Source organism: Stenella coeruleoalba (genome assembly GCF_951394435.1).
Source record: "Stenella coeruleoalba genome assembly, chromosome: 3".
Lineage (NCBI taxonomy): Eukaryota > Metazoa > Chordata > Mammalia > Artiodactyla > Delphinidae > Stenella > Stenella coeruleoalba.
Genome location: NC_137148.1, coordinates 25,537,943 through 25,781,735, shown reverse-complemented (window position 1 = coordinate 25,781,735; position 243,793 = coordinate 25,537,943). Strand labels below are relative to the sequence as shown.

The following is a 243,793-nucleotide window of genomic DNA, read 5'->3' as shown; positions in this document are numbered from 1 at the left end:
TTCTTTCGCTCATCTCATGCCGATTTTTCACTGCTTAGCAAAATCATGCATTCCTCTCAGAAGCTCTGATTTGTATCTACATTCCCCCCCATACTTCTATCATAGCACATTATTATGACTGCTGATTTAATTTTTTGGTGTTTTTTCTGCTAGACTATAAACCCCGAGTGTCTGTCATATTCAAAGCTGTAGTCTCAAACATCTATCACCTTAAATATTTATTCATATTCACTGACTGATGGATTTAGAAGGTGAAAGGAGGATAAATGAGTAGCAACGCACTCAGCAGAATGGAGAAACTGAAGCCTAATTTCTAGCGTGGGGTGGGAATGTAATAAGAAGCAAGCTAATTTATAATGCAACACTCAGGCAAGGTCAAGGCGTAGTGGTGCCAGGTACCTCTGATTGCCAGGGGGTGGGGTGTGGCTGGAAGCGGATTGACTGTAAATCTGTATCAGAAGCAGTTAGTCTCCAGATCCTCTTTCCTACCCTGCACATCCAGCTGATTTTTTTCACTGCTCTCTCCCCATCTCAGCAGAAGGTAGGAGGTTTACTCTAGAAACACTGAATCAGTGAAATCCTGTGCTCAGGAACAACAGGTATGGCTGAGGGCAGGGGGGAAGAGCTGTACCTTAAAGGTGAATGACATGAAAAATCTCTATTCTGAACACTGGGATTCCTCCAGTTCCTTCCCTGTGTAAAGGTTTCTAAATACTGGCAACCAGGATTGGATCCCTGGGGAGGAGACTGGAAGAATCCTCTCACTGGAAATTGACCCAAGACAAGACATTCATAAATGCCGACATTTGAGTGCCCCAGTGAAACCATTGGTTCTTACTTCAGTCACACCATGGGGAGGCCCGCCAGCCGACAGCTAGACCTTCTAATTAGCTTTTTAGTACCTCGCTATTAATTAGGAACAGACAGCTAAGGGTTGCTAGACATTTGAGGAAGACTTCTAACGTGGAAGACAAAGACCAAAGCAAACAGAAAAGAAATTTAGAAAAAATAGAGATAAGCAAACAGGAGTAGAAGAAAATGTTTTAAAAAATTCATTCCTGATATCAGAGAGATGGAGAGTTTCTAGACGGATATGCAAGCAGAAGAGAATTGACAGATTACCTTATGTGATTGAGAGAAATTTAAGAATCACGTCAGGATGTTTGTGGCTGGATTATGACAGGTATATAAAAAAACAAGCAAAGTTTCAAATGAGGCAATTACTAATTTCAGGGAAAAATAAAGTTGAGCAAGAAAAGACGTGAAATCACAGTATAGTGTAAGGCTCAACTGTGAGTCATCATATTTACACAGGCTAATAATGTAAATAAACTCTTAATCACCAGTTGTGCTATAACTATATGGGAAGGATGGGGGGAGAAGTGAACGCGTGTGCGTGCATGTGTGTGCGTGTGTTTGGGGGGTTGTTGTAGGAAATCTAAACCCTTTCTCTCCATAGTGGGAAGTCAGTAGACAATGTTCAGAACTGTAAACCCCAGCGATAGTAGTATTAAGCTGAACCATCTGAAACCGTTGATGTTAACCACTTTTCACCTACAAAAATTGCAATTTCTTATGATTCAAACTAACATAAGCATTATTTAGAAATATGGAAGTAAACTCTCTGGAAGAGTTGAAGGGGTGACTTCTGGGTAAAGGGAGCAAGGGTAGAGTGGGAAGTTCTGGCTTATAAGCTTTATAGAGCAATTTGGCATTTTAGACGATATACATATATTAATTTAATAAAAATTAAAATTAATAAAAGGATGAATAAGTGGATTACTTCCAAAGTACCTAAGTGAAAAGACCCATTTTCCTAGGAGGAATGATTAACGGTGGTAATTGATCAGATTGTGCTCACCTTTCCTCCTTTAAGAAGTTTTACCTTTTAAAAAGTGACTATTAGAAGAGCTTTCTCTGAAAAGACAAAAATAGTCTGTTCTAATAGCTCATTTAGAACTTTAATTGGAAATTTGGTTGTGTCTTCTTCCAATTAAGCTAACTGAAGTGGAACTCTGATTGGGCCCTGGGAGAGGAGGAGTTCCCCAGCTGAGGCTCATAGAATAACAGCTGACTTTAAAAAGAGAAACAAAAGCAAATGCTTAGGAAGACTGGAGAATTGACTCTATAGGGATTTCAATTATTTACTTATTGACTGACATATGCAGGGAACATAGCCAGAAAAGTTCTGAAAAAAAGATGGGAGAGTGAAGAGCTTCACCTGAGGATTTAAAGGAACGTGTATGAACTACTCCTGGTATTTTCATTGGAAACTTGCAAACTTTTCTAGGGAGGGCACCTGTTTTAATTCCTTTATCATTTGCTAGACAAGTACGTGCATTGTGTTCAATAAGTAAAGGAAAGTTGGAAGCCATGTGCAACTATTACAACTTCTATCCCTCCTCCTCCCTTCAAGAACCTTCTTTTCTAGTTAAATCCGTCTACCCAGAGTTCCTTGAGCATGCCTTGCCTTTGTTACCGCAACAGAATTGTTTCTAAAGCTCTGATGTGCATAAAAATCACTGGGGAACTTGCTATACATGCAGATTTCCAATCCTCTCTTCCCTTTCTCCATGACATCTTTTAATATATTAGGCACAGTACACACAGTACTTATTTATGCTCTCAGATGAGCTGCAGCCCAAAAAAAGCCTAATTTTTTTAAAAAAAGCCTTTAAAATACAGAAGGAAAATTGCAAATATAAAATCAATACAAGTCTAGTGGTATATATATATATATATATGAATATATAACAACATTGTGTAAACTAGTGAACTGCAGCTTGATTCACATCTTCAAGGTAAAGTGTTCACATCTTGATTCACATCTTCAAGGTAAAGTGTGGGTATAATATGTTGAATATAGTGAAGGTGGAGCCTCTAAACTTTGGAATGCCTACAGCCTCTGGAGTACATAAAATAGCCCTGGCTATTTGCGGAATGGGACCAGGGAGCTTGCATTTTAGAGACGCATTCCAGTGACACTGCCGTAGGTTCTAGCACTCCTCCTGAGACCCAGTTCAGGTCTTAATGCCAAAATCAATCTGCCCCTCAACCTTTTCTCGCTTGAGAGCTATCATTTGAATCTTGGTGTCATTTTGCCAAATTCTTTTAAGATAGATGTAGTTCTTTGGATCCAAAGGGAACCAAACAGTCTGGATTGCATATTTATTATTTTCAGTACAAATTATTTGTTAAATATATATTCACTTGTGATTTAATTTTTGTAACTCTGCAAGATTCTTTTGTATAAATGTTTTCACAAATCAGAAAATACTTTGTCATGATCTTCTTGATTATGATAAGGGAAAAATATGTTTTATACAAAAAGTAGGTAGTAAAGTTTTCATCACATAAGAGATGTTCAGAAATCTTTGAAGATTGGCTCAATTTTAATATATTTTTATTATATTTTAATACTATCATGAATACTTTTTATAATGCTTGAGATAGTAAAGAATAAGAAAACAGTTATAAATTAGCATTCAGTTTGAAGCAGTGACATTCTAAGGCAACTTTGAGCTCTTTCTGAATCTCTGCCAAAACCATAAGTCAGGAAAGAAACAGGTGTCTTTCTTAAGCTTTTGATCCTGACCTTCTGAGAATGAGAAATGACAATAACATAAAAAGCATTTCTGATCAATAAACTTCAGCTTCCCCATTTTGCAATAGGTGGGAGGACAGACAGGGAGGGTTAAGAGAATTATCATATTTTTTCTGGAATCCATCTACTCTTCCTAGCAGGTTGGCTTTAAGCTTTGACTATGCCTCGTCTTTCTCCTGACCCCCACTCTTGACGTTACTTTGGCCCCTTAGAATTTAGCTATAATATCAGTGAAAGGGTGTGGAAAGAAACCCTAAATGACTAAAGTTGAGCTTCTGTTGCTCACAGGAATGAAGGTTCAAAACAAATGAAGTTCAATTGTAGAAAAATATGGAAAGTACATTACTTTTAGTTTGTAAACAAAGATCTGTAGCTACTGCTCTGGCACATGGATACCACCTCACTGGGCAGTTGGGTTTTCCAAGGATATAACAGACACTGGGCTGTTGGTGTGGGTGCTTGGATTCAATGGATGCTCCTGGCTAGAGCAAGTCTCCTTTGTTCCTCCAAACTCATGAAATCTGAATTGCGACAGGAAGTCCTAATTCTTTTCCTTCTCTCCCATCTCTTGAAGGGCATGGTTACCCTATAGAGGGCTTACCACGATTTGATGGTGTGAAATATCAATACTGTCAAGATGATTATTATATAAACAACGAGAGTTTTTGCAGTCTGGGGTGGAATTTTATGTTTCTCGGGAATATTTTTCCTTGAGAAAGCTGTTTCAGTGGTATTTTATAATAGGAATCAGTTGGATGATTGGTGTTAATAGGCAGAATTTTGCTTTTCAGTCTCTTTTTTCCTTCACAGAGCATTTGGACTGATGTTATGGAGAGGAATCTTTTTTTTTTTTTTTTGCGGTAGGCGGGCCTCTCACTGTTGTGGCCTCTCCCGTTGCGGAGCACAGGCTCCGGACGCGCAGGCTCAGCGGCCATGGCTCACGGGCCCAGCCGCTCCGCGGCCTGTGGGATCTTCCCTGACCGGGGCACGAACCCGTGTCCCCTGCATCAGCAGGCGGACTCTCAACCACTGCACCACCAGGGAAGCCCGAGAGGAATGTCTTTAAGGTTGCAGCCATCAGTGGAGTCCAACCTCATCTGAATTTATGTAAAGGAAAAAAGAATCTTTCTTTCTGCCAATAAATATTTATCTCAGATGGATGGGATTGGACTATGTGTACAAAGGGGAAAATGGGGGATTCAGTGGCAGGATTGCAGAGCCTGAGTTAAAAGAATTGAGTTTAATCCTAATTCCTGTGATGGGACATAGGGACAAATAGCCCCACTTTGTTTGTGAAATGGGAGTGATACAGCCTAGTGTACAGGGCATTTGTGAGAGTTATATTAAGTCATGTATAAGATAGTTATTTCTAAAGTGCTGCATAAAAGTAAGGCATTATTATCAGGCAGCTAAGCAAAGTTAAAAGCTTTAATAAAACATATCCTTTACTGACTATAAGGACACATTTTCTTATCAATGTGCAAACAAGACATATTCACCATTAAAAGTTAAGTTTTTGAGACTAAATGGCTCAGGAAGCAATAAAGATGATCTAATATGTCAAGGGAGACATTTAAAAAAAGGAATAAGTATATTATAGACAAGTAGGAGACAATCTACTCCTTCTAAAGAACCATATCTATTCATAGCATATTTAGAAAAGTATTGAATTCAGGAATATAAGACCCAGAAAAGTGATCTAAAGAGTCAGGGTGTCATTCTGTACAAAATGTTTAGTCAGGTAAACTAAGATTAATAATAGGAGATTAAATCAGTGCAGTCCTGAGGGAAGGGAATGCACAGAGCAGGGTGTGTGTCTGTCTTTTTACCCCTGTATCCCTATCACCTTGATCAGTGCCCAGCCTATAGTAAATTCTCAAATGGTTTTTGCAGAATGAATATAAAGGTTCATGAGTATCACTATGGAGAGATGCAACAACAAGGCTGAAATTCACATCTGAATTGTTGAAAGAGATACAGGCTTGTTGGTTCAGATCTATGAAATAAAGATGTGAGCTAATTATAATGGCAGGCTGAGCCTTTTAGCTTCCTTAACTGTTCCAAATTTTTGAAAACCTCAAGACCAGAATGCTCTTCCCAAATGTCAGTGGCGAGTAGTCAACAAAATTTAGAATGAAAAAAAAAAGCATGTCTTTTACAAGAGGACTTAATCTCTAAGGTTTGGGATGGCAAATAGGTCAACATTGTTCTGTTGTTGACAGCTGCTGGAGCATTCCTGCTAGAGATGCTAAGGCTAGAAATCCGTGAGGCAGTTCATCAACAATGCCCACCATGGGTGTTAGAGTCCAGGGATGGTAGACAAACATCTCTTACAAGGGTTTTCAACTTGGAGGTTGAATTTATAAATGACTTTTTTTTGGCTGCCCCTCATGGCTTGCAGGATATTAGTTCCCCGACCAGGGATTGAACCCAGGCCACAGCAGTGAAAGCGCTGAGTCCTAACCACTAGACCGCCAAGGAATTCCCTATAAATGACTTTGTACCTGCTCTTCTGATAACACACTCAAGATTATTATGAGATATGGCTTATTATGGTGACTGAAATTGAAGCGGGGATTGGGAAAGATATTGCAAGATTGACAGAGACTGAACTTATATGTGGCAGATACATATATGTGTGCTAAACAGATTCACATGTTGCTCGTCTTTCTACATCTCCCAGCCTCTGTCCAGTGCCTTTGGGGCCATATGATTGAGTTCTGGCCAATGAGATATGAGCAGAAGTTGCATAAGCCATGTGTAGGCCCTGACTTTAGGAAGAGCTCATATGATCGTCCAGCTCACTCTGCTCCCCTGGCATGTTAGCCCTTGGAGGCAGCGAGCTGCGGATGGCATAGCTACAAGAGGGAGAAAGGCCCACGACAACCCTGACGTTCACAAGGGTGAGACATAAATTTTATAGAGATTTTGGATTTTGTCTACTGCAGCAGCTAGCGTGAATTACTAATAAATATCATTATGGAAGGTGGTTTGTTAAGGTGATGGGAAAGGGCTTAGCCCATCTGAATGTTTGCAGGAATCTGCTTCCTGAACTGGGTCCTTGAGAAAGCACATTGCACTTCCTGCTTATGTTACTATTAGGTCAGGGAAGTTTCCTAGATCCTGCAGACTATGCTTGCCTTGGGGTGGCCCAGAGCTGGGGATGGGGTAGCGGGGTAGGAAGGGCTTGGCTCTAGTGCACCGTGCATACTACTGTACAATGTACATATCCTTCAAAAAGAATATTTCTGGTAGCATCATTTATTTCCATCGTTTTCTGTTTCCCACCAAGTTAACTTTAAGCCAAATGGCAAAAAATGAAAACACAAAGCAACAAGAAAAAGCAGCTGCTATGGCATTGGTGCTCCTCTGTGTTCTGATGACATGTGACTTTTCCAAACCTAGTCCCCTTCACGGAACCTCAGCTGAGATCAATGGCATTACTTAAACATCCCTCTCTTTTCTCTCCTTTTCCTGCTATTCTTTTCAATTCTTACCTCCCTTTGTCTCAATCTCACTAATTCCTAAACCTCCCACACCCTCTTGTATCTGGGCAGAAAGAGTTTCTCCATCCTATGAAATCCTATGAACATTTTCATATATACCTCTCTGAAAACATCCCATGCCACCTTCTGGTAGGTACTCTAGTTATGAGTTTATGACAGCCCTTCCTCATGGACAGGCATCTGGAGAGAAGGGAAAAATATATCTGGCTTATTGTTGAATATTCCACAGCACACAGTGGAGTGCCTGCTGTATACTGAACAAATGAATGAATAAATAAAAATCGCCGTAGCAAAGCAATGAATTCAATTCTCCCAATTAAAAAATTGGGAAACTTCCTCTAGAATAGGAGGCAGCTTAAAAAAGAGCAAGCGGGTAAAATATTATAGCTCTGAATATGCTGAAAACATTTTATTTACTCATAGTATAAGAATGCTGGAAGGATTTTATTCTTATTCCCCTTTGGACTAACCCTTTTTCTTTTTTAATTTTTATTTATTTATTTATTTGCGGTACACGGGCCTCTCACTGTTGTGGCCTCTCCCGCGTCCGGAGCGCAGGCTCAGCGGCCATGGCTCACGGGCCCAGCCGCTCCGCGGCATGTGGGATCTTCCCGGACCGGGGCATGAACCCGTGTCCCCCTGCATCGGCAGGCAGACTCTCAACCACTGCGTCACCAGGGAAGCCCCCCTTTTTCTTTTTTAAATCAGAGATCCATAGATAATTGCTTGTATGGGAGGGAAATGAAGGATGGAGATTTGGGATGGGCAAAAATATAGAACTGTCCTTTTTTATCTAAAGCAATTATCATGAGGATAATCAGCTTTCTTAATACAGCGATTCCATAAATAACAGTAGAATTCTTGATGTCCCAGTGGTAAGAAGTCTGCAGGGCCCTGCCAATGATATATATTGCTGGCTGGGAGAAACTGTTGTTTACAAGCTAATTATTGTATAACAAGTTGGCTTTAGCTAGCTCTCTGAGAGGTTAAAACAGCAGATTTGGAAAGATAAAGTGTGTATCAGTATGTACATTTTAAAGATCTCTGATTACAAACAACAGTTTGAGAGAACTGAAAAAAAAAAACAAGTTAGAAAAAACCAGTTTATTAAGTAATATCATATAAATAACTTGTTACAAAAATTGATTTGCAAAAGGCATATTTACTCTTTGTGAGAAATCACTTTTTAAATTGCATTCTTTTCAAATTTTTACGTCTAAGAAAACAAAGGAAAATAAAAGAAGCCATTACAAGGAGCGTGTATTTGCCATTTGACTACAACAAAAGGCCCGACCACACTGAACTATAAGGTAATTGTCTCAACCCCATTCTTCTAATACAGAAAACTTTCTCGTGTAAACTGTGAAGTTATGAAAATCTCCCTAGCTAGAAATGTGGATGAAAGCTGAGCAGTGATTGTTTCCATCAGGTGTTGTTGCCAAAGACACGAGCGATACCGAGAAAAACCACATGAACTGAGCACTCCAGTCAGTAAATCTTCCAGGGTGGTATCAGCTTCAATTTATACTTGGGAGTATTTTTAATTAAAAACAATCAATACCAAAAAGCTTTTATTTTGGGGGTTTAAAATCACAAATCACTGTAGGAGAATGCCATGTTGCCTTAGCTTGGTACTACTGAAGATGCCCATAGCAATTATTTTAAGTCCTATTCTTATGCAGTTTACTTTCAAAGCAATGAAAATAATCACAAACAAAATAGTACAGTGGTTTTGAATCGCTCCTATGTTTCTCCCGAGCAGATCAGTTTTCGTTTGCTACACAGCATTCCTCCTGAATGCCTAGTAATTCTATACATATGATTCCTTAATAAACACTAAACTAATAGATCATAGAAAACTAAAAGCTTATAGCAGGTGCCTCTAGACGTATTTACATAAATAGCACAGTCTTGCAAGAAAGACCAAGATCTCATTATAGTGGAATGCTTTTTCCACAACGCTGGGTCCATGCCTCATTTGTCGGATTAACCCCATTTGAGGAGAAATTTGAGTTTGTGGTCCATGCGTTTTTAAAAAAAGGGAATTAAGCAACTTGTAAAAGCTCTTTTGAAATTAATCTAATAACCCAATGGCTCTTCGGCTAAGTGCCTGGTCCTGTCTGAAATGCAGTGGGTAATAGGCTTTGTTTCCATTTCACCTCCTTTCAGCACTTTCATCTGCTGGCTCTGTCGGGCAAACGTTCCCCCCAAATTAAAAAATGAAACTGCATCATAAATAAGGTATTACCAAATGGGGAGTAGATTAAAGATTGTCTCAGCAATGCTTAAATTAAATTGACAATGCAGAGACCATAAACTTCTGGTTTTAAAAATGAACTATTTCTTTATTAACTTTTAACAAGTGTGTGAGTCAGTGTATTGCTCTGCACAGAAAATATGGTCGGGGTCCGATATTTTTTAGTAGAGAATTATCCCTTTAGAAAATTATTCCATAAAGATGCCAAAGGGAGATTAAAAATGCTGCAACCGTAAGAATCACTGAACTTTTAAGGAGATGATACTGTAATTTTGTATTCTCTAGAAAAGAAAGCCGCTGTCAGACCTCAGGAAATAGTTCATTTTCCTGAAGATGCACACACGAAGTCTTAATCTTTCCACTCTTATTATCTGTTAAAGGAGGCTGGGTTGTAGTGGTAATAGTAGACTGCTTGGATTTTTAATCTCCTGTCACAATTCAAAAAAGATTTCCTCTAGACCAAAAAAAAAAAAAAAAAAGAATAAAATTACACTAAAATGATCCTTTTCAGAGGATACCTTTCAAAATAGTGGAGATCATGACTTTTTAGTGTTCTTCCAAAGTAATTACACCACTTCAACACTAGTGACTATGAAAAAATAATTTATTTGGTGGTTCGTTCAGTCTCTGGGGAAAATGAATTTAGCTGTACCTGCTTTAAATATTTAGTTTGTGCCCAGGAATCAAGTTTCTTCTTTCCTTTCAACTGCATACTTTTTTAATGGTCCTCAAGTATATAGAATTGAGGAATGCCCAATTCGTAGTTTATACATGATTATCTCCAGTGAAATACCCATTTCAAGACAAAGCATTTGGTATAAGGTATTGCTCAGCAAATCAGAACACCTCAAATGTACGTATCACTTAAATGTTTAAATTTAAAAATTACCTAAAAGTGAAATGAATGAAAACATTCTGAAGTTAGTTTGGATCCATAAAATTTGGATGCTTCTAAGATAGAGATTCAACTTATAAGAACTTTTTGTATAACTTTTTGGGAGCTGAAAATGAACACTAAACCAAAATTTTTATACTGAGTTAGAATATAACACCAGGTGTTATTCCATCTGAAAATGGAGTTGATTTGTATCCAGACCTCCCTATAGGCACCTAACCTGTAAAGCTAGGAAAGCTCTTACAAAAACATATATTTTCTGGGCCCAGGTCCCCTCTCTTATGGCTCTCTGAAACCAGTTTTGATTCTCCCTCATTTGATTTAGTCTTTTATTTGGGAATGAATGTTTTCCAGGCCTTTCAGAAGAAAGTGCCATGAAGTGAAGGGGCTTTAAACTTATGCACAATAGCTTAATGTTTTCAAAATTTCAGCTTATTCTAGGGAACATCTCAGTGATGAAGAAACTTTCTCCTTTGAATAGAGGGCAAAAAAAAAAAAAAAAAAGTGAGAAGGGCCTCAAAGTTCTTGAAACAACCCACGAAGGCAATCTCCCTATACTTAATGCATTTTAGTTTCACAGTGATTAAAGCAAATATTAAAACAACTTTACCTCTTCTCAATTTCCTTCTTTCTCATCACAAACATCTAATATCAGGACAGAGACAGTGTGAAAACTGAGCTGAAAGCTAATGTTTTCTCCAGTCATTCATGTCAACCCAGGTTCTTGACCGGATGTCTTGGTGGAAGGAAGTGAGACCAGCACAGAATGATGGAACTATGGCTCTTATTGTTTCCACGACATCAGGCAGCTTTAATTTTAGGAAAATGTTACTCAGTCTTGACATTTATAGGACCCTTGTGCAAAATATTCAGCTCCAATCTATCCAGCTTCTTAGAGATTCACTTCATCATCAGCTTTTGTGGTAAGAGATTTAACAGTTATGTACTTAGTCATATTAACCTGCTCTTGGTATAACTGTCCCATCTTCAGGGTGGAATAAGATAACTTCCAATTACACCTCAGAAGTTCCACTACAGAACTTCTTACTTTCACTTGAGGAGGAAAGCGTAAACCTTACCCTTAAACATGGAAGTTGCTGGCATCAACCCACACACATTCCAATTAATGCCAAAATTTTAGAAGGAAGACTTCTGATGATACTTTTCTTTTACAGGACTATCTTTCTTGATATACTTTATTACATGACATGAAATATAAGGATAGAGAGCTCTTAAATTTTACAGTAATTTGTGTGATTAAGGTGCTGTTCTATTGCTATAAATAACTAGTTCTTATAATTAACTTTCCTAAGCTATCTTTTTTTCAACACTTACCTGTGACTATGATATATATCGACTCATTACAGTGAAGCCCTCCTGTAGTATTTTGTCTGCGTTCCTGTGTGTGTATATGTCTGTGCGTGTGTGAAGAACTAGAAAAGAAAACCTTGTAAGCAGGAAACAGCCCAACCATGAAATACTTGTTAGTATACAGGGAAGTCCATCCATTCAGGAAACACAAGGAATAATATGGTTGTAAAAAATTTTCACTCTCATTGGGTAACCCCAAAGACTATATTTCTCTTATTTTAAAGGTGCTGTCTTTACTTCCTGGGTAATAAACCTATTTAGAACTTAACTACGAAACAACAGTGTGTTTCCAAATAGAAAGTATGTGCTGATAGGACATTATCCCCAAATGGAAATGGCACTAAGATTATCTGTAGAAAATTACCATTAATTGAAAATAAATCCCTAAGACTAATAATTGAAGTCAGCGTATTCTTAAGTACATATTATATACATACAGAGCCTGTTTTTTTCCAAGTTTTCAAAACAAGGATGTTTCGTTACAGTACTTTGGAAATTTCTGATGACTGCACAATGTAAGAGTCTAATGACAAAAATCATTAGAACAGCATATGAAATAAATGATCTGAACCTGCCAAAAGGATTAGTTCAGTTCAGTTGGGTCCTCTGGACGATAACTATGATGCTAATTGCATAATTAGAGAAATAATGGGTTTGATGGATTGTACATTACTTTTCTGTTGCAGTTTGAGACCATTACTTTATCATTCGTTCAAAGATGAGGGCAGGGATTGCCGTGGGAACAAAGTTAAAAACAATGAAAAAATGTTAATGCTTTTGAAAGTCAGCTATCATTTTAATTACAATCTTAAACACCCTTGTTGAAGGGAATCCAAGTATTCCCTTTTTAAGTGTTTTCCAAACATGTAATATGTAGGTTTTCACCGTGATTTCAGTGTTCTTCTATATGTATCATGTTATATAAATATACGGATATTTCCAAATGTGAAGGGCAGGGTGTCAAGTTCAAGTGTGACTGGCTCTTACCTCCCCATTAGACTCTGGAAGAGGGATCTGAGTTTTATTTAATCTACCTTCACTAATGCAACTTAATTGTATAAAACGTATCTGAAGAATATGAATTATTGTATTCACACTACTTTCAAGTATATTAGAATAATACTGACAATTACAGACAAGGAGTTAAACTTTGTCTCAGAAAAGTTCCTTCAAGAACTTTCTAAACAATTTAGACGTATTTGTAATTAGCCTACTGATGGCTGAAATAATTTCAAGTGATCCATGATACATTTGGTGGCCCAAACTTTAAAATATGCTAAATATTTCCTTTGTTAACATTGATTATCTATTTTTCTTTTTCTTTTCCCTTTATATGGTGCAAGGGCAAACTTTTGTATGTCTAATATATAACAAATTATGAGTCAGTGGCAAGGAATGAGGTCTTATTAAGGTTTTTTTTTTTTGGTTATCTTTGAATGTTACCATTTAATTGGCATCATTTCCTAAAGAAGAAGGCGAATCTCAAAACGTTGGTGGATCTGATGTTTTGAATAGTCACTGGTGCCAGAAAAAGATCATGAAGGATAAACAGGACTGGCAAATATCATTTGAAATTCTTTGTAACAGAAATACACACCCATATATAGTTCATCATCTCCTTGTGAGCTGATATACCAGGAGCAGTGGTTCCTCCTTCATTTCTTTAACTAAAACTATATTCTTATAAAGTATAATCCCTTATCCCATTAGCATGTGAAATGTACAGAGCAGTCAGCTGACCTTGAGTCAATGCAATGTACTATGAGACCAGGCCAGTGAAATCGAGCATGTTCCAAACCTGCACTAAGAGAACAGGGGAAAGGATTACTCCCCATCCTCTCCTCCAGCACGGTGCCTGTTGGGCTGACATGGTTAACTGGATGCGCTAAAAAATAAACATTTGCCTCTCAGAAGCTCATAAAAGTGTACTAGAAAAAAAGTCTCTAACATTGGATCCGCACGGACTGCAGCCATTAACTTTTGGAACGGGTAGAACAGAGAACCCTTCACGGAGCGGTGGATAAATAGAAAGAAAGAGCCACTTCACATGTTTCAGTGTTGTACTGGAAAATGAAAAAGGCAACATATTAGGAGTCCTTGTCACTGTCCACCCCTCCGTACATATCTGCGAGCTTTTTGAACCGAGGCCCCCAGTCACTAAGGTATTCGTAGTCCTGGTCTCCATCCGTGGTCACCGACTCCAGCGAGCTCAGGGAATCGGCCACCGAACCGGTACCCTCGTAGGCGAAGGTGGCCAAGGAGTCGTAGGGCGGGGCAGTGGGGTCCGTGTCATTTTCCTTTAACCTTTGGTTAATGAAATCTCGGACGTCGGTGTTATCACAAGCTGCTGGAGTCCGTCGGGGTAGAAAAAGGGCTTCGGGCACAATGTCCCTGCGTAATTTGCTGTCCTCTATGGCTTCGGGATTCCTCAGGGTGCCGATATCAAAGGCCTGGGTGTCCTCCTCTCCCCCACCTTCGTCGTTGTAACTGACAATGTTGTCTCTGATGTCCTCTTTGGAAATGATCAAAGGTTCTTTTTTCCGCTGTCGCCTGAGAGCCGCAAACAACACCACTGTCACTGGAAGCAGAAACAAAACAGCGAGGGAAGGGAAAGTTAATTTGCCGACCAATTAACATCAGGAAGAAACACTGCTCCAAAGTGAAGTTTTCAAAGTTTTCGAGGAAACTACTCGAGACTCAACTTTTGCTTCCTTAAGGTTGCACGTGCCTCCACGCATGATCAAACCATGACCCTCTCCCACCCCCAAATCGAGTAACTATTTGAAAGAAAGTTAGGATTTAAGTAGAGGATAGAACACCTTCATGTTTTGTCAGTAGTTCCTTCTTGCTTTGAAATGGCAGACTAGTTTCAAGGTAAGGGAAAAAAAATAATAATAAAAAAGAGCTCAAACACAGTGAGAGCACTGCAGTAAGAGTGAAAATTATGCTGAATACCTGAAATGCTCTGAAACTGTTTATAAGTACAAGGCTGGCACCTTCGGGGATGTGTTGAAGGGTTTGCATAACTCCACTTCTAAAATAACTTTTGCACTGATGCCGCCTTTGTTTTTCCCGAGAAAAGTATAAAGTTAGTTTAAAACCCAAAGTAGAGACGTGGATGTTTGGATACCTTTCTTACATATAAGGACAGGTAATACCTGCAGAGACCCAGATACAATTCAGAAAGCCGTTTTGGACTTCAAGATCAGCCAGTTTGAAGGGGGCAGGTAATAGTGCACATGCCAGATTATCTGTGTTTAGGCTAAACGAAACAAACACATTTGAGTGGGAACTTCAAAAATCTCTCAGAGTTTCATGTTCTGTAAGTCTGTTGACCGGAATGTTTGTTCTTTTGATTTTTCCTAATTCGGATTAGAGGCAAAGCAAGAGCTGTGTTTAAATAGCTCCTGACGTGGGCTTCCCTGGTGGCGCAGTGGTTTAGAGTCCGCCTGCCGATGCAGGGGACACGGGTTCGTGCCCCGGTGCGGGAAGATCCCACATGCCGCGGAGCGGCTGGGCCCGTGAGCCATGGCCGCTGAGCCTGCGCGTCTGGAGCCTGTGCTCCGCAACGGGAGAGGCCACAACAGTGAGAGGCCCGTGTACCGCAAAAAAAACAAAAACAAAAACAAATAGCTCCTGACGTTTCTTCATAGCTGGTTGGGTAGAAAACAGCTGGCTACCTGTAAAGAGACACATCCATGAATGAACACATAGGTGGGAAAGTGACAACATACTGACAGCTTGGAGAGAAAACAGCCATCCAGGGCAGAAAATGCATTGTTAACCTGGGGTTGTCCATGGGAGATTAGTACCAGTAACACCTCTTTACTCTCTCATCCATAACATGGTCCAGTTTTTATGAGCCGTGCAAATTGAATTATCACAATAAAAATTGCAGAATAATGGCTTTTGGTGGATGTGTATATCTATCTCTATATTAATGGATATAGGCACACCCAGGTGTCTATATATTTAACATTTCAGATGTTAATAGTATTAATAATTGGTGATCTATCGAGATAGTTCTATGTGCCAAGCACTGTGCTAAGTGCTTTACATACCGAATCGAATTTAATTATCATAATAGTCTTACAAAGTAGGTACCATCATTATAACTCTATTTTACATAAGAGGAAATTGAGGTTTAGAGATGTCACGTGTACAAACAATTGAAATCTAGGTCAGTCAGACTAAAAAGCCTGTACTCTTAATTACCCTGCTTTGAAGCATGTTTGGATTGTAGACTATTTCTAAAGGATATGCAATTTTGCTGTTTTCAAGCATGCGGTTGTGTAACGGTACACATTCTCTTTTGCTGCCAGAGAGTATCCTGATGCCTCATTTATCCCTTTCATTCAGGGTATTTATTTACTTGTTCATTCAATAAATATTTATTTAGTGCCAACTCTGTGCCAGGTATAGTTCTAAGCATTATCAATAAAAAAAAAAAAAAGATCAAGAGCCTGTCTGAAAAAGGGAGGCAGGAGTGGTGGTGGTGGGGTGGCGGATAGAGACAGAAAAAAACAATGTATGTAATAAATAAGGAAATTATTATAAGGTGATAACTGCAATGGAAACAAGAAAAAGTAGGGCAGAGTAAGGAGGATGGGAAGGACTTCCGTGGACGTTTGAGGGGCTGTATATATTTTCTGGGGGGGAGACTGCATCATTGAGGAAGTAACATCTGAGCAAAGAGATGAGGAGTTATGTAAGGAACTATCTGGAGAAAAGGACAGAGCTAGGAGGAAGGCCACGGGGTGGGGGTGTGCCTGCAGCGTGTGAGGTGCCGGGGAGACGAGCGGAGTAGGAAGGGCCATGTCAAGTGGGGCTGTGTGTTCTTTGTACGCCTTCACTTTACCCGGGGGTCCAGGTGGGTGGAAAATTGCACAGCTTTGGGTGGAGGGATGCTCTTAATCTACCTTTTATGCTGGTTTCCAGTGTGATGCGGATTTGCAAAACAGAGGGTTGTAAATAAGGACAGCCTTTGGGATAGAGAATAGAATCAAGCTAACTGTCGCTCAAAGAAATAAATTCTAATGGACACAGGTTCATTCCAACGTTTAAGGCAAGATAGCAGGCATTTATCACTTCCTGATTTTTCCGCAGCTTAAGGTGCCTATATCTTGTCTTTTACTCCTGTGCACACCTGAAAGTGCAATTGTCTAGAAGACAGAGGGCACATTCAGTAATTTAAAGGCATTTGTGCACTGCCTAATTCTCCTACTGTTACAACTGCCTATATCTTTTCTTATTGGCCCAATGCACATCTGAACAGAATTTCTTGAGGGTGTAACTGTCTAAAAGGAAGATCTTTTTCAAAGCTAATTTTTATAAACCGAAAATGTGAGTTCTAAGCACATGGAACAAAAACACTCTGAGAAAGTAAAATGCTGCCTTCTCTGTAACTGAGCCCTTCCCTTTTCTCTACCCCCTTGAGTCCAGAGGACAGCAGTGAGATATTTGGGGCCAGCGTGCTTGGACAAATTTGTGTTCAAATCCCATCATAAAACTGGAAGGTAGCAAGGCATCTGAGATCAGCAGATCTAGGTTCACTTAAACGATCCGACCTTTCTAAGTCAGTTTCCTTCTCTGTAAAAGAGAAGCGATAACACAGTGCCCAGTGTGAAAGTTATTATGCCAACTCTAAAGCACCAAAGAAGCACGCGATGTAGTAGTTGTTTTTACTGTTGCTTTATTGACAAAAACAACAGATGCCACATGATCCACTTTCTTGACGGCAGATTTCCTCCTATATCAATGTGGCTTTCCTTCTCTTACCAACTCTCAGGTTTGCGGCCACTTTCTTCAATGGTCTCATTTTTAGTTCGAGCTCTCTTTCAGCCTGAAAGTTACACTGCATTCTATAAGTTCATGGAGAAAATAGAGTACAGTGTGGAAGCACCAGGGGTCGGCAGGGTAAAGACCTGCGTTTGGAACTTAGCTCTACCACCTGTTAGCTGTGTAACTTGGCTTCACACCCTGGGGCCTCTGTTTTCATATGTAAGATGCAGATAAATATAGACTAGATGGTTCTGAGGATTAAGTGAGAAAGACATTTGTAAAGCATCTTGCCCAGTGTCTAGCCCATGCTGTGAGCCTAGTAAAGATTAGCTCCCATTTTTCTCCTTTTTAATTAGGTACAGAATTCCAAAGAGACTAGACAAGATGTGGGAAACACTGAGGCAAATTAGAAGTAATGAGGAGACAGTGAAGTCACTGGAGGGAAAAGATGAAAAGAGAGGACATAGGGAGCTGGTTAGAAGGAAACTAAGGGGGAGGACAAAGTGGGTAGATGATGAGGGAAGGGAAGCATGACCTCTATGAGATGAAGGCTGGCTCTTCCTCCATAGACCATGAGTCCATGGAATTCTACCTGAGTATGGCATGCCAGTCTAGCCCTTCTAAAAATAACCTCTTTTTTTTTTTTTTTTTTTTTTTTTTTTTTGCGGTACGCGGGCCTGTCACTGTTGTGGCCTCTCCCGCCGGGGAGCACAGGCTCCGGACGCACAGGCTCAGCGGCCGTGGCTCACGGGCCTAGCCACTCCGCGGCATGTGGGATCTTCCCGGACCGGGGCACGAACCCGTGTCCCCTGCATCGGCAGGCGGACTCTCAACCACTGCGCCACCAGGGAAGCCCATATAACCTCTTTTTTTAATCAAAAAGAATATTCATATCTTTCTCTTGGAAAACAGTTTTTACAGACTCACACCATTAGAACACTGATTTGTCTTTGCATACTGTCAGTTTTTATTTACCCTCATATCTTAAAATACTTCCCCCAAATCTTAGCTGACAAAGAGAATCACAGTTCTTTAGCCGAGTTTCAAGACTCTGTTATAATTAGCAGAGTTGATCTGGAACGTGAAACTCTTGAACAGGGATCCCTAGGCTTTCTCTTCTTGGAGAAATGGAGGTTTTCCTTTCCGCTTTTCGAAGTCACTATATTGTCATTTTTTAAAAAGGAGTTTTTCTCCTTCTGTGAAATCCAGGTTAACTCTGGCTTATTTTTTCCCCCCATGGTGTAGGCAAGCTTCTCAAATCTTAACTTTTTTTTTGAAGGGCTGCATTAACTAGCATTTGATTTCTTAGTTCACAACAGTCAAGGGACTTCGGAGCATTTTGAGCTCAACTTGTGCACTTAATTAGTTGGTTGGGGGTAAAAATTTCCTTTGATTCACCATTAGATCTTGATTTTCACTATTCATTCATTTCTTTTAGGTCAAAGATTTATTTCCTGAGTCACAAACGTTATTTATTATTGAGAGTCTGAGAAATAATAGACATTGTGTATGTGGCAATCAGAGAGCAATGCTAAGAAGGTAGTTATTTAAGTGGGTGGATCCAAATAAGTTTTCTGAGATAAAGAAAATTTCACCACGATTTATTCTCCTGTATGGGAAAAAAAAAAGTCATCACATTTCTCTTTCCACTTTCCCATTGATCTTTAAACTTTACCTTTGTAGAAATGGCCTTCATTACATACCCCATGTCCAATGACTTTTGTTCTTTGAAAATTTAACGTTTGCCAGGTTAAATATTAAACAACAAATGAAATGGAAAGGGCATATTTATATTGCCCTCAAATCCCCCTGTGGTTCATTCCCAGTCTGATAGAAAAGAGATTCTTTTGGTGGAATGACTCCCTGGGTAGGGAAAGACATGGGCAAGTTTCACAGCTGTTCATTCTCCAAAGCCATTTTCAAGCAAAAACTAGTTCACGGGTGAACCACATAAGATTCTCAGCACATAACTCTCCTCACCTAGATCGGGCTGTATGCCTTAATGGGGGAGGCGGATAAATCTAGAGAGCCACAGTAACAGTGTGTGCCCCTCAGCACGGGGAGATAGGATGCAGGGAGAAGCAGTTTACCTAGTAGGGTCACGATGCACAGCAGGATGGCAACCAGAGCCCCCGTGCTCAGTCCCGTGGGGTGGACGAGGGCCTCCGCGTGGCAGGACTGCATGTTCCCTTGGTGGTCACACGCACAGACCCGGACAGTCACTGTCCCAGTGCTGCTTTGGACTGGGTAGTCATTGTCTGATATGACCACAGGCAGGAGATAGGTGCTCATCTCGTGTCTATTGTAGCCATTTTTCCGAGTTAAGATTCCCGCTGTGTTGTCTGGAACCGGAAAGCAAAGTGGTGAATGGAAGTGGAAACCATGTTATATATTGGATCAATTGTGATGGGAGTAGACAGATAATAGATGCAGATATAGATATATAGACAGACAAGGCAACTTGGGCTCATTTACCTTTGTTGTCTTGAATGGTAAAGTTTGAGCCACTGGCTGCTTCTGGGGCCAAAGAGAACGAGAATTGGTGCCCGCTGTAAGGGTCATCCTTGTCAACGGCTCGTAGGGTCTGAATCAACTAAAATTGAAACCATAAAGCTGCCATCAAGTCTTGCTGACTCAACAGTGTTTCTTACAGTTTTGCAGTAAATGGCTTGATCAAATGATTTCTAATTTTACTTTTAAAATGATAGCCTCTAGAAAATTTACAATGAATCCACTGTATGCAAAGAACTAATAGGCTGGAAGTAGAGCCAGGGACAGTACTTTGTTGTGGAGCTGTCCTGCGCACTGTAGCATTTTTAGCAGCAAGCCTGGTCTCCTCCCTTCAATCCAGCAGTACCCTCTTCCTTGTCACAATCGGAAATGTCCCCAGACATTGCCAAATGTCCCCTGGGGGGCAGTATCACCTGGGTTGAGAAACATGGCCCTAGAGTGATACCAAGCTATAAAATATCACAATGATCTATGACAATATTGCAGCTTAAGTAAATGGAGGCACTCTTTGGACAGCCTGCTTAGAAATTCAATCTTGGCATATACATAAGCCGTCAAGCTGCAAAAAAAAGCTAATTTGAATATAAAACACACAACTTCAGCTTCTCATTTTAACATACATTTTAACAGTGCACTTCTATTTTGACAAACTGTAACATAGTTTTTATATCACTGTCAGAAAAGACCGATTTCAGGTGGGGACAAATGTGTAAAACAGTAAAACATTCATGAATTTGTACTGCTTGTACAGATGGGCAATGTAAGTAAGTGAAACTATGAATTATAGGCAATTGTAAAATATGTTCTAGCTTTTACTTTCCAGTATATATGGTAATTAAAAGTATCTGCTCACCAGTAAAGATTTTTCCAATAAAGCTGTGACTAATCTATTTTATGTCAAAACTTAAGACTGATTTGGGATCAGCGTCAGTCTTTGAGACTGATGAACTTCCTGTTCTTAAAAACTGTTTGTTCTCTTATGCAAGTTAAACATTCATCGTGGTTCTTATTTATAGTAATAATTTTGTTGGCATTTATCTCATAGATAATTCAAAACTTGCCCTCAGCTCTGTGTATCATCTGAATTATTAGAAGATCTAAATTAATCTGAGCTAATTAATTTACTTTCTTTTGAAACTCACCTGATCTGCTTTTGCTTTTTCACAGACAAAGGTTTCATAGAATTCAGCAAATTCTGGAGGGTTGTCATTGACATCTAGAACTTTAATATACAGCGGTACTCGGCTGCTTTGCTTTGGATTATCTGCAAAATGCCAAAAAGAAAGGAATAGGCATTTATATGTTGATGGCCAGCCCCTTTAGATGATGGTTACTCACTCCTTTCTCATTCATACATAGATTCCCCAAGGCTCCTGTGAGTACCACAGTGAATTATGTATCATCATAGTCACAAAAAAGTAGAATTAGATTGTTTGGTACTTCTGGAGTTGGATACACCTGACGGAAATATCTAGGAGACAAAGCTACTTCTATTGGTACAATGCAACTGTATAACAAACCCCAGAGTAACACAAAATAAAGAAAAGCTCTCCAGGAAAGGAATTTTAGAAGCATATTTTAAAGGAGGCCAAGGAAGTAGGCAGATGGGAAAAATGTGGGCAGAAGGAAAAAGGATGGGATAATAATGATTGTTAATGGTCTTAGTTTTTTAGTTTGAGAGCTAGACATTGTGCTGAGCACTTTGTTATATTTTATTTAATCCTTATAAACTTCTGAGATAAATATAATTATTGCCCCCATACTATAGATGAGGAAACACATCATATTATAGATGAGACACAAAGAAGTTAGGTAACTTGTCCATATTCACAGAGATAGTAAGGACTGGAGCCTAGACTCAAACTTGGGTCTGTCTGACTCCAAAGCCTAAGCTGCTCATCTAGGATAATGATAGAGCAGAATCAGTGTTTGAAGACCTGAGATAAATGAAGTATTTTGGCTGTCATCTCTGATAATCTCCTGGTTAGTATGGAAGGCAGATTCCTGTTCTAAGAATCAGGAGCTGGAGTCTCTTACCTCAGGTCTCTTCACTCACTTCACTCATGTCTATTTGTTTGTTCACTTCATAAATATTTAATGAGCATCTAATATCTAAGTAGTGCCAGCCACTGTTTGGGGTACATAACAAAGATCCTGCTTCCTGGAGCATTGTTCTTATGGGGGTAGGCGAACTGTAAACACATAAATATATAATGTGCCAGATGGCAAATGCTATGGAGAAATTAAACAGGCAAAAGGGACTGGAGAGAGATGGAGGTGCTGCTTTGTATGGGATGACCAGGATTGACTTCTCTGATGAGATGCCATTTGCATAGAGTTATGAATGAAGAGAAGGATTAAGCCATGTGAATATTTCCGGCTCTCGAGGTAGAGGAAATGGCAGGTGCAATGGCCCTGGAGTGGGAGAGTGTTGGTTTAATACAAGCTCTTGGCTCTTGGCATCAAAGGTAGTTAAGAAGTTTAGACAATAAGATTCTTAGGTTCCTTTGCATCTAAAATTTTGCTCACATTATTCTTCCCAGGTTAGAACTGCAGAAGATGAAGTTTTAAAAGATCTTTATCACTAGTACTTTCAGAGATATCATAGAAACATTAAATCTTAAAAACAGAAATTTTTAGGTACAAAGTTTAAAATACACACGAGATGACTACTTCAGTAAAAAATAAGATTTCATGATGTTATAAAAAATGATCTTTTCAGTGGGAAATAATTTTGTAATTTTAAAGCTTGAAGTATTCTCAGTCATTGGTATCCACATTAGTCCACATAAATTCTGAAAATCAGATTCCTACCTAACAAATTTATAATGAGGAGTTCTTATCACTATCAGAAAGCAATGCTTCATTTTGTCCACGTTGGTTGTTATTCTAGTCAATATCTTTCAGTCACTTCAAATCTCATGAGTTATGTTGACAAAGAATATTACTGTATTATACCATTTGATATGGAGTATTTCACACTAGATACCCCACTGAGCTAAAAATGTTTGAACTTTAAAAATCAAAAACAAAAACTAAAAAATGAGCTATAATTTAGAAGCCTATTTTCAAACATTTCAATGTTATTTTAAAGATCCTTTTTCTTTCATCTACTTAGGTCTATACATTGTGTTTACATTATACAGTTTTCACTGTATATAACCGTTTTATTTGAAGTATTCCTTTGGCCCTATTTTTCTCTGCCTTAAATTTCACGGGGACTGCCATAAAATTCATTCTAAACATTGTGTTGATTAGTATTGGTGATTAGTAGTAGTCACTTTGGTGTACCATGAAAAAGTTACAATTTATATCTCTTAATTCTGTAACAGTTTTGAAATAGACATTCTACAGAAAGCTAAAGGATGACTATCCAGAAGATTTCTAAACAGTGACTACATTTTAGAATATACTTGATCTCCACCCCCTCCTCCCGGCCACACACACACAACGTCTGTGAGCCCATTTCTTTTAGCTGCTTCTGTAATGTTCTGATTTATAAGCTTTTTGGAATCAAATCCAACATGTACCAATTCAACCTAGGTTGACAGATGCATTCCTGTTTTATTGTTCCCAAACTGCAGAACTTCCACAGTTGCTTCTGCCTTTAGGAACGAACCAACATGTGTCTAGAAGAAACATTAGTGCAAATCATTGCAGAGCTCTTTCCCTCAATAAGTATCGAGTGGGATCATCAATACATGGTGACGAGTTTCAGCCGCATTTCACTAGCCCTTGTGGAGATGCTCTCTCTGTCAATCAGGGACAGCAGTGGTAAAAGGGTGGACTTACTGATCTCTGTTGCTATCACTGTAATGTTGTGCCACAGCAATGTTTCTCGGTCAAGAAGTTTCGATGTAAAAATTGAACCATTTCCAGAATCGATGTTGAATATTCTGTCCATATCTGTGTGTCGATCAACAGAATACCTGATAATGCAGAGCAGAATTTAGAAAGGTTTTCTTTGATTTGCTATTCTCGCATCCTAAAACTATTCCCAGAAAATCTGTTACGTGAATTTTTTTCTACCTGTAGCACATATTTGAATATCGGTAACTTAATATTAAGCAAAATATTCTGATAAATTATTTCTTTACAATTGAGGTCTTAATAGTACACCCACTAGACAAGTTGCATGATTCTGAGTATCATTACTAAAGTTTCATTTAAAAAAATGTAATTTAGATCAAGTTTATATAGTAATTGTTACATTTTAACTTAAGTTTTTAGACATTTGGTTAGGACTTTAATGTGTGTGTGTGTGTGTGTGTGCATAAGTAGGGTTATTGGCTACTTTTCTATTATCCATTTTATTTAAAAAATCGTTATGTTGAAAAAGCAAAAGATGGTTAATGTGGCTGAGGTTAGTGAATCTGGAGAGGGAAATAGCAGATGAGCTTGCGGAGAGATCCACAGTCGGGACTGCAGAAGGATGGGCTGGCTGTGGGGAGGAGCTGGAGTTTATTTGAACTGGATGTGGATCTTCCAATGGATTTTAAGTAGAGGGGTGTCACCATCTAACTCATGCTTAACAAAGATCACTGGCTGAATTGTGGAGAACGGTTGGACGGTGCTGTCACAAATGATAGGAGTGAAGAACAGGATTTGGGGAAGATCATAAGTTCCAGTTTTGATATGTTGAGGCTGAGGTGCCTGAGGAACGTTCAGGAAGCTCAAGATAAACATCCAGACTGACAACCTAGATTTCCTATTCAACACTCTAGGAAGAGAACGGGAAAAATGCAAAGAATGGACTTGCTTAAAGGATGAACGGGAGAATGGGGACCCACAGGGACTAGAACAGTGCCCAGAGTAGAGTAGGAATTTGATAAATCTTTAAAAAGGAGAGTTTGGAGAATTCAAAGAAAACCAAGAGGTGCTTTAGAAACCAAAACAGGACAAAGTCTTCAACGCTGGAATTGATGAAAGACTAGTAGATTTTGAGAAACGTTATCTTCTTCATAAATTTATTACTAGTGTCTGGATAGTCATATGTAAGGGGAAAATATGTATACGCCGTTTTATGGGGGGAGCATTAAAGAGAAAACTCAGAAGAAAGTTGATATGCGAAGGCCATTATGAACAAAAAATTGCCTATTTCAGCTGAATTCTCAAAATGTACATCATGATAGGAGATTTTAAAATGTCAACTCAGTAGAAATATATTTTAAGTAAATGTCCTACCTAGTCATACACATGTGGAAGTATTATGAATGCTTTTTAAAAAAACTCTTGTTACTAACTTGCAAATAGTGTATCATGTTCCAAGATTCTATTTCAATTAATTATTTTGTTTTAAAGTACTACTAGTGAATTATAATAAACAATGTTATCTTAATAAAATCTATTTTTGTCATCTAGCAGGTGTCTAAAAAATATATATTCCATTATTGTAGGCTATTTAAACTTGATTTTTTTTTTTTTTTTTTTTTTTAACATCTTTATTGGGGTATAATTACTTTACAATGGTGTGTTAGTTTCTGCTTTATAACAAAGTGAATCAGTTATACATATACATATGTTCCCATATCTCTTCCCTCTTGCGTCTCCCTCCCTCCCACCCTCCCTATCCCACCCCTCCAGGCTGTCACAGAGCACCGAGCCAATATCCCCGTGCCATGCGGCTGCTTCCCTCTAGCTATCTACCTTACTACGTTTGTTAGTGTGTATATGTCCATGACTCTCTCTCGCCCCGTCACAGCTCACCCTTCCCCCTCCCCATAACCTCAAGTCCGCTCTCTAGGAGGTCTGCGTCTTTATTCCTGCCTTACCCCTAGGTTCTTCATGACATTTTTTTTTTTTTTTCTTAAATTCCATATATATGTGTTAGCATACTGTATTTGTCTTTTTCGTTCTGACTTACTTCACTGTGTATGACAGACTCTAGGTCTATCCACCTCATTACAAATAGCTCCATTTCGTTTCTTTTTATGGCTGAGTAATATTCCATTGTATATATGTGCCACATCTTCTTTATCCATTCATCCTTTAAACTTGATTTTAAAGAGAATTAATGAAGTTCACAATGGATACATATATGTCAAGATGGAATTTTAGTTTCAGTTTACATAAATCTAGTGTTTTATTATCAAAAGGTTTCAAACAGATGAAATAGCTACTGTTTTGCCATTTATGTCATGAATCAACATTTATTAAGAATTTAGGGGCTTCCCTGGTGGTGCAGTGGTTGAGAGTCCGCCTGCCGATGCAGGGGACACGGGTTCGTACCCCGGTCTGGGAAGATCCCACATGCCGCGGAGCGGCTGGGCCCGTGAGCCATGGCCGCTGAGCCTGCGCGTCCGGAGCCTGTGCTCCGCAGCGGGAGAGGCCACGACAGTGAGAGGCTCGCGTACCGCAAAAAAAAAAAAAAAAAAAAAAAAAAAAAAAGCCAATTGCATTGAACTTGCTTGATCACCTTTCTTCATTTTTGAGAATGATAAATATTTATAGGACATAATTACCAAAAAGGAAATCTCAGTATTCATAGCCTTTGTAAGGAATTTAATAATTTTCTACAAATATATTTTTTTCTTTCATGAAAAATGTCAAGTTTAAGACATGATGCTTATTGCCTTTATAAGCTGTTAACAATTATACACAGCAGTAATCTTTTCTTGCTCTTTGCCTCTTTTCTTCCTGCTATAGTTTTAAGTTTTACGAGTAATCGTATTTTCCAATCAAGCCTTGAAATAAAGGGTAAGGGGTGAGGAATTTTTACTTGAAGGTGGCTTTTGATTTTAAAGAGAGAGGACTGTTTAGGAAATACCATAATTGTGTATTATTTTCTTTCCTTAATTGGGGCTTTAAAAATTAATAGAAAACCTAAAATGTCTACATTGTTTAGGAAAGATATCGCATTTGAGGCACACAAGGCCTCATTTGTTTGTTGTTTTTCTTTCCAAAGTAATTTCTATTTATATCCAGAAATTTACTGTCCAGTCACATTAATAACTGATAAGGAAAAAGGTAACCAATCTCATCATGATTATAGCAGATCATTCTGCTAGGTACCTCGTTTTATTCCCTAGAACTTTACTGTATTGTGTGATTCAATAATTTGTCTTCTCATGTATCCTGAAGGGAGATTTGTGGGTCAGGAAAAGAAAATGTGTTTGCATGTAAATTTTTCATAAGAAGTATTCAGAGTGACATTTTATAAGACTTCCATGGAAATCAAAGGACATTTGTGATATGAAGTTGTTGGAAGAAAAGTATTTTATGTAATTAAAGAATTAAAGATTTGTGCTTACATAATGATAAATCATTGTTTGGGGGAAGAATTCTCCAGTATTAATTGTGCACCTAACATTGTGTCTAGCACTTACTTGTGCAATATTTATGTCTTGCATAACCAAAAACTATGTGTGGTTGTAATTTCCGAATATAAGAATCAGTTTATCCTATAAAAAACCCCACTGGAATATGCATCTATATACCAATATATCTATGTGTATTTTTATCCTTAAAGCTATATCTATATATGAAATCCATATGTACCAAGGGAAGGCTGGCAGAAAAAACTTTAAAATTAGCTGACAGCCAGCCTAATCTGACAAGCTAACTACTTCCTGTAATAAAACATAATATAATTGCAATGGGTAAAAGTGGTATTTGGTATAAAAAGTAAAACAGACATAAAAATGAAGCCTACATTCCCAGAAGACATTATCTCTTTCAGTTAAAAGCATGTTGACTGATCAAAGAGGTAACCGAAGCTCATATTTATAAACTTCCAGCATTAGCACTTTTAAATTGGTCTTGATGTGGACCTGCTAAGATTTTTGTCTTATGCAGTAGAACGAACTCAGCACGTTGGGAAAGTACTTAAGGTTATTTGTGTTGTAGGAGCAGAGGCCGTCCTTCATTTTCCTTATTAATAATGTTAAATGTATACGGAGGAACACTTGACCCATGGGGCTCTCATGTGGCTGCTTTGGGTTGCCCATCATCCAATTTAAGGAGCCTACAGGTATTCCAGTAGAATGATAAGACAACAGAGTCTGTTTTCCCAAAGATTTAAAATTATTCCCTGAAAATAAGCCAGGCATTTTTGAGTCTTAGATGTGGGACTTGCCATGAGGTTTCATTTGAACTCAATGGCTAAAAAGTTGAACTCAAGGGCTCAATGGCTAAAAAGTTGGAAAACGACTGCCTTAGAGCCTCAAACTCTTTCATGTGCAATAGTATTCTTCATGCAGCAGCCAATGTGGTCCTCTTAGAGAGTAGTTTTGGATTAGTTAACTTTTCTACCCAAAGCTCTCCAGTGGCTTCTTACCTCAATCACAAAAAAATCCAGTGGTTACCAGCGCCTACAAACCCCAGTAGGCCCTGCTTCACTCACCACCTACCAAACCTCCCTGTCGCCTCATACCGTGCCACTCCCAGCCTGCATCCCTCTCTCAGCTGCGGAGGCCTCTCCTCCTACCTGCCAAGCAAGCTCTGATATCAGACCTTACCCTTGCTTTCCCCTCTTGTTGGCATGTTCCTCCCCCAAAGAGCAGTGTGGTTCATCCCTTCATTTCATTCAAATCTTTACTCAGATGATTTCCAACAAGGCCAAGCCTGACCACACTATCTAAAATAGTACCCCAGATACCCTTTGTTTTCTATACTCTGTCTTATTTTACTGCTTACACTTTAGTTTCACCTGACATAGCATATATTTATCATTTGCTTATTTCTTTCTTCCCCAATTAGAAGGTAAGCTCCATGAGATCAGGACTTGGTACTGTTCTCTGTCATATCTCTAGTGCCTAGAACATGCCTGGCACACGGCAAGTGCCCTGATCAGAATAGATCTGTAGACTCACGGGTACAGCTTCTCAGTCTGCTTACTTTCTTCGGGAGGAATAATTTACACAATACTATTCTGGTTTAGCACTTTTCTCATCTAGTCAACTAAGCTACTGGTAAAGGCTCAAAGTTGTTGACTCCAGTGCTTTCATGATGAGATTCTAGAATGCTTAAGCAGTGGTGGTCTCAAAGGGCAATGAGGCTTTCTTACAACATGATTTACAACGAAGGTGTAAGGAAAGCACAGGGAAAATAGAGCTTGCTTACGTAGTATATATTTGGATTCAGCTCTATTAATTTAATTTCCCCAGGATTTCACAGACGTATATCATGAAACAGTGCTTGTTTTTATCCGTGTCTGCAACAGAAAAAAATTACGCATCCAAATGGAGCATAATTCTGCCTGTAAGTGTTACATGGTGGGTTCTTCCACGCTTGAAAAACTGACTTTCAAGCACAGCGCCTTGTTTGTTAAAAATGCTTTCTCCATTCCATACCAATCTCTGACAAATCTAAGACCTAAAAAAAAAAAAAAAAAAAATCCAGACCATTCAGCTGCATTACCTTGTACCACTTCCATGTAAGCAGTAACCTCCTTATAGGTCATTTTATGTTTTTTCACCCCCAATTTTGAGTTTTTTAGGTTTACATCGTTGCTAAAATAATATTTTATGATGAGCAAGGAGAGCAGAGTTAGTAAAGGTACTTTAAAGTAGTTTTTCAGAAAGAGAAAACTAATTGGAAAAACAGGATTCCTCTTTTCCAACTTACAAGTGAATATTTGAATATAAGTCAACAAACTTATGGAAGAGACATGTCACAGAAGTGTGCTTACTTGACAGGATTTCGGGCAGCATCTGGATCTTGGGCTGTGACTGAGCCTATTGTCGTATTTATCTGAGCATCTTCTCTTATTTGTAGGATGTAGGCCAGTTTGCTGAAGACAGGGGGCTCGTCTACATCTTCCACCATAATTTTAACTGTGGCTGAATCTTTGAATGGACCCAGGTAGAGAAAGCGGGGTTCAATGTGAGGGTTGGAGGCTTCCACTTTGAGGCTGTACACTTTCTTCTTTTCAAAGTCCAAGAGCTTGCGGGGGGTGCGGGGAGGAAGAAGTGACATATTTAAAGCAGCCAAGACACAGAAAGCCAAGGCATGAGCCATTTTTAGTGCAAATCACTGATAAATGAAAGTGATCATATTGCTTTGAGACATCACTACACAGCGTGATACTGGATAAAGACATTGGAATTCAGATACCACACAATCCTGATGGAAGTGTGGGCTGAAATCACGCACCACGGGTGCAAGTTATGATGGGCAAGAGAGGGAACCTAGAAGCAGGAGGGAACCTAGAACAGGCCCCCTTTAAAAAAAATCCTTATATTTGACTACAGGGAGCCTCGCCAGGGGCAGGTTGGCAAATATGTAGTAGATCCTTCTGTGTCAGATGTTGTCACATTTGGCTGTAATTGAACAGCTAATGAGTGCTTAAAATTTGCCAAGGGACTTCCCCGGCAGTCCAGTGGTTAAGACTCTGTGCTTCCACTGCAGTGGGTGTGGGTTCGATCCCTGGTCAGGGAACTAAGATCCCACATGCTGCGTGGTACGGCCAAAAAAATTTTTTTTTAATTTAAAAAAATTGCCAATATCTGAGCCCCACCCTGGACCATTAAACCAGAATATCTGGGGTGGGGATGGCAATCTATACTTTTAAACACCTCCCCTAGTGGTTCTACTGTGCAGCCAGGATGGAGAACCACTGGTCTGCAGCATGATTCCCTGTTCTTCATTCAGATAAAATAGATTATAAATGGGTTTTTTTTTAGCGTGAGTTGATAAAATATTCCAAGTGATATCCTGATAAGGGCGTCCGGCTAATTACTTGCCAAAGAAAGTAATGATCATTGTTGTCAGAGGTCTTTAGGAGAAGTATCTCTGCTTCTGGAGACATAGTGAACCCAAATGCTTGTTGCTGACTTTTAGTTTTAGATGATAATATGACAAGGCTCACGAGAAACACAATTAATCAAGACGTTAGTGAATGTGATTTAGTCGGCTAGGCAAAATTTCAGTTTGAATCTGATAAGGCACTAAGAATATTAAAAAGGTTAATGCACACTAATGGGCCTCCTAATTATATTATAGTATAAAACATTGATCTGAATGCCACTTAAACATGTTTTATTGTGTTTCCAGATATTAAGGCATGTAATCCAAAGCTTAAGATGAAAATTTTTCTTCTTATTTACATCTACTTACGCTGATATTTACCAGCAAATACAACAATATGCGACAGGAGAGAGAAGATATTACACCATACATGATAAAAGTGAAATCTTTAAAAAAAAGTAACCAAAACTAATATTATTTTCAGCTTTGAAGCACACGGTTTATTGGTTTTTAATTTTTGCCATATTTTAGTATACTGCTCCGTGGTACCAAACAATTCTGCGGGTTAAATAGTGAATAAGTACATAGGGGAAAATAGGAATTAAGAATATAAAATCTTTATTATTGTGTTCCAAAAAGTAGCTAAAGAGCTTGCAGGAAATATTGCTACTTTATTTTTGTGGTCTTTATGTATCCTCTCTAATTCAAACCATCTTTATCACTGCTTGTATTATTCTCTTCCTTCAAAGCACGTAATGGAGTTTGTAGTTATACATGTTTCTTTGTTTATTTGCTTCCTTGTCCATGGGAGCAGTTCCCTGAGAGGAGAGACCATCCTGTTGAATGTACTATTGCACCTCCAGCATCTAGAACAGTGTCTGGAACTGTTTTTAAATTTATTCTTCACTTACATTATTTATTTCATGTATTTTTTGTATATCATTTGTTTATATTGTTTATTTACTTAGGAAGTTTTTAATAAAAATTTATTGAAAGTACGGAATTAATGAATGTATAAGATTATTGAGGACCCCTGAAAGCCAACCAAAGAACTCTCAATGTAATTAGACTAGGTCTTAAAAAGAAAATTAATAAAACAAGACTTGAGAGGAACGTTCATGTGAGATGTAATTGCCCCCAGTTACTTAGGGACCAGAGAAAAGTAAATGCCTTCATTTGTGTGGTATTTTAAAAAATGCATTACCTTTTTGACAGTTATAATCCCTTCCTGGGTTTCCTGATCAGTGATGACATCGAACATGTCCAGCCCCTCTCCCTCTGTAATGCTGTACTCAATTTCAGCATTTTCTCCCAGGTCGGCATCACTGGCTTTGATCCTGCCAATTGGTGTACCCGGCGGAGATGATTCAGGGGTTTTAAACTGGTATGTACCTATTAATCACCAGACAGAAATAAGTCAAACATAGACTAATTACACTCCATCATACTAAAAACAAAACCCATTTTCTAGCAGTTCGTTCACACATTACCATGGATGCAGGCAGATTCGTGCTTTCCTTAAAATAATTAATGGTGCCCTAGTCTCCTTAACGTTTTTACTTTCATGATTATTAAGAATATTTCTTCTATTTCATGACCTGTCTCGTGGCAAAGGGAAAACACTTTTCTTGTCCTGTAAGTAGGCTTCCAAGTTTTTGGTGTGATTGTGAGAAAGTTTGAACTGTGAAAGGAGGGTGCAGAAGGTTGCAAAGACCCCTGTTAATGTAATCTAGCAGAAAGAATAAAAAAGAATTTAACCTGAACTCTGACTTTAAGCCAATTACTAGGTGTTCTTTAAAAGAGCTCTTTCTGTCATTGCTAATAATAACTGAAGGTGAAAACAAATTACAGCACTTCCAGAATGTATCCAAGTAGAGATTCCTTCACTCCTACATGAAGCTGGTCTAGTTGCAGTTAGGGATATAGATAAATACATTGAGAAAAAATCTCTTAATTTTTTCTAATTTTGACTAATTTCTTCCTTTAAATTTTACTAGTGTTTTTTCTATGCATAGATTTCTCCCACTCTTGTATTTATATTACTAATTTAAAAGCTAGACATATACTTTTCTCATGTTGGAAAAGACGTTGAAGGAGAGTACATGTGAGTTTCAATTAGATCTGTCAGGCCAGCATGTGCTTAGGAACAGACAAATAGTAAAAACAAAACTTATTCTATTCTCACCCATTACATTTTGCCAACTATTTACACAAATTGCTTTGGAAAAAAAATTTATAGACTATGACACTACTAAAATATAGTCCTTCAACAATATTTAATCCACTAAGTATTGATTGAGCTCATCCTTGGTAAAATGATAAAACATGCCAAGTTTTTCTCTAGTGTATTCCACTTCCCTTTCGGGTGCCTCCAGCCCCTTTCTATATTCTCTGGTCCCTTGCCTCGGGACATTACGCAGTAATGATCACAGTCTATTTATTCAAGGAGAGAGCACAGAGGGGGAAGGTCCTGTGGTATGGGTAATCCTTCTGTTATCCTTCCCCAGGACGTCCCCATATGGAAAAGGAGGTTTCTGGGAAATGTGCTGGTGATTCTGATATTTTCATTTCAGGCCTCTGTGGGGGATGTTTTAGCGTTCATAAAAACCTTTCTTCTCCCCGTTAAATCAGAAATTAGTTAGCTATTCTGTTTTTGCATTTAACTGTGATTAAAATACTTGAAAAAAGTAAACAAGATAAAACTATTTCCTGTTGATCTGTGTGTATCTCCATTATAAAAGAAGCCCTTATTAGCTGACCAGCTTTACAAAAGGGCCACGCTTGAGTAAGTGGGTTTTCTACTTAATGATGGCAGCTGTTTTCTCCTGGAAGACAGGATTCAGGTAGTTTTCTTAGGAAATCATAGTCAGAAAGGAATTTTGATCCTGGAAGAAAAATGTCATTAAAACCAGTACCTATGTGAGGTCTCTAAGTGAAAGGGTCAAGTGTACTGCTTGAGACAGAGTGGGCATTTATGAATGCTGGTTTCTCCTTTATCGTCCTTCTTACCTAATCATGAGCGTTAAAGATTTTAGAGATGACTTTTGGTATCTCAATTAACCATAATGTAGAAAACTATTTATGATTACAAATGGATTAAGTAAATAGTTATTTCCACAGTTGTATTTTTAGAAACAGTAAAATGATAAATCCTCCCCTTGCAAAGCCTCGTGAGGACTTAAGGGAGATTACATGCCTGATTAAATTCACAAAATATAAAGTCAAATTTTTCCTAACAGCAGCAGGCTTGTATACATATGTTCTGCACAAGCATATTTATGCCTGTGGTGGTCTTATTAATAAGGAAAAATAAAATAATGATGTTGCTTTTATAATAACCATATCAGACTATCGCTCAGCTAATTACCAATAAATGTTCACATCTACTGAGCATCAGTGTTGTCCACTCATTTTAATAAATGTGCCAGTTCTTACTAAATTCACTGACTTTGGCAATTAATAATAATAACGGGAAATAAATATCATTCTTAAAGTTACAGTTTTACAAAAGTGCACTGAAGACACTCATTCAATCAAATGTTCCTACTCTGGGGAAACCGGGGAGGGTTGTCATTGACATCCGTCAGCGTGATGTTCACTGTGGTGGTCCCAGACAATCCCCCCATCTGTCCACCCATATCCTTGGCTTGAATCACCACTTGGTACTGCTCCCTGTTTTCACGATCCATGTTGAGCAAGGCTGTCTTGATGATACCTATGGATATGAAGTTCAGAAATGGAAAGGGATATATTAAAAATACTTTACAAAATCATTTATTTATGCAAACAAACATAGATTGTCACCCACAATATGCATCACACTGTGCAGATGTCATGGTTGACCATTAAGATGATTGATTATAGTAATCAATCAATAGTAATCAATTTCCTTCATACTGAAGGAAATTAAACCCACATAGGGGAGGTAGATACATAGATACATTAAAAAAAATACACCTATAATGCAAGGAGAATGAAAACAAGTACAAGTCACATCCTGCAATAGTGCAGACTGTAAGTGCTATAAATATTAAGTGTTATAAGATGACACAGCAAAATATAACTTGGCGTGTGGCACAGTGCTAGACTACTGTAGCTGCTTGATAAAGGACACTAGGTGCATTATGAGGAAATTAATAAAGTCATATATACTTGAACTGACTCCTGAGTTTCACATTACCGAATTAACTAATTCCTCAGCAAATATACCCACCATCATGAATGCTCTGAGGATCTTCTAAACCACAAAACTGTGGTCTTATAAAAACACAGCATCAGTTGTCTCATAATGATCATCTTGTATGATCCTAGAGAATTTTTTCCCTAAAGCTGACTTGAACTTTAGTTCAACAGGTCCCAGCAGTGACCAACATTCTTCAGTTAGGTAAAATTTATCTCTGTTGTTAGATGGTTATAAAATAATTAGTTTAAAGAACTCTAAAAGTTTGTCTAATTTCTATGTAAGGCTTATGCTTCAATTAGCAGCATTCTTTCAAAAATCACTGGAGAAGGCTTTATAACCTTCTCAGGTGGCACATTCCAGTGCTTAATGACTAGTGAAGCTGAAAATATCTTTTTTTATTTTTAACAAGAATACCTCAGACAACAGTTAGGAATGAACACCTCAATTTCATTCCTGCAGTGCTGGCTTCAGTGAAAGTGAAGCTGCTTTCTGTTCTCCAGATAATAGTACTTCTCTATTTAAACACGGGAGGTCACCTTAGCCTTCTGTCCTTTAAGTTGAATAATTCTAATTTTTCGTCCTCATTGTTTTTAAACTCAACATTTCCTTTTTCCTTGGGATTCTTTCTAAGTTCATGGCACGTCTTACATCGATTTCCAACTGGATGTAGTGACCTAGAAAGGTTTTGATTTCTACTAACAATAATGGATGCTTAAAAATCGTATAAAAGGAACTCTACTCCTATTATGACAGCAAAAATATGTGTAGAATTTACTATACAATACAAGTGATATTTATTAAAAAACAGTTCATCATAAGATAGTATGCTACTCTGTGGAGATAGTGCAGAAAAATGAGATGTTGAAGAAGGATTCCATTAAGGCAATCCGTTTTGTTTTTTAGGGCAGTAGCAGTTAGGATAAGCTAGACAACGTGACAACAAAAGTAAAATTTTAGTGGTTTAACTGAACTGTAGTGCCCTGTGCAGGCCAGTAAGAAGCTCTGCTCATGAAAACCCTTAGACATTCAGGCTGGAGACCCACTCGATACTGGTTTCCATCCATGATCACTGTGGCAAGAGGAAGGGAACATGGTGGGTTGTGCACCAGGTCTAAAAGTTTCGCTTGGAAATGACTCGTATCACTGCTACATTTTATTGGCCCCAATAAATCACATGGCTACATCTAGCTTCCCAGCAGGGTAGAGAGATGCGATCCTACTAAATAACTAGAAAAAGAAAAATCAGATTATGTATAAACAGCCCTACTGGCTATCAGAAGGAGTTGGCCTTTTAGCTTCATCTCAAACTGGAAAAGAGAATAAAACAATGTGTAATTTTTCTGAATCTCATCTGAATAAACATGGTGGATGAAAGATCCATTGTCAGATTTCTTGCTTAAAATGACCTGGATGTCATATTTACAAGTGTATCGCTGGTGATGGGGAGATGAATCTAAGAAAATTCAATCACACTGATTGTTTTTATTAAAAAATATGCTAGCTCAGTTGAGCATGTCGATTAAAATTACAGATGGTAAAAAGAAGATACAAAAGGAATTCTAACCTGTTTCTGATTCAACTGAAAAATAGGGCTGCCCCTGTAGGATGCTATAGACAATTTTAGCACTGTTTCCGTACGTTGGATCATCAGCGTCAGTTGCAGTGACTTGCACAACAAATGTGCCTGTAATGACAGAAACATGAATTGAAAATAAATTAAGGGTTAATGACGGGTCCTTGATACCCACACATAAGGAAAAAGCACAATCTTACTTCTACAGAAAACTATCATGGCAAGGGAGTGAAGAACTACAGTGGGATGCTGGGCTAAAAAGCCTTGGATTTCTCACTCTGAAGGAATGTGATCAACATTAATAAATATTGTAAGGATTAAATTAAAGGGAAGCATGGGAATGATCATGACTTTGGGTGTAACTGATTCCAACCCATCTCCAAGGGTGAGATTTGATTGGATTCTTGCTACGGCAATTCTTTCAAGTTATCTAGGCCTAAATCTATTGGCATCTTGCACTATTTTTTCTACGAGGATTAGTGTAGGTATTGTTTAATCAGGAGGCCATTCGTGATTTTGCTGGAAATTTGCTGTGTCATAGGTGCTTTTACTCCTGGACTAGAACGTGCCGGTGTGGAGCCTGCAAATGCAGTAGCTATTTTGTGATCTTAGCAATGCCAGCCTGAGGACAAAGCTGAATAGGACAGAAAATTACACAGAAATATCTAGAACACAAATCAAACTATGTTCAAAGTCCACTTTACTTTTGGACTTAAGTAATGTGACCAATAAATGCTTGCATTGTTTAAAGTAATTTGAATTGTGTTTTCTGTTACTTACAAATAAAAGCATCCTAAGTGATAAATCTGATAATTCTAAGAGGTTGAAAGACCTTGAACCTTATGAGAAGTAGTTTTGGATTAAGTAAAGAATTAATTGGAATAGCAGAGGATACACATCCAGAATTTATAATCCCAAAAGATGATTATAATTAAATCCACAAAGAAGGCTATGTTGTTTTAGATTGGCATTCTTATCTTAGAGACCACAGTTAATAATAACCTTCAAAGTATCCCTAACCCCCAAGAAATTCCATGCAAATTTTTACATGTATATTACAATGAGAAGAAGTTCCATGGACTTTATCTGATTCTCAAAGGGGTCTGTGACTTCCAAAAAGGGTAAGACCCTCTGATTAAGATCATTTTATGGCTGACTTTTGGTATTCATATTAGACAAAGAGTAAGCATACTGCTAGAATTCTCCTGTCCACGAACAGGGCAGGGAAGTCACATTTAGGGAATATTAGAATTTTTACATTGCTTTTGTAATGTAAATAATTACATTATTTACAAATTACAAATTACATTATAATTACAAATTACATTTTGTAATGTAAATAGTAATTTTTACATTGCTTTTGTAATGTAATAAATTGTTCCATTTATTGAACAAATATACTGTACTGTGTTAGGGTTGGATGCTCTGGAGGTAGCATGTTGATGCATGAGATAGAGCACCCGTCCTTGTAATTTGACAAGGTCTGTAGGGAAAATGAGAGCATATGATTTTAAAGCGAGGAGTAGTAGAAGTCAACAGACACCTACGTTCTTATTTGACATCAGTACAAAATTTGATTGCTTTTAGAATATGGTTATCTGGACACTTTGAGTGCCTATTAGTTGCCAGATGTGGTACTGGGGGCTCTGCACTTGTTTTCTCCTTTCATTCTTACGATAAGGATTAGGAGTTGATGTTTATTATTTCTTTTTTATACATATGGAACTGGAGGATCAGAGACATCAAGTCATTTATTTACCTAAGGCCACATTGCTGCTTATTAGTAGGGATAGTTTCAAACTTAGGTCTGTTTGTCGTCAAAGTCCTTTTTTTTTTTTTTTTTTTGCGGTACGCGGGCCTCTCACTGCCGTGGCCTCTCCCGCTGCGGAGCACAGGCTCCGGACGCACAGGCTCAGCGGCCATGGCTCACGGGTCCAGCCGCTCCGCGGCATGTGGGATCTTCCCGGACCGGGGCACGAACCCGTGTCCCCTGCATCGGCAGGCGGACTCTCAACCACTGTGCCACCAGGGAAGCCCCGAAGTCCATTTTTACTACCTTGTTATTGTCCCACTACCTTCATGTAATTCTTTTGGGATGCCTTTACTATCACAATAATGACATGTTAATTTATGATAATAATGAATGTCAACATAACTGTGCCTGTGTGCAGATTGGAAAAAGGCTTCTCTTCCTCAAGACGTGTTACGGCCAGCTACCCTCAAATATTCATAAAACATTTAATTCTATAATGACTTCAAGAGTACGCTGCCCCTTATATTGTGCAGTTACACTTTGCACATCTTGTTAGAGTTGCCCAGTGTGGTGCTGATGACCAGGCTGTCCTTCATTAATTCTTCCTGCCCTTTACCACGTAGAGGAAAAATATTTTTCCTAACAAATCTTCCTCTTAAAAGAATTCTAATCCTCCTCTTAACTTTGGTGATCATTTGTGATTTTTCTAACAAAAAGTGACTTCAAGTAATGAGATGAGTAACTTCTTCATGGGAAAAATTGAGATGTTTTATAATCATTTCTGTAGATTATGTATTTTCCAAGTCTTAGAATTGTGAACTGAAATGTCTCTGATATCCGACTCGCAAAATTATGGAAATGTTTTTTATTATGTAATTTAGCCCTTTTGAACTTGACACTGAATATAACTTAAAATAACCCTTTACACAATAGTTGAACATTTGTCATTGTCTCCCCTGAAGTGTTTTAATGTGGCTGACAGTGATGTCAGTAGGATTTTTTTCTTAATTTAAATTCTATTTACCTTTTCCCAATCTAAGCAAATTAAATGCACACATATTAACTTTAAAACTGGTAGTAGAATTGTGCACAAAATATTAATTTACCATATTAATGTCATGAAAGTCTCTTAATTTCTACCACTTAGTAAAGAACATATCCTCTAGACATCGTCTGCATATTGTTTATGGATTTTTTAAAAAGTTTTCTTTGAGTCTCTTTCTCAAATATAATTACTCTTTAGTCTGGACTGTAAATTCAGGGCTTTTGTTTTCCATTGGGGAGATCCTTACCTGAAGCCTAATACCACTATGGGCTAAGAGAAATAGAGAGGGCTGCTGCCTTTCAGTCCAAGAAATAAAGTGGGCATTTTGAGTGGGGGAGGAATTAAATGAAATGGTCTCTCCTCCCTCCCCCTCTCACCCTGCCACTTTTCATACCCTAATCACTAGAGGAAATGCTGTTTTCTTAAAAATAATAAGACTAGAGTCATATTAGGAGACACCGGTGCACTTACAAAAAGGACATAAATGGACTGTTTGAAACACAATGCTTCTAGAATTTAGCAGCTAAGTTCATTCAATTCAGCAAATTTCACTCATAGGACTTGTTATTCAGTTGATGTACTAGAGGAAATGGTTGAATCACATCTCACTCACCGACATCAGACATTTCAGGAACAGTGGCTGTGTAAACCTCCTTGGTGAATATTGGTTCATTGTCATTGATGTCATGGATCTTGATGATGAATTCAGACTCGGGCTCCACAGGTCTCCCTGTTTTTCTGTTTATGGCCTGAGCTCGAAGGATGTAAACAGGTTTTTCTTCCCTGTCCAGCCTCTTGGTGGCCTGTATATCCCCTGTGTTTTCATTGATAATGAAGAGATCTCCTGCTCCATCTCCTGAAAGGATATATTTAAGTGATCCATCTCCTCTATCCTGGTCTGAATGTAACTAGTGTAGAAAAAAAAATTAAAGAAAGTAAAAGTCAAGCATGTGATCCTGAACTGTTTGTCTTTATGATGTAATGCTATGTTAACTTTCATTCAAGTCTTTCTAAGGGTTGCAGATTGTTCTCTTTTACTATTTACTTAAATCCTCAGTAGTAAATGCCATTCGTTAATGAACATGTTTCCTTATAATCACAGAGATTTCCAGAAGTGGAACAGAGCTGGGATAAAATTTAGTAATCCTGATTTTGAAGAATGGAAAACTAAAGGCCAGAGCAATAGTAAGATGCCCAAGGACATAGAGGCCTGGCGGGAACAAAACTATTTTCACTACAGCTTTCAGATCTATTAATACACTCTCCCCCTCACTTTTATGTACACAGGTACACTAGACAAGCAATATACAGATACACTAGACAAGCAATATACTACTGAGAAAAGGATTTTGGTTTTTGAATCAGAGTGTACATTTTGCCACTACACATTGCTATCTTGGTGAATTTAGGAAAGCTAGTCAATCTTCTTGATTCTAATATGATGGAGATTATAGTCAATTTTCTAGGAAGATGTGAAATTTATTTATGAAATTCAACTCAAAGTGTTTGAGAAACATCTTAAGTGCTGTCAGGGACAATGCCTTGAGACCACCCTGACTAGGTAATTTACAAGATAAATTGGAATAAGAATTTACAAGATAAATTGGAATAAGATAAATTTACAAGATAAATTGGAAAAGAATATTTAACACATATTTTAGTTTAATATGGGAAAGGACCTTCTAAAAGATTAGATTGAATAGTCTGCCTTATGAAGCAGTGGGTTCTCTGTTCCTGAAGGTCATCAAGCAGAGGCTCTGATAAGATTAACAGCCAGTGAAATGGGTCCAGGTAAAGGGTTGCGGTAATGAACATGAAGATACCACTGAAGTGAAGAGGTCGATCCTAACTTGGAAAAGTAGCCCATGGGTTACTTACCCTGAACTTTATATCCACTCTATTGACTTCCCTGTTGTTTCTTTAGTTCCCTTTTCCCCACCTCAGCAAAAGTTTAGGCAGTATCTCATAGGTCTTCCAATAACCTAACCCTATTCACAAGTTTTTTCAAAAAGTGCTTTTTACCAAGGAGAACTGTTTTCAGATCTTAGTTGTAAGTGTCAGCTACATACAGACAAGTCAGCTTTAATGGCTAGTAGGACCCTGTGGGGCCCTCCTGGGTACAAAAGCCCCTCTGTGCTTCCTGTTTCTTGTTTGTAGAGAAAGGCTTTAGTCTCCTAGGTCTTTCCTGAGTTCCAAAGAGCAGACTCAAGCAGTTACTAATTAGGTAAGTGAGGGAATGCAGAAACAAAGGAAAAGCAAATAGTTCAGTGATAAAACAGAGTCCTAGTTCCTCCTGAAGAGATATACGTAACAATCTGACATATATTTTTGAGTTCTGCAGAAACTAAGCTCCCCCGCACAAGGTAGAGGATGGTGATTACATGTTACCACAAGCATGCAGATGCCAGATTCAGAAGGTTGATGATTATGATTCCTTGAAACATCACCCTGTTACCTCACCACCAACCAGTCAGAAGAAGGTCCATGAGCTGCAATCCTCATGCCAAATGTTGCCTTTAAAAACCCTTTCCTGAAAGCCATTGGGGAGTTTGGGCCTTTTGAGCATGAGCTGCCCATTCTCCTTGCTTGGTGCTTCCAATAAACACTGTACTTTCCTTCATTACAACCTGGTGTCAGTAGATTGGCTTTGCTGTGCAGCAGGTGAGCAGACCCAAGTTCTGTTTGGCAACAATCTCTACCTTATTTCAACTCTGTCTAAGTGGAATATAGGCTATGTTACAACAGTAATGGCAACAACAGCAGCAGGTAAACCATCTCTGTGTTCTCTTGATTGATACTGCATGGAATGTTCAGAGTAATGTCTACAAACACATTTGAAAATAGAGTCTCCGGGGAAAAAGGGACTTAAAAAATATGTAACCCAGACTTTCTAAAAGTATGTCCCATGGAATATCATTTACACAAAATGCTGAGGAAAAAGCGTTCTGTGGCCCAATAATTTTGGGAAATACTTCATATTCTGCCTCTTTCTTAGAGTCACCCAGTGCCCATTAACTTAGGAAAGGCTGTGAGTACCTATAGTCCACAACTAAACATCATTTAATCTAGCTTTCCTGAACTTTCTTATGTAATGAATCCTTTTTGGGTGTGATCCGTATTGATATTCCCCAAAACAGTTTTCCAAGAAACTCATTTTGGGAAACATGAGATAATTGAATCCATCACTGCGAGAGTCAAGAAAACTGAGGCTCCTATATGTAGTGTTTCCCAAATCACGCAGCTCATGTGAGAGTCAGATTAGAACTTGAGTGCAAGAAGAGGCTTATCGATTATTCCGTGCAACCTTCTCATTTTGAGAGATAAACTGTGTCTAATGCCACACAGCTACCACTAGTTAATAGCAGAGTTTGAGGAAGAGAATATTATTTATACAATTAGTGGCCTTGAAAGCAATTTGACAGAAATCATGCAAGATAAGTGCGAACGGGGAGGAAATTGCTTAGAAGTGAGACAAACGCAATAAGAAATGTAAAACAAGAGCACTCCATGATTTGTGTAATGTGATGTGCTAAGAAAACGCTGAAACCCCGACTACACAGAAAGAGTCACTGGGGAAAGTTTTAACTCTCCATCGTCAAATTCTTATGACTGAAGAGAGCTCTTAAAAAGCTATTTCATTAACTCATGAGTAATGAAACCAATGTCACTGCCCTTTGGATCTGGCTCTAGGACAGCCATGGTCAGCAGCCTGGCACAGTGCAGGGGGCACCACACCAGGAGTCCCAAGTGTGGGCCTTGCTCATTCTCTCTCTCTCAATAGGACAGTCAATTAACTTCCAAGCCCTGGGATCCTTATCAGAAAATGAAGATAATTGAGCTACAGGACAAGGCTGTAGTGAAGCACTAAGAGACTATATACAAATACTATGTTAGTTCCTACATAAACATGCGATAAAAGCATGTGTTTTATAAATTATAAAGTGTCTTCCAAATGTAAGATATTGTTACTATTATTAGCTCTTAGTTCACAATAAACAGGTTTTTGCTTTTGACTTTGAGAACTTTGTTCTGAGGCCTTTGAAAACCCAATTTTACAAACACATGGTATCTCTAAGGTAAAATTTGTTATCAAAAGCCAGTATTCTTCTATCAGGTGGCCATTGCTATCTTTCCACATGATTTATTATATCCTGCATTCCGCTAGATTATAGACTCCCCTCAGCCGGTTCTTTCATCACTTTCAATATGTAGTTGTTGCACAATTAGTAGGTGAATACCACATTGGATGACAAGATTTATTCAGGTAAAAGTAATCAGAAACTTATTTTTAGCTGTGAGGAGAGACCATTTCGATGACTTATAGAACAAACACCAAGACAATGTAAAAGGGCAGTGGAGATGCCAACTAAGAGCGTGAACAGGGATTGCTCTGCAGATCCCAATTCTGATTTATCAATATTTGAAAACTAGTGGGAAAGTGCATCTCTTCACTCAGGCATTGTATAATAATAAAACAATTTAACCTCATCCCCCTCCCAGTGCAGTGTTTGCATCTGATGGAGCGCACAGAATAGAAACCTCCAGAAGCCTTTGTGTGCTCTTTCCCCCTCTACTTCCCTTCCACTGAACCCCCCTGAGGCCAGTTCTTTTTTCTCTTCTTGGGGAAAAGAGGAAACGTAAGAAGACATCAGTGCAAGTGAAAGCGGTGGTGACAAGCAGACATTAGGGGTTTATTGAGCTCTTAGAGTTTAATTGGATTTTTTTCTTTTGTGATGTCATTCATCATGGCCACTGTAAAAGGCAGAAGTTAAACAACAACAAATAAAAGGTTGTATGCTGCCCGAGGCATGTTTTTACTAATTTCAGTTTAATGTGGCTGTTCCATTAAGTTTAATCATCTGGCTCACTTCTAACGATTCACCATCAAGTAAAAATTATCCACTTCCCTCGGAAAGTCACATTTCACCTGGGGCTCGCAGGACTTTTTACTACTGTACCTGGAGCATTTTGTTGCAGAAGAAGCTCTTGGTCTTTGCTTGTTTTTCTGTTGACTTATCATTATTTTTTTAAGTGTAGCATCTTGACAAATAAATACAAGGATCTGGGGTTGTAGATACGGCCCCATCGCAGGCATCGCTAAAGCGGTGCCAGTATCTTTTTATCTGCTACGTATGCCACCTCCCGACTTGATTTTGTCTCTAATTCAAAGGTATAACACTAACTGTACAGATTTTTAGTGGTTTATGGAGCTAGTTAATGCTGCCCCATTCCCCCCATTCCCTATGTGTCACTGAGTCACTTGTCTTAAGTCAGTAACCAAACTGAATCTTCTAAGCATATGCATCGTTGAGACAAGAAAGCAGCGTTTAAACAGAAGTTTACCTACATGGCACATCTGGAGGTACCTACAACAGCCTGAAAGGGGCTTAGGGAAGGAATTATGTGATTTTTTTTGCTGAAATTAAAAAAATGGGTTATGACTAATACGCTCATAGAGTGTAATGTGGCCCTTTAAGAAATGTAATGATTGCTAATCTGAAATGTTATAAGAATCAGAGAACAGCTGTGGTGAAAAGATGTTGTCTGATTGGGATTGAAGTGTAGAAACTGGAGTTACAGCAGAGAGAACACCTTTGTGCTAAATAGATTGAATATTATTTTAAATTGGGAAAATAGATTTACAGTCAACTTAGGACAAATTGAAGCTTAACAGAATTCAATATGTATATGTATATATGAGTGTGTCTATACATACATCTCTCTACATAATGCATGTATACATAATGCTAATAAATATGCTTAACGTAAAAATTGTGACGAGCTTGTTAGGTAGAGTTTATGTCAGGAAGAAATTTCTTGAAGTACATGGCAGGGATTAGGAGTAGATTCTGTTTCAGAGATCACAGGGGTAGGTAAATAAAAATATCTTTTTTTTTTTTTCTTTTGCGATACGTGGGCCTCTCACTGTTGTGGCCTCTCCCGTTGCAGAGCACAGGGTCCGGACGCACAGGCTCAGCGGCCATGGCCCACGGGCCCAGCCGCTCCGCGGCATGCAGAATCTTCCCAGACCCGGGCACGAATCCGCGTCCTCTGCATCGGCAGGTGGACTCTCAACCACTGCGCCACCAGGGAAGCCCTAAAAATATCTTTTAATAAAATTTTATATTACATATTTTAATATGCTGTATTTGGATGTTAATGATTATTATGAATTAACTAATTTATATCTAATTTATATTTAATTTATGTTTTTTACAAGTTAAAATGCTGAGGGCAGCATATTTTTGTGGCAGGTTGTTGGAACTAGACATGCAAATTCTCAGGCCCCATCTACCTCCAGAATCAGAAACTCAAAGGGTGTGGCCCAACAATCTGTGTTTTAAGAAGCCCTCCGGGTGACTGTGATGAGAGCTCAAGTTTGAGAATCACTGCCTTAACTAGTACAATCATAATGCATGCATGGTCTTGGGCAAGGGAAAGAAATGGGTATGTAGTAGTCGGGTAACCTTGGGGAACTTAGTTAATTTCTCCAAGTCTTATCTCCCTCATCTACATAAGAATAATACCATACTTAGTTTACAGGTAGGTTGGTCTGAAAATTAATAAAACAATGTATGTAAAATGCTTAACAGAAGGCCTAGCTCAGAGATATGCATCAATAAATGATTCTTACATCACAGACAGGAAGTATTCAGAAGGTGGACTTTGAAGGTGGAAACATTTGGGTCTGAATTCTGACTTTCCTATTAATCAACTAAATTAATTAAGTTATCATAGTTTTCATAGGTCATCTTTAAGACAAAACTCAAAATAACTAATTTTGCCAGATATTCCTCTTCTACTTGTCCATTAAATGTAGATATTCCTTAGGCCTATGTCTTAGGTCCTTGTCTTTCCTCATTTCACATACTCTCTCCAAATGAGATTATCTATTTTCATGGATTAAACTATTATCTCTGTGCCATTAATGTCCAAATCTCTATAAAACCTCAGGACAGACATTTTCGTGAGATACAGAGTCAAGGATACAGTGATTCCCAGGCAAGTCTCTTGGACAACTCACACTCAGTACTTCCCAGTTGATGTCATTACCTTCTCTCCCAAACCATTCTTCCTCTTGTATGTCCCATCTCTGTAAGGACCACCAGAGAGTCACCCTAGAACCTTCCTTCTGCCTCCATCTCCAAATTCATTAGGCCCCTAACTCCTGCCAATTCTACCTCTTAGCTATATCTTGACTCACCTCCTACTTGTCTCCATTCCCACTGGTGCCACCCTGGTCCAATTCACCACCATTTCTCTTTGACCTATTGCAATGAGGCTCTCTGAACACACACTCAGTCTTGCTTCCTTTCCATCTATTTTCCTTTCTGTGACTAGATGAACTTAAACAACACCATCAACAACTTTCAAGATACCACTCTTTTCTAGCTGAATCCTTCAGTGTTTTCTCTTTACTCTTGGGATAAGGCCCCTAGCCCCACTCAGCATGGCCTCCAAAGTCTCCACAGTCTCTGCCCCTCTCCTTAGCTTCCTCAGCCATCATTCTCTCCTTGACACTCTTTGTTCTAGTGTACTGTACGTATTGCAGTTGGTTGAAGATACATCAGACTCTTTCATATCTAGGCCTCCTTGCATGTGGTCCCCTTGGTGTAAAGTCCTTTTAAACACCTTCACCTGGTTAATCCAATTCATACATCAGGTCTTTGTAATCTTGATTTCCTCAGGGAAGTTCTCCCTGAGCTGCTAGTCTAAGTTATAGCCTCCTGTTCTACACTCCCAATTTCTTCCCCAGTTAGCCATCAGTACATTCTCAATTTTTTTTTTTTTTTGAGAATTTCACAGCTGTTTTCATGTTTCAGTCAGCAAACAGCTAGATGGCAAATTTCATGATTAAAAAAAGCATCAAGCCTGTCTGGTTCACTTCCGTATTCTCAGCACCCAACATATCAGCACATTATAGATCTTCAATAATTAATGATTGCAAAGAAAGAATGAATGAATGTTATAAAGATAAAATTGGATAAAATATCAATAATCAATGAAGGTTTCTGGAACCTAGAAGGTAATCAATAAATCTTAGTGTCCTCCACCCCCTTTCTCACTTGATTTTAGGATAATTCTATGTATCAAGAATATATGTTCCTGAAGCTGCCAGATAATTTAGCAATTACTACCAGAAACTAAGCACATTGTCTAGTCTGAGCAGTCAGAGAGCAATTCAAGTTATCACCTCAGATATAAAAAATTTTCTTTAATAACCAATTAAACCTCAATAATAAAGCCAACCTGTATTGGATTTGTTCAAAAGAGCAGATGTTATAAGTACCTTGACCCATTATAAGTGCTGGGACAGAAGTCATCTGTTAAGGGTGAAGAAGTTTCAAGAATGAAGCTGATGGAAAATGAATGGAAAATTCTCCATTTCACAGAAACATTGTTCTATTAAAATATAGTTTAACTGTCAACCAAGGCCATTTAAAAACACTTATTGGCCTGAAGAGCTGCATAAGGCAATGAATAAAAAACTATAATAAAAAATAAAAAATAATAAAATAAATAAAAATCTATATAAATATTAGATAAAAAATAAATATTAGATAAAAATCTATTAAATATTAGAATAAATTCTATATAAATTAGAATAAAAAAATCTAATACCTGCCTTCTATACCTTTGCAAATTAGCCTTGGAAATACTTACCCGTACATAAAAGAAAGCAAATAAAAGCAGAAATTAGACACTTCGGTATTCTTATTAAGTATTAGTTAGGAATAACAAGGTAAAGGAAACGCTAGAGAACAATACAGAGGGAACCTGTGAGTTGGACAAGGTGGAGTCAGGGGACATGTTAGCTCTTTGATGGTTTAGGAAGACTTCTTGGAGAAGGTTGGATCACCGAGGGGAGAAAAATGGCTTGGCAACCAGTATGAGCACGTGGCATGGTTTCAAGGCTCTGTGTGGGAGAAAATCAGAGAAGGCCTTGAGTATGTACCTGGAATAATAAAAGCAATAAAGTCAGCTAAAATAGAAGCGTCCTTCCCTTGAGGTGCAGGGTCACATATTTTCTCACACTGCATTCAGATGTGCACGGGAAGATGCAGCTTCCTTATTATTTCTTTCTTTTTTTTATCCCTCAAGCTCTAATCCCATTGAGTATTAGGAACTCGATATTAGGTTGAATATTCAGTCAATATTCAGTAATTTAGTGCAGTCCAATAAAATCTGCCTGATTCAATAATACAGTCTCTTTAGATAACTATTTTAAATAAATCCCAGTCTTTCTGGGTTTTGCTTTCTCTCTTTGCCCCTGATTCATTCCAAGATGACATCTGGGTGTATGAAGAGGAGAGACCCACATGGCACAAATCAGAGGAAAATTCGGGGCTTTTGGAGCTAAGGGCAGTCCTGTACTGCCTCTGGTCCACTGGTCTCTAGACAATAGCTCTCATCCATTACTTTCCTCAGGGGCATCTATGGTTTTGGCAAGTGGAATCACGATCTCAGCTCTCCAGGGTCCAAGGTGACTAGTCCCACCCTGCCTGCCTCCTTGGTATCACATACCCCCTGATGTCTGAGTATCACTCCTCCATTGCCCTTGGCAAATGTGGACTTAGCCACAGGGTTGCTTTGTCCTTGGTAGGTACCAGCAAAGAGATCATCCACCCTTTTCTTGCCCTGGAGAAGCCCAGGAGCTTAAAGGAGCTTCTCCTCCACCACATGATTGCCTCAAAGGGAAACGGGCAAAAACCCACTTTGTTTTCACCTTTATCCACAAACTTGCCACAGCTTCCCACTGCCCCCTTTTCCAGACTTCAGATACAATGTCTCAGAGAAGTAGAAATGACTTTAGATACACACAGGGCTGTGTGTTTTTGTGTTTAATAGCCAGGAATGTGAAATGCCTCCCTCAGTTTCAGGAATACCCCACCACTTAAGTTTTGGTGGGAGGAAGAGACAATTCCCACCATAAAAACTGAGAAGATAACTGGGGGGTAAGAATGACCAATAGCCCAGAGCCCGGCACCAATAACTTTTGGTAACTACATTTATAAATGGGATTCGTAAGTTTTATTCGAATTGGCTAGGCTCATCTCTTGATATGTTAAATGGGCTCTAGAAGAATCAGGACAATCTCTTTTCCTCTGAAAAAACCTAGGTTCAGGCTGCCTCCATCTCCCATTTTCTTTTTTGATTATACTGTGTTGCCGCTTATCATGACTAGAAAACATTATATCCTTCTATATAATATAAATAATTTGATTGATTTTTAGAACAGTGTAAATATTTTCTCTTTAAAGCTTTCTCTTACATGATCAATCATTTGGCAATGGGTCTGTCTGGAATTTGGGAAAATAATAATAGCAGACATTTATGAAGCCCATCCTATGGGCCAGGAAATGTGCTGCTGTTACACAGATTATATAATTTGTTACTCATTATGACCCTCTTCCTATCACCTCAACTGATGAGGAAACTGAGGCAAGGTAAGAGTTTAGTAACTTCTCAGCATCATACAACCAATGGGAGAAGGATTGGAGTCCAGGCAGTCTGACACCACAGTCTAGTCTGTTAACTGCAACATAAATATTTTCTCTGGATATTCACATTCAGTTCTATGACATTCATTAAAGGTTTATCCTGTACCAAACAATATTTTAAGTGCTGAGTTACACAGATCTATCTAATTCAGGATTTTTTGACCTCTGCTCTATGAACATTTTGGGCTGGGTAACTCTATTCTGTGTATTATAAGATGTTTAGCAGCATCCCTGGCCCCTACCCACTAGATACCTGTAGCACCTTTCAAGTTGTGACCACCAAAAATGTCTCCAGACGTTGCCAAATGTCCCCTGGGGGGCAAAATAGCCTCCTTTGAGAACCACTGATTGAATCCTATATCTATCTATCTATCTATTAATATCATCTATCTATCTATCATCTATCTATCAATATCATCTGTCATCTATCTATTATCTATCTAATCTATCCTTCAATCTTTTTTCCTCAGTGCGTACCTTGTAACTTTAAAAATACGTTCATATAATACCGTAAAGTGCTCTGCATCTGCAGAGATTCCACATGACCCCACTCAATTCAATCTTTTACCTTTGTTAGATTTAATAAGCACTGAAACAGACCTTGTGTTATATGAAGGAGAATTTTTGACAAAACTGCTAAAAGCAAAAGAATTTTAAATCTAAACTCAGAGAAATGTATTAATTCCCTTGACATTTATCCTTTACACTCAATACCTTGAATTTAATGTCAAAAGTACCAGAGTAACTATTAAATGAACAAAACTTTAGTGCTATAATAGTTGTGGTAAGCAGAATAATGGCTCTCCCAAAGATGTTCATGTCCTAATTCCCAGAACCAATGACTATGTTACCTTACATGGCAAAAAAGACTTTACAAGTATGATTAAGATAAAGATTTTGAAGTAGTGAGACTGGATTAACCACATGAGCCCAATGTAATCACCAGGGTCCTTATAAGGGAAAGAAGTAGGGGAGAGCTGGAGTCAAAGAAGGAAATGTGATGATGGAGCAGAGGTCAGAGAGAGAGACTGAGATAGAGAGAGATTTGAAGATGCTATGCTGTTGTCTTTTGTGGAAGGGACCATGAACCAGGGAATGTAGTCAGCCTCTAGAAGCTCAAAAAGACAAGGAAACGGCTCCTCCCCTACAGCCTCCAGAAAGACATCTTGCGGCACCTTGATTTTAACCTAGCGAAACCCATTTCAGACTTTTGACCTCCAAAGCTATAAGATAATAAACTTGTACTATTTTAAGCCACTAAGTTTGTGGTAATTCATTACAGCAGCAATAGGAAACTAAGGTAGTTTTTTTGTTGTTCCTTTTGAGGGGGGAGGATCTTAGTTCCCTGACCAGGGATCAAACCCGGGGCCATGGCAGTGATAGTGCCTAGTCCTAACCACTGGACCGCCAGGGAAGTCCCACTAAGGTAGTTCTTTACCTTTGGAATTCAAGGTGAGCTGGAACTGCATGTGGTCCTTCAAGAATTTCAGTGAAGAAAGAAGAAAACTAACACTTGGTGAACATTTACTCTGTGTTAGGTACTGCAGGAATGCTTTGTTTGTTAATCAATAATACTCAGAATGGCTCCAGGAAGTAAGCTTTATTTTCTCCACTTTTTTCAGAGAAACTGAGGTTAGGGAGGTTAAGTAACTTATCCAAAGTTAAGAGCAGAGCCAGGGAGGTTACCAAGATCTGCCTGACTCCATCAGAGTCACTCTCTGACTCACATCAGAGAATACTACCAAAAAGCACTCCCTACCATGATTATAAACGTTTCTGGATTCATTATATTATTATATTAGCCCCCAGGCTAAAGTATTTGTAAATTCTATTGGCACAAATGGTACAAATTATAATAGATGTTATTGTTCATTTGGGATTTATCAATTAAACAAATGCATTTTGGTTTATTCACTGCATGAAGTTATTTCCCCAAAAAGGAGTTGTTTACTGCCTTTTGCTTGGCTCTGGAAGACCAAGGTCTTTGGCAGACTGAGACATTAGTCTGACCTCCTGCTTAGTCTAACATTTTCATTTAAAAAAAGCCAGTGGTAAATCAAGCTGAGAGCCAGATATCCAGTCAAAAATTGATTTAGTAAGGCATTGTACCTCACCAATTACAATCCTACTTTTTGCCTTATAATGTAATCTCTTCAGCACTTACCAAATCTAAGGACACACACACACACACACACACACACACACACACACACACACACACACACTCCCCTTGCCTCCTCTCTCTTTCTCTCTGTAAAAATACACTTTGGAAGAAAATATTAATAGATAAATGCAGACATCTGAGACATGATGATTCAAGCAGCAGAAATTTTAAAAAAATTATGCTCCTCACTAGTTAATGGACTTTTCCCCAAACGTGTTTTTCTTCAAAGGTAAAAAACATATTGGAAAAAAAAAAAGAAAAATATTGGATATAATATTCTTATGTAGATTCTTACTTAGAATCTAAAAAGTTAAAGCCATATCTTTATAAAACAAGTAGTTTGCTTTAGGGAGAAACTATTTCTCATTCAAATTCATAACTCTCAAGCATCCTGTACATGTCCAATAAATGATGATTAAACTGAATTCTGTAACCCACTCATATACTCAAGGAAATAATGGTGAGCAATTCTAGGAGAAATGATTATGAGTTCATTAACTAGTTTTTAGTTTTATTGCATGGCAGTAGCTTATAAATTTTTAAATAATTTGAACAGCTTTGTTTTTTGTTTTTTCTTTAAGAGAATAACTGGGAAACAATCAGTGAAGAGAAATGTGTGCTGTCTGGATGGCCATGCTAGGGAAAGTGTGCTCATGATGATGTTAGTGCCCTAAATTCAAGTGCTCCAACTCCTAAGCCCTGTGCTACTCTTCCATTGCCCACCATGCCTGAAATACTCTCTACTACTTGAACATGGTAATAATGTGGTATAAGGGAAGAGTAGTAGACTAAACCATGTCAAAAAGCGTGGACTCCAGCTTCACCTTTGGCACTCTGCTGGCAATGGCACTGTGGTACTTCGGAGGGTAGCTAGAACCCCTCGGGGACTGTTTCCTTACACCCAGAAGGATTAAATTCTGCTCAACTGAAAGAGTGCTTAGGCAGATCATGAGGAATGCTTGTACACATGAAAACACTTTATAAACTGTAGTACTTGATAAAATGTAGAAAAATATTATCACTGCTCCTATCTCATTACAAATTTTCTGCAATAAAACTCTGCTAAAAAACAATCTAAGAAGCTTCTTCACCTACCAGGGGATGATTTCCCTTGTGTTGTGTTTTCTGTTCTGTCCCTCCCACCCAGCACCCTCCCCTTCTTTGAAGTTATTTGATGGTTTGAATTACAGTAAAGATTCTGACTGTCTCATTATCATTTTAAAACTCAAGTAAGTGATGTCTAGACTGTTGAAAAGGAGATAAAACTGAATAAAGTACTGCCACTGAAGTCTGCCCAAGTCACTTCATTTTCTTGGTTTGATTTTAAAACAATATTTCCCTTTAAGAGGCAGGTAGATTGGTAATCACCAAGATCATAGCTTTCATACAAGGTAAATGATTCCCCCCTTTTGTTCTTTTTACAGAATACACACAGTTCGGAGGGTAGCTAGAACACTCAAGATACAAATGGATAATAAAGTAATTTCTTATACTCCACTCTACCTTATTGATTTCTTTTCAAAAATTTTTAAACACTTTTATTTGGCAGTAATCTCAAACTTAGAGAAGATGCAAATATAAAAAATGCTTTACTTGATTTCTAAAGGGAAAGTTTGCTTCCTGGAGGGTATTTATCTTCATTGGAAAAACAAAAAAGAAAACCTAGGATGTAGATTAAGTAAATGAGCCAGATTCTTATGCCTCACGATTTATGAAAAGAAAACAATAAAGCATGCTAAAGTTTTGCATCACTGTTTTAAAGCAGAACTTTCTTTGCATCTCCTCTTTCATGTTCGCTTCTGAACTGTACTCATAATATAAACAGTAGAAAGAGTTAAGATGTGATTATTTTCCAGAAATGATTATATTTCTTGTGAGAACTCAAAATATGATTAGAAGAATATATAGTTGGTACAAAAAGAATTAGTCGTTATATAGAATTTTTCTCTCTCTGTGTTATCCCATTTTTCTGTATAGTTGATTTTTTTGTGAATCATTGCAATCAACATTCTCAGGTCTTAAATGATTTCTCTTTTACTGAGCACTTGAATTATCTGCACAGTGTAGCTTAGGAATTTTAAGAAAAAAATTTGTTTTCTATTAATGAACTCCGGCTTTTTCTCATTTTGTTTCAAACTTTCTTCTACTGAGATCCTAAATAATGTCTGATTTTTCATTTGTAAAAATCTTAAAGGAACCAACTTTTATATTATTTGCTATATATTTTCACTTTTATCTTTCCTGTTTATGCACATACAACTAACTGTGTTATCTTTAATTTCTCTGGTTTGCACTAAGGAAGCTTGAGTTTTCTGCTATTATATCATAAAATACCTATGTCATTTTGATGTGAAATTTCCAGAGGTAGTTTCTGTGGAAAGACTTTCATGATGATTTGGTTTATATGTTTACTATCTAATATATCCTTGAACTTTAAAGACTAGATTTTCAGTTGTCCACAACACAAAACGCTATCGACGATATCCATATCAAATCATCCACGTCAATAAATTGGGAGGCAGCTTTTAGATAACACAGCAGTTTTTTATCTTTTGTGGTCCCTGCAGCTTAACTGAAGTAATATTTGACTGTTTCCAATGTGCAAAATCTGTGCTAGATATCTTTAAGGATAAAAATATGAGTGAGGTATAGTCTAGGGTCCTGCGGAGTTTATAAAGATACAAGTATTCAAAGGTTTAAATTCAATATCTAAAGTACTAATTTGAAAGACCAGACCTAGGACCCAATATAAAAGAGTACTCAGTATATTAAAGGTCAAAGTTTAACCTTAAACAACGAATTAATTATTTAGCTCTTAAAAAATGTAATTAAACAATTAAATCAAAAGTAATTTTCCCACAATAATAAACTTTGGTGCAATAATATAAGGATCTCATGATATTAAATCCCACTTAACAACTTAACTATGATAATTCCAGTTTAAAACATTATACCCTAAGTGCGATAGTCATTTTTGATTGTTAGATGCATTGAAGTTTTATTGAAAAAATAACAAGACCTAACCAGACTCTTAACATTTCACAGTAGTTTAAATATTCAAAAACATAAACTCCAAATTGTGGTGTTAAGTAATGATGTTTTAAAATGAAATGATATATAGCCTTAATAGGAGGATCTACAAAAGTTACCAGGATCATCAAATTACATAAAGTGTAGTGCTCATTTTAGTTTTAGTTTGGTTGGGATAATAAAGAAAACTTTGTGTTGTTATATATACTTGGCCCTCTGAATTGCTGGTGATGAGTTGTGTTTGCAGCTGCCTTAGCTGCTCTGGCACCATCTTCTGGCCCATAATACTTGACTTCAGAGAATGAGACTGAACATTAGTGGAATCATCAACTGGGCACTTTTGGTTCATCCTTCTCTTCACCTTTCCTGTTTTCTGAAGATGCACTTGATAGTAGGATGCCTTCCCTCCTTATTCTGGTGTTCCCTTAGTACCTTCCTAGTGAGTACCATATGCTGACCCCATTCTAAGCTCTTTCTCGTATTAACTTAATTAATCCTCACCTCAACAACTTTATTACTCCCCTCATTTAACAGCTGAAGAAATGGAGAGCAGAGAGAGGTTAAATAACTTGCCCAATATTACCCAGGTAGTCACAGTGTAGCTGAGGCTCAAACATAGGCAGGCTGCCCACGCTATTAACTTTATAGTCTCTGGTGAATAATTGTTGAATGAATGAAAGCCATTTTCTCTCCAAATCTATTTGAAAATGCAAGAGCTGAGATAAATTCTTCAGCTGCCTTCTTAACTCCAATCTCTGTTCCCTCTAGTCAGCATTAAATCCCACATCCAGACGGATACGTCAGGCTTTTTGTTATGCTTTCATTACTGCCCTCAGGTCTTCTGAAGCACACCAATTCACCTAAAGTATTTATCCATATATCTTACACGTGTATACATTTTAATCTTTTAAAGTGCCTCCCTTTTCTTGTGCATATGTGTTCTCTGTGAATAGAAAACTGGAAGAAACTATAAATATTTTTCCTGTGAAACATTTTGGCATGCTGCTTTTCTTCTTATTCCAGGCTGCATAATTTCAAATTTGATTCCTCACACTGACCTTTGAGAATAGCTGTTGTTATTTTTACTTATTTATCAATAATGGCAATAAGAAAAAAACCTCTAATTCTCTTATGGAGAATTCTGTACTTTCTTTCAATATCTTCTTCAATTCTAGATGGAAAGATAGGTATTCAAAGAATATTGATATATTTAGCACACTCATGAGGATATGATATATGTCATGTATGTATCAATATATGATGACAATGTATATTACATTATCATCTTAATAACTGGCAATGTAAAAACTTGTAGGAAGGTGGAGCTTGCTAACAGCAGCCTACATCTATACAAAAAGAGTTGAATCCTTGAGTTTCCAATGATACATTAACATCTAAATATAATCTCTAAATTTGATGAAGGTTGTTAAAGGCAGGACCCCTTCCAAAACCCATTTATTTTTGGTAGAAAAAGGTAGAATATTAGAAAGACAGCTTTTAATTTTGACTAGAGGTAGGGCACTCTAAAAGTTAAATTTATAATTCTTGTTACAATATATTCTTAGTTTCTCATATTTAAAATAATGTACGAATTCACATCAATGGAAATGAAGAAAATCAGTGGTTTAAGAATATTTTGACCTTTGACTGCCAATATGTCAGGGATTTTTAACTGATTTTTGAAATGAGTCAATCAAAATGATAATTAGGGATTTTGATTTTAAAAGACATGTAAACTGGGATGTTGGCATTCTGTATATTTATATTCCCATTCTGCTAGGGTGGACCCATACATGACAAAAAATGAAGAACTCTGGTGCAAATCAAATATTTACATGGTTTCATAAACAGATTAAGGTGATGAGTAAAGAAATACTTAACAACGTCCATAGGCTAGATTCTGGCGGGTTTGTTATAACGAGCATGCAGAGCCTCTATAACCTTCTGACAGCCTCTAGCTCTGTTTGGCTTGTGGAGCACGGAGGCAAAATAACTCAGTGGGAACGGAAAGGATTTGAACCTTTAACTCTCTTCTGTTCAACTTGATCCCTCCATTTTTTTCAGCAAATTGAGTTATAAGCAGAGGATATAGGAGTCCACAGGCATAATAACATGGAAGTTGGAGGATTTGGGATTGGGTCCTTGTTTGGCTTTCTATACTTTACTCTGCTTGTGTGACCCAGGTAGCCAAACAGTGCATTTGGGTTTATGACCAAGGTCAGACATTCTAACTCTTCTGCTCTCCATGTGAGTGACTGCAGAGAGGGAGGTTTAAGACTCAGAGAACGGCTGTTACACAGGACATTTTCTTACGCATAAAATAGCAAATTGAAGCTTTTGTCGTAAAGAAAGTGGAATCAGTTGGCCGATAGTGGAAACAAAATCAGCATTACTGCCAGTTATTGACAGTTGGGAAGTTACTTCTGGAAACATTTTTAAAAAGTACGTTCAAGGAGCAAGTGAAGGCACGTTCTCTTAAATACACTAACCGGTTGAAATATGAAAATGTTAAATGTCTGAGCATTAAATTTAAATGATGAAGAAGAGAGATGTGCCCAAGGCATTTGCCCTGACACAGGGAGAAAAGATTACTGCAGGTGACTGAATCAGAATAGAAGTTTAGAGAAGGTTATCAAGGGAAATAAAAAGAAAAGTGACTTTTTCATCATGATGACCAGAAACAACACTAATTGCATATCTAATTTTAAAATGCCGACCTATAACTATTTTGAATAACACTGATGTGTTCTTGAAATTAAAACAAGAAAAATTAAAAAGAATGCGTGGAATAATAATGCAACACATCTGTGTAGCTCTTTAAACGTAGTCTCTAAAATTTTTTTCTGTTTCTCTCTACGCTTGGGTTTCACACAGCAGGTCCTCAGTAGGTATTTGTGGTATTGAGTTGAATGCAATCATTGAATGCCAAAGCATATTCTAGGACTGTTTCTTCATTTGTGCCTCAAAATGTCTCTGTGAAGTAGTGGATGCACAGGGTAGGGGATATAACTGAGTACTTGTGAGGTCAGACAGAGGTCGACTGCCAGGTTATAGCAGTCAGAGATCTTGGGCTAAAGTACTGGCCCAATCTGAGCCTTAGTTTACTCCTCTGTAAAACACGGATTACAGTGGAAACTCACTGGTGAGGATACATTGCAATAGTACATCTGAAGCACTTAGCAGAGTGTTTGGAACAAAACAATACTCAGTAAGTGTTAGCTATGAAGATGTTTTAATCTGATGTTCCTGTTTAAGCAGCAGTGGTTAATTAGTCTCTGAATCACCTTAGGAGGTCTCTACTCCTAAGTCTATGTTCTTTAAAAAAAAAAAAAAAGAAATATAAGAAAGCAATCTTTTAATGACAGCATCTTTTAAATGGTTTTTCAGATGAATAAAATATGGCTTCATGTTGACTGAATTTGGATTACGTAATTAGGAACAAATAATTGTTCATTCCTAATTTTAAAGGTGTATATGGCTGACAACTTTTATTTTTATGGGCTGTTAAAACATTACTGTCTAATTATCCTATGACTAGTGGCTCATTGAATCGGGTAGACATTAATGACTCAAGAGAAAGGCATATTAGGAGGACCTGTACATTAGAGCATCAAAGGGAACCCAAATTTTCATGATATTTAAAAAAGCACAACATATCAATTTTTGGAAAAACTCCCCCAAGAAAACCATCACCAAGATGGCAGAGTAGAAGGACGTGCTCTCATTCCCTCTTGTGAGAACACCGGAATCACAACTAACTGCTGAACAGTCATCGACAGGAAGACACTGGAACTCACCAGAAAAGATACCCCACATCCAAAGACAAAGGAGAAGCCACAATCAGATGGTAGGAGGGGCGCAATCACAAAAAAAATCAAATCCCATAACTGCTGGGTGGGTGGCTTACAAACTGGAGAACACTTATACCACAGAAGTCCACTCACTGGAGTGAAGGTTCTGAGCCCCACATCAGGCTTCCCAACCTGGCGGTCTGGCAACGGGAGGAGGAATTCCTAGAGAATCAGACTTTGAAGGCTAGTGGGATTTGATTGCAGGACTTCAACAGGACTGGGGGAAACAGAAACTCCACTCTTGGAGGGCACACACAAAGTAATGTGCACATCAGGAACCAGGGGGAAGGAGCAGTGACCCCATAAGAGACTGAACCAGACCTACCTGCTAGTTTTGGTGGATGTCCTGCAGAGGTGGGGGGTGGCCGTGGCTCACTGTGGGGACAAGGACACTGGCAGCAGAGGTTCTAGGAAGTACTCCTTGGCATGAGCCCTCCCAGAGTCCACCCTTAGCCCCACCAAATATCCTGTAGCCTCCAGTGCTGGGTTGCCTCAGGCCAAACAACCAACAGGAAGGGAACCCAGCCCCAACCATCAGCAGACAAGCGGATTAAAGTTTTATTGAGCTCTGCCCACCAGAGCAACAGCCAGCTCTACACACCACCAGTCCCTCCCATCAGGAAACTTGCACAAGCCTCTTAGATAGCCTCATCCACCAGAGGGAAGAGAGTAGCAGTAAGAAGAACAGAAGCAAGAAGAACTACAAAAGCAAGAAGACAGGAGAAGCAAGAAGAACTATAATCCTGCAACCTGTGGAACAAAAACCACATTCACAGAAAGATAGATCAGATGAAAAGGCAGAGGGCTATGTACCAGATGAAGGAACAAGATAAAACCCCAGAAAAACAACTAAATGAAGTGGAGACAGGCAACCTTCCAGAAAAAGAATTCAGAATAATGATAGTGAAGATGATCCAGGACCTCGGGAAAAGAATGGAGGCAAAGCTCGAGAAGATGCAAGAAATGTTTAACAAAGACCTAGAAGAATTAAAGAACAAACAAACAGATGAACAATACAATAACTGAAATGAAAACTACACTAGAAGGAATCAATAGCAGAATAACTGAGGCAGAAGAACGGATGAGTGACCTTGAAGACAGAATGGTGGAATTCACTGCTGTGGAACAGAATAAAGAGAAAAGAATGAAAAGAAATTAACACAGCCTAAGAGACCTCTGGGACAACATTAAACACAACATTCGCATTATAGGGGGTCCCAGAAGGAGAAGGGAGAGAGAAAGGACCAGAGAAAATATTTGAAGAGATTACAGTCAAAAACTTCCCTAACATGGGAAAGGAAATAGCCACCCAAGTCCAGGAAGTGCAGAGAGTCCCATACAGGATAAACCCAAGGAGAAACACGCCAAGACACATAGTAATCAAATTGGCAAAAATTAAAGACAAAGAAAAATTATTGAAAGCAGCAAGGAAAAAATGACAAATAACATACAAGGAAACTCCCATAAAGATAACAGCTGATTTCTCAGCAGAAACTCTAAAAGCCAGAAGGGAGTGGCATGATATATTTAAAGTGATGAAAAGGAAGAAACTAAAACCAAGATTACTCTACCCAACAAGGATCTTGTTCAGATTCGATGGAGAAATCAAAAGCTTTACAGACAAGCAAAAGCTAAGAGAATTCAGCACCACCAAACCAGCTCTACAACAAATGGTAAAGGAACTTCTCTAAGTGGGAAACACAAGAGAAGAAAAGGACCTACAAAAACAAACCCAAAACAATTAAGAAAACGGTCATAGGAACATACATATTGATAATTACCTTAAACGTGAATGGATTAAATGCTCCAACCAAAGGACACAGCTTGCTGAATGGATACAAAAACAAGACCCATATTTATGCTGTCTACAAGAGACCCACTTCAGACCTAGAGACACATATGGACTGAAAGTGAGGGGATGGAAAAAGATATTCCATGCAAATGGAAATCCAAAGAAAGCTGGAGTAGCAATACTCATATCGGTTAAAACAGACTTTAAAATAAAGAATGTTACAAGAGACGAGGAAGGACACTACATAATGATCAAGGGATCAATCCAAGAAGAAGATATAACAATTATAAATATATATGCACCCAACATAGGAGCACCTCAGTACATAAGACAACTGCTAACAGCTATAAAAGAGGAAATCGACAGTAACACAATAATAGTAGGGGACTTTAACACCTCACTTACACCAATGGACAGATCATCCAAACAGAAAATTAATAAGGAAACACAAGCTTTAAATGACACAATAGACCTGATAGATTTAATTGATATTTATAGGACATTCCATCCAAAAACAGCAGATTACACTTTCTTCTCAAGTGTGCACAGAACATTCTCTAGGATAGATCACATCGTGGGTCAAAAATCAAGCCTCAGTAAGTTTAAGAAAATTGAAATCATATCAAGCATCTTTTCTGACCACAACGCTATGAGATTAGAAATCAATTATAAGGAAAAAAACTTAAAAAACAAAAACACATGGTGGCTAAACGTTACTAAATAACCAAGAGATCACTGAAGAAATCAAAGAGGAAATCAAAAAATACCTAGAGACAAATGACAATGAAAACACGACAATCCAAAACCTATGGGATGCAGCAAAAGCCGTTCTAAGAGGGAAGTATATACCTATACAAGCCTACCTCAAGAAACAAGAAAAACTCAAATAATCTAACATTACATCTAAAGGAACTAGAGAAAGAAGAACAAACAAAATTCAAAGTTAGCAGAAGGAAAGAAATCATAAAGATCAGAGCAGAAATAAATGAAACAGAAACAAAGAAAATGATAGCAAAGATCAATAAAACTAAAAGCTGGTTCTTTGAGAAGATAAACAAAATTGATAAACAATTAGGCAGACTCATCAAGAAAAAGAGGGAGAGGACTCAAATCAATAAAATTAGAAATGAAAAAGAAGTTACAACAGACACCGCAGAAATACAAAGCATACTAGGAGACTACTACAAGCCACTCTATGCCAATAAAATGGACAACCTGCAAGAAACGGAAAAATTCTTATAAAGGTATAACCTTCCAAGACTGAATCAGGAAGAAATAGAAAATATGAACAGAACAATGAAATTGAAACTGTGATTAAAAATCTTCCAACAAACAAAAACCCAGGACCAGATGGCTTCACAGGTGAATTCTATCAAACGTTTAGAGAAGAGCTAACACCCATCCTTCTCAAACTCTTCCAAAAAATTGCAGAGGAGGGAACACTCCCAAACTCATTCTATGAGGCCACCATCACCCTGTTCCAAAACCAGACAAAGATACTACAAAAAAAGAAAATTACAGCCCAATATCACTGATGAATATAGATGCAAAAATCCTCAATAAAATACTAGCAAACAAAAACCAACAACACATTAAAATGATCATACACTATGATCAAGTGGGATATATCCCAGGAATGCAAGGATTCTTCAACATACGCAAATCAATCAATGTGATACACCATATTAACAAATTGGAGAATAAAAACCATATGATCATCTCAATAGATGCAGAAAAAGTTTTTGACAAAATTCAACACCCGTTTATGATAAAAATTCTCCAGAAAGTGGGCATAGAGGGAACCTACCTCAACATAATAAAGGCCATATATGACAAACCCACAGCAAACATCATTCTCAATGGTGAAAAACTGAAACCATTTCCTCTAAGATCAGGAACAAGACAATGATGTCCACTCTCACCACTATTGTTCAACATAGTTTTGGAAGTCCTAGCCACGGCAGTCAGAGAAGAAAAAGAAATAAAAGGAATCCAAATTGGAAAAGAAGAAGTAAAACTGTCAATATTTGCAGATGACATGTTACTATACATAGAGAATCCTAAAGATGCCACCAGAAAACTACTAGAGCTAATCAATGAATTGGGTAAAGTTGCAGGATACAAAATCAATGCATAGAAATCTCTTGCATTCCTATACACTAATGATGAAAAATCTGGAAGAGAAATTAAGGAAACTCTCCTATTTACCATTGCAACGAAAAGAATAAAATACCTAGGAATAAACCTATCTAGGGAGACAAAATACCTGTATGCAGAAAACTACAAGACACTGATGAAAGAAATTAAAGATGATACCAACAGATGGAGAGATATACTATGTTCTTGGAGTGGAAGAATCAATATTGTGAAAATGACTATACTACTCAAAGCAATCTACAAATGCAATGCAATCCCTATCAAACTACCAATGGCATTTTTTACAGAACTAGAACAAAAAAATCTTAAAATTTGTATGGAGACACAAAAGACCCCGAATAGCCAAAGCAGTTTTGAGGGAAAAAAATGGAGCTGGAGGAATCAGACTCCTTGACTTCAGACTATACTACAAAGCTACGGTAATCAAAACAATATGGTACTGGCACAAAAACAGAAATATATATCAATGGAACAAGACAGAAAGCCCAGAGATAAACCCACGCACATATGGTCAACTAATCTGTGACAAAGGAGGCAAGGATATACAATGGAGAAAAGACAGTCTCTTCAATAAGTGGTGCTGGGAAAACCAGACAGCTACATGTAAAAGAATGAAATTAGAACACTCCCTAACACCATACACAAAAATAAACTCAAAATGGATTACAGACCTAAATGTAAAACCGGACACTATAAAACTCTTAGAGGAAAACATGGGAAGAACACTGTTTGACATAAATGACAGCAAGATCTTTTTTGATCCACTTCCTAGAGTAATGGGAATAAAAACAAAAATAAACAAATGGGACCTAATGAAACTTAAAAGCTTTTGCAAAGCAAAGGAAACTATAAACAAGATGAAAAGACAACCCTCAGAATGGGAGAACATATTTGCAAACGAATCAACAAAGGATTAATCTCCAAAATATATAAACAGCTCATGCAGCTCAATATTAAAAAAACAAACAACCCAATCCAAAAATGCGCAGAAGACCTAAATAGACATTTCTCCAAAGAAGACATACAGATGGCCAAGAAGCACATGAAAAGCTGCTCAACATCACTAATTATTAGAGAAATGCAAATCAAAACTACAATGCCGTGTCACCTCACACCAGTTAGAATGGGCATCATCAGAAAATCTACAAACAACAAATGCTGGAGAGGGTGCAGAGAAAAGGGAACCCTCTTGTACTGTTGGTGGGAACGTAAGTTGATACAGCCACTATGGAGAACAGTATGGAGTTTCCTTAAAAAAGTAAAAATAGAACTACCATATGACCCAACAATCCCCCTACTGGGCATATACCCAGAGAAAACCATAATTCAAAAAGACTCATGTACTCCAATGTTCATTGCAGCACTATTTACAATAGCCAGGTCATGGAAGCAACCTAAATGTCCAGCGACAGATGAATGGATAAAGAAAATGTGGAACGTATATACAGTGGAATATTACTCAGCTATAAAAAGGAATGAAATTGGGTCATTTGTAGAGATGTGGATGGATCTACTTACGGAGTGAAGTAAGTCAGAAAGAGAAAAACAAATATTGTATATTAACAGATATATGTGGAACCTAGAAAAATGGTAGAGATGAACCGGTTTGCAGGGCAGAAGTTGAGGCACAGATGTAGAGAACAAACGTATGGACACCAAGGGGGTTAAACAGCGGGGGGTGGGGGTGGGGGTGGGATGAATTGGAGATTGGGATTGACATGTATACACTAACATGTATAAAATGGATGACTAATAAGAACCTCCTGTATAAAAAAAGAAAATAAAATTCAAAATTTCAAAAAAAAAAGAAAAGACAAAATAGGAAGATTTTGAGCAAGACTAATAAATAAACCAAGAGGGCAGGCATAGATAAATCATATTAGGAATAAAAAAAAATTGCAGATTGAAAAAAAATAAGAAACCATCACCAACTTCCAAAAAGCTAACATCAGAAAATATCTATGAAATATATGGTTTATCAAATTCCACAAAAACAGATCTCTTGATATGCTGCTAAAAATAGAAGCATTTCAATGGCCTCTAATGGAGACTAGTTTTACCTATACATTGTGTGGAAGGAGAGGATTAAGAACATTGTGAGGGATAAAATGGAGGAGACAAGGAAATTAAGTGTTGCTGTGGGCTGTTTAATGATAATATGTGAATCTTTTGCCTAAAATTGTGCATAGTTTTGAGATTTTAAATATATTCATTCTTATATTAATGAACAACCATGTCTTCAAAATCTAATCTATATCTACCTATGTTTTTTTCTTATTGAATTTAATCTTAGACTATATACCAGCTATTGTCAAGGAATTGCTATATTATGTAAAGCTGGAAGAAGGGGCATGGGGTTTTCTGAAAATGTGGAATTACAATGCTTCCCTCTTATTTTTCTATTCAGCTTACATAAAGCCAAAGATAATCTAAGTGATTCTGCATAAAATCAAATACTCTTTCCTTTAGCCCTTGACAAGAAAACATGTACCTCTTTCTGTTTTCTGTGCCAGCATCAGTGACACTCTCACTATCCTGATTGTTCTATCTTGAAATCTCCGACTTTTTGAACCTCCTGCATTCTCTCCTTTGGCTTCTGCAACCAGTTAATTGGGAAGTACTGGTAATTCTCCCTCTGCCAGATGGGCTAACACCTGTTCTTCCCTTAAGATGTGGTCCCAACACCATCATTGTCTCTAGGAAGCTCTGTTGAACCCCTGAGCCCAGGTGGCCCCTCTCCTTTATATTTCAACAATACTTTGGGGATGCCCATTTTATCACTGAGCTTGCCACATCTAATTATAATTATTGCCAATAATATTCGCCTAGGGCAATGGTTCTCAAGTTTCGCCACATATTCGGATCATAAATACTTAATTAAAAACCAACTAAATCAGAATCTCTGGGGAAGTGAGACCCAGGCCAACGTACATATTGTTAAAAGCAGCACTTCTCAAATTTTAATATGCATAAAATTCACCTAAAATTCTGCTTTTGTTGAAAAGCAGATTCTGATTCAATAGATCTCAGGTGAGGCCTAAGAGTCTAAAGTTCTAACAAGCTCCGAGACACAGATGCCGCTTATGCTAAATCAGCATAAAAGATCCCCCAAATGGTTATGTATTTTAGAATATGGGTCCCCAGCCTTTTTGGCACCAGGGACCGGTCTCTCGGAAGACAATTTTTCCACGGCGGTGGGCCGGGGGAGGGGGCGGTAGATGGTTCAGGCGGAAAGGCGAGCTATGGGGAGCGGCAAGTGAAGCTTCGCTCCCCGCGCGCCCGCCCCCCCTCACCGCCCCGCCCGCCTCTCACCTCCTGCTGTGTGGCCCGGTTCCTAATAGGCCGTGCGGCCCAGGGGTTGGGACCCCTGTTTCAGAAAATAGCATCTTCCTTATCTGTATCCGTATCCACGTCTATATCTTACGCTCACAAACTTTTACCCAATATAAGACCACTTCTTTCTATTCTGATACCTCTGCCTGCCACCACCTTTTCAGGTATGTAGAGGTGTTGAGAATTGTCTCATAAATCAGAGTTTGGGTGTCAATATTTCACCTGTAACTGGCCTTCCTCACTTGTATTTACAAGTGCATCCCTCCCCAGCTGTGCCATGTCCATGTTTCTGTGTTAATCTTACTGGACACAGAACAATGCTGAGGAGCATTAAGACAGTATGAGAAGGAAGGTCTTGCTACCTTTGCTTGTGCTTCAATTTTTAAATTATTATTAATTAATTATTTTTGGCTATTAACCTATTTTTGGGTCTTCGTTGCTGCGCGCAGGCTTTCTCTAGTTGCAGCGAGCGGGGGCTACTCTTCGTTGCAGTGCTTGGGCTTCTCATTGCGGTGGCTTCTTTTGTTGCGGAGCACGGGCTCTAGGCACACGGGCTTCAGTAGTTGTGGCACTTGGGCTCAGTAGTTGTGGCTTGCGGGCTCTACAGCGCAGGCTCAGTAGTTGTGGCGCACGGGCTTAGCTTCTCCACGGCATGTGGGATCTTCCTGGACCAGGGCTCGAGCCCATGTCCCCTGCATAGGCAGGCGGATTCTTAACCACTGTGCCACCAGGGAAGTCCCTGTGCTTTAATTTTAAAGCATGATCTTGTATATTCACTTCATTGTCACTCCAGCCTCCAGACTCCATCTTCTGCTGCTTCTCGGATGCTTATGTGACTTTCTTTTTCTCCTTCTACACCAGGTAGCCTCTTGCTCCCACACCCATTCTCACATTTTCCCCCATTGTGAAGTCACTGTCATCCCTACTGACTTACCTCCAAATAACTGGAACCAAGGAACACACATATAAACAGCTGCTTATAATGTAAAAACTTCTTTCTTCTACTTTAAGTGTATTTGCTCAACCATATTACTTTTCCTTAGTTAATGCTTCTATCTGTTACATGTACAGATCAACCTTTTCAGTTTTAGGTCTCAAGAATAGGCTCTAAGTAGCTATTATTTAGTAGGGCTAATGACAAAATTTAAGGTTCTATTAGCCATTGTACACCTTTATATACCAATCTAACCACATTCCTATGGTTCCCAGAGTGTGCACCAAGGCACCCTGGTGTGCAGCAGGGAACTCGCTGCAGCACCAGGAAATATTTTAAAAATTTGAGGGAAATACAGCAACATGAGCTATCAGACATCTTGCGAATTACTAGCTCAGAGTAGATCACAGTTTCAACAGCAGGTGGTGCTACATTCCTTTCGATGATGTCATATACTTATTAAGATGGGTTTCCCACAGTGCCCGTGTTAAAAAGCAAGTACCGTGTGAAAATCAATGTGGAAAAGGAAACCAGGGGTCGGTGTCCAATCTGAGAAGTTGTGCAGTGTCCAATACCTGCCCACATTCCACTAGGAAGTAACGTTATTTAAGAGTGAAATAAAAATATTATTTTTTCTATTAATTGCTATTTTAGTTACTTATTTGTTACAACATAAATACGTATTAAGTTGTTTGGGCCTAATTATTTCTTTTGGCCTAAGGGCATTGTGAAAAAATTATCGAGATGTTACAGGCATTGCAAACCAAGAAAGTTTTGGAACCTCTGCTATAGTCTAATTTTTTTTTTTTCCCCCAAATTTCTTGACCTTGTGGATTCGGATAATCTCATCAGGTACCTGTTTACTCCAAATCTTTTAAAAGTGGACCAACCTGTTGCCACATGAGAAACGAACCTTTTTTTTTCTTTTTAAATATTTATTTTTTGTCTACGTTTAACTGTGGTAAAAAACAAATTGTAGTCTAATCCCTTTGTCTGTTGATAAAACATATAGTCCAAAGACAGATTCAGGAAAATGCCTTATCAATAGTTCAGGGACACCTCTTACATACATCTGATGTAGCAATGCTGGCACCTACGATAACTTCAATTATTGCCCTTGACTTTTTTTTTTCTAGTGTATATTTTTTATGGGTTATAACTTCAAGGAGGTGGGGCAGGGGCAGATAATGATGAGGAAGGGAAACTTATCTTGCTGCCGATAAAATATCCAAATCCAACGAATCAAACTGAAGCTGTGATTGTGAAGGGGTTTTCCCACAGTCCTCTACATTTGCCAGCCACTGAGAGATCCGTTAATTATATCATTTTACTTTTTCAATGATATAAAAGTCAGTAACCCACTTCCATGCATTACAGACAGATTTAATAGAGTGTATACAATGGAGTTTTCATCAATAACTTCTTTCTGCACCTACTACGTGCCAGCCACTAGTTCTTGTCTCACTTTACACTGCAGCTCCATGCCGTAGGTAGGCATTGCTCCATGCATTTTCTAGATGAAGAAAGTAAAGTCTGGAAAGGTTAATAGCCTGCTGTGGGCCAGACGACTGGCAATTGGCAGCACAGCGATGCAGCCTCAGATCTGCTTGACTCCACAGCTTGCAATTTTTCCCCGTGGCAATATTACCTCTCACAATTATAATCATAAAACTGATTCTTCTGAGGTTTTATCCATTGTTGCTTCTAGTATTTTGAAATATCTGGCCTTTTTTTTTTTTTTTTTTTGCGGTACGCGGGCTTCTCCTGTTGTGGAGCACAGGCTCCGGACGCACGGGCTCAGTGGCCATGGCTCACAGGCCCAGCCGCTCCGCGGCACGTGGGATCTTCCCAGACTGGGGCACGAACCCGTGTCCCCTGCATCGTCAGGTGGACTCTCAACCACTGCGCCACCAGGGAAGCCCTACCTGGCCTTTCTTTAAAAATACATGTATTTTTATGTAAAATGGCATCACAATTTGAGAAGAAAAAGAAAAGAAAGGGGGGATCAATTATTTAAATACAGCACTTTAAAAAACTTAATCTTCTATAACAATAATGTTATTTGTATTGTAGAAAGTGCTTTAAAGATTATAAGATTATTGTTATTTTTTACAATAATTTTTTAGCCTTGCCAGTGTAGTGCTATTCAAATTTCACAGAGGAAATGGAGTGAAGTACAAGTAAGCGGACTGTCTTCAGCAGTCACACAGTATGTGAATTTCATAGCAAATACAAGGTTAGACCCTTGGGGATCCGTGTTGATGTTCACCCCTTCACTGAATACTTCCTCTCCTCCTTTATTCCACATTAATAATTCACTTCACTGGAACGATGCCTGGTTACCTCAGCCCAAGCCATGGATGGCTTTCCTTCATTTATTGTGGTAAATGCTTAAAGAGAATATTGGCACGGGGTTATTCAGGGATATTTGATAACAGATTGAAGTGTGAACATGCAGCCCCTGGAATCTGTAAAATTTATGCTTTTTGAGTGATATCCAAATATAGATGTTCTAAAATTGTAGCTGTAATCATAAAGACATTTTATCATCTCTATTATGTTTGTTCCCAGTGTGTTTACGTAAAGGATGTATGACAATTATTTTTCTTATCAATACCATGTTCTGAAACAGAGAACCTACGAAGTACAAACCTGTGTCCCTGTCTTTTTTCACTTATTTGCGGGATGCAGATATTCTGCAACGGGAATGTAGCTGATGATAAAATTTCAGTGAAAACTCATGATGACAGTATAACTAAGCTGTTTTCCTGACTCAGCTCCAGTAATCTGGAAGGGCTGTAATAAGCGATACATCCTCATTTTACTTTCTGGAGTCAATAAAATGGTCAGATGATATTTGGAAATAGCACCTTTACATAATCATTTTTTCTCTTTTGTGAAACTTGCCACGATTAAATCATAAGTTTTGAAATGCCTGGCTCTTGCCAATTATGGGAGATAAGACAAAACAGCAACAGCAGTAACAGCTAAATCTAAGGCAGTGGTGGGTTTTGAGGACAAAGGGCTCCATTTGGTCAGAGAATGGATGGCACTGTAGGTAGCAGAGTTAAAAAATAGTTAATTTGAACGTGGCCAAAGGACTAAAGCTCAGAATGTTTCCTTTCACAATGAGAAAAAGGAAACTTCTTTTCCTTACAGCTTAATCACTCTATTCCTATTTTTAATACATACTACTTTATAGAATAGCTGGACCGCATTTTTCAAGCTAAAGTAAAAATTCAAGGATTTATGATAATCCTATGCGGCTGGTTGTAGGTGTTTCGTTTTCAACGGAAGCATTTCTCTTTCTTTGTTGCAGTGCTAACATTTCTCAGCTTCTCGCTACAGTCTTCCTGAAACTACTCAAGTGAAAAAAAAAAGTCTTACCAGATAAGCAACAATTCTTACTGTACTGGGGGAATATTTCACATCTTCCCCATCTATTTATGAGAAGTAACTTCTTCAAGCTTTTAAAACCAGAATGTCAAAAAGCCCAGTGGAATCCTACCTTGCCCACATACTGATAATCGGATCCTGTGTATTCCTCCAGCAGAAAGAACTGATTCCACATCCAGCTCCTTTTCGAACGGTTCAGCTCATTTTTGCTGTTTCCAGAGAGCTCCAGGGTCCTTTTCTTTGCGGGGAAACCACTAGTCCTCTTAGATAATGGAGTTGAGAAAGTTGGGTAGGGCTGGCCAACCCAAAAGAGAAGCAAGAAGTATCGGTAAGTTCTCATTTTGATGACACAGTCCAGTCTCTGAGTAGTGGGTACCCTTCTCCTTGAAGTGTCTTTTTTCACTGCACTGTATCCAGCCTCATTCCTCCTCTCTTCCTTAATGTTCTTGGCTTGGCTCTCAGAGGATATCTGGAAAGAATAATAACATATTAAGCATTTTTAGAGGTGCTTAAAATTCAGCGTTAGAGCAAATAAGCTCTGGGAAAAAAAGAGGACATAAATTTGAATAGCAAAACAACAAAAAATAAATTGTCTATCAGTTTTGAAATGAGGAAAACAGTCTTTCAGATATGCTAAATGGAAGGTGTGTTCCGAGTAGGAAGCTGCTGTTTTTCTCTCTCCTTTTCTATCACTTAAAAACCCTATTTTAAGTAATAGCATTGCTGTAGGTCAACATGCCAGAGTGGATTATTTCACTACTCTTTTACCTCTGAGTATGTGGGTTGAGATCTGGTTAGAAGAAATGAGTTTGTGTTTCTGATTCTATTTGCATATTTATCCTCATGAAAGAATATCACAGACAGTTTTGATTCAATTGAAAGTGGATAATGTTGAAATTTCGCTACAGTGTATCGAGCACCTGTGATGTGGATGCAGAAGCCTGTTCTGCAGACTCTTGGCTTCCGAGATGTGTTGTGATGGAACAGCCTGGGTCAGATAAGCTTGGAAAAGACCTGATGCCTTCCCTTCAGGATGCTCATTAGCATATTGAGGTTTCTTTTTCTGTTGTTTTTTTTGAAGATTTTTGTCTTAAAAAATTTTTTTTATACATATTGATGTTTCTGAAGTGAAATTTTGTAGCAATGATGATAAGCCTGCATTTAGTCCAGTATTTCCCAAACTTGACCAGGAAACTTTTTTCCTCATACAACCCAATTAACACTACAGGATGGGTTAATGAACAACCTATGGAATTTGTATTTAACAGAATAAAGAATAAAATGGACAATTCTATTCAAATTTCTTTAGGAAATCCTGGTGGGCTTTTCTCTCTAAATTTTACTTGTATCAGAGGCAACTAAGTATATATATTAAAATTGGTCCAACAGTTTCTATGTAATTTTCACAGGTACATCAGATATACCTCAATACCACAGTGAGGGCAATCGACAGCAAGATCTTCAGAAAAGTCAGCTATTATAATCACGGTAATAATTTTCCATGACAAATACTAATTTTCAAAAACACAACCTAGCATTTGAAACAAATCCTTGGGCCAGAGTGCTTGGCAAAGATGTCACAATTTGGTTTAATATCTTATGTAAATTAAGTAATACATGCCTATATCTCCTTCCTAAACTTTCCCATGTTTCTTGAAAAAAAATCCAATAGATTACTCCTTCATCTTACTATTTGATATAGAAAACCTATTTTCTTAAATAATATTAATAAAAAAAGTGAAGGGCTTTGTAATGTAGAACAGAGTAGTAATTAAGCTGGTACAGTTAATAAATAAGTGCAGATAAAGAAACAGGTTGTAGGTAATCTGATCAGTATTTTTTTTTCCCTCTATGTCAGAAAAGATTTGTTCCCTTTTGTCCTATTTTTCTACTGGGTAAATGTATATATGACCAGTTTTTTTTTTTTTTTAACCTCAGCAATTAATAATTATAGCCACCTGACACATGTTTAAGTGGAAGTTTTCTGTTGGAATATAAGTGTAATATTTCACAGTGTTCAGCATTTTTAAACCTTTATTCCATTATTATGCATCTTCTTGACAGCAGGCTGGGGAAGTTGAAACTTCCACAGGTGAGTGAATTAGTACTGTGACAATTAGTCATGCTGGAAAAATGCCAGGTAGCTATATTTGTCATTATGTGGCCTTGGTACAGGTGTGGAATGACTGATGATCAATTAGGTAACGACGGTTCTTCTCTCTTCTTGTGGATGGTACATAAAGGGGACTGAGAGACCATATGGAGAAAAGCCCTCTAAAGACATCTATTCATTTCTAGAAATGAATATCTAGTAGATATTACACTGAAGTTGATTCAGTGGAAATTACATTTTTCTTAATTTCCCACACTCTCCATTATTTGTGTAGACAAATCCTGCAGTGAAGAATTACACATCTGCTGCTGCACTCAGTGTGTGGCCCACAGTGCTGGCAGGAAAGAGGGATGCAGAGAATGGAGGTGTCAGCTGTTTAAAAGGCAGACTCCTAAAGGCCATTTTAAAGAAAAATCGATCCCTGTGGATGTTGTATGCAAACTCTACAAGCTGTTGCCACTTGACTATTAAATACTAGTTCTTTTTAATATCGCAGATACCAAAATGTCAAGTATTTCATATTTTTTTCTGCTTGGCTGGTAATAAGCTTTTAAAGTGGTACAAATTTAAGCAGAGTTTCCAAGTATGGTAGAACATGTAGATTTGCTGTAACCCAGCTCTTTTTTTACCAACTTGGTAGGGTGTATCCTTGTTAAAACTCAATATGCAAAATTACTAAAATTACCATGATCCACTCATATTTGGTGTTAAAGGGATAGATTTCTCTGTGAAATTCTATAGTTAAAAAAAACTCCAACAAACTCTACACTGTTGAATATATAACTTAGCAATTCTCATATAGTACTTCTTAATAGTCAGGATTGCATAGTGCTTAAGATTATCAGTGTTGGAGACAGATTGCCTGAGTTTAAATTGCTGTGAATTGGGGAAAATGCTTGATTTCACTGTACCTTAGTTTCTTCTTCTGTAAATGGGGGTAATTACAGTAACTACCTCACAGGGTGTTATATATGGATTAAATGAGTCATTGCATGCACGTAAAACAGTGCCTAGCACTCAGTAAGGTATTAATAAGTATTAGCTGTTATTATTATTATTACTACTATTGTTACTATTATTTGCATTGCAAGTGTAGAATCCATCTACAGCAGCTTGCAAAAGTCTGTAAAAGATAGCTCGGTTACCTCTTAGGCTTTAAATACTTTTTTATGTTTCAAGAGGCATCTCCAAGCAAGTCAAATTCTCTTAAAATTAAAGAATAGAAGCACTTTAAAAATCAGAATTAGTCCGTTTGCCAATTGTTTGCCTTTGTGTAGACTTCGATTCTGTATTTCACAGTAACAGTATAGAAACAGAGAAGGCAGACGCTTTATGCCCACTGCCTGCCTCAAGAAGAATACGGGCAAAAAGGAAAGTTCACTGGAGGACAGACTCATTCATACAATCTATGTGTTTTTTTCCCCTTTCCATTTTGTTAAAGTTTTGAAAATCATCTTTACTTTATTCAGGTGAAAAAAAAATCAGACCTAGCTTCAATGTAGCACTAGTGCCCTTGCAAAAATGGGACTGGACATACATGTCTTCTTGTAATTTAACATGCTGGTATTATATCGGATAAGAATTTGATATAGCTGAAATTAATGATATACAGATTTTAGATTTTAATCTAAAAATATGAAATGAAAAAAAAAACCCATATTCCAAACATGACCTTAGATGCAAAAAACTGGATTCTTAAGGTGATAAATGGCTGTAAGTTCAAGGAAAGGAAGGAAAGGGCCTGGTATAGCACAACTTTGAGAAATGTGGGGAAGTCGCTGACTTCTGAGCAGTCAAAATACAAGAAAACCGCTTCCCTGGTGGCACAGTGGTTGAGAGTCCGCCTGCTGATACAGAGGACACGGGTTCGTGCCCCGGTCCGGGAAGATCCCACATGCCGCGGAGCGGCTGGGCCCATGAGCCATGGCCGCTGAGCCTGCGCATCCGGAGCCTCTGCTCTGCAACGGGAGAGGCCACAACAGTGAGAGGCCCGCATACCGAAAAAAACCAAAAAAATACAAGAAAACCACATGGCAAGTAGTAATCGGATGTGCTGGCTCGTTCTGTAGGTCTCGGAAAGTAAACTAAAATGACAAGAAAGTGATGGCCTACATAGACAATGAATTTTAAAATAGCAGGTATGGTTATTCAAGAAGGAAAGAACCAGAAGATTAGACAGTGGGAATGGAAAGAATACAAAACAGTGTGGATATTGTATCTTTTTGCCCCCATCCCCTCATGGCATTAACAGCAAATGAGTTAGAGATATCAAAAACTCTATAAAAATAAAACTTGACCTGCCTAATTACAGCCCAATGACAGTTTAGCAATGAAGTTAAAAGATTACTTAATAGACCAAGTCTCTACTTTTTATTTTCTTTTTGCTAGAATCTGTTTTTTTTTGGGGGGGGGTGGATTTCTATTTCTTATAGGCAATAGTTTGAATCTTTGCAGAAGCCTTTTCTTAGTCATGTGTAGAAGGTAATTAAGATGTTTCCGGTTAGTGGGGCAAAGCCCACATAACATTGATAATTACATACTTTGAAAATTTATTTGTCTGGCAGCCAATATGCATATTTACTTCAATCTTCACAAGAGTACATAATCAAGTCCAGCTTTTATTTTAATGCATGCCAGTTAGAAGAAGCCTGGGCCTCATTAATTCAGGGTCTACCAATTTAGAATATGTGATAATTAATGGCAGAAGCTGGGCTGAAGTTTTCCTTTGATTAGCAAAATCTTTTCCACTAGATCACTGGAAATTAATAATGTAAAAATACTTCATAGGAGATATAGAATGAGAAGACAAACTACAATGTCTTCAAGTTCCTTGGAGTACTTTGGAATCACCTTTTATTTGCAAATAATTAATATGCTAATTAGAAAACTTCTCTATTGATTGAATTGCTTCTTCAGTGACTTATGTTTGATAACAGTCTGAATGACTCAACTATATTATCTGGTTTTGAGATACTGATTTTATTATACTATTTACAGACAAGCAAGTAAATATTAGACAGATTTAAAAGCAATATAATTACTTTAAAGTTTTAGAATTCAGACTTAGCATACATTTGTTCTGGTGTTCTTGATTAATTCTAATCAGTGCAATATTACTATAATGCCATCTAGGCTTACAAATTAAACCAAGTACATTCACTCTTTGGCATGCAGAGCCTTAACTTTGGCATTGAAAGCAAGTAAGCATTCAATAAAGCAACATTATTAATATACTTGAACCATTTACCCTAGTAAGAGAATGTTTTAAAATCTGTTATGAAATTATTTCTTCAAATAAATGGTGTTGCACAGAAATACTGGAGCATAGCACTTTGCATAATGCTGCTCACAGAATCTCATCTACCCATAAGTCATCCTAACCCATTGGCATAACCCATTAGTAATGCTTTTAGCATATGTAACATAAGTCCATTCCGAATTTTTGGTACATCTTCTCACATTCTATGGTCAGTGAAGTAGAAGAGAGCTGGTTATTTACAACTATTTAACATTTCTCCTGACCCTATTGTATTCCAACTCTTGAGAGCCTGAAACCTCTCCATTCTCACACTATCTTTGGGTGCAGTGGGGACAAGGATGGTATTTACTCCATTAAAACCGGCAAATCAAAGAAGCAGGACTGTGATATCAGGATGAATTAAACAGAGTGAAGCCAAACGGACAGGTCTTCCTACAAGTAAATCTTTAAAAATATATATACGTTCTTTATTCTAAGAGAAGAGTTTTACAGCCAATTAAGTTTGTTCACGATTGATTTTCTGATCACCCAAGGAACTTTGTTTTGAATAGGTTGCCGCCTGCTGTGAATAAAAGTAAGTCTATAGTACATGGCTGATCTTCTAGAAGTGGTGACATAAGGATAGAACCAATTTAAAATTTCTGGTAGAGATTTCACATGAAGTCTTCATTTCGAAGCCTCCATTTCATTTTTCTGTAAATGTCAAAGTCACTGTTGAGTAAAATTGGTTCCGTTTCGTGTGTGTAATGAACTCCACTGAAATGTGTCAAACAGCCTTGGCATCTTTCATCACGTAGCATTCCTCTTGTGCCAATGAATCATTATGGCAACAGTCATCGAATGATGCCCGAATTTTTTCTAAATGTTTATATTTGTGGATAATATGCCAGTCTGTTTGCAAACTGATGTGTTTCCAGATGAACCTATTTCAACAGTATTACCCTTGTTCTAAAATCATATTCCAGACATTGCATTAATGAAGATAAAATCAAATGTGTTACAGCACATAAAAGGGCGTTTTATACATAGTTGAGGCTCAAGGAATATTTGTTGGCTTGAAATACTCACTTGGGAACAAAAAACCCCAAAACTTGAATCAAAAAGACACAGTTCTTTTTCCACATTTTTTTTGGGGGGAGTTCAAACTATTTTATTGTGAGAAGAAGTATCAGAGTATGGTTAAGAACAGACTCTGGCACGTCACATGTCTAGGGTAGAAGCTCAGCCCCACCCAACACTGGCTGGGCAAATAGGGGACCAATGTGTGTCTCAATTTTTTTTATCTATAAAGTGGAATGATATTAATAGTGCCTACCTTGTAGGATGGTTGTGAGGATAAAATGAATGAGAATCTATGTGAGGTCTTAGCTAGTAAGATGGTCACAACTACCTAAGTTGTCAAAGAATATCTTAGCAGAGGATACACTTTGCCTCCTGCACATTTCTTATTTTGCCTTTCACAATTGAGAAACTTCAGTCAGTCAGTCATCTTTAAAGATCAATGCATGCCTATTTCTGGATTAACTTGAAGCCACAGAAGCTCTGGTGACATCTTCATTTCTGGAGTGGAGGGAGCTGCCTCCTGAATCGGTGCTAGCGCTCCCCCATGATCCTTATGGATGCCTGCCCACTGTGTGTTCAATTGCCATTCAGTTGTCTTTTGCCATCTCACATTCTCTGCAGTTCTCTTAAACCTGCTTGCTTCATTCCTTTATCAGTTATGAAACCTGCTTGCTTCATTCCCTTACTGCCTGGCTCCACAGGGCCATTGGGCTTGTGGATGCTCTCTTTGACTTGTGTGAACAAAGGAGAAGAGAAAGCATTTTATGCCTTTAACTAGCTATTCATGGCATGAGTTTTAAACATCTCTGTAGCAAACTATATGTTTAGGTTGCAGAAATCTATGAAAGACTTGGTTTCATATTACTCCCTGCTTGTACATTAGGCTCTCTGGCAGCTTTACTTCTTTCGGATGCATAGCCATTTAAGACAACGACGCCTGAATAAGACTGCAAGATGTCAAAACCCACTTGCACATTAGTGTGAATGATTTCAGTGAGTTTGGTCTTCTTCCAATAGCTCAATGAAAAGGCAGCCCGAGTGTATTGGCTGGGAGCTACAAGGGTACCGTAGCGGGGGTGAGGAGTTCGAAACAGATTTAACTTTATTAAACTGCAAAAGGAGTCACATGGTTGGGTTTACCATTAAGTCACTGTGAAATGACTGGCACGTCACAGATGCTTTTTAAAGGCTCATACTCATGAAAGTGCTATGAGGAGTGGAGATGTTGTATTTGTTCTTGCTGATATAATATCTAAGCCTTTGTCCATTATATGAAGTCTAGCTCATAATAATAGTTAAATTTGCTGTGCTCTATTCCTGAACTTACTATGCGCTAGGCACTGTGCTGAGCACATCACAAATACGTCTTCATTTAATTCTGATGACAATCTGTGTGGTGGATAATATTCTTACAATTTCTGCAGATGAGAAACTGAAACTTACAGAGATCGAGTAACTTGTCTATGGTCAGGTAATGGGTACATGATGAAGCCAGACTCCAGCCCTGGCATCAGACTCTGGAGTCCTTGCTCTGAACTCACTCTGAGGAGTCACAGGCCAGGCTGCTGTCCATGATAAGAGCTCATTATAGCTGCAACCTTACAACTGAATCTTCACAACTCCCCTAAACGTATAACCACAACACAGGTCTCTGAGAGGTAAAAATAGTTGTCACAAAATGTATAAGCTAAATAAGAACAGCAAACAAAGTTTGCTTTGTGCCATACAATGGGATAAATGCTCTGTAAACATGTAGTCTTAAACAACAATTCTTTGAAATGGAGACCACCACCCTTATCCTTTACTCCAGACACAAGAAACACAGGCTTGGAGGGACCGGACGCTTTGCGCAAGGGTGCACAGCTAGTGGTTGGCGGAACTTGGACCAAACCCAGCTAATCTAGAGCCTCCTTCTTAACCATAACATTCACTATCTCATTTGTATTTCGCTCATGGAAACAGCATCTAGGTTTTATTTACTCTCATTTCAGACAAAATTTGAACAAATTTATCATCAGGTTTCTAAATCCCCAGCAAATTAAAGAGACAGTGTAAGGAGTGCTGGAGGCTGGAGTCCCATTAGTAGGAGAGGGTGGCTGAAAAGCCCAGAGAAAGGCTTCAAAAGACAGACAGAAAACTAAAGACAGAGGGGACAGGTAAGGAGCTGGCCCTGGTGGATAGGCGACACTCTGTGCTCCTATGCTGAGAACAGTCTGCACATAGTGACACCAGATAAACATTTCTAAAATAAGTGGATACGTGGATGAATGCATGAGCGACTGAATGTAAGAATGACTCAACGCCTGAATTGATGATAGGACTAATGACTGTAAGCGTGGACATACAAAAACCTCACAGCACTTGAGGAAATCCAGCACATGAATAGTCATGATAATGATTCTGAATCATTAAGAAGAGTTCCAAGTCATCTTGAATGTTTGGTTTGAGAAGGCATGGATATGTAGGATAAACACAAGCAATACGACTGTCAAAAGTTACCACAGTGATATCTGTTTGGCCGTGCTGTGCAGCATGCAGGATCTTAGTTCCCCGACCAGGGATTGAACCCAGGCCCTTGGCAGTGAGAATGCAGAGTTCTAACCACTGGACCGCCAGGGAATTCCCACAACAGTGGTATTTAGAAGCGCTGCTGGGTGTTAGTCCTCACTGTCCTTCTCTCTCTTACTCCCCGTGTTACTTATCTCAGGCAAGCTCTTCCACCTCTCTGAGCTTTTGTTTCTCATGTGTGACATTGGGGCTGGTGTGCTGATATCCACGGATAGAGCAGCCCTGTGGTTAGAAGCACACTCTGAGCCAGTTCACCCACATGTATCCCAGCATCAATACTTATTAGTCTTGAGAAGTGGGCAAGTGGCTTGATATTCTGTGCTTCAATTTCCTCATCTTCAAATTGGGAATAGTACAGTTTTAGGGTCTTAAGGGGCAGCACCTGATAAATAGCATTTCTCTTTCTCTTTCAAACTTCAAAGAAATTAAGAAAACAACAACAATAACGAAGGAGTGTTAGACACCAAAATCTCACTTTTATCACCAAAAAAAAAAAAAAAAAAAAAAAAAAGCCAGGCTGAAAAGGTAGCTTAGTTTGAAAGCTTAGTGGGCTTGCTAAGTAAACCCAGCATTCCTCGCTGGAGTCAGGGTTACATTCTATTTTGCTTTTCTTTTACAAAAGCAGAAGTGGTTGTTACCTCTGGAGAGCAAGCTCCAATTCTACAGTTCAGAGCCAGAGGGAATAACTTTCTGCTCTCACCCCTAGCTGGCTCAGGTACAGTACCCGGAGGTCTGAAGGAAGTGATCGGGCAGAATCTGTTTTAACCCCCATGAATTAAAAACAGATCATTAGAGACATGAGTGATCCTGAGAGCCAGTAAATCACTTATTAATTACCAACAATTCTTGCACTTAAAGCTTTGCTTTCTGGAGTTGTTTACAGCATCACTAAAAGGAAAAAAGAGTATGAATAATTTAAAGACTGGGAGTTTAAAGCTTCTCTTAAAATATCTCTCACTTCAGGTCAATTATTGCGTTACAGGCAAAATGAATTCTTTTCCATTTCTCTTCACCTTCCTCACCAACCCCACTCCCCGGACACACACAGAGAAATATGGCAAAAAAGGGAGGATGTGCTTTGGACATTTACCTGTTAACATTGAAAAGCTACAGTGGCTATTCTCACCCAGAAGGACAGTACTGTTTACAGAGGTGTAACCTTTTACACCAAGTTGTTAATGGGAAAAAATAATTGAAGCCCTACTTGCTATTTGGATGGCTTCATTCATTCAGTGTGTTTTATGCAACTCTTTATTTTCAGAGTATCCATAACCTAAATTAGATCCTTCTCATAATATCCTGGTGTAGTATCTTTGAAGAAATTTAATTGAATAAATATTGTATAACAACTTCAAGAGGTACTGCAACATTTAAAGGTTTATTCCCTGAGATTAACTAAAGTAGAAGGGGGCCTGTGAAGTTGGGGACATCTTAACTCATTCAGGCTAATGTTAACTGACCATCACACTAGACTTGAACTAGACAGGAAGACAATGTGCTTGAATGGGTTGCTGGATGTTTTATCAATTCTGATGGCCTTCACTTACAAACTTTAATTAGAACCTCTGTTTACTGGAGTCAAATTGTGCATAAAATATCATGCAAAACATTTTAAAAGGGAATTTTAATTATACCACTAAAGAAATGCCCTTGCTCAGTGTTTACTAAACACTTGCCAGAACAAGTTAATTAATACATGTTTAAATAAGTGAAAGAAGAAGGGAAACAAACAAAAAAAAATCACATTCATCTTTTGTCAAGTTTCACTGCAGTTGTCAAAGAAGTTCAATTTCTAATTTAACGACTGCACTATCACAGTGTACATGTGTAATTATAAACAATGGGGCACCAGAACACAATGAAGGCCAGCAGAAAGCTAATTCTCACTGGAAGTTGTTCAAATTAACTGTGCATTGTTATTTGATGTTCGGCAGTCATCAAATCAAGCACTTTTCAATTTCATTCACCTATTAATTATTCCATGGTAGAAAATCAGAATGTTCACGTTACTTTTTTAATAGGTCAGTAATATGGCCTTTTACTTATTTAAAGCTACAGAAAAATACTTTTTAATAGAAAGAGCGTAATATGTAGAAAAAGAAAACTTTGATGATGGAGTTTTTAGTTCTAATTTTAATATGCCACCAACTTTTCAGCTTTATCTTTTCAAAATCCCCATTTTCCTCATCTATTAATGTAAACCATACTGCTTGTGCTAGTAAAGATAGATATTGGAAAACAGCTGATAATCTACTAGAAAAACAAAATGAAATCAGTCTTTCTGGGATATGCCCTGTTATCTCAGTAGCATTATGAAAAAGTATTCAAAAGTAGCTTCAGAAGAAAAAGTATTCAAAATAATTTTGAAATCTTTTGGAGAAAGAAAATGTACATATCCCATTAACGGTAACTACCATTATTAAGGAAATTATTCTCTTAATCAGCATGTCCCACATCAGTCCTATTACAGTTTGTTCCTGTATTGCTGAAGCTGATAATTTGGTAATTTCTCAGATCCTCTAAAAAGCCACAACCTGTGCAAACCTGGGAAATGACATTGACTTAGGAGCAGGCCCCCCTTAAATGTCCTTTTTGAACTTCCACTGATGGGCCTGGCCAGGCCAGTTCAGACAGCTGAGTTAAGCCTCACTGATTTGTTATAAAAATTAAATATGATACAGTATGTAAAACACTTACTGCATTGCCACCTAAGCAGAGAATAAATAGTAGCCAGTATTGCTTTTGATACCATTGCTTACCAAGAGCTGATCTTATGCAGTGCAACAACAGTACATAAAACATTCTGCAATCGTTGAGCCACTTAATATTAGTAAAAAACATGAAGTTGAAATATCATAAAATGCAACCTGCTTCAAAAACAAAACAAAAAACCTTTCCTTCTATATATTATTTTTCTTTATCCCTAGAAAAAGGTGTGTTTGGTACCTAAGCATGCTGACTTGCTCTGTAATTTCAGTTGGCAGGGGAAAGAGAAGTTCCTCCTATATTTTTCCTAACAAAATGAAGAACCTGAAATTCCAGCATATTTACACACCTACCAATTATGAAATGAGTTTCCTTGGATATTAAAACTAAGCCAAAATATAACTTAGTCCTATAAAATACTGTCAAACTCAGCTATAGGTCCACTTGGAGAATCAGGAATTATTTAATTAGCAATTGATGAGTGGACTTTAATGTAACTTTATTTTTTTCCAAGACACAGTAGGAAGTTTCCACAGTAGAAAGTTTTTGTAAAATGAGCATTTTTCTCCAGAGGAAGAAAAAAAGTACATATTATATATATGTTTTTAAAAACATTTTAAAAGCATCTGAGAGTCAAGTGTTTCTGACATCCTGAACTTTAGATGTTGCAGCTCAGTCACCAATGTAAAATTTCTTTCAGATGACTGTAAATAAAAATCAGGTATCCATGATTATAAATACTCCATTTCACACTTTCTTCAGCAACAGCAAAAAATTTCAATTAATTGAATCTTAGCCAACTACAAATAATGCCAGAAGTGCAATACTTGGTGCTCCAGGTCATGGGCAACCATTAATTAAGATGCAAAGGATCAGCATTAGAGGCCCCAAATACAGATTTTTGTCCCAGAATTTCTTTTTCTTTTTGATAGGTATGGGCTGAAATATCTATAAAATGCAGCTCCAGTTATGTGGGAAAAGAGGGTATTGGGTACAATCTTTATTTTGCTTGCTCTGGGATTTTTGATAAAGTTCTGAAGTGTCATTTTTGAAAATGAAAATAAGATTATTTTCACTTCAGGGTTTTTATTTATAGAATAAAAAAACCCTTTGAATTCCACGTTACCTCTATTTTAAGGGAAACGCCAATTCAATGGTTTCCCATTGGAGAGATGGAGGGGGAATACTAATATCTTTTAAAATGGTTAAAGCTACCGAAAGTAAAATTTGTAAACTATGACATACCTTTTTTAGAAGTTTTCCCCAAATCACTTGCCAAGAGGCTAATAGAAATGAATTATTGTCAAGGTACTATCCATAATCTTTCATAATATCTAGATTTTCTGGCAGTAAACTTTTGTGTGTGTGTTTGTGTGTGTACGTTTTGCTTTCTGAAATGTAGATATTTCTTCATATTGCTTTATGGTGGTTGAGTTCAAACAAGAAGAATTCTGAGAAAAAGATCGTGCAACTTGTTAGCTTCCCAATTTATCATCCACCTATACAAGATTTAATGGTTGTGTTAATGCAGGTCTCAAGAATAATTATAGTCTAAAACAAGTCCTTAAAGTAAAGAGATGAAAAGAACTATATAAAGGGAGGGCTGTCATGAAACAGAAATTGCACAAGCAAGGGAACTTTCATCGTGTTGACTAAGTACTTTACTACGGGATTCTTTTTTAAATTAAGGTGCCTAGAAAGTTGGATGAAAATAAAATATGTATGATTAGCAGGGAATACCTTGGCTCAGAGTAGATGGATATGAGTGGAGAAAGGACAGAGAGGTGTTTTTTCCCCCCCAAGTCATTACCAGCTTCAGTTCACAGAAAAGTTATTTCAAATACTCTCTTTGAAAGGCTGCTTTGAGGTCTGCTTTTAATTTGAACAGTTAAATATCATATTCATGCCAATGAATCTTTTTTCTTGTGTTAATGTCATTAGGAAGAAAGCCTCCCAGGACAGAGTGAATATTGTAATTGCTTAAAAGAAGAAATATATGGCATGCATATTTAATAAAAACCTTTAAAACAATTTCCTTATGTTGGCTAGGCATTTTTGTTTATATAAGATAGACTTTTAGTTTTCAAAAAACTAAACTACATTGAACCATATGGAAAAATCTCTAGAATAAGATTTTAGCAAATAACCTCTCACAGATCTTTCTCTGATTGTATCTGTTTAGGTTGCAGGTCTGATTTACAGGGTCCTTAATCTTGTTCATACAATTAGAGTAAGCCACACTCTATCAATCCGGAAAACTCCTAAGAACAAGATAGGAATCATCATGAAACTTTGGTCATAAATTCCATAAGGTAATTGCTTTGGTATTTTCCACATCTTGAAATGCTCCAAACAACTGAAAAATATTTGTTTTCATGAAAAGTTAAAAGAAATTGAATGCATCACTACTTTTCAGAGCTCAACAGATTGCTGTCTACATGCACGGCATTTCTCACTGCTTATAACTAAAGAGAAATGACTTTGGCACTTTATCTATTTGAAGAGAAATTGTTACTGCAATTGCCTATGAGACATCAAGCCACCTGCCACAGCATCCCTGGCTGTTTTGTTTTGGTTTTTTTTCCTTTTGTCCAAGGCAATCCTTTCCAGTCAGAGTGGGGATAGGAAACCAGTATGCCACCAGACAGAAGTAGCTGGAGCATTCTGGCTAAGAGAATGGGCTTTGGAATCAGTCAGATTATAGGGTGAAAGATTTATTTACTTGTGTGACTTTGGACATGTTATATAACCTTTCAAAGTTTTAGCCTTTTCACCTTAAACTGAGGATGATTATATTCAGGTCCCAGGTTATTAATGTGGAGATTGAATGACAGGGTGTACAGAAAGAGCAGATACTTAGTAGCTGTTATTAGGTCATTTTGGGGGTGAAGGTCTGATGAATTGATGACTTTTGAGATGTTCTTCTTTGTCATAATGGCTTTTCAGATATGGTAGCTAGCCGACCCTGAATCTTTACTGCAGAGATCTCCTGAGTAAAGATCCCTGGGAGGTCTAAAGGCAGGACCCAATGTGTGAAATTTATTGAACTCTTCAGTTTTATCCTAAACACTTATGCATATTTTGTGTTCTACTCAATAATAGATCTAAATTGTTTTATTAGCAAAATCATTTTTGCCTCTTACATCTTCTTATAAATCTGATGCTCTGGTGTTACCTTCATACTGTGGCATTGCCTGACCTCTGGCACCGTGCTGGGAACAAGAACGGCCAGTCTGGTGCACATTGGAGAAAGACTGGGAAACAGACTTCCCTAAACTTTGCTTTTTAGTGACTTCGTACAGGTGATGAGGGGTTGGGGGGCTCCCTCTCTCTGACCACCCCTCTCATTCCAAAATGAAACATAGGCAGTGTAGGTTCTCCTGTATGGATCATCCCCTCACCATTTTTAATTTAAATTTTTAGCTGATTTGGCTGAGAAACAGGGTGCAATGGGGTGGAGATAGAGGGTGAAGAGAACAAATTTTATCCTTTAGTGAAAAAAATTAAGTAAGATAATAAATGGTAAAACAAATGCCATTCTACGTTGCCCCTCACACGTCCCTATTTTGGAGTCCATTAAGAAAATGCTAAGAGAGACTTATAGTCGGTTGTTTTAGAAATAATGGCATATGCTCAGTAGAGATTGAATCTCATCCTATGAATCATGGGAAACTTGTAGGTAACTTTGCAGGTTAAGTGGGAAGGAAGATTACAAACATGCTTTGGGTGGCCTGCTATGCAGACAACTGGGTTCTTTGCTTTAGGCTCAATAACATTTCTTGTAAGTAAAAATCCATGAGATAGTAAATCATTGCTAAATAAATAAATAAATAAAACATGGTATAAATAATAAAATCATTGTTTCTATCTGTCCTCAACCTTCTGTCACTCCGATAGGTTACCCAACTATTCAACTTAAAAATAAAACCTCATAATATCTCCTGTTCACCAGCAGCCCTCTAACCCCATGAGCTGGGACACACAGGTGAACATTGTAGGGGTAGGACGGCACTTGTTACCATTTCATCCTGGACAAAGGCCAATAAGGTAGATGGCAGAGAGGGAGGAAAAGAGAGGGGGAAAGACAGGAATAATAAGGGCAAAAATGTAAATTTATCTTCCACTGTCTGTTTACATTTCATTCACTGGAAGTAATATTTACTTGTTCCTGGGGCCCTTTCTTACTTCATAGATGGGCTGTTATCTCATTTTGGTGATGAGACTGTCATACACATACAATGATCAAACCAAACTTGACTGAGTGTGCATCTTCCCTACTTAGCTCGGGCTTGCTTCCTGCTGGAAAGGGATACGCTTCTTCTGCTCCCCCTCTCTCAGCCCCTAGCCCCCAGGTCATTCATTACCTTCAGTCCCTGCCCGCTGTCAATGCTGAAGCTGTCAGTAGGGAGGAAGGGACAAGTGACGGGACAGTTCTTTCTGCTTTCTGTGCCAGTCAGATTGTTCAAGCTGATGTTTCTGGATAGCTCAGTTATATGATTAAAATGAACTTTCCCCTCTGGGGGCACTTTGATGGACTCTTCAAAGCTTCCCTACTTCTGGCACCTCTTCTACAATTCCCTTGCTCCAGGCATACATGATTCTACTCAAGATGGCCTAAGAGGACACGTTCTGCAGCACCTGGACAATTTTAGACTCTCTGCTGAAGTTACCGTGCTCCTCCAGGCCCTCCCTATTGGACAGAGCCCAAGATGATCCCCTGCCAGTTCTTTCCCATTTGGCCCGCTTGTGTTCTCAAGAAACACTCATACATCCATGTTGTGACAAACTCCAGCCCATCCTAGTGAGGCAGACTGCCCCTGGTTCTATTGCCTAAAGAGTGATCAGCCCCTCTCTCACACCCCAGTTCACAGCCTGCTTTCCCTCCCTCCAGTGTGAGTCAGGAAATAGTCCCCCTCTGTGTCTCCCAACCACAGGGAAAAACATCTCTCAGCTGTTTGGGTGGCCCCATTGATGTCTCCCTTAATACCGAAATCTCCCTTGATTAGTTTTAGGATTGGAAGGTAGCAGCCCTTCTTATAAAAGAGGGTGGAGGGGGGGCTTCCCTGGTGGCACAGTGGTTGAGAGTCCGCCTGCCGATGCAGGGGACACGGGTTCGTGGCCCGGTCTGGGAAGATCCCTCATGCCGCGGAGCGGCTGGGCCCGTGAGCCATGGACGCTGAGCCTGCGCGTCCAGAGCCTGTGCTCCGCAACGGGAGAGGCCACAGCAGTGAGAGGCCCGCGTACCATAAAAAAAAAAAAAAAAGAGGGTGGGGACTGGACAATGACAGAGCCCTTCAGTAATGTCATCTGCAAATCCCTTGCACCTTCTCCATCTGGTGAGGTTGTCCTTCATACCATTTACAAATTCTGCACATGGTAGGAGGTGAATCCACATCCTTGTTGCCCACATTATTTTGGCAACGCAGTTTCCACAGAGTTAGGAAGAGTCTTCATCCTTGTTACATACAAATCTGGCTTAATTCACTTGGGAAGAACAAGCAAACTCTCATGATAACTAAAATTAAAATAATATATGAACATGGTGCCAAAATTAAGTCACTGAAACGCATTTAACTTCTCTGGCAGGTAATCCAGCACTTAGAGTCTGATTTGACTATAAGAACAAGTCTACACAAAATCAGTCTGAAATGGTCATAAAAAGAAGCAAACTTTAAAACTGTATCAAATTCACATCAAGAACTTTTCCTTTAAAAGTGATATTTATAGGCTTGGTGCCAACCTTGTAAGTAAAATCTGAAGCGAACATTGCCTTTGCACATTTTCATGCGATGCCTTTGAATATGTTGACCAGAGAGTGGATAAGATACTGGTTTGTTTTAAAGCTATGAAGCAAGTTTCCAGGTTTGGGCATGAGCTGTGTCTACCTCTAGGATTCTAGCGGGTCTCGATGTGCCTGGCAGACTCTTGGGGTCAGCCTGCCCAGAGTCTGTGAGCATGAGATACCATGATGCCTCCCAGGAGAGAAATTGTCCTCAGCGAGGGAAGTGTCAAGCAGACAAACTTAAACCTGTAATGAAGCCTCAGCCATCACATGGGAAGAACAGTTCTGAGCATAGTATGATGCTGCCATTTGGATATGTCCTTTTAGGGACTCTGGTCTGAGTCCTAGGGAGGAGAGGGCTGCAAGTAGAAACCGAAAGAGCTATTTTCACTAAAGTCTTCTGGGATGCTGAAGATTCAGATGACCTAAATATCCCCCAACCCCAACTGCTCCCTTAGCCTTCCTGGCTGAAAGAAGCAGCTCCTGCTTTGTCTGTTGAGACTGATAGGGTCTTGCTTGAAGACAGCCTAGTAATGCCAAATTGGGATAGTTACCTTGCAAGGGGATGCCAATTCTACTCATGTCTCCACATTACCCACCCCTTCACTTCCGCTAGACTTGTATCCAGCAGCATACCTCAGCAGGCTCCACGGGGCCAATTACAAAATCAGGCCCAGGAGAAGAAGGCTCTAACATGAAAAGAACTGCAAGGTTTTGAGGAATACAAATTCAAATGGATTCTAAGGGTGTTATACCAGGTAGGGAGGAATACAATTTTAGACTGAGCATGTATGTATTTATCAGATATTCTTGGTTCTGTTTATTTGGTTGGTTGACTCAAAACTTGCCTCAGCAGTGGCCCATGTTGAATGAAGTTGAGAGGCCAGAGATTCATTGGTATAGCACAGTAGAAGGAATCTAAAGGCTGAGGGAGACAGGAAGTTGAAGTGGATTTATCTTTTGTTGCTGTTCATGCACCTTAACTAGATAGTCTCCTGACCACATCCAGGTGCCTCCAGAGAACACTCCCTTCATTAACATATTGAGAAAATACACCAGCATCCTTGCAAAGTGCCAAAGAGTTGTTTTCTGTAGGCTGGTGATGAATATGGTGATGCTACCATTGAAATGGGCTCCTCAGTTGCCATAGTGACTACATGCTGCCAGGGTGGCAGAGGCAATGTGCAGCCTGGGACCTTAAGAGGCAAGATGGGCGCTGTGTTATAACAGACACCCCAGCCAGAATGGTGATCAAAGAGGGATGATCTGCAGAAATCTTTGGTGGTGGCTAATGGATCATGGAGATCTTAGGACTGAAATAGATAGTCTACTAAGGTCCTCTTTGATCTGTAGAGCTGCAGAACTCCAGATTTGGCAAGCAGAGCCGCCCCATATAGAGACCAAGCCACTAATCAAATTCTAAGACTTGAGGCAATTCCTAGACCTAGCAACTGTAAATGAAGAAGAAGTATGGAATCTTTGAGAGCAGATCTTTAGAGACCCCAGCCTTCCCCAAGGGACTTGTAGCTATTTATCAGAGTTACTATGTACAAGGAAAGAGAGACACCAAATTCTTCACAGTTTTGATGGTGGAATATCTCTGAAACTCTACCGGTATGGTCTTGCTTCTGGTTTACTTTATTAGACAGAAGCATCTTCATTAACTTCCCCTTGACTCTTTCTATTACAATGCTCACGTTTCAGGAATCAGGGAGCTAATGTAGAAATTCAGTTCCCGGGTTTATCTATTCCAACTACTTACTCAGTACCTGAGTTGGAGTGGGCACATGGACAGTGGCTCTGAGCTGAGAATAATCCTGGGGTCCAGACACCACTGTGGTACACTGGTCACAATGGGAATTTTCGGAAATGAAGGGGAAAATGGAATTTGGGGTCAAGCCCGCCTCTCGGTGGGCCCAGTGGGAACACAGTGTGGTTATTTTCTCAGTGGGGGTGGTTAAATTGAGTTGCCCTGCAAACTGCCTAGGATTAGGGGGACTTGGCTTGCCTGGGACTTCTTCAGAGCTTTACAGCTTAAGCAGGTAACTGTAGCATCATGTTCAAATATGGTATATGTTGTCTAAAAAATCCAAAGATATTCTTACTATTCTTTACGGAGGACCAGGCAGCAACTTGGTTGCAGGTCAGTTCTATCAGGTTTCTTCTCTCTTGGAATAGACACTTATCCTTGATATAGATTTGATTTCCCTGAATGCCATGATTCTGCCACTACTCCCTTCCATAGACTTACTTTGCCATATTCACTGTCGTAACAAGCCAACCAACATTGCTCTGAACAAGAAACTTTTCCAGAAAAAAAAAAAAAAAAGCAAAGCAGTGGGTGAATGCCTATGGGATTATCCGATTTTTTTTTTTTTTTTTTTTTTACCATGTACCTTATTACCCTGAAGCAGCTGACCTTAAAGAAGAGTGGAGGGCTTCCCTGGTGGCGCAGTGGTTGAGAGTCCGCCTGCCGATGCAGGGGACACGGGTTCGTGCCCCGCTCCGGGAAGATCCCACATGCCGCGGAGCGGCTGCGCCCGTGAGCCATGGCCGCTGAGCCTGCGCGTCTGGAGCCTGTGCTCCGCAACGGGAGAGGCCACAACAGTGAGAGGCCCGCACACCGCAAAAAAAAAAAAAAAAAAAAAAAAAAAAAGAGTGGATTGGCCTGTTGAAAACTCAGTTACAGCAACAGTTGGAAGACAACATTGTGAGACTGGGTTACTGTCCCCCACGACGCTCTGATCTAGTTAATAACATATGGTGCAGTTTCTCCATAAACAGAATTCCTGGGGTAGAATGGCAGCTCTCATTATTACATCTAAATTTCACTTGTAAATATTTTATTTCTCAATTCCACGGATTAGGGCTTTGCTGGTTTAAAGTTCTCATGATGCAACGGAAAACTGCCTCCACTAGGGGACGTAACGATGGGTCCATTTAGTTGAATGTTGAGATTGCCACCTGGTTACTGGGCTCCGCATGCCACTGGGCCAACAGGGAAAAAGGATGTCACTGTATTTTAGGATTTATCCTGTTTATCAAGGGGGAAATAAAGTTGGTGCTTTATAATAGGAATTAAGAGGAGCCCAGGGACCCTCTTGAATGACACCTAGTACTGCCATGTAAGGTGGTAAAAGGGAAGAGTGGAACAACTCTATGGCAGAGACTGTGATATAGTCACCAAAACACATTTCCCTTTTCCGTGTAGGCACAATGGCTAGACTGTAATTCCCAGCCTGCCTTGCAGCTAGATGTGAGCATGTGACTGTGGTCTGTCAATGGACTGTGAGGGGAGCATTCTATGCTACTTGCAGGCCTAGCATATAAGATAAAAGGAGCTAGGGTATTAGAAGGCCACCATCATCTGACCAAAGATACCCTCTTGGGGCTTTACTTGAAAGAGGAATAAACATCTCCTGGGTTAGACCACTGAAAATTTCAGGTTTATCTGTTCTAGCAACTGGCATTACCCCAACTAATTAATTACAAACCCCTTAAAAGCACAATTTTCCCTTGAGTCAATGGCACACTTCAGAAGAGAGCCTGCCCACAGGGCTTTATGTCTGTATTCTATCCAAGAGGGTTGCTTTCTGGATGAGGGGAACCAAACAGCAAGAGACCACAAGGAGATTCAAGCACACAAGTTGGAAGAGGTTGGTCTGAAGTGGTTCTCTCACCTTAGGAAACCATGCAGTTGAGGTGCCCTTGTTAGATGCCTGAAAAACTCATACTTGGTTCATACATGAGAACTTTATTTTGAATGCCTGCCATACAGTGTTGATGTCCAAGGGACACCATGACCAGTAAGACAAGAGACACTTGCTTTGTCTAGCTTTCTCTTATATGCACCCAGTGGTGAGGATCAATAACTTGAAGGCTGGTGGGAAAGAGCAGGAGGGAAACAACCTGTCTCCAAAACAAGTTTCTGCTGCTGTAGCCTCACTGAGGTTGAGGAAGTGAAACAGGATTAGGTCAGATCTGACATTGGAACTTGTAATTGGACAGGACCAGAGTGGACTCTAAAAATAACAAGGTAACCAGAAAGTTATGGAATCTGCCCAAGATAAATAGGGAGGGAAAGAGAGATTCAAGAGAGCATGAAAGAATGTGGCAATTGAAGAAAAGGAAAACCATTTCATGCCATTTGACTGTTAAACACAACTTAGAGTGACACTATAGTCATCATACACCCTCTACTTTTCACTCTGTGTTGCTAGATGAGCACGGAGAACAGTCAGAATGAATCCTACCATTATGCTTCCTAATTGTGGGAGAAACCAATTCATATTAATAAGTAAAAATTGCTATATTTCTTCTTGGCAGTTGGTGGGCTATCTGGGAAGATGGAGGTTTTCATAAGGGAGGAATGGAGGAGTTCCTGATGGGACTGCTGCCCATGGGATTAAGGTGATGAAGTGATTTATTCAGCATCATATTTTCTGCTCCAAGGATGACCTAAGTGATCTGGCTGTGTCCGACCACGCTTTGTCTCTAAGTGAAGGTCAGAATACCTCAGGTGTTGATGGTAGTGCAGATATTCCCTCACTGCTCTCTGTGAACCACTGCTTCTGGTCTGGCACACTGCAGTTGCTTCTACCTCTTTCACCCAAATTGAAGAAAGAAATACACAAAATTAGCATTTCCTAAAGTGTGTTCCACAGGAATCTAGTTCCGTGGGATATTTATAGATGCTAAAGAGGAAAAAAAATCTCTTTGATCAAATAACTTGGGTAAAGCTGGATTAAACAAAGGGGAAGAGTTTTTTTCTTTACCACAGAAGTTCTCACAGCCTTGATTACGCTAACGTTTGTGGTGGAGCTCATGGCAGAGACGCAGAGAGTAGAATTTCACAGACTTCTAAGTCCATGGACCCTCTTTTAACTCCAGATTGTTTTGGAGGACTGAGTGTTCATCAGCCCGTACTTTGAGACCTGCTGGTCCAATTCATTTCCCCTTGTGCACAAAAATTCACAAGTAATGAATGGATGTGAATAAAAAGAGAAAGTTAGTGAAATCCTATTCATTTATCTAAAAGACCATTTGAAGAATTGTCTGTGTTAAGATTACGTGCTTTTTTCCTGGACTAGAGAGAGGGCAGACTATCCCTTGATGAAGTGAAGGCCAGTGAAACAGGAATGCATGTTTAATCCCAGCGCCAGAGAGTGATGAATTCCTCTTCTAATACATAATTTTCGTGTGAGTTTTAAAATGAATACTATGCTTTTGCCTTGTCAGATTTTCCACTTTTCATCACATGCATCACTTTTAAACGGCCCATGTGGATAAGAGAAGCAGTACTTGCAAGCCACACATTTTGGTCTAATCAAGGCAGACCCTAAACTCATCTTGCTTCTAAAGTTGGGTTTATTAACCATTCATTTATAAACATTTGTTTCTATATACTTCCAGGAATTCTCCTTTTTACCATTTCACATCTTTATATCATTGATTTCTAATGAGCTAAATTTTATTTTTAAAAAATTCATTACACAAATGGAGAAATAATCTTCCACTGAAATAGTGTGGATTAGAAATATGGATTTGGTAGTCATCTAAAGTATGCGAGCAATAACTAAATCAATTCTCATTACTCATAAAATAAAAAAGTATGAACTTGGAGGCAGGAAACCTAGTTTCTGTTTCTTCTGTGTTTCTAATAAGTTCTGTGGCTGTTGGCAAGTTTCTTTACTTCTTTTAGGCCTCAGTTTCTTCAACTGTAAAATGAAAGGGCTGGAGATGATATCCTCTAGGGACCTTTGAAGCTATAAAATTCAATGATTCTCATACTGTTATTTTTCCTAAATTTCCACATTTAGCACATTTTAATATGTATCTGTCATTGTGATGCCCTGCAGAGGAACAGTTATGATTTCTAGAGCCACACGTCCATGATACACTGAAATAGATGACCTGACTGGAATATCATCCCCATTATTTTATAGAAGATGAATGAACCATCATCATTCTTCTAGCCGTCAGTCAAAATTGTGTTTGGGCATTTGGCTACTTAAGTGTGTCTTTTTTCCCTAAATGTGTATAGAGAAATAAATGTATGACCCCAAATTCAGATTAACTTTTAACTTCTGAATATCCTACAACACGATCAAGTACAAAATTCAGAAAAAGTTGATATGCTCATAGCACAGAGAAGAGGCAAACATTTCTGCAGCTGTGCTATCCAATACAGAGCCACCAGCTCTGCGTGTCTATTGAGCACTTGAGATGGTGCTAGTCTGAACTGAGATGTGGGTAAAATACATAACAGATTTTGAAGACGGTGCAAAAAAAAAGAGTAAAATATATCATTGGGTATTTTTAATATATTGATTACTTTTTGAAATGATAATATTTTGGGTATATTAGGTTACATAAAATGTATTATTAAAATTGATCTTGTTCCTTCTTACTTTTTAAAGTATGGCTATTAGAAAATCTAAAATTACATATGTGACTCATTATTTTTCTAGTGGACAGCACTGTTCTAAGGGATTCTGTCATGATAATGAACACTTTAGATGGCAACACTGAATTCTATTTTATTCCCATAGGAAGATTAATCAAGATAAGTAGCTCTAAACTTTTAAGAAGGCTCGGTTCTAAATTTTTGTGTCACTTCTCTCTCAATTTTTTTTAACATCAAAACAATATAATGAAAGGCTGGTTACTTTCCCAGGTCAGCTCTAAAGCTTATTTAACCTTTAAAGCTTAAATATTGTGTATAAGCAATGAAAATAGTAGAATACAGTACTATTGAAAGAATAGTAATTTCACAAAATAAAATAAAAGAATAAATCTTCTTGTTTGTTTGTTCTAATTATTTATACTTGAGTTAATTCTGCTCAACCAAAGAAGAAATATAAGGAGTTGGAAACCTTCAACATGGCCCTTCAGAGGACTTCAACACATTTTCAAAGATTTAAATTTTTTATGTTTAATAACACTTCAGACTTAGGGTTTTCATTCTGTTTAAGGCATATGTGATTCTTTCACTACCTTCTTCCTTATTGCCAGGATTACAGTAATTGTTTTGAGCTACAACAGTGAAAACAAAAGGGAACGAGAGGAAGAATTGAGAAAGACTTCTTCCTTCTACTTTCAAGGAGGCAAGTGAACCAAGAGAGCTTGCTTTGGGGTTAGGGGACAGCTTTTGGGTGGGAGGGTGTGGGGACAGAGAGGGAGTGAAGGCCATTTCTATGCATGGTCTTCCTTTCTTTGAAATAGTACTTCTCAGTGGGTACATTTCTGTCCGCAGCCTGAGAGCACAGCGTTCTACGGTAGAAATAAAATTTCCCCATTTGATTGTCTTTTAGGATACCTAAAATGTACAACAGAACCTGACTACCTTAAAGCCAGCTGCCACCACCTGACAGCTGTATCCCAGACTGAAAAAATCCTTAAATGTTAAGTTGAAGGTAATTTAAAACATCTCCAGTGACCAACATTTGAATCAATCATGCCTATGTTCTAAAGCCTCCATTAAAAAAATCAATCTGTTACCTATTTAAAAAAAATCAAATACAGGAATAAATTTATTTATCTGAATAAAGATTTACGTGGTCCCAATTTCAGAGTATACTTTGGTTTCAGGTTTTCATGAGGGGAAGAGCCAAAAAAAAAAAAAGAAAGAAAGAAAGGAATTAATATCTATGGAATTTTAACTCTTGCAACAACCCTGTGGGGGTGGACATGATCGTCTCCACTGACTGATGTGGAAACATATTCAGAGGTTTCCAAGAAGTTGCATCAGCTGTTCACATTTGCATGGTGAGCAATACGAGGTCAGAAATGGATTCGGTATCTTGTGACTTAAAAGCCCATTTAAACTTGCTGCTTCTCTTGCTTTGTTTCCCAGAGAAAATATGAGAGGAAGAACATCGCCTGTAAGAGAATTGCGGGTGTGAAACATATTTCACACCCAAAGAAATACCGGGGAAAAAAAAAGGTCAAATCCATTCTTTTACCTCTGTCTCAGGACTGAAAAGTCAATTTTTAATTATACGTGTAAGGTTGACCGGGGGCTAACCTATCAAAAATGCTGAGTTCAGGGTTGGAGATTAAATATGGAGAGAGGCTCAGTTTATTACTATTTGGGAGGAATAAACGTCCATACAGAAACAAGAGACTGGAATCTCTGCCTCCAGCCTGCCCTTGACCTCGAGATGAACAGTGTGAAGTCTGATCCTTTGGGACAATAAATGAAGAGCTAGTGGATAGCATGGCCCATAGTGTATGCCATAAATTCTGGGATGCTGGTCGTGTGGGGGAGATCATGTGTCTACCACCATCTGCTGACACCTCTATCCTTTTGGGGGCACAAATTTGCTCAGGTCATGTAACATTCTTAGAAGCCTACAAAGGGCTCCTTTTTGCCTTGCGATAGCAGAGACTCTAAATCCTGTGTCTGATTCATTCTTTTCCAAATGACATGTCTGCGATTGCTAACCATTTATTAAACGTTATTCCTTCTGCTTACCTACCTTGTTCAGCTGCCTTAAATCTGCTCTGTAACAGACAAGATTTAAATAAACAAACTGGGTTCATTCATTCTTAAACATGCTATTTTGTCAAACAGCTATTTTTCTGCATGTTTAAAAATATAAGATGGCTAAATGGCCATGTAGTCTTAAATATACAAATCTATGTGGATTTCCTCCCAAAATGAGATAAATTTTGCTCTTTACCATCTTATCAGCATGATTCCACAGTACTCCCCAAGCATCAGAAATCACATTGAATAAGGCACTAACTGTGATGAAAGACAGGGGAGAAAACGGTGCATCGGGACCCTCTTCTCCATTCAGAGGTTGGACACAAATATTGACATGAAATCTCAGCATGAGGGGCCAGACTGGCAAGTTCTGCTGATTGAGACAGGTTCACAGCCAGTGCACTCAAGTTCAGATAGAGGACAAAATGAAACTAGGAGACGGGGGAGAGGGGAGGGGACTCCCTTCCAAGCAAGGCCTTCCTCTTTATCCCCCAAAGTGCTCCAGTAGACTAAAAGCAACAAAGCTAGCCAGAGAAGTTGGAGGGGATTTAATGGTGTTTGTGGTGGGATAGAGCACATGGCAATGTGAACCCTGCCAGAGTCCACCACATGGCTGCGCCCAGGAAGGGTTGTGTATCCCTGAGAACCAAGTAGATCAGATGGAGATTTGCGGCTTTTTCCCCCCTGCTTCCCATCACCTTCATTCATATTGTGTTTACATAACTTCTTAATTAGGGGAGTATATTAGGATACCTCAGTGGGTCATTACAAACTATAACTGAAATAAAGTTGAGTGATTTTTTGGCGAAAGACACCTTGATTGAGGTGGTTATTAGTAAACTATAAAGTATGATGAGGATAATTGGTAAGAGTGCTATCATTATTTAGTGGTGTCTTCAAATTTTCCCACTAATTTTCCTGTGATTAAAGAAAATTACTTACATTTAGCCAGTTGAATATAGAAAAGAGGTTTGTCAAAGTATAAAATTGCTATTTATACTTAAAGCATTAATAAACTTTATACTTCATAATAAATTGTTACATATTTTTAGACATCTGCTTCTTACTAAAACACCTGAAAAATGTTTTCTATAGTTCAAAACATGAACGGCAAAAAGAATAAGTTTTTAGCAATTAAAAGCAAGAAACATGCAAATATCAATTCTGCTAGTGCAAACAACAGGCACAAAGTAACACAAATAAGGTGAATTAATGTCCACAATTCCCTTCTTCTGATCAAATAATACCAAAAACTGTAAAACAGGTATTTTATAATAAATATAAATTAAATAATTTTCTTAATTAATATCCTCAATTGTGACTAACGTATAGCTTCTTACATGTGTTACAGTATATTTAGTTCTTGGCCTTTCATTTTGGGTTAAAAAAAGAAAATACGTTTGGAAATGAGATTGTCTTTCATTTGCTCCTTGAATATAAGAAATTATTTATTTGGTTTTCATTGCTATAAATAATTACTCATTTGAGGCTTGTTTCTCTAAAATGAAGGGTTACTCCATCAGTCATGCATAAAATTTGTTATTTTCCTCCACTTTGTCCAGTAGCTGCTCGCAGAGAAATTGTATGAGTCGTTAGTTTTCACTGTCATTACTGCAAACTGGAGTCAGAAGAATAAGGGAGAATCGTAGAAATCAAATAGAGGAAAACTCTGTATGTACCAGGATGGTGGACAGCAATAAAACTGTCCACTTTGAAATGAAATCACAGGACAATATTTCCTTACAAATATATGGGCACAGAGGAGCCACTGAAATCACAGACCTATCCTTTCGCTGTTGTTGTTGGCTCTGATATAATGTATTGACTGAAAAAGTGGAAAATTTTTAACTTTGGGCTTGAAAACAATGGCACACACAAAGTAAAAAAAAATGAGGGCATAGAGTAATATAAAAATATCTTTAAACCTTATGAAAGAGATTACCAAGGAGTAACACCTTGGATTGACTAGGTGGTTGGAACATTTTCTTCCACTGTTTGGTTCCCTCAACTGGTTTTGATACGTCAGCTCACTCAGTGTCTGAAGTCTAAATAGATTGAAGCGAGCAAGCAGTCAACCAATGGGTCATTGACTTCAGTGTGGCAAGCCCCCTCACCCCCCAGTGATACTGAGTGCCTTGGTATTGCACACCTGTGGATAATGGAGTGCTTGGGTACAGGATGCTTTGGGTTACTTAGACTAATAGAACAAGAAAATGATCCTTATGTAGCTGCAAAACCATAAGGAATATATATAACTATATGTATGGTTATAAATTTACATAAAGAGTATATACTTCTATGTGTGCAAATCGATATACACATGTATGTATATACATGTATGTATATTTGTGTGTATGTATGTATATATATACAGACTTGTTTACAAATGTAATTTGGCTTAAATGTATATGTAACTTGGGTTAATCATCATTATAATAATAGAAGCCTAAGTAAAAAGGCCTGGAGCTTAGAAAAGAGGACATGTTTTATAAACTCTGACTAAACAGATGGATGGGGGCAAGGGAAGGTGTCACAAAATAAGTGAAACAAACAGTGGGAAGGAACGAATGCTGATATTCAGTGATTTACAGTGAGATCCCCGAGCTGACAGGGAACCCAGTGTGGACTGGATATGTGAGTCCCCATCCAACTTCCTTTCCCTTCTAGCTGTATCGGATTCTGAATGGCAGACATTAGGAAAATAGCATCTTAGCTATTAGTAACTTTCTCTTGGTGTCATTACTCTGTGGATACTTTCCCATTCTCATTCCGTGATAGTTTTGCTAAATTTAAAGATATAACTTAATTAGCAGACACACATACACTCAATACATGTGACAAGACTCTGAAGTCACAACACAATCCACAATCCATTATAAAATACAGAAACAGTTTTTAAAAAATTTTATACCAGTGTATGAAATTTAAAAATTTGCATATTTTCTTTACTGGTATTATTTTAGCATAAACTTTTCATGTATTTAAAAACCTAATGTTTCATCAGTTTTTGTTACAACATTGGACAAGAGTAACATATTAATAAAGAATAAAAATATACCCTAAATACCATTATTATTAGGCTGGATGTTTATAAATTTCCAGACCTTAATATATGATATTTTATCAAAATATTTATTAAGAACACACATTAAACAGAATGGCATTATGATAAAAGAAATTTTGAGATATTGACTATCATAACTTTCTATTCACTTAAAAGCCATCAGAATTGAAAATTAATAATTCAGTAATTCATTGAGAATTATTTTTGAGATTCTAATATGCCCCAGACACAAAGTCCTGCCTTGTGGAGATTGCATTCTAGTGGAAGAGATGGACTATAGGAATAAGTGCATGGATAGGTAAGTAATATATATATATTTTTTTTTCCCTTTTTTTTTTTTTTGCGGTACGCGGGCCTCTCACTGCTGTGGCCTCTCCCGTTGCGGAGCACAGGCTCCGGACGTGCAGGCTCAGTGGCCATGGCTCACGGGCCCAGCCGCTCCACGGCACATGGGATCCTCCCGGACCGGGGCACGAACCCGCGTCCCCCGCATCGGCAGGCAAACTCCCAACCACTGCGCCACCACGGAAGCCCGGGGCAGCTATTTTATATGTCAAGGAAGGAAGGAAGGTCAAGGAAGACCCCTCTGTGAAAAAACTGGCATCACGACGAGCCAGTCATGGGAAGAACTGGTAGAATTTCTAGTAAAGGAAACAGCAAGTGCCATGGCCACGGAGGAAGCAAACTTTCAACCGTCTTAATAGAGCAAAGGCCAGAGTAACTGAAGTAGGAGGTGAGACGACTGGAGACTGAAATCAGTGAGAATTAGGAAATACAATAAGCGAAGTTTGGTAATTTAAATGTTTGTAACATAGTTCTCCTCTCTTAGCTTTTATACTTTAAAATATTACTTTTTTGGTATAAAATATCCTCCTTATATCCTTCTCTCTGCATGTCTGTGTTTGTATGTGTGGATATGTATGGATGTGTAACATGCATATATGTATTTGTGTATATATGTGCATGCATGTGTATGTATGTGTCTATTCAACTGTTCATTGCATGTTAAAAGTATGACATGGTGGACTTCGGATTGCTTAGGTATGAATACTGGCTCTTCCATGTTCCAGCTCTGACCTTTGAAAGGTTATTAAACCCCTGTGTGCCTCAGTTTCCCCATCTGTACAATGGGGATTAGTACAGTACCTACTTTGGAGGGATGTTGTGAGGATTAAATGAATTAATATATATAAAGCTCTTAGAACAGTGGCTGGCATATAGTATATGTGGCAAATAGTATAAGTGCTATGTAACTGTTACTTTTATAATTTTCTCAACAAGTAGCACTCTATCCAAATGATTAGACTATGTTACAATTTTTACTTTCAATTTACACTCCTACAAGCAAAACCAATAATCAAAAAGTTGACTTGATATTTTTTCATTGGCTACTCATATTCATTTACTTGGAAAACTAGTTTGAACTCTCATTTGTTTTTGGAATATTTCAAGCTTAATGAGGACACTTCTGTTTCTAAATTGGGAAGAGTAAGTGCTTCTGTCCTGGAAAGAATGTGCCTCCAAAAATGATTTCTAGAGGTTAAGGGTGCATTAAATATGTGTCCACTTGAGGGAGCTCCAAGATTTCTCCAAAACCCTGGTCTTCTCAGCCCTGGGACTGGGTGCTACGACACTGGGCTTGGGTTACAAACATTGTGGAAGGCAAAATTTAAATGTCCAGAATTAAAGTTTAGGAAAAAAGTACTGGGTAGTAAAACTGATAATTATTTTACTGTTTTCCAGTTATGTATTTAATTGAGGGGAACAGAAACACTTTTTGGAGAACTTCAAACAGCTCAGCTGGAAGCATGGGAATTAGCATAAAGTGAAATATTTATGGGAGCTTAACACTGTTTAAGACTCATTTTCTCCTTGCCTTAAGACAAGAAGTCAAATTAACCATTTCTAATTAAAGAGTTGGAAAAAAGTAGTATGAGACCAGAAGTAGGAGCTAAATGGGAATGTCTATGTTGTGAAGTGTGAAAAAGTCATTTGACATAATGGTCAAGAATGGGAAGATACAAAAGAATTCCCATGGAACAAGAGGAACAAATCAGGGTGATTTAAAAAGAAATATAATTATGATAGGCTTACTACCATTCCTTCCTAAATGAATATTTTTCCTCTTAGGTCAGAGTTCTAAAACTGGACATGATAATGCCCCTTTGTCTCTCTCTGTTAGTCGTTCAGCTACAAAGGAAGTATACACACAACATCCAAAATGAACTGGGATCACTTTAAATACTATTCATGGGAATTCTGGCCCAGAGAACAGCCATGCATTAAGGATATCAAAAAAGAAAGAAATTTCCAAAGCCCAGTGAAGACACAATCCTGGGGCCTCCAGGCCACTCTCATTCTCCTTATTTCTAAACCACTATTCAGAGACACGATGATTTGCTTAATATATCAATTTTATGCACATATTTTAATTTTAATTGCATCATGAGCGAACTGTTAAAAAGAATTTGAACGTTTGGCCCCTAAATCACTACAGGCTGAGATGAAAATAAGGCAATAGAGATTGCCGCCCAGTAGAAAAGGAAAATATTGTATTAGAATATACTTCCAACAAATGAAAACTATAATTAAAATATAATCATGTGATTAGAAATTAAAAAGAGCACATAAGGCTTCCAGCATATTCTTCATATGCTTAGATCTTAAATTTTAAAGAGTTTATGTTAACACAGCTTTAAGCATTTTGCACAAAGATTCATGTCAATCTTTTCATTCACACTTTGTGAAATCTCTTACAATTGTTTCTTTATTAATTAACACACAGTATTTTTACCTGGGTGGTCTACTGTATTGTTAAGCTACTTTTGTATGCATCTCAAATTTCCCCTCAGCGTTATCTTGATTTTGACTAAATTGAACGGATTTGTTGTGCTACCTGAGAACAGAATCAGGATTATCCTGCAGATGGTTTTTTAAAATCATTTTTGTTGTGTTTTGTTTTGTTTTGGTCATTTCCATTTTTCATAGAGCATTTGTTTCTTTTTGCTTTGGCTGTAAGTTTCTTTTCTCATTTTTCATTACTATATTACCTCATGGTCTTAAACACCTTCTGCTGCTTTCTTAACCAAGATGATATGCCTGATGAGGAAGGCTAATGCTTCTGTATTCTCTCTTAAAAAATAAATTGGGGGCTTCTCCGGTGGCGCAGTGGTTGAGAGTCCGCCTGCCGATGCAGGGGACACGGGTTCGTGCCCCGGTCTGGGAAGATCCCACATGCCGTGGAGCGGCTGGGCCCGTGAACCATGGCCGCTGAGCCTGCGTGTCCGGAGCCTGTGCTCCGCAACGGGAGAGGTCACAACAGTGAGAGGCCCACGTACCACAAAAAAAAAAAAAATAAATAAATAAATAAAATAATAAATTGGAAGCATATTTTAATGGTGTTTAACATAAACAGTTTAATACATATTCAGAGAGGCTGTTTCTCTAGCAGGTGGAAATGAGCCAGGCTCTTTGGAGATTTTCTCTGCTTGTGACGGCTACACAGACAAGCCTGTGCACAGTCTGTTTATACAATATCCATCATCCCTTAGTGCATTCTCTGTATCTTTTAGGAGAAGTTATCAATTGGACAGAGAGGACTTTCCTCTTCTGTATATTGAGTTCATCTTTTGATTTGCCATGGTAGACCCTAAAGATTACCATGAATAAGTACTTGGAGGAACACACAGGCCCTCGGTTTCTTAACTACTGCTTCTAAACTGGGACTTTAGGACTTTCTGTGCAAAAGAGAAAGCGAATTCTCTTTAGCTGGGGTATACTGCGATGAGTGGGACCATTGTTATCTTGACTTTGTTGTGGAGACAAGCCACAGTGGCAGCAGAGATAGCATCAGACAATTAAACTGCAATACAGCATTCAAAGGGTAGGGAAGACAGATTTAATTATGAAACAGATGACACTGCTCAATCCTAATTGTCATACCAGGATCCAAGTCGAGGGGCCGTTAATCACCAGCCAGGAGAATGGATAGCAAAGCACCTCATGTCACCAAAGACAAAAAGCATCAGACCACAATTACATTGAAACGTAATAATCTCAATTAGGAACAACAAGAACAGAAACAAATAGAAACTTCCTTTTATGTTCTGTAACATTAAGTACTGGGAAATATTTATTCAGTTACTATGATTGTAGGCAATTAGATTTCCTTTCCTGCAGTTAATACTTTCACTAAGAAACCCTTAGGTGTAACTCTGGAGTTTCTTTAATTCTCACAAGCATTTTCAGAGTTACAATTCCTTTTACACAAAAAATTAACCATATTTATTGGTTTAGCCAATAATATCAGGGGAACTAGAGACCTATAAACGTTTTCAAATTGGCACCATCCGTAGTCATAAGAGCCAAGCTGCCTCAACAACTTGTTACAAATGCCTAACAGCTCCAGAGAGAAAATATTTTCCTGAGCCTACAGTTCCTCATCTGTTTTGCTGTTCTGCAAACTTCACACAGATAACGGACAATATGCCTCATTTCCTATGCACCCATCTATTTTGGCCAGACATTTAATTTCTAACCAGTATGGTGACCAGAAGTAGAGAACAAGAGGTCTGTAACATAGAATAGAAAAACAGAGGACTTGGAGTCAAAATACTTTGTTTGCAGTCCTTGCTTTGCCCCTTCTTTCTTTATCACTAAGTCCTTTAACCTTCTTCATTAGACTCAATTTTTGGAGATTGGATGGCGCTCACAGGTGGCCATGTAGATTAAGAAAGATAACATGGTTGGGAGGGTTGGTAACCTTGGAAATGCCATACAAAATTGTTATTTAGTATTACATGAGATTGGAGCTATAGCATCAAAGAATTAACCTTAATTGAACACCTACTAAGGGTCTGTCATTATGCTAGGTACTTTTGCATTTTTATGCCCTATGTGAGGCATGATTTTCTCCATGTTTCAGGTAAGGAAATACTCACGAAGAGGTTAACATGCCTAAGATCGTACAGCTTTGTTACTGGCAAAGTTGGGATGGGAATCTAGGTATGTCTAGCCCTGGAAACACACTTTTTTCCATTTCTCCAAGTTTGGAATCAAGGTGAATGCAGTTTCCTCCTTCAGCTGATTCAGCTCCTGAGTTCTGGCACAGGAGATGTGTGGCTGGCAGAATAATGGCCCCCTAAAGATGTCCATGTTCCAATCCCCAGAAGCAGGGAATATGTTACCTCACATGGCAAAGGCACTTTGCAGATGTGATTAAGTTAAAAATCTTGAGATAGGGAGATTATCCTGGATTATCTGCGTGGGTCCAATGTAATCACAGGGGGTTATAAGAGGGAGGCAGGAGGATTAAAAAAAGGGATGTGATTGTGGGGCACAAGTCAGAGAGAAAGAGGTTTGAGGATGCTACACTGCTGCCTTTGAAGATGGAGGAAGGGGCCTCAGATGGAGGAAGGCCTCCATCTGAGCTAAGGAATGCTGGTGATCAAAAGTTGAAAAAGGCAAGGAAACGGATCCTCCCCTAGGGTCCCCAAAGGACACACGCCTAACTGACAAGATGACTTTAGCCCAGAGCGACTTTTGACCTATGAAACTGTAAGATAATAAATTTGTATTGTGTTAAGCTACTAAATTGTTGTAATTTGTTATAGCAGCAATAGGCAACTAATACAGGAGCCTTGCCTTTTCCAGGGCTCTCAAGCTTTGCTTGTCTGGATGGAGGTGGTTCAGGCAGAGGAAGGAGGTGGATGGATCTTGGAAGCTGGGCAGTTGATAGGCAGGAAGTGTCTGAGAAGCACAACCACATCTTGTGGCTGGGATGGGATCTATACTTGCTTTCTAAGAGAAATATTTATTGTTGGGGTTGGAGGCCATAGAGGTGTAAATTCTGGAGGAAGCCTTGGCCTGTGAGGCTCAGAAGGAGGTGAAGGAATTAGGGTGTTCACCTCTGATACACTGCCAGGGAGGAGAGGAGGAATATACTCTAGAATTCTAGGAAAGAGTCAGAAATGTTTCTGTTCCAGAACATAAGGAACAGTGACCTCCCCAAATTCCAAAGGTTGTAACCCCCAAATATGTATATTTATTTATTAGTTATATCCATGTACTTCTGTACTAACATACAGTATATGGTATTGAGCAAAAAAAAAAAAAATTGAAAGTATATGTGACAAAAAATTAATTTAGAAGTTCAAACATTTCTTCCCAAACTCTAATAGATTATCTTCCACAGTCACCATGGAGTGGTGTAGAGCATGGAAGAGGTGTGGGAAGACATGATTTGATGGGCAGAGAGTGCCTCCCTTCATATTTCCTTTCCTTGTCTCTTACCCAATTTAGTTTAAGAAAGGGGGTAAAGTGGGAAAGGGTGAGATGAAACCTGCACTCCTCTGAATTAGCACATGACCTAGGTAGAGAGATTGTGACCTTGGATGGTTGAGAAACTGTGCTTAAGGGAAGCGTGTCTGCACATAGCATACTGTGCTGGGGGAAGGGGCACAGTTTCCAGGGAGGAGCGATTTTCAGGTTTCGAGATTATGAACAGACTTACCATTTTCTTATGAAAGTCATGAGATCATATTTATTCACATTTGATACTGAGGAGCATAAAATACTGCAAAATCATTAATTAGTTTTACAGAGTGATTTGACTGCATAATAATGAGAATTGTGGGATTTTACCATTCTCATCTTTCTTCTTCAAAGGACTAATTTCCCACAACATATTTGCGGTCCTAAACAATTTCTGAAAGTGACAAGGATAATGAGTTTGTGTCCCTAGTTTATAAAAGCATTTCACTAGTTCAGGAGGAGGATGAACCTACAGCTTTCCTACCATCAGCCCCCTGAAGAGAGAAGCAGGTCAAGGAGGTGGGTGCATTGTGGGGAGAAGCAAAAGGGGACTCGAAGAGAACGGGGCCCTGGTCACAGACACCCCCCGCTCCCTACTTGCTATGTAAACACAGTTAAGTCACACAAGCTCTCTGTGCCTTGCTTCCTTTTTTTTTTTTTTAACATCTTTATTGGGGTACAATTGCTTTACAATGGTGTGTTAGTTTCTGCTTTATAACAAAGTGAATCAGTTACACATACACATATGTCCCCATATCTCTTCCCTGCTTCCTTTTTTTAAGAAGGGAAACACCTCATTAGAAGAGATGATCATTCACATCCCATTCTTAAGTAAGGCAGAGAGAGAAAAACAAATACCGTATGCTAATGCATACATATGGAATCTAAAAAAAAATGGTACTGATGAGCCTAGTGTCGGGGCAGGAATAAAGACGCAGACATAGAGAATGGACTGGAGGACACGGGGGCTGGGGGAAGGGGAAGCTGGGGCGAAGTGAGAGTAGCATTGACATATATACACTACCAAATGTAAAATAGATAGCTAGTGGGAAGCAGCAGCAAAGCACAGGGAGATCAGCTCGGTGCTTTGCCACGACTTAGAGGGGTGGGATAGGGAGGGTGGCAGGGAGGCTCAAGAGGGAGGGGGTATGGGGATACACGTATGCATATGGCTGATTCACTTTGTTGTACAACATAAACTAGCACAGCATGGTGAAGCAATTATACTGTAATAAAGATGTATTAAAAAATAAAATAAAGCAAATAGAATAAAAAAAGAAATAATCTATTTTTATACCCTGTTTATGAGATACCAGAGTATATTTTTCTGTGAAATGAGAATATTTCTTTTCAAACTCAATTATATCTAAGCTGAAAAGTTTTAGATTTTATTTGAGGAAAAACCCTACTTGTGTACAGTAAAGGGTTAGCACAGAACTCAGGACTGTACATTTCTCTTACTAATTAATTATATCTGGGGTATACGAACACAGTCCATATTTGGGATATGAATGTTGGTCCTTCTACTTATGAGCTCCTCCACTTTAGGAAAGTTATTGAATCTCCGTACTCTTCAGATTCTTATGCACAACATGGAGAAAGTCACGCCTACTACGCATCATCATTGTGAGCATCTGAATATGTAACAGAGTCGGTGTATTGTATGTCTAGAATGGGCTCTCATGTTGTGTCTATAGCAGTAATAATATCATCAAGCCCAAAGTGTACATTACTTAGTACCCTCAGAGAGGCTAAGAGATGATGTAAGCCTTTTGCATTTGTTTTATGCGGTCTCTCCTATAAACACAAGGCCCAGAGTCATTTATTCATCAAGATAGAGCAGTTAGGACAGAAATCAAGCCATATAAAGACATGATTACCAGAAAGTCCTTCACTGGACAGCTCCTTAAAACAGGGTTTCACAGCCTCAGCACTACTGAGTTTGGGCCAGATAATCTCTGCTGTGGGGCCGTCCTGTGAACAGTAGGACATTTAGCAGCTTCCCTGGCTTCTCCCCAACTAGACCAGTACCACTCGCATCCCAGTTGTGACAGCTAAAAATGCCTCCAGACACTGCCAAGTGTTCCCTTGGGTGGGGAGAGGGAATCACTGCAGGTTGATAACCTTTACTGCCTTAAAATGATGAGCTAAACAATATAGAGAACTAGACTAAAATATACATGCTGTGAGATTACTTGTTACTTTCATAAAGACTAAACATGCTAGTGAGAATAGTTAAAAGCTTATCTCTGGAAACTTGGAATTTCACTCTACCTCTAGCTCTCCACGTGACTTTAGATAATTTATTTAACCTCTCAAAGTTCAAGTTCTTTCACTTGTGAAATGGGGATAATAATCATACATGTATAACAGGTTATTGTGAGGATTAAATGAGATAATGTCAAGATGTTAGGCCCACGAAAGCACTTAGTAAATGTTGGTAATTGTTCTTTCATTATTATTTATCACCGCTACTGCCACCACAATCATTCCCATCATCGTTGATCTTTTTCTATGCAGCACTGCAGTATTTCTCAACAATTGAGTATAGCTTTAAAAAAAGAATTATTTGAGAAAATACATTTTAATTTCTTTATAGGATTTCAAACTTCAGTCTTCTAAGTGAAAGCCTCATCAAAATATCCAACCTTTTTTTCCTTTGGACTCATTCATTCATTAGTAATCATTATATTGGACACAGTTAAATATGCATTTCATCCAGAGATGCCCACAGGGAACCCAATGTAACATACACCACCAAAGCCAAAATGTAATGTTAATGGAAATTAACGAAAGACAAATCATTCCATAGCACACTAATTTTAAGAATTAAATCACCGAGAGCTGCATATTCTACAAATAATTACAAAAAAGAATAAAATAAGAATCTCATTAAATTATTTAAACAAAGTACTGGATTTATAAAACTCCTAAGTTCCACATTAGAGAGCACAAGTATGTTTCCCAGAAGGAATGATAATGTTACAAAGCTTCTGTTTTTCCGAAATCCTAATTTTATTAGCAGCAAAGTAATTAATTTTTGTGACAACAAATTCTTCAAGGAGAAATAAATACTAAGCCAGATTCATGTGAGCAAAGCAGTTAAAGAAAAGGAGATGAAAATACATCAAGGAAGCCTTAAGAGCCATTTTTATCCCCCACTATGAACTATGTCCTTAAAATCTGGTTCATTTTCAAAAGGGCTTCTAAACAAATCTCTACTACTCAAAAGATAAAGATGGTCTCAATGAGCTTGCAGAAAGTCAACTGGAAAGGAAATGGGAGGGATTTTTTTTTCAGGTGCTGAAAGATACTGTACGGTTAATGGAATGAAGAGATTCTAGAAAGAAAGCTGTGTGTGTGTGTGTGTGTGTGTGTGTGTGTGTGCGCGCACGCATGAAAGAGAGAGAGAGGGAGAGGAAGGTGTTGCAGAACAAAGGACTTCACCATCTCAAAAAATCAGGACTTTGCAAGAGAATATAGTCTCTTGAATATCTAATGATCATGGCATTAATCAGGATAATGCACAAAATAAGAAAAACAGAAAATGACCTAAAATTTATATTAGATTGACTTAATTTTAATTTTTGCTACGTGCAGTGAATGAATAGAGGCCATGTGGAATTAGACAGACTTTGAGTTAGGTTATAAAACCATCATCAACTAATTGTCCTACCTTAAGTAAGTTTCTTAACTTCTTTGTATATCAATTTTATATAATTGTATAAATGAATCTAAATATTTATATATTTATATCTTATAAATATTGAGAGGATTAAGTGAGATAAAGTGTACCAAAGTCTTAGCATTGAACCTGGCACCCAGGAGGTGATTCTTATTATACCATTATCTGAGTCATCAAAAGAAAACACTTTCATGTTAAGCCCAATTTAAAGTACTCTTTTGGAATTTTTTTTAATTAGAAACTTTCTGTAGCATTATCCCAGGCAAAGTAAGACTGCATAAGGTTTGACGTGAATAACAATGGAAAAATAAGGGACTTATATCTAATTTGCACTCTCTGATTTATGTGCAGGGCTAACTTTTATGTTTATATCAATCACTTTTACAAGATGGCAGGATTACATTCTTAGAGTAAGGAAAAATTGGTTTTAAAGAATGTTCGCTTGATGTCAGAGTTTGGTCACTGTATATATTAAAAGCTATATATTTCAAATATTAAAACATCCCTAGAAGTAGTGAATATTCCTATCCAAAAAAAAAGTTATTTGGGTCATTTTAAGATTTATTTCTCTTGTAAGGAGTTTTATTTTAAAAATCTGGTTTGGAAAGTCTTTTCTATTCCTAAAAATACAACAGGAAAAGGTATTTCGTAGTTTTTTTGAAAATGCTAATCTGTAAAAGAAAGGCAATTACATATACTGAAAGCTTACTATCTGAGAGAAAGCATCCTTGATGGTTTTGTATACGGTTTTACATGTAATCTGCACAAAAAAATCTAGCAGTTGTGATCTCTATTTTTATGGATGAAAAAACTAAGTTTAAAGAACTTGAGGAACCACCTGTCTCAAAGACTCAACTAGTACTGGCCAAGTTGGAAGCTTAACAGTTGTATAATACTCTACAACTCAAGCTTTTCCTACCACATCATGCTGCCTTTCCTTAACAGCCCTTCACCCAACACCTCGGACAACAAATATTCATATTGATTGACTAACGTTCCTGAATCTGTTAACTCATGCTGTTCATCAGAGAGATGGCATTTATTCTATTTTACAGATGAACAAATGATGAATAAAACCAAGTGCAAGACGCCACATAGTCATCAAATCCTATCGTGACCCATTCTAGCCTTCTGATTCCTCCCAATTCCTTCCACAAGTCATCAGTCTTTGATGACTGCCTTCTCTCAAGTGTGTTTAATAAAATCATTAATAAAGGTCAATAAAAGTATATTCAAAAAGGTAAAGTCTTCATCAATAAGTTGAATTTTCTAAAGATCTAGAGGACTATTCCCACTTAATTACAAGATTCTATGCCCTGGAGATATTCTGGATTCATTCTTTTGGAATAGAATTGTTAGGGGAACCTCTGCCTGAGACCTCCCGCACTGTCCAGGCACCATAGTAACCACTTGCATGAGTTATCTTCCAACAGAAGGTCTTCGTAAGGAGCGCAGAACTAACAAGCTACCACCAACTGGAAGAATTTGGGAAAGGTCAAAGGGAAAGAGGAGATTCCACTCCACATGTCCTACCAACCTCCTAGAATCCTTCTCGCTGGAATCCATCTTGGCTGAGTGATGCGTACACCACCAGGAAGGACCCTGAGTTAAACTGATTGGCCAGAAACAACCCAGAAACTAACCCCATTACCATAAAATCCGAGACTGCGAGCCATGTGGCAGAGCAGTTCTCCTGGGTTCCCTTACCCTGCTGCTCTCCACCCGGCACCCCTTCCCAATAAAGTCTCTTGCTTTGTCAGCACGTGTGTCTCCTCGGACAATTCATTTCTGAGTGTTACACAAGAGCCCACTCTTGGGCCCTGGAAGGGGTCCCCCTTCCTGCAACAGAATTAAAGTTGATTTCAGATGACCTAAATGTATGTGGGCTGAGTGCAAGACCAACAATGGGTTTCTGACTTTGGCCTACATATTCAATACTGTTGGTATGTAAGGAAAAGACTATTGATTCAATTCATCCGATCAGAAGTGTTTACTTTCTAAAGGGTTCTGGCAGTGAGCTGGAGAGCTTGACTAGTGAGGGAGGAGTGACTGGGGACAAACTGAGTTGCAAAGGACAAAGGACTTCATCAAAGTGCAGCCAAGCTGTGCTTGCATAATGAACAACCAGGACAACTATTAAATCAAATTCTGCTCAAGAGATGCAATTTGCATGACAAACTACATGGCTTCAATTTAAATGTTTTCCCTCTGCCCACTGCCTATCCAGGATAGGGTGAAAATTCAGGCAAGGCAGTATATCTTAGCCAGAGGCTAAAGCAAAGAAAAAAATCCAGATGTTAAGGATGATGTTTCCTGGAAAAAGATCCCTTCAGTTCTTAAACTGGATCAAGCACGTTCCTCCCTTCAGTCCTTACACATACTGCCATCTTCCTGGTACCCTCTGTCCATCTCCATCTCCCCACCCTGTTTTCTCTGGGCTTCCTCCTTTTCATCCTTCAGGTTGGGGAATAAAATATCACTAGTTCAAGAGGTCTTTCATGACTTCCCTATCAGAGTGTATGTTCCCTTGGTTATTCTCTGGCATTCCACTCAGGTCTGTTTCCTTCATACCACACATTATAGTTTTTAAATAACATGTCTATATATTGAATTATATATTTGCTTACCCATTTTTGCTTCCTCTACACTGTAAGGTTCTCAAGGACAGGGACTATGTCTTTTATTCACCAGGGTATACTTACCTAGCTCAGTACCTGGTGCTTAGCAATGCTTCACAATGAAATGAACGAACAGATGAGAAGATAAATAAAGAGAGAATTTGGCCACCCTCACTTTAATCAACTACATTAACTCTTTGTGATAATATGAGACCCAAGGATTGTGCTGGAATGTGTTTATGAGGTTAAAATATTCTAAACACTTTTAAATGGATTTAGCATACCTGTTGGAGTTGGTCCTGCGTCCTGAGTTCTCACATTAAAAAAATCAGTATTTAATTTTGGCAATATGGACAATTTTGTCTCATTAATTCAAAAAAGAATAAAGAAACTAGTTAGTAGGTAGAACCTTTGATACTAGGTCTACACCCTGACAAGACCCTCTGGTGCTTTCCAATAGGGATGCTTGTCATAGGAAATATAAAGAACTCCTTTTAATCATGGAAGTTTACAAAGGAATAATAATGTTCTCACTCTGATTTAATTAGATTTATTAGACTACACTATAAAAAAAAGAAAGATAGATCTAGGCAATTTTAGCATATATCTGAGGTTTCCTATTTAAGGCTTAAATACCATGATTATGTGTGGAAACTAACAGGGGAACTGCTACTTTTTCATGAGATATTTAACCAGCTTTCTATTTCATTCATGGATTCTAGGTGGAGAATGACCTCCTAGACTAAACAGATTGAGGCTTGACAGACGGTGCTTAGGAAGTAATTTGAACTTCAACAAAAATGCTTTCTTTATTAATTTGTTCATTCATTTACTCAGTAAATACTTACTGAATGCTTACTGTGTCCCAGGCATTGTTCTAACTGCTAGAGACTCAACAGGGAACAAGATAGGTATTTTCCCTCTTAGAAACAGGTATTTTCACTCATAGAATCAGTCAGAGGGAAACAGAAAATAGACTAGCAAACAAATGAGTAAAGATCATTTTAGGATGAGAAGTTCCATAAAGGGAATGAAATGAGGTGATGTGATGGAGTATCTGAGTGAGCTATTCCAAGCTGAGACATGAATGACATGAAGGAGGCAGTTATACGGTGAGCCTGGGGAAGGAGTTGCAGAGACAGAGAACAGAAAGAGCAAAGGTGTTCTAGTGCTATAGGTGTCGAAAGTGTTATAGTGAGAAAAGGTTTGGTATGTTTGGTGTATTAGTCAGGGTTCTCAAAAGGAACAGACCAGACAGGATACTTGCCTACCTCTCTATCTGGATTTATTTTAAGGAATTGGCTCATGCAATTGTGAAGGCTTGGTAAGCCTAAAGTCTGATGAGCAGGCTAGCAGGCTGGAGACTCAGGGAAGAATAGCAGTTCAAGTCCAAAGGCCATGTGCTGGCAGAATTCCTTTTTGCTGGGGCGTTGAGCGGGGGAAGGTAGGAGGTATTAATCTTTGTTCTCTTAAGGCCTTCAATTATTAGATTAGGCCCACCCACATTACAAAGAGTAATCAGCTTTACTCAAAGTCCACCAATTTAAAAGTTAGTCTCATCCTGGGGCTTCCCTGGTGGCACAGTAGTTAAGAATCTACCTCTCAATGCAGGGGAAATGGGTTCGATCCCAGGTCCAGGAAGATCCCACATGCCGCAGAGCAACTAAGCCCGTGCGCCACAACTACAGAGCCTGCACTCTAGAGCCCACAAGCCACAACTACTGAGCCCGCGTGCCACAACTACTGAGCCTGCACACCTAGAGCCTGTGCTCTGCAACAAGAGAAGCCACCACAATGAGAAGCCCACACACCGCAACGAAGAGTAGCCCCCGCTCGCTGCAACTAGAGAAAGCCCGCACGCAGCAATGAAGACCCAATGCAGCCAAAAATAAATAAAGTAAATAAATTTTAAAAAAAGTTAGTCTCATCCAAAAATCACCTTCACAGAAACATCCAGAGTAATGTTTGACTAACACTCTGGGCATGGTGGCCCAGCCAAGTTGACACATAAAATTAACCATTACAGCTGGGAAAGAAAAAGAAGTTAAATGTAACTGAAGCACAGTGTACAAGGAAAGGGGTGCTGGACATGAGGGCAGCCAAGTGCAGTGGGAAGCACTGAAGCTTATTTTGTTTTTAATTTTGTTTTATTTTTTTAACAGCAGGTTCTTATTAGTTATCTATTTTATACATATTAGTGTGTATATGTCAATGAGCACTGAAGCTTTTGAAGCCGCGTGAGTAACACGTTCTGGTTGAAATTTTACAGATGACTTTTTCTTTGTGTAGAGCCTGGATTTCACAGGAGCAAGAGAGAGAAATTAGGGAGACAAGTTTGGTGGCTTCTGTGGTAGTTTAGGCAAAAGGAAATGGTGGTTTGGACTTAGGCGCTGCAAGTGGAGAGAGAGGAAAGGAGAAGGATTCTGGGCACATCTGGGAAGCAGAGGTGACTGGATACTGATGGACTGAATGTGTGGCTAACTCAAAGGGGGCCCAGTAAGATGGGAAAGAGGGGGAGGCACACATTTCGGAATTTTCTCTCAAAATAAATGGGAGTGGGTATAATATCTTGAAAACCCAGAACACCGTGTGTTTTCTCCTATCTGTAATTTATACCAGTAAAATAGGTTCTTTGTTAAATGGATGAAATTGCAGTACATTTGGAATTACCTACCCATGTTTTACTTTAATTAACTATAAATCTTTGAGACATGTGAGATAAACCTCTTTCAGGTACAGTGTTCTTTTAGCTATAATTTTAAATACAACAATTGGGTATTGTGTACATTTTTTTGTTTTTGTGAATTTCTCTGCTTATAAAATGTCTAATTGCATCACTGGATAATATAATTAAGCTTAAAATAGTAATGGTTACAAAAAGATATTGCAAGTATATTTTAAGTTAGCATTTCCACAATTATAAATGCTCTGCAATTTCAAATGTATTATAATAATGATATTCAGTAATTTGGTTATAAAAATGAATTCAAATGAGCTTAAAGGACTTTAATGACAATGGAAAAAACAAATGCCTTCTCTACTTAAGCAAAGAAACTTCTAAATGCCTAATTCCATATCATCTATACTTATACTCAATTTGTGTCTGTATTTAAGCTAAATATATCTTAGAGTTTTTTCTACTTAAAAAAACTGATTTAAATTTTTGGGGAGTGATTAGATCTATCTAAATAGCAGAACAGGAAGCCAGGTCCTAAGTCCAAAGTTAATTAAAATATTAACTTAATAGAGGCAAAGCTGTGCCTCCACTGGGAATTCTTTAATTGCTGCTGGGAACTTGGTACTGTAACCTGTGTGTACCCCTGGCTGAGCTGAGCTTTGTTCGGCTTCCACATCTTTCACTCTTGCTACCTTCCCACCTAAACATCCAGTCCTTTGAGGTGAGGGAGAATGACTTACTGATCCCAACATCTCCGTGTCTGGCATGGTGTCTGGACCAAGGATTTATCAAGGTGTTCAATTAATAGTCCTGAAAGAACTCAATTCGTTTGTGAGTATTCAACTTTTTATTCTGAATATCATGGACTCAGGTTTTCATACCGTGGATGGTGACCCATTATTTGGTCATGAAACCAATTTAGTAAGTCTGATGAGAATTTACAAATAATTAAGGGAATAGAATATAATAGAAAAGAGAGCTTTGCATGTAAAAAGTTTCTCTTTTTTTGATGAAACTTTAAGGTTATAAATATATGTGAATGTGTGCATTTGGTTGTGATGTAAAATATATTTCTCACTGTATATGGTTTTGCAGTAGAAAAAGTTGAAAAGTTGGTCTAGGTTTTGAAGTCAAAAAGGCTATTTTTTTTCAAAAGGATCCAAATTTATGAAAATTATGCCTAATAATAAGAGACAGAGAAAATGGGGGAAGTTGAGGCCATGTCGACTATTCAGCACACATAACGTAGAAATAAATAGATCCCATTTCATTTAACAAGTATATATTGTCCACTTACAAATGCTCTTGTTTAAGTACTATGAGGAATACAAAAATACAAAAATAATATAAAGTTCCTCTGCTCAAAGAGCATGGGAGCACCCAGCAAGAACTCTATGTATCCAGCTATAGCCTTGCAATCAGGAAAAGGTTATGGAAATTTTTTCCTCCTCTTTCCTGCAATTTATGGCCACCTATTTCCAAACTTCATAACTCAGGCTCTTAGTACAACAGTTAAAACAAATTATACGTTAATCAGCATTTGTGGGTTAGCCTAGGAATCAAACTGTCATTTATTATTTGGTTCTCATGGACAACTGACTTCCAAATGAATTTTTAGTATAAAACCTGTTCCTAGGTTGGAGGATGCTTATGCAAAAAAAATTTTTTTTTGGTAGCAGGGCTTGCTATATTAGAGCAGCAGTTGGCAGACTTTTTCTCTAAGGAGCCAGACAGTAAAGATTTTAGGCTTTGTGGCCTATATACAGTCTCTGTTGCAGCTACTCAACTCTGTTATTGTAGTGTGAAAGCAGCCATAGATAATATGCAAATGATTTGTTGCAGTGAAATTTTATTTATGGGTACTGAAATTTGAATTTTATATAATTATCATGAAATACTATTCTTTTGATTTTTTAAAACCATTTAAAGATGTGAAAACCATTTTTAGCTTGCAGGCTGTACAAAACTAGGCAGTGGGTTTTGCCTGAGAGCCTTAGACTGCTGACTCCTATATTAAAAGCAACAAAATATTTTTTCCCCAAGAGATTTACTGTAATGGTTTTGTGCAGCCAAATCAACAAAATAAACATTAGATTGCAAACAAAGTTCTTAAGCCCAGAAACTGTCTCATTTTTTTTTAAACCTCAAGTTTTCAAAAAATAAAGTCAGATATAAGTTTTAAAATGTACTGAGAGTTTGCATAAATGAATTATTTAAATAATATGGTAGGCTATCTGGTAGAATTTGCAAACATGTAAAACCTCTTTATACTTCTGGTGTAGGAGGGAACAGATTTTGAAAAAAATCAAAAAGCCTATCTCTCACTTTACAATAGTAACTGTGTTTTACATTACAGTCATTATCAGGAAAAACAGGTTTTAGGTCATTTGTCTCCTGGTTCCCATGTGGAGCTTCTTCCTTGACTGTCAAATTTGAAGATACAGGTTTGATTTTACGAAGAGAGCTGGCTGGTTTCTCTCTGTGTGTGTGTGTGTGTGTGTGTGTGTGTGTGTGTGTGTGTGTGTGTGTGTGTGACTGGGAGGATTCAGGGGTCATGTTTTTACTTGTATAAAATAATAGTCAAATATCATCATCATTATCATTATCAAATAATATTACAAATCAAAATGGTCAAGATTTACTGAGTAACTACTGTGAGCCAAGAACTGTGTGACTGCCTTATAATACATCTCATTTAATCCTCACAATAATTTAAAGTAGGACATTGAGGGAAAAGGATAGTGGTTGAATGATTTACTCAAGGTCACATGGATAGTGGGAATCCACATGACTGACTCCTAACCTTAATCATTCCCTGAATCTGCTTATATGTGGCAACACTCTTTATTTTAGACCTGGAAACATTAAAATCCTTGTTTTGGAATGAGTAATCAGTCTTCTGCACACCATACGTGGAATTCTCAATTTACCTAACTTTATTAGCATTATATTTGATTAGGCTACATCTTCAAAACATTGATTTGCTCTAATCAGCGTTATTTTACATGGAGGAACTGAATTGGCCCCAAGCTATTTGGTTTTACATTTTCTATTGCCTAACTATTGATGGTTCCCCCAAACCTATCGCTTTCACTGCATTCTTAACGGCATGTTTTTACTAATAAAGTTAAATGTTTCAAATTATTTTAGGGATCCATTGTAGAAACTATATTGAAGAATGGGTTGAACAATATTCATACCTGCAGCAGTTTATTATGGCTCAATAAATGTAATATCTAATTCTATGTGATACTGTATTTAAAGGATTTAAAAATTCATTAAATATTTTCAATAAAAAAGTAAAGTATCATGTAAACCATCACTAACTAGTTGATTGCTGCTTAACAAAGAACTATTCTAGTAATTATAGTTAAAATATAGTAAAGACAGACATTATTCTAGAGAATATTCAGAAAGAATTATAGTAGAAAGGAGTTTATAGCTCTAAGTTTTGCTAATTTATCCCAAATTGGGTAAAATATCTCCTCAGCAGCAGGACTATAATTTCAATTGTCACAACAGATAAAAACAATTAAATCTAATCATTCCCACGTGTGACTTGATCCATTTCCACTGGATTTCACAAATGAGCTAATATGAACTGTAACGCTTTTTACATCAAAGTTTTAAGCTTTTTTTTATTTTTGCGGTACGTGGGCCTCTCACTGTTGTGGCCTCTCCCGTTGCGGAGCACAGGCTCCAGACGCGCAGGCTCAGCGGCCATGGCTCACGGGGCCTAGCCACTCCGCGGCATGTGGGATCTTCCTGGACCAGGGCACGAACCCGTGGTCCCCTGCATCGGCAGGCGGACTCTCAACCACTGCACCACCAGGGAAGCCCCAGTTTTAAGCTTTTTGATGCTATACATTTTGAAAGTAGCAAGAGGAAAATCATAGTACAAAATCATTCAAAGTTGTCAGTGCATATGAGTTTCAAAAACTTTACTAGGACATGCTCACAGTTTTCATTAATTTCAGGTCAAGATTTATCTGCAATCAGTAAATAAACGTTTACAGAAATGTAGTTCCATTGCCAAATGCCTTAGCTTCAAATGTGATTTTCTCCCAAAGTGATTTCTTTTAGATAGAACACAATTTCTTTCTGATCCTGAGCATATGGGCCTATGCTAATATGAAATGGTGTCTTAACAAAGGTTATTTTATTTTATTTTTTTGCAGGGAGCAGTCACGCTTTGACCTCTTTTCAATATGTGACACAGAGCTGATTGTGCAACAACCATTAGCCTCACCCGAAATCCCTAGTTGGAGGTCAGGGCTCAGGTCAGGGACCATTACTCTTGGGTGTCAGAGCTAAACTTAATTAATAACTTTAAAAAATACATGGATGATATTTTATTCCCTTAAAATGTATGAAAATGGCCTGCAGGATTTAATCCTGAAAAACGTTCAAAACAAGAATGGTTTAGTTGTTTGATATGCCCCGTGACCTCTTCCTGAAATCACCAGCACTGCCCAGTGTGTTTGGCTTTTTCCCAGCCTGCTGTGCTGTCCAGTTATTGTTGTTGTTCTGCTTTTTTTGTTGAGGCACAGATTCCTTCTGTGCACCTTTCTGGCCCTCATGGCACCCTCTGGTAAACCATCGTCTTTTGAAGACAGGCCCTCCCCTGTCATGCTGTTGCAGAACGGAGGAAGGCCACATGGGTAGAGAGTTACAAAGAGAAGGGCTGGGACTCACAATTATGAAGAATAATGGTGGTTTCTATGGTGCCAGTGGGCAGAGGGGGGAACTCTTCTTGTGAGCTGGTGCTGAAATGTTTAGCAATCATTTTCCGATGAGAATTGGCAGTTGCCTGCCAGGACGGGATGTTCTGTCAGCACAGGTGTCAAGGGAACGAGAGAGGATTCTGAAGAAAGTAATTGGCAAATCAGATAGGGCTGGGGAAAAAGAAAGGCACTGGGGCGGGTGAGAGGAAGAGGGCAAGGTGCTATCCAGCTTTAAAAGTAATTTTTAACCAACATTATTTAAGAGGCTTTTAGAAAGCAGATCCCCCTTTCCTAGAGGCATCTGCCAACTGACAGTACAACAGGAAAAGAGACTACTTCCGAAAAGCCTTTAAAAAAATACTTTTAGAGGCTGTTAAAAAGACATACAATCACATCCTCCATAAACCTGTTTCAGCAGCAGTTTACTGCTCAGGCTGGGCTTCTTCCACTTAACAGTCTGCTGTTTTCCAATACGACCACCGCACCACCCACTCTCCAGAGCCCTTCACCCAACAGAGGTGCTCAGCAGCACCTCTGTTTTCTGGCTGAGCTCCATACAGGATGGAGACGCCAACATCTAGTGTGTGGTCTGGAGATGTAGTTTTCATTTTAGCCCTTTCATCCTTGCTGTAAACTATACACTGCTTCACCTCTGAACATCTGAGACTTGTATTGCTTGAGAGGCTTTCCAGCGGGTATATTGTAGCCTTCCTTCTGTGCTTTCATTGTTTGGGTTCTAATGTTCTTTCCCATCATCATCCAGCCAGTGAAGTAGCTTGCATCTGTGCTTTCAGATTTGAGAAAAATGCATTCCGAGAGTCCCCTACCAGTCCTTTTTGAGAGTTTGCCTGGAGATGTAGAGTCCTCAGTGAAGGAAACAGGGGTTATATTTATCATTGTATCTGCTGTCATTAGCATACAGTAGGCAAGCCTTCAATACTTGCTGAAAATAAGAATGAATAAATGAATGAGTGAATATGAATGAATGATGGCTATCAGAAGAACAGGAGATGGGAATAGCAAAGGGAGGTGTTCAGGGGCACGTAGTTGGGCTAGAAAGATAAGCTGGTAGCCTTGATTTTTAGAACTGTAACTCATTTGCCCCATTTTTTATATGCAAATTTTTTCTTGGGGGGGCGCTGTTTTTCCTGAGAACAGAATTTTGGGGCAGGAAAGAGAGAAAGGAGAACTGATTACAAGAAAGTGTTATCAAGTCGGCCACCACTTCATGGGATCATCCTAGATATCCTATGAAATGCGTCTCAGGACCATCTCTCCTGGGGAAGAAAGGGAGAAACACTTATCCATAGGCTCCAAGCCTTGATTTGTCAAAGATTCACCTCCTGAAACAAATCACCTGCACTTCTGGGTTGTACAGGGGTTAGCATGGAACAGGTTCCTGTAGTGTCTCACTCTGTGGTATCAACAGAGAAGCCCCAGGGCAGAAAGCAAGGTGTGCACTTGCAAAAAGTGGGTCAGAATATGCGTACAACTGGTTGTCATGGCAGTGGCTGGAATGAGACACAGGCGAAGTTAGGAGATCTGAAATGGTGCATGTGCGGTATCTGATGCAGACCCCAAGTACTAATATAACACACGCAGCCACTCACTGTTTTTAGAAAAAAAAGGTAAAACGCCTTAAATCTAAATTAATAATTTGAAAACTATTAGAATAAGTATTATGTTTAATAATGTATCAAGTGTATCGTTAGTAAAACCATATTATAGAGTTAGAGAAATAGAGAATTAGACGCAGCTGGGTCTGCGTCTGTATGTCTTATTTTTGATGAATATATTGTTTTTAGGAGACTTTAAAACTGGAAACCTGCCAGGAGAGACCTGCTGGTCTGACGTTTTCTCCGCTCATGTTAGGGGAAGGACTGTGCAAAGGAATCAGCCTGGGCTTGGTGCAGAGCTACCTGGACTAGATTTCTGGGAAATCTAATGCCAGCTACAAAAGTGCCCCAACTGAGGAATTTAGGGATGAACCAGAGCCTCAGAGCAAAAGCATGTCAGTTAAAGTTCTACCAATATGAGTGGTATATGTACACATTAGTTTTCCACAGCCTACCACAGGGGACCTCAAACTTTTTGCTTTCATTTTAATCAAAATAATACTGAAAAAAATCTACGTATTTCTTCCACTTTGTTAACAGTTAAAAATATTTCACTGTAAGTTTAAGTTGTTGAAAATAATGTAATTTCTGGCCAATTGTAAATATTAACAGTAAAACAAACTATCAAATCACTCTAAAAATTTTCCAGTGGAATCTTAATAGCAGTTCAACAGCTACAATGCCTCATCTAAAAATATGTGCATGAGATCATTTTAACAGTCTGAAATTTTATACCATTCCTTCTGTTATGAGCTCCTTTCCATTCAAATTCCCCCACATATTTTAATCTAATGTAATTTTTATGCTTGAATGTCTTATATTGATCACATACACTTTGCAAAAATTATATACATGAATTGAAATTTGAAATAACATTTTTTTCTGCAAGTCTCTAAGTAATACTAATTTTATTCTGACTAGACTTCACTATTATGACACAAAGCAACTTACACTGCAAATTTTTATAGTTATATAATTATATTTATAAACATAAAAGTAAACTTTATATGATAAAGGCTAATTCTCATAGATCTAGCCCTATGGGACTGCAAGCATAAACCCTGCTGGCCTCAGTGCCAGGCCATCCAGAGGTGTCCCCTGGGTGGCAGCCAGAAATCCAGGCTCCAGGTGAGGGTATAAGGCCCTGTCTGGGAGATACTGCCAACTGTAAAGAGGCGAAGATCAAGTGCAGAGATGATGGCAGGCACTGGCCTTTGTTCCCTGAGAGCAGGGCCCTGGGCCCCCAGTTCTGGGCCAAATCCGAAGCCTGCCCCTCAGCCCAAGTTCCAAGACAAACGAACGGGTAGGGGGTTTCCCTGTGCTGTCCCCACAGTGCCCAGGGTGGCAGCCTCCCAAGAACTGTCCCCGAGATCCAGGAACGTAAGCCCCTGTCACCAGAGGCGGGCAATTAAGAGGTGTCCTTGGGCGGTAGCTTTGAAAGCCCGGGCACCAGGCGTGCGTGAAACCTCCCACCTGGAGACAGGCGTGAGGAGGGGGGGAGGGGAGAGCGAGGAAAGGGGAGGGGGCACGAGGAACCGGGGAGGAGGTGCGAGGAACGGGGGGGAGGGGGGCGCGAGCGCGAAGGTGCGAAGATGGCGCCACGGCTGGGGCGCGGGCTGAGAGAGCTTAGAGGTGGAGCCTGCCAGCCTCCCTCTCAGGAGCTCCACAGCTGCCCTCAACGTATGTGTCAAGTCAGAGGCCTGCCCTTCAGGCAGAAGCTAAGCCGCAAGTCAAGCAAGTGAAGGGCTCCCACACGGATGCCGGCGCCCCTCGTCTCCAGCCGCGCTGGGCCTGCGGCAGGTGAGTCCTGCCCCTGCGAGCCCCGTAAGAGCCGATTCTCTGATCCGTCAGGTGCGGGCGGTGGGGTTCAAACCCTTCGCTCCTCAGGGAGAAGCTGCAGTTGTGAGTTCCCTCCCGATTTGCCGCGCCAGGGGGGCTGCGGTGTAGGGCGGGATGATGCCCTGACGTCTCCTTCCTGTTTGCATGCGGGTCTTCTCTGGTAGGAGCTGCTCAGCCAGGTTTTGGATTTTTCTCAGAGGAAGTAGTTCCGTCTGTGGTGGTAGGTTCCCTGTGTTCGTGGGAGGAGTGCGGTCGGGACCGTCTGACGTCGCCATTTTGAATGAGAACCTTCTCATTGCCCTGATTGAGGTGTTTTTGGTGGTGGAGCTGGTGTTGTGTGTCTGTTGTGTACGTGCATGTGTGCCTTCTTATGCCAGCGCCATGTGTTTCTGAGGCCAGAGTTGTGGTCTCTTGCTTTTTTCCTCCACTCGTTGCCACATGGGCAACGGCAGCTGGCCGTCAGGTTAGGATAAGATCCCCAAGACAACGATGTGCTGAACAGAATTCATATCTACAATTTTTACTTCATTTTGGCTGCAGTTAGTTCACACCTTTGCAAACTCAAATGAGGAGCCCAGCTCGGGTTGCAGATTTTCTGGGGAACGGTGCTGAAGAGGCTTTGAGGAAATTCTGAATTTAAGCCACATTTGGCACATTCACTGTGTCAGCCAAAACCCGTTTCAGTGAATAGAATTATGGGCATGTTGCCCTCAGTGGCACATTACGTTGGTGACATAAAAAATGTGCATCATTTCAATTAGTGAAATTAAAAAAAAACACAAAAAAACAAAATTTGTAGCATGTTAAAAATACTCGGGACCCTCAAATTGATTATTTGGAATAAGTCACAAAAATAACAGCAGCAACAGAAACACCTAATATTTTGGGGGGTGCTTCCTACATGCTTAGCATTATCTTAGTTACTCCTCACAACACCCTTCTGAAGTTGGAACTACCATTATCCGCATTTATAGGAGAAAAATGCCCTAAGAGAAACATCCAACAGGGTCATCTGCCCAGCTGGGAAGTATTTGTACCTACACAGTCAACCTGGGACTCCCTTTGTCATGCAAAGTAGGACAGTTTAAGAGCTCAATGCCCCCTTTCCTCAAAATTTCACATGTAACTCATCTCCTGCTTAAATTTGAAGCTTTTATGGTCATGGCTCCTTAATTCTGCCCCTAAATTCCTTGGCAAAAAAAAAAGACATTTTTATCATAGTTAAACAATTGCAGAGGTGAGTGAACTCACTGTGGCAAGGTCAGTTCTAAGGGAACACAAATAAGATGAGGAAAAAAATGTAAGATTTTAGACTTTATTACAGGATGTTTCAGAACAACCTGTTGTGTGGCATACAGCACATCCACATAAACGCATTTGTAAAAAAGCAACCCCAGAACCTCACTTTTGCCTTAAATTATCCAAATAGCAGGGGCAGCACTCTGTTGAGCTTTCATTTTTACATTTTGTAATTATTTCTCGTACCGTTTTGACTTGGATTTAGATAAACATGTGCATTTCAGCTTAGTTGCCTTTCAAATAAAACCTAAAAGGAAAAAAAAAACATTCTTAAAGAAAGATTTGGGATATTTTTAGTAAGGCAGAGAAAAGAAAATTGTTTTGTGATGCTATTTTTAAACAACACTTTTTAAAGATTTCTTAAAGCTCCAGTGGTTAGGACAGTGCTAAAGGCAAAAATGTTGCTTAAGAAAACACTTCAGAAAATGCTAGAAAAGTTAAAGCCCAGACCAAGTCCCTTGAGAGTAAGGAGAGTGCTCACATGGCATGATGTCCTTTGAATCTCTTAAGGTTATTTTCTAAATGAGACTATGAGAACAAAATGAAATTATATTTCCCTTCCAGCTAGTTAATCCTCAATTCCCTAGATGAAAAAAAATGTTTTCTTTTTGGACAGTGATGTATTTCTAGTCAGTAAATTCCCCAAACAAATACACCAAAAACCCACTTCAGGCACAGAGTAAAATAAAAGATAGGAACAGAGGTCATTAAAATGGTTTAGTATCACTCTAGTTGCCATTTTGCAGGTACCCCTCGCTTGATGGAATAGGGGGGTTTTGGTCTTAATATCTGTTACCTCTAAAGCTATGGTTTATGAAACTGAATTCCATTGAATCCCGCACCTATGTAACACTTAGATTTTCACTTAGAGTAATACTGATTCTCGGGCTAAATTGTAGTAGACAGGGTTTGTTAACTACCCAACGTCCATTTCTCATCTTCTTTCTTCCTGATAGAATCCCAGTTTTGTCTAGGTATCTTTCCTCCCCCAAACACATACACACACACCCTCACACATACACACAAATAAATCAAGGGAAGCTGATCCCCAGAATAGATCTTTAGTCTAAAAAAGCCAATTAGCACATGGGATTTCCCAGCAATTAATAATATATGGAGTGGTCATATGTCCTGAACTGGCTCAGTGTGACTTAATCCTTGATTGTGAGAGAGGTTTTTCTCTCTCTTCTGCTAGACAAAAATAAGGAAGGATGTAGTCCCAGTAGCCACTGGCAATCATCTTAATGTTTGAGGGAAATCATTGATTGAATGTCATTGATGCTGAAGATGGCAGGAGGGATAAACAGAAAAATCTAGAGTTTTTGATCATTCCAGTCATCTGTGGATCACTTGGAACCTGTGTTTCTATGGGATGTCTCTTTTGTAAAATATAATTGTATTTATTTCTTTCCAGTTTGAAATGGGATTTTTTTCTCACCCATAGCCTAAAGCATCCTAATACACAAGCTGAAAATACTTGGTGAGAAAGAGTAAGAAGTAATCAGATATTCAGGATGCTGAACATGAATTACTATAGCTTACTTTTGATTGCCTTTCCTCTGTTAGTGGGCGTACTTATTGGCTTCCCCTTTACCCCCAATAGCTTAATCACTCCGGAAAATCCTTAATTCTCTACTTATCAATCTAAAGTTGGGGATGTGAAGTGTGGGAGAGGCTGCACCTACAATGTTTAGGTTACTTGTGTTAACGCAAGATGTTACTGATTGAAAGTGTTAACCAAAGGAATGGTGTAGAGGCAGAGAAGCAATGTTGGGACTCACTTTCCTAACTTTTCTGAACCCATAGTTCTACTCCCTTTCCTTGGAAGTTACAATTTCCCATAGTGGTGAGATATAAGAGACAAACTGTCAAGAATGTACCATGGTACCTATTCTGCTCTAGGAAATCCACTTCCGTAAAACAAACTAACTTCTATTGATTGCTAAGTTTAAAATTCTCCATGTACCTTTGACTTCAGGCTGATGGATATCACACTAAATAGAGGAAGTATAAAGAACATCCAAACCTCTCCCACTTCATCTCAAACCTTACAAAACATTTTGCATGTCAGAGAGCTGGGCTGAACTGCATATTTCATTGCCAAATAATATTCACGAAGATCCCATTCCATGCATTGACTGCCACTTAAGGAATGAAACAGGACTACATAATCAGTTGAATTTAATTCAATCTATTGTGTGCAGTCGTGTTCAAGGTTATAACAAGGTATGTAGAATCTGGTATTAGACTTCCTATAGAACCTCAAGAAACATGTCCAGGGTAGGAATTTAGGGGAAAAATGATTTTGCTCATAAAACATGTACATAAGATTGTTTTGTAGATTCCATTTGATGTACTATTATGGGTGGATAATAAACCAAAAGATAACCAAGGTTTATCTTGCTTGCCTTCGCACCAAAGAGAGAAAATATACACAGCTCTAGTTTTCAACCTGAACACATTAATAAAAGCTCTAAACAATTCTATGCCTTGGGGTGGAGTGACCAAAGAAATTGCAACTTTTAGATAAGAAAACATCCCAAATAAAAAACTGAAGTATTGTATTAGGAGACCCATCAGTGATGTGGTCTGTAACCCTATTTCAGACATTTGGCCACAGGCACCGAGGTCATCCTGGGGACATCACCCTTCTGTTGGGTATACCCCTTTGTTCTGGGCTGTCTAGGAGGCTGGCACTGACCTTTCTTGCTTGCTAAGTGTATTCCTGCAATATGTTAAAAGAAAATCAGGTTACAAGAAACAAAAACTAGCATTCAACATGAATAATGTAAAAGCATATAAAGGTAGTCCAGAATTTTATAATGAATACTCTCCATTTCTTCTTGCAACAAACATCATTTGTCAAAAACAGTGCTAGGCCTTAGTGATAAATGTAAGACCCAGAGGCCTTGTTCTCTAGGTGCTTACAGTGTGATAGGTGAGACCCGAACAATCTTGTAGATACTTTTGAAACAACATGTTTACAGTTGCACTGAGGCTAAGTAAAGGCTATTATAAGATCATGCAGTGAAAAATCTAAGCTGAGTCCAGGACAGGTGAGTGGAAGTCCGGGAAAGCTTCCTAGACAAACAGATTCTTGCCCTTTTCCTTGAAGATCCAGTGCCATTTGGTCAGTGAAGATGAGTGGGGACACTGGAGGTAAGCAGCCTGGACAGCTGTTCCAGTGTATACCAGCTGAATATTAATATTGGTACTGAGCTTGGGTGTCAGCACATTAAAGTCTCGATTTAGCAATGGTAGACCTTAATCTATTTCATGACTGAAAGACTCAATCCCGACAGAATATCTACCTATTCATTGAATAAGTTTCTAAAATGGCAGTTTCTAGCAGTATTATTTAATACAGGCATACTTCCTTTTATTGCACCTCGCTTTATTATACTTCCCAGTTACTGTTTTTGGCAAATTGAAGGTTTGGGGCAACCGTGCATTGGGCAAGTCTGTTGGTGCATTTTTCCAACAGCATTTGCTCACTTTGTGTCTCTTTGTCACGTTTTGGTAATTCTCGCAATATTTCAAACCCTTCACCAGCAAAAAGATTACGACTTATTGAAGGCTCGGGTGATGGTTAGCATTTTTTAGCAATAAAGTTTTTTTTTTTGTGGTACGCGGGCCTCTCCCTGTTGTGGCCTCTCCCGTTGTGGAACACAGGCTCCGGACGCGCAGGCTCAGCGGCCATGACTCACGGGCCCAGCCGCTCCGCGGCATGTGGGATCTTCCCAGACCGGGGCATGAACCCGCGTCCCCTGCATCGGCAGGCGGACTCTCAACCACTGCGCCACCAGGGAAGCCCAATAAAGTATTTTTAAATTAAGATATGTACATTTTAGAAGACATAATACTATCTCACACTTAATAGAATACAGTATAGTGAAAGCATACTTTTTACGTGAACTGGGAAACCAGAAAATTCATGTGGCTTGCTTTATTGCAGTTGTCTGGAACCAAACCTACAATATCCAAGGTATACCTGTATTAAATACATATTGTAACCAACTGGATGTCATGGTGTTATCTATGGCACCCAACGCAATGTCATACTTAAGTGTTAATTAAATGGTTATTGAATTAAATTGAAATGCTATCCCCTAAATCTTAAATTTCTTGTGTAAAATGATTTCTTGCTGAAAAGTATTTCTCTTTATATTCCACAAACTCATTGGGGGAATTGTAGGGATTAGTGAAAGAAACAACATGAAAGTATTCTGAGGCATGCTATTAAAAATAAAACTGTACTAAGCTTTTGGTAGCGAAGAGGGATGTGGTGGTTCTTTCTAAACTGGGGCAGGAGGTCAAAAACCAAATCCTAAAATGAATAGAGACCCTATAAATCATAATATACTGAAACTAAAGGCTAATTTCCATGTTCATGTAAGATGCAGGTATGGGGAGAAGACAAATATAATCAACTCTGAATATCCTATTCATTTTATACAAAGCTGGCACTATTGATTGGCCTGTTATTACTAGAGCAAGCATTCCTTCCCTTTGCTGTCTTCCTTCACTTTGTTTTCAAGTTCTGGCTTCATGCTTAGGAAGTCCATTACTATCCCAAGATTATAAATATATATTCACCTAATTGTCAGTAAAGTTACAGTTCTATTTTGCACTCTTAATCTTTAGTTCTTATGGGATTTATCTTGTATAGAATATGAGGAAAGAATCTAACTATTTCCCTCAAAGTGCTAGTGTATGTTGTCTTATCACCCAGTGTCTCTCCAGCACTGGGCACAGGAGGGTCTCAATAAATATTAGAGAATGAATAAATTAATGAATGCTGAGTCTGAACCTTCCAAAAACTCTTGCCAGGTTTCCCTTGGGATCAACAGTAAGTGATTGTAAGACTGACTCAAATTAAAGTGAAAAGCCTGGCCTAAAGCTAAAAGGCTTTTGTGAGGCTGATATCTGCTGCTTTGGGCTATAATTAATTGATCTAACTTGTTGTGGGAGTATACTGATGAATTCATTGAGGCATGAAAGAGAAAGATGTTAATTATATTTTTTGAGTCCTGAGAAAAATGTACACGTTATATATATTGCATATATATGTATGTGGATATATATATATATGTGTGGGTGTGTGTGTATATATATATATAAATCTCTACACCTTTGACATTACTTTTGGATTTGAGATACAAACATTTGAATCTATCCGTCTATCTACCATCTATTTGGGTATATATACATACATATATATTAAGCATAAGAGGCACTAGAATTTAATATTTAAGAGTATGGGCTATCAAGCCTGCCAGGATTTAATTTTAGCTCTGACAAGTACTACCTGTATGACACTGGGCAAGTTGCCTAAGTGCTCTGTCTCCCAGTTTTGTCTTTAAAATTGGAAGATTGACAGTATTTACTTCAGAACATTGTTGTTAAATTCATGTAACCATTTAGAATACAGCCTGCAGTATTGTAAGTGCCAAGTGTTACCTTTTATTATTATTCTACTCATTTTTCCCAATAATCTTTCTTATTTTTTCTCAAGTAACAGATTCAACATATTTTAAAAAGAACATTTAGGATTATTTGAATGAGAGGTTAAAAAAAAAAAGTCACTTAGCAAAAAATGCAACTGCTTTATCATAGAAAATATACAGTAGCACACGTGGATACTAAAACTGTAAAAGAAAAAAAAATTCAGAAAGAACAATGTTTAGTTTAGATTTGAATTCTGAAAAATAAAATCCATAAATTGAAAGTATAAACTCAGAGGTAACATCCTGTTACCAAACACAAATTAAGAATTAAAAAATCAAGATGGCAGACTTCTGCTAATCTCTTTAGGAAGGCATAAATTGTTAATCAGGCTCAAGGCAACATTGTTTATACCAAGTTTAATAAAAATCTGTCTGGAGGAAGAAGAGGTCTGGTGGCCAATTCTGAAAGCTGAGTAGCTCTGTTTACATGCCTAGTCCCTCTAGCTCTCAGGACACCATTGATAGGGTTTCCTTTCAACCTGACTCCTTTTAAAGGAGTCAGAACTATTAAAAACTATAGCACAGGATAGAAAATTTATATTTTTTCACTGGTGTGAATAAACTTGAAAAGGAAATAAATTGGAGAAATATTTATTTAAGAGAATCTTTTGCAGCTTGTATGAGAAGAATTTCACAGTAAGCATTTATTGAGCCTTCACTATATGCTTACATTTGCTAGTAATGCCTTCATCGTAAAACTGTGATCTTGAGATGAAGAAGTGATATTTTAAAACCATTTTCTCCTTTCTTCCCAGCCTGTATTTATTCATTCCGCAAGGCATCTTATATTTGTATCATGTGGGCTCTCGCTGTACAGGGAATCAAGAAAATTTCCTGAAGTCTTGGCATTGTTTTTAGGAGCACTTGTCAATCAGTTGAAAACTAAATTGGAAAGTATTTGACAAGTGTAGTATCTTCTGAGGAGTCAGAGCCTTGTGGCTGCTTCTTTGGATTGTTGAGCCCAAATTTCACTTGCTTTAAAGTCTTTCTTGATAACATCATGGATATTATTGCCTATTTCTTAATTACAAAGCAGGGCAGGTTTGGCTCTTGTTTTCGTGATTGGTTTCTCTAAACAGCCATGATTATCATAAGGAGAAAGAAGAAAAAACAAGCAATTTAAAAATCTATTTTAATTTAGTGACAAATTGGGAGGCAGACATATGCTCTATTAATGTTCAACACATCCAGGGTGTAAAGCAAACTTCTTGTTCTTTGGTGCACAATTAACCCAGCACAGAGTTTCAATAATTTCTCCCCTCTCTCTCCACTATATAAAAATCTTTCATTACATCACATTAAACTCAGTCGCTTGAGAGCATTTTACTCTTATGTAGCTTTCAACTTCATATTTTAAGTAAAGTAACTGTCCTATTTAGCATTCTATTTGGTGAAAAAGTGGTCATTCACACGATTACTAGATATCTAGCACTATCTTTCCCTCTATTGGGTCATCTCTTAAACTTAATTGCATTGTTTTTTTAGAACACAAAGTACACACACGTTTAAATTCAAGGGGGGAAAGTTAAAACATAAACCATGGTGCTATTTGTAAAGCTATTTTGGAATGTGGCATCTGAGAATTAAAAGCACATTGAGGAAGAAAGGGAAGTATCGTGACACAAAATTTTAAAATATGGGACCTGTATTTGGCATGCCTGCACTTATTTCAAAGGCAGTTTACCTGCAGGTAAATACATGTTCCTTGCATGCAAAAATTATTGCAGAGCTGGTACCTTCTGGATCTGGAGGTTTGGGACCACCCCTTCTTGACGACAGTTACCAGTAAATGACCCCTTCATTCCGCTGTCTTAATTAGGACCTGCCCCAAACATCTCTCTTTTGATAAAAAGGGATATGAGTCAGAAAGAGTAAAACTGTGGCACTGATCTTTATCACAAGGCCTTCCTCATAGAATTTAATTCTTTATGAAACACTGACAAAACCCCAACTAGATACTTTTGTGCAAGTAATTTACTAGCGAATAATTGCTGGAAGATATAGTAGCTCTACTTGATTCAAATTAGGATCAGCAGTAATATACCAGTCTTGGTGAATTTTATCATTTTACATTGGTGATTACTTAGTCTGACCACATGGTTTTGATCAGTGTTAAATCGGAACCTGTTGCTAAGAAGAGATTAGAATATTTTAGTTGAATGTGAAATTGAGCAGTGCCAAACATTTTATAAAATGGATGATAGTAGATTAATAAAACTCTTTTTTTAATCCTGCGAAGGCGGTTTAAGCTTTGCAGCTCAAAATATGATAAGCTCATTTTCATGACTGAAATCTGTACTATAAGCTAGAAGGCAATTGCTTTTTGATGTAACAACGCATACCTTAAAATACAAATTGACACCTTAGAAAATCTGTGTTTGTTCACAGTTATATGTAGTTCACTTTTAGGAAAAAAAGATACCCCTTTAATAATGTGTACAGTTAAATTGAGCTGGGTTTTTAAAAAAATTAGATATAAATTTAAAAGTTCTTGTTTTCTACTGAATAATCCACTATGTAATCAAGTAGGCGAATTCATTGCTGATGACACATTCTGGCCATGATCTTGGCAAAGCACAATTTTGGAGGACCTATTAATATACTCAAAGGTTGTATTAGTATTCCAAATGTTATTATTAATCTCTATAAAGCTTAATTAAGGGATCAAAAGATAACTTTTGTTTGAACGACTTTATATTTTGGGCCATCTATTTGGCTTATCATTGTAATTCCCCTTTAGTTTTTATTCATCCAAACAAGTAAAAGACTAAGTCAGTCATTTTACAACATTATGTTATTCATTATCTAACCCAGTGGTCCTCAGACTTTTGGATTTCACGGAACATTAACAGTTATTTTTTTAAGGGGGGGAGGGTTGACATTGGGTTGCTTGCAGATTTTAATTTTGTCAAGGGAAAAAAACAATATAATTTATCCATACACTTTCATGAAAAAACTGCCATTGTAACTCCAAAGAAGTGGGAAGGTCACTGAGTCCTTAAATTGAATAAATTGAGAGTTATGAAAAACATAATAAATAGGTTGTCATCATGTTTCATATCTGATGACTGACGAATAAACTTTTTCTTTTTTGGGCAAAGATGCACACTTGACTTTGGATAGCCTGAGGAATTACTGATTTAGATAAAGTTCACTCAAAATTATCATCAAGCCATTACAAATAAAACAAAAAACTACATTTTTATCATGTGCCCCAAGTATTGGTCAAAATTTTGAAGGCAAATTTTAGTTCTTCTTTGCAATAGGAGCTTTACAAAAGGGTACGAACACATAAAATTCCTAAGGATGTCTAAATCCTTCTTTTCTCCATAAGTTTCCATGCCTGCTCCTTCATAGCATATTTGTAAATAACAATATTATAGATTTAAATTTCCTCTTTCAATTTTTAATGCCAGAATTGAGTGGAGATGATAAAAAGTCATAGTACTCCAAACTAGAAGTCAAGTTACAGAAGAGATAAAGAACAAAATGAATTTAGTTTATCCACTTCATCTCTCTGGTCATCAGGTATCTCAAATGTAAATGAGGGGCATTGGGTAAAGTCATCTCTAAGCTCCTTTCTGTGTCTCACATTCTCTGATTATATTTCTAATTGTCAAACTGTCCATGAAGGCTGGATTAACTATATGACTTTTTGAATGGTGGTAATAGAAAGAACAGAGTTTAATGAAAATGGCTTATCACTGTCAACCATATATAATATTATTGTATTGTTAAGAGGATGTCTTTCTTCCTTTCTCCTTCCTGCTCCCCCCCGCCCCTTCCCTTTTCTTGTAAAATTTTACTTGGTAAAGACATGATTCAGAACAAACACTGAACTGTGGTGGGAATGAAATAACAAAACTGTGGTCATAAAAGAAGAAAATAACTATTTTTACCCACCAAAAAAGGAAGGAAATAAATACAGTCTTATTCAACTCTACCTACAGTCCCCAGAGCTATGCATATAGTGAGTTTGTCAATGCACTAAGAAAGGACTGAGGCCCTCAGGGGGTGCAGTGAGGTTGCAAAGCCCCCTGTCAATGAAATAAATAGTTGTCATGTTTAGCTACCTTCCTGAAGTATCCCCTCCAACTTGAGGCCCTCTCTGAAGGCAAGAGAAGATAATTTATTCTCTTATAAAAAGTACCATTATTATCCTCATAAAAATGGCCCACACAATCCTTTTTACTACAATTATAAACTCTAATCCATGCTTCCAAGTGGTTTTTAAAAAATGAATAACCTACAGACATTTTCCTCAGCCTTAAAAATCTGCTTTGCTCTGCTCAGAATAATCAAATCATTCCCAGGCTCTCTGCTGCTTTGTATTTCTCAGAGAGTCACACTTTTACTTCTAAGATACCACAAGTGTTTGTTAACAGGACATTCATTAAGTGCTTGGCTCAAACAAATTTCCTAGAAATTCAAACCAAAAAAGGGCTTTAAAGGATACAAGTATAACATTTTCCTTTTGACTTACTGTATAATTATTAGCATACAGAATGCATGTAAAATACTTAGAACAGTGTGTGACATGTAGAAAAGCTCAGTAAAGGTTTATTATCATTTACTTTATAATTATCATTGGCATTATTTGGATGTATAAAAATTCTGAGCTTACTTGTATTTTTTTAATCTTGGCTGAAAAAAAAATATATATTCACATATACATTTTAAAATATATTTGCCATATTTGTTATCAGTCATGTATGGGGTAGGGGTGTGCTGCCCTGCTAGTTCAGTCTTTTCTTCACACTGTACTACATATAGAATCCAAATGAATGACTTAAATTTGGTCTTTATCACTTTTGTATACTTTGGGTTGCAGGTGTCAGAAGGACACACAGTATATCTATTTAGCTCACAGGACAATAAAGATAATAGAAGGAAAGGAGTCGATATTCTTCAAAGCACTAAGAAAACCTTTCTTTGATTCTGCTGGGATTTCAGACCACTTTTTAAAAATGTACTCCTCTGCTTATTTTATGATCCATGCAGGATCATTTCCTTTAGATGGTGATTTTTTTTTTTTTTTTTTTTTTTTTGCGGTACGCGGGCCCCTCACTGTCGTGGCCTCTCCCGTTGCGGAGCACAGGGTCTGGACGCGCAGGTTCAGCGGCCATGGCTCACGGGCCTAGCCGCTCCGCGGCATGTGGGATCTTCCCGGACCGGGGCACGAACCCGTGTCCCCTGCATCGGCAGGCGGACTCTCAACCACTTCGCCACCAGGGAAGCCCTAGATTGTGATTTTTTAAAGGATAACTTTCAAATTTGCATTCCATGGTAGAGAAGCATAGTATTTATAAACATGTTAATGATGTAATCATGTTTATAAAGTTGTATTTAATAGTAGCAATATCTGTAAAGTGGAAAATGCACCCTGTATAAAAATGGCAATTTTAATTCTATTTCTATATTCGTATGTTTTCCTCTTATGTAAAAATTTACCTCCTCATCTCCTTTCATTTTACTCAACTGGAACACCTCCTCAATTTAATTTTTTTTCTTGCTGTTTTCCATTCCTATCATTTATTAGGTCTCCTGAACATCTTTTGGGCAGATCTACCAAATTAGGGGATTATAGAAGGAGAAAAACACAGTGCTTTTTCAAGTGATGAAATATGAAGATAAATTATACCCTGTGGTGTGGCTAGCTTTATGTTCCTCATCTTCTACCTGAGTTGTTCTCTTCCACAGGATAGCACTGAATATGGTAGGAAAAGCTTGGGACCCATGTTGCCCATTTATACTGCACATCAAATTTAATAGTAACATTCTGGCTTTAATTAAACTCTTTCTCTTATAAATTTCAGCAAGGTGATCTGATTAATAGAGGAAATGAGCACCCAACAGTTTTAGTGTAACGATATTAAACAGATGAAACAAGGTAAAATAATCTAATAATCTGTGAGGATGGGGGACACAGAACCCTCTGCATATGCGTCCACTGCATGTGGGCTCACAGCATTCATTCTTCAGTTAGTTTTCTTTGTTGGAAGAGTTAAAAATTTCCTGGATAGTTCAGTCTTGAACAGCTAGAATATAGACTGTATCTGGTCCCCTCTGACCCAATCATTTTGGCTTAAAGAGCTTTACTCCATTTACATCTGTAGTAAATGAAAGTGCACCACCTTTTTGAAGAATTATTTACACTTTTCCCCTCTTACCTTCTCTCTCTACTTTGTGAGTGATGGGGTTATAAAGGCTATCTACTTTTGGCTGTATACCTTAATTAGGGAGAACTTGAGGTTTCTCATCTGATTGCTTTGAAAAGGGGGGCATTCCTTAGGAATAGGAACTTTTAAAAATGTAGGCCGGTTTAATCTTCATAAGAGGAAAGCTCAAACAAAAATATTGTTTAGATCTAGGAAACTCTCTCAAACTCTCAACTGTGTTCAAAATAAAACAAAAAGTCCTAATGGAGAGAAAAAAAGAAAAGAATGAAGAGAAAACAAAAACCAACCCAAACCCTACATTTCTTTATTTCTTCTCTAAACAGTGTCACAACTGGGTGCTCTGTGTGTAGGTGAATTTTAATTTTCTTCTTTCAGCAATTTCACTGTTAGCATGATGTTCTTGAGTCTTTGTATTTAGAATCATTATTCAGAAAAAAATTTAAACCAGAGAAGGTTTGATTATCTACGTTTTCACCTTTTTGTGAAGCAAATAAGGTAAGCTCAGTAGACGCTAGCTAGGCTGAAACACTATTAAAAAATGCAATTCAGACTGAGTTACTGCTCGTTATTTTTATAAGCGAGACCCTAATTCTCATCGACCCCAAAGAATGGGCTGCTGTGACTAAGCTAGCAGCAGAAGCAACTGGCTTCTGCCGGATGTTATCTCATTTGGAACACATTTCAAACTTTAGAACAGATTTTTAAATTGGAAGTTGAAACCTGCAGACTGTCAGCAGAAAAGGCTGATTCACCACTGTAGAACTTATCTTACTATGAGTTCCAGGCAGAGTTTTTTTAAGGACTAGGTTACCTAAAATGTGTTGTGATACATCAAAGAGAGAAATAAAAAACACTTCCTGGAATAAGAGTGACACATGCATCTATGCATCTTTTGGACTTTTAATATATGCTTATTTGAATGTGGACTTCTTTAAAATAGAAGCCTCTAGTTCAGTATAACTTGTGGATGTTCATGGATCTCTGAAGGGTTAATTAATTTTTTTCTGCAAATATTGCTTCATATATTTGCATGAACCCCCCTGGTGGAGGTTCTTCATGTGGAGCTTTTGGAGCCATTATTATTATAGGGTAAATTTGAGTGAAAGAAGTACAGTCTTGGCAAGGTTAAAAATAAGGAATATCTTATATTGATAGTGAAGGGGAAGCTGTTATGTGCGTATTATTTTAAATAACAAAATCCATGATGCAACTGAACTGCAGGGAGAACAAAATCCATGATGCAGCTGAACTGCAGGGAGAAATGCATGGTGTGACCCACTAGAGGTCCCTTCCAACTAAAAAAGTTTACTTAGTTCAAAAGATTTAGCCTCTGTAAATTGGCATTCACGACTGAAAAGCGAGTAAGGGCCAGAAGGGGGGACTGCACATTTTACTTCCTTAGGGAGAAACATGGTTTCATTCAGATTATCTGTCATATTTTATCTCTTTTTTTTATCCTTATGTGGCACAATCACTCAATTAGCTCTAGTTAGATATTCAGAACCTGTTGTTCCAAGTTACTGATACATTTGTAAAAAGGAAGTGTCATTTGATGTCCTGGTACTGTAGTTGTGCTTTCTAGAGATATTAGCCGTTTGAAGTATCTTAGAGCAATATTTTGCAAGATAGATTTTTGCTTAAAAAGGAAGAGTGCCTCAGATTAAGTTTTTACTTGCAAAGCTGATGGAAGTGGTGGGTGGAGGAGGTATTATACACATTTTCTGATAGCGGGCAACTTGGTAGAAAATGATTATGTTTCTATATATTATCTTTGCAGAGTTAGCATTAAGAAATGTAATTGCAATAAATTGATGTAAAAGCCAGATAGTAAAGGGACTAAAAGTCCCTATAGAGACACCAGTCTGTCACTTATAATGGTAGCAAAAGATAATTGTCGACAAGTACAGAAGAACTAACCATTGCTATTATCCTTCAGAAATGTATTGCTGCTTCTTATGTTTTTCTGAAGACATGGGTTACTTCCTCTGCTTCTAAAGTACGCCATGAACCATCAAAACAGGTAGAAAAAGATCCGCCTTTTATTTCCCCCAATACCTTTTTAATTTGAGCACAGCAAAGAGCAAAAGGGGGTGAGATACAATCCTGTGTGATTGCATTTTCTAGTAAATTGTTAGATTTCTTTTAAGTTTCTGAGCTCTGCATTGAATATTTGGTCTCTGGCATAAACTTTGCCCTCCTCCTGCTTGATCATATCCCCTTTCTTCACACAACTTGTTTTCTGGCTCTCTAAAAAAACAGCCAGCACAGAGCCATGCAAGTGCTGATACACAAAGGATGATGCTCAAGCCAAACTGGAAGAGATTTTTTTCTCCTAAAGTAAAATACCAAAGGTTTTCCTTTTCAGGGACAGGCATCAGCAAGAAAAGAAAGGTAATAAGCAATCCTTGGTCACCGTTTGTATAAGCTTATTTGTTCTTCATTCTTAGAAGAGTTGTGCATTAGCAAGGTATATCCCTGTGTTCCTTTTCCCACACAGGGAGGATTTTGCACCCCCTGGATTATAACCACTTCGAAAGCCCGTATTTTGCATGTGCACCCCTCCAAAGCAGTCAGACATGTACACATTAGCCACTCCAGCAACATTTTTTGCAGGAAAAAACCTCTTCTTTCCTACATTATGTGCTTCAGTAAGTGAAAATGAATATTGGCTGAGACACACGGAATGATACACCTCCATAGTGTGAATATCATAATTAAAATGTCTTTACAAAAAAAAAAAATGAGAGCGAGAGAGAAATGTGTGGCTATTCCAGATGATTAAACTTCTTGGTACTTGGATGTTCTCTGTAGTTCACTCAGGTGAACAGCCCCTTGCACTAACAAGGACCTGCATATAACTTCCCATAAAATACAGATTTTATTGCAGCAGTGACAACACTTCTCAGTACGACGCTGACCTTTCCAGCATCTCCCATCTCGAGATCCCCGATAACTCTGGGCATAAGAATAACTACAGAAGTAATCCCAGCTCTGCAATACACACCATAGCAACGTTCCCTCTTATTAAATTCCGTAATTAACGCATTGGGGGCTCCACTTCTCCTGCATCGGACACCTAAAACCAGGCGCACTTGGTTTGTTCTCCAGCCAGTCCGGGGGAGGCGTTATCCCCCAGATTTGTGCCTGGCCAGCCTTGGAAAGCACGAGCGAGCTCCGTCTTCCGTATGACTTTTCCCTGGACGGTGTGCTCCATTTTCAGAGTCCAACGTTTGACTTTCCTTGCAACCTAAGCATTTCTGCCCTATGTGAGCCGGCAGGCGTTGCCCCCAACGTGCAAGCTAATAGTTTTTTTTAAAGCTTCTTCTCCGAGACAAATCATCTCGTTAGCCTAAGTTTTCCTTATTGGGAGCATTCGGGAGTTCTCAAGCTACCTAATTTTCTGCTTTAGCCCACAAACCAAGAAATGTAACTCGGCCAAAGCAGTCCCTGCACAGACCCTTGTAATGTGGGCAGGTGGGAATAAATCAAGCCCCAAACGGCTCCGCGGGTCCTGCACGCACCAGCGCCCTTGGTAATTGACCAGCCAACTTTGCAAATGCCGGAGCTCCCTTGGCAGCCTCTGCCGGCGGAGAGAAAGACAGTGGGTGCTTCCCGGCGGCCCCGTCACATATGCCCCCACCAAGCCCCGCCGCGGTCTTACCAGAAGGCGGAGGAGTGGCGCCGAAGCTCCCTGGGAACCGGCGTCCGTTCTGGGCAGCGGCAGCAGCGCCGCCCGTGCAGCCGGACCCGAGCGCCTGCCCCGACCCGGGCTCGCAGGCTGAACATCCCTCCCAACTCCAGCGTGCGGCACCCAACGGGCGGAGATGGCTCTCTTTCTGATTGGCTTCCATCAACGCTACAGAATTAAAAAAAGAAAAGGCATGCACCATCGCTAACTGAGACCGAACCCACCTCTGCTCGCCTTCCTGCGCCCGGGGAGACACTGCGACCCGCCCAGGCTGCTCCTGCCTCCGCCGGCGCTGCGGTCGCCCACTCAGCGGTTCTTGCTGTCGTGGCTGAAACTGCAGCTCTCGGGACGGGAAGGTTACGGGCTCCGGAGAGCTGGCTCTTGTGGGCACACACTGATTTGCAAGTGAATGAAGTGGGAGGGAGCAAAGAGAGGAGGACTTTGTTAGAGAGGCCCAGTGCCTGCCCCCGCCCGCCCCCTCCCCTTGACAGAATGACTCCCTGTGTTTGAAGTCCTGAGCAATTCGCTCCTTGTAACACTCCCTCTGCCCCAGGCTTTCCTTTCTTTTCCTTTCTTATTTTTTGGAGGGTTAAGACATACTCAGAACTTGCATGACTTCGTCTGTTCCCTCCTTTATACTATCAAAATGCACCTTGTGCTATTATCAGCAACGGTTGGATATTCTTTTTTTTTTTTTTTTTAACTGACCGAACAATTACAATTCCCAGGGACACCAGTACCTCGTCGCGCTATCAGTTGGTCAGCTTCGTGTTATAGCACGCATAACATGCACACACATAAAACAAACCCGGTCTCCGGAGATAACAATACTGACGGCTTTTCTTTACAACATAAACAGGCATTTTCCAGACGCGAGTAGGCATAGAATCAGACGCGTCTTTCCTTCTCTCCTTCCAGGGAGACAGGTTTTTCGCATAGTCCTATGATCTCTGTTACTCTTTCGGAGTGAGTAACCCCAGGATGTTGGAAAATGAAGCCATGCTTCCCTGGGCTTGCAGAAACATTCAAATCCCAAACCCTTCAGGCTCACCACTGACTTATGGCTGATTCCATCTTTCTGAATGAGTTAATACAAGAACGCAAAAGACTTGCAGAAGGTGTATAATGATATTCAGGTCTGCTTAACAGTTTAAGATGAAAGTTCCTGAAGTAGGATAATCTCCAAATTAAACTGTTTGGTACACATAGCAGTTTGCATAGCTATATTTACAGTGACCAAAAAATAATTTCTAATATTAGGGAACTAAGCTGCAAAATCTTAAGCATGTCCAAGTATTAAGTGAGAGTAATGGTTTTTTATATAGAAGATACAGACATGATGGAGCCAGGCACTGTTAGATTAGGAAAATTAAATCTAATTACCACAGTGATTGCACCCCGGGTCAGTAGCATCCCAAACCAGCTGTTAGTGTATGCTGTAAGTTGTGGGGAGATTTCATTGCATGGTGCACTAAAAAAAATCCAGGCTGCTTTGGCTTCTGAGTGGTTAAACAGGTTGGAGGTTGGTCTCCTTCCCAACTGAGCTCTTACTAGAAAATCTTTTGTTTCTCCAATAGAAGTTCAGGCATTTAAATAAAGCCAAAATCAAAGTATTTCCTCTAGGCAGTCACTGCTTCAAAGATGTGTGCATGGAATGGTTTTAGCACAGATGTTCCACACATGGAAGATGGAAAGACTGAATTTCTTTCTTGAAAAGATCTTCCTTTAATGAAGAATTGCCACCAACTTACAAAAAGAGGCTGAACATTTTGTCTTCATACAGCTATTCAGACTCTTGTGGAGGAAGGATAGGCGAGAAGAAAGCTGCTTCCATTCCTCAGATTATGAATTCTTATACATTTAATTGGAAATACTAGCTCCTTATGTTTGTATAGTCATTTACTGGTTACAGAGTACTTTCACAGACTATTTTATTGAAATCTTCTTTCAACAAGTGGTCCGATTTTTCCCCATTAGGACAAAAGAAGCAGATTGGTGATGAGATTGCATAGGTTAACATGTCCAAGGCAATAAAAACTGGTAAGCAGAAGAGTCAGAAATATTACTGGTAAAACTGTGGCTATATGTGTGTGTATATGTGTGTATATGTGTGTGTGTATATATATATATATATATATATATATATATGCCTATAAAAATAAGCCACATTTTAAGACTGCCTTTTGCAGAAAGATATGCAGAATAACTGATTTTTGTGGTAAAAGTGGGATAATAGTGAAGTTGATGTTCCCCCTGTTGAACAAGTTTGTATCTCACAAAGGAAATCTCTAATTGTTTGCAATATACTATTCTTCCAACCCCTCTAAGCTACATATCAAAGGTGGTTAAAACAACTACTTTTTATTAAGAATGGATAAACAATCAATTTGCTTTGGAACAATTCAAGTGGCAACATTAAATTACATAAAGGATAGCACTTTTTAATACTAAAAAAGATTTTTGGGTGATTTTTGAGGATTTCTAGCAATATTTACTACAATCATTATTACTTTTCAATTACAGAAGTGATATAAATATCCAGAATTATTTCATTCTCATTTCAGAGATTAAAAAAACAAGAGTTACTAAGGTTAAATGATTATCCAGTGTCATATGAGTACTGTTTCCAGTTCATCCTCTGGCACACCAAAACATGCTGCCAAGTAACAGAAGTTGATTAGAGGTAAACAGATGAGAGGGTCTTTGCCATCATCATGTAGGGTCTTCTCACGAAACTCAAGAGTGGAAATTCTGCAGGGCTTCTGGAAAGACTTGGAAGCAGACACTGAGAAGCCACCAATACTCCACCTGTGGTACTACTTTCCTGTCCTCACTGTGCTTCTGCTTCTGTTTTGTCTCCCTTCACACTTGCTTCCTCTGTCATTCAATCAGACCTTCAGAGCAGTACCACTGATAGTTCCAGAGCTTACTTGTTGGAGAGAGTAGTTTCTCCTTCTGCTCCATTTCTAATTTCTTGCAAAGCAGCTCTGATTGGGTGTTCTCCTGGACCAGTCGACTACCCGCCCCCCAGCCCCCCGTGCCCCAGGACCCCAAAGAGGGGCAGCAGCTAGGGAATGCCCTTGTGAACTGGGAATACATTCCAAAAAGTGTCCCATTCCATACATTCTCTTGTTTTGTTTAGTAATTTGGTGCAGCTGAAGTATCTCATCAGTTTTTAGACTACTTCATTATTTTATATGCTTCAGTCAAAATTACTTGTACTTCTTGCCTTTTACAACTTGCAAAGTTTCAGTTTTTAAAAAATACTCCTCCATAGACCATTACTAGGGATATTAATTTTGATGAGGGATTTTTCAACTTCTAAATCTCTCTTCAGATGATTAAGAGGCCATATTATCCTTATAATGGGGATACATATAAATAAATAATTACAAATTCTCTGACTTTTCAATAATATGCATCTCTATGCAATGATTATCTGATAAAAACATTTTCATGATCATCAACAATTATTCCTGATTAGAAGAAAAGAGTTCACTTTTAAAACCATGTGCCTAATTAAGAATCTTGGCATGGATAGTTTTGCTTCATCCAAATCTTCCATCTAAAATTTACCTTAAATGTGTTGCTACCAGAAAAATTACACACGTTACAATGCTTATTACTTAATCATCACGATGTGCACATGTGAACAGATTTCACTGAGGAATGAGTGTTTATTTCCCACCTCTGCCCTATGTGTGTATGCACGTGTGTGCACATGCATACACACACGTATGCACACACACACCAGTGTTTAAGGGGGAAAAAGATTTAACCACTCTGGGTATTATTGAACTGAAACAAAGGAGACAGGAAACCTCGATGGAATTCCTCTTTTGTGAGAGCCATAGAGGAATAGACATCTCAATACAAGCTAAAATAAATTCACACAAACTTTGTGTGCTTATCCAGGTTTTCTAATCCTGGGAGAGTTTCCAATACTGTATTTAAAATGGGTTGGATCCCAGGATGCATTAAGACATTTCCCTCTTGATCATTATATTTGACTCATCACTATAGGTAGATTACAATAGCCAGGAGATTTCCAAATGAGATAAATGCGCAGCAGCAAAATGTTATTGACATACACAGGACATTTTAGTACTCTGGGCATTTCCAGGTTGGTAGAGTAGAGCTCAATTTTTGCCAAATTCTTTTATATTTTATTCACTGCTTAGTGGTAGAATCTAAACTTGTCTGATCAGATACCTACAATTCAAGTTTGGTAGACTGTACTGTGTTAGTGAAGGAGCATGCCGTGGTTTAGAAGAAACAGCCCATTAGGAGGATATGCAAGGTGTCAGCATACTCTCTTAAATAACTGGTATAGATGAGAATAAACAGAAAATCCTACACTTGGATCCAGAGGGAAAAATAATTCCTTTCTCCCACTAATCCCTCTCCCAATTATAGAAGCACTTGATGGGAATAATGGCAGGCTGGTGTGGGAAAGACAGTATAATAACACATGTTCAGAAATATTTTGGGAATATATACATAGAGTATTAAAATTTCACAGATTTTGTCAAAAGAAGACAAAGACAAGAAGATTATCCTTTGTGTAGGCATAAGTGTTCTCTTTAGAATAGACCAGACCTCACCTTAGAACCTACTGTTCCTCTTTAGGTACCACACTTAAATACCTTTTTCTTTTTTGCCCCTTCTCTGTATTTTCACTGTACTTTCTAAAATACGTGTAGTACTTTAGCTAGACCTCATTGTTTACGTATTCTTGTTCGTCTGCCAGACTGTATATCCACTGGATTACTGAAGGTAGAGCGTTTGCCTGTTTTGGTTATCATTTTAGCTCCTGGTGCTTGAAAAAAATGCTTGGTGCTTGCATGTATAAGTAAGTAGAGATCTAGATAAACTAGAATTGATATAGTAGACAGAATGTGGAGACGATTCATAGACTTAAGATCATGTTTATGAGCTAAAGGTGACAAGGCTGGAAGAGAGAAGGTTCAAGTTGGCCATGGGCACTTTCAAATACTTGATGAACTGTCATATGGAAGAAAATTAGACTGGCTTTTAATGTGACAGAAGCTTCAGTTAGTATCTATTGGAGAAGCCACTGGAAGGTACTGCATTTTGTTAATTCTAAGATACCTGTATTTTCCCATTTTAACATCTCTGAAATTATGATGCCTCTTAAAATTGATGTGATAATAAAGGATCATGTCATGGTATAATTGACAGTGTCTCTTCTTTCTTAATGACATAAAATAATTGTGTGACTTACTACCATTGGCATCTTTGATCTGATGACATGCAGATGGTAGATTTCAGCTCAACATATGGAAGAATTTTCAAACTCTTAGTTCTTTTCAAGATGAAAGGTACTGGCAGCTTCAGCATAGCAATGGGTCCCATTCCTGAAGGCATTCAATCACAGACTGGACAAACACTTGTTATAAATGAACTTACCAACTTTCTGATTGAATGATCTTTCACATCTTTGTCAAACTTGAGATTCTTGAATTCTCAGCCTCTTACTTTTGTAGATGAGAAAACAAGGATAATACAGGTTAAGTGGTTTGTCCAAAGTCACACATCTCATTTGAGACTAAGACTGGTCTGTCCATGCTTCCCATTTTGTACACCCGAAACTAACACAACATTGCTAATCAACTATACTCCAATATGAAGCTACTTTCATTTACTGTTTATCCTTGTTTTCTCTTCAAGCTTGCAGTATAGAAAATGGGTACATACAATATTTTGATAAGAGCAATAACTAACATTTTCCGCCTATATACGATATGTCATTTACTTGTTCTTTACATGTGTTATCACATTTAATCCATGTGATGGCTCATGGGCTAGGTATTATCATTCTTGTTTGCAGATGGGGAAGCTAAAGAATGGGAGGTAAAGTAATTTGTTCAAAGTCACACAGTTAGTATGAGTCAGAGCTAAGATTCAAACACAAACTTTGAAGTGAGTCCTGTACTCTAAATCACTAAATAGGGGCACAGAATTTACTGCAGAATCTATATGGAGTGGTGTGAAAATCAAAATCTGCCATAGTATGAAATTTCTGATTTTAAGATAAACATGCTTTTGGGTGTTCCATTACTTTTTTAAATTATTTGCCTCAAGATATCTGGATAATGGTTTCAGCTCTCCACTGCATTTATGTTCAAACAAAACCTTAAGTGCTTTTGTTAAATTTCAGGGCCAGCAGAAAGCTTATCGATAAACTGATAAAGTAAATTTACTTCTCAAATCAAGAAAATTCAGTTTTATTCTCTGCTATGTATGTACCTAACCCATCCTACTCCTACTCTTTTCCTACCTAGAGGTACCCCCAAGTTGAGAAAAATCAGTATTTAACTTATTTCCTGACCTTTGTTTTTTATTCATTGTGGGCCCTTGGCCATCCGTAAAGATGCATTGATTCTTACTGTTTTTTTTTCCTGAGGAGAGCTATCTTTGTGCACTTCTGAACCCTCAGGGGGCAGTCTTTATTCCTAAGAAAGGAATCCTTCACAGCGGATGCAGGCAGAATTCTTGTTCACAGCTGAGGTCCTCTCTTTGCTCCTTGGAAACTATACTTATTATCTCTCTTAGAAGGAAAAAGAAAACTGGAAAAAAAAGCTGCTGGGTGTCAATTGATAAGAAAAATTTTAAAAGAACCTTAGTTAAGTCCGATTTGGGGGGTACTTTTCCAGACATCATAATGTTAAAAATATCAAAAAATATTTTCATATGCAGGTAGTTTACTGAAAAATTGTGTAGTCTTGACCAATCCCTTGTCTCTTGGCCTTGGTTTATTTATCTGTAAAATGAAGGTGTTGAAGTAGTTTTTTACTCCAGTCATTATTCTGTCTTTTCTTTACATGTTGCTATTCTGTGTATGGCCACTAGGGGGACAAAGGAAAGACCTTTCTATTGAAACTTGCTTCCCATCACTAATTTGGAATAATGTGAAGAACAACCACAGGGAAAGCCGATTTTTCTTAATGAGACAGTGAATATTTTAAAATGCCTTTTTATTAATTGGTATTAAACTGTGATACGAACTAGTACTTCTTTGTAATATTTGAGAATTTGAGGAAAATGATTATTACTATTTCTATGACCACTAAAGTCTTTATCATTATAATCACGTATCTCCGTGAACATTACCGTGTTCAAAAAGGCCGTGAGCCTTTTTGAGAAGTATCACAAGCCAAAATATTTTAAGAATGCAGATAAAGGCATTTAAAAGATATTTTGAAACTTTTTAGTTGTTATCAAAGTTGATAATAATTAGTTAATATTTTCAGAAACTAAAGCAACACAAATAAGGAGTTTCTAATTGCAAATTTGAAAGGGAGCTGAATGTTTTGTAACTGAAAAAGGTCCATGTATACACAATAATCTTTAAAAGCAATTTTAGTAGCTAAGATTTACTGAACACTTACTATATGCCAGGCAATGTGTTAAAAGCTTTTGTTCGTATTCTTTTGATTCTCTCAACAACTCTGTGAAGTAGTTACTTTGTCAGGTCCATGAGTAAATGAACATTTAGAGAGATTCATTAACATGCCTGCCACACTGCTGGCCTGTAGCAGAGTGGAGCTTTGAATCCAGGCACTCAAACATCGGAGTGGCAGATACTCATCCACAGCTATATTGGTAACAGCCTGTGCTGTATTGCTCTTCCGGATTATAAAGTGCTTCACATTCATTGCTGCTCTGTGTGTTTACTACAGTTCTCTTCAGTAGACGGTGTGGATATTATTAGCCTTTGTGTTTTCAGGCAGGGCAGGAAGACTCAGAAAGGTTCAGAGTCCTGAACAGGAATCTACAGTTTGACTTTGAGAGAATGCATTAGAAACAAGAGTATTTTATCTTCAGCTATTAGAACCAGAATATGGGGATGGGATGAAATTGTCTACTTTCTGAGCTTTTGGTTTTGAAAAGTGTATGCTTATAATCTAGTTGTCTCTAACTCAAAAACGAGACCCTAAAATTCTCAGAAGCTTGAAATTTCCCATTTTTGAACATCAGTAGTCACTCCATTTATCAAGTGCCTATTAGGTGCCAGGAATTACAGTCAGTGCTTTATGAGTTGCCTTTTTTGATTCCTTATGACAACCTTCTAAGGTCAGTATTCACCTCATTTTACAGATGGGGAACAGAAACCTAGACAGATTAAATAACTTATTCTAGGTAACACAGCCAACAAACGGTTGGATCTGAACCCAGATCCTGCGTGTGACTTGAACTCAATATACTTAATGAGGTTCAATGTATCACATTTGTGTGAAATAGTTGTGGTGACACTTTCTATTCTTGGGTATAAATGTGCCCCAAGTTGCAGTTGGTGAGGCAGCAAGACTGTGGCTTTATGTGGATGAGAATAAGTACATGCAATAGAAGAGGAGGGTAAGGTTTCTGCTGGTCTTCTTTATTTTGCAAAATCTGATCATTTTTTTGGTGAAGCATAAGGCAGAGCCATCGTGTCTTAAGACATATTGGAGCCCCTGTCCTGGAGTGACTAGCTCTGAGCAGTGAATCAGAGGAGTTGGAACGCAAGCTCTTTCTACTGATATGATAATATCCAGTTTGTCTCTTAATGTTTCTACTACCCCCAGTACTGGCTGGTGGAATCTTCCTGTCTTTTGCCTGATCCTCACAGCTCAGTCCTTTATTTTTCAAGATTCATTTCACATTTTGCTCATTTGAATATGATGCTTGTTTGAAGTGGAAGGAGAAGGAAGCACAAAGCCTGCCTATCCTTAGTCCCCTCAGCCCCTTGGAGATGCTGCTAGAAAAGGGGGCAGATCTTATAAAATTATATAGCTGTTCAAGATTAAATTGATTATCTTTCCTCAGAGGGTTTCATTTTAAATAAGTGATGACACACATACAATTAGACCAAGAAATAGTACAATGTTATATGCTCTTGTATTTTTTTTTTCTTGTTGACATTTTTCATCTGTGACAGTTCATCCATGAGGGTTTTGGATAAGTGCATACAAGTTATATTGTGTGCTTAAAGATAGTAATTTCATTTGTTATTTTTATTTGTGCATTTATTTGCAAATGTTTGCAAGCCTTCATCTAAGTTTTCATTGAGACTTTCTTGAAACAACATTTTTGCACTGAAAACTGGTAGATTCTTGAAGGGTGACTTGTTTCATGCATGTGTGTAGTCAGACTTCAACCCCATCATATGTCACTTCTCTGCTCCTGCACTAAGGACTTCCCATAAAATGAGGCAATATACAAGGGGAACTTGAATTACCTGCATAAGTATCGCAAGATAGCATTTAACATTCTAGTTTGACTCCTTCATTTCATACTACCTCTTCCTCCCTTTTTCCACCCTCTGCTTGGAGCATCTAGGCTCTCCAAAAAGAAAATGATTATGTGATTATGATGCCAGAGAAAAGTAGTTATGGTGTGTCTTACTAAATCATTTTGGGGCACATATCTTATTCTGTTAACATTCAAATGGCCCGTGATTACAAACATACAGAGTTCTTGAAGATTGATGAAACATTAAAAATACAGCATCCTTTTGCATTTCTAAATGAAATCATTAGACCAGGCTATTAAAAATGGCAAGAGAGTACATAGCTTAGTGGATGAAACATTTAAATTCAGATTTTTCTGGTGCAAGTTTTTATGGTGGAAACCATGCGAGAAATATTACTTAGTTCACACCTCCTTTGAATCCTTCTGCATGTTGCTGCCTCTGCAGCATTTTACTAAAAAGTTACAGTGACTTCAGTGAGATTATGTGGTAAACTGAACTCCTCACAGGTTGATCCTTCCCTGACTTTGTATTGAAAACCACTGTTGTTGAGTGGAGCACAGGTTGCTAGTTGCTCTGTTGGATCTGGCATTTGACCCAAATGCCTCATGTTTATTCCTTACTGACTAGTGGCTCCATTTGATCGCCCTTCTGATGCATGCCTCTGAATATACACTGGGATGGGAAAATATTTTGGGGTGCAAGATCTAAACAGAGCTTAGTGATCTGGATCTTCCCATAGAGCAAATTTCCTGGTTTGTGGTTCACCCTCTCAGAGTTGAGAGTGATGCAGAGATGTTGATGGGTTTTAGAGGCTGGCCTCTTGGGACATGGCAGTTTGCCATGATGCCATCAGTTTAGACTAATGATTGCACAGAATTCTCATGAAGCAGATGGCTACTAACCACAATATTAATATTATTTTGCTTTGTACATTTAGGGAAAAGCTCATTTCACAGTTGCAAAGGAAAACCTCGTTTGGATTTTATAAAGAATGATCTGCAACAGAAATAACATGCTGTCAGGACCTGTTTTATATGCTTTCATTATCAGTGACAAATTGTGATATTAATTCTATAGCAAATTTGTGCTTGGGATTTTAGCATTTCTCTCAGCCATTTCCTTTCTCTGCATAGCTAGCTGTAGAATAAAATGCTCTGCATTTTACCTTGGAGGGATCAACAGCTGGATTTAAATGTTACCTCTGTAATTTGCTTAGAGATACCATTGTTTATAAATGTGAAGAGTGGATGTTCTTTGACAGGATTCGGAATGAATAGAGGTTTGAGGTAATTGCTTAGATAATCCAGGTAGCAGAGACACTTCTGCCTGGATTCCCAATAACATAGCTGAAACAAAAGAAATTTACTTCTGTTTGAATTAGTCAGGTAATCACTTATGCACTCTGCTTTGTGTTGCTGATGACATTCTGGTTTGAGTGTATTGGGAGAGATGGTGGTGACAATTAAGCTCATGTGATGGAATGGCTGTCCTGTGATCTGTGTAATTTAGCCATGGGGTGCCAATCATTATTTTATTTTGATTAGTGTTCTGGACCTTCTATAATGCTATTTTCAGAATAACTTACTAACAAAAGTAACTCAGGAATGCCTAATATTAGGACATGAGGGAATTTAGCATGGCTTTGCCTCAAGCACAAGAATTTTAAAATTTGGAACACGAGAGTGAAATGGAGTACTTGGCAGTGGTATGCAAGTTTTCTGTTCATCTCTCAAACCATCTTGAAGCCTAGCATAGGCAAACACGATTCATTGTGTGCAGTTGTTTTGAATAGAGCAGATGTTTGGACATGGTTTTTGACCTGCTTGGTGCTTTGACTTTCTTATTTTTGTGAAGTCTTTAAAACTTAATATAAAAAAGAAAGGGAAAAGAACTAACTGCTTTTTGGATCTAGTAAACTAATAAGAGAGGACATAAAATCATAAAACGATAGGCAATGGCTAATGAATAAAAGAAGAAAATCACATCTTTTCATGGAAAGGGTTGGAAAGAAGACTAGTAAGGGATGATACTCATATTCCACGTACAAGGTCTGTTTTGAACTCTTGGTAGTTTAGTTCCAAATCCAAAACAAGAAAAGAAAAGGCTTACTCAGTATCCAAGTGACTGTTTCTTAACAAACTATCCTTAATTATATTCGACATGTAGTTTTTGACCACTTAGCAGTTTTGCAGCAATAAATTAGGATAGGAGGTGACATGATTAGATGGAAGTTTAATGACAGTAGACCTGACAGCTAACCTTGAGCGGCAAGAGAACAACCACCACCACAGAGCAGACATTGACGGCAATACAACGGAAATACAGTGATGAATCCTCACAAAGATGACTCTACAGTTCAAGAAAAGTTAAATTGTAGCCACTTTCCCTTAGAAAGTTAGTAATGATTTCTTTAAGAAGATGATGAATGACAGTGCAGTAAGGCAAATGAGTAGGTGTGCATCCATAATTTGGAAAAATCATTTATGTGGAATAGTGGATTCCCAGTGATGCAGTTCATTAGGTGTCTTTGCATTTGAGTTGGGTCATGTCAAATCAAACAGATCCCTGGGTAGTATGATTCAAGAAATACTGGTGTGGGTCAAATATCTGGTATTACTCACTTGGAGATTCATTCCTTTAGGCCTGGAAGGCATTTTATTTTCACAAACCTCCTGTTAAACTTAAAATACCTATAGGTCATAAACTGTACTCTGGTAATCTATGGATGTTACATTATTAGATACTGTGAGAATTTTATGTAGGATAAGCACTTATTCATTTCTTGAGCTCAAACTATCTCCATACTCTGGATACTGAGGAAAAGACTTGGAAAGCAAACAGCATATTTCAGTTCTGTAAAACAGTTACCCAGCTTTCATTTTCACCTTCCCAGGAAATAGGAATCTTCTAAGCTTGATGCACTGGAAAATTCCATCCATGGTGCTAGCTGTAGCTGATAAATTGTTTGTTCACTCTTTTTGACTATATGACAAGCTTGCTGGGTAAATGATACTACAATTGCAAAATAAACTGTGCAATTAAATGGCATTTAGTTATATGCAAGGATAACTCAAAGATGATTGGCAATGTTATATAAGTTAGTAAGGGAAATAATAAATGTATGCAATTCCAATGAGTACATAATTATATGGGCAACCATACTTCTGGTTATTAGTAACAGGAGAGAAGAGATGGAGACTGCAGAAGGGGTGAAGGAGAAGCTGTGACTGGAACAAATGTGGAAATAAAGCAAACTGTTGGCCAGGTGGCCCACCTTGTTTGGGGAGAGCACCAGTGGTGAGCTCTACCAATCTCAGTTCCAAGTTGAAAAACAGTTTGTAGGAGGACTGCTTACTTTTAGAGTAATCATCCATCCTGGATTGCCTGCGACATGTCCAGTGTGTACCTGTTGTACTGGTTGAATTATTATTATTTTTTTAACATCTTTATTGGAGTATAATTGCTTTACAAAGGTGTGCTAGTTTCTGCTTTCTAACAAAGTGAGTCATCTGTATATATACATATATCCCCATATCTTCTCCCACTTGCATCTCCCTCCCACCCTCCTTATCCCACCCCTCTACTTGGTCACAAAGCACTGAGCTGATCTCCCTGTGCTATGCGGCTGCTTCCCACTAGCATTAGCTATCTATTTTACATTTGGTAGTGTATATATATCCATGCCATTCTCTCACTTTTTCCCAGCTTACCCTTCCCCCTCCCCATGTCCTTAAGTCCATTCTCTACATCTGCATCTTTATTCCTGTCCTGCCTCTAGGTTCTTGAGAACCATTTTTTTTAGATTCTATATATATGTGTTAGCATACGGTATTTGTTTTTCTCTTTCTGACTTACTTCACTCCGTATGACAGCCTCTAGGTCCATCCTCCTCACTACAAAGAACTCAATTTTGTTTCTTTTTAAGACTGAGTAATATTCCATTGCATATATGTGCCACAGCTTCTTTATCCATTCATCTGTCGATGGACACTTAGGTTGCTTCCATGTCCTGGCTAATAGAGCTGCAATGAACATTGTGGTACATGACTCTTTTTGAATTATGGTTTTCTCAGGGTATATGCCCAGTAGTGGGATTGCTGGGTTGTATGGTAGTTCTATTTTTAGTTTTCTAGGGAACCTCCTTACTGTTCTCCATAGTGGCTGTATCAGTTTACATTCCAACCAATAGGGCAAGAGGGTTCCTTTTTCTCCTCCACACCCTCTCCAGCATTTATTATTTGTATATTTTTTTGATGATGGCCATTCTGACTGGTGTGAGGTGATACCTCATTGTAGTTTTGATTTGCATTTCTCTAATGATAGGGATGTTGAGCATCCTTTCATGTGTTTATTGGCAATCTGTATATCTTCTGTGGAGAAATGTATATTTAGGTCTTCTGGCCACTTTTGGATTGGGTTGTATGTTTTTTTGATATTGAGCTGCATGAACTGCTTGAAATTTTGGAGATTAATCCTTTGTCAGTTGCTTCATTTGCAAATACTTTTCTCCCATTCTGAGGGTTGTCTTTTCATCTTGTTTATGTTTTTCTTTGCTGTGCAAAAGCTTTTAAGTTTCATTAGGTCCCAGTTGTTTATTTTTGGTTTTATTTCCATTTCTCTAGGAGGTGGGTCAAAAAGGGTCTTGCTGTGATTTATGTCATAGAGTGTTCTGCCTATATTTTCTTCTAAGAATTTGATAGTGTCTGGCCTTACACTTAGGTCTTTAATCCATTTTAAGTTTATTTTTATGTATGGTGTTAGGGAGTGTTCTAATTTCATTCTTTTACATGTAGCTGTCCAGTTTTCCCAACACCACTTATTGAAGAGGCTGTCTTTTGTCCATTGTACATTCTTGCCTCCTTTGTCATAAATTAGGTGACCATCTATGCGTGGGTTTATCTCTGGGCTTTGTATCCTGTTCCACTGATCTACATTTCTCTTTTTGTGCCAGTACCGTACTGTCTTGATTACTGTAGCTTTGTAGTATAGTCTGCAGTCCGGGAGCCTGATTCCTCCAGCTCCGTTTTTCTTTCTCAAGATTGCTTTGGCTATTCGGGGTCTTTTGTGTTTCCATACAAATTGTGAAATTTTTTATTCTAGTTCTATGAAAAATGCCATTCATAGTTTGATAGGGATTGCATTGAATCTGTAGATTCCTTTGGGTAGTATAGTCATTTTCACAATGTTGCTTCTTCCAGTCCAAGAACATGGTATATCTCTCCATCTGTTTGTATCACCTTTAATTTCATTCAACAGTGTCTTATAGTTTTCACATACAGGTCTTTTGTCTCCTTAGGTAGACTTATTCCTAGGTATTTTATTCTTTTTGTTGCAATGGCAAATGGGAGTGTTTCCTTAATTTCTCTTTCAGATTTTTCATCATTAGTATAGGAATGCAAGAGATTTCTGTGCGTTAATTTTGTATCCTGCTACTTTATCAAATTCATTGATTAGCTCTAGTAGTTTTCTGGTGGCATCTTTAGGATTCTCTATGTATAGCATTATGCCATCTGCAAACAGTGACAGCTTTACTTCTTCTTTTCCGATTTGGATTCCTTTTATTTTCTTCTTTGATTGCTGTGGCTAAAACTTCCAAAATTATGTTGAATAATAGTGGTGAGAGTGAATAACCTTGTCTTGTTCCTGATCTTAGAGGAAATGGTTTCAGTTTTTCACCATTGAGAACAATGTTGCCTATAGTTTTGTCATATATGACCTTTATTATGTTGAGGTAATAAGTCCCCTATGCCTGCTTTCCGGAGGATTTTTATTGTAAATGGGTGTTGAATTTTGTCGAAAGCTTTTTCTGCATCTATTGAGATGATCATATGGTTTTTCTCCTTCAATTTGTTAATATGGTTTATCACATTGATTGATTTGCATATATTGAAGAATCCTTGTATTCCTGGGATAAACCCCACTTGATCATGGTGTATGATCCTTTTAATGTTATGTTGGATTCTGTTTGCTAGTATTTTGTTGAGGAATTTTACATCTATGTTCATCAGTGATATTGGCCTATAGTTTTCTTTCTTTGTGACATCTTTGTCTGGTTTTGGTATCAGGGTGATGGTGGCCTCGTAGAATGAGTTTGGGAGTGTTCCTCCCTCTGCTATATTTTGGAAGAGTTTGAGAAAGATAGGTGCTAGCTCTTCCCTAAATGTTTGATAGAATTCTCCTGTGAAGCCATCTGGTCCTGGGCTTTTGTTTATTGGAAGATTTTTAATCACAGTCTCAATTTCAGTGCTTGTGATTGGTCTGTTTATATTTTCTATTTCTTCCTGGTTCAGTCTCAGAAGCTTGTGCTTTTCTAAAAATTTGTCCATTTCTTCCAGGTTGTCCATTTTATTGGCATAGAGTTGCTTGTAGTAATCTCTCATGATCCTTTGTATTTCTGCAGTGTCAGTTTTTGCTTCTCCTTTTTCATTTCTAATTTGATTGATTTGAGTCTTCTCCCTTTTTTTCTTGATGAGTCTGGCTAAGGGTTTATCAATTTTGTTTGTCTTCTCAAAGAAACAGCTTTTAGTTTTATTGATCTTTGCTATCATTTCCTTCATTTCTTTTTCATTTATTTCTGATCTGATCTTTATGATTTCTTTCTTTCTGCTAACTTTGGGGGTTTTTTGTTCTTCTTTCTCTAATTGCTTTAGGTGTAAGGTTAGGTTGTTTATTTGAGATGTTTCTTGTTTCTTGAGGTAGGATTATATTCTTATAAACTTCCTGTTTAGAACTGCTCTTGCTGCATCCCATAGGTTTTGGGTCATTGTGTTTTCATTGTCATTTGTTTCTAGGTATATTTTGATTTCCTCTTTGACTTCCTTAGTGATCTCTTGGTTATTTAGTAGTGTATTGTTTAGCCTCCATGTGTTTGTATTTTTTACAGATTTTTTTCCTCTAATTGATATCTAGTCTCATAGGTCGGAAAAGATACTTGATACAGTTTCAATTTTCTTAAACTTACCAAGGCTTGATTTGTGACCCAAGATATGATCTATCCTGGAGAATGTTCGTGACCACCTGTGTAGAAAGTGTATTCTGTTGTTTGTGGATGGAATGTCCTATAAATATCAATTAATTCCATCTTGTGTAATGTATCATTTAAAGCTTGTGTTTCCTTATTTATCTTCAGTTTGGATGATCTGTCCATTGGTGAAAGTGGAGTGTTAAAGTCCCCTACTATGATTGTGTTACTGTCGATTTCCCCTTTCATGGCTGTTAGCATTTGCCTTATGTATTGAGGTGCTGCTATGTTGGGTGCATAAATATTTACAATTGTTGTATCTTCTTCTTGAACTGATCCCCTGGTCATTATGTAGTGGTCCTTCTTTGTCTCTTCTAATAGTCTTATTTTAAAGTCTATTTTGTCTGATATGAGAATTGCTACTCCAGCTTTCCTTCATTTCCATTTGCATGGAATGTCTTTTTCCATCCCGTTGCTTTCAGTCTGTATGTGTCCCTAGGTCTGAAGTGAGTCTCTTGTAGACAGCGTATATACAGGTCTTGTTTTTGTATACATTCAGCCAGTCTGTGTCTTTTGGTTGGAGCATTTAATCCATTTACATTTAAGGTAATTATCGATATGTATGTTCCTATTACTATTTTCTTAATTGTTTTGGGTTTGTTATTGTAGGTCTTTTCCTTCTCTTGTGTTTCCTGCCTAGAGAAGTTCCTTTAGCATTTGTTGTACAGCTGGTTTGGTGGTACTGAATTCTCTCAGCTTTTGCTTGTCTGTAAAGGTTTTAATTTCTCCGTTGAATCTGAATGAGGTCCTTGCTGGGTAGAGTAATGGTTGTAGGTTTTTCCCTTTCATCACTTTAAATATGTCCTGCCGCTTCCTTCTGGCTTGCAGAGTTTCTACTGAAAGATCAGCTGCTAACCTTATGGGGATTCCCTTGTATGTTATTTGTTCCTTTTCCCTTGCTGCTTTTAATATTTTTTCTTTGTATTTAATTTTTGATAGTTTGATTAACATGTGTCTTGTTGTGTTTCTCCTTGGATTTATCCTGTATGGGACTCTGCGCTTCCCGGACTTGATTGACTGTTTCCTTTCCCATTTTAGGGAAGTTTTCAAGTATAATCTCTTCAAATATTTTCTCAGTGCCTTTCTTTTTCTGTCAGTCTTCTGGGACCCCTGTATTTTGAATATTGCTACATTTAATGTTTTCCCAGTTGTCTCTGAGACTGTCCTCAATTCTTTTCATTCTTTTTTCTTTATTCTGCTCTGAGGTAGTTATTTCCACTATTTTATCTTCCAGGTCACTTTATCTGTTCTTCTGCCTCAGTTATTCTGCTATTGATTCTTTCTAGAGAATTTTTAATTTCATTTATTGTGTTGTTCATCATTGTTTGTTTGCTCTTTAGTTCTTCTAAGTCCGTGTTAAAAGCTTCTTGTATTTTCTCCTTTGTATTTCCAAGATTTTGGATCATCTTTACTATCATTACTCTGAATTCTTTTTCAGGTAGACTGCCTATTTCCTCTTCATTTGCTTGGTCTGGTGGGTTTTTACCTTTCTCCTTCATCTGCTGTGTTTTCTGTGTCTTCTCATTTTGCTTAACTTACCGTGTTTGGGGTCTCCTTTTCGCAGGCTGCAGGTTCTTAGTTCCCACTGTTTTTGGTGTCTGCCCCCACTGGGTAATGTTGGTTCAGTGGTTTGTGTAGGCTTCTTGGTGGAGGGGACTGGTGCCTGTGTCCTGGTGGGTGAGGGTGGATCTTGTCTTTCTGGTGGGCAGGACCACGTCCAGTGGTGTGTTTTGGGGTGTCTGTGACCTTATTATGATTTTAGCCAGCCTCTCTGCTAATGGGTGGGGTTCTGTTCCTGTCTTGCTAGTTGTTTGGCCTGGAGTGCCCAGCACTGTAGCTTGCTGGTCGTTGAGTGGAGCTGGGTATTAGCGTTGAGATGGAGATTTCTGGGAGAGCTTTCACCGTTTGATAGTACGTGGAGTCGGGAGGTCTTTGGTGGACCAGTGTCCTGAAGTCGACTCTCCCACCTCAGAGGCACAGCCCTGACGCCCGGCCGGAGCACCAAGACCCTGTCAGCCACATGGCTCAGAAGAAAAGGGAGGGGAAAGAAAAGAAAGAAGGAGAAAATAATAAAATAAAGTTATTAAAATAAAAAAAAATTGTTAAAAATAAAAAAATTAAAAAGTCATAAAAAAGGAGAAAGAAAGAAGAGAGCTATCAAACCAATAAACAGATCCACCAATGATAACAAGTGCTAAAGTTATACTAAAAAACCAAAAAACAGAAAACAAAAAAAAGGACAGACAGAACCCTAGGACAAATGGTAAGAGCAAAGCTATACAGACAAAATCCCACAAAGAAGCATACACATACACACTCACAAAAAGAGAAAAAGGAAAAAAATATATCTATATATAAAAAAATAATAGGAAGAGAGCAATGAAATCAGTAAACAAATCTGCCAATGATAATAAACTCTAAATAGTAAACTAAGATAAACGTAAAACCAGAAACAAATCAGATGCAGAAAGCAAACCCCAAGTCTACAGTTGCTCCCAAAGTCCACTGCCTTAATTTTGGGATATTCGTTGTCTATTCATGTATTCCAGAGATGCAGGTACATCAAGTTGATTGTGGAGGTTTAATCCTCTGCTCCTGAGGCTGCTGGGAGAGATTTCCCTTTCTCTTCTTTGTTCGCACAGCTCCTGGGGTTCAGCTTCGGATTTGGCCCCACTTCTTGTGTGTAGGTCACCTGAGGGCGTCTGTTCTTTGCTCAGACAGGATGGGGTTAAAGGAGCAGCTGATTAGGGGGCTCTGGCTTACTCAGTCCATGGGGAGTGAGGGGTACGGAATGCGGGGCGAGCCTGCAGCAGCAAAGGCCAGAGTGATGTTGCAATAGCCTGGGGCATGCCGTGTGTTCTTCCGGTGAAGTTGTCCCTGGATCATGGGACCCTGGCAGTGGCAGGCTGCACAGGCTTCTGGGAGGGGAGGTGTGGATAGTGACCTGTGCTTGCACACAGGCTTCTTGGTGGCGGCAGCAGCAGCCTTAGTGTTTCATGCCCCTCCCTGGTGTCCGCACTGTTAGACGCAGCTTGTGCCCGTCTCTGGAGCTCGTTTAGGTGGTGCTATGGTTCCCTTCTCCTCACACACCCCAAAACAATGGTCTCTTGCCTCTTAGGCCGTTCCAGACTTTTTCCCGGACTCCCTCCTGGCTAGCTGTGGCGCACTAGCCCCTTCAGGCTGTGTTCACGCCGCCAACCCCAGTCCTCTTCCTGGGATCTGACCTCCGAAGCCTGAGCCTCAGCTCCCAGCCCCCACCCGCCCTGGCGGGTGAGCAGACTAGCCTCTCAGGCTGGTGAGTGCTGGTTGGCACCGATTCTCTGTGCGGGAATCTTCCGCTTTGCCCTCTGCACCCCTATTGCTGTGCTCTCCTCCGTGGCTCCAAAGCTTCCCCCCCTGCCCATCCCCCGTCTCTGCCAGTGAAGGGACTTCCTAGTGTGTGGAAACTTTTCCTCCTTCACAGCTTCCTCCTAGAGGTGCAGGTCTCATCGCTATTCTTTTGCCTCTCTTTTTACATTTTTATTTTGCCCTACCCAGGTACATGGGGAGTTTCTTGCCTTTTGGGAAGTCTGAGGCCTTCTGTCAGCGTTCAGTAGGTGTTCTGTAGGAGTTGTTTCACGTGTAGACGTATTTCTGATGCATTTGTGGGGAGGAAGGTGATCTCCACATCTTCCTCCTCTGCCATCTTGAAGGTCTTCTCTATACTGGTTTAATTACTGATATTGCATTATTTTACTATCAAAAGTGTTCTAGCTTTGACATTAAATAATTGCATGATCACTATACTTAATTTTGAGTGAAACAGAGAAGAAAATACAGAGCCTATTTTAAAACCTCTCTTACAATCTCCTATTTCCTTACAAGCGAAATAATAAAAACAAACCTGACAGTCATAAGTCTAGTTTCCTACCTAGTAAAGAAATGACACTAAGCCCTACAGCAACTTCAGCTTTCTCTTCCTACCACCTTTATGTTTTATGGAGCCACCTATATTCACTGTGAAGTTGATAATAACTAGGCAAAGATGAACATTTCGGATGAGAAATAAACAGTGCTGCACTTCTGAGTTTATATCCAATAGTGTATCAGCTGGGAACTGGAGTGGGAGAAGTGAAGTCCTAAGGTTATGTCCAGAGAAAAATATTCCCAGACTTTCAGCCTGCTGTATCTGGCCTGAGTACTGTTCCTCCCTGGGCAGTCCACCCCACATTGCTAGCCAGGGTGGTTATTAGAATGAATTTATTATCCTTTGGTCATCATTAACACTGACTGCAGTGGACAGTAAAGTTTTTACACTCTTTATGAATGGATCTGGAAAGCAGTTTCAGAATTTTTCAAAGTGACTTTTGCGGCCAGTATTCTATATCAGGGACATATCCTTATAAACAAGAACAGCACATCTCTCAACAGTCACACAGAGTTGCTTTTAGGGTTTTTCTGGTGTTAAAAATCTTTACTTACTAACTTTATTTTCACTCTCTTATGTAATAATAGTATTCTTTTATCACTGGCTCTTGGAATATGTTGGTGTCCGGCAATTAAGAAGTTTCTGAGTATTGTAGTCACCTAATCAAACCAGGTCTTTTTGTGTTTTGGCATCTGTCCAATATCTTCTTTATCTATGCTTTCTTTTTTTTGTCTTTGCCATGGAGCCACTGTTGAGGAAGAGTTTGAGGATCAAACAGGAGGATTACACAGGGCTTCATACAGGTAGCTAGGAGAAGTAGGACAGGTGCAGGGAGGACATGAAACATGGGGGGAAGTGAAAAGGAAGAACTTGTGATAAGACAGTGGAGTGAAGGGATGCAGTCCTTAGGATCCACAGTACTGTGAGGTAGGCATGAAGAGGACAGTGGGTTAGCTGGTATTCCAGATATTCGATAAGCAAGAGGGGAGCATGAACCCTCAGCAGAAGTGACGTGGTGGCCAGGAGCACTGAGGAATGATATAGTATACAACCCTGTATCTAAATTCCAGCATCTCTCTCAGATAGCTGTGTGACTTTTAGCAAGTTTCTCAATGTCTCTCTGCTTCAGTTCCTTCATCTTAAACTGGGGATGGATCCTGCAGTATCCGTCTAACAGGGCTGACCTGAGAGTTGCATGAATCAATCCGTGTAAAGAGCTGAGGAAAGTCGCGGGCATGTTATGAGAGCTCGGTAAGTGTTAGCTGTCTAAGAACGCCCGGGCTATTGGTCTATGGCACGGCCCTCTCCCTGCAGCTGTGTATAGTGTAACCGAACACTGCTGAGCCGGGAAGGACTTAGCTAACAGGACCGGCAGCGACAGAGCCATGTGAACACCGGGGTTATTTGTTGGCAACACGGTGTGGACTCTCAGCTGATTGGCTTGAATTCACAATTCCCCTCTGGGCCAAAGAAGACAAGAGTGTTGGACGATTACCACATATACTGGGACAGTTATGACCTAAAGTCTAGGTATCCCTTGGGGATTATCAATTGGCCCTAAAACAGTGCTCTCCCTTTGATGGTAAGTGCTAGAAAAAAAGCATGTACCTCCCCTCCCCTTATTCTCTTTGCCACACTGTAACTGTGTCCTTAGAGATGGCGTTTAGCTCCAGGAAGAGTGTTTTACCCCTTTACAGTCAAGGATAAATCATGCCCTATAACTGGGGTGTCTAAAAATCCCATTTGGTTATTTTCTTAAATGTAAAACATCTTGAGCATCGATTATCCAAGTGTACAAGAGTCTCCGAGTCTCTGATATCAGTGCTTAATAAACTGGCCTTTGTTGTGTGTATCTGTGACTGTGTTAGGAGTACTAGTCTTAGAAGACATGATCCCCGCTTTCAAAGAATGTCTGATCTAGTTGAGAAATAAAACATTAGTGTGCTCTCGATACTAAGCTGCTGGGTGTCATTGCCATTATAGTTTGTAAAAAAATGTCTCGAGCTATTCTTCATGTGTTCTGGTAGCATAGCCCTTCCTTTCTTACTTAATTCACCATTGTGGTTAACACAACACCTAACGTTTAGATGCTTTGGCTCCCTTTGCAGTGCTGTAGGTTTCTAATAAACATTGTAAATTAATCATTCCCCAGTTTATTCTTGCCTGAAAAAAGAAAAGACTTTGTTTTCTGTGCTTTTGTGATTTGTCCTGTCCTTACATACCGTTCTGTACCTGAAATTCTTGCTTAAGCACTATATGCATTACCTTGATTCAGTTGTTAATTTTTTAAACCTTTTTTTTAAAATTTAAATTGAGGTCATCTCTGTAAGGTGCCTGTTACAGTGTCTAGGGCCTAAGGAGTGATCAATGAAAGTTAATTCAACTTATTAATACATTTTTTGTTCTTCTGCCTTGCAGTTCTAAATCATTCTTTTCCATCATGTAGCATATTCAAGTTCATTTCCATTTTATGCAGTTGTTCTTATTTTGTGGAAGATGGAAACGAAAATGTAAAGCACTAGGATGAGGGCTCTCTCTCTTGTGGGACAGGAACACAGGCATGAGTAGTATATTCTGTGGAGCAGGAGTAAAAACAATAAATGTCCCAAATATACTTCCCATTAAGCAGGTAAAATTATTTCCCTATTTTCATAACTTTGTATTTTATTTATAGTATAAATTCTATGTGCTTTTCAGTAAATACTGAGCAATGGTTACTAAAGACTATTTTTCACGGCCCCATGTAACGTGCTCCTGATATACAACCAGAAGCTTTCTTTCAGTTAACTTCCTCACTCCTTTCACGACAGCAACATGGAGCAGTATTTTAGGACCTTGAAAACCTCAGGTTTATACATGGTATTGTTTATTTGTATAGTCTCTAAGCATATTCTTCTTGCACAAAGTAACTTTTGTTTATTTGAACTTAATTTTATAAAAATATGGCACAGCTGAGTTGGATTTTCATAATTTCTCAAATTTGGGCTTTCTTGTTGCTGGCAGATTTTTAAAATATTTTTCTTTCTTTTTATTTTATTTTTGGCTGTGTTGGGTCTTCGTTTCTGCACGCAGGCTTTCTCTAGTTGCGGCGAGCGGGGGCTACTCTTCGTTGTGGTGCACGGGCTTCTCATTGCGTTGGCTTCTCTTGTTGCGGAGCACGGGCTCTAGGCCCGCAGGCTTCAGTAGCTGTGGCACGTGGGCTCAGTAGTTGTGGCAAGCAGGCTCTAGAGTGCAGGCTCAGTAGTTGTGGCACACGTGGTTAGTTGCTCCGTGGCATGTGGAATCTTCCCGGACCAGGGCTCAAACCCATGTCCCCTGCATTCGCAGGTTGATTCTTAACTGCTGCGCCACCAGGGAAGTCCCAGATTGTTCTTTTTCTCTTGAAAGGTTAACTGCGTCGTATCAGTCATCTCAGAGGGCTCTTTTGAGATGAACTAAGGAAATAATGAACATGGTTCTACATTTTAAAATTTGTTATAAGACTATGACCATAATGGAGAAAATGCCATCTACTCCCTGGAAGTTTCTGGTGCTAAGGCCTGACTGCACATTGAATTTCATCAGGGTGCTCCTGGCTGGTGGAGGTTGAGGGCCACTTCTCTCTGCATCCTGGACTTAACTAGTTCTGATTCTCTCAGTGTATCCACCTGCCTGCTTTGGATGGTATGGTGACAACTGATACACAGGTGCTTTGGCCATTTCTATTATAACATCTACTGGGGATACAAGAAAACTACTACTTATGATTTCATTTAGAACTTGTACCAAATGGAACAATCTCTTTTAATTTCACCAGCAAATGAAATTAATTCAGAGTTTAAAAATATAAATAATCTGAAGAAGTACTGAAGAAGATAGATGGTAAATATGTCCTCTCTACTTCAGAACTTGCTCTCCATTCAAGATTAAAGTTCAAGATTAAAGATTAAATCTGGCTACCAAAAAAAAAAAAAAATCCAAAAAGCCCCAGAAGATTTTGTTCTTTTCTTTTATCTAGAAGACTGGCTTATCTTCATTTGTGTTGGTTGGCAGTAGAACCCAATGCCCAGAGAGATCAAACACTGGTAGATATTCCTCAGGAATGGTTCAGAAAATTTATTCCATTCCGACTTCATATGTTATTTAGAAGCACAGCCAATATCTAAAATATGTATTCTTTTTTTTTTTTTTTGCGGTATGCGGGCCTCTCACTGTCGTGGCCTCTCCCGTTGTGGAGCGCAGGCTCCGGACGTGCAGGCTCAGCGGCCATGGCTCACGGGCCCAGCCGCTCCGCGGCATGCGGGATCTTCCCGGACCGGGGCACGAACCCGTGTCCCCTGCATCGGCAAGTGGACTCTCAACCACTGCACCCCCAGGGAAGCCCTAAAATATGTATTCTGCCAGTGCCACACAATGTCTGAGATTCTTCAAGGCTTCTATTATTTTATACAACCACCATCTTTTACTGTCCACTCTGGATGGACAATTAACTGAACTTTTATCTAGGTCTGAAGAAGAGAAAAAAGGCCAGTTATAAAAGCTTTTGTAACTTGGAGCTTTGGGTATTACAGCCTTCTGTCTTTTGTAAGACAGTCATGGTAAGATTTTTAACTCTGGATCCTTTTTTTTTTTTTTTCGCTGTGTCCTATTTATGTGAATTAAGCAGTGTAAGGTCCAGGAGAAACTGAGACAGAAAAGTAAGGATTATCTGTGATTTGAGTTTTATAACTGCATATATTAAATCATGTTGTATTCAATAAAACAGATTAGAGTGGGAAGGCAACAGACATAAAAAGTATCTATGCATCCCTTCTGTGTGATTTTTTCCATATCTAAGACATAGACTTGTATTTAAAGGAGAACTTATAAATCATCTTGGAGGCCATTGCATTTAATGCAATGTCTTTATGGGTGACCAGTTGGCATGGCAATGATAGATGGGCTCACATAACTGGGTCTGGTGGTTCAAATGTAGTTCACTTTGGCAGTGACTAAAAGGCTTTATGATCCAGCAATTGCTTAGCGACCTGGATGAAATGAATTGGTCTCTTTCTTAGTGAATAGCTGTCCATGTCACAAGACTAGAATGTAACCGGTACTAATTGTCTCCCTGGTTGATGGTTTCAGAAACAGGGCTAAAGAGGTCATAAGGAAGGGTGACAAAATGCTCTGTCTTTTCACACCATCGCTCATTTACCGAGCTCACTGCACCCAGGCATCCCATTGGCCAGGCAGAGAGGAGGAAACCATTCATTGTCACAACCTGAGTTAAACTGAGCCTCCGTTAAACGACATGTCTTCAATTCTCGATTATCTCTGTGACAAAATCCTTATACATACTAAATTTAGTTCAACAAAACAAAAGCAAAAACAAAAGCAAAAACAGTGTTAGAAAAGAAAAATAGTCTTTAAAATGACAGATGTTCTGCTCATTTAGAGCAAAGTCCAGACTTAAAAGATTCATGGAATTAACTTCATAGTTTCTTTGTAGTTGTATCCTACTGTGTTAGAGAGTTGACTTAAAATGTACTCTCATCAATGCTTGTCCTTTGGGACCCATTAGAATAGTTTTTACCATTTTTGTCCTATATAAAATGAAGTCTAGAAGAATTTTCCCTGGATGGGAAGAATTAAATTAAAGATGTCTGTCTTTGCTAAATGAATATAAAAATATGATTCAATCCCAAACAGCATCCAAAAAGTTGATAGTCCATAGGGAAGAAATCCGAGAGAATTAACAATGATGAGATAAACACAATAGTATTGAAGGAGACAAAGAGTTAGTGTAATGAAATAATATGAAACAAGCAGATTAATGGAATTCAACTGGACTATGGCCACATATACACATCACCAAATATGGGAACTTAGTATTTGTTTAGCATGGTATTTCAAATTTGTAAGATGTTTGGACAATTGAGTATTCAAAAGCAAAACAAAACTGGATTCCCCCCTCACACCATACACAAAAGATAAACTACAGATGGATCAGAGATCTAAATATAAAAATTACAAAATTATTTGAAGAAAATGTTTATAAGTTTGGAGTGGCATTCTTAAGTAAGATTTGGAAACCAGAACCCATAAAGAAAACACATGGGCAGATTTAGTACATTAAAATTCTAAATTCTATAAACAACAGCAAATCCAAAGTTAAGATACAAACAGTTAATGTGAAAATAATTGTACCACATATCAGGGGTCGCCTACCCCCAGGGCCGAGGACCATTACCAGCTGTTAGGAACCAGGCTGCACAGCAGGAGGTGAGCGGCGGGCGAGCAAGTGAAGCTTCATCTGCTGCTCCCTGTCGCTGGCATTACCGCCTGAACCATCCTCCCCCAACCCCGTCCACGGAAAAATTGTCTTCCATGAAACCGGTCCCTGGTGCCAAAAAGGTTGGGAACTGCTGCCATATATAACAGGTGTATGTAACAAATATTCCTAATATTTAAGGAGTTTTTCTAATACAATGAGGAAAAATATTAATCACTTAATAGAAAAGTGGACAAAAAATATGAACAGGCAATTTAGAGATGAAGAGTTAGAAAAGACTGATAAATATATAAAGAGTTGTTTAACTTAAGTACTAATAATTCCTTTAGGAATGCAAATTGAAACAGGATACTCTTTTTGACTATTAGATTGGGAAAATGTAAAGAAAATAGGAAACATTGTGTGTTGTGCTATGTGAGGCTATGCTCTGGCATGAAAATGACCTTTTCATATATTACTGTGTTAGAGGGAATTTGTAAAACCTTTGGAGATCAGTTTGGTAATAGCTTTTAAAAATTCAAATGCACATTTTCTATAACCTAGAAATATCATTCTGAGGAATCTCACGTATAGCTATAGCTATGGGTTCAAATGCATATGTTTTTGCCCATCACAAACATAAATGTTCATTAATAAGAAAACAGTACAATAAGTACATCATGGCTTTACAATGGATTCTATGTAAATATTAAAAAAAATGGAGTAGAGTTATACCAACTAACATGAAAAAATATTTGTGTTGTTGTTGAGTGAAAAAATGTGTAATATAATGTCAATTCTTTAATGTGTATGTGTTTGTATATTTTTGTAAAATCTTAGGAAAATATTGAGAAGTATGTGTCCCCAATTATTGAAAGTAGCTAAAGTTTAAAGTAGTTGAAAGGATGAGTGGGGTTGGAGAAGTCAAGATGAGACTCTTTTCTTCCTTAGATAACTTTGTTTAAGAGGATGGGAACATGGGTCATTGTCTGGACTTGAAATTTTGAGCTTTTCAGTGAGATAGGTTTGTGCCTGCATGGCCACACATGATGTGTGCCCTTGTCAACTCCCATTTCTCCGATAAGACCAAAGCAGGGAATGATCATTAGCCTGCTCACCAAAGGCTAAGAAGGTGGTTGTGAGTATACAGAACACCAAGATGGTTTTGAGGGGTGCCCCGTACTCAGATATAAGTAAAAGGAAAGTGACCTTCCAATCTCTGTTAGGAGAATGTTTGACTTCCTGTCACTGATGCTTAATTTCAAAGTTATTTGCTTTTAGTTCCTTTTTTTGCTAACATAATGCCTACCGTAAAATGACTCAGTAAGTATCAACTTTGTGAAGTGATTGTCAATATTAATTTTAAAATATATTTTTTTAATTCATGTTTTAATAACTTATGAAGATTTTTAAAATGGGAACAGCATTTTTCTTTTCTTTTTTTCCCCCATTTTCTTCCATAAATTGTTTTAGTAATTTGTGTTGTCACTAGCATTTGAATCAAGGAGAGAATCTATGGCCTCCTCAAAGAAGTATGGCAAAATTTCCAATTACTAAAATACAAAACTTCTTCTCCTTTCTCATGTTTTTATACCACAGCATGGAAATATGTCTTCTGATTTCTTATAGTAAGGAATTAGCTTTTAAAGTAGCAAGTTGCTTTTGAAATCACTTCTCTTTCTCATTCATATTCCTTTTTCTGTCTTTTGTATCAGTTATTGGCTTTTGGAACAGGTTTGTTCTTTGCTTTTATGCAGCATACATCAAACTAGACATTTATATTTTTATATTTAAATTAAATTTTTTTACCATAAGCAGTATCCTAATTTATGTCAAGGTGATATCTCCCATGTGGGAGATATTTTATTTCCAGATGGTATGTGAACTTTTCTTCTGTTTGTATCACAACTTTTCTGTTGTCATTCCTTCTAAGAAACACTTTTGCTTTAATATAGGAAAATCATAAGTAAAATCTTAATTTAAGCAATCAGTGATTGGAGAGTGATTATGGCATTTGCCCAATACTAAGTTGTTAATAAAACCTAGGGAGAAGGAATTATGGAGATCAATTTCCCTGAAATGCTGCTTTTGACTTGCTAATCTGTTATTGAAGATTCTTTAATATTTTAATTCTGTAGCACCTCTTGGCTTTCATAAAGTAATATAAAACATTTACCCCTGCCCTTGTCTGCAATCTTTTACCCCTTAATACCTGAAAGGGGTGGAGAATGATGAAGAGTAGTTCCCACCTGGTGTAGGACATGCCCTGAAAGAGCTAACCTATTGCTCAAGGAGAAGTTGCAAGGAAAAATGACCCTCACATCAGTAATATTCTTGATCTTTCCTCTAAAAAAAAGAGAGGGAAGACAAAAGCAGACATTAAAACCTAACAAAAGTGAAGTCAAAACCAAGGCAGATTTCAAAAGACATTGACCCATAAGTGGATATTTGTATAAGAATTTTATACATGGGAGTAAAATTTATTCATTTTAAAAGCACTTTGGGAATAAGTTTATGAGATGCAGTGGTAATTCAGATTCTAGGCAGGAAGGTCCTTGATGTCAGCTTTGGAAATAGGACAGTTTTTTTTGCCTAGAAATCAAGGTGGGGCAGGGGGAAAGGCACAGAATTGTTGGAATAACATTAAAGTGATACCACTGAGTGGACTTGAGAGAAAAATAATTTATATGTGCTTTAATAGTGGAATGATGCAGATGTTATTTTAAGTGAAAAGCAATATGATATAATAAAGTTTGTGGAAGCATTTAGATCCAGGCGAAGGGGATGCACTTGCAGAGCAGCCTAGTGACAAGTGAAGGCATAGCTAAATCATGCATTATAGAGGAACTGAGGGTGACAGCCACTAATGCAAAGGGGAGCCCTGTGCCTGCTTACTGGGGTTTGCACAGCACTAAGTAAACTTAAATGGCTCAGGTGTTCAGAGGATGAACACAGTCATGAGGAAAGAAGCTGCTGTGTACCTGGTGAGGTTAGACAAAGAGCAAAGGCACACACCATCCACATTCCTATGTGTGCTCAGGAGTTAGGCTTCCCTTGTCTGGTTTGCATGTTTGTTGGGCAGGAAATGATCTGTCAGTTTAATTCAGAACTTGTATTTTCAATGGAGCTGACATGGGGTTAAAGAAAATCAATATTAGACTTACAAGATAAAATAATGTTATCTTATTGACAGCTATCAATAATGGATAATGAGGCCTTCGGTTGAACTTCCTTGAACAAACAAGGACTTGAGGCTGTCAATAGGTTATAAATGAAAATCTAATTACGTAGACTTGTTAGCTTGGATTCCAGTCTTAGACATTAATGTAATTAATTTGTGGAAGAGTGGCAATTTGAGTGGGGGAATTCAAGCATATTTTATTAATTTTTTTTTTTACACATAGGTAGACTTTTAGAGAAAAATACCTTTCCCTTTTGCAAATAGAAGCATTGCATATATGACGTGTGAGCACATGTGCATGTGAGATAGATTTTTTTTCAGTTTATGGGACATTATTATAAATTTCCAGAGAGAAAAGGAAATATAAATTTCTCAGGCAATTTAATAAAATTCAGATAGAAATAATTGAGTTTGAGATACTCAAGTTTGTCAGTATCAGTTCAAAATTAAAATAAATTTTTGTATTCTACAAAAGTAAGGTCACTGTTAAAAGTTTCTGTTTTTTCCTTGCCATGGCTTAAAATACACGAGCAAAAGCACAACTCCATAGGGCTTTCCATTAGGTTGGCTTTTCTAGAAAATTAGGATCCTTAGAAAGGGGGAGGTAGAGATAGATTTTTAAAAATTCTCTCTTCTGAAGTTTTATTCATTATAGCTAAAATTTGTAAGCAGCCAAGATGTCCTTCAATAGGTGAGTGGATAAACAAAGTGTGTATTATTCAATGATAAAAATAAATGAGCTATCAAGCCATGAAAAGACACAGAGGAAACTTAAGTGCATGTTGCTAAGTGAAAAAAGCCAGTCTGAGAAGGCTACACGTTGTATGGTTCCAACTGTTTGACATTCCAAGAGAGGCATAGCTATAGAGACAGAAGAAGATCAGTGGTTTCCAGGAATTGACAGGGTTGGAGGTGAGTTAGAGGAGAGGAATGAATAGGGGGAGAATAGGAGATTTTTAGAGCATTGAAACTATTCTGTATGATACTGTAATGGTGGATGCATGATACTATGTATTTGGGAAAACCCATAGAATGTACCTCACAAAGAGTGAACCCTAATGTAAATGTTGACTTTGGGTGATGACATGTCTGTGTAGGTTCATGGATTGTAACAAATGTACCACAATAATGCAAGATGTTAATAATAAGGGAAACTGTGTGTGTGTAGAGGGAGGTTGGTGAAGAGGTAGGTATATGGGAACTCTCTTTTCTTCTCTAGTTTTTCTGTAAACCTAATACTACTCTAAAAAATAAAGTCTATTGATTAAAAAATTGTCTCTTCAAAATTACAGTTTGAAATAGAAACTTTCAATTCATAAGATTAAAGCTACTCTGGGTGAACACATCCCATAAACCATCAGGATCTATCTTAGAAAGCCAGCTAGCTTTCTCCTTATACTTCTATACTGACTTTCCGTTTGGCCCAAAGCATTAATCCAGGTACAGCAGGATGAATTAGTGATTGCATGGACTCTGCCTTGGCCCACAAGGAGGATGTCTAGGGCAAGTCTGTCATGTGTAACAACCCTGGCCAGTGAGTTGAGGCTGACCTGAATGCACTCCAGGCCTGAGGTGGTGTCATTGATCACTTAAGTCAAGCACAAATTTTCTAACTGGATGGCTCCCATCATAGGAATAACTGCCCAGGGGTCCACATAAATGACAAATCAGTTGTTCCTCCAGGAAGCTCCCCTGAATAACCAAGGCCCTACTCGTTTTGGAAAGATCTTCACAGCCATCTTTGGCTACATAATCCACGGGTGGTGTTTTCCTAACATTTGCAGGTCTCTCATCCCACCCCTCAGGTGCAAGTCGAGGTGTTTTTGGGAGAGAGGCAAGTAAATGTTTGGCTTCCTCACAAGCAGTAGAGTCCTGGGGCACATGTAATACCTTTGGAAAGAAAGTGCCATTTCCACTTGTTGGGCCCTCCCAAGTGACACATTTGTCACAGAGAACAGGTTGACAATGCTTCCAATGTGGTCATCTGGCTGGCTGCTAAGTCTTAGGGGGCCCCAGTTCAGTTTGAATAACTGAGTCTAGTCCTTGATTTCAGAAAGAACGACTGAGGATAGTTCAGTATTTCCTGTGTGTCTACACCACTAGCCAGGTAGCATTTTCCTAAGGAAGGGAGGAGGGAAAGGCATAAGGAGATATTAACAGGTATTTTGCATGGGAGGTTTAGGATCTGGGGCTATTTTGCTGTTTCTGATGGAGTTTTCAGTAGGGGGAACAGTGGGCAAATTATAGTCAAGCCATCTAGCAGGAGATGGAAAGCCTGTACAGTTAACTAAATTTAAGGTGCTTACAACAGTTTTGGAGACGTGCACTGTGGCGCTTCCCTTCTTGAGGAAGGTTCCAGGCAGGAAGCTCCTCCTTCCTCTGAACTTGCAGGGTCTAAGATGCTCCCTTTCCAGGCATCTGAATTGTTGTTCTCTCTTCACTGCCACTAAGTTATGTCTTCTTCAAGTAACTTTACCTTTTCTCCCATCATCCTTACTCTCAGGCCTTTCATGCAGAAATGTGAAGTGTAAGAGAGGTAGAACATCATTATGAAACTTAAAGAGGCTGCAAGTGTCCAACCTGGGCCCACCAAGCCATTGTAGGGGTACGAATAGGGGTCATTAACATTATGTTCTAAAGTCATTAGACCATCATGCTCATTATGCTTGTGATCTAAGACCATGCCAATCTAACAAAAGAATCCAGGCAGCTGAACCAGAACCGAATTTGAATCCTCTGGCATTCCTTTTGGTTGGGCTATCACCCAGAGAGTATATGAACCAGATTGCTCGAGGTTACTCTCAGGGAAAGGGTGATGCATCATGCCCAGGAATGGTCAAAGCAGTATTCTGAATTTTCAAAATTAAGTCTATATAAATCCCACTACCCCTTTGTCCTGATCATTATCCAGGGCTAATTATGCCTTGTTTTGTATTACTTCAATATTACTTGTATTTTTCATAAGTCATATGGAATAGTTACTATCTCTCTATATGTCTATTTTCCCTAGAAAACATAATTTCTCTAAGGTAAAAAATTTTCACCTTTGCCTTTGTATTTCTAAGCCTAGAGCCTAGGAGGCCCAGGTTGGACATTTGCAGCCTCTTTAAGTTAGGTGGCTTGACTTAGTACTATAGAAGGCTCTTAAAAAAATGTATCTTAACTAGAACTCATTTGTGAAAGATGGACTAGGGTAATGCTATTCAAATTAACTATGAATTGTGTAAATACACAGAATCGGATTAAAAGGAAAAGATTATTGATTCATTATGTGCAGAGGAAACAAAAAGTTTGGGGATAAATATTACATATTTCCTTAAAAAGTCTATAATTGTGTATTATTTCAGGAAAAATTCAATAAAAGTCTAGGAGATTAATGTTATGTTTCTTGTGGCCTTTCCCCCATTGCATTAAGCTATTTAGCAATGTTTTGACATTTAATAGCTATCTATAGAATTATTTGATTGGATTATATTAATTTTTTTGGTCTCAATGATGCTTATCAAATTAGTTCATTAAAGTGAAAAACATCACACTAGGTTTCAGAGATGAATGACAACTTCAACTTCAACTGAGATGAATGACAACTTCACGAACCTAAAGAAAAAGAGTCAAATAGTTAAAAAAAATTTTTGAACAGGTTTCTTCAGGCTTTGTTTAAATATCTTGTGGGAAGTTTGGGCAACAGTGGGAAAAGGGTCCTGGTACTCTGGTATAAGTGCTGATGTGCTTAGTATTTAGAGAAGTTCAGCCAACCAGTTTTATAAAGCAACATGAGAAGAGAGGAGTTGCTGAGGATAAACAGTGGATAGTCTATGAATGCCTTCGGTAATACCAAGCTTGTCTCTGAATCCTTGGTGACTCAGTGGGATGCTTTACTTGCTAGCTTTCAAGTCTGAGTTACTGCTTTCCTGCTGCCCTACAAGGCTCACCTTCCGTTTTTTTTTTTTTTTTTTTTTTTTTTCCCTCATTTCTTCTGAATGCACTCCCCAGGAAGTGAAAGTTACAACTTGCCTGGACAGACATTCCAGAGCCTTTGGATTTTAAGGACATAGGGAATGTATTCAGAAGCTTCCTGCTTGGTGATGACACCCTTTGTTCTTTTGTACATATTCTAAGTGAACTTTGCTCCAGACAAATTAGCCTAGGGCAAGGCCTTAGAAAGAGGAGATTGCAAGAGAGACACATAACACAGGAAAGGGAATACTCATTCATTTCCATTTAGGTTCCTATTTTTAGCCAAATATTTATCATTTTTATCTTTAATTCCTCCTAAGAATGTTAGTAATTCACAGTTTTAATGTGTTGTGAGTATAAAATTGCTGTTGTCTTTTCATTAAGTTTTTAAGCATTGGTCAACTTTAGGGACAAGAAATCCTTATATTTAATAGGGGAACAATTTGATCAGCATGTCTGCTTGAGTTTTTTACTATCTGGAATTTGAGGCAACACTATAGATGTTATAGATCTATTGAATTACAAAATTCCGCCTGTGAAAATCTTAATTCATTAAGGAAAATTTTACCCTTGCACTGTCTGGCAATAGAGTATCAGTGTTTTCTGGAGAGGTATTCCCTGACTACTAGTACATTATTAGAATAACATATCACACGTGTTGGTAGATTGGGTGACTGGAGGGAAGAAGAAGAAAGTTACATTTGTACCTTGGTTTACCCATTATCTAGCCCAGTACATGGTACAGAGGAAACACATTATCCATTGCTTGTTGAATTGAAGTAAATCCTGGCCTCATCTGAAAACTTAGTAAGATTACCTAATTTTATTAGGAATAGGGAAGATAAATTGATATAATGGTCTCATTCATGAATAGTAATTTCTCTTCTTAAATAAAGATTGTAGTCCAGGCTTTCTTCCTCTTGTTTTATAATATTATAATAGTGTTCTAAGTTACTGCTTCTGGTACTTCACTTCTTAATGGACACCACAGTCAGGCTTATCTTTCACAAATGCTTTCCTATTATGTCTTTTCTCTGCTCAGATCCCCATTAGGAAGGGTAAACTGGACCACTTTGTGTCCCGTATAGTGCCTAGCGTGGTGCTTTTCAGAGTTGTTACTGAATGCAAGTTTGTGTGCCTAACACACAGGGAGACCAAACAAACCAAAACTTTGGAGTTTGGAGCAGAAAAATGTTTATTTAAGGGCCACGCAAGAAGATAGGTGGCTCCTGCCCCCAAGACCCTGTACTCCCCGAAAGGGTTTCAGCAAAGCACTTTTTTTTTTTTAAACATCTTTATTGGAGTATAATTGCTTTACAATGGTGTGTTAGTTTCTGACTTATAACAAAGTGAATCAGCTATACATATACATATATCCCCATATCTCCTCCCTCTTGCATCTCCCTCCCACCCTCACTATCCCACCCCTCTAGGTGGTCACAAAGTACCGAGGTGATCTCCCTGTGCTATGCGGCTGCTTCCCACTAGTTATCTATTTTACATTTGGTAGTGTATATATGTCAATGCTACTCTCTCACTTCGACCCAGCTTACGCTTCCCCCTTACCATGTCCTCAAGTCCATTCTCCATTCTCTACATCTGCATCATTATTCCTATCCTGCCCCTAGGTACTTCATAACCATTTTTTTCTTTTTTAGATTCCATATATATGTATTAGCATATGGTATTTGTTTTTCTCTTTCTGACTTACTTCACTCTGTATGACAGACTCTAGGTCCATCCACCTCATTACAAATAACTCAATTTCATTTCTTTTTATGGCTGAGTAATATTGCATTGTATAAATTGCCACATCTTCTTTTTCCATTCGTTTGTCGATGGACACTTAGGTTGCTTCCATGTCCTGGATATTGTATACAGAGCTGCAGTGAACATTGTGGTACATGACTCTTTTTGAATTATGGCTTTCTCAGGGTATATGCCCAGTAGTGGGACTGCTGGGTTGTATGGTAGTTCTATTTTTAGTTTCTTAAGGAACCTCCATACTGTTCTCCATAGTGGCTGTATCAATTTACCTTCCCACCAACACTGCAAGAGGGTTCCTTTTTCTCCACACCCTCTCCAGCATTTATTGTTTGTAGATTTTTTTTTTAACATCTTTATTGGGGTATAATTGCTTTACAATGGTGTGTTAGTTTCTGCTTTATAACAAAGTGAATCAGTTATACATATACATATGTTCCCATATGTCTTCCCTCTTGCGTCTCCCTCCCTCCCACCCACCCTCCCTATCCCACCCCTCCAGGCTGTCACAAAGCACCGAGCCAATATCCCTGTGCCATCAGCAAAGCACTTTTAAAGGCAAGGTGAGGGAGGGGTGAGGTTGGTTGTTGCAAACTTTTTGGTGTCGGAATCCTTTGTTCTTGCATCTGTCCATGTAGGTCAGATCGCCATGTTCCTATAAACCTCCAACAAGACAAATGTTATTCTCTGTTCTGTAACTTTTTATCTGTATATGAATGGACTCTTAAAGGTCAGAGCCCTGAGAATAGGCTGTCCTGTATATTTCAGGCTATAGGCAATATTCTTTTACAAAAAGTGCAGAGCCAGCCTGACTAAGCACAGGCAACAAAGGACACAGGGTAAAGTAAAGGGAACAGATCTAATATGGAGTCAGATTTGTTCTTCCCTATTACAGAGTTACTCAGTGGCTGCTGATTAACTAGGAGATATCAGCCTGAAGGTGGTTCTCACACTGTGCTGCTGAGCTCTGCTTTTAGCCACATCTTGTTAAATTCATGTATCAATGATGTGTATGAATACATAGAATATATGCTTATCAAATTTGTAAATGACTCAAGGCTGGGATGGATAGCAAATATACAAGATGACAGAATCAAAATCTGAAAACATTTTGAGACGCTTCCTTTAATAGGATGAAATTTAATAGAGTTAAAAGTAAAAACCTATCTTCAACAACAACAACAACAACAAACCCCTCCCTGCTGAGAGCATCTGCATATAGACGATTCTCAGGAAGGACCATCAGTGATCGGGCAGCCACACAGGCCAATGGAATCATAGACTTATTTGGAGAAAAGAAGGATGGAGGTGAACGTCACCCCATTGGCACTGGTCAGACCCCATCGAAAGTCTTGTGTGCAATTCTGGATTCTATTCAGAGAGATACAGACAAATTGGAATGTATTAGAGAATGTCAAAGGGTCTTAAATCTATTTTTTTTATTTTATAATGAGTCTGAAGAATAGTTTTCTAACTAACCTGGAAACATTTAATTACCTTGTCAAGTTAAAAAAGATAAACAAGAGTTGTGATACTAGTTGGGGTAAAGATTTCTCTTTTTTTTGAATTTTATTTTTTTATACAGCAGGTTCTTATTAGTTATCCATTTTATACATATTAGTGTATATATGTCAATCCAAATCTCCCAGTTCATCACAAGATTTCTTGTATCCTAGAATTTAAAAAACGATTTGGAGGATCAGCTATCTAGCACATGCTGGGTGCTTCTCTGAGTAGAATATTTATTCATGAGTGTGGCAATTTTTTCTCTTAAAAGAGGTGACAGGGAAAGGGCATGTTTAGGAGCGCTGTGAAATGACCAAGCTGTGCACATGTGGGAGCACATGTCTTCTGCTTCTTATGGTCCTGAGTGAGATGTGAGGAGATAGAAAATGTTTGGTCCTTCAGGCTTTGCAAAATACACCCAGAGATCTAGAACAGCTAAGAGGAAAGAAAGAAGTGAGAAAACAGAATAGAGGGAGAGAAAAGTAGGGGTAATGGAGAGTATGATAGGATAGGATAGGGCAGAAGAGAAAGGAGAGAGAAGAGAGACATACTGAGCCCCTTATAATATGGTCTGGGGAAGAATATTTACACCATAAATTTACTAAGAGATTTATGAGTGAGTCACACGTGATCTAGCGATGACCAGTGCAAAGCTGCAGATGTCTTAGGTAAGGATGCTTTTAAGAAATCAGAAGTGTTATATTCTCTCCTCTTCAAGTACCTGCCTCTTCTGCTCCTGTTTCTTTTCTGTGAAAAGGCAGATACTCATCAGGCTTGTGATGTGCTGTCACATATAGGTAGACCTATGTTTCTGATTGGAGGCCTTCAAAATGCTTTTCCACTATAGTTGAGAACTGTTGAGAAGCTGCTGTACATGATACACCATGGGGCTTTTGTGTTGCTTTCAGAGTTCCATGACTGCAACTTCTGTCAGTTTCCCTCTGTGTCGTACATCTGCAAATTTAAATTCAAGAAAACTCATTGAAAACAGTGAAATTAAGTAATAATTGAAGTGGATACTAGCTACTTCAGCACAGAGGGATTTATTTTGGTATATTTTTAGGGCTTGGTACAACATACTGATACAAAAATATTAAATCACCAGAAAAAAAATTGATAGTGTTTTAAAGGAAGTGAGAAGGGAGAAAAGAACAAAGGAATTTTCTCCAATCAAATGCAAATGAAAATGACCCGCAAGATTCTGAAAACAGTCTCTCTCCTGACAATGAACATTTTCATGCAGTGAAATCCATTTTTGAGACTCATTAGCAAGCGCTGTGATCTTGCTTATTTTCTATAGGAGCGTCTGGTTATTTCAAATTGATTAGGAGACCTCTGATATGGGAGAGCGAATCACTGAACTACCCCAGGTATTTCTGTAATTGGTTATCATGCTTATTTACAAATGTTTCAGCACAACCAATTTATTCTGGAGCAGATTTTCCTTGCCTTTCCACTGCTGTTCCTGCCAGTGCTGTTTTCTGTTTTTCGGGAGAGAAAGAAATAAGAGGGTGGGAGGGAGCAAGTGGGAGAGAGAGAAAAAGAGAGAGAGAGGGTGAGAGAGAGGGAGGACACAAATTAATCTTCTCATGTTTTTTTTTGTTGTTGTTGTTGTTCTTAAAAAAAGCAGATTAATGGATTAATGGATTTATTCAAGGTATTTATCAATAGAAGTAGTTGAAAATGAAAGAAATGGAAACATGTATGTATTAGTTTGTAGTGAGGTCACTCATTGCAAACTGTTACCAATCTTTTCTGATTCTGTTATTTCCATTAACTAGTTCAGATGAGGTTCAGCTCCCTCATCTCTCTCACCCTGTCTCAGTGCTGGCTGACCTTCATGTATTCAATCCACTTGCTCCTGAGCTCATCAGAAATAAATGGACTAGAATAGAACAGAATATGGCTCCATATTGCACTGTTCATTGTCTGACGATCCTGAAGACCTGAGCAAGTGGCTAGTGGTGCTGGTGTCTCCGGCTGCATATGGGGCACACATTACATTCTCCACAGTCTCTCATCTACAGCCCGGGGCATTCCAGAGTCAAATAATGGGAGGCGGGACTCTGGTCAGGGCACATGCCTCCTGCCTCAGCCCTTCTGTGAGCATCTGCATGAACTTTTCAGCACAAGAGAAACATGGCAAGACCCTGATTTTAACATCTTCTGATTAGAATGTGATTTAAGAAAATGTGGACATTTTTTCCAGACTATCCCTGCTGGAGACTGCACATCACTGGGGAGCTGCTACCTATTAAGAAGTGTCTTCTACCTCTGCTATGACAGATACTCTTGGCACAAATGCAAAACATGCATTACCTGGTGCCAACTGTGATTTCTGTCTAGGACTTCCAAATTTAAAGTTATTTATTATCTTAAAAGTTAAAGTAAACCTTCAAGTAAAGGGAGTTCTAAAAGAAATTCCTACTGCTAAAGAATGGGAGGGGTTAGATTTGATCTAGTTTGATTTCCCATTGGTGAAATTTACTGAATATTTATGGGAAATTACAAAAAAAAAAATGATGCTGGGAGGAATCCTTGAGGTAATTTAGGCTAACTTACTGATTCACAGATGACAGAAATCAAGAGAAGTCAGGTGACTTTTTTCAGTGTCAGTTAGTTACAGAGCTGAAAACAGAATCTAGCTTTACTTCAGGTGTAGGCCTAATAGAAAAACAAATTTTCTGTTTTCTCTGTATTCCCAACAAACAGCATCCCCTTTACGTCAAAAATTTTCTGTCCTTATAATGTGATTTCATTTTGCTTTTGTTGTGACGATAGGAATTACTGATAATAACACAGAATATAATAAATTATAAGGAGTGATATCTTTCAATTTTTATTTCAGAATCTAATGAAACTGTGTTTGATTTTTGAACATACGAGTATGTAGAGAAAGCACTTTTCTTCTGTGGCAAAGATATCTATTGTATAGTTCCTAGTATTTACTATTCGTACTTCAGTAAACTTCTGTAAATCATTATCTAGGGTGAGAATTAATAAAAGTAGCCATTGGCAAATTTCACATAAATGTGTGAGAAAAACATTCCAAATGAGGTTTTTATAGTCGCTGAAGGAAAAGCTCTTCTGTTATATTAGAGCTGCCAAAAGAATTCAGAACTTGAAAGATCCAGATGACAGCAAAGCAGATTGAAGCTGCTCTTCCCTCTACATTCTCTTTTCTTTATGCATTCAGGGCTCTGAATCAAGAAAACTTATATGCAAGGGGTGCAGAACAGATCCAATTATACAGAGCTCCAGCTAATGTCTGACGCTTTAAGTACTTCTCAGAATTTCTGTAGATTGCTATATAGCCAACTCTCAATTTCTCAAAGTAATGAGGAAAGTCTTGGAATACATTACCCCAGACCCCATAGAATGAAGTAATTAGTATTCATTACTAGTTTTATTTCAATGGCTAATTGCACTTCACACTCATATATTGATACAAAAAACTGGACACTCAAGTAGTAGCTACTGTCATTTATTATATGGACATGGAAAGAACAGTTGAAGGGAAGTTTTTGCTGCTCTAAAGAGTTTGCAGAATTTTGCACACAGTTTGATAGAGTGCTGTGATCCATTCAAAACCAGACCTGACATCAGTGAGTAGAATGAGGGAAGGGGGGATTCTTAGGAGGTATAGATATAATAGATACCCATTAAATTTGAGGGTGGCCATGGGTGAAGGTGGTGGTGGTATTTGTATGTATGTGTATGCACTCTGACACCTATGATGGGTCTAAATGGGCATGAGCCAGAGTTTGAGAAACTTTGGTTGAGTGTCTACTGAGGAAGATGAACCGGGCAAATTTCTACTTGAGGAACATGCTTCTAGAGTTTCTACTCTGACTCTTAGGAGACAGAAGACTCCATTAACCTTAGTTTGAAAACACCAGAGGGCTGCAGGTGTCCATAAAATTAACTTGTAATTTTATTCTTGCTTCCCTTGCATTACTACATAAACGCAATAAAGAAAAAGGAATACAGTTGATATTTTCACTCATGGAAAATTTCTGGAGCCCTCTTATAAGCCAAGTACTGCAGTAGGAGCTTTTGCTTGTATATTAGGGCCTAATCAAGAAACAGAAAGCATACTAAAAGTGGAAATTTGGGAAGGAAATAATAATAGGACAATTAAAAAATGTGTGGATATTGTATAGAAAAACCATAAGGAATTGTGTTACCTCAGGGATAGTAAGAGTAGAATCAGAATATTTTCATGACTCTCAGACCTGTGGGGCAAATAGAACTCAGAGAGAGAAGAATGACTGTCAGGAGTTCCAACTCAGCAGAGGGATATAGTCAGTGATCAGTTAGCCTTTAGAGAAAGAACTAGGGGAATATGTACATACTTTTCCCCAACTCTCCATTCTTCATCACACCTTATGCTGGGGCTTTCTGTTGGCTGAACTCAATTGGAAACGAGAAGAGAAGGAAGCTCATTAGTGCAGTTCATTATTGGTTACCATTTTGGTGGAAAGGTAGATCAAGGTGTGGAAAGGGGAGTCAAAAAGAAAGAGAATATACTGAGAATGCAGGCTTTTTCTCATTTCATTGCTCAAACAGCCCAGGGTGGGTAGTGTATGGCAGGATTTTCAGTTGCAAACATCAGAAACCAACTTTACCTGGCTTAAGCAGGGAAAGATATTGAGAGCCTTCTGGAATCCCTGGGACACTTAGAAAATCCACTTCCAGGGGGATACCACTGCTCCTTACCCTGGGTTTATATCATAGACACTACTGCTGCTCCTACTGCAGCAACTGCTGAGGCTGCCATAACAGCCAGAGATTCTTCCTCATGGACTCCTTTCCTTGTTTCAGCTACTGATTCAAAAGTGAGGTGTGTGCCTGCCACTGGTAGAATCTGGGGGCTCTTGACCCAGCTTTGCTTCAAAAGATGGTGGAAGAATGAGTACCTGGCATTATTAGCTGTCTGTAGAAGGACAGTGCCTCTCACAAGAATTTTTAGGTGAGGAATTCTCCAAATTTAGGGATGGGTTTCTAGTGATGGATGGCCAGAGAGCATGTCAGATGCCTGCTACACATAGGTTTTATTAGCTCCATTTTGCAGATGAAGATCTGAGGTTCAGAGAGGCTAAAAAATTCTTGCCAAATTAATAGCTTTAGTTGAGAGTCAAAGATCAGGTGCAGGTTTTTGCTATTTCTACTATGTCAGAATTTCTCTCTAGTCTCTCAGATAATTTAATCTGATCTCCACTTGAGTGAATTTTTTCTTTTTAAGACTGCACCAGATATATATTTTTTGAAAGTGAAAATGATTCTAAAGTTAAATTGGCTAAAGAGATACATGAAAAAACATCAAAAAAGAAAGAGAAAAGGAATAGTGAGAAGAGATATGCTTTCTGAGTATTAAAATATAATAGATGCTGTAATAACTGAAATAGTGTGGTATAGGTATAGGGGTGTACAGATTAACACAATAGACTAGAAGTTCCAGAAATAGATCCAAACAAGCATATTACTTCAGTTTGTGATATAAGTGGAATTTTAATACAGTGGAAGAAAAGATAGATGATAAATTTGTTGGGAAAACCTGCTGACCATTTGATTTAAAAAATTACACCTCACACAAATTGAATTCCAAAGGCATTAAGTGTTTTAATATGAAAAATGAAAAAGAATAAAAATAAGTGTAGGTGAATATTTTTATAATGTTGATCTGTGTAAAACATTTCTAAGTATGGCACCAAATGCAGGAAGATAGAGAAAACGATTGCAAAAGTGAGTACAAAAGAAGTAAAAATTTCTCCACAGCTATAACGATATAGACAAATAGTTACATTGAAAAATACTCACAAAATACGTGAAATAAGAAGGCTAATATTTTTAGTATGAGAAGAAAAAATTTACAGAAGACATGAAAATGGTTTATTAGCATATGAAAGGATGTTTAAGTGCATTTGCAGTATTAATCAAATGAATTCACATTACAACGAAATTAGCAGAAATTAAAGCAATTAACAATGTCCAAGGTAGGCCAGGGTGCATGTCTATGTGTGTATGGAGGGGTTTATTTTATACCATTCTGGTTGGGTTAAAATTGGATTAATTTTTCTGGAGAGTTATTTGACATTATATATCAAAATTCTTTAAAATGCCCTTTGATCAAAAAATTCTGCTTCCAGCAATTTTTCATCATGAAATAGTTCAACAAACACATAAATCACACAGGGGTGAACATTGCAGTGTTACTTTTAATAGAAAAAATACGAAAAGAAATACTAAATATTCATAAACTGGGGATGTTAAATGTTTCATGTACATTTATAAAGTGGAATACTACTTAGCCATGAGAAGGCAGATATCTATCTATTTATATCAAGGGATCCATGATATATTTTTAGTTGAAAAGTCAGGGTATAAAATACTATGAATAACATATCTAGTATTTGTAAGAAAAAAATTGCATTTAGAAAATACTGGGAAGATAATGGTCTAAAGCGTAAATGGTGGTTTCATCTGACTAGTAGCATCTTGAATGACCTTTATTTTTCCTTTATCCATTTCTACATTTTCTAATTACCTTATGATAAGCACTGATAAGCGTAATGAAACACAAAAAAGCTATTTCTATTTTGAAAAAGTGAAGTGAAAGATATAAATTACCATTAAGCAACATATAAAGACTAGTTTTCATGTTCTTATTTACACAATTTTTCTAATATAATTGTGTGTGCGTGTGTGTGAAAGAGGGTAATAAAAAGCTAGAAAGAGGCAAGGAAGACAGAAAGATGGAGTAGACTGAGTGACTTGTCCTAATTTGTGGAGGGAGAGAATTGATGACTATAACCTGCACGTAAATCCTGCTTTTTACCCAGAGCTGGTCCCTGTTTACAGCTTTACAGTCAACTGGTGTAGAAGACTATGGCTCTCACATGCCTTCTCCCCAGCTCTCTCCTGCAGCGGTGCTGATATGCAGTGGAGATGACCAGAGACCTGCAACGTAGACAGAGGGGCATGAGAAAATCAGAGACTAGATAGCCTTCTCTTGATCACTGGATATTGAACTGCTCTACTTGAGGAATGTGTTCACTTTTGAGTAGATCAGGAGAACAGTTTTGGCGGAAATAGGAGAAAATGAGGCACTGGGGAAAGACAGTTGGAAGGGTTAAGGAATGGATTCAGGATGGGTCAATGACTGTGAACTCAAGGCCTGTCATCCTCCTGCTTCAGGGGTCATTCTAACCTTTAATAGCCAAATAAAGTGATTCCAGCTTCCACGCTGTGCACCAATAGGGGCCTTGAACATCCCAATATGTTCGAAACTGAAGGGTGGCTGCGCCTGAGTGAGAGAGATCATACCTCTCCTTCACTGGTCCATGCCACAGTCGGGCTCCCACTAACTGTCACTGTTGGTTCCTGAGGCTCTGTTTGTTTTCCTACTATTTCACCCCACACTGGACACCACCTCTCTTTTCTTGCCTCACATATCACCAACACAATCCTGCTTTGGGCAGCAGACTTTTACTATAGCTTTAGGATGTTGCAGTAGAAGATGGAGGTAGTGAAGGGGGTAAATCAATATGACATGAAGTCTAAATATTTCTTAAAATTGTTAGCATTTAGAAATTCTTCTTCTCCTCAAGCTGCCTTACATATCCCTCTTCCTTAATTTCTGGGACCCTCATCCTTTTTATTTCAGGGGCAGAAACCTTAAATACCTTTTCAAAGACAATTTTAGTCCTCTATATTTTGGTGCAAGGGGTGGTGGGAGCTAACCTTTCGTATCCAAAAAGACCCTTAAGATGTTTTCCTAAGTGCAAGAGCCATCTTTCCTGGAGATTAATTACATGTTTTCAGTAGGAAACGGTTAACTGTATCTTTTTTTTATTCTTCCCATTGTATAATACTTTATTGGGTCAAGACTAGGGAAGGGTCAAGGTATTGTTGGGCTTTTTATTCTATCATGAGATCTTTCTTTATTTTCAGAGGCCACTCTGTGGACTAGGTTAATTTTGATACCAGATTGGACCTTCACTTTGGGACATAGTAGGGAGCCAACAGGACCTCAAAGAAAGGATATAGTTGAACAATGTAAAAAGGAGAAGCTAGTCTAAATTTCCTCCTAGACCACTAGGCTTAGAATGAATCACAGTGATTTACTCTAACCTGCTGTTAATACAGATGAGGAACTGAGGCCCCAAGAATTTGGGTGACTTGCACAAAACCAACTGATTAATCAACATAGATCTGAGACTGGAATTCAGGTCTTCTAGCCACCAACCTAGTGGTTTTTCCACTAGAACATGCAGTTGACCCTTGAACAACATAGGTTTGAAATACATGGGTCCACTTATATGCAGATTTCTTTTCAATAGTAAATACTATAGTCCTGTGTGATCCACTGTTGAATCCGTGAATGCTGGATAGTGGATGTGGACGAACTGGGGATACGGAGGGCCATATATGGATTTTTGATTGCAAAGAGAGTCAGTGCCCCTAACACCCAGATTGTTCAAGGGTCAATTGTACTTTAGTTTTTCCTGGAGGTATTAGACCATACAGTACATCATTAATTAATAAAAATAGTGTGGAACAGAAACAGACATTAGTATAGCAAGATGATTAACAATTTCAAGGGTTTGAGATTGCCTCTTTTTGTGAATTTTGCTACCTTTTATTTTCTCTAGTTCATAAAATTTACTAGCTTTCTTGTTTTCTAAAACAAAATACTGTATTTAGGGAAGTGCTTTTCAACATGAGAGGACTTTAATACTAATAAAACAATAGAGCTCATTTTCCAAATAGTTGAATGATAATCTGTTAGGGGCAAAATAATAGAGACCTGATGGTATTAACACTTACTTTTCTTGAGCAAGTATTTTCACATTACATATATATAAATATCTCCTTTTTCTGTTGGCAAAGATCAAAGGACCAATAGTACTCAAGAGATGACTTCAAAAGGATTTTGGCCAAGTTTTATCTCTTTGCATATAGGCAACTACACAGTAAGAAGAGCAGCAAAGGGATTCACCAAGTGAAAGGAAGGAACATTTGAAGCAGGAGAGAAATAATTTCCTAGCAAGAAGGGCTGTGTGATGATGGTTCAGCTGGTGATCCATTATACCTGTTAAGAGGCCAAAGAGAACTGTAGATCTCTGAGGTCCATGGGGACAGAGGCAAGGGAATAAGATGAAGGGAACACTACAATAAATGAAGTGCCTTAACAGCTGAAAAAGGCTGATGGATGTGCTCTGCACCTCAGAAGGCAGAGCTCCCGGCAGGAGAATAAAGAGTGCAATAGAGCAGGGCCTGCTAGAACCACACAGTTAGGGAACTGATCCTCTAATAACCTCTCGTTTCAGAAGTTTATAATATGCTATAAAAATCCCATCTCTAGACTAAAACCTAGCACAACCACACTGAACTGCATTTTACTGCCATTGTACAAATCCCCGACTTGTTGTTACTTTCTCTTAAATAGGGCTGGATCTATTTTCAGCATTGCAGGTACCAAGATGTTTTGTAAAAATTTTCCATAGAGAATAGATTTGATTTTTAAAATGCAGAAACTGGATTTCAGTTCTTAAATGGAATGCTGCACTAGGCACCAAGGACATTTTGATTAAATCATGCCTATGTTCAGGCTATTAGTTCCAATTCGGATGTTGTCTACAGATATAGAAAACTACTTGAAAAGCAGAGATGTTCAGAGTCTCCAATGGGTGAAGGTCATCAATAGCTAGCTCTCCTCAGCCTTCATAACAAAATTTTGGGAAGCTTTTCTTCTCACACATATTGGCAGTTCCATTTACTATCAGTCAAGAGGAAATAAAATATTTTATTTTATAGAAGAGTCTGTTGATACTTCTAAAAAGAGACCCAATAATAGACATGCGTATTTCAAATGTTGTAACCATCAGTAGTGAGTCTTCCTACACCTTTACCTGGTACAATTTTATTTCAGTGATTGGTTACAGTTCATGATCTATCCGTTCTATACTTCAAAAATAGGTAAACTATGTTAAATCAAATGACTGTGCATTGTTAAATTCAGAGTCAGAAATAAAAATCAGGTCATTATATCTCTATTTTCCTTCACTGTGTCATTCTCTATAATCAGAATCAGTTATAATGAATGAATTATCATTATTAACTAATTTCTAAGTAACAGTCTTTTCTTAGTACATCGGGTATTCTACAAAGTATAGAAATAACAGACTACCATCATGAAGCATGATAAATTGAAGTAAAAGGACACACAACTATTTAGAGAATGAAAAGTCTAATTAAACAATTTACAATATTTTACATTTTTTCAGATTTGTTCCTGAAGAAAGGGTCACTTTGATAACCCAGCTGTTCTAGCTAATTATTTTCAACGTGAATTGCTATTCACACTTGACTCTATTAGTGTATTTATTTTCAAGTTAGAGGCTCAGTTTCAAAATATTGGCCACCCAATATTTTCATTTAAAGGTCACAATAATCTCCTCCTTTTTTTTGAGGAACTAGTGGGCTAAATATGCTATTCTAGGGAAGAAGAATTTTGCACAATAGGTGCACAAAACCTTATGTTTTTCCAACTTGAAGCTTCACGTTGCATTTTTCTTTCTATTGTCTCTAGGGCCAGTATGTGAAGGATTAAAAAGCCCCCTTACATTTAACTATACTTTATTATAATTTTAACAACTCAAGATTGAGATTTCTGGGAATAGACTAAGAAGGAAAAAAGGAACTCACTTGTACGTGGATCTTTTGCAAGCATTTTGATTCTGTTTTTAAAGCTGAACTCTTTTACTTTGATTTTCTGAATTATGGGATGCTGTATTGCTTTTTTTTGTAACCCTTTTTGGGTTCTTTTTGTGCGTTTTTAGCTATGTAAGTCAGTTAGTGCAGTGATTAGAGTGTATCTGGTCTGCAGTTGTTTTTGTTCACTTTTCTGAAGTACTGTGTATAAGAAAGTTCTAATTGGGTTCTGTGTGTATATGGTGAACTTGGAACATATAAAAGGGTCACGTTACCTAGACTGGGTGAGGGCTTCCTGGAGGCAAGCTATGAGTTGAGTGTCTAACAATCAGTATGAGCTGCCAAATGCATGTTTTTTTTGCACATCAATTCCAGGCAGAAGGAACTGTGGATGAAAGATTCTAGAGATAAGAAAATGTGGTATATTCATAAAATTTACTGCTGCTGGAATATAGGGTATATGTATGTAGGGAAGGGGGATTGTGCAGAGGAGAAAAGAGATGAAGTCTGGCAGGTAGGCAGGCTCCAGATGTATAATGGCTTTGCCAAGGGGGTGAGAGGGTGGAGGGGCAGGGTGAAGGGGAAGAAAATCTCTGAAAGGTTTGAAAGGTAACCAATTGCATGTGGTTAGACCAACCGCTTAATATGCTGCTTTGGAACCCTTTGAGATCTTTAGAATTCATTATTATACCACCTAGCAGGCTGCTCTCCAGGCTTCATAAATTGATAGTCTTTCAACCAAATAGAGCAATTTCCTGAGCTTCCCAGTGGCAAGGCTCACCCTTTCTAGGCACAGTAAATTCCTTTGGACCTTTCCTCACCTTTTCCCCTTCTATGTTCTTTACAATGTCTGATTCTTTCCCAGATATTGCCTTGAACTATTCTATTAATGGGTAACTCTAGATTAAAAGTGTCCCTCATTTGTAACACATTTGCATTTGAGGCGGAATCCTCAGAAATGGCTTTCCTGGAGGGGATTTCAGGCCCCATGCCAGGCATGAAGAGATTCGAGCTTTCAACTCATCTCAAACTAGGCCATGTAAGTGACTGTCTGCGCTGACTTCAAAGACCTTTGGTTTTGGTGCTTAATCTGGCCTGCCTGTGAGAGGCTCGCCATTATACCTTGTTAAACTAAACTGAGTATGCGTGGATGTGTATTTAGATTCAGCATAACGGTGTGTGTATGATTTTTTTTTTTTTAGTTTGTGCTTTCAAGAATCAACTAAGAAAGCTCTGTTATTTGATCCTGCTGATGTTCCCTTTCAGGCAGCTGCCACCAGCACCTCTTGGCCACTTCCTTTTTATTTCCTATTCCCTTTTAACTGTCTAGCTTACTTTGATATGATTTCGTCTCTCTCTGTAATGGCAATGAGAGAGGATGTTTTTTCCCACGGCCATGGCATCATATGCCTTTTAATTCATTTTAGGCTTACTACCTTGCAAATGTAAGAATGAATTAGGGCTCTGTTTGCCCTGGACAAGCATGTTTTAGACATGTTGGAAGGTGAAAGTGTGCATTAGACTACTTGTATTCTTGACAGCCCCTTTCTGTGACAGCATTGGTCATTAGAGGTTTGATTCCTGGGTCTGCCACTTTTCTGCCTTGTGACTTTGGATAACCCACGTAATCTCTCTGCTCACTGCCTCCTTCTTTATAAAAGAGTAAAAAGAATATAATTTTACCTTCCTGAACACCCAGGGATGCTGTGAGCTTTCAGATCAGGTGTGAAAGTTGCTTTGAATGCCGTGAATTCCATGCAAGAATGCTTTTAAAATGGCTTAATACAAAAATGTTAAATAGAGAGCATATTTTGTTTTGGAAGACAATGTGTGTTTTTTTAGTGCACAAATTATGTGGGTTTTTTTGCACAAAAATTTTTTTACTATGACTTCTGGATTTATTTTAACACATGATTTAAGCACAGTATGCTGTGCTTTTGACAGCGTTATATATCTTTCTCTAGAAATCTGTAAGACTGTGCTGTTAATTTGAACCTAGGGAGTGAATCTGGTCCCTAGTGAATATTGCCACTACTGGAACCTGATGTCCTATTAACAATCCACACAATAAAAATCACAGGTGATGCTCCTATATTGTGGAGCAGCTCTTTCCAGTAGATTATATAGGGTCTATTTTGCAACGCATTTTACTTTTCTAGTCTTTCCCTCTTGACTGCACTCAGCTTCTGGCTGACCTGTTGGTAACTCCAAGATAGGATACGTTACTCTTTAACTTTAGGGGAAAAAAGCTTTGCAATTACTGCAGAGACCACACATTTATATTAAGAAATATGCATAATGAAGTACTCTTATATTCGTACTTATAATTCCTTGTTACTATACATTTCCAGTTCTTTACATGTCGAATGGTGGCAATTTGCCACTATTTCTTTCAAAGGAAAGGAAGCATATGGTCATCTCCCTAGATTTGAAAATTTAGACCATATATACCCACTAATGAAATGATTTTGAAATTATGGAAATTGCTTTTCTCTCTAAAGACTAAAACTGATTCCCAACTCCAGTTTCATTACTCTCCAGGGTAACTCCAATCATCCCAAAATATGGCATGAAAATTTTAAGACAAAATTAATTTTAATTCATTTTAAATTAAAAACAAATGCCTGCCAAACTGTGATGGTTATCTTCACATCCAGTAAATGCCATTTTTAACCTGAAAGTGTTCTCTTCCATGCTTGTTGTATGCTAGCCAGGCATATTTAGGGTGGCCCCACTGAACACAGCAGAATTCCATTATTCTATAGAAACTTCTTTCTCCAGATTTTCTAATTAAAGCTTGAAATAATTTTAGGACACTGTGAAGGAGGCAAAATTATAGTTAAAGGTTGACCCTTTTTTTCCCGGTAGATCTGAGTTCCATTTGAACTGTAGGTAAACCTCCATGCTAGCGTGAAAAATGTTTTGTTTTATATTCCTTACACTTTATGTTGTCTGTCCATGAGTATATTTAGAGTTGCTCCGAATCCCTACCTGACGTCATCTACCAGCTGTCTATTAAAAAGTACTCATCAGAAACATCCTCTTGCTTCAGTGCATCCTTACTATGCTTTTAAAATAATTATTGTTGTGTAAATTAATTGGCCTTTGGGAGCAAGAACACTATTAAACATGGCAGTTTGGTCATCAATATTTTTACATTATTTCTTCTCTTCTGGTCCCACTGCTGAAGTTCAGCATAATTTCTTTTGAGCCCAAAGGCATGTAATTTCCTTTGTGCTGTGCCTCTATGAATTCTCTGCCTCGTCTTAAATGGGATCCTTTTTTTCTTTACTTAAGATATCTTTTGATCATTTCAAGGTAATTTTTATATTTATAGTTCACACAACTCTTCTATTTACTGCCCTGTTTATTTGAAATCAAATTATAAACACTTATTTTCCTTGACTCACGAATAATTTCTCTAGCAGTGGGGAAAAAAGTTAGTTAGATTCCACAACTGCTTAAAGTCATATTCAGAGCAAATGATGGTGTTTTGATCAGTGGAGCCAGGCTGTGTCAGTATGAATCTGTTATCCATTTGGTAAGATCTGAAAAAAATGTAAGTAAATAAGATCACTATCTTACTGGACCTTGGCCTACAAGATGCTGACTAAGACCCTGCTGGATTAAAGACCCTTCTAGAAGTACCTAAAATTTCTATACTTTATTTTTATGAAATGGGGAAATATATCTCATCATAAGGAGAAAAGAATGGGATGGGGAAGAAATGGGCTGAGGACCTGAGTAGTCATGTTTTTAAAGATGACATACAGATGGCCGCCAACAGACACATGAAAAGATGCTCAGCGTCACTAATCATCAGGGAAATGCAAATCAAAGCTACAATGAGATATCACCTTATACCTATCAGAGTGGCTCTTATCAAAATGATGACAAATAACAAGTGATGGCAAGGATGTGGAGAAAAGGGAACCTTGCACATTGTTAGCAGGAAGGCAAATTGGCGCAGACACTATGGAAAACAGTATGGAGGTTCCTCAGAAATTAAAAATAGAACTACTGTATGATCCAGCAATCCCACTCATGGGTATTTATTTAAAGAAAACAAAAAACACTAATTAGAAAAGATATATGCACCCCTATATTTGTTGCAGCATTATTTCCAATAGCCAAGATATGGAAGCACCCTAAGTGCCCATCAATAGATGAATGGATAAAGAAGATGTTATATATATACAATGGACTATTACTCGCCATAAAGAAGAATGAAATCTTGAATTTTGGGCAATATGGTTGGACCTGGAGGGTATTAATGCTAAGTGAAATAGGTCAGACATAGAAAGACAAATATTTTATGATTTTACTCATATGTGGAATCTAAAAACCAAAACAAATGAACAAACATAACCAAACAGAAAGAGTCTTAGATACAGAGGAAAAAGCAGGTGGTTGCTAAAAGGGAGGGAGGTCGGGGGAGGAGAGAAATAGGTGAGGGAGATTAAGAGGTACAAACTTTCAATTACAAAATAAATGAGTCATGGGTATGAAATGTGCAGTTGGGGAATATAGTCAATAATAATGTAATATCTTGTATGGTGACAGATGGTAACTAGACTTATCATGGTGATCATTTTGAAATGTATAGAAATATCGAATCACTATGTTGTATACCAGAAACTAACATAGTGTTGTAGGTCAGTTATATTTCAAGAACAAACAAGCTCATAGAAAAAGAGATCAGATTTGTGGTTACCAAAGGTGGAGGTGGGGTAAGGGGGAATTGGATGAAGATAGTCAAAGGCTACAAACTTCCAGTTAAAAGATAAATAAGTACTAGGGATGCAATGTACAACATGATAAATATAATTAACACTTTCGTATGTTATATGTGAAGGTTGTTAAGAGAGTAAATCCTAAGAGTTCTCATTACAAGGAAAACTACATATACTTTTTCTATTTAATTTTGTATCTATATGAGATGACAGATGTTTACTAAACTTATTGTGGTAATCATTGCATGATGTATGTTAGTCAAATCATTGTGCTATGCACCTTAAACTTATATAGTGCAGTATGTCAATTATATCTCAATAAAACTGGAAGAAAAAAACAGAATGGGATAGGAAAGGATAAATATTCTTTGTATATGTTGAAATTTTTCTCATCCCAATTTTGTTATTATCAGCAGTATTTCATATAAACATCTAGATGCAATTGAAGTTTAATTTAGTATCATGAAGAGGCATAACAGATATTGCTGTTCTATAACAGTAAAGATTCATTGTATATGGAATGTGTGCGATGATTTGACTCCCTTTGTAATTTAGGTTTTTCAAGGCGATGGATGTTGACAAGGAATACAAATGACATGTGTGGCAGAGACACCTAGCTGAACAGCCTATGAGATGTTGTTGGGCAGTGGCTGCCCAGCCAGAGACTGCATCTCTCAGTGTCCGTCCCATTGTAGGCAGGGCTGTGTGACTAGTTCTCACCAATGGAATATAAAGAGAAGTGACTTCCAGACCAGTGTGATTAAGAAACAGGTGGGCTTGGGCCATAGTCTCTTTCCCGTCCATCAGCTAAATGAAGAGGACTCCCAGGACCTAGAAGAGAGAAGAGCCCTAAGGATGATAGAAGAAGCATGGGGCCCTGAGTGACCATGTGGAAGGCTGCCCAATCTAGAACACCTTGGTTGAATCTGCTGTGAAAAGTAAACTTCTATTGTGTTAAACCACAGAGAAGTTGGGACTTATCTATTACAGCAGCTAGCATTTATTGTACCTTTATAAATATAATATGAAAAATATCACATTCTAGTTGTGGGACACTCAGCACAAACCACGTGCAGAATTTCAACAGAAGCAGGAATCAGGTTGAATACATGCTTACTGTATATCTCTTTTTAATTTCAACACTTGGAAAATATTCTAAAATGATTCCCTTCTTGCTAATTTCATTGTTAATCTTTCTAACTGATAGTATTATCTGAAAAGTTTTAATGAACCTGATGAAAGGCTAAGAATTTCAAAGGACAGTTTACTTTAAAAGATTATAGTACAATGGGTTATCCAAGTGTGTATATTTATGTAATATGTCTAGCACATGGTTCAAATGTACAGCATGTAAATGTTTGCCTGTGGCCATATATTAGCATTAATGACCTGGATATGGTAGCACAATATATTACTATATTCTTATCATGATATAATTAAGATTGTTCACATGTCATAAGAACTAGGCACTACAATGCACTGGGCATTGAAACTGGGTAAAGAAAAGGATTTAACATGCTCCAACATTCTAAAGTTCACCATCCTCTACCAAGGACATTTCTCTTTCTCTCCTTTCTCTTTACTTCTCTCAGATAATTCCACGGAGACTTGACAAGACTTCAAATTCCAAAATGTTCCAACTGAAATGTGACATGATAGTGAAAATTAAGAATCATAATTCTTATTTTACTTAACTTCTCATTTCTGCAACAGTCCTGAAGGCTTTTGGGTGTTTGAGATATATTTATTTTAAATACTACATCAGGAAAATTTTAATGTTGATCACAGATGGGACTATCATATTTATAACTCAATTGTAATTCAATCATTTCTTTGGGGACAGAAAGTCCTCCAGGGAGAGTCACACATTTACATGATGTATCCCAGTGTTCAGCACTGTATTTGTAACTCTGTTTCAACCAAGAGATGCGTAAAATCACAAACGACTGGTCAACTCCCTATTGGATGCAACTGAGAAAACTTATGAATTCCATTTTCCACTTATTAAAATTTAATGCTCTAATATTAATAGAGGCTATGAACTAGGTTTTTGTTAAGATTTTCAGATGAGAATCTGAAACTGAGCCAGACTTAGCTAGTACCCAGCAATATTTTGACATTGGTTCTTCTTTCCTCTTTCTATTTCTATTCTGTATGCTTTTCCCTCTCAAACTTTACCATTCTTTTTTTTTTTTTTTTCCATATTCCTCTTACATCCTCTCTTGGTGGCCAGTCTTTACTTCACCGGGGGTTCTGTTTTCTGTGGTCTCAGAAGAAGACAATTTATACTCAAGACCATGGCCTCCTACTCCATTTTCATGCCTCTATCATAACTTCTTGGCTGGATTACTGCAATAGCCCTCTTGCATGGTCTCCCCAAATGCAGTCTTCCTTTGCCAGAATGATGTTCCAGAAATGCAGTTCTGTTCAAATTTCTCCCTACTTATAACCTTTCACTGTCTTCCCATTGCTCTCAGGATAAAGTCCAAAGTTTTTAACAATGTTGATAAGATTTGTATTTGAGGCTGGCCTGCTACTTATGGTTGTATGACTTGATCTAGTTACATGTTAGTTTTATTACACAGCCAGTCCTCATTATTTGTGGTAGTTATGTTCTATAAAGTTCCTGTGAACATTAAATTAGGGAATACTGAACCATTGCTCCTAGGGGCATTACAGGGTGAGGTTCCTGTGAGCCTCTAATCATGGTATTTTCATTAACAGATCAATATATAACCTCGTTTTATGTATATTTCTGTTTAAAGACATCTTACTGAATATATGTTATTTATTCATTTACATTGAACTCATGGCCAAAGGCAGTATATACCTCATGCCTAAATGAAGCTTATCTAACGTACATATATTCTCTGTAAGGCACATCACAGCCTTCTTGCACTAGACACTAGACAGCATTACAGCTGTATTCTTGGGGGTCATTTAAACTAGTGAAATTGCCAACAAAGGGCACAAAATTTGAAAAACATGGCACTGAATAGACTGAGAAAGGAACACTAACTTATAGTATGAGACCTGAAATGAGAAGGCAGAGTGTTGCTTTCTTTGACCTCAGTTGGGAATGGGCTTACATCCGGTGATTTAGAATTTTCCCTGCTCCATACATGCCTGTGAATGACTACCAAAGTACTGTGTGTATTGATTCTGGGGTTACAGATAAATTTTAGTGGGTAGGAAAATTTGCAAATAAGGACTCTCTGAATAATAGGATTGCCTGTGCATGGAAAGGAAATAAGTTTATAGCAGATACTCTTGATTTCCTACTCCATGTTCACCTTGGCCTTTGTTGGCCAAGTTCTAATTTCAAAAGAGTTGTGTTTCCTGTTTCCTGTGTGGCCATGTGCTCAGAGAGGAGGCCCTGGACTGCTGCTGATTCATAACCATCTAAACAAATCACTTTGCCAGTGAAAGGTTTAGGAATGGGCATGTGACCCACTGTAGCTAATGATGTGTGTGGGGAGGGGCAGTGAGCTGCCAGGCTTTTGGGAGAGATTTTCCTGCTCACAAGAAAACACACAGGAAGAGATTACTTTCCTCCTCTTCTATTGAGATATTTTGTGCCTGCTTGGTGCTGAAGACAACATGAAGACAACTCTGAAACCATGAAGACAGAGTGGAAATGCTGAGTATAGCTCAAAGAAAATTTGAATAGTATGTAGGTTTTTGAGGACATTGGTGAACAATTGTATTAATCAGCAAAGCCTCCTTGATATGAAAATGATAATAACCCTTTATGCCAGTTTGCGTAGGCTTAGCTTGTTAGTTATTTGCAACCTAAAACATCCTGGTGGTATGCTTTATTTTCCATAAGGCTGGTATTAGGAATAAGTGGGAGAAAAAATATGTAAATATACGTGTGTACGTATATATGCATGCCATCTGTTATAGGATTGAGCCTTGATAAATGTTACTTTCCCGATGGTATTTTTAGGGATAGAAAGAGTGTACAAGTTAAAGACTAAAATTCCAAATATTTGTCATCACTGTTTCAAATTAACAGTAAAATCAAAATCTTATTGGATATTTTATTTCAATGTTCTTGCTTAAAATTATGATCGCAATTGATTCCTTTTTCCTCTTGGCCACTTGTAACTCAACTGTTCACTCTATTATGTAAGGCATTGGTTAATGCTTTAAATTGTGGTATCATGATAATTATAAAGTTGCACAATATTTCTGTAACAAATTCATCATGCTGTGAGGTAGAGAGAACCTATATTTCAGGGGGCTTTGTGAGTACTTCAAAGGAAGAATGGCAAGTTTTCAGGAATTGAAGTTTATGTATAAAAAATAAATACAGGGGATTTATTCTCAGCTATTGTTTATTCATTCAACTAAGTATTTTTAAGTCTTTATATAATAATAATCAAAGCATGGGCTGGGTTGCAAAGTGCTCTAGAGGATATGTATCATGTCACTAAGACTTAGAATCCTTGGCATGGCATAGGTTGTAAAGTTTTGGAGACCATGGGCTGTTTTCAAACATCTTTGTATTGTCCATGCTGCCAAGTCTAGATATTTTTTACACAGTAAGCCCTCAATAAATACTTGTCGAATGCAGTAGAACATGTAGCACTCAAACACACACACTCACACAAACACATTTCTATAGGGTTAATATTTGCCAAAAGAATATGTGATTTTTTTGCCTCTGTTGAATTTTTAACTGGTATTGGATGACTCTGTGTCCTGGTATTTCTCACACATTTCTCTGTTAGATTGCCCAAAACCATCTGCGAAGTGTCATTTGTCCAGCTTTGTAAAATGCTCAGACACTTCATGACACAGTCGTATCTCGTGGTTCACAGGTGATAGTATTTGGTGACTTTCTTTGTGATTTTACTTTCCTGAGAGGCCTGATGAAGCCACACCATTCAGCAGGGATTTGCAGCGCTGTCATTTCTTGTGAGTGTCCACTGAGACCTTGAACTAATGCTCTTTAACTTCCAAATGATTTCTCTGAGACATTTCTAGGATTCTGACAAGTAGTCTAACACACAGCTATTTTTTTTCTCTTATAGATAATGTATTTGAGCATCTAGAATAAAACCAGTTTCTCTCTTTAGAGGATTTAATTTCCTTTTAAACATTTAAGTCTAGTATTTTCACTTACTCTGCTATTATTTTGCAAAGTGCATTTCAATCAGTGTTGACCTATGAATTGCCATATTATTCCCTATACGACATGCACAATAAAACTGAGAAACTTGAAATCAGACCTCCCTCAATCATAATGAAATTAACATAAAACATGAATTTAAACTTTTAGGGTGCTATGCAAATGTTATTACTATTACTGTTGACTACTATGTTAAATCCCTATGACTACTGAAACCCTCACTATAATAAAATATAGCTGTTTTTTTTTAAATGGAAAGCAATGCATCTTGTAAAATACACAAGACTTGGATTTTAAAATGAAAGAACAAATGGCCTTTCATAGATTTATAAACTTGATTTATGTTAGTTTGAATAAAACTGTTATAGGGTTGGCTGACTTTGCTGCCTCCTGTTGGGTGTTCTTGTTTCTCTATGAGATTAGGGTACACTAAGTTAGGTTATAGAAAAAAAAGTCCTAAAATCTCAGTAGATTAACAGCACACAAGTTTATTTCTTGCTCAGGCTACGTGTTTATTGTAGATTGACAGAGGGAAGGTACTGTTCATCGTTGCCACTCAGGAGTCAAAGCCAATGAAGGCTCCAACTGGGCAAGAACTTCCCAAGGAAAAGAGAATGTGGATCTTGAAACTTTTCATGAGAATTGACACATTTCCTTTGTGCTCATCTTTCATTGGCCAAAGCAAGGCGTATGACAGGACGAACTTGAGCCAGGTGAGCAGGAAGTACAACCCTCCCACAGGGCTGGAAGGAGAATTAGAGTCTCTGTGAATAGCCCTAAACTGGAAATGCAATTAGAAAGGAGAGTTCGGAGCAATTTCCTGAAGGTGTCTTTGCAAAACACACAAATAACTTTTATTTTATGTTTCTGTGGGTTGGTATTTTTCAGTTGGAGGTCTTGATGGGGGATATTAAGAAAGAAGTTTTACCTGTTACTAGCCACCCCTTTGTTCTACCTGTATGTTTCTTCAGGAAGTCTAAATAATGCTGAACTCTGTTTGCAGGGCAATACATGAATTATTGCATACTGAACAGTGAGATGTCTGTGCACATTAGGTGAACGGTTTGCTTTAATTACATGTGTGAAATTTAAGATAGTCAAATGGTAATTTTTTTTAATATCAGTATCTATTGCTTTTATTGTCTGTGATAGAATGATACAGTATAATCCTAACCCAGTTATAATAAATGAGATGCAGCCCCCCTCCCATATGTGCTCTCTTGACTTCTTTTGAAAATATATATGCTTATTCACTTTTGAACTGAGTGCACATTTTAAAATTCATAACAACAAAACAGAAAATCACGTTGTCTTAAGTGTGTTTAATAATCACTTGATATATTAATATTTTTTCCATTGGTGTCAGTCAATTCACTGACAGATTTCAAAAATTTTTTTAAAAATAAAAAAAGAAAAGAAAAATGGAAGCCATAATACTGTCATGGCTGCCATTAAGAGAGTGTTTTTGGGAAGGGATTAGAATGACCCTGGGTGGTAGGTAGGTTTTGTTGCACTGAGTATACATCAAAAAGCCTATTTTCAAAGTCGGTTTAGGGAAGTTAAGACAAAATAAAATAATTTTCATTTAGTGTGAATTAAAAAAAAATGTGGGTGTACGCTTTTTTGAGCAGAAGTTTAGCATTAAAGTGACTAAAATGCCAAGTGGAAAGTAATGCCCTTAATGGAAGTATAATGAATAGTGAGGTCAAGAAATGGATGTACTCTAAATTATTTTCTTAATAAAGAACAGACCTTTATTCTCCAATTTCTTTTAATTTCAACAGTAAAGATTTTTTTAAACAGTAGACAAAGGGCAGTGGGATAGACTTCTGCTTTTTAAAATGTCATCAAAAATCTTTAAAAAACGTTTCTAATAGGATGGTCTCATAAATGTTACTTTTGTTTTTCAAAGACTTTGAAGCTTGGGAGGTATTCTCTTTTGTTATTGAGTTACCTCCTCTGTTTGTTTATTACCACTCTATTAAGGCTTGCTCTTGGCAGGAGCAGACATCCTCCTGGCTGCCCAGAGCAGGACCTGCACATGCTCCATTCAAGGAGATGATCACTGGGACCAACCAGCTCCTACAGAGATACGTCTCTGCTCACAGCAAGAGAGGAAATAGGAAATGACTCAGGGCAAGTTGTGTGAAGCTGGAAGAATGAATTAGACACACTCCTAAATAGAATCGGAAAGTGTTATAGTCAGAGATAAAGGAGAAGGGGTATGAAAAAACGTTTATGTGTAGTACCTCTTGACAACTCCAGGTTCTTTTCAGTCGTGTTAACCAGAAAGGGGCATCACCACTGAATAGATACTTTCATTATTTCTGCCTTTTTAATTTTTTATATGTCTAATTATGAAAGAACACTATCCTGGAAACCAAAATTAGTGAGCTTGACTGAAACAAGCATTTCCTACTTAAAAATTTGGAAAATAAAACTGTAACAATAGCTCTGACCTCAGAGGCACTGTCCTTTATAATATGCAGTGCAAACTTGGGCAGCTCCATCTAACCTCAGGTCTATGAAAACAGAAATTTCTACAATGGACTTGTAAGCTTTATGTTCTTAAACCATATCATTATTTTGTCAAGACATTGGAAGAGAAGCTAGAAAAGCAAATTTTATCTCCCAGGAAAAAATAAATCTCTGAACAATAGCTTCTGTTGGTCTTCATGTTACCCTAGTACATTTGGTCATTTTACACCTTTTTTTATAAAAATGAATTAAGAGTGTGAAAGTCTAAAACTTAATGCCAACTACACATCGTCTCATTTGATCAGCTCTTGGTTTTCGTTTATTTTTAACCTTATTTGGTAAGGATATTTAGGAAATTACTTCCTAAGCCTCTTTGGGTATTTATTTTTTATTGATTCTGAGTGCCAGAAATTCAAAAAACAGGATGAAATGCTTACTCTTAGGAAGGCATAGAGTCTATAATAAAATAAAAATGTAGACTAAACAACAACACGAACAAGAAAAACAGAACGTGAGATGAAGGAAACAGACAAACAAAAACCCCAGCATCTCAGGATAAAGCAGTCAGTAGTGTTTACATCAGTTGATTAGGGTATGTAATGGGAGAATTTTATGGGCTCGCTTTCTTCATCTTGATCTCTTCTTCTCCTCTATCCTCTTCCCCTCCTTTTTCTCTATGTAATGATAATTGCTAGAAATTAATGCAGAAAATAAATTGAGAAACAAAACCTAAATGAATATCAATTACCTTATAATAATATTTTTGCACACAGTAGAGATACAGGCATCAAGAGAATATTCTCATGGGAAGCTCTCTCTGACCTTGTTTTTCTAGGAATATAATTAGTCCCTGTGTCATAGCCCTCTATTAATCTTATATTGGGTGGGCCAAAAAGTTTGTTTGGGTTTTTTTGCGGCTGTTATGGGAAAAACTCGAATGAACTTTTTGGCCAACCCAATATTTTACTTTATTTATTTTTAACGTCTTAATTGGAGTATAACTACTTTACAATGGTGTGTTAGTTTATGCCTTCTAACAAAGTGAATCAGCTATACATATACATACATCCCCATATCTCTTCCATCTTGTGTCTCCCTCCCTCACCCTCCCTTTCCCACCCCTCTAGGTGGTCACAGAGCACCAAGCTGATCTCCCTGTGCTATGCGGCTGCTTCCCACTAGCTATCGGTTTTACATTTGGTAGTGTATATATGTCCATGCCACTCTCTCACTTTGTCCCTGCTTACCCCTTTGTCCCCGTGTCCTCAAGTCCATTCTCTAGTAGGTCTGCATCTTTATATTCCTGTCCTGCCCCTAGGTTTTTCATGACCTTTTTTTTTTTCAGATTCCATATATATGTGTTAGCATATGGTATTTGTTTTTCTCTTTCTGAGTTACTTCATTCTGTATGACAGACTCTAGGTCCATCCATCTCACTACAAATAACTCAATTTCGTTTCTTTTTATGGTTGAGTAATATTCCATTGTATATATGTGCCACATCTTCTTTATCCATTCATCCGATGATGGACACTTAGGTTGTTTCCATCTCTAGGCTATTGTAAATAGAGCTGCAGTGAACATTGTGGTACATGACTCTTTTTGAATTATGGTTTTCTCAGGGTATATGCCCAGTAGTGAGATTGCTGGGTCATATGGTAGTTCTATTTTTAATTTTTTAAGGAACCTCCATACTGTTCTCCATAGTGGCTGTATCAATTTACATTCCCACCAACAGTGCAAGAGGGTTCCCTTTTCTCCACACCCTCTCCAGCATTTATTGTTTGTAGAATTTTTGATGATGGCCATTCTGACCGGTGTGAGATGATACCTCATTGTAGTTTTGATTTGCATTTCTCTAATGATTAATGATGTTGAGCATTCTTTCATGTGTTTGTTGGCAATCTGTATATCTTCTTTGGAGAAATGTGTATTTAGGTCTTCTGGCCACTTTTGGATTGGGTTGTATGTTTTTTTGATATTGAGCTGCATGAGCTGCTTGTAAATTTTGGAGATGAATCCTTTGTCCATTGCTTCATTTGCAAATATTTTCTCCCATTCTGAGGGTTGTCTTTTCATCTTGTTTATCGTTTCCTTTGCTGTGCAAAAGCTTTTAAGTTTCATTAGGTCCCATTTGTTTATTTTTGTTTTTATTTCAATTTCTCTAGGAGGTGGGTCAAAAAGGATCTTGCTGTGATTTATGTCATGGAGTGTTCTGCCTATGTTTTCCTCTAAGAGTTTGATAGTGTCTGGCCTTACATTTAGGTCTTTAATTCATTTTGCGTTTATTTTTGTGTATGGTGTTAGGGAGTGTTCTAATTTCATTCTTTTTATTTTATTCTTTTTACTTATAATATTTTAGAAGGCAGGCTGACCACAGTACATTTGATGCTTTGGCATGAATTCTAATACAATTTAGAAATTTTAATAATTTCTAAACACATTACCACCTTTTTATTATTGAATATTTTTTAAACCTGTTTCCACCATAGTCAAGTTCCAAAGCGAATAAAATAGCACAGAGTTGCAACATGTACATTTTCAGCTCCTTTAATAGGCTATTTGTCCTTAAGAGGTTTTAAAAGATTTTTGTTTCCACATTTCAGGTTGAAAAATAATATCCAGTATTTGTGCATGTCTATATTTACTCTCTTTAATTGTGAGTCAGTTTTAACACATAAGATATCAGACATTTGCATGGTCATGATTCTCAGAGAGTAGAATGCATTATTTTCTTTAGGTGATAACCCAGAGAGTGATGCACAACTCCAAATACAATGGTTGACCGCACAGCAAGTTTCAGCATGATTGCTCTCGTAAACCTTTCTGGTCAAGTGCAGAACTTTTTAAAGATTAAAGCAGATTTGTGGCATCAAAAGGTATTCTGATCGTCAGCCAAAATTCCAGGAGGATAGGGTTATGCACCATAAACTTTATCCTCCTTTCCAGTGATTTTAAGGTATGTTTTTAGAGATAGATTAAATGTAGATTCCCTTTGTATTTGTAATCCATATTCCAAATTACTGCAATAGATTTACTGTGCAGTTTTGCTTGAACTTCAGGGATCTGAAGGCTGGCTTGGTCAAATGACTTTCAGAAGAGCTCTAGTTATTACCATGCTTAATGTTGTAAGCCAGATAAAATAAGGAAACTAGGAGAAGCTCAGTTTTCTTTGGAGAGAGTGTACTATAACTTGCTTTAATTTGTTCCTTGGAGTCTTTGCATGCTCTTGGTGATATAGGTAAGACAAGGTTACAAAAAAGGTCTTTCTACTATTTCTCCAAAGCAGGGTTTCTGCTTTATGCTGAATTCCATAAATTCGGATTCTAAGTAGTCTTAAATTCACAAAAATACTACATTTTAGTTTATACGAAAAGTTTACAATCTCCCATCCAAAACTCTTGGGGCCGAAAATGCTTAAGAATTCAGATTCCCACCCACCCCTCAGTTTTAGAAAGGTAATATTGTGCACATACTATATATTATGTAATATTTTTAGCAAGGTCTGGGGCAAACCCCCATGGTCAAATAGATTCATATTTTCCCAGCAAACGTATGAATGTTCACGGTCAGTAAGATAAACAGAGACGATCAATAGCTTGCTTTCAGTTCAGGTCAGATCTTTTTAACCAAAAATATAGAAACCCTGAAGTTTTTCAGAGCATTTTGGATTTTGGAATTTCAAATAAGGGATTACAGGTCTGTACCCATTTTGTATTTCTGGTATAACTTGGTAGACTTTGTGAACCTTTTAGATATTTATCAATAAAGGGAAGCATCATAGAATTGTTTTAAAACATTAAGTTAAATGTTTATTATATCTTTAAAACATTTGGAAACTTTTGTTATCCTAGTGTTATTGGAATAAAGACAGTAAAGTATTACTGATAACTGGTCATACAGACACAAGCATTAGTATTTGCTTCATAGTTATAAAAATGAGATTAAATTGCATTTTAAATTTTGAAAAATTTTCATTGGAAACACTGATTATGTTATACTTGAGCTATACACCATCACTTCCCTCCTCTGGCTTTCTTGATCCTATCCTCTCTCCTACTACAGGAATTTTCCTTCTGTAAAATTTCTTTCTCTTTCTTTCTTGGATCGTCTTGGATCATTTTCTCTCCTGGACATTCTAATTACCAAACTGAGATCATGTTTAGTGACTTAAGATAGGACTTTGGAATCACTAAGAGTTATTAGAAAAGTTGTCGGATTATCTAAGTTTTCATCCAGAGAAAAGAGAAGAAAGTAATCCCTAAATAGAGTTTAAAAGAAGACTGGGAGGTAAAAATAATTTGATCATGGTTACCTCCCTTGAGTCTTTTTTGGGTCAATTTAGTGGTTTCAAATTTTATTCCTTGCTTCTCTATTTCCTTCCAGTAGGTGCCCAATTTTTTCTACTTTCTGGTTGAAAAAGGCTTTTCCTTCCACACCCCTCATTCATAATCCAGTCTACTCAAAACTGTGGTCATCCCTGCCACTCCAGAGAAACTAGTCTTAAATCTCACCAATGACTTTCTAGTTGCCAAATCCAACATAAACTTCTTTGTTTTCTTCTTACTGAACCTCTCAGCAGTATCTGACCCAGCTGATTACTCTGTCTTTTTGCCAATACTTTACTGTCTTGGTTTCTGTGACACACATTAACCTTATTTTCATTCTGTCCTGTGACATCTTCCTTTCAGGCTCCTTGTTGATTTCTCCACTCGCCACTTCTACATGGAAGTGGCTCAGGGCTAGGTTATGGGTTCTGACTCCTTTCTGCACATCGGGTAACTGCATTTGGGTCCATTGTTTTGTGTCATCTATAGGCTGATGACATCTAAGTTTAACTCACCAGCCCTGATCCTTCCCGTGAGTTATGGACTGTGTATTTAACTGTCTTCTTGACCATACTGTTATTGTCTGATGGATGTCTAATGGATGACCCAGAGTTATATGTCCATCAGGCAGTTTTCCCTCAAATCTGTTCTCCCTGTCTTGTCCATCTCAGTAAATAACACCATCATTCATTCACTGTCTTGGGCCAAAAATCTAGGAGTTGTTACTGCTCCCTTTCCCTTATATCCCACATCCAAGCCATTCACATCATGTCCTAACAGTTTTATCTTCATTAGTCATCGTGAATAGAGAATCTATCTCTACTACAATAATCCAGGTGAGAGATTATGTTTTCATACCATTCTGACAGACATGTGAAAAACAGATGGTTGGGGACAAGAATGGAAAATTCCCACTGCACTGAACCCTACCTCAAATATTATCACGAAGTACACTCCCTTTGGCTGACTGTGTCCTAGGTAGACTTGCCTTCTCTTGTTCTTGATGCATGCCAGACCCTTTCCTCACTCAGGACCTTTGCACTTGTTGGTCCTCTTGTCTAGACATTTTCTTGTTTATATATTGGTTTACTTATTTCTCTTTTCTTGCTCCCTTCAAATAGGTTGTAACTAATATACACTCTCTTTCCTGTTCAACCCTGTATTCCCAACAGCTGTCGAAGACCAGTACATAGCAATTGCCTGTAAATATTGGTTGATTCAATGAAAGAATGTAAGTATTTAGGGCTTGCAATTTAAATGGAAAAAAAAAATCCATGCTCTGATAGAACACTGGGAGTCTCAGTGATGACTCCTGGGTCCTAACTCAGCCACTTTGGCAAACTCAATTAAAAAAAGTTCTCCATGTGTTTTTTCCTTACTCCCAAGCATGCAGCTTCTTGTGCCCATTAAACAAAAACAAATGACAGCCCACAGAAATAAAAATGTGGGGCATATATTTCCACATTGAGTTCAATACTGCAAAAAACACATAATTTCAAGCAGATGGTTTCTCCTCAGTAACAGTGCCCTTTTGATAAAATTTTGCACCACAGGAAATCCATTACAATAAATATCTGTTCCAGTATCTGTCCATTTAGCAATAATTCTCCATATGCTTGATTCCTCTTCTCTGATGAACTGTCCTAGGGACCCTCCTCTCCTTCCCTCTGAGATTTCCAGGGTTTAAACTCTGCCTCTGAGTACTTGCTTGTTGTCATGGTAGCCTTGCTAATTTTGCTTATATTTTTTCCCCATATTTTCCCACAACCTTTGAAAAGACCAAGTTATATATGTGCCAAAGGCTATTTCTGACTTAATGTTGTAGGCATGAAAGTATTTCTTTTTTTAGCCTCTTGAAAAATGTTAAACTGTTGTCTCAGCGTCATTGATTGAGACTCTTTGTTTATTCCCAGGGCTGAAAGTTAAAGCCATTCTATTTTGATAGAACTATTTATTTAAAGCAAGTTTGAAATCAAAGACACCTCATACAGTATGCAGGGAATGCTGTTTAACCCAAGTAATCCCAAAGTAAATAATTTATTGGATTACTCAGTAGGTTGAGAAATGAAGGTAGGATTTGGGTGTATTTGGTCTGCCTTTTAGTTTTTAATTACTAAATAAACGCATGTGTTGTGTGAGTTTAGAAGAAAATAAAGTATTATTGAAAAGAAGATATTTTCCTTGTAGTGACCTTAGGTGGTCCAAGAAAGAACAGGTCCCATCCATACCCTTGTAGCAGGGGCAGCCCTGCTACCCCTGGTTGTGTGGTGGCAGTCACATTTGCATCTAACACCTAGCTTTACCAAAAAGTGGCTCTGTGGCTGCAAGAGAACCATTTAAACTCTCCGGGCTCATTTCTTTATCTATAAAACAAGAAAAAATCTCTCAGGTTCCTTCCAGCTCTAAGACTGAGCCACTCTCTTCTAGACCAACCAGAAATTATTATGGGAGTGAGGCAAGACACAAAGCAGTTTAGCAAGGGCCGAGAGACCATAATGTGGACCTTTCTGCAACTCAAGACATGGATGGCCCCTCCTATCCATTTTATAGCAAACACTTGCTTCCTTTCAAGCTGATAAAATGTCATTTTGTTTCATTGTGTTTTCTTTTATGAGAAACATGCCACAGATCTTGTATAAAAGTTATTTTACTCTTGTGGATGAAAGAATACAATACAGAGATTTTGTTCCTTATTCTTGCCTTTTCAATGAGTTTTTGGATTGCTAATTTTTTTGTTGTCAATTAAAAATACATCTCCACAAGCCCAGCTGCTCATGGACCCATGTCGGCTGCACATCCTGTTTCCTTGGCGGTCAAGCTCCTGTTTTTAAGCCCTGAGAAACAATGCTTATTTATTTATTTACTTTTTGTGAGGAGAATCCTGATCATTTGCTCTTTCTGGTAAAAAGAAGGAAATAGGGTAAACAACAGAAAACACTTAAGTAGACTATAAGAAGGAACTTATTGACCCTGGGCAATGAAAAGCTGGCAAGAAGTGCTAGGAGTTGTAGATCGACAATTGGTGACCACTTGCTTAGGAGGATTTAAATATCTAATCAAGTCATTATAGAGACCTCAGTTAGATGGAGTGTACACAATCACAGTTACTGGTCTACCAATTCCCAGCGTATAGTACTGCAGTCAGGAAACCCTTGGAAATGTAAAGCAGGTAGTTTAGGCCAAATTAAAGGTTTAACAGATTTATAGAGCTCACTATATAAAAAGCAGTACATGATTAAAATATTTTCAGACAGGTTTAAATGAATTTATGGGTGAAGATGCATTACACATTAATAAAGGGAACATGGAAATTTGAAATAGATATCTGCTCTAAGAAACACGCCTGCTTTTCACCTCAAATATTTTGAAATTGACAACATGCACAAAATGTGCCTTGTTACCTGTCTTAGAGAAAGCCTGTCAAGAGTAACTCGTTCATTAATTTGACCTATTATGGCATTTCTTATGTTCTTAGGTTCCTATGACTTCCTTGAAGGCTCATTTGGCCTTGAAGCACCACAAGGTGAAAAAAAATCTCAAAGTTAATCAAGAAGTTACCAGAGTGTTTTTACAAAGGCTTAGCAAATTGTCAGCTTATCCTTGAAAGAACAGCCTCCACCAGAATCTTTTTCTCTAGGACAGTGGCAGAAGGGCAGAGAAGGGGATTGTGAAATTGCTGCCAGAAACTGGGTTTCCTCCCTAATCCTTGTCTCGCTTTCAGCCATGCACAGAAAAATCTTGAGTTCAAATATTTAGGTAATCTCAGATAAAGGAATGTAGATCTACTCATTCCTTAGAGTTTCAAGGTAAGGCCTGAATGGACACAATGGGCAAGTCAAGTGTCTTTCATTACTAGTAAGAAAATCAAAACTGACTCAGCCTAAGGTAAACAAAACCACACGAAGCAATTAGGAAAGTGCAAAATGCATTTTTATTTCAAAATATTGTAGTAATCTTAAAGGTGTGCTCTCTTGAATGCATATGATTTAATGAGAAAGTAATTAGTTACCTATGTATGATTACTTTGATTTATGTCTAAGATGTGTAACATGTTATGGGCAAATAGGATGGGATAGCAGTAAGGTGGAAATAAATCTGTTTTGATAAAAAAAAAAAACCCATTATACAAACTGTTTTTCCAGAAGGTGGACACTTGCTCCTGCAGTGGTTGATTCTTTCACCTTGTTGTTATGTCTGAAAAATTAATGCTTGTTCTGCAACTATAAACCAGCCTGTTAAGTGAAAGCCGCTCTGCCAACATTGTTTGAGTCATTAGAAGAGTCAACCAGTTGTTCTGTCCTTTCTGCGTGGCTGAATTTCCTTAATGACCAATTCATTGTGTGCCTTCAAGCATGACCCCTAAAAAGCTGCGATCTCTTTAATGAAGGATCCATTAGTCTTTCAAGAATGTGAACATGTGAAGTTGAAAAACCTATTCAATAAGGTATCTCCTTGAAAGAACTCTAATCATGCTGGGAAGTACATTTACACAAAACGTAACTTCTTCATGCATGTTTAACTGAGCAGAATGGTTTTTGGAGTCACATTAGCTGATCCTGAGAAGAACATGGGCTCAGTTTACTAAATACTTCCCATTTTCATAAAGTTGCTAAATGCCACATTTCTCTTCAGTCCACATTTATACATAGCAGAGCATTCCTTCTTAGAACGTAAGCCATTGTGCAGTCCTCTTTCTGCATCCTTTGAGCCTTGGCAGCACACTGTCTCCAAGACTTCATGATCATAGACAGTCACCCTGCTGTTGTGTGCAATGTACTGCTTTATACAAATCTTTCTGGTGCCATTGGAAATGACTCCAGGAGACAAAGCCCAAGAACGACCCAGAGTTTTACCTCTTTGTATATTCAGTTCTGCATTTCATCTTTGCAGTTCTAAACCTATTCAGAGGTCTATCTGTTTGAGCTACTGAAACTTAGCATATCCTCTGCTGAATCTAGAGAGGAAAAGGATGTAATTATAATACATGAATTGCTCTTGCTCTGCACATTAACACAGTAATAGGAGACAGGAGCTTTTCAATATAAAAAAATTGGTTTTTGCTTTTATTTCACATATTTAAAAATAATGCAATATATCAGGAATTAATTTTAAGATAGTCAAGTGTGATTCATCACCATTGTCACTTTTACCAAGGAAAATAACTCTATATACTTTCTATATCATAGGAGGAGAAATAACGTATATTTCATTTTAACACAGAAATACAATTTTGTCCCATGGTAGAATTGGATTAGTGATATAGGAAGGTATCTCTTAATAGGGTTTTACTGTATTCTCCCGTAAAGTTGCATAATAAGTATCAGCTTCCATAAAGGCACTTACCTGCAGAGTCATCTGACTAGCTTCTATGAGTATATTCCATTGTTTCCATTGAATATGTTCACTTGGGAGATTTCTAGTCTAGTATTAATTTTTATAGAATTAAATATATTTGGATACTGATTATTTGAAAAGAACTGGAGTTAATAAAGAGTCTGGTAAGCAAAGAGGTGGTCTATTACCCAGCTTTTCCCAGTCAGGAACGGTTGAAGCTAATGGTTTTGACTACGTGTCAGGTGAAAGTATTATATAATAAATGCTGTTATAACTAGGGTCTTGCTTTAGCAGAACCCCTTGGATGCAGACATGTCTGGGCATGTCTGAAGCCCAGCAAGGCACTGTCCACTCGGTGCATGAAGGGTTGAGGAAGTTTCCTTGGAGAGGATGCCTTCCTTCTGAGGAAAGAAGGGAGGGAGACAGTGAAGCTTGTCCCAATAACAAAGACAATCTCCAGAAGGAAGCAGGGATTTTTGAGTTCAGCATGGAGTCTTGCTGTTTGCAGCTGATTCGTTTTCTGGTCTAGACCCCAGTGGACTCCTTCCTGTGGGTTCTGACCTGCGAAGTGTGTTGTAAAAAGCCTGAGTGGGCATGCGAGGAAGGACGACTTTGAATAAAAGCTGAATGACTAGGATTCTCTCAGACACCATTGTTTTGGTACTAACACTAATGATGTAACACAGAATGTAGGAAGAGGAGTGTCCACCCAGTTTGCGAAAGACAAAATAAAACAAAACCAAAACAAAACCCACAAAAACCAAAATTGCTGCTGTTTGACTGACTGCTACAAGGGCCCATGTGTGAAATTGTGGGGCAAAGTGGGAAGTGATATGCATGAAATGCATCACTGTGTGGATTTAGGGGAAGAGGCCACTGCGAGTGGGATGGGGGATGGGGAAGAAGATAAATTGAGTCATTGAGGCTACTTTCTATTATCATTAACTTTTGTGATGGTGAGCAATGTGCTTACTTGCTCTTCTCCTTTTTTACATTATTAAAATAAGTGTTAGAACCACTTGTTCACTTTCATGTTTAGTGGGTAGTGAAACTTGAAAGATTTATTTGCTTAAAAGTTTTAAATGGCTGTCTATTTTTTTTTAACTTATTTAGGATGTGCGTATTTATCAAAAATCTTTCCTCTTAGTGTTGAAATGGTAGGAAAACACATTTCCCCCCCAACACATGGCATGATTATCTATTCTAAACTGGAGAGTGTGTGGAATATAAGTTGGCTGGACTCCTCTAACTCATTTTGTCCCCCAAAATGTCAGCCCCAAATCATCCTCTAACGCAGGGTTTCTCAACCTTGGCATTATTGACACTTCAGACTTGAAAATTCTTTGTTTGGGGGGACAGCCCTGTGCATTGTACTATGTTTAGCAGCTTCCCTGACCTTTACTCACTAGATGCCTGTAGCACACGCCCCCACCCCTCAGTTTTGTTACAGTAAAAAATGTCTGCAAACATAGCCAGGGGAGGGGAGGCAAAATTACCCCAGGTTGAGAATTAATGCTATAATGTAACACAGTGTACTAACTTGAAATTAAGATATTTTATGAAATGTTTTTGAGCACCTACACAGACTGTGACAATAACTACTAGTAATGATGTGCTATTAAATATAAACTGAGGTATATTAAAAAATTTAAGCATTTACTTGAGCATTTATTCATTTGAATTGGGCACTATTGATCCGGGAGTAGTTAGGAGCACTCCACCAAAAGGAGCCAGGGGAAAGACTGACATAGAGAAAGTGTGGAAGCAAAGAAAGGAAGTAATTTGATTGGCTATAACTTAAAGCCTAGTTGGTTGTTTGTGATTGGTTGTCCTTAGTGCTTTTCTTTTAATATTTATTTTATTTATTTATTGTCTTTGTTTTGGCTGTGTCGGGTCTTAGTTGTGGCACGTGGGATCTTTCATTGCAGCACGCGGGCTTCTCTCTAGTTGTGGTACGCAGGCTTCTGGCTTCTCTCGTTGAGGTGCGCGAGCTCAGTAGTTGTGGCCCACGGGATTAGTTGCCGCACGGCATGTGGGATCTTAGTTCCCCAACCAGGGATTGAACCATGTCCCCTGCATTGGAAGGAGGATTCTTTACCACTGGACCGCCAGGGAAGTTCCATCCTTACGGTTTTGATTTCATAATCTTGAGGCATTTACAGGCTTGGATTTTGGTTTGCTTAGCTAGACATCTACAGCATTAGAGCCAACTCAGTCTAGTGGTCTCTGTTTAATTAATTTAACAGTGCCTTTGCAGGTGTGGACAAACTTTCTATAAAGGGCCAGATAACAAATATTTTAGCCTCTGTGGGCCCCAGGGTCTCTGTTGTGACTACTCAACTCTGCTGTTGTAGAGCAAATGGATGGATGAATTGGCTGTATTCCACTAAAATTATTAATATATATATTTGGTCCAAAGGTCTGCAGTTTGCCAACCTCTCTTCTATAGGAAAACACGGCACTACATACCACACATACTAAATTATGTTAAGTCATTGATCCCACAAGCCCCAAAGCTAGTGTAGAATAAATAAATGAAAAATATGGTACATTTCTTATATATATATATGTATATATATATATATATAGAGAGAGAGAGAGAGACAGAGAGAGATATCACCTATCAAGGCTCAGACAAAGTCATTCTGCAATAGGATTTGTGAATTTTATTTTTCTATTATTTTGCAACAACAGGCTGAATGAAGAGAGTGACTTTGTTTTCAACATACTTTTAGAGCCCAATGCAGCGTTTACTGAAAAGAAAAACCATGTGGGAGGCACAGAATTATTGTTATCAAACCAATGAATGTGTGGAAAGAAATAGAAATGCTTTAATAGTATATTGGAAAACAATTTAACACTCATACTCTTTGCCTAAATAATACTTATTAAAGTGGGACGAACTAAAAAAGGCCAGGCCATCTCTGGGCTGATGCTGTATGAGGGTTTAGTGAGATGGTCTTGCCACAGAGGTCATATTTTATAAGGGGACTAACTCCATCTAGAGATTCTAGAGACAAGTAAAATCCAAATTTCAGAGAGGTACCCTTGCCACTTCTCCCTCTCTGTCTCCATCACTCCCTCCTTTCCCTCTCCTTGCTCCCTCCCTTCCTTCCTTTCTTTCTAATATAGAGACTCAAGCGAAGTTGCCTTGATTAACCCCAACCCATGTCATTGGACTCTAGCATTCTTCTCAGGTCTCTGGGGATTCTAAGGATGGCTTATGTTTCTTTATTCATCTTTGACTTCAGCTGCAGCTGTCAATTCATTATGTGCTGAGTGTACCTTGATGTTCCGAATGTCACAAGGTTCCTTTTCCTCGATTTCCTCACACTTCCTCCCCACTAACAAGCCCACGTGTATGGTGGCCTTTATTATCGGTTTGAGTAGATGTAGGAAGCATTGTAACGCAAACAACTTATAATTGATTATTAGACATTCATATATCCTCTAAACTATTCTGCAGTCTCTAACTTCCAAGATATTGGCCTCTCACCCAATCTCTCTCCTTTCTCTTTGCCCCTGGAATCATATCTCCAACCCCCCCACCCCCAAATCTGTTCTGTTTTATTAAGAGAAGCATTCTGAGTCTCTCCAAGCCTAGCCCTGCATATGGAAGCTCACCCATACCCTGTGCTTGACAATGGACTGTCAGTTCTGGGTCTTGAAAATTTCTCAGTCATCTGTAAGGGGAAAGAATTAATCAGGTGAGTTATTTTTCCCTGATATGAATTAACCTTCTTTAGAGGAAAGAAGCAGTCTTATTTAGTGTTTTTTTTTTTTTTAGGCTAAATCTCCATTATGCATTATGCCTTTGGAAACCATAGCACAGGTGAAGTTTAGATTTTATCTATTTGTTTTTGCTTGTTTGTTTTACTTTATTTAGTTATTCTTTGCCTCCCAGTGGTCAGCTGTGCAAAGATGATAAGATCTTATTGACCATGAAATGGGAGGGAATGACCATAGTATAACTAGGAAAGCCTTTTCCAAAATTTTTGTTTGGGTTATACTCTTGGCAAGATGTTGAGACAATTAAAAAGTTTGGATTTATTTTTGAAACTATTCTTTCAGATTAAAAATAATTGTATTTTACTTATAGGAGTTTCTTCTTTCCTCCTCCCTCTTCTTTTGCCACCCCCTCAGTCGAAAGTGAACAATTAAGCACTTAATTGGATAATTTATGTTTCAAATTCCCTTTATTTTAAATTATACATATAAGATCATTCTTGTCCTACTTAATTTTAACTTTTGAAGATTTAATCATAAAGAACAGGTGGGGGAAATTTTTTTCTAAGAATAATTACTTGAATAGAGGTCTGAAACTAGTATGTTTAATTCCTGAGATACTGATTGAGATAATCACAGCATAGTTGGGAAGAACCAGAGGTTGGTTCTTGGTGTTACAAGAAGTCTTTCTTCAAAGTTTTGGTATTATACCTAAGTACAAGCCAAGAGCAATGAATCAGGCTGAAGCTGGCAAGAAATATGTAGTTATATTAATGGTATTAGACCTGAAAGTATTTATACAGTTAGATCAAGTGAGTTCTGAAAAAAGAGACAGAATATTTTGCCTTTTATAAAAGCTTATTTTAAGGGAATTATGTACATCAAGGCCTAAGGAACCTTAACTACATTCCTTTTTGGAATAAAAAGCTACATTACTACAATGTTGATGTTATGAAAACCTGTAGAGGAGAAATTCTGATTAAAATTAATTCCTGTTACTATGAAGCCTAAAAGGCAGCCAGCCAAAGTAAGGGCAAAATGAAGTATATGCCTTGGGGAAGAGCTGTTTCAGACTATAAAATTATGAGTCTAGAAGAGGAGGGAATTGGGAGGATTTATTAAACTCAGTAATGAAACTTAAACCTAATCTAAGTAACAGTTTCTAAAGTAACCTAAGGTGCAAAACCCTCCAACTGTGAAAATTTAACTCTGAATGTATTTTAATTTACAACAAGAAGCTGTATCTCCATATATTGACTAACAGAATAAGTTCACAGACAGAAATTTCCAGAACATAAATTCGTAGAGACAAGTAGAGGGCAGATACATATGTCAAGACACTTTTGAAATTAAATTATTATTTTAATACTTTAAATTTTATGATTAGCATGGAATTGAATTCTCCAGTAAAGCTCTTAGGGAGGATAAAGGCAAAGATTTCTTCTTTGTAAAATTCAGTTCAATTCAATTCAATTCCTCAAATATTTTTGAGGGCCTGGTGATCTCTGGGGCCTTTCCCAGTACCATCCTGAGTTGCAGAAATTATAGATTGATTTGCTGCCTACTTGGTTAAGAAGAGGTTTGATCGGTGCATGTGGATACATTTTTGATTTCTTGCTTTCTCCACACCCGCACCTGCGCCCCCCGCCCCCCGGCTTTTTGACTTTCTAGACACTTTATTTTTAACTTTTTCTCTCCCAGTTCTCCCAGTTTTTTGTTGTTGTTGTTCCATAGCATTTTAACCTCTTGGTCTATTGTGGTCAGTGTGTTCTTTACGGAACCAAGTCTCTTCTTTCACGGAAGATTCTTACCCTGAGTCATAGAATGGATGATACCCTGTTTTAACAAGGATCCCAAGAACAATGGTGGTTTTGAGACTTTACACTTTCAGTGTAGACAATGCCTGAATTTCAATCATTTGCGTCTTGAAAACGTACACAGAAACGAGAGCTGAAGTGTGCTCTACCCTTGTGTTTGTTTTCTGCTTTATTCCTGATGCATTTACACAAGGACATGTTGCATACATCACTTTTTATGCAGCGTCATGTTACCTTCACCCAAAGACCAGTTACATCACCCATTATCACCAAGTAATAAAGCTCTCACCAGTGTCACTGTATTCTAAGCAAATGTCATGTCTCTCCTGGACACCAAAGTAGCTTTCTCACCAGTCTCCCTTGCTTCCACTCTTTCCCCACAGTTCACTATCCACAGGGAAATCAGAATGGTCTGTTAAAAGCATGAGTCAGATTTGCTCAAAACACAATGAAAGTTTTCCATGACATTTAAAATCAAATCCAAACATGACCTAGTCCCTGCCTCTTCCTTGACCTCATCTCATGCTGCTTCCCCTCCTGCCCACTGCACCGCAGGATCACCAGCTTTCTTTCAGTTCCTCCAGCAGGCCTGTTCCTTGGTGGGCAGTGCTCTTTCCTCCCATCATTCCAGGACTGCTGCTTGCAGTCACTGAGCTGTTGGTCACATTGTCTCATCTGCAGAGAGGCGCACCTCAGCCAATCCATCTGAAGTAGCCACACAGTACCATCATATCACCTCTTTCAATTTTCTTTGGACGCTTACCACTCTCCGACGCTCATCTCCTTTATTTATTGTTGTTGTGTTTTGGCCACCTGCACCCAATAAAATGCAAGTCTTTACAACTGAGGACTGTGCCTGTCTTGTTCCTCTGTTTCCTCAGAGCCTTGGATAGTGTTTGCTATGTACTTTGTGCTCAATAAATATTTACTGAATGAATCATAACCTTCTTAACATTTTCTACTTGGGATATGAGGCTAAACAAATTATAACAAATCTAGATCTATCATTAATTAAGTTGGTTAGTTCTGTCCCCTATGTAGATAGTGATAAAATGTATCTTTCCTGAAATAACACAGAATATCTATAATATGCTTCTATTTTTTAAAACAATGAATTTCTACTGCCCTTAAACTGAAAGTAATTTGATATTCTTTTCATTATGAATTTTATACATTTGAGTATTATATTCAATCTTTAGTATTCAAGCGGTTATCTTTCCCTTCTATCTCTCCACTTTTAGTTTCAATCGTAGACAGCTATAATTTTAGGATCCTAAGGCCAAAGGTTTTAAAGATCTTCTTACAACAGAGAAGTGTATTGAAGAGGTCTGCCCTTGAATTTGTGGTGCCTGAAAGGAAGCCAGCAGGGATTGTTTGTGCCCAGGGGCACTTGAAAAAAAATTGACCCAAAGTAACAACACTAGAAGCCAGATATCAAAACATATTTTGCCTAATGAAGCTTCAGGTGTAATATCAATGTTAGAAATTGGAGTGCCCAGAAGATGGTGAGGCTTGGAAAACAAATTTCTGACCCACTCAAGCTGAAAGTACAGGGTACAACATATGGATTTAGGGTTGATTCGAGCAAATATCTATCACCCATGTTTACAGGTGCTTATGATGCCAACTCATGTTTTTAAAGGCCCTGTGGGAAAGCCAGTTATAATTTATATATGAAGTGTGTGACCTTAAATCCACGATCTATTTCACTAGGTCCATTCAAGGTAAAGATCTAGATTCAAGTGATACCATTCAAACTGTAGCAGGGTGACTCATTAGGTGCTTGTAAAATCAATTCAGTGGGTCATGATCAACAGTTTTTTTTAAAGACCATATAATAGAATTGAATCAAATACAAAGTATCAGAGAATGTCTCACGTTGTAAAACTTACAACAGATTCATAAAATTTTTGATGTTATATGACTATAGTGTGTATGCTGTCATCATGTAAAATACATTTCTCACTGTGAGTGGGGTAAAAAATCTGTGAAAGCCACCAGAGAATATAGGATTGGGTTGGATTGGGTTCATCTGACATAAAATGAAGAATAATTTACAGAGGGAATTTTCCCAAGGGTATGAGGACCAGTCCCAAAGTAAGGGCAAGGTCAAATTGTCACTGAACTCTATGAAGTAGAAAACGGCTGAAATATAGAACAGAATGTGTTAGACTCCATAATTCATAATTCCCTCAAACACAGCCTTATTTGTCTTTCCCACTGATAATTCATAACTTGTTTAGCAGTGTTTTGAGCTTCCCAACCAGAAGTTAAACTCTGTGAAGTAGAAGTGGTCATATAATTCTTCAATGTGTCTTGTAATGCTGAGAACATAGTAATCTCATAAAACATTTTTGTTAATTGACCCATCAAAAAATAAAAATGTGGGCTTCCCTGGTGGCGCAGTGGTTGAGAGTCCTCCTGCTGATGCAGGGGACGCGGGTTCGTGCCCCGGTCCGGGAGGATCCCGCATACCGCGGGGCGGCTGGGCCCGTGGGCCATGGCCACTGGGGTTGTGCATCCGGAGCCTGTGCTCCACGGCAGGAGAGGCCACGGCAGTGAGGGGCCCACGTACGGCAAAAAAAAAAAATAATAAATAAAAAGAAAAATAATAAAAATGTGAGTAACTAAAGACGGTCAAATATACTCTGCATCATTTTAGCTGTTCCAGCATTATAACCCAGCAGTTTTGCCCACCATCCCTGTCTGTCAGTAGCCGACACATCAATTTTCTATCTGCACATGTTTTCAAAGCAAATCTGTTTTGAATTTTTAAAAATAGCACATATGATAGTTATCAAAAACATCTTTCATGAATTCCAAATAGCTTATCACAATCCATTCCATTTTTTGACCTTTAAATCTGTGATTCTATCAAGGAAAGAGATCACATTCTCCCAACTTGATTTGTTTTTCTTCATTATGGTAAGGTCAGAACCTAGAAGAGGTAGAATGGTTTCAGGTTCCTATTTAGATTCCTTTGTCTAACTCAAGTTTTGGATCAACTCCTCCTTCACAATCCAAAGTCACTGAGTTAAATTAAACAAGAGATTCCTGAGAAGATGAAGCCAAGCATGACTAACATCTTGTCCCAGACACATGTCAAGCTTGGTTAAGAATTAGATTCCTCTTTGTTGTTGCCAGGACAGAGGGAAGTCTCTTTTAGTATGACCCAGCATGAGCGAGCAACATTCATGTTAGTTTGAAGCAATTTACTTTTGTATTTCGCTTTTGTAGTTCACAGCAGGTCCTTTCAGGAGGAATAAAAGGGCTTGCTCTGCAATCTACCTTTATTGTTTCACTGAAGAGTAGAAGCAAAACATATTTCAATCAGAAGAATTATACCTGAGTGCTATAAATATTTCCAGAGCCAGCAGAGAAAGCCCTGCTCCATTTAAGGTCAGGGCTGATATTTGAAAGGGAAAATGTTGATGGTAAACCCATGGGGAAATAAAATCCTAGACTATCCTAAGTGAGCTGTCTCATTGGGTAGTAATCAGGAGATAAGGTGAGAAATTCCAGAGATTAGCCACAATAGATAAGATTCTCAGACTTCTTAAAAAAAAAAAAAAAGAAGACATTGCTAGGATACGCAGTGACTTCTATGGAACTCAAGTGCCACTTGAGTGTATATGGAACTTCTATGGAACTCAAGTGCCACTTTGTTTTATAGCAAAGCCCCTTTTTTATTGATTAGTGTTAATGAGGTGAGGGAACCCCACATTGATGGATTATCAATGTCTACCTAATCTTGTTTTTTACTATTTAATCTTTCTTGTTACTATGGTTAGAAATATGTGCAAACTAAATCCTTGTTTCTTCTTTTACTTGACCTTATTCTGATTCATCAAATTGATTCTCTTACACTCTGAACTATGCCAATTATTGTGTCTGTCAAGCCATATATTCATTAGAATATTAGGGCTAATGGACATGGTCTAAGAGCATGTTCATCTTTAGAAATACGGTAAAAGCTAATTCTTTTGGCTCAGCAAAGCTCAGGTTGACATCTTGCCACTCTTCTGCAGCCCGGAATATCTGGTGACTTAATGAAGCGAAGATCTTAAACACACAACTCAGTGGATTATTCAGTGTTAAGGTTTGCAGTAGAGTCTGTGAAAAAGGATTAACACTTTCAGTTCTACAAAAGCACAGGTGATGAATGAAAACACAAGAGGAGTACCAGAATGGACAGTGCCTCAGAAGGATTACAGAGTAACTTGTACCTCAAGAGTCCATTGATCTTCCTCTTCATATGGTATTTAAAAAATAATCTTTTATATGCCAGTTGTAATACAACTGGATTAGTGAAGCCAACGGGCTGTGACTGTTTAAATATTAATTGGGACAGCAATGTCTAAATCAGTGGTTCTCAACCCTGACTGCATATTAGAATCACCTAGGGAGCTTTAAAAATTTGCCTAGTCCCCAACTCTAAAGAGACTGCTTTAATTGGTTGGGGGCAGTGTCCTGCCATCAGAATTTTAAAAGCTACCTTGGTATACAGTCAGCATTGAGGACCACCAGTAAATAAATGCTAAAACAGAATAGCGTTCTGTTACCAGAATGCTTGACTCAAATATTCTTATTCTTTTAAAGCTTCTCAATGGTGTATCTTTTTTAAAAAATAAATTTATTTTATTTTTATTTATTTTTGGCTGTGTTGGGTCTTTGTTGCTGCGCATGGGCTTTCTCTAGTTACAGCTAGTGGGGGCTACTCTTCATTGCAGTGCGCGGGCTTCTCATTGCGGTGGCTTCTCTTGTGGCAGAGCGTGGGCTCTAGGCATGCGGGCTTCAGTAGTTGTGGCATGCGGTCTCAGTAGTTGTGGTTCACAGGCTCTAGAGTGCAGTCTCAGTAGTTGTGGCACACGGGCTTAGTTGCTCCACGGCGTGTGGGGATCTTCCTGGACCAGGGCTCGAACCCATGTCCCCTGCATTGTCAGGCCGATTCTTAACCACTCTGCCACCAGGGAAGCCCTCAATGATATATCTTTTATTGAAAGAATAGAGTATGGATCCTGTTTCATTCCATCCCAGTTACTTTGGCCTTTGCCATGTGGTAGCGTATTATGGTCTGTGTTGAATGCAATTAAAATACTTTGGTCATTTTCAGGAAGGCTTTTTAATTTTCAAAATATACTTGATATGAAATTTATACTCCAGAAAATCTCTTGTTTTTTTGCAGTGTCATGGAATTTGTTCATCAGGAAAAAAAAAGGCAAAATATACTCAAAGACTCTTTGCTAATTCAGTAAGCAAACAAACAACAAAAACCTTAAAACCTATTTTGTTTAGTTAGTTCAGCTGCCTAAAAGAGAAGGGGACAATTAATTATTCATCAATTTGTGTCAGAAAAAAAACTCAGTGTTGCTTTTAGGGGTAGTGTTAAATCTATATACCTGTATCTATACCTGTATATCTATATATGTAGATATATGTCTATGATTATATCTATAGGAACACTAACAAGAGACCCACCATTAATTGCCTATGAAGTTTTGATCAAGTCACTCAGCCTTACTGGGCTTCAGGGTCACATAGCAGTGGAGCTGGGATGAACATTTGTGACTCTTGTCTCACGTTCTGCTCTGTTACTTGTGAAAAAAACAATGAGGACCAGTGGGTAGAGAAGATGATGGGGGAACTGATGTGGACCCTTCCTTAGAGATAAGTATGGTTTCTATAGTTCTCTACAGGCTGCCCCTCCTAACTGTGTGTATCTCAGTGCATGGTGTGGACTAATGTGTGTTCTTGTGGAAAGGCTGATGTTAAGTCTCATTCTGTTCTGGATTCCATCTTGTGGCTGCTCCCCAGGTCAAGGGTCTCCTCAACAGCAATGCTGACCCCTGTGGTGACCTGCACCCACAGCCAAGGCCCTCCTCTTTTGTCTGCTCCCTATGACCTTTTGTTTCATCACAAATCCCCACTAATGGTTTCTCTCACCTTTCTCCAAGGTGTCGCCAACTAAAACAAGTACTTCTGTGCCTTGAATAACTAGTTACTGCCTTTCAGGTGGTTTCTTAGTAAAATGTAGTGGAAAGGGGGAGAGAAGTCCAGCCAGGGCAAGCAGGAGGGATGTAGGCACACTATAGCCTTTAGGGAAACTGGAATCTGATTTGGTTAAACTCCTACTGTCTGGTCTTCATGTATCACCTCATTTTCTTGGTTGCACGAAGGCAAAACGTACACACTTTTGTTTGCTTCCTCTCCATATATTTATTTTCCTAAAAGATCTTCACGGTCTATACACTTTTATCTAAATTCACTAACTTCACACATTTATATTCTAGTAATTCTAATACATCTCTCTCTAATCTGAATTTCCTCTCCCATCAACCTATCTGTGAAACATCTAACTTTTACATGTCTTCCTGACTTGATTGCTCTATAAAAAAGATGCCATTAACACATTCTTTTTGGTTAGTCCTTGTTTTCTTTTTTTATTTTATAATGCATTTTACAATATAATAATAAAAAGAATAGTGTGACTTTTTGTTATAATAGTACAGTTCTTCCAGTTTATTCTTCTAAAAGTGACATCTACCAGATCTAGTTGCTAAACCCAGAAACAGTATCTTTTGACCATCATCAATAACTTTGTTCTGCTTCTTGCCCCATTTAAAAAATTTGTTGCCATCTTCCACTGCAATCTTCCCTCCCCCAACACAATACTGTTTTCTGTTATTTTTCTTACAGCATATTTTTTCTTTTCCTTCTTTTTTTGTGTCCAATGCATTTTCTGCATCAATTGATAAAATTATACAATTTTTTTTCCTTTAGTTTATTGACATGATGGATTGCATTGATCAATTTCAAATGTTGAACGAGCCTTGCATCCGTGGAATAAATCCAACTTGGTCATGGTCTATATTTCTTTTTACACATGGATAGATGCAGTTTCCAATATTTTTTGAGAATTTTTGCATCTAAATTCATAGGAGATATTGGTTTATAGTTTTCTTTTTAAATACTTTTTTAGTCTGGTTTTGAAATCAAGGTAATACTGGAATCATAAATGAGTTTGGGAAGTGCTCCTTCCCCTACTATTTTCTGAAATAGATTGTGTAAAATTTTAAAAAATGTAATCAATTTCTTTAAATAAAAAAACCAGAACAAAAATAGTTCACCCATTTCTCCCATCCTCCACTCCCCCACCTCTGGCAACCACCAATTTGTTCTGTGTATCTATGAGCTTAGCGTTTTCATTTATTTATTTATTTTTAAAGATTCCATATATAAGAGAGATCATTTGTCTTTCTCTGTCTGACTTATTTCACTTTACATAATACCCTTGAGGTCCATCCATGTTATTGCAATGGCAATATTTCATTTTTTATGCCTGAATAATATTCCCTTGTATACATATACCATAATCTATCTATTCATTTATCCATTCGTTGGACACTTAGGCTGTTTCCATATCTTGGCTATTATAAATAATGCTGCTATGAACATGGGAGTGCAGATATCTTTTCAAGTTAGTGTTTTCCTTTTCTTTAGATAAATATCCAGAAGTGGATTGCCAGATCATACGGTAGTTCTAGTTTTAATTTTTTGAGGAGACATCATACTGTTTTCCATAGTGACTGCACCAGTTTACATTCCCACAGTGCACAAGGGTACCCTTTTCCTCCACATCCTTGTCAATCCTTGTTATTTCTAGTCTTTTTGGTAATAGCCATTCTAACAGGTGTGAGGTGATATAACCTTTTGTGGTTTTGATTTGCATTTCCCTGATAATTAATGATGTAGAGCATCTTTACATGTACCTGTTGGTTATCTCTATTTATTCTTTGGAAAAAAAATTTCTATTCACATAAACATGTTATTCTGTCCACGTTTTAATCAGGTTGTTTTTTGTTACTGAGTTGTATGAGTTTTTTTTATGTATTTTGGATTTTAGGCCCTTATCAGATATATAATTTGCAAATATTTTCTTCCATTAAGTAGGCTGTCTTTTCATTTTGTTGATGGTTTCCTTTGTTGTGCAGAGGCTTTTTAGTTTGATGTAGTCCTACTTGTTTATTTTTACTTGTGTTGCTTTTGCTTTTGCTTTTGGTGCGAGATTCAAAAAATATCACCAAGACCTATGTCAAGGAGCTTACCACTATGTTTTCTTCTAAGAGTTTTATGGTTTCACGTCTTACGTTCAAGTCTTTAATTCATTTGAGTTCATTTTAGTGTATGGTATAAGATAGTGGTCCAGATTCATTCTTTTGCATGTGTCTGTCCAATTTTTCTAACACCGTTTAAGAGATTGCCCTTTCCTCCTCATATATTCTTCACTTCTTTGTCATAAATTAATTGACCATATATGTGTGGGTTTATTTCTGGGCTCTCTGTTCTATTCCATTGATCTATGTGTCTGTTTTTATATCAGTACTATACTGTTTTAATTACTATAGTTTTGTAATATAGTTTGAAGTCAGGGAGTGTGATACCTCCAGCTTTGTTCTTCTTTCTCAAGGTTGCTTTGGCTATTTGGGGTCTTTTGTGGTTCCATACAAATTTTAGGATTGTTTGTTCTATTTCTGTGAAAAACGGCTTTGAAATTTTATTAGCTATTGCATCAAATCTGTATATTGCTTTGTGTAGTATGGTCATTGTAACAATATTAATTCTTCCTATCCGTGAGCATGGACTATCTTTCCATTAATTTGTTTCTTCTTTAATTTCTTTCATTAATGTTCTTCTTTAATTTCTTCCATTAATAGCTTTCAATATGCAGGTCTTTCACCTCTCTGGTTAAATTTATTCCTAGGTAGGTATCTTATTCTTTTTGATTCAATTGTAAATGGAGTTATTATTTTTTTTAAGAAGATGTTGGGGGTAGGAGTTTATTAATTCATTTATTTATTTTTGCTGTGTTGGGTCTTCGTTTCTGTGCGAGGGCTTTCTCTAGTTGTAGCAAGTGGGGGCCCCTCTTCATCGCGGTGCACGGGCCTCTCACTATCGCGGCCTCTCTTGTTGGGGAGCACAGACTCCAGACACGCAGGCTCAGTAGTTGTGGCTCACGGGCCTAGTTGCTCCGCGGCATGTGGGCTCCTCCCAGACCAGGGCTCGAACCCGTGTCCCCTGCATTAGCAGGCAGATTCTCAACCACTGTGCCACCAGGGAAGCCCATAAATGGAGTTATTTTAAATTTATCTTTCTGATAGTTCATTATTAGTATATAGAAATGCAACATATTTTTGTGTATTGATTTTGTATCCTGCAACTTTACTAAGTTTGTTTATTAGTTCTAACAGTTTTTTTCATGGAGTCTTTAAGGAGCTATATGTATATCTCATATCATTTGCAAATAGAGATATTATACTTATGTCATCTGCAGATAGTGTCAGTTTTACTTCTTCCTTTCCAATTTGGGTGCCTTTTATTTCTTTTTGTTGCCTAACTGCCCTGGCTAGGACTTCTAATACTATGTTGAATCAGAGTGGTAACAGTGGGTACTTTTGTCCTGTTCCTGAACTTAGAGGAGAAGCTTTCAACCTTTCACTATTAAATATGATGTTACCTCTTGTGATATATGGTCTTTATTAATGTTGAGGTATGTTCCCTCTAAACCTGCTTTGTTGAGAATTTTTATCCTAAATAGATTTTGAATTTTGTCAGATGCTTTTTCTGTATCTATTGAGATGAATTTTTTTTAATCTTTCCTTTTGTTAATGGGGTGTAGCACATTGATTGATTTGTGGATGTTGAAACATTCTTGCATAAATTCCATTTGATCATGCTGTATGATCTTTTTTTTTTTTTTTGAGGTACGTGGGCCTCTCACTGTTGTGGCCTCTCCAGTTGCAGAGCACCAGACTGGGGCACGAACCCGTGTCCCCTGCGTTGGCAGGTGGACTCTCAACCACTGCGCCACCAGGGAAGCCCCTGATCCTTTTAATATAATGTTGAATTCAGTTTGCTAATATTTAGTTGAGGATTGTTGCATCTATGTTTATCAGGCATATTGGCCTATAATATTTTTTTCTTGTGGCATCCTTGTCTGGTTTTGGTATCAGGATAATGCTGGCCTCATAAAGTGAGTTTGAAAGAGTTCCTTCCTCTTCTACTTTTTGGAAGAATTTAGGAAGGATTGGTATTAATTCTTCTTTGAATGTACGGTAGAATTCACCGGTGAAGCCATCTGGTCCTGGACTTTTGACTGTTGGGAGGGTTTTGATTATTGATTCAGTCTCCTTACTAGTAATTAATCTGTTCAGATTTTCTATTTCATCATGATTCAGTCTAGGTAGGTTTTGATTATTGATTCAGTCTCCTTACTAGTAATTAATCTGTTCAGATTTTCTATTTCATCATGATTCAGTCTAGGTAGGTTGTTTCTAGGATTTATCCATTGCTTCTAAGTTGTCCAATTTATTGGCATGTAATTGTTCAAAGTAGTCTCTTATGAGTCTTTGTATTTCTGTGGTATAAATTGTAATATCTCATCTTTCATTTCTGATTTTATTTATTTGAGTTCTCTCTCTCTTTTTCTTGGTGAGTTAGCTTAGGGTTTGTTCATTTTGTTTATTTTTTCAAAGAACCAGCTCTTGGTTTCATTAATCTTTTCTATTGTCTTTTTATTTCATTTATTTCTGCTCTAATCTTTGCTACTATTTCCTTCCTTTTATTAACCTTGGGCTTTGTTCTTTCCCTAGTTGCTTGAGGTGTAAAGTTAGGTTGTTTATTTGAGATGTCTCTTGTTTGATGAGGTAGGCATTCTTTGCTATGAACTTCTCTCTTAGAACTGCTGATGCTGTGTCCCATAAATTTTGGTATGCTACATTTCATACCATTTCAATGTAACATACATTTTCATTTGTCTCAGGTAGTTTTTGATTTCTCTTTTAGTTTATTCTTTGATCCGTTGGTTGTTCAGTAGCATGTTGTTTAATCTTCACATATTTGTGAATTTTCTAGTTTTCTGAATGTAATTTCATACCACTGTGGTTGGAAAAGATGCTTGATATGATTTCAACCCTCTAAAATTTATTAAGACTTGTTTTGTGGCCTAACATGTGATGTATATTGGAAAATGTTCCATGTGCACTTGATAAGAATGTGTATTCTATAGTTTTTGGATGGAATGTTCTGTAAATATCTAAGTCCACCTGGTCTAATGTGTTGTTTAAGGCTGATGTTTCCTTATTGATTTTTCTGTCTAGATGATCTATTCATTCATATAAGTGGGGTGTTAAAGTCCTCAACTACTACTGTGTTGCTATTTTTCCCTTTAGGTCTGTTATACAGTGTATATCAAACATGCAGAACAATATAGAAAATAGTAGTGAATACCTGTTCACCAAGTTCAATCACATCTTGACATTTTTCCCATACCTGCTTCAGTTATTTTGAGGAAATAAAAATACAGAAAAAATTAATGTCACCTGTGTGCCCCTTTTTCTCTCTTCTCATTCACCTCTTGGCCTCTTCCAAGAGAAGTAGTATCTTAAATTTATTATCATTCCCATGCTTTTTTTTTTTTTTGCGGTACGTGGGCCTCTCACTGTTGCGGCCTCCTCTTCCGTTGCGGAGCACAGGCTCCGGACGCGCAGGCTCCGGATGCGCAGGCTCAGCGGCCATGGCTCACGGGCCCAGCCGCTCCGCAGCATGTGGGATCCTCCTGGACCGGGGCACGAACCCATGTCCCCTGCTGCATCGGCAGGCGGGCTCCCAACCACTGCGCCACCAGGGAAGCCCCCATGCATTTTTTTAAATCATTATTAAATGTATATATTTATAAATAAAATAGAGCATTTTACTCAAGCGGCATTTTATGAAGTGATAGTCTAACTTTTTTTGGCACAAATATTAAGATTTTTGAAACACATGGCTCAAATTTATGTATTTTAACTTCTATATCATGTTCTAATGAATATTCATACAATGTATTTTGCCAGTCGTTGGACAGTTAATATGTCTCCAGTCTTTAGTATGTTTCCAGTCTTGAATTATTATAGACAGTGTTTCAATGAACATTTCTGTACCTGTCTTCTTATGTAAAGAGGCCTGGTTTTTCCTGCGTCCCTAATGCATTTTTAGTTGTGTAACAGCTCCTCCAAAATTAAACTTTCTTGCCACTTACTATCAGGGGACTGAAAGGCAAATTTCCTGGTTCCCATTTCATTTTAGTATACTCTAGGAGTGTCAATAGTAAGGTTCTGACCAGGGCAATTAAAAGAGGTTGAGCCACCTGGTTAGAATAAAAACAGCCTGTGGTGTAAACTCTTTGTGATTCATCAGCTCCTTTAACTGTAAATTTGCACTGCTCTTGCAGTAGATAGCTGCTGGTATGCCACTTACCCAGTGTTACCTCTAATTTACCTTCCTTCCCCTTGGAGCTCAGAGGAGATTGTTCCATATACCCTGCTAGGATGAGAGACTTTTCCGTGGGGTTTTTCAGATTTATGCATTGTGAGCCTCCTGGAGCAATCAGAGATACAATGTTTAAGGTCACTATTCCGACTTTCCATAAGATGGGTTGCTCTTCCTGCTAATGAAACTGGAATCACAACCACACATTTTTGATAATTGCACTCAGAATTGGATTGCACTTTATTCCACCTCTGCATTGGGCTCATTTTTTTTTTTTTTTTTGCGGTACGCGGGCCTCTCACTGTTGTGGCCTCTCCCGTTGTGGACCACAGGCTCCGGATGCGCAGGCTCAGCGGCCATGGCTCACGGGCCCAGCCGCTCCGCAGCATGTGGGATCCTCCCGGACCGGGGCACGAACCCGTGTCCCCTGCATCGGCAGGCGGACCCTCAACCACTGCGCCACCAGGGAAGCCCTGGGCTCATTTTTTTATATAATAATATGAAAGTATTTTCTGCAAAACCGCATCAAATAATTATATAAAAATTGAATAAACATAAAAGCTAAGTTGTATAATATTGCATTTTCAAGTGATATCATTGAGAGTTTGATTTAATCATGGCAGCTCCTGTTTCATGGGATTGCTTCCATTTTCCCAAGTTGGCTTCTTATACTTGGGCAAATGCAAGTCCAAGTTTGCTTCTTTCTTCAACCTGAGCTGCCTCCTGTTGGGAAAGAATGCCAGTTTACATTATGCTCCTCTCTTTGTACTCTGATGAACTGAAGAAAAGTAGACAAAGCCAGGCTGCATAGACCACCACTCTCCTCACCTAATTTTTTGTTTTTAAGGTAGTGTCATGTTTGACCTTTGTTATATCCTATAGAGCTATCAACTTCCATCCTACAAGGGACTCCCATATCTTTGCAGGAGAGTAACCAAAGTTTTCTGCTTCTATCCTATTGTCCACCAATAATTTCAACCAGAGCCACATTAGTTCCATTAGAGAAAACAGGGCAAGGGCCAACAATAACAAACTGAGAGGATCAATTTCTTGGATCAATATCCAGATTGAACAAGACTCATGACTGCTCCACTTTCAATAAACTATATTAAACATTTGAAACCAGGAAAATGATAGGTGGTGTTGCCTACTCCAAGTAAGTTACATTCTTCACCTGAGCTTTTATCAGCTAAACCCAGCTCTGATTATTTCACTACTTAGGAGTTAGGATGGCATGTATGGGTAATGCTATTTGGACACCAAATTCTGAATTTATCATAGGAGGAAAGATGAACATGCTTTCCATTGTTAAGCTTCCCTTGCAGGAAGGGCTACCCTGTGCATTTCCAGTCATTTGTTTCTTGCTGGTACCTATAGGCAGGTGCCATCACTGTTAGAAAAAAATTATCATAATTCTTCACAGACATAGAAAATCTTTTGAGTACTCCAATTCTCATAGATAAAAATATGGGTCAGACAAAAAAAGCAAGGTGAAGTCAGGGTTAGTGTTAGTACCAAGAGTCTTCGAGTTGGCTTACACAGTTGGCATGTGTTATTATCTACACCATATATAAGAACCTAACATGAAAAGCAAGTGGCCCTCCCAACCTTGACTAAGGGAAAAGGACATGACTGGGTCTGTTCACCATCATTACTTTATTTCTTGCCTTAAGCTTGTTGTGCTGGCATGCACATGTGTGAACTTGTGCTGTTCCCACTCTCTATGAAGCCAATTTATTTAAATGGAGATTCTTCCTAAACTGTGCTGTCAGTTTACCCTCCTCTGGGGTGAAATGGTGTTGTCTGAGCTCCCAATGTTGGACCTTCATTCCTCCATCCTATTTCTGATCTGAGGAGGGAGGAGTGACTGAGCTTTGCCTGCCTATCCAAACGAGAAAGCAGCTCCCAAAATTAACCATTTGTTGCTTGTGATCTTCTAGTCTTTTGCCTCTTTTTCAAATTTCACTGCCTGAGGAGTATGATTATGAGCTTTTACTGATGGTAGCTAATCAGGGTATATGGCCTTTAACCAGTCAACCAGTGTTTATTAGAAATGTAGTGTGGATCTATCCTTAGGGTAGGTAATAAGAGCACTTACATGGTTCCTGCCTTCGATAGTAAGTAAATTAGATTGTTCTTACTTTGATAGTAAGTCCATGGACAATTTGGAAAGTGTGTGCATGTAATTCACAGCAGTGGGTGATTTCCAAATGAAACATATTAGGAGAGCCATGTACCGGGCTGGACAGTCCTCAGCACTTGGGGTGCCAGTAGCCATACTTGATGAACCTGTGGAAGCTGCCCTGATTATTGCTGTAGATCACAGTATCCCTTTTCCTGCAAAAAAAAAAAAAAAAAAAAAAAAAAAGACGATGCCAAAAATGGCTTGCATATGGAAATCAAAGCCCTTACATCTTTGTTGGTTAGGTGGCTGGATGGGATCTGGTCAGGCAGGAGATCCCCACTGTTTCCTATCCCTCCACACCACCACACTGTCTGCAACCTCCAGCAGCCGTTCAAGTTTACCACAGTGTGTTTCACAAAGTCATTATAGTATATAAAGTGATGTGGAAATGTTTGGGAAGCTCTCTTTAGATAAGTGTTCTTAGGCTTAGCTGTACTTTAGGATCACTTGAGGAACTTTAAAAACCCATTTCTAAGTCCCATAGACCATTAAATGAAAATTTCTGGATGAGGCCTGGGCATTGACATTTAAAAAATGCTACCCAGGTGATTTGAATGTGATGCTAAGGCTGAGTAACACGGCTCTGGACTGAAATTCAGAGTAGAGGAATGGATATTGAAGATAGAGGGTGGGCTAAAAAAATACTTGGGAGGGAGGTGGGGTAGGGTTATCAGACTTGACTGAGGTTAGAAGAAGAGGAGCCAGGTTGGAACTGTGTACCAACCTGAGAGTACTCCCTCTTAAGAGTTTACTTTCTTTATCTTTTACCCCCAGAATCTAGGAATAGTCACCTGCTTCCCAGCATTACATTTCTACATCCTATGCTGCAATTGCTATTAACTGATGAAGGACATGGATTGTAGAGAGAAGTGCTGTCTGCCCCACACAACATCTCTGTTGCTCTCAGAGAAGAAAAAGCCTTGTAATGCAATGCTTGGGTCTAGCAGTTTTCAGTGGTGATTAACATTGAGGTGAGCCATGATCTGAGGTGAAGCTGGGTGTGGTGGGGAAGTGCACTTGTTATGGGAGCCACTTCCAAGGGAACAACTAATAGGAAAATGAGATAGAAATTTGCTTTCCTAGTATGTACTAGAGAAAGATCATACTTGAAACTTGGGATGAATGCTTGAATTGTATAGGCAGTAAAATATAACTCATTTTGTGTGTGTGTATGTGTGTGTGTGTGTGTGTGTGTGTGTGTGTGTGTGTGTGTGTATAGAACGTTTGCATCCTCCATTTTACTCATCACTACAAATACTTATGATCTAGGGAAGCAGGCCAACTCACCCAAAACCAATCCAATAAATAATGATTTAACTGACTGGCCAATTCTTCAAATAGCCAAGTTTGACAATTTTTCTAATTTTATCCACTTACCAGAAATTTGGGTATTCAAAACCAGGTAAAAATAATCATATCACATTGAAATTTAAAAACGTATTTCCGGAAACACAAATTAAGGCTTACATGTTAATTTAAGGAATTGACACAGGAATATTAAACACCTAAAATTAAAAAAAGGGAGTAAATAACTTTTAAACACATATGATAGAAACAAGAAGTGGCCAAAATAATCAAGTCACACAAAATTTTTGGTTTCTAACAATGGTTTGAAAAGATATTCAGCACAAAACCTGCAAATCAATCAAAGTGTTGGAAAGGAAGTGAGAATGCATGGAAGGTATCACTTCCATGTGTGGTAACATTGACGAGACACTAAGTTCAAGTGAGAAAGAACAATAACAGAATAAAAAAGCATACATTTGGTTAAATCTTAAAAACATTAAAACCTTAAACATGCTAAAAATGGGTATATTTGAATGAAGCAGAAACAAGAACAGCCACATTACTTGTTACATTTTGGCCACTAATTGCTAGGGATCACATACTAATGTTGAAATACTTCTTGAAAAATTGGTAAGAGAACCTTAAAATTTTCAAAAAGCAGAAATGACATAGAAGAGAATTGAAAAGACATCAGAATAAACTGAAAAATTTCCATATGAAATTCTGAAATAGAAATCAGTCAACTAAGACTTTGCAGAACTCCTCAACATGACAGAAGCCATTCCATCCTATATAAATTGGTATACGTTTTATAACTATTTGCTTTTTAAAAACAAATATTTTGGTAAATAGATAATTAGTAAATATGGCAGTTGGTCATTCATATTGATTTTTCATGAATTGAATAGTAAGGTACATGGCAACATTTTCCAGAGAAACTTAGTTTCATAGAAAAAGGAGCAAAGTTCATTATCTATCTTATGTGTACAAGGGTATAGTCGCATGTTCCTTAGAAACCTGAAGACTCTAGAGTAGATGATGCAAGCTCATGTCTGACATTTCGAGGTACAACAAGAATAGTTTACAAAGCATATTAATTAAAGGATATCAGATAAAAAATATAAAATGTAATATAACTAATTGCCAGGAAACCTCCTACCAAGCATTTCAGAAACACACATAATGTCACTTGAGTTCTTATGGAGAAGAAATAAATCCAAAGCTAGAGAGCTCCAAGTGCCAGTATATATGAGAAAATTGTCACTTCCAGATCTAGCATGGTATTTGGCACATGGTATGACATATGTCATCTTCACTGCAAGCATTTTCTTATGCATATGGTCCCTCCAGCTAGAGGAGCCCATCCACAGTCTATTTTATCAATAGTGAAGACACCCAGACTGAAAATAATCTTGCATTAAATAAAGTCAACTTATATTTGACCAAGAAAGCAGTATATATTTTATAGATACACTTTTTTCCTTAAGCCATTATTGCAGAAAATTCTGTGTACTGAAGGTACAGAATTGTTCCATGCCTATGTGCTAAACATTAATTGTGTTTAGCAAGAGTTCAAGAGTATACATTAAATATAAGAGATTTGCCATGGAGTCTATGTGCCCCATATTTGCCTAACTTTAAATGAAAAGCTTCTCTTTTTTTTTCAATTTTAAAATGGTTTATAATTTTTATATCCTTTTTTTCTGCTGTGCAGCACTGAGAGTTTTATTAGTCAACGTGATTTAAAGATGTAGGTTTCAAAAGGGAGGAGGCTTGGCGCAAATTCCTTGATTATGTCTGACCGTTCCAAAAAAGTAAAATTATGTTAAACAGCTAATATGTAAATGCAGTATGTTAAATAAAAGCAAGTTCATTCTCTTTTAAATGGTTTTTAAATGAAAAGAATGTGGTACATCATTTGTGAGTTCTATTTTGATTTGTTTGCTTTCTTTAAAAAAATGCAGGAAAGTAATTTTAGAAACTAAAATAGACCATGATTTAAACGCTCCTTTTAATAGTGAGAAAATGATTTTTTAAAAAGTGCATTTTACTCAGTGTGGCAAGTAAATTTCTATAGAGAACTCACAGCTAAACTTCAACTGCTAATTTTAAATGTTGGAAAGGACCAAGGAATTATTTTGAATATCAAATAAATGGAATTCAGAAATGCCCAAGAGTTCAGAAAACTAAAACTAACATTTTAGTTGAAGAAATACTTCTTCACACTGCTAAAGAAATGTTTGTCATAGGGTTTGCAGAAATGGTATAGTGCTTTTACCAATACTCTGAACTTAGAGCCAGAAAGTCTAGGCTTTGGTAAATTACAGTGGAATTAAAGTGTTGTACTTTCCGTGGTGGTGCCCTGTTTGATGCAGAGTCACCACAGGCAAGAGGCATTTAACTCCATCTCTCTTTCAGATTGTTTTCGGCAGTTACCATGACTGTCATAAGATTCCGTCTCAGATATTCTAGTTCTCCTCCTTCTGGTCCTGTGGTAGAATTACACTGCCCCGTTGAAATTAGATGTGACCATGTGTCTTACTTTGAACAAGGAAATGTGATTGGAGGGGACGTATCATTTCTGGTGGAAGCTTTAAAAGGCAGTGTGCCATTTGCTGTATTCTCTTTCCTTCTGCCACAGTGATGGGCACCTGTCTGAATGGAAGAGTCTTTGTCAGCTTGGTTCCCAGAGAGAGGGCACATGGATCCCCCCAGCTGACCCAGTGGATATGAGAGATAAGCCTTTGTTGTTATAAGGCCTTAAGGAGGATTGTTTATTACTGCAGCATAATGTTGCCTCTCCTTAATTTAACAATAATAAAAGTAACAGCAAATTAGCTACTATCCCAGAAAAGAAAACCAACTAAAAGAAATAGATCACAAACTATTTGTTAAGGTGGCATCACCTTTTATATACCATGTGAAGAAATGTATACAGTGAAAAAATTAATCATTAAAACGGAACTCAAAATTTTTTAATTTGATTTTAACATGTGATATGGAATTTAACACTGGTCTTGTGTCATTTTATTTTATTAGATAAGATTAGGGAACTTTTTCTACATATAGACTGATAAATATTTTAGGGTTTGCAGGCCGTCTGATCTTTGTCACAACTACTCAGTTCTGTCACTGTAGCTGGAAATTAGCCATAGACAACATGTAAATGAATGGGCAAGACTGTGTTCCAATAAAACTTTATTTACAAAAATAGGTGGTGGGCCTGATTTGGCCTAGTGGCTGTAGTTTGCCAACCTCTGTTATTAGGTAACATGTTTATGAGGCCTAGTACGTTTATATTGGCATCTCTTATATTTTCCTACATGACCAAAGCAAGTATATTTTCTTAGAAGTAAATTCCATTTTTTTTTTTTTTTTGTCGTACGCGGGCCTCTCACTGCTGTGGCCTCTCCCGTTGCGGAGCACAGGCTCCAGACACGCAGGCTCAGCGGCCATGACTCACGGGCCCAGCCGCTCCGCGGCATGTGGGATCTTCCTGGACCGGGACACGAACCTGCGTCCCCTGCATCGGCAGGCGGACTCTCAACCATTGCGCCACCAGGGAAGCCCTAAATTCCATTTTTTTTAACCATTCTTTTTGTGGAATAGATGGTATAATTGGCATCAGTGGAGAAATTATATTTACTATAAGTGAGAAGGATGCATATACAATTTCTGATTTATTAAATAATATAATTTTTTACTAATTAAAATTTTTCATTTTAATAGAAGGCTATTGAGTCACATTGAGATAAGAGGTTTGTTTGAAATCTTGGAAACAATTTGCAGAAGATCTAGGCCTACAGCCCTGGTCTTCTGGTATCTACCTATTCCCATTCTATTTCATACACTGACTTCCAAATGACTAGAACAAGTTAAGAAAGATCAGGCCACAAATTTTAAAAAAAAATTTTTTATTAGGGTATAGTTGATTTACAATGTTGTGATAGTTTCACGTGTACAGCAAAGTGAATTTGTTATACACTCTTTTTTATATCCACTCTTTTTTAGATTATTTTCCCATATAGGCCATTACACAGTATTGGGGAGAGTTCCCTGTGCTATATAGTAGGTCCTTATTAGCTGTCTATTTTGTATATAGTAGTGCATATGTGTCAATCCCAATCTTCCAATTTATCTCTCCCCCCGCCCCCCGCTTATGGCCAAGAATTTTAAACAGGTTTCCTGACTTTATTTAAAGACTGCAGAAACTGATTTTAGTTAATACTGAATAGAGCAGGTGTTAAATGAGTAAATGTGAATATATACAGAGTGTATTAAGCTTCAGTTTAAGGTTTTTTCAAGGTAGGAGGAAAAGGAAGATATAGAGTCCTGCTATTAACCTAATTTATGATGTTTACTTATTCCCACCTATCTGACTAATGCTCCTTTTTTCTCTTTAGAATTCTTAGTTTCTATCTACTAACTCTTTTCCCCAAAAGCAGCAAACATTAGCTGATTAATACTCAGTTTCTCAGCGGCTATGATCAGTGGAGGTAACCTCTCATAGCACGTTTATATCTAAATCAACACAATATCGAAATCACCTTTGCTAATCTCCTGGAATTTGCTTAGTGTTTCCTGAGCTTATATCTCCACTACGACAGTGTGTTTAGAAAAATAAGCACCCAGGACATAAAGATACGAGAATTCAATTCTGTAAAAAAGAATAGATTTCACTTTTGCAGTTTGAGACATTTCATCAAAGTCTTTTAAAAAGTTTTTTTTCTTTCTTTATTTATTTTTTCAATGATACTGAAGAAAATTTTTCCACATACAAACCATCAGTTTAGATGACCATTTCCCCTTATATTTCTTACTCTGTTTCTCTGTACTTAAACTAACAAATGAGAAAAAGAAAAAAAAATTTTGGTGCTAGCAAGAAGAGTATATTTTAGAAATCATCCGTCTAGCTGCATTTATCTTGCAACTTAAAGTGTCATTTAATTCACTTTCTTGAAGACCTAGATGATTAATTATACCCAAATCTTGATTACTTGTACACTCTATGGATTCTTTGTACCTATGCTTGATCACAGATTAAATTTGGTTACTGTAGTAGCCTGAATAATTACCCATCAAAGACAGCCATATCCTAATCCCCATATCCAATGAATATATTATTTTACAAGGCAAAAAAGGACTTTGCAGATGTGATTATTTAAGGCTGTTGAGGTGGGGAGAAAATCTTGGACTATCCTGGTGAGTCCAATGTGGTCACCAGAGTTTTCATAAACGGGGGGTAGTAGAGTTAGAACCAGAGATAAAAAGATGTGATGATGGAACCAGAAGTTGGAATGACGTGCTTTGAAGATGGAAGAAGAGACCATGAGCCAAGGAATTTAGGCAGCCTCTAGAAGCTGGAAAAGGTAAGGAAACCGATTCTTGTCTAAAGCCTCCAGAAGGAATGCAGCCCTGTCAGTGCTTGATATTTTTGATTTTAGACTTCTGACCTCCACAACTATAAGAGTATGCATTTGTGCTGTTTTAAGCTACTACATTTGTAGTAATTTGTTGCAGTGGCAATAGGAGACTATTACAGTTAATTTCCTAAATTATCAAAGAATTGAATTTCACAATGAGCATCTATAAGAGCAATAACCAGCTTCTGTTTCTCAATTACTAAAAGAATACATGTTTTACTAAAGTATACCTTTGTGGGACTTCCCTGGTGGTCCAGTGGTAAAGAATCTGCCTTTCAATGCAGTGGATGCGGGTTTGATCCCTGGTTGGGGAACGAAGATTCCACATGCCGCGGGGCAATTAAGTCCGTGTGCCACAACTACTGAGCTCATGTGCCTCAACGAGAGAGCCCATGTGCCGCAAAGTACAGAGCCCATGCGCCCCGGAGCCCGCGTGCCACAACCTAGAGAGAAGCCCGCGCACCACAACTAGAGAGAAGCCTGCCCGCTGCAACGAAAGATCTCACGTGCCTCAACCAAGTTCCGTGTGCCTCAACTAAGATCCTACACAGCCAAAAAAGTAAAATAAATAAATATTAAAAAAAATAATTCTTTAAAACATACCTTTGTTTTAGCAGCAAAATGATAAATAAACAAGTGGGACTACATCAAACCAAAAAGTTTCTTCACAGCGAAAGAAACCATCAACAAAGTAAAAAGACAACCTATTGAATGGGAAAGTATTTGCAAACAGTATATCTGATAAGGGGTTTATATCCAAAATATATATGGAACTCATCTAACTTAATAGCAAAAAACATAAATAACCCAATTTAAAATGGGCAAATTACATGAACAGACATTTCTCCAAAGAAAATATACAAAAGGAAAACAGGTACATGAAAAGATACTCAACATCACTTGTCATTAGGGAAATGCAAATTAAACTCACAATGAGATATCACCTCATGCCTGTTAGAATGGCTGTCATCAAAAAGACAAGAGCTAACAAGTGCTGGCAGGGATGTGGAGAAAAGGGAACCCTTGTGCACTGTTGGTGGGACTGTAAATTGGTGCAGCCACTATGAAAAGCAGTATGAAGTTTCCTCAGAAAATTAAAAGTAGAACTACCACGTGATCTGGGAATATATTCCACTTCTGGGAATATATCCAAAGGAAAGAAAAACACTAACTTGAAAAGATATCTGCATTCCCCATGTTCATTATTTACAATAGCCAAGATATGGAAACAGCCTATGTATCTATTGATGGGTAACTGGATAAAGATGTTGTGGTACATATTTACAATGGAATATTATTCACCCATAAAAAGAATGAAATCTTGCCATTTGCAACAAAGTGGATGGAGCTGGAGGTAATTATGCTTAGTGAAATAAGTCAGACAGAGAAAGATACTGCATGATTTCATGTATGTGTGGGAAAAATACTGCATGATTTCATGTATGTGTGGGATCTAAAAAAAAATTAAAGCAACAGAAAAACCCCAAACTCATAGAAAAAGAGATTATACCAGAGGCAGAGTGTGGGGGGAGGAGGAATTAGAGGAAAGGTACAAACTTACAGGTGTAAAATAAGTAAGTACTAGGGATGTAATAATGTACGTGATGATTATAGCTATAATACTGCTGTATGATATATAGGAAAGTTGTTAAAAGAGTGAATTCTGAGTTCTCATCACAAGGAGAATTTTTTTCCCTTTTTCTTTCTGTTCTTTTTATTGTATCTACGTGAGAAGATGAATTTTAGTTGAACCTATTGTAGTAATAATCATTTCACAATATATGTAAATCAAACCATCATTCTGTACACCTTGAACTTATACAGAGATGTATGTCAACTATTTCTCAATCAAACTGGAGAAATTTTGTATTATGTTATTTTTTTTTCCTTTTTTGGATAGTTGTGTGTTCTTAAAAGCACTACCAGTTTTAGACTAGACTTCCAATTTTTACAATTGCTCTGTGGTTTGTTCAGTGATACTGTATTTTCTTCTTGTTTCTATGAGTTTTAAGGAACACTGTGGGGAAATGGAAGCTGGCCTCCAGTAGCTTGTTCCACCAGGATTGGAGGAATGGGTTGTAGGTTCACTTACAATTAGGCATAAAAAGTGTCCCTTTTTTTCCCCAGAGCCATTTCACCTGCATGGCCTGAAGTGAGGCCAGGGGCCAAAACACAGCAAGGGAAACAAAAATCTTCTGTTACAAGTTAATTGGAAGAGAGAACAGGAAAAAAAAGAAGCTTCTTCACTCCTCCTCTTTACTCAAGTGGTTGTGAATTCTTGTTGTTAAAGGTTGTGAATTCTAGCCACTAAACTCCATTTTATAATTGAGCATTTTTTAGACTTGGCCAGGGTCAAGCTGCAAAGGACTTTTAAAGACACAGTCGTCCTAGAATTTTCTGGGACCTTTAATAATAAACCTGGAAAAATGCTCAGTCACTTGCTGGTGGGAACCAGAGACCCCTCAACCCTGGTGCCATGTATATAGTCAGGACTCTTTGATGAATCAGCATGCAATTCCTGTGGTAATATTTTACCTGTTACTTGTAACTGGTTTCAGTTTTTATTAAGTCCAAAAGGAATACCTTTCCTAAAATATTAATGGTTGCAAAGTTTAAAATGTAGATTCTAGGGCTTCCCTGGTGGTGCAGTGGTTCAGAGTCCGCCTGCCGATGCAGGGGACACGGGTTCGTGCCCCGGTCCGGGAAGATCCCACATGCCACGGAGCGGCTAGGCCCGTGAGCCATGGCCACTGAGCCTACGCGTCCGGAGCCTGTGCTCCGCAACGGGAGAGGCCACAACAACAGCAACAAAATGTAGATTCCAATAAATGCTTTGCTTTTGTACGCGGGCCTCCCTCCTGCTGCCCACTGAGGGCTGATTTGTTCCCCTTTTCTACATGATTTTAGAAAATACTCATTTTGCAAAGTGGTTATATGATTTACTGTCCAAGGGAAAAATAATTTATCTTTATGTTGGTGCTGAATGTGAAAACTTTATAGATAATTCTTTATAAATTGATGTATTCTCAGGAAAGAGATTAAGACGTTGAGCACTTAGTACTCACTGGGATGTTGGTATTGTACACGATAAGATGCAATGTTATATTTCACTCAAGCAATTTCAAAGCCTTACTGGAGAGGCAGAATGTAAATGCTGTGGAAAGGCTAGTTCATAAAGCACAAATACATGTGGTCTCACATCCAGTGAATGATGAAGAGGTAAAGGAGCAAGAGAAGATGGATAGAGAGGTTGAAACAAATCTTCTCAGATGAGATGGGGTTGAGTTAGGTTCTGAAGTATGGGGAGCATTTAAGAATTTAAAGAGGAGAAAGGAGAGAGTCCAAGACACCAGGAGATGTCAACAGCAATTGTGAGCACATCATGTACCAAAGATTGAGAGGAGTCCTGATTTTTGCTGCTGGAAGTGTGTGTTTATAATCTAATTGGAGGGCAGGTCACGGCAGTATTTTCTTTTCTCTGCGATTCTAATGAGAAACACACTCTTGGTTTCCAGGTGGGGTCCAGCCGTTCCTCTGTTGTGCCAGCCTCAGCTGGTGAACTGCTGTCTTAGCCATAACAGCACACTCTTCTCCAGGAGGCACAGACTTATCTTAGAAGGCTTAGCATCCTGTCACTTTTCACTTAGCATTTGCTTCAAGTAGATGAAAAAAAAATACGTTCTAGCTATTGGACGTTTTGCAGTATTAACAAGACCTGTGTTAGAGGTAGTCCTTAACTGTATAGTTTCCCTGTTAAGGCCCAGTGCTATCTCAGATTCCCCATCCCTCATCATAACCAACAATATCACAACTTTGTCTTGTCTTTCTTTAATTTATGCATAAATAATTTTGAGCTAGGTGCCACGAGAAATAAAATGTCCTCCCATTTGTCCCTACCCTGAAATTTTAAAATTATTTTTTTGCCCTTACAGTTTGAAAATACGACAAACTCTGAAAAACCGCCCTTTCAAAGCGAAAACAAAGTGGGTTACATCAGATTCTGTTTTGAGGCACGGCTTCCTAATTATCTTGTAGGACTCAAAAACCTTTCAGACGAAGAACCTAATTTTGGAAATAAACTTCTTTCCAAGAATGAAAACGTGCCACAAGGCTGAGTGCTGTTATTATAACAGAGAAGGAGAACCCACAGGCTGTGCAGGAGGCCAGCAGCCATGGCACCTTCTGTACTTGTTTTAATATGCGTACTCACAGAGGGCTCCCAAACCCACTTTCTTCCAGCTGTTACTGTTGGCTTGGCCTCCAACTGTCACGACCGAATACTGTTTTTAATGGCTCCCTATAATAAAAATTACAAGCTCTGTAACCACCTAGAGGAGTGGGATAGGGAGGATGGGAGGGAGACGCAGGAGGGAGGAGATATGGGAACATATGTATATGTATAGCTGATTCACTTTGTTATACAGCAGAAGCTAACACACCATTGTAAAGCAGTTATCTCCAATAAAGATGTTAAAAAAAAAAGACAGAAGAGCCCTTCATGTTCAAAGTTTTCAACAAGCTCTCCCTCTGTGTACCATTTTTAGAGCCAAGTACATTCCTCCTTGTTACCTGTATCAAACACCTCTAAGTGATGACTCCAGAATGTATCTATTCTCATTTGATCTGGACGGTTTCAATAAGCAGTTGGGATGAAAGCCCCTAATTCATTAAGTCCAAAGTCCAATTGATTATCTCCCCCAATTGCTTAAATCTCCTACTTCAGCTAATTACATTGTCATTCATTCTGACGCTCAAACTAAGAACCTTAAACTCATTCATGGTCCTCTTTTCTTCACTACTGTTTATCCTTCCTAGTGTCTCCATTCTCATAGGGACTCTGGTTCATTGTAGACTCTCTAATTTCTTACCCAGTTAACAGCACACACACCTCGTTCTTTCTGCTATCTCCAGCACATTCTTTGCACTGCCTCAATCAAACAAGACATCTTCCCAAAACACAAATATGTTCATTATACTGTCCTTTCAAAAACCTTTACTCAAAGAAAAAGATTTAAATTTCTTGGCATGGATTATGTGCTCCTTAATTAATTAATTTTATTGGAGTATAATTGCTTTACAATGTTGTGTTAGTTTCTGCTGTACAGGGTAGTGAATCAGCTATATGTATACATATATCCCCTCTCTCTTGGATCTCCCTCACCCCCCATTCCACGCATCTAGGTCATCACAGTATGTGCTCCTTTATAATCTGGCCCCAAACTACTTTATTTTACTAATTTTCTACCCAACATTATCATGTGTAGTATGCTATAAACACATATAAATTGCCAGTCTCTTCTCAAATACCTTGTTTTCTGTTAAGCCTTTTCGTTTTTCCTCATTTTTACTTGGCATTCCTTTACACACGTGTTAAAATCCTATTTATCCTTTAATACAGTTCAAATGCCACCACATCAATAACTTATTTCCAGTCTTGCCCTTTCAACTCTCATTACCCTTTACCTTTTTCTTTCTTCTGGCATGTATCAAGTTCTACCTCACAGTGTAATTTAATAGAAGAGTTTGGAATGTCATCACAAGTTTAGGTTCATGTCTGAGTTTTTCCTTACCTGTGATCTTGGGCAGGATATATAATTTCTTCTTGATCATTAAGAAATGGATGCTATTCCTCACTTTTCTTTTTTCTTTTTTTAAAAATATTTATTTATTTATTTATTTTTGGCTGTGTTGGGTCTTCATTTCTGTGTGAGGGCTTTCTCTAGTTGCGGCAAGCGGGGGCCACTCTTCATCGCGGTGCGCGGGCCTCTCACTATCGCGGCCTCTCTTGTTGCGGACCACAGGCTTCAGACGCGCAGGCTCAGTAGCTGTGGCTCACGGGCCTAGTTGCTCTGCGGCATGTGGGATCTTCCCAGACCAGGGCTCAAACCCGTGTCCCCTGCATTGGCAGGCAGATTCTCAACCACTGCGCCACCAGGGAAGCCCCTATTCCTCACTTTTAAGGGATAAGATAGGTAGATTTCTTTATTAAGTTATGAAGTGCTACAAATGTAATTTGACAGTATTTGAGGAACCAGAAAATGGTTATGATACTAAAGCTATGTTTGAAGGTACAACGAAGCAGGAACATTGAAATCATAACTTTTGGTTAAATTGATCAGGGGTAGATTTAAGCACAGTTAGCAGAGGGCAGTCCAAAGAATCTTTGAATTGACAAAGTCCATCCTCTAAAGTTCACAGAGGTCTGGTTGCCACCATTCTGTAAGTAAAAACATGTGTTTTTTTGGAGATGGGCAAATCTGGGTTTAAATTCTGAGCCAACGTTTAAACTATCTTACTTTTTTGAGATTCCATTCCTCACCTGTAAAAATAATTCACTGGTAAAGATTTGCATGGGTCTGTTAATGAAGGGCACAAACGCTGTGAAACATCACTCCTTTTAGATGGTATAATTGTAGGAAATTTAAAAGCAAAGGAGGTTGATTCCCGTAAGATGTGAAGGAGAAACTCAGTTTCCTTGGTATCCTGAAGAGGTGTTTTCAGCTCTTAGTCTGTCGTAGAACTGGGGTTTCTCATCTTGGAGCAGTTTTGGGCAGCAGTGCTTTCATCATTGAAGGCTGGGTGCTCTGGTTATACTGGCTTAGCAGGGCTCTTGCTAAAACTGATTTTACAAGGAAGTACACAGATTGGCCCAGGAGAAGGGTTAGGAGCCTGATCAAACTTTGGACAAGCAAAATATCTTTGTCAACATTTACAAAGTATACATTCTGTATATAACAGGCACTAAGTAATCCATCCATCTACCCCTCCCTCCCTCCCTCCCTCTCTCCCTCCCTCCCTCCCGTCCTTCCTCCTTCCTTCCTTCCTTCCTTCCCTCCTTCCCTCCTTCCCTCCTTCCCTCCGTCTCACCCAAAATGCTTTCCCTGGAACTTAAGCTATCTCTGACAAAAATCCTATGTGAAATATGTTCAACTCACCTCCCAAGACACATTGTCCCAAGACAATGATTAGAAGTGGCTGTGTTAAGAAAGATTGTGAAGCTCTGTCTGAGCTCATTGGGAAAGAGGGCTGCAGTCAATTAATAAAATTTGTCATGGAGGTGCCATGGGGACAGTGGCAGCAGGCAAGCAATGTGTTTTTCATCCTTGATGCAGGTAGATGACATGTGGCTGTTCTTCAAATGTTCCTGGCAGCACTCTGTTAAATATAGACACAAGAGCTTAAGGTCTCATCTCAAGCCCAAGGATACTGGCCTAATTTTGAAATCATGGGTTTTTGTTGTTGTTTAGACTAAAGATACTGATAACTAAAATCTTCAAGAAAACAAAGCCACCAAAATATTAAGCCCACATTGGATTGTCATTGCCCATAGAAGGATGAACTCTGTTTTTCAAAATATACATACACTTTCTCTATTGATACTTTTTCAGTTCCTCAGCCTGAAGAAAAGCTAAATAGATAATGCTTTTGAAACTCAACTGCAACATAATAAATAAAGCCATCTACTGCTTAACACCATTGTGGCGATAAGTTTTAGAAATATTAAATGCATTTTTTAGAAATGGATTTTTGTGATTTCCCTTTGACCTATAGGAATATTTGCAGTGAATCTCAATCTTTCCTTTCTGTCTGGGTAAAAGCTTCAGCCCCTCCTGCATACATCTTTCTAGAGCTGATCCAAAGGCTGAGGCTAAGAAATATTATAAATAGGGGTTCTTTTTCCAACCTACTCCACAAGAAGCGTATAAGAATTTATGGATTCTCTATGGTCAAGAGCAGATTTCTGGCATCTGAGTAGCTCAGGCAAAAGTGCTCTCTCTCTCTTTTTCTGCTGGGGAGGACAGGAATATTTAAATTTCCAGAGCAGTTACCTTAATCCTTTTCTATGTTTGCCCTAAAAACCAGTCTGTGTTTGTTAGTTTGAGAGTGACCGTGCGTGGATTTTAGTTACTGCCAGGTGAGACTCAGTCTCGTCTCATTCTTTCAGGACTTCAGGGGAGCTTTTGCTACACTGCTCAAATCCCCTCT

General features: G+C 38.2%; 1 protein-coding gene across 1 annotated transcript; it reads right to left on the bottom strand.

Annotated features, from left to right (window-relative positions):
• Positions 1-8,199: 8,199 nt before the first annotated feature.
• On the bottom strand, positions 8,200-139,965 carry CDH6 (cadherin 6). The gene is made up of 12 exons (XM_079916128.1): positions 139,738-139,965; positions 70,437-70,793; positions 39,779-40,073; positions 36,359-36,478; positions 34,159-34,326; positions 31,816-32,003; positions 29,554-29,807; positions 23,718-23,854; positions 21,068-21,189; positions 19,890-20,007; positions 19,505-19,756; positions 8,200-14,211 (listed from the first exon to the last, which is right to left on the bottom strand). The coding sequence occupies exons 2-12, from the start codon at positions 70,662-70,664 to the stop codon at positions 13,721-13,723; spliced, it is 2,373 nt and encodes a 790-aa protein (XP_079772254.1). The 5' UTR covers positions 70,665-70,793; positions 139,738-139,965; the 3' UTR covers positions 8,200-13,720.
• Between the last annotated feature and the right edge of the window lie 103,828 nt (positions 139,966-243,793).

Coding starts and splice junctions, on each gene's coding strand:
- CDH6 (XM_079916128.1), bottom strand. CDS start 70,664: ATGAGAACTTACCGATACTTCTTGCTTCTCTTTTGGGTTGGCCAGCCC. Junction 29,808..31,815: donor GGATTATAACTGTCAAAAAG/GTAATGCATTTT, acceptor ACCCCCCGCAAG/CTCTTGGACTTTGAAAAGAA. Junction 20,008..21,067: donor AAAAAGCAAAAGCAGATCAG/GTGAGTTTCAAA, acceptor TTTCAATTTTAG/TTGATTCAGACCCTACGAGC.